This window comes from Platalea leucorodia (genome assembly GCF_965183815.1).
Source record: "Platalea leucorodia genome assembly, chromosome: 5".
Classification (NCBI taxonomy): domain Eukaryota; kingdom Metazoa; phylum Chordata; class Aves; order Pelecaniformes; family Threskiornithidae; genus Platalea; species Platalea leucorodia.
In genome coordinates, this window is record NC_138827.1 from 19342119 (window position 1) to 19618704 (window position 276586).

Here is a 276586-nt window from a genome sequence, read left to right on the forward strand (position 1 = left end):
AATGACCCTGCAAATTCGTCTTTCAGTGTGCTGAAGTCTTGCCTGGCAGTCATAAACACATAGTCCATATTTATGTGACATTCTCTGAGATTGCAATATGCACAATTTCAAGAGAGAAATCCTGTGAGCGGTGTGTTATCGCCTGCTTTTGCTAATGTCACTGAAATCACTGGGAAAGGTATACAGGGGAGTACGTGTTTGTCCTGGTTCTGCTGAGGGCATTTGCTACTGGTGAAAGATTTCTTAGCTAGAGTGATCTTTAGTCTGATTTGGCATAGCCACTATTGCACTTTAACAGCCCTGCTGAAAGTCTCTGCTCCAAATTGGTGCAAAGGCACCACCAGACATTCCAAATATATTTTCACCAAGTAACATGCAACTGGTGTTTTCATTAAGTTCTTTGACACTCCCCTCTTTCCCCAAGTCACTTGTGACTGTCAGGATGTTTTCTGTATGCACAGCTGCTAACTGTCCTCCATCTCTTCTCCAGCACTTACTAGTTAAAAGGAATAAAGAAGGTAAGGCAGATGCTGCCATAGGTACCTGTGCATTAGAAAAAGAGAAAGCTGGGCAGGAGCGAGGGCCCACAGGAAGGCAGGTATCCTATTGCAATATCATCCTTGTGGTACCTAACTGGTTAAAGCACAAATGTGAACAGGAACTGTTCAGTCCAAGAGAACGTAGTTACCGTTCAATAACTCTCCGTATATTCACAGGAGAGAAGCTAAATGAGGACCTCATGAGAACAGGGCAAGTGGTCCAAGGATTTGGTTTGTTTATATGAAGGTGCAGTCATTCTTAAACATTTCTGTGATATGTCACTTTCATATTTTTCACTGCAATAGGAAGATGTTGAAACTGCTCACCTGCGTGGGAGGAATTCGAGCCTAAGGCCAGCCTTCACCAGTGGAGATGAATCCAAAGGCTGAAAAGTCCATTTCAACTCTTTCTCTGCACCTGGTAGATGGGCGATTCCAAGCACAAACTCAGCCCCATCCTGGAATGAGATGATGGTCTCATGATCTTTGATGATGTATAGCGGTTGCAAATATAGCTGTGGAAGCTTTGGAAGCAGTTTGTCCTTTTCCATCTCTGCTGGCAATGAGGTCTCTTAAACATTAGCTAGTTGACACACTTTTGATATTTAAAACAAAGATCTTGCTATGTCCGGCAATACCCACTGCTTTGGCAGCTCAATGGTTTTCTTGAGACTAGAGAGGTAAAAACCAGAAAGAATACTCACCTTATCCATCCTTTCTGTAGGAGTCAAAACCAAAATTTAAATAAGAATATGAATTGTTCAAGGGGGAAAAAAGCCTGAAAAGAGCTATAACAGACCACTCAGCTCATCCCCTTGGCTAAAAGCAGGAGTGGCTACAATTAAAACACATGTTGTCTAACTTACCTTTAAAGCCCCTGTTGCAAATGGGTGATGTAGAATGCCTAAGGAATCACTGACAAAGGCATTAGTAAAAGTGTTTTTAATACAATTTTGTAAAAGTGCGACTTAACAAATGGCAAGGTTCACTCTATTAATTACTGCATGGAACAATCATACAAAGGAAAATTGAGTTACATTTGAGTTAGAATGATTCACAGAGACTGGAGATGCAAAGAGTAAGGAAGACCCTCCCATTGAGTCACGAGGTTCAGAGTAGACCCCCTTGCTTTCTAAACTCCTGATGGAGCTTAGGTGCGGCTAGGTCCAATCTTAGTCTCAGGCTTGGTCAATGGTTTATGTCTAAGGGATCAACCATGCAAAGTTTAGCTAATGTTTCACTAGCATCAATTCAGCGTGCCATCAAAGTTACCAAGACAAAATCAAAGTTACCATACTACAAGTTTATGCGGGATATCGGGCGCTTATCAAAGATCTGCCATTGGTAAAAGGTCTCTCTGCCTTGAGGAGCAACCTTGAGAGGTGTCCCAGCTCAAGTGGAGATCAGCACCATTGCAGCCACGCTGCCTAGCAGGGAGACCTCAAGAAAGCTCACTTAGGCTGTCATAGGATAAAGTGGTTGGCTTGTAGTCAAATTACATGCCATGGAAAAGGTACGCAGGAGACTCCTCATACCCACAGCTTTCTTTGTTCCTTGATAAATGAGTCTTGGAAAAGCCACCTGCTATTCATGTGTTAATCGCATGATTGGTGTCCCAAGCTCATGTGTATCGATGCTCACTGTGTCGCTCTGCTCCTTTGTGGGTTTTCAGAGACCAGATTGAAACTAGAGGAGTTCCTGGCCCAGCTACGGCTCAGGCTTTCACCTTTTCCAGAACCTGCACCAAATCACTGCCAGTCTGGTCAAGGGGTCGAGCACATCCATCACAGCCCCAGGTGATGAAGACTCCATGCCCGTGCTCTCCACATTAGGCAGCCTAGTGTTGTAGTATCTTTGCGAGTAGAAGGATTTTTTTAAATGCCTCACCTCCATTTTTCTTACTGAGGTTCAAACTGATGACATCTTGCCCCCTCTGTTATGGATGTGAATCGTAGAGGATTGCCTTACCCTGTGCAACAGCCTTTCATTTCCTCAAAGATGGTTTAACGCTCCACATTGTACACATCATACTTGAAGTAATACAAAAAGAAAAAAATTGTCAAAGTTTTAAGTGGGAATTTTAAAAGCCAAGTAGAACAAAGTGTAAACAAAAATGTCCAGCAATGCCTAGGTTCATTCTGCCAGCTTTAGGTGCCAGTTGTAACCGAATCCCAGTTGCCTGGGGTTATGAAGAAACAGAGTTCCCGCCGTGGGCCTGTGGATGTGCCCAAGGGGAGTTGCTCTTGCAGGCGCCTGCTGACGGGGTGGGATGCTGGGCAACGAGCTTCCTAACGCCAGCTCATATTTTCATTAGGGCCCATTCAAAGCCAAGTCATTATTTATTGAAATAGTTAATTCTAGAGTTTCCGAGGAGAGAAACCATTCTGAAGTTTAACAGTACATAGAACATAGTTGAAGAAACATTAGCAAACACAGAGCAGCGCAAGGCATGGCTAAGCGGAGGTTTCAGGACTGAAATTTCTTACGTTTCATTAAAATTAGAAAAATAAGTCAAAGACGAGAACAGAATGTGATTCATTCCCTATATGCCACTAAAAAGGTATTCTTAGAAACCAACAACAACAAAAAAATCCCCCCCCCCCAAAAAAAAACCCAACGGGAAACAAACCCCAGAGGGCACGCAGCGCGCCGCCTCGCAGGGGCCAGGTACAACAGCAGCCGATCGGGGCCGCACGCACAGCCGGCGGCGGCGACGGAGGAAGCCGCAGCCGCCCCGCGCTCCGCAGCGGGCGCGTGGACAGCCCGCCCCGCCGCCCCCCCCCCGCCGGGGAAACCCGCGCCCGCCGCCGCTTCCTGCCGGCCCCGCCCCGCCCCGCCCCCGCGCCCTCTGACAGGCTCTCCCGCCCGCCCGTCACCTGCGAAAGCCCCGCCGGGGGCAGAGCCCCCGTCCTCCAATCAGAGGCCCGGCTGGGCACAGTGGGTGGGGCCGGGCCAGGCTCGAGCGCGTCCCGGGGCAGGCGCGGCCGGGCAGACCCGCGCTAGCGCCCTGCGAGGGAGCCGGCCGTTCCGGGGCGCAGGTGGCTCGCTCGGCGCCCGAGGTAAAAATTCACTCGGTTCCTCGGCGGGGGCCTGTGGGAGCCCAGGGGCACGAGGAAGTGGCTGGGCTTGGGAGAGCCCCGCTGGGGTTGCCGCCTGCGCCCCGTGCTCAGGCATTGTTCTGGCCGCCCCTGGGTCCTGTGCGGCGAGGATGCGTAAAGCGTGGCGGACGGGTCGCGGGCGGGGTCAGAGCGCGCCGGCGCAGCGGCACGGACGGGTCGGGCTGAGGGACACACCGCGCTGCCGCGCTCCGCACCCAGGAGAGAGGGAGGGAAACTCCGGGCCAGAGACAAAGGGGGGGAGCCGAGCCGGGAACATCCGGGTCATTCGCTGCCGCTTCAATCCGGGACACGCGCGGGTGCTGCGGCCGATCACGGTGAGGCCTGGCCGGGCGAGGGGCCTGGGACGGCGGGGCCTGGCGCGGCGCGCAGGCGGCTCCGGGCCCTGGGAGCGGGGGGCCTGGGCTGGCGCTCGCCGCCCGTGGCGCGGAGGAACGGGCAGCCGCGGGGCGTGCGGGCCTGGCGGCTGCTGCCGCGGCCGCGCGGCCGGGCCCGCCGGCGCGTCGTTGCCCGCTCGAGGCGGGCTCTGCGTCTCCCGCGGCCCGCCCCCGGAGGTCTCGGCCGCCGCGGGCCGCGTTCGCCGAGGAGGTCCGGGCACCACCGGGCCTGCGCGAAGCGGTCCCCGCCCCGACGAGCGCTCGGCCGGGAGCCAGCGGGCGGGCGCCGGGCAGCCCCGCGCAGGCCTCGGACGCTGGCCCCGGCCCCTTCGCAGGGCCCGCCGGACCTTCGGCGGAGGCGGGCGGCGCTCGGCCCGGCCGCGGCTGCTCCGGGCGAAGTTACTTGGCCGGTCGGCACCGGAGCCTCTTGCCGCCCGGCTCCTTTTGTTGCGCCCCTTGCGCCGCGGGCAGCGTCCGGCCGGTACCGTCCCTTCTGCCGCCTTCCTGCCGCGGCCAGGGGGAGGCTTTCCGTTCCCGTCCGGGTTAGCGTGCCTCGATTAATCCTCAGCCCTTGGCTTTCTCCAGCCTTCTGAAAAGTAAAGTTTGTCTAGTTTTGGGGCAAACTACTCCAACTGATAATTTCTTCCTGTGTCGGTATTTAACCTGCAAAGTAAAAATGTGAGGCTAGCAATCTTAACGATTTTTATTTCTTGTGGTTTGGAATTAATAAGAGCTATTGAAAGTTCTCGAGACTTAAAGAGCATGTCGTTGATGTATTTGGAGACTTGTCATGGCTCAGAATTGTGGGTGCGATTGCCGTTCCTGTGGCACAGGAACGCTTCTTTGCAAGACTTGCTTTTTGTGTAGGGAAGTAGGTTCCCTCCTCTCCCCCATCAGAGGGTGTAGATGGGTAAGATGATCTGTAATGGAACACAGAGTTTGTGCCTATGATGAGTGTGTCGGTTTTGTTTTGTCCTTTTTTCCAAAATAGGTAATAGTAACAGCAGCAGAGGCAAGCTACTGAGTAAATTTGGGAGTTTCCGTTAATTTTCCAACGAGTTGATATCAGTAAAAGGGATGTTGCTACCTCTTAATGACAGGGTGTGTTTCAGGGGGTGAGAGGGGAATTAAAACCAAACAAAATGTGAGATGTGAAGTCTCTTAGGCTTGTGTGGCCCCTGCAAGGTAGGGTTGATGTACTTCCTCCAGTGCCGAAGTTTGTGTTCTTTCCAGTTATGTAGCGCATAAATATATTGGGACTTCAATTCCATTCATTAGCAGTAAACTTCTCAGGTGAAGAAAACAAATTAGATGTGATATTTAAAAAAAAAAAAAAATCAAAACACCAAGAACTGGGGTGCTTGGGGTTTTTTTGTTTTGTGGTTTTGGTGGTGTGTGTGGTGTATGTGTTTTTTTGGTGTGTGTTTTGGTTTGGTTTTGTTTTTTTTTTTTTTTTTTTAATTTTAACTATTTCAGGTTAATAGAGATGTCTTGCATTTGCAAGGTATTTCAAAAGCTTACAAGAGCTAAACTTAACATACAGATATTTGGCCAAACTACTACTCCAAAGGAGAGAGAGGGGAAAACCCAAACAAACAAACCATGCACATAAATTATTGAAGAAGATAAAAGTAGCAGTGAGAATATTGTCTCTTCAGGTTTAATATCCGCTTAGTATCTCACTCCTTCCTGCTACTCCATAACTTCTGAGACCAAAATACACACTGAGATGATCGGTCTCTGTTTGTCCTATCTCAAGCTCCAGCAGAACTAAAGTTAAATTCTTCTACTGAAGACTAGAGAGTATATATTGGCAATTTGTTAATAGATTAATTTGCTTTTGAGGCGATGCTTATCTAACAGGATCTTAATTTTTGAAGTGGGCTTTCAGTCATCTTTGTCTCTAATTTCTACTTGGTAGTAGTTTGTGATGAGGTTTTAGATGCTTGTCTGCCTTTGTCAGGGTAACTGAAGCTTGTGGAGACCATATACATGAAGCCTGTGCTCTCATATACACTGAAATTTTGGATGTAGTCTATTAGTGCTTAACTAAGTCAAATACCTCAAGATTTGAAAAGGTATTTGTAGAACATAAGAAAATCTTTAATTTACTAGGGTTCAGTATAGTGCATAACCAGTCGCAAAAGCCAGCAGGATACAGAGCCTGAAAACTTGTTTTTTTTCTGTTGAAAAGTTACTTGATTGTCAGTGTTCTGTAGGACGTACGTTGTTTATATGCCCTCTGAGAAGCTGGCATTTCCCTTGAGGTGCATGTAATTAATTGGCTGTTAGCCACAGGAAATATAATTCATGTATTTGAAAGCATCCTCTAATACGTTTCTTAGCAGAAAAGGTAGCTGAGTTACTAAACTATCCAAGAATATTTGAATGGTTTATAAGCACAAATAATTTTCTCAAATTATTATGGGAAGGTTAGTATTACTAGAGTGGACCACCAGGTACTAACAGCACAACTGAAATTCTGCCGTATGTTCAGTAGTTCATTTACATCTGTTGCAAGGGCATGGGCTCACAAAATATTTAAAATTACTCCCTGTATAGCTTGGTTAAGGGAGAGGTTTTTTTGTTCTGACAGTATCTTTTCAGTGGCTCCACATCTCCTGCGTGTGAACAGACTAAACTCTGAAGTGGTATGTACAGTTTGTGTTGGCTAAGTCCTGCAAATCTTCTGACGTAACCAAGATACAGGTGCGCGTGTTGGGAATACTAGAGGAATATCGGACTGAATATAGGATTTTTGTGTGCATGTTTGCTGAGTGTTAATGGTCCCTCTTAAAAAGCTTTGTCTGACATGAATTGAATTGCTAGTTTGAAGTTGAAATTGTGGCCATCCATGCAAAACTGACTTTGGGGGAAAAAAAAGCTAGAAGGAGGGATTTGAAATACCAGCTGTCCTAGGAACTATGTAAAACTCTTCATCTGTTTTTTTTAAAGACTTTTAGTTAAGGTGTCTGCACTCCTAAGCCACTTTTGATGATGTGTAAATACTTAAATTGGAAGCATGCTGTTTTCTAATCTTTGAAGGGTATAGCAGATGAACATGAGATGAACAGATCTACATATCTTGCATGGAATAGGTTAGTGCGTGGTAAATCTTTTCAGCATGAACATCATGCTAAAGGGCATAGCATGAATGTGTGAGATTTTTGAAACAAGGATCTCTGTGAGCTGCACTTCATATCGCTACAGTAGCAGACTGCAGTACTCTTACAAGTAATCTACCTATTAATAGCATGTGAATTTTTACGTAATTATTAACCAGTGTCAAAATGTTTGTTTTAATAGACTGGTAACACTCCTTTCATTAGTTCTGTGAGCTTGTTTAGTGGAAGAATTCTACTCTCCTGGCTGTCATAAAGGCTTGTTAGTGACATGTAGAGTTGAGAACAACTTGGCCTGACTGCCAAGTATCAGCTCGTATTTAAAGTGGGCAGAAGTGCAGTAGGGAGGAGGATTAAAAACCTTCATTGGAGTTTGTTGTGACCGCGTGGCTAATGAAACCCTGAGTTTAGATACAGCTTGACGATGAAAAATAAACTCTCGCTTTGACTACTGTCCTGGGTGAATGGAGAATCCTCCCCTGAATTTGAAGGCACCACTCTGTTGCAACCATCCTGTCTAGAACTGTTCTTGCATCCGATGCAGTAGTGACCTGTGCTCTACGTGTTTCTTCTGCAGTCTCAGTCACCATGCCTGGCTGTTACTAAGGCAGTGAAGGTGCAGGAAGATCATTCAGTTTATACTGGAATTGAAAACCTGCCTTGTGGAATGAGTGGGCCACTGGCTCTTCCTTAGCTGAGTTCTGTAATACTGTCTGTTCCTGCTGCTGTGCAGAAGTTGTGTAGTGGCATTGCTGCAAAACTGATGTGATTTTATTAAGTTCTGTGCTTGTGTTGCTTTTGTGTAGAATACTGGCTTTCAATGGGAGTTTACAGTCTAAAAATAACATTTCTTATTTCCCTGTTTGCCAAAACAGCAGCTGTACAGGTGTTTGCCTACAGAAGAAAGCCATACCTTTTGTGGTGTAGTAAGGAGGTAGATAGGTGTTTATCAGTCACACAAGTAGGAAGTCTGAGCACTTTTCCCATTACTAATAGTGTTTCTGTTGTCAAGCTACTGTTAAGGTCATGTCTAAGATGTGGTTCAAATATAAAACACAAGGTGGGGATAATATTTTGTAGGTCAAGTCCAGTAACTAAGAGGTTGTTGACATGGGGAAACTCGATGTTATTCCTCATGTTAACTTCTGCAGGGTGTGCAAAAACGTGTGTCTTGGCTATAGAAGTGAGAATCAGAGGACAGAATATTTCCTGAGTGAGGAGGGCTTATGAACAGATAATATAATGCGTTGTTTACACTATAAGTAAAAGTTTATACTAAAAGCAATTATTTTTGTTTTAGAGGGACTCTGAATATGTCTGGCATAGCTCTTAGCAGACTTGCACAGGAGAGAAAAGCCTGGAGAAAAGATCATCCATTTGTAAGTATGAGAACTGTCAAATTTCTAACTCTGCAGTTACTTTGGTGTTCTGATGATGATTTTTTTTCTTTACCCTGATGTGATTTTTTTAAAATTAATTTTTTAAATAAAAAAAGCTGCTTAAAACTATGTAGTGCAAAAAGAAATAACTCTGTGTAAAGATAAAATATGTCATGAAGTATTCTAAGTACATCTTCTGAAATCCTCACCCTTTGGCTTTTTGCCTTAATTCAGGGATTTGTAGCAGTACCTACAAAAAATCCAGATGGCACAATGAATCTAATGAATTGGGAGTGTGCTATTCCAGGAAAGAAAGGGGTAAGACTTACTGTTGTCCTAACATCTCATTTGTGGTAAAAAGTAACATAAGCCTGCTCATGCATTACACTGACAACTGAGAGTATAACTTACACATAGTTTAACAGAAATGCTTGGATCCTGCTGCTACTTTAGAATCCAGGTGGAATGGGCTAAGAATGATATTGGACAAAATACGCCATGAGACTATTCAACTGTTGATACTGAACACCGTAAGAATAATTGTTTTCAGAGGAGCATGTAAGAATCTTGCATTGAGCAAACTTGAGATCGTCTTCTGCTTCATGCCAGGGTTTATTGTGACTTATGTTCTTACTAAATGCTGGTTTAAGCCCTAAAGCTTGAAAATTAATACTACCAAAATGTTGCCTCTGCTGGTTAACTGCTGGTACCTTTTTTGTTCATGAAGTAGCGAGACATTTCGGTCAGAGGGAAGTGCTGTAGCGCTGTTTTTAACTTTTAATTTCATGGAAAAGAATTCTGCGTTATCAACATCGAATCTCATTGCCTTCCATTTTATGGAATTTTCCCTTTTTGTATTAGGGAAAGAAGAATAGAACTCTCTAACATTGTTTCTTTTTATCTGATTTCACTTGTGCTTCTTTGTCCCTTTCCTTAAAATAACAAGGGAAAGGAAAAAGTCTGTAGAGACCAGAACTGTTTAGTTTTATCAGCTTGATCTGGTTCTAGGGGATAGGAAAAATGCAAACTTTCAAGTGGAAATAATCATTAATGCATGAAACTTCTTTGATTTTTGTACGTTGCCATTATAACATCTCATTCTGAGTAGAATCTTGTTTCTGTTTTTCAAGATGTTACTTAGCATGTAGAGATTATTCTTGAATTCATTGGGTGCATTTGTTTCTTCTGAGATAATACTATTAATTACTTGGTGGTTTTCATTCTTTTGGATCTTTAGTGTTTGCATTGGATGCAGGACTATTTTTGTTGCCTTGCCTGTTCTACTGACTCTTGCCAACTTGCTTGAGTCCCCTTAAGATCTTGTTTTTTAGATTCTGAGGAGACGAAGTGTGTAGGTAAAACCTGCAGATTCTGTACTACTGCCTCAGTTTAATGCTGAACATGGCATTGCTGTTATGGTTATAACTTCGCTCAAGACTTTGGTAGTTGCCCGCACAGCTCAAGTTAGTTCCTAAAGAAGCACCTAAAAATAATTTAACAATGTAAGGAAAAACTCATCCCCTTGTGTTCTGCCAAAGCAAGGTTATCCCTCATAATGGCCAGTTATGTACCTTATCAAGATGTCACCTTTAAATATTTGGGTAAAAAAACTTCATGCTGCTGCTTTTAAGTTTTGTAAAGCACAAAATGGAGCGAGTAAGACCCTTAAAGCCATCTTCTGGCCTCCTAGAAAACACATCACACCAGGAAAAGATAGGTTATGGTCATGTGATTCCTGCTGGAGATTTATTTTAAAAGATCAGGGTTTTTACTCAAGTAAAAATGCCTTTTCTTTAACAAGAAGCAGCATACCTTGCTCATCTCTACCAGACCAACCAGTTGCTCTCTATTGCCTTTGTGTTTGGAGGCACGCTGTACTGCGGTTGCTTCCCTGAGACAGATGAGTAGTTGAAACCATCAAAATGCTTTCTTGTCAGCTAGATCAAAAATTGAAGTAAAGTGGTGTTAGTCCTGGGTTGGATATCTCCATTCACTTTTTTGGCAGCAAATTACTTGTTAACTACCTAGAATTTGATATGAAGAACACTTGCAACCTGTCCAGTAATGCAGTGCAATCTTGACGATACTGCTGTCATACTATTATCTTAGTAAGGCTTTTGAGCATCTGCTATTTTTCATCTGTAAGGTATGTTGCTCTATCAGAAAGACAGTAAAAACTTTTTGTTTACTCTTCTGGTGTTCTGCTTGAAGAAATTATTAAAAGCTATTTGTCTTCCCCTGTGTCTGAAAGCAAACAAAGTAGGAAAAGCTTATTCTATCAAAAGGCTCCTCTCTTCTAAAAACGGACAAGTTTTGTCTCCTCTGAGAAGGTATGGAGAATAGATATTTCTAGTTGTTGACAACTGACTACAGCTGTTCAGAACAAGTTCTCTGAATACACTATAGCAAATGTAATCAAACTCATTCACTTTTAAAAACATGGTTACCTTAGTATTCCGTAGCATGTTTTTTTCCTATTCTAGCTTGAGACTTTGCACAATAAATACAAATGACAATGGAATGCTTTTTCTTTTTTTGGGGTGGGGATTTTTTTCCTTTTTTTCTTTTTCTTTCTGCTAAAAATCACATAATTCCAGTAGGAAAGAAATAGGGATTTCCTCCTAAGGTGGTCTTCAAACATACGTGTCTGTCCCCGAGGATAAGATTTGATCATTTTTGCTGATAAGATGTGAGACCATCTTTACTCCAGTTTGTTTTAAGGAATGAACCCAACACTTACTTTCACTGCAGTGTTTCCATAGCAAGGGCAAGTTATAGAGAAGTGGTCTGAATTTTACATATATAATAAACTTTTCTGTATTTCTACACTTCTTACCAGAAATCAGTTTCTCCAGAGATGGGCTTTTTTCCATATTTCCAAGTAAGATGACAAGGAAGTATATATTTGAGACAGGCTTTTTGTCCTTTGCTAGGTGTTTTTCCTTGTTTATTATGACCCTTTTGAATAGTGCTGTCTTATCAGTGAACTGCTGTTACCAGTGCTCTTCCCAGTCTCTGATGGGGATAAAAAGCTTCTTAGAATTTGTTACACAAGAAGATGGAATCTGCGAGACTACTTGCTACCAAATGCAATGGGGTTAGTTTAGACTAGTGAACCTCATATTAACTTTAGCAATACTACAGTGCTGTCCAAATTTTTTGTTCATTTGTTGTTTTCTTAGCCACATTCTTGTGAGGCAAAACAGAAGCCATTTACATCCACGTGCTTAAGGGGTGTATCTATATCCTATCTTCTCAGACATATTTTAAGTGGGGGGTATAATGGCCCCTTCCTCATTGCATGTGTATCATGTAAAACTTGAGAAATATTCTGTTCTTCTATGTACTCTGAAAATTATACTTGTATATGGAATTATTGGCAATGATCCCAACTCTATTGATGACTCGGCAACACTTAACTAGCTGTAAAAAGTAGAAAAGCAGGGTTTTCTTTCTTCAGCTCCTTGTATAGGTAGGATAACTTGGCTCAGTCTAGACAGCATGCTGCAGCGTGGGACAGCTATTTTCTGCTGGGTAGCAAGAAGGATGTCTTGTGCTTTGCCTGAGAAACTGTATTCTTGATAAGCTTTTTTCCACGAGTTTGACTTTTCTTTGCTGTAATCTAAACTCTACCTTAACTTTTTGTAGACGCCATGGGAAGGAGGCTTATTTAAACTACGGATGCTTTTCAAGGATGACTACCCTTCTTCACCCCCAAAATGTAAGTAAAATGACTAAAAACCACAGGTTTATTGGAACAATGTTAAACTAGTCCATGAGCTTCTATGAATGGTTATTTTCTCACAGATTTTTTTTTTAAGGAAAGTTACTTTTTTCTTTTTTTTTCCCCACCCACCACTTTGCATTTAGAAAGTTGTGATGAAATGAGTTAGGTGCTTGATGTAAGAAAATTGGGAGTTGGGAGGGGAGGGGGATTGCTGTGTGGGTTTCCTCAAAGTTTGACAAAAGCACCACTTGCAGTGTTCACTACTTGATCAGCACTCTTTGGAAACTAATAGGTAGGCATGGTTAGACCAAATCTCTTTGTGTGTTCTTACTGTTAAGTTGGTCTTCTAAGCCAAGAACTCAGAAGGCAAGAATTTGGGGGGGTGGGGGGGGAAGAAAAAGTTCCATCAACTTTAACCTTTTCATCGACTTGCTTTAAAACATCAACCTAGTCTTTTTCTGCTATGTACAACAGACATCTTCAGATACCTAGTTTCCTATGAAGTTTTAGAATTTTCGTTATCCCATCTCAAACTTACCTACTTTAGAAATCTGAAAACATCTATTGCCTTCTCTAGTTTCTTGGTTCTTGAATTGGCTACCATACCAAATCAGTGACAGTGATTACAAATGGCTCTTTTGAGAGTGGTTCATTTCTCATTTCAGTGTTTCAGCTGTATTGGTTGTCTTGGCTACTCCTTTTGTTTGTTACCACCTAAATACATGTGACACAAGAGGAAACATATCTTAACTAGAAAACACTTAATGTTTAATATCTTGAGCAATACCACCTAGCATATCCTGCAAGTGTTTAAATAAACTGTCATGCCTTAAAATAAGATGTATATGTGACTGGTAAGACTTCTTACCAATGTAGCTTCTGAGTTCCTACTGAACTTCATTGAGCAGCTCACAATCAAGACTTACTTGTGATGTCAGATGGATTAGAAAGCTGCACTAACATGTAGATATTTTATATATTGCTAAACAAGTGTTCATTACATTACTCAAGATGGTGGCTGTTGCATTTAAGTCCTGTAAAGATTAAAGAAACGCCAGAATATAGATGGAGTGGCAGAAGGAGAGCTGCAGAAGCCTGCTCCTTCAGTCAGTCTTGCAACTTAAACTTGCTTCCTCTTGTTCAGTGCATCTTGATTATACATAAAGGAAAAGTGAAACTGAAAAAAATGCTAGAAGCTTAGTCGTCTTTGTATGGAACTTTCAGTATTTTAAAGTGAGGAGAGAAGAGATGAGTGAAAGGCAGTACCTTTCCTTTATATAGTAGTACGTGAGGCTGTAAAGACAGGATTGGTTTAAAAAGGTCTTTATCGCAAAGCTGCTACAAACTCTGTTGTCAGTTTCCATTCCTAAACCAAGAGGTTACTGGTCACAGTGATAGTGTTACACTGCCTGGGTTGATACCACAGATGTGATGGAGTTCCTGCTTTAGGTGCAGGCTGAGCCAAGAGGAAAACCAGTATTAATAGCTCCAGAAATCTGTGGGGGGTTTTTTGGGGGCATGGGGGTGGGGGGTGTCTTTGGCCATTTTTTTATCTTTCCCCCCCCCCCCCGATCTAAACCAACTCTCTGATCTTAGTCTTAGTGCTGCATGCAAGTAATTCTCTCTTCTTCATCAGGTAAATTTGAACCACCATTATTCCACCCAAACGTGTATCCTTCAGGCACAGTGTGTCTCTCCATCTTAGAGGAGGATAAGGACTGGAGGCCAGCAATCACAATTAAACAGGTCATTAATTGTATATAGACATATTCTTAGCCCTTTTATTTGCTTTGCTTGCTTATCTTATGTGAATGTAAGATGTTCACTGTGTGTTTCTACAGTTGGTTTCTAAGGGTTTTTTGATCGAATGTCTCTTAGTAATATCCATGCCTATGTTACTTCTATTCCTTCTTCCACAGATCTTGTTAGGAATACAAGAACTTCTAAATGAACCAAATATTCAAGACCCAGCTCAAGCAGAGGCTTACACAATTTACTGGTGAGTCTCTTTGCTGTCATTGCCTACAGCTGTCTGTTACTTATACCTAGGACATGCAAATGTTTTTAGGAATGATCAGGGGAATTTTCTTACCTTAATGGCTGTATCCTGTGGAGATGCTTAGCTTGTGCTAAACTTTAACAAAACAGTAACTTCACGGTTAATAGGCTAGTGGAGCTTTTAATAGCATCGCAACAGCAATAAAGTGTGATGACTCCTTCAGTTAGACCATGATTCTCATCCTGGTTCTAGCCCAACATAGAATCCTTTCCCCTAAAGGCTAATGGAGTAGTAGCAATGAGGCGTAATGATTTCGTGAGACCAGTAAGAAAGGAGGCTGAATTAAGTGACAAGTCCCATTCATCAGTATAGGAGTAACTTCTGTCCAGTAGTGGGTACCTGTAAGCGCCTGTGCCTGAAGGATAAAGGAGAGCTTCTGTGATTGCCGCAGGAAACATGCGGCACTTTGAGAAAACTACGTCTTCCAAAAGAATAGGTTAAAAAGTACAGAAAACTTGTAGATTTAGCAGAATGAAGTTTGCATTGGTTAGGAAAGGTGATAATTTGTGAGCTAAAAAGTGCTCTTTTTTTTTGGCTTAATCTTAAAATTTTCCCACCATTAAAAATGGATGGCTGATCTATAATCTTTAGGGGAGCAAAACACTTTAAAACAAATGCTTTTGGTACTGACAGCTACTGAAATAATGGCCGAGATGGAAATGTGGAATTACCATTCTGGACAGAAGAACAAGTCTCCAGGAGAGTGCCAAGTTTGAAAAATGGCATTTTATGAGATTTCACATGCAAGCTATGTCAAAAATGTCTGTTACAGGATCCTAGTGAAAAGGAAACATAGGGATGGGTAGTGCATCTTGGATTTAATTAAAGGCTTCACTCAATGTTATTTTTTTAAGTATCTACTGAAGACTGATTGGACTGAATACATATGGAGGACAGTTAGGTGGCCACAGTTGTAGGCAGCACCTTTGGGAGCCAGTAATGATGAGGCAGGCCTTCCCCACCCCCCCTTTTTAAAAATAAAAGCCACTCCGAGGGAATATGGGGCAGGAATAATATACTTGTATAAGTAGTCTGTGTGTTTTATTATCACCTCTCACACGCATGTACATATAAAACCAGTCTTTGCTAGTCTTGCTTCTGCTTTATTGTAAGTGCTTCTAGAAAAAAAAAAAATCTATTGAGAATAAACTATTACATGTGCTTTTGTTACTTCAAATATATATAGTCTCCAATTTATCCTTTTCATGTCTTTTGGACATGCATAGTATTTCAGATGGGTTACTCTTATTTCTGCAGTCTGAGAGTGTCTTACTACTTAATGAGTAACTGGTAGAAGCTCAACAGCAGGATTGTGTATGCATCTGTAATTTGGTATAGTTGATAAATACTGGGGAAGGTGCAGTGTTGTTTAAATAGAAGTCTTTTAGTCAAGTTGTTCAAGAATAAACTTTGTATTCAGAATACTTGTTCTCATTCTCAGGATTGCTTTGGTACTGTTGCTCTGTAACTTTAGCGCTCTTAATGTGCTAACCCGCTTCTTCCTCTCTGCTGTAGGCATGCAGAGTGCGCTATGGCAGGCAGGCATTCTTTTGTGTGGATTCTGAGGGTGTGAGACTTAACAGCTAGGTTGTGTTCTCATGTGACAGTGCAATATAACTTAAAGAAAAATTTTAGAATAAAGTTCGTAAATTTGTTTGAGAAGAAACTAGAGGGTTTTTTTAGTCTGTTTGCTGGTAATTGTTCATTGGATGTGACCAAAATTGGCTTCATTTCTTCTTCCCCCCAAACTGTCAACTTCTGAGGATATAATTTGCTGCCTTTTTTTTTTTTTTTTTTTTTACTGCAGCAAGCCTTCATAGCTGAAAGTAAGTTAAGTTTACTGCAAAGCTGTCTGCAAAATCTAGTCACTGTAAACTACCTTTGGCACAAGAGTAATGGTAACAAATTTTTGTTCAGCTCTTGACTGACACTTCTGACAGCTAATACAAAACACGGTGTTGAATGTAAATGGATGCTCTACTAAGCTACTACCATCCCTTGTTGGCCCAAGAATAGAAAACAAAAAACTTGCCGTCTTATGTGGTGAGGCTGAGGCTTAATGACTGGTCATAGTTCCTTGAAGTAGTACTTGCTTCTTTGACCAATGTGTAGCAAGTATGCTAGACTTGGTGAACTATTGTGTTTTTTCAAAATGTTGAGCTAGCTTTTTTTCAACTGAAGGTTAGGATAAACCTAACATAGTGAGTCGGGGTCTGCAGAGATAAAGGCTGAAACTACCATACCGTCATCATTTTCCTGTTTCTTAGAGAGTGCTTCCCCTCTTTCCCCAAAGCAGTAAAGATGATACTTTAAAATCATATGAAGTCCACCAACTGTTAGTGAACTGCTCTCATCAACCACTTTGTGCTGTTAGGATGTGGGAATTTATTGTTAATGACTTCAGGTCTTAACATGGGGAGCAGAAAACTTACGGTTGGATGAATCGGAATGCTTGCGTGTAAGGTACAGCTGGCCTTGAGAAGGAGCAGGTGCAAACCTTATAGAGACTGGTATGGTATGAAGTCAGGTAGTACAATCATTTGAGAACAGATGAAGTTTGGGAAGGAACTAGTTAAACAGTACCTTACTTCCCTCCAAATGAAATGATCAGAGTAACGGTCCAGAAAAGCCTGTAATATATTGTAGTGTTCAGTGAATTCTTATCTAATGGTTTTGTCTTCAGCAATGACTTAGTTTCATATTGAAGAGAAATAGAAGAACAATAATTCTATACTATGACTTCTGATTTCTCAAGCTCTACTTACCCCTTTCTCTCTTTTCTATTCAGCCAAAACAGAGTGGAATATGAAAAGAGGGTTCGAGCACAAGCCAAGAAGTTTGCACCATCATAAGCATCTGTCATGCAGCATCTTAAAAAGGAAGGGATTCATTTGGCAAGAACTTGTTTACAAAACTTTTGCAAAATCTAATGTTGCTATGTACAATTAATATCCACTTAGGGGAGGGGGTTGTATGTGTGCCATTTTCCATATTTGCCACTTGTATACAGTTCTAAATTTGCTGAATTGCCCCCAGTTTTTTCATACAGGGTCTCTTCCTTCAGTCTTTTGTATTTTTGATTGTTATGTAAAACTTGCTTTTATTTTAATATTGATGTCAGTATTTCAACTGCTGTAAAATTATAAACTTTTATACTTCTATAAATTCACTAGTATCTCTAGTTACTTTGCTATCTGATGCAGGCATGCTTTAAAATGTTAGAACTATATTTAGCCTCTAGCTGGCTGTATGAAAAAAAATCATGCCCTCCACCCCCTTCCCTCCCTGAATTTGTTTTTCTATCTTTCAGAAACTAGGTTGTTATTGCTTAAGAGCCTCTGAGATCCAAAGTCAGCCAGCATCCTTATTCTGCATCACTTCCTTTGTGTTTATATGGCGTTCTGTCTGTGTTGCTGTTTAGAGTAAATAAACTGTTTATATAAAGGGCTTTGTTTCATTTATCTTCATTAAAATTATTAAAAGACTGCCATTTAAATGGCTCTGAACACAATTCAGTGCAAGTCCTGTTTTTAAGGCCTGCGATGCTGCACTTACCTTTTCTTTAGATGTTGCCTTCATTTCTTTTCCCGGCCTCCACCCCCAACGTGAATGCGGCCCTTCTCTGCCCTGAGTGGTAACTGCAGCTCTTCAACTTTGATCAGTTCCTTAAACAGGTTACGGAATTCTGACTAGCTAGAATCCAGTTGCTTACTGTGCGTAATGGGATCAACATACTGGCGTGACCATGTTAACATAAAACAACACAAGCATTAGACCAATATGAACAGTAATAGACACTGTCCAAGGAATGCAAGGGGACCTACAGCAACTGGGGATTTTAAATGGTACTTGTTTCAGAAATACTTCTGTGCCTTCTTCCATATATCAATGTATATAGCTTTTAGGAAAAGGACGTGCTCTATGCAATTACAGTTTCCTTCTGTAAAGGAAATCAGTTAAATTATGTAAGTTATTTTCATGTATGTCAAGCTGATATGCCCTCTATTAAACTTTCACTGCCTTTTTTATTGTATTTTTTAGTGACAATCATTCTGCAAAACAAATGAAGTGTGAAAAGCTTTGTTCCATCTGAGCTGTAGCTTCTTCAGTGCTTTTGTTATTTAGAAATGGCTACTGCTAGAGACTTAAGTTATTCCAAGTGTGATACAGCTCTGTTCTCGGATCTGTTCTGCTTGTCTGCATTTGATTACAAGAGCTTTATAACACAAAAGCATTCCCCCAAATTAGAATAGCTAACACACATCATTCTGTCCTTTAAAGATTGTTTGTGCAGGATTGCTTCCTTGTCGCTATCTAGAAATCCTTGTGACAACAGCTGATTTGGGAAAGACTTCACATGCTTGGGGTGGGTAAGTGAGTAATTGAGAAACTGAGTTGAAGGAAAAGATTCCCTGTCAAATTCATTTACTTGGGCTTCTTTTTTTATTTTTTAAAGGGAAATGGAATATTCGTACTACTGAAATTGCTGCTGTGACTCCCAATTCTAGCTCCAGTAGGGCTAGTGTTTAATCTCCAGAAGAGGGTTAAGAGGGGATAATCTTGCTGTGACTTGAAGAACTTGTATATATGACAGTAGCACTATGAATTGTCCTCAGTATCTCAAGTTCTACTGAAGGGTTGCTGAAGTTTAGGTTTAAATAAGTTCCCCTTGGGTGCTGGAAACTCGAAAGAGCGTTCTAGTTAAATGTACAGAAAACAACTGCTAACAGCTGTACTTTCACTATACAAACCGGCAGGCATATGGAGAAGTGAACTAAGATACTACTGCTGCTGAGAGTCTCTGACTGAAACCTTTAAGGGCCGGACACTGTCCTTCTGACTTGGCAGAGTGGCACTTCAAGTAACGAGAAGGCAGGCAGACAGCATTGCTGAACCTGACCTGAAATTTTATGGTGCAGTTCTGAATATAAAGTGCCAAAACATTGTGTGTTGCTTAGGACTGTCTGTTAGAGTAAATAAAAAAAATAGCATGTAAAGTTACTGAAAAGACATACTGAGATGTTAAAACAATGCCGGGAAGCATTTTTTCCTTTTACGCTTAGGTAGTCAGTTTACCCGGACCTGGATGAATTAGTTGAAATACATACAGCAGGTTCCAGTCAGAGGCTCCTTATGTGGTAGGCGCTCTGAACAGGGCGATAACTCTGTCATTTTCCAGTTGAAATACAGCCCAGAACTTAGAAGAGTTTACTTAATGTACTATTAGGTAAAAATAATAACTATAAACCATTTTCCAGACACACTGACTAGAATACAGGTTTTTTTTAACTTGTAACTAAGCTTCAGGCTCTTTACATAATAATTAGTATTCCATAAACAATTACCTAAAAATTAGATAACCTAAAGCCTTTATGTGCATAAATAAACCTATAAACCCACATCTAGCCTATGGTTCACCTAAAGGAAGGCATTTGCTAAGCACCAAGTTACAGGTGAACAAGTTGCACTGTTAACAAGAAAATTTCTTTATACAAGATGTTACAACTCTTCAGGATTGTTGAGGGGGGGAGCGGGGTATGTTCTTGTAGTATGTAGGGTTTTTTGTTTGTTCGCTGGGGTTTTTGGTGGTTGTTTTGGGTTTGGTTGTTTGTTTGTGTTTTTTTTTTTTTTTTTTTTTTCTTTTCAAATAGTTGATTTATTGGTTATTGTTGCAGCAACTTTACGGTACCATCATCTTCTGGACTGCTCTCATCACTGCTTTCAGTTGCATCATCTGGGGTGCTCACGCTGTCCTCCTCCGATTCTTCATTACTTTGTGCTAGTCTGGAAACATTTTTCAGGATTATAAAAGCAAGACAACAGAATAAGAAAAATAGTATTTAAATTAAATTTCATTACCCTGGGGAATTGATTGGTCTGTTGGGATTAGAAAATTCTCTTCCCGAGTCAACATCAAACGGATCTGGAACAAGAAGGAAAACACGCACACATTAATGAAGGCGGCGTATTTTAATGGTCTGCCTTCATTTTAAGAGATTACCGGCAGGGAGGGGAAGTCACAGGAAGTCTGGTCAGCTTTCTGGTAAGTTTACCATAGCTGTTTGGTCAGAAACCAGGGGAGGTGAGAAAAAACTGCCAAGTCCTGCCCCCCCTTTTTATAGGCTTTTCACTCTTTTCCATGCCCTTTGGTGCCCACCCCCGCCAAGGGGTTCCATAGCTCTTTAGGGGTAGTCAGACTGTACACGTAGGTTTCTAAGGCTTTTGGTAAGAAAACATGGATGTTCTCAGAATGGTTTAGTTCTAAAAGGGCTATCTATCTATCTAGTTAGCTCGTGTCTACTGAGAAGTAAAGTATAGCTGTCCAGGTTTAGCTCTTGCTGAGTAAGGGTAGGGCTAGATTTGCTTTGGCTTACACAGCTGGGGAGAACGGTGACCTCGGAGAAGTCAAAGGCGGCATGATAGCTTAGGTACTACAGTCCATCCAGAAAATACACAGGACTATGGGTGGGAGTGTGCTTTATTTGGCATAGCAGTGTTGCCCCTTCAGAACTGTCTTCAATTTAATGTAACAGCAGTTCGGCTTCCACCAAACAACAGGATGATTTCATTCAGCCTAGCATGTCATGGCAAAGAGATCAGAGAAACTAGAGGCTGTCTACCATCTCCTTACAGTGTGAGCCCCTGGCCTATTTTTATGGGACTGAACCACTGTGAAAGGAAAGCATGAATTAGGAGCATCTCTCTTCATATGTTCTTGATCATTTGATTTGGCTTTTTTTGTGCTGTCTTGAATGACACCAAGCACTCACCTGGGAATATAGCCTGAAATACTGGGATACCAGTAAGTTATTGGAAGAATTTGGGAATAAACTACTGTACTTTTTATAAACTATTTTCATTATCTTTATAGGTCTGATTTTAAACATCTTGATTAGGGACTATATAAACATGTCCATTAAACATCTTTCTTAAGTTTATGTATAACTAACTTGTTGTCAGACTGTATGCCTATATTTCTCTTCTAGTCCTGAATTACTAGTCTTTTTACTCATACTCTGCTTTTAACATCTGTAGATAAAATGAGGAAGCATCGTATTTTCTTTTTACTCCTTAGTTCTCCAATATCCTCAATTTAATCAGGGGAGCTGCTCCACAGTTCAGTTGTGAATACACTACTGTATGCGTTAAACTGCTTTAGTTGTTTTCATCTTTTTGAGTTGGAAAAAAATTGGCAAACTTGCTTATAAGAAGAATACACAGTATAAAGACAGAACAACACATCCCAACAAAGCTCCTATCTTCTACCTTGCCAATATTTTCATGGGATTAAAGGAAAAGATTGTAAGGAAACTAGTTAGCAACAGGGGGTGTGTGGTGTGTCTGTGTTCCTTCTTACCTATTTCTTCGTCTTTTGTTTCTTGGACACTGGCTAAAAAGTCCTTTTCAACTCTCAGCACTTCTTCCTGGCAATGACAGGCTGCATACTTTTCCAAGAGATTTTTGTTCAAGTCAATAAATGCCTTACCCCATTTAAACTTCCTTAGAAGAATGGTGGCTAGGTCTGGGAATCCTAAAACAGAAAATAAATGATCAGTTTTCTTTTTCAGTGTGAGATTTCACTCAGTTTACAGGTTTCTAAGTTCAGTACGTACCTATGTATCACTACAATAGTGAGATGTTTGCCAGTATCTTTTCAGTGTTCAGGGATTCACACTTTTAAAAAGATTAAAAATCTTTTCAAATTTCAGTTTAACTTGAAATATCTGAAAAGTTCACAGTCTTTTAGTGGGTGTTATATAAAAATAAATTGTACAGGTAATGAATGATGCAAGCTCTAGCTCCCACAGTCCTTCAATAAGAGAGCAGTTGTACACACAATATTTTAAGGTGGTAAGATTTGTCTGCTGTATAGCAGAGCATGTCTCTTCAAGTGTCAAGAAAGTTGTGTGACGAGTTTGCAAAACATCACAAGAGGGGCAATTTCTTTTGTTCTTAACCAGAACCCACCCTATTAACAGACAGCTGTTACCTCTCATTAAGACAAAGGTGCCTAAGGATTCACGCTCTGTCTTCTCTGGCTTTTTTAAACAGTTTTGCTAACATTAAGTGCCATCCTGACAAAACCAGGATTATCAGTTTATGTGTCCTGTTTAGTAGCTGACACAAACACCCCACAGATACCTTCATGCTACCAGATACAAGTACTTGGAAGAAAGCTAGACAATCTGATTGCACACTCAACCAAGTGATGACCGGTGGGACGGCATTACAGTTTGTTCTATCGCAGATCATCTCTTCTGATTTATTCAGGATGTAAGAACTGCTGGTAACATATTTCACATCAGACACATTCCAGCCTACCAACAATGCAAAAAGCTGCAGCAAATGCTTCCACGCAGGACAGCTTGCACGGCCGACCATAGTTTACAGGATTTGCAGCCACCAAGTAAGGCAGTAGCCGTAGATGACTTCCTCTCATTCGCTTAAAGGGAGTTTCTTCTAATTTGGCCCATGAGCAATCTATGACTGCAATTCCGCTCTGAGCAATGACATGCCTGAAAAAAGAAACATCACTGTATTTGAAGAATTGTTATCATTGTATTGACAAAATAAGTTAATGTGAAAACTACAATTGCCTCTTTATACTGGCAACAGATCTGCATACAACCTCCTCCTTTTGTCAGTCAAAAAGCATACGTTTTACAATGATCTAAAAATACAGATGCAATGGGAAAGAATAATAACATGCTTCTCCTCCGAACATGCATGTGGCAAAAAAAATTTATCCATACGTTTCAAACTGAAAGTGAAAAATTCTAGGTTTAAAAATGTGACAGAAGAGTGTGGTTAATAGCAACATTCATATTCTTGAAAGTACACCAAAGCTCAGGTTTAGGTTCTCCACTAGCTTCTAAAGACTAATCTTTTCTCTGAGTAAATACATCTTTACAAAAACTCCGCAGGTACATTTGAAGAAAATTCTCAAAGTTTCCCCCAAATAAGTTTTCTGTTTAATGCATTGTGTCGCCTAACAGCAGAATTTGAATACGGAATCATGAAAGATACGGTAGCTAGAGGCCCGTGGTTCTGAACAAATTAACCTACCAACCACACACTTCGATTTCTCATTGGGATCTACAGATGCTTTTCTCACCCGATACCAGCTGTGTAAAAATGTTAACCTGATTTAATAAAACGGCTCTATTTCTCACGTTCATCCATCAATGTAACGTAACACGAAGGCCAAAGGCGTTCTGCAGCACAGTTCTGGCCATGGATCAGCCGCCAAAACGTTCTCCCCAATACACCATCGCGGCAGCCTTTGACCCAAGGGCTCTTCCCCCCAGCCTGCGCCGCCGCGGGCTTTGCCAAGGGGCGGCGAGGTCACCGGGGGGGGCCTCACCGGGGGCTCACCTGTCGGCTGGAGAGACGTACTCGGTCGCCAGAGGACTGAGGACGAGGCCCGGGAATCTCTGGCGGAGGCGCAGAGTTCGCAGCAACCCTTTTCGGGCCAGCTTCCTCCCGGTGCACCTCTTGGGGTCGCAGTGTCCCAGCTCCCACATGGCCAGAGGGCAGGGGAACTTGGCCCCCGAGGCGCCCCCCTCCGCGGCCCCCTCGCCCTCCAGGCAAGCTGAAAACAGGAGGCGCGCGTTAGTGCCCAGCCGCCGGCCGGCCCGGCGCCCCGGCAGCCCCCGGGGCAGCCCCCGCCGTCCCAGGCCAGGCCGCGGCGCCGCTCCCGCCGCAGCGCGCTCCCGCACCTCTCAGCGCGGCCTCCGCGTCCGCCGCGAAGGAGTCGAGGCTGCGGGCGCCGCGCCGGCCGCCCCTCCGCGGGCCCGCGCGCCGGCCGCGCTCCATGGCCCCGCGCTCCGCGGCCCGCGCCCGGCGGAACGGCCGCCCCGCGGCCCCGCGCCCTTCCGCTTCCGGCGGAAGAGGTGATGGCGGCCGCCCGGCGGCTGCTGCTGCTGGCGGCGCTGGGCGCGGCGCTGGGTGAGCGCGGCGGCGGGCGGGGGGCGAGCGGGTCCGGCAGCGGGTCCGGCAGCGGGTCCGGCAGCGGGTCCGGCAGCGGGTCCGGCAGCGGGTCGGCCGCCGCGGCCAACTGCTCTCTGCTCGGCAGGTCTCTTCGCCTCGGCGGGGAAGATGAAGATCGTGGAGGAGCCGAACACGTTCGGGTACGTGGCCGCCCGCTCGCCGCGTCCCACCACCCACCCGGGCTCGGCGGGCTCGGCTTCGTCTGCCGCTCCGCCCGCTCCAGCCCGTCCCTTCCTCCGGGGAAGCGCGGGCCCGGCCGGGCCGCTCCTGCCGCCCCCGCCGGTGGCGTCCGAGGGCGGGGGTCGCCGCTGCCCCGCGCCGCGCGTGGCCGTGGGGGGGACACTCGGGCGGGGGAGGCTGCAGCCACAGCCGGATGCCCAGCTCGGTCTTTAACTTCCCTTCTTTTGACAGGCTGAATAACCCGTTCTTGCTGCAAACAAACAGGCTGCAGCCAAAGATGTCCCCGTCTGCAATATCGGGTATATGCAAGCGTTACCTTTTTTGTACGGTTTTCATCATTCAGTGACCGTCATTTGCAGAATAGTCTACCTTGACTTTATGCAGACTAAGACCAATTTTACTTGTCATTTTGCGAGCACCATGGAAGATAAGCATGGGCAAATATGTTTTATTGTGCTTCTGAAGGCTTAAAACCTAGATTAACCTCTTTGGTGTTCCTTGTCCCAGTGCTATTTGGACTGCTTTTGTCACAGTGATAGCCGTATGGTTTATTCTGTGTTTTTTGAGCCAGTCACAGATCCTTCTGATCCTTACTACAAACTTTTTTCTTCTTGAAATCTTCTTGAAACAAACCCTGACATCCTTGAGGTTGTCATAGAAAAGCCATGCCATCAGCTGATAGTACTTAATACTCAAAAATTGTTTTAAAAAAGGTCTAAGAGTAGTCTTGGAACAAATCACAGAGGCTCAGTTTCACACGAAGCCTGGGTGCTGCAACATAAATCCACCACTTTAGCAAAATAAACGGGAATATAAAAAATTCTAGACTATATGTGGAGAAGAGTAGATAAAATAAACACTGAATGCAAAGAGTAAGCAAAATGAAATAACTCTTGTCTCTCTGCTAACCTTAGGCACAGACTTAAACCTTGTTCAAGCTCAATAGAGGCATTTTGGCATGGTGACATTGAATGTGATTATGCTTTTTGACTTCTGTCTTGTTTTATGAACCCAAATCCAATGTATGAATTCTGTGCGTACTGCATGTGAAAAGTGAAATAGTTAGAAATGGGATTAGTAATAGTTAGAATGCTGAATGGAAGGATGCCAAAAATAGCAGCAAAAAAGTTAAAAGGACAGTACACTAGAAATCCTTCTTTCCTGGATGTGGGAACTTATGTGTAGCCAAAAATTGGGAGTGTCTATGGAACTGGAATCCAGGGCACAGAACCCTGTCTTGCACAATTATTCTTTAGCATGGAAACCTTACTCGTTCTTTTCTTTTACAAGACAGTTGGGGTAGTAGTTCCTGTAATTTCTCTTTCAGAGCACCTGCCCAGGAAACGGAGGCATGAGTTTAACGCATTCCTCAGGGACATTCAAATTTGCTTTTCTTCCTCTGTGGGGAGAGCATCCTAATCACTAAGGCACAGACTGCATGTGGCAGAGGGGCAAGCCCTTCGGCCAAGCCTATGATAATCTGTAGAATGAAGTGCAAGATCATACAGTCAGAAAAAATCACATGGGAAAGAGAACGTGCCTGTATCCCAGTGGTTAGGGCATTCCGGAGGGCGTGATTCTGGTGGTCTGATCTTTGTTTCTAGGATTGCTTGTCTAGATCTTTGGAAGAAGTACATAGGCAAGCCTGGCAGTGGGGAATTAGAAACCAGGATGGGGTTTTATTTTGTTTGCTTTGTAATCTCTTTTGTTCTCCTTTCCTCACAAATATTTAATCATTCCATGCAAAATTACCTTAAACAAGGGACACCAAAATACCCCTGTAGCACCTAGTTCAGAACTTTTGGCCCTTTTTTGAATGACAAGTTACCTGTCTTGGATTCCTTTGACAGCAAGGCTGGAATGGTCAATTCTACAAGAGCAGAATGGTAACTGCTGACCTGCCTGACAGTAAAAAGGTTATCTTGTTGAATACTAACTGGATCAGACCGTGAAGGCAAACTGTGAAAAGGAATATCTAGTTTGAGAATCTCAGTGAAACTTGAATATGCAGCACTGTCGACGTTCTGAGCAAATGGGCTTTACTAGTGTAAACTTGAGGAGTTTGGATGACTTTGGGGACAGACACGTGCCAGGCAAGCGTTCTAGTGATTTCAGTGTTAGATTTTGGCAAGATCTGCACTGATGATTCCTTTTATGGATCTGGCCTCCAAATATTTGTATACAGGTTTCTTATTTCTATCATAGAAAGAGCCTTATCTATTTTACTGAGTATTGAAGATGAAAAATGTTAAAGATCATGATGCAAACTGATATAGCACTAGTGGGAACTCACAGTAATCCATATGGAACGTACAAATTCCCTTATGTACAGCAGAAAACTAAACTTGTCACATAATCCTTGCAGTTTTGTCACCACAGTAACTTGCTTAAATTTAACCAAAACATTATTCTTCCTTGCTGTCATTTTGTGGTGTTTTTAGGCCCTGCACATCTCTTTAGGCTTGCTGGCAAGTGTTTCAGTTTTGTGGAATCCACGTGAGTAATGGATTTGGATATTTGATTTTATATATTATGAGGAACAAACTAGTTTTTTTATTTTGGTCTGAAACATTGCTTATTTTCTTCTTCTTTTCCTTTTTTTTCTTTTAAGGTACAAATATGAGTTTTGTCCTTTCCATAATGTCACTCAGCATGAGCAGACTTTTCGATGGAATGCCTATAGTGGGATTTTAGGGTGAGGCTTTTAGACCTTTAAGTTTTACCTATGTTGCTAGCAGACCATTTTATGGATTGTCAAAAAGGAGGCAGTTTTAAAATTAAGATTCTTTTATTGGTCAGCTTAGGTTGTTGTAGTTCCCAAGGTGTTATGCATAAAAATACCCCATCTGGAAAAATTCAGATTGTTTTGTTGGTAAATACTAACCTCCTGTTTTAGCTGGAGGTTGATTAATAACCAGTGCCAACTGCAGGTGTGATATGTTCATGTGAGAAATTCAGTAATGTATAACTACAGCTTATATTAACAAAGATTTCATGTCTTTTAACTATTTTCACTTTGAGTTGAATATAACCTTACAAAATGAAATGAGTGCTTTACGCCTAGGGGTTATATTACAAATATTTAATAAAAGGTAATAAAAAACTCAATGTAGACCCAAAAAAGTATCCCAAAGTATTCAAAGACCCCAGAGTATCCAAATCATAAGATCTAAAATAAATTTAATTATAAACCAGAGCACTGCTTTAAAATTACTGCCTTTCCAAATATTTTGTATAGATGTCTCTTTTTTTTTTTTTCCTATGTGCACAATAATTAGTGAGCCAATATGAGAGGAAAAGGGTACATCAAGATGCTGAGAATATCATTGGCTTTAGGACTAGCAGAAGTAGAGGCTAGTTTTTGTAGGTGCTCTCACCAGCACTAAAAATCCTGCAAACAATCTGAGTTGCACAGGGTACTTAGCGTCATGGAATTTGTTGTGAGATTGATCTATAAGCTGTATTTTATTGTATTTTATTGGATTTAAACATTTTTACATTAAACATTACGCAGATTTGCAAGTGCAAATGGTTTGCAAACTGAAAGCTGATCCAAAACTGCGCTCTCAATGTAATGTTGTTGTGCCCTGTACAGCAGCCTGGATAACAAACTACACTGTTTACAAGGTCTTGGCTGTAAGAAATGGAAATACTAAGAAAGAAAAATGAAGTATATACAGTTAAATTGAACATGGCGTAAGGGTATTCCTGTTTTTCTTCCTGAGTGTTCACCTTTTTCTTTCCATTAACTTAAAATAAAATGATGTCCTGTTTTTTCAGAATCTGGCATGAATGGGAAATTGACAACAACACATTCGTTGGAATGTGGATGAGGGAAGGAGACTCATGTGAAACTAAGAGCAGACAGACAAAGGTATAATAGCCTAGACTATGCTAATTCAGGCAGCATGACTCTATGCACACTCATGACACTCTACAGACTGAAACATTCCTACCTTGAAGAAGTCATCATTTAAGATGTGATATAAAACATAAAGATGAATTCCTGTAGGAGCTAGGTGAATGGATGGAGGAGGGAAGCTAAAATCAGGATAAAATTTTGAAATATATTTGTGTATTCTCACTGGTTACTTTTAAGTCTTTTTTTTCCTTGATAGAGTGGAATATTCTAGTATTATCACTACTGTAGAAACATACAGTGCTTTGTAATTTGTGTCAGGAAAAGTAAAGAAAAAGAGCTATTTGTTGAATTCAAGATGCCAGCATATTGTGCTAAGAACATCCAGGAAGAAGGAGGGAAAAGAATTAGGCAGTTAGCAACAGCATGCTGCTGTTAAAACAAGAGCAGAGGGCGTGCAAGGAAAATTAAAGAAGGAATCAGATATATGGGAGTGGCAGAGGAACCAACTCAAGAGAAACAGTTTCTGTTGTGAGTACATTTTAAAGAAAAAGTGAAAATTCTTATTTTGTGGAGTGGTTAAAATGTTCCTTTTCACATTCAAATAGTCTCTGTGCCAAGTAACTATTCAACTAGAAGGGTAAAAAAGGGTGTCTGAGACTTGCCCAATGTGTGGCACATGATTTGCACATATCCTTTATCCTTTTATTCATTAATGTTTTTCTTTTTCCACCTCCCATTTCAGTGTATTACACAGTTTTACAGATATAATGAATTAATCCTCACATTCCCTGGTAACGTAGATTGCTCTTGTGAAGAAGAGTTAAAGATACCGTATAGTTCACAACAGGCTGCTTTTCATGTAGAAGATGGTCAGCTATTACAGTGATGGGTGACTATACAATACTTACGAGAGAGGGTATATAGTTGGAATAATAACTAATGTGAACATGAGATAAGGGACAAAATATCTTGGCCAGGGTGAAAATATTCTGTACTGTAATGGAGGTGCCTTGTTAACATCTTTATCTCCCATGGGGGCTGCAGAAAGAATTACTATTCTTGTATGACCTTTGATATTGTGATTCAGATCTTTCACTGGCATTTAGTTTTGAACAGACAGAAAATACTGGTGCTGCAAGTTTAAAGATGAAAAACAATTTCTAGATGTGTATTGTTCTCTTTATTCAGCACATTGGTAAGAACTAAAATTGGTTAAGTGAATTATGCTTATGTCAGGTGAGGTCCTAAAGGGTGTCCTATTCACCTTCCTTTTTAGTCTCATTCTCGCGGGAAATATGGTGCTTGGGAGTCCAAGGAAGAATGGTAGGTGATGGGATCATTTCCCATTAGAGGAAGCAGTTTTTACATTTGATAAAGTAATTTGAAGATGTGCTTGCTATGATTCTGTTTCTGTGGGTGACAGCACTGGAAGCTTTGACGTGACAGTGTGTACAGAAATGCATCTGCTAGCATGGGAAGAGAGCAAACTGATCATCAGTGCTGGTCCTGTTTCATGTGGAGGTGTTCCACTCATCTTTGTTTTTACTGATGTTTAGGTTCATCTTGTTTGTGGAAAGAGCAATAAATTGGCTTATGTGTCTGAGCCGAGTACTTGTGTTTACTCTCTGACATTTGAGACTCCTCTCGTGTGCCATCCCCACTCTCTTTTAGGTAAGATTTAGAAAATCATTTGTGCGTGGAGCAGCTGGCATATTACGCCAGCCTCAGAGTGTAAATTTTTAGGTTCTTTGAGTTTGTGACTTGGTATAAATGAGTATTAAATGTAACATATAATATAAAGTGTATTTTCAATCGCAATCATTATAACACACAGGTATTTCTCAAATAAATTGTCATTGCTAGTATAGACCCAGTGAGGGATATTTTGCTTTTTTCTTGGACTGGTCGTAGGAATCAGCCCTGTAGTATCTGCTCATTTATTGACATTACAAAAAGGGAGAGCTCAGTTAGAATTACATTCAACAAAGAAATATGAGGCCTTCTATCTGGAAATAAGAGAAAAATTTCTGGCCAGTGGCATTCTCCAGAAACTTTAAATGTGTGAAGTGGAATTTAAGTTTAACCCCAATGCTTGAAAGCAGTAGAGACTATGTACTGTATAGAAACATTGAGTTCTTAAAAGAAATACGCTTGCGTGCTACTAGAGGAGCATTTAACTAATGCAGGACAGTGCTGTTGGTTTTTACATGGTTTGACTTCCATTTTTCAGTTTATCCGACTCTGCCTGAAGCACTACAAAGGAAGTGGGATGAAGCAGAGCAGCTTCTGTATGATGAACTAATAACTGACCAGGTTGGGTAATTTCTTCTCTTTGGTAAAGAACAATTACTGTCAAAGAGCCAAACCTGGCTCTGCAGTTTCTCCTTTTGGAATGGATGTGTTTATTCTGCAGTTGGCAAATAGTAATTTTTGTGCTCTGTAACTGCTCTATCAACTGGTAATTGTAATGTTTTCTACAGTGAAGCTTGAGGAATTGGAATGGCCAGTGCAAATTACAAGCAGAGATGAAAGGCGGGTGGATTGATCTGTTGTCTTTTGGAAACTTTCTTTTTTAGGGATATAAAAAAATACTGAGAGAGATTTTTGAAGAAGCAGGACTTCTAAAAGCAACAGAAGAAAAGGAAGTTGAGAAACAGAATAAGAAAATAAATCTGGAATTTGAAACGGTGGAGAAGTGCAGTAAGGTATAGAGCGTAATATTTACAATGTGGAATTAAATTGCCACCTTTTTACTGTATGACAGCATCAGTGTGACAGCATTATGTAAACACTCTTTGGATTTAGCTGAAATCTGTTCATGGGATTATCTTTTCTGGTTTCAATATGTAACAGAGTGATTTGATATCCTTATTGTAGCCCATAAGTCAAAAGCAAACCAGCACAACTGAATGCCCAGTAAGAAGACGGGGGCGGGGGGTATGTAAGTGCTCTGTAAGTTAACAGAAACTGCTGAAAGCGAGAACATGAAGTTACTAGATCGAGAGTTGAGGAGGTGACAGATTTCCAGACTGCAGCATTACGATATAAAATAAAATTAGGCTGGTCCTGTAGCAAACTTAGGAATGCAATTTTGTGCTATGATAAAATGCTAGGTAAGAGGATAGATCTGAAATAGTTACAGAAAGCCCTCCTAATTTTTACTCTCAGGCTTGGAAAAAGCTGGCTCCTGTTTTGGCAATGTAGAAATACATCTTTTTCTAAAATTTGCACCTTGTTCTTGGAACAAGCAGTTTAAGATCTTTTAAGTCAAAAGCTGTAGCAGCTGTGCACAGACCCATTATTTTTTATGAACTCCCGTTTTATGTATGCATTTGGAGAGTGGGACAGCCATTTAAAATGTATTTTCTTTCTTAGGAATACAAGCAACTTTCTAAAGAAATAAAAAAACTTAAAGATTTATTAAGTCAGCACGGTATTGCATACAAAGGAAACACTGGTGAGTTTTTTGGTATTGTTCTTTTTCATTATTGTCTATCCAGAATGTGAATACCCAAGTGTTGTTTTCAGTTACAGCAAGGATTAAATAATTTGTCATATATGGAGGTAAAATTCAGTAGACAAAGTTTTTAATAAGTACTTAGGTCTTGATTCCTGCATGAGAGGACTTATTTTGCCCCAGAAAAATCTGTTGATGGCTTGAAATTCTAGCTTTATAGAAAAATTTTGACTGCTGTTGTAGTTGAAGTCTGTCTCCAGTACTTAAGGTGCCAAAGAAAAAGGAAATCGGTGTTACAGCATTCTTAGCACATAAGCATCTTTTAGGTAACTAACTCCACTTTCTCTATAGTCAACCACAAGGCCTGACTTCTTCAAGAAAAATTGAAATGTTCTCTGTATCTGTTTGATTTTTTTTTTTTTTTAATCCTTTCTTAGTCACCTTTTTTTCCATCTCTTTGATTTCTGATAGGTGAGTACCATATCACATGCAGTTTTTAGAAGGAAAGACTGTTTGGTGCTGGCTATGAAGAAGCAAGGCTTATCTGGATTAATTCCAGACAAGTTGTTTTTTGGTTGTGGTGGTGCTGGTGGGTTTTTTTTGTCATCCCCCTCCCTCCCACCCGGCCATTCCTTCCAGTCCATCGTGCCCATTATTACATGAACTATTTGTCTAAGGAGGATTTAATTTCCCTGAATATATATTTACACCTTTTATGTTTAAATTGGCACCTCGAGAAAACAATGAACCTTTTGAGCTAATTAAATCAGCTTAAAATTAGTGACATACTTAGTTTTTTCTTCTTTTTGTTTTGAGAAACTTTCTTCTCTGTTTTTTCAAATTGGTGACTTTCTTTTCTAGAGAAAATTCGTCATATTCGAATTTTTGTAAAACATTTTATCTGCATGTTTAAACTATTAACTCTGTAACTTGTCCAGTGTTTCTGCCTGTTTGGTAGTTCATTTAGTTATTGCAGATTAGAGCTGTATAATCAAAAGCAGAATTCACAGCTTACTCTAGATGACTTATTTCAAAACTTTTTAGTGAATTCTGTGACAAAAATGTTCTTAAAAATAGAAATAATTAGAAATAACGGATGTCTTAAACTTAATATTACAGCTGAAAATACCAGTGTTGAATATGTAAGTCACAAACTGGCAACGGCAGTGACAACTGTTCTTAATGGGTCAAAGGATGATGAGCACCTGCACGGCGATACAGGGATTTGGAATGACACTGTATGAAGAAACTTGGGTGGTAAACAGCAAGTTCACACGGAATGTCAAGCAAGTTCAATGTGTATCGTGGCACTACAATGATTTACCTTCTGCGAGTATTCTTGACTTTCTGAATTTCTGCCCTAAAGCAAAGGGAGGATGGTGGAGTGAGGGCTCGCTGTTACTGAGCACAGCTGGCTAGTTTCTGAGAACATTTTTGTTCTCAGAAAAACTTCTTTGCTAAGGCCAGTATTGGGCATGGGTTTACAGGTTCTGTGTCTCCAGTCCCAGCTTTGTTATGTTCTTCGATCAAGCATGGTTACAGGTGGTGTAAATACAAAATAGTTGAAGACCAGTGCTGTAAGATGTTGTAGGGAAGGCGGTAGTAGAACAGTAAGAACGTGTTATTTCATCTGTATGCTAAAGTGTTTTCTGTGCAGACTTGAGCAAAATGTTTTCTGCCACAGCAGTGTGTGACAGCCCGCTCCACCCACCTGTGTTCAGAGGTTGACGTCATCTGTGGACCGCGGGTGGATAAAGTGAAAGCTGTTCAGGATCTGACGGAAAGGTGCTACGAAACCACCAAATTGTTATAAAAGAGTAGTTGTGTTAAGGGAATACATGGCGATTCTCCGTATGTAATATGGAATAAAGCGGACTTTTCCAACACAGGTTGTGGAAACGTGACTGTAGGAGCCGGCGGACGCCGTCTGCAGTGGTTTTGCCTCCTGCCGCAGTCCGGCCCGTGAGCCAGCCGGGCGGGCAGCGCGCGGCCCCGCCGGCCCGCCGCGGTTTCGACCGCCCTCTCCTCAGCCCCCGGGGCGGGGGGGCGCTTCCGCTTCCGGGGGCGCGGGGAGGAGGCGCGCGGCGGCGCGGGGCGGCGGGATGAGCGCGGCGCTGGGCCGCTGGCGGTGAGGCGGCGGGCGCGGGGCCGGGGCGCGGGCCGCGCGCGCCGCGCCTCTGACGCGTGTGTCTTTGCAGGGCGCGGCGCTCCCTGCCCCTGCCCGGCCCCCGGCGGTGGCTGGCGCGGCGGCGGGGCCCGGAGGGCGCGGATCCGGAGGGCGGGGGGGCCATCCCCTTCTCCGCCAGCAAGGCCAGTCCGCGGGTGTGGAGCGTCGGCCGGTCCATGGGGAGCGACCACGAGAGGCCGTGGGCGAAGGTGCTGCCGCTCAGCCTGCTGTGCGCTGGGCTCTTGCTCTGGTGCGCGTTCAGGGAGAAAACGGAGATTGACGAGCGACTGGAAGCCGTTTTCTCCGGTCAGGCCCTGGACTCCTTAGACGTGGCCCGAAAAAGCAATGCTCCCTCGCAGCCGCAGGAGGAGAAGTGAGGACGGGAGCGCGGCTGCCGTGAAGGAGCTGCCAAAAGTTTGCTGGCATTCACCTGGTTAACAGCTGTGCTGACACTTTAAGGGGAAAACTCGTTTTTCCGGCCTATCGGCAGCCTTATCTTGCAAGCTTTGATTCCTTCGCGCATCGTGCTGCTTTCTGTGCTGGTCTTAGCGTAGCGATTTACACTGGTAGCGCAAGGAGTAGTTCCTGCCTGCGTTGCACAGTAGGGATGAACAGGATGTATTGCAAATCAACTTGCATTTGAAGATACGTTTTATACAGCCCATCTCTTTTCCATGGATTATTTTTCTTAAATGCACAGGGTATTAAAATACCAGAGCTGTAAGTCTGTAAAATTGCTGCTGAAGGTGACCTTCACTTGACATTTTCCTAGTCACAGAGTATGTTCAACTTACATTGAAGACAACTGTAAGTGTATGATTCATTAATATGTGATTCTTTGTTCTGATTTTTTTTATATTAAATAATGTAGAAATTACTTTCTTCAACTCTTAATGCATAGTCGGTGCTCGCTTTCTGGACTAGAACTTTTTAGACATGCCTGATTTAGGGGATCATTACTGGTAGGTGAGGTTTTTGCAGGGAATCTAAGTGATTGGCTTGTATTATATTGGGGAGGAAACCCCTAGTTTCATTGAACAATGTAGTATCTGTTTTTTTCCTACAGATTCACAGATATTCAAACTTGCACACTCTGGAGACTTTTCTTGGAGAGGAAGAATCTAGTTCTCTGCAAAGTTAGAGGCTTCTTTTTTTTTTTAAGCTTTCAAGTGTAAAAATGCAAAACTGTTTTTGTGCCATTAAAATTCCTAATTAAAGAAAGCAAAACAAAAACCCCAAAAAACCCAAACATGGCAGCAGCTGCTAAGACAGGCTGGAGCTACAGAGAAAACTGACGTAGCATCGTGTTTGTCTAATACTGCTGGTTAGTCTCGGAACAACGTGCACCACCGCGGCTTTTGATTTTGCTGTAGAGTCCCTGTAGTTTAACCCGATGATGCATAGTAAATGCATACAGTTGGTTTGGTGCTGTCACAAGGTTTGGTTTGTCTTGGGAGTGTAGAACGTTGCAAGTGAGATACATGCATGGGGGTGTCCTGGCGAATAAAAAAGCGATCCTGGATTTTATTTATATTGACCTAAGGTGTAACACCTGTTTCTCTGACGAGCTTGCTTTCTCCCTGTTCTGTTAGAACAACGAACCCAGCAACGTACTGCTCTGTTTAAGGAAATAAAGAGCTGCGCCTTCGTGTGTGCCTTATTTTTGGGTGATGCGATAGGTGTCTAATAAAGAACCTCTACCTGTAAAACTGTTCTCATAGTCTCTTGCTTCTAGGGCATTGCAGACGCTTTGTCTGCAGCATTTTGTGCCTGAAGAGCACGAGTACGAGGCCGTCAGCTGAAGAAGCTCCGCATGCTCTTTGTGAAACGCACCTTCCCCGAGGCGCTGGAGGCCGCCGGCTGCGCCCGTCCCGGCGCCGAGCCCCGGCGGCAGAGGGCGCGGCCGCGCACCGAGCCGCGGCGGCAGAGGGCCCGGCCCCGCACCGAGGGCGGCTGGGCCGGCCCGGGCCTGCCCGCGCGCGCTGCCCGCGCGGGCGGGGCGGTGGGCCGGTGCGCGGGGGGCGGGGCCGGCGGGGGGCGGGGCCGGCAGGACCGGGCCGCGCCTGCGCTCTGTGGACCGCCGAGGAAGATGCCGTCGGTTTCGAAAGCGGTGTCGCGGGGCGGCGGGTCCGGTGGGTCCCCGCAGACCGAGCAGCCGACGCATTATACGTAGGTACCGCGTCCTGGAGGCGCCCTGCTCCCTGGGCCCCAGCGCCGCGCGGGGAGGGCCTCAGGGCCCGGGGCGGAGGGCCCGGTCGTGTGCCGGGCCTGCTCCGCGCGGCCTCCTGCGCCGGCGGCGGGTCTGTGAGGAGACCGCCCGGCCCCGGCCGGCCCCCGCCGTGCTCCTTTTCTGGCTCCAGGCGCAGCGGGGAGGAAGCCGCGTTCTGTGCCGGCCGGAGAGGCGGCCCGGGCACGGCTGACTGCGGGGCGCCTGCGGCGGTTCTCCGCGCCTTGCGTCCGCCCCCGCGGTCGTGCCTCTCTGGTCCGCACTGTGACCCGCCGGCGTCGGCCGGCATCCCGAGCCCCGCAGCACCCTCTCGCACTCCGAGGCCGCCCTCTCCAAGCTATGACTTCTCCTAAGCGTTGCGTAGCCAGCCTCCGCTCGAGTCCTTGGGACGTTTCCGTGACAATTTTTGCAGACCTTGCCGTACTGAAAGACAGCTCCATGTGCTCACCATCCTCTCTGCAAGCCTGTCCGTTTTCTTCTGATATGGTCTATAAAGTCCCTGCAGCCCCTTAGTACTACTGACAGCCCATCTCATGTGAGACCATGTGCTCCCCACAAATGCAGAATAATTTATCACTTAACTGTGCCATTCCTTCACTCCCATCCCCTGTATCATCACTTTTAAGGTCACGCTTCCAGCACTCTCAGAAAGACCACAAGAATGTAGCTACTTACCTAGATAACTGCTACAGTCCTTAATGTCCAAAAATTCTATTCCTTTTTTTTTTTTTTCTCTCCCTGCAATCCTGAATAGTTTAGAGATTCTTCTCTAAACTTAAAGACGTGTTTCATAACTTTGTGGCATTACATCCCCCATGTGCCAGTTTAAGCAACTGAGAAAGAAAAGATGCCTTTTATTCCTCTTTCTAATCCTTTCTCTATATCTTCAATTCCTCTGTAGCCTGTTACACATCCCACACCCTTTTAGAGACCTCTGGGAACTCTAAGGTTCTTCTCCAAAGCCCCCATATACCCATTCCTCTGCAAATATTCCATAACTTTAGCGACATAATGAACTTGCTAAATTGGCTAATACATATATAAACTGAGACAGGAAGAAGTGCTGTCTTACATCCTTTGACAAATGCCACAGCAGTGCCCAGTCTGGCATGATCTTGACATCCTGTGGAAAGAAAGAAGTATCAGACTTCCTAACTAGCTTGTATCCCCTGCGTGCTAATGAAGGATTGTCTTACTAACACCTAAGTAACCTTCAAAGACCCCAGACTGTCTCAGCACAAATGTGACAGTCACTAAAATAAGTTTGCTGAAGTCGTCTCATAGCCCCTGATAACCTTCATAAACCGCTTTTAACCCTCTAGCTTTCTATATAGTGTGTCCACACTCTGGGAATATTGTGATTAAGGACTGTTTAAATTAGATGTGGTATTTAGCTAAAATACCCTTTGTAGGACTATTTTGTATGGTAGCAAGCAATATGAATGCTCATTCAAGTAACTTGTTGGATTTATAATCTCTGTTTGGTGGTTACTTAGGACAATATTTGAAATACTGTGCTTTATAAATTAATGTATTTATTTGGTTTTAGTTTAGTTACAAAACATAGTATAATTTGCCAGGTATTCCACTGCATTTTATTAGTAATGCATCTGTCATAAAAAATGAAGTCACTTGTATTCAACAGCTAAACAGTGAATTGTGCATAGGAACTAAAACTGTATGCAGGTACATTTGTACAATTTTTCACGGGCTGTGTGCACTGAATTGTCAAGTGCCCTGTTAATACTGTAAAAATATGCCTCCGATAAGATAAACTTGTAACACAGTTTAATTTTTTTAGGTATCTAAAGGAATTTAGGACAGAGCAGTGCCCCCTATTTTTGCAGCACAAGTGTGCCCAGCACAGACCATTTACCTGTTTTCATTGGCATTTCCTAAATCAGCGTCGTCGTAGACCTATACGAAGGCGTGATGGGACTTTTAACTACAGTCCAGATGTTTATTGTACAAAATATGATGAGACTACAGGAATCTGCCCAGATGGAGATGAGTAAGTGATTTCTTTCAGTCCTAGGTGTTTATAGTATTATCAATGACATTAAGGAAAGATGCTAATTTCTCCTTAGCGAAAATGATCGATAGAATCCTGCTGCAATTTATTTGAAAACAGCTTTCTATAAGTGATTTGTCAATTTTTGGCACATATACTTTTATATAAGCATGTATGCTTTAGGCTATCATAGAGTTAGAACTATGATTTTGCATTGTGACTATCTTTAAAGCATAACATAAGAAACTGGTTTTCTGCTAGTATTGTTCCTGCACCTTTTTTTTTTTTTCCCGGTTGTGTTTCCTTTTTCTCCTGACAACTTTGAAATTGACCAGTAGGTGCAAAACCTACTGTATCGAGGCGGCTTTGAGATTTTAAACTTATGTAAGTTTTGTGAAGATTGATGGGTAGTAGAGGAGAATGAATGTTTCCTGATGCTTCCAGTGAGAAAAAGCAAAGGAAGGAGTTCACTGTTAGTTGTCTGGCTAGCCCCTTAGTGTTTGCATTTCCATGGACATGTGTCTCTTCTAGGTAAAGGCCACAGAGGGTCTTCAGTGAACTTGGGGAGGGGTAGAAGCTTTGTGGAGATGAGAGTGAGCAAATGGTACAGTATGGCAGGCAGGCATATATAGAGGAGCTGGATATATTGTGGTCATATGTCAGAGGAGCTACCTTCATCTGCAGTGATGGAAGCAAGGAAGGACTTATGACAAAAAAAAAATTGCAGGAAAACAGCCTGGAAATAGGTAGGCTGGCCACCTATTTTAAAAATTGAAGATTAATTATTTTGGTTATTGTATTGTATAGCAGCACTTGTCACGGATCAGGTATCTTTTGTGTTATAAGCTGTAGTCACAGAAGAAAAAGGTGGATTTTTCCCAGAGGCTTTACAAACTAAACAGCAGAGATAAGAGAAGGTAAACAACAAAAATGCACTAGGCAGCGTGACAATATTAAGTACCATGCCTAAGCAATATAAACAGCAAAAAATGTCTCTGAGGGATGATTTAAAAGAGAACAATTAATTACCTCTTCAGTTGTTTGTAAAGCACTCCTGCCAATCCTGGGGCAGCATGGGCAGTTCTTTGAAAATCAACAAATGAGGATAATGGATGCTCATGTCATGGATTGGTTGGGGACAAAAAATGGCCTTTCATTATTGAGTGATTCATTATTCATTATTGAGTGATAGATACTGATTCTAAAAGAGGAAAAAGGAAGCAGCGTTTTAAAAGGGTATTAGCTGGGCAACATTGAATTATTAGAATTATTAGAAGCAAATAAGAGGAGATGTTTCAATAACTGAGATGTGAGATGGAAACCTTTTTGCTGCAATTGGATTGGAAAGGTTGTCCCCTACAGTCACTGAAGATTACTCCCTGGTTAGGAGCCTAAATGACAAACAGGGTGATTATATTGTCTAGCATAATGGAAGTACAGAGGATTTGCCAGAAATAAGACCGGTAGTGAGATTCATACCTCTGCTTTAGCATGTCGTGCTTATAGTTTGAATTAAATGGATAGGTTTAGGAGTTATCAGTAAAGAGGTGGTGGTTTTCAAGTTTGTGTTTTGCAGTGAAATTGCCCAGATGTAGAAGTACAGGAGCAGGGACCAAGGTTGGAGTCCTGTGAGACCCCTCACCAGAGGCATAAGAGAATGTTGAAGTTGGAAGATATGCTGCAGGAGGGATTGAGAGGAAAATGTGAACATAACTGAATTCCCGTAAACAAAGGAGAACAATGTTTCAAGGGGAGAAAAATTGAGTAAAGCAGACAGTAAATTAAGAAAATGAAGATAGAGGTGAGTAGAGAAAATAGAGTCTGCTTTCTTTGATTCAGTTATAAGGTGAGATTATTGGAGACATTTGTGAGAGAAGTTTCAGATGAACTGTGGAGGCCTTATTTTAGATCTGATCCTGAGAACTGGTGGCTAGCAACAGCAGTCAACTATTGTAAGTTGATAGCTGATTGAAGTTAAGGTAGAAGAGAAAATGCATACAGGACAAATAGTTGGGAAAGGCAAGAGAAGTCAAAGGTAACTTTCTTAAAGATAGAAGATGCCACAGCATGTCTGTAGTGGCAGGAGAAAAAAGTGGAAGAGAACACCAACATTTCTGAGGAGATGCTTACAGTGTGGCAGCATTCCTGTTTCAGAACTCAGCAAAAGAGTATTTTTTTGACCCTGTTTTGTCTTCTGCCTACAATTTTGCCTTTTATTTGGAGCAACTTCAGATTCTTACAGAAATAGGTTATAAACAGTAGTGCCAGGACACCTTCATTTTAACCTATCTGTGACAACGTATTGGTACTTTTTTGCTTTTATCTATGTCCTTGTTTCTCTGTTCTGCTCATCTGAATACACAGTTAGGTTACTGCAGTTTGTGAGTTGATAGAGAACTAGCGAGAAAGGTAGAATGACGACACCCATAATTGTTCTCAGGAACATATTTTCAAGAGAGTTAGAGTAGAAACTGTTGGTTTCACTCAGGCTTGACTGTGATATTCCTTTCCAAAGTTCAGCTTGGAATGAAAGGAAGCCCAAAATTTTAAAAAGCCATTTAGAGAAGGGTGTTTCTAAGGGTAGCAAATGAAAACAACCTGTTCGAAGGAAGGGCCTGTGAGAAAGACTAGATTACTTGCAGAGTTAGAGGCGTATATTTTGAGCAGTGAACAGTGTTCCTTCCAATTTCACAAGTGAGGACAGAAGTGACACTTTTTTTTTTTTTTAATCTGATGTGTTTTTCAGCCATTGTAGCCAACTGACGTCAGATTCTAAAAGAGAAGATTATTTTGAATATGTTAGTATCTGTAATATAAGACTGCTCTAAGAGTGAATCAATTACAGAAGTCAACTACAGAAGAGCACTTCAAGTAATCATAGGAAAAAATATGTCAGTGCCTCAAGGTTGAACAGCAATAGAACTAAGTAGTTGTTTTTGTACACCTAAGAACATCTGGCATTACCTTTTAAACTGGAACTGTTTTATTCTTAAAGGATATCTTTGGAATGTTTATGATGTGATTTAAAAAGAGTGTGAAAAGGAAATATACATTTCAGTTATCAGTTAACCTTTTAGGTTTTTGTGAACGTGTGTTCTCTTTCATGGTGTGTACATCTGCTTACTTTGAATAATGTAATGACAGTTTTACTTTGTGAGATCCGGATGCAGAAAACAAAGCTGATTTCAATAGTTAAATGTTGTGTGTTGACTCCAATAGAACTTAAAAATACAGAGTACTGTTCTTTACTGATTCATGATTACTAAGTTAGGATTCAGTACAGTTATTTTAAGCTGGGAGATGGCTGTAGAAATATGGGCCATGAAGTAGATTTGTTATTCTGCCTGGGAACAACTTTTTTATTTTTATTTTTATTTTTAATAAAAACTTTGTTCCTAAGGAATAAGTGGTGTCTGGACAACCTTAGTACCAAACTGTGGTACATGAGAACAAGCTCATCAGTTTGCAGCCATGTAATCCGATAATAAGGAATATCAGCCATTTAAAATCAAAATATTAGTCTTGTTTAAAGCTATGTATTACAGTGGTTTATGCACCATTAAAGTATTTCAGTAATAAAGTGAAGGTAAGATGTAATATCCCTCTAGTTCATTAAAGGTTAAGCAGAACATCTGTTCTGTGCATATCTCAGTGCATTGGCTTAGTTTGATGCTATGTGTGAATAAGTACTATCTACCACCTAAAGGCTGCTTTTATTAGGGGTTTTTGCCTTTCTGACTAATGATCCTGCGATGAACTACAGCTGATCAATATGTCTGTGGTTGATAGCATATGTATTATTGTGGTATTGTATGAATAACACATTTTTATGTAAAGCATACACATGCAAAATTGATGCCATTGGTTTTGGTCTTTGAGGCTTGTATGCTGTTTAGTCCCACCGAGTCACCTTTAGAACTAGCTCTTCCCTAGTTCTTTACAAGTCTTAGACAAAATTCAGATAACACACTGTCCCAGTCACACTGGATAGCCTCATTGCATAGCCCCATGCATTCTGTTAGTTTCTGGAGGAGGACTTCACCTGTTACAGGACTCTTCAGGCAGCTAGCAAAATGTGCAGTAGGAAAGCTGTGTTTTCAATAAATTCAGATTTCATTAGCTGTTGATGGCATAAGTATCGAGTCTTAGGGCAAACAAACCTAGATTTAATTTAGCAGAAGAAAGAGTCTTGTGACACAGTTTATATTTCTTTCCTAGCTTGTTTTTGAAATCCATGTTGTCTTTTTGTGAGAAATATTGTGACCTGAGTATTTCTCCCTCTCTCACATTGCACACAAGTTGTGCCTAGCTTGTCTGACAAGCTATGTCTATATTCCATTGAATTATCTGTTTTTTTTTTAAAAAGTAATTTAAAAATAATTGAAGGCTTTAAGATTTTTTTGGGGCAACCTCCACTGATAAGGCGATTTTGCTAGGGAAAAACTGCGGATATTTAAGCAAAAATGTCTGCCCTCTGATAAGGAACCATGGACTTAGAGACAAGCAATGAGATGTAAACACCTGTACACTTCTTGCATGAAAGATAAAACATTTAATTCTTGTTTCCAACAGAAATGAGCAAACTTAAGTAGATGAAAATGGAAGCGTGAACATTATGCATAAGAATATGACAGAGTATTCTCACCTTTGTGAGGTGTGCATAAATGAGTGAAAGATTAGAGTTTGTAATGAACAGCCTGCTGGGAAAATGGAAACATTTGACCCCTGTAAAGATCCTGCTAGTGGTGAAACAGTTAGCAGTAACAAAAAAAAATACAGCCTCAGATTGCATTTCCTCTTGTTTAGAGTTCTGTACAGGACTAGTGCCGGTGAAAGTATCTGATTGACTCTTGTGGGTTTTCTCATTTTTCCATAGCAGTAGCAATTCTAGCAGAACAGGAGGGCTGCATCAGTGCTATTCACACATCACAAAGAATTCCTCACAAAGTTCGGCGGAGGCACTCTAATGGGTCCAACAAAGATTGCATCCTGTCTGTCTTTCCAAGAGCGAAGAAGTGTGAAAGAACTACTTTCAGATCTGAGTGTAGACTGTGCTCCGTCTTACACTGACAAAATGAGATGTAGCACTGAATTTGGTATACCTAGTCTTCCCGCTAATTAATTCTGTTGGGATTTAAAGAGATAGGTACAAATCAGTAGCTGCAGCCCATTTATCTTGTTTAATAGAATGCTGGTTTTAAATTCCTACACGGAAGCAACTTGATTCTCCAAAATCATAAACAGTATCAATTCCTGGAAGTCAGCACAAGCTGCAGGTGTGTTCAGCAAAGCAGGAAACATGTATGATTTTGATGTAAACATATAAATATCAGACTTGTACATGTTTGCAAACAATTGCATTTGTTTAGTCTAGTTTCTAAACAACCTTTTTAGAATATAGTAAATAAAGCTTAAGCCAGCATAAATTCTTGTGAGTGTTAAAGTCTACTTAGTGCTTTACTGTTCTCCCTTCATTCAAAGTAAAATATTTCTGTGGGACTTTTCATTTGTTGTTCTGTATCGCTCTCTAAGGTTTTTGGTGCAGTTTCTTTTTACTTTGGGATGGGGGAAAGTAGTTCTTGGAGACTAGTATTTTTTCAGAACCAGCAGAGACCAAAATTAATTACACTGAAATAAACTGGGAGAGAACAGGCATCCCTGTGTATATATTTTTGTGGGGTTTTAAAAAATTTTTTACTATTGGTAGTTGGAATTATAATCCATACATGATGCTAGCCATTTTAAAGCATAGACCATAACTCACATAGTTGTGTCTGAAAAAATGGTTAATATATGTACAAATATGTATTGCTGATCTAGAAATCGTTCTCTTCCTTTTTATAGGAGAGTCATTTTAGATTTCGCCTGAGATTGTTCGATAAGTTCCATGTCTATAAAGAGCAGGCAAGGAAAAAAATCTCCGTGCTTCAAGTACCCCTTGATTTTAGATGACAATAACATTAAAAAAAAATTCTTGTACCTATTAGTGTGGAAATGATTTGAGCTTTTATCAGTATGGACGATGTCATTCCTTAGCTCAGATGATGTTGTTGCTTACAGGGGTGCTTACTAGACTTATTAATAATATCTTTGTGAGCCAGCCTGCTATAAATTCTTACAACTTTAGCAGAGACTAAGAAATAGATTAATGTTTTTCATTTTGAAGCTGATCTGTGATGGTGGTTTGTTTGGGACAATTTTTGTTTGAAGAATCCTGCAAAGTTACTTGTTATAAGTTAATAAGACATATAGCATAATTCAGAATTAAACTGTTAAAAACAAAATTCAAAGCAGTGCTCTAACTTTCCTCTTTCTATTATGTAGTTGCCCTTACCTGCATCGAACAACAGGGGATACAGAAAGGAAGTATCATCTCAGATATTACAAGACTGGAACATGCATTCATGAAACAGATGCCCGGGGTCACTGTGTGAAGAATGGAATTCACTGTGCCTTTGCTCATGGTCCACATGACCTTAGACCACCAGTATATGATATAAGGTAGTCTTGTTTCAAATTCTTCAGCCTAATTAGCAGGAAATACCACATGTCTGTTATCACCACATACCAGAAAATGCAGTATGCTTTGCATGAAAAATATACTTGCTTCTGTAACTGTAAACGTAAGAATACAATTCACTGTGCATCATGACAGCAGATAGAAGCACACTGGGAAATACCAATACTAAGGTTTTGTAAGTCGCAATTTCAAGAGCCATATATGTAATTCTTACGACTGATGAAAGACCAGATACTCTGCCTTTTGTCATTTATGCCTTGTAAATTTGCAGGTGGTTTTTACATTCACAAATTTATGATTTTGTTAAGCCATCTTTCAGGCTCTCAGCTTGTATGTTTGACATTTTGCCTGCTGACATTGCGTTTTTTTAAATTATGTTGTATTTTTTCATGTATAAGATATCAGTATTCTTTTCTGCCTCTCTAATGTATAATCAAGTTATTGTTGAAAGAAAGTGCTTTGTGAGTCAGGGTAGTGGTAGGTATGAGTTTTAGCTGTCGCCAAAGCTGGGAGATAAGCATGTTGTTGGGAGGTACTATAAATGGATGGAAGGGGAGCTCTTGTTACAGAAAGTGGTCTGTATATACTCAATAGGAAAGGATGCCAATTTCTAGAGAGCTTTGAAGCCTTGGAGGGTCACAAGTATCTCTTACGGGACACTGGAAGAGCGTTCTGGGGAAGTATCACTGTACGCTTGCTTATACTCTTCCCTAGGCATCTGCTATTGGCCACTGTTGGAGACAGAATTCCAGGCTAGATGAACCTTTGCTCTGAGCTGGTATGGCTGCTATCTTACATTCTTATCTTTGTTATCCCTTATTCCCAACCATCTGTTGGGAGATGATAGCTTTCCCTTCACAGTAATTTTAGTGAAGCTAGTGCCTTTTCAGTAATTTCATAATTATTTAAATTCATATTTTGCCACAGAATTCACTGCTGCATTGCCTGGTCACATACTCTTTAGTTATATATAGCTTTTCTTTCCAGAAGACTTTCTTCAATTAGCTAGCTGGTGCTTCTTCTGCAAGACATCTGTCCATTTTCTTTTTCTTTTTTTTAACTTTCCCTGTTTAGCATACACAGCATGATGCCACATCAGTCTAAATACAGAATGCTTAGTATCTTCGTAATCTTTTGTATTGTGTTAGAATGAGGAACCAGTGTATAGCAAGACTGAAAACAAGCTCCGTTCTCTACATGTCTTTATGTGTTACTTGATTGTTTATTGGTGATTGGCTACATATAGAGCATCAGGAGCAGCTGAAGACATTTGTGGTAGGAGTCTGTGTTTAACAGCATGAACCTACAAGTAGGCTGCCCCAAACTTCTTTGGTGTTTGTGAAAAGCAGTCATGTGCCATTGCTTCTCCTGATGTCAGGCATCCATCATTCATAAGGATCGGGTCTTATTTTTTCTTTGGTGGTCTTTTTGCTCTACGATGGACACAGATATTAGGGTTTCTTCATTTTAAGTAAAGAGCAGAGAAATAACAGTAGAATCACAGGTGCAGATGTTAACTTTATTCCCCTTAATAGCCCTGTTCTTCTACATATCCACCTTAAAGAAAAAGCAGTCTGTAGGGTCTATCTGTTCTCCTTCTCACTGCCTGCACCTTTTCTGATTCTGTAAAAGAAATATTTTGACTGTTTGAAAGGCTTCAGACTTGGCTTTGGTCTGTCTTGTCTTCCTTTCCCTTTGAGTTTTTCTTTCTTGGAGGATACTTGTGGTCTGGGAAGTTCTTGAAATTATATCTAAATGGTATCACAACTAGTTACATTATAAACCACCACATCTTTCAGACTCCTCTTCAGAGATCCTGAGAGGGGTATTTTAGTATAGGAGGTAAGCTCCTTGAATATTTGTGTCTAGAGAAAGCAGTGCCGAAGGTGGAGACCTTTGATTCTCATAGAGTACTATGGATACACCTCTGGTATTTGATTCCTCACCTTGTTTCTCCAGTGCTTCAAAGTCTGCCTAATATAATTATGCTATAGTATCTTTTTTTTTTTTTAAATCTTTTGTACTGATTTGCCATAAAATAAATAAAATAATAATAAAATAAAATAAAATAATAATAAAATTGTCTCAGATTTTTGGTAGAGGTTTCATACCACTGATACAATACCTTTTAGTTTGGCAGTAGTCATTCTGATCTTTCAGCAAGCAGTGGTTGCTTACTTGCAGAAGAGGTTCCATTTCCTAATAATGTTTGTTGTTTGTTACTAGGTCTCCTGAATGTGTTGACAAACTTTTCTTGCAAAATCTTACAGTGAGCCAAAAGCACTTTGGCTACTTTTATATGATGTAGTATTCAGTAGTTATATTTTGTGCCTTCCTTCAGTCGTAACTTTTCCAAGGCAAAGGGTCTTATGGTATTTCATTCTCCCTCATAGAGGAGTTCTGTGTTTCTGATCACCCTTATTGCCCTTTCTGTATCTTTTTTAGTTGTACCATGTCCTATGTGGTGGTGGAATATCAGAAATTAATAGCGTATTCAAAATGTCAGCACACCAGCATACAGAGGTACAGATGGGCATTGCTGGTACAAACATAGTCTGTGTACATAATGCCGGCATTTGGTCATGTGTTCTCTTTGATTTGTATGATATGGTTATTCCTTACGATTGTTTGCCAGCTTCAGCACAAGTAATGGTTTGAAACGTAGTAAATTTTTTTTTTTTTTTTTACAATTTAGGCTTGTTAAGAGCTGGATTAAATGACAGAATTTTGATAGACTTGGACACGATTATACCTGCGACAGATAGGGTTACTGTAGCTATACAGTTTAGCAGTGTTATTTTCTTTTCCCCATTCCAGAGAACTTCAGGCACAGGAAACCTTACAGAATGGGCAGCTAGGATGCGGTGAAGGCATTCCAGATCTGCAACCAGGAATTTTAGCAAGCCAGGCAATGATTGAGAAGATCCTTAGTGAAGATCCAAGATGGCAGGGTAATGTTACCCTGTCTCCTTTCTTTGTTTCTTTATTGGTGTTTGATCCAGTTTGTTGATCCTGGAGAAGTTCAAAAGCCTTTTTTAACAAAGAATTGGTTTATATAAGTAATACGGATATTTGTGAACAAGTTGTACTGTCTGTCACATTTATATTCAGATCGCATTTTGAACAGGTTTTGTTTTGAAAACGTTTAATAGGTCTTTTTCAGTTTACTTGATACAAGTGTTGCTAATCTGTGTCAATTGAATAAATGTTCTTAAAAGTCGGTAGGAACTCTGTCTTGTGCTAAGTATAGTAATGATTAGTGTCTTCATTTTTTGAGTCATTCATAGACTAGTTAAGGGACCGTTATTCTTTGCTGAGCTTGAGTAACAGGAATGAAGTAGAATATTAAACAGAAAATTGGAGCAGAATATTAAAATACAAGAATGTCTTGAAAGCATTATATTAGATCTTAAAGTAAATCCAAAAGTAAATCCAATTGCCCTAGTTTTTTTAAGGCTTTCAAATTTGGTTCTCATGTTCTTGGTTTAGACTTGCTTATTATGTAGCCAAAGATGTAAGTATCAATCAGATATTGTTAGAGCTGTTGCCCAAATTTTGCTTTAGAGAAGACTGCCAGGTACAATTACTTCCACAAAATTCACGTGGGGACAGTAACACAGGAAGAGGTCACATGAAGATGCTGTCTCCAAGGAATTCAAGGGGAGATAATTGTATGATACTTGTCCCCTCCATATTTTTTAAATCTACTATAGAGTGAGTTCCAACTATTTAAGTACTAATAATGTGTAGAGCTTAATTGTCGGCTCTAGATCAAAAAATATTGGGTGTTCTATGTAAAAAGACAGCAAAATTGACGAACTACAAGCACTTTTATTGCATTCCTTGCATTGTGACAGGTCTGCATTATATAATGTTGTATGGCTTCTGTCAATCCTTGTAAATATGGTGAGACTGCACATAGTTTCTGGGGGTTGAAAATCATCCAACTAGTGATTTCAGCCTTATTTTCCTAAACCTTTAATGAAACTATTGAAAAGGACTGAACAAAGAAGAGAGTCCGTATGATACTCTGATTAATAATTTTTGCTATTTGAAAGTACATTATTAATGACTCTTTGAGAATGTTTTTTCAGCTAGTTTTCCACAAATCCTACAGGAGTCTTGTAGTATTGTGCAGTTCATTTTTGAGAACATCTCAAGCTAAAGGTTTGCTGAAGTCAAGATACATGACATTGACTGCTTCTGTTTTACCTACATCCATTTTCCCACTTTGGGAAGAAGTTAGATTGGTTTGACATGATTTACTCCTCACAAACCCATGCTTGCTGTTAGCTAAATTGTACCTTCTAATGTATTTACTTGCTCCATTGTTTTTCTGAATTTTTCTGTTTCTAGACAGAACCTTGTTTATCATCTCCTAGTTCCTCCTTCGTGGAACCAAAGATGTAGAGACAGAGGCAAAGGTAGAGAAGAGGCTCTAGAATTTGTCCAGGAAGATTTTACTGGACAGCCTTAACATGCCTTAACATGAAAGCAGTTTTGATGAAATAAGGACTGTCAACACTAAACTTAAGAGAAATCCAAATACAAAATTGTATAAGTTTTTAGTGTTTGTCTTACTGAAATGAATAATGTATGTTCAGGTATTTATTTTCAAAATGTTAAATGTATATAATGAAAATTTCCAGATAGTTTCTCTACCAATAGATTGCTAGTGCTTTATTTATATACTTTATTGTAATATTGCTATTGAATATAAAAGCAATGAAGATTGCTTTGCATGTAAATGTGTTAGACTTTTGTTTTAAAAAATGCAGGAGTCAGTCTAAGTTTATAAGAATGGAGGGGTCTGTGAATCATAATTTTTTTACAAAAAGCCGTGTGGTACCTAAGCTCACTAAAGACTCTCTGAATGCAAAAATTAGTTGTTTATTTCTCTTAATTGTTGGCCTGTTTACAGACACAAATTTTGTATTAGCTGGCTACAAGACAGAACAATGTACCAAGCCACCCAGACTCTGCCGCCAGGGTTATGCATGTCCACACTATCACAATAGTCGAGATAGAAGACGAAATCCCAGAAAATTCAAATACAGGTACATAAATACATATTAAGAATAGACTTTTTGCTCAGCCAGACAGTTTTTAATGGACTGATCTGTTTGGGTTCTTCTATAATGCAATTGGATACTCCTAATGGAATAAAAACACATCTTTCCCAATAGCTTGCTAAATTTTTTTTGGGGAAAAAAAGCATCTGTTCAGAATGATCAGACACTTCTGAAGTCAAAAACTATGAAGCTGTAATGGAAATATCCTTCCTTCTTGTGACAAATGAAAACACTTTCTATAATTCTTAGCAAAAATTGGAATCACTAGGTCAAACCTTGTTTGTTATGCAAAGATCAGTTATAATTTTTGTCTTTTTTCTGGTTTTGTTCTGTAGTTTTCCATTTCTGAGCAATATTTTTAGGACCAAAATTTAATGCATCACCTCTCTTAATTATTACATCATTCATCTTTACATCATTTTACATCATTTTCGTACACTGTGGTTTCTTCATTGGTTTTGATGTTTTTTCGTGCTGTGATACAAGGTTTAGAATTGATGGGCTTTGCTTGACAGCCTCAGGACTGTGAATAAATGTCATTACACAGAAGATAGATAGAATCCTACTAGCTCATGTTTCTGTCAAAGAATTTCCAAAAAGTCAGTGTCTCTCAGAATTTGCAACTTTATAGGTCCCAGAATCTAAGATTCTGAGATTTAGTGGGAAGTTGTTTGAGACTTCTGCTAGGAAGTAGATACAAACATGCTCTGGACATCACTTTTTTCTAGGTCCACTCCTTGCCCCAATGTAAAACATGCAGATGAATGGGGTGAACCTTCAAGGTGTGAAAGTGGGGATAGCTGTCAATATTGTCATTCTCGTACAGAGCAGCAGTTTCATCCTGAGGTAAGAACAATGTTTCTACTTATTTTTAGCGATTTCAAATTTATTATGGATTAGATTATTGATTAAAGATACTATTTATGAAAAAACATGACATTTCATTCAACACTTTCAGTTGTTGAGGGTATTTCCTTAAGCAAAACAAAATTTGCTAAGAAGTAGTTATTTGTACTGCTGTGGTTTTCACTGATAGGCATTTTTATTGTACTGCTTATGAAAAATTAATTAATGTTCTCTGGATTTGGGCATAAATAAATGTATTCTCTTTTTTACCTAACTTCTAGGATTGGTAATGAAGTCGCAGTAGTAATTACAACTCAATAACTTGAGACAAATTTATTTAAGTACAGTTAAAAAAGCTTTCTTGCAAATAATTAAAAGCAACTGAATAGGTCAGGAGGAGGTGGAGAGAGCAGAGAACTCTCCTAGTGGCTGAAGTAAGACACTTTAGAAGAACAAGGTGATTATAGATTCCTCTCGAGGCAAAGTCGTAACTTTGTTGGATGCTTGAGCATAACAGTGAAATGCTAGGGAAAAGAGCAGTGCCATGCAATCTTCTGAGATTCGATTCTTATTGCGACACTATGAAAATACTAAATGTGCCAGTTAATGGAAACAAACATGATACTGAAAAGACATGTTATGCTAGAAGCTGCCTGTACAACATTGGATATCTGTTTTCATTTTGGGACCTTTGAATGAACACAAAGAATTCACAGCAGGATGTAATGTCTTGCATTAGAAAGTTTAATACTTAGTAAGGAATAAGCAAAAAACACTCAAGCAATTGCTAATTTTTCTTCCAATTATGAAGATTATTGAGGGCATCTCAAGACCATACTGGGAAAAGATTTCTTAGAATACTGACTCCAGGATTGTTGCAAGCTTCATATCGTACATTCCCTATCATAAGTTGACCAGCTACATCTTTATACTAAATCGGTGTCAGCTATCTCTACTCTTGAGATGCTGCTCCAGAATTTCACTGTCCTGATTACTGGAGATTTTACAGTCCAGATTTATTTCAGAACATCTAATTTCTTTGGCATCATATTCCAGCCCTTTTCTGTAGTAAAGGTGTCTTCCTGCTTAGTATTGCTACCATACTTTTATTTATGACAAAGTTATGAATGAAAGTGCTAAAATAAGTCACAAAGCTGAGCCTTGAGGTCTGCTACTAATTTTGTCTGCTGCCTTCCTCTTTCATACCATCCATTGTCATTTCTCCATTAGTCAATTTAACAGCAGATGTGTAACATTGGTAAGAGTCATGTTCTTGATTATCTTAATTAATGAATCTTACCACATCCTTTATTGAAGTCCTTACTAGAATGACCACATTTCCATTTTAGAGAAGGACCTTTGATTTATCAAAGTTACGTGGTGGGTCTACCATGATGTGCCTTTGACAAATGTACTTTTAATTTTATCCCATTTCTTTCTGTCTTTAATCTAAATAGTGATAGACTAATTAGTGGACATGCAGTGGCCTGAATCAGCTATTTTTGCTCTTTGCAAACATATGTGAACTATACTTAATATACCTCACTTATATGTGCCACTTCTGACGTGACGGCTTTATTAAAAGTACTTGCTAACTGCATCTGTCTTATTTGCCAGTTTTTTAAAAATTCTGACATAACAATTACTTAATTCATTTCCTGTTCCTGAACTGACGGTGATTTGCTTCCACATCAGCTGTAGTCACCTCAGTCTTTGTCTGCTTGTTTCCATTAGCCGTGCTGCCTTTGTTGCGGTGTTGAACATAATTTCTACTGATAATCAGGGCAGTTTGGTGGGGATAGTGTTACCACCTCACCTAATTTTAGGTCTAGTATTTAATTTCACAGAAACTAGCAATGTGCCTGCACCGAAAGAGGAGTTTTCATTCAACATCATACCCTGGGATCCTTTCCCTCTTCTGCTCCAGCTCTGACTTTCGTTCAGTTGTGTGGTTAGAATGGAAATTCCATACAGCTTTTCTACCTCTGACTTGAGGATTCAAAGCACCCATTTTATTCGGTTCATAATGAAATTCAGTCTATTTAATGGTGGTAATCAGTTGCCTTCATTCCTCAGTCTACTTAATTGATGTCAATAACATTAGTTCAGCCTTACTTTTTTGTCCTTTAAGTTGAATTAATACTCACTTTATCCAACATTATCTTCTCTTATTGGATGTTTTCATGTACTCGTTCTTTACCAAATTCAAATAAATAATATTGTCATTGCCTCTTGTCTCAGTGACTATTTTTTGAAGAAATCTCTTGGTTATCACATTCAGGAATAGCTTGATTCTGCTGTTAATAGATAGCAGCCGTGTTCTTGTCTATAACTGGAAGTTAAGTCTTCTGTAATGATTTATTTCTTTGAGTTTGCTCTCTGTCTTGTAATACCGGTATGTGTAGATGACAGGGCCATCTCCAGAGTCAGTCTTTGAGGTGTGAGCTCTGCCCCAATAGTATTTTGATATTACCTATATTATCACTTCTTGTATCTGTAGCATTTACCAGAAGGCACTTTATACCATCTGGGTAGCTCATAGGATCAGGAAGGCTATTTTTTGGCTAGGACCTCAAACTAAGACTGACCATCCAATTACATCTTTTGTTGAAACCATTTGGAAGTCAGCTCTTCTCATTGTTTTTCTTCTGCATCATTAGCATTGTGTATACAGCATTGGGGTTTTATATTTAACCGATAAACAGAGAACAGGAAAGAAAGGAGATGGGCCCAACTTCATTTCCTAGTTCGGGTGTGGTATCCACAAATGACTCCTTTGTTTTTTGCAATGTCTGTGGTAGCTCCCAGTGAAGTTGGTGGAAAGATCAGTCCCGCTGTTTTGTTTGTTAAGTAAGTGTGTCATTTGGGTGAATACTTGTCTACAATATGGATGTTTTGTTGCTCTTTCAGTGTTCAAGGAAAAATAAATTATTTGTAGAATGATAAGCATCAGTAATAATTTTGTGATTTAGCATTTTACTATTGTTTCTTGGATGATCTTTGGGCTATGCATGAACTAGTAGTAAATATATCAACTAGATTTTCAGCCTCAATTAAAAATCACTTATGAGAGGGAAATTTATCGAAGATGCTTAAAATAGCTCTAAAATGAAGAGCTTACAGAACTAGTTTTTGATTTTTTTTAATACATAGTTTCATTTTTCATGTTTGCTCTAATGCGGGAGTCCAAGGTAAACATTTTTTTACACAGCATATGCGAAAGTGCCAAAGAAGTGGCATTCGGAACTAAGAATTGTTACTTTATGAGCCATGAATCACTCAACTGACACTGAAAGCCAAAGACCACAGTACCAATGTTTGGGGAACCAAAAAGATTGCTCTGCTATTTGGCACAGACTTGCAAATCACCAGAATTAATTTTCTAAACAATCTATGTGTTTTTAAATAGGTTCTTAATATTGTTCTAATATGATAGTGTGTCAGCCCCTCCTCCCAGCCTTGTGAGATCCAAAGATCATCAAGATCCTGGTAGAGCAATAAACTGAATCTGGATCTTACTAGCAACTTATATAATCATTGCAGTCATGAACAGTCAGTATTACTTCAGTTCTCACGTACCCCAGTCAGGTTAGAGAAAGACATTTGAATGTTAGGATGATTTGAATATTAGAGGTGTTCTAACGAAGGAACTGTGTTGAAAAAAACATACTGTTTGGTTTTTTTTTTCAGCTGTGTAAGCTGCTCTACTACATACGTCATTTCTCTTGCAAGATTTCTTAAAAGTGGTGTAAATGACTTTGAACATTTTATTTCCGATATTTGACTTGATTCTGTACAACATGGAAAACCAAAGCAGTTTAAACACTGCTTTTCTAAAATATTATTGTTACTTACTATTTATTATTGTACAGAAAAGGGTTAAGATTCTCTTGTCTCATGTTTGCTTTTCTTAAAATTCTGCTCTTCTATTTGATTTTTAAAAATGACCATAAGAACTGAATTTTCTGAGAAAACTCTGTAATACATATTGTTAGTAAATATTCAGAAGTTTTCATTTAAAGGTTTTAAAATTTTCTAACTATTTTGTTGTTGCGTCACATATGTTTAGGTTAACCACCCTTCTGTTTCGTTTAGATATATAAATCTACAAAGTGCAATGACATGCGCCAAACAGGTTACTGCCCACGTGGTCCATTTTGCGCGTTTGCACATGTCGAAAGTAAGTAAGAGAACTGTTATTTTCTGTCAGTGTTCATAAAAGTGAACCATCATTTCTAAGCGTCAGTAACAGAAGTGACTTTACATCATTAATTTTAATGAATAAATGGCATTTGATGTTACTTGTTTTTAGAAATTCATTCCATGTTTTCTAATACTGTACATCGCTATGGGAGCTTGCTGCATTTGCATCAAATTTGCATCAGCAGTAAAACAGGAGGTGCTTTTCTTTACAAATGCAACTTGTCCCTGTAACTTTTTGAGCTTGATTTGGCAATTTTCTACACACACACTTGACTTTTTAAAATATATTAGCTGTCCTATTGAGACCTATAGTAAATTTCTCAGGTAAAAGTTTAACATCATTGCAAGTATTTGCAGAACCAAGGCCTTAGCTAAACTGAAAAAGAAGACAGAGAAAATTATGTCAGCTGTCCTCTTTCCTCCATAGCCCACTTACATCTTCACTGCACTCAAACTGTTATATACAGAAAAAGGGAAGAGGGACCATGTTTTTCCAAGAGAGCACTCAATTCTTTGGTATGCATCTACACAGTTTAATTCTTGGTATGCATCATCAGATTCTTTTTAATAGTAGTATCAACTTAGGTTACCCCTACACTCTTCCTGCACTCCACAATGTGAAGTGTGCAGTTGCTGGAACAACTATTCATGCCTTCTCTTCAGTTGTGACACAAGGCAGAACTTGAAGCATTTCTATGTAACTGGTTTCTTATAGGTGATAAGTCTTTTCTTTTTTGATTATGTAGTTTTTGCTTGATTATATAATCAGTAAAACCTCATATTTATTCTTCAAAAAGAAAAAAGGCCTGCTTCTATCTTACTTCTTGCCTTCTGCTTCTAGAGCTGGAAGGCAGGAAGAGAGACCCTACCAATTTTGGAAAGCTCCAAAGTTCTGCAATTCAGTAGTATTTATCTTATGATTCTCTAATGATAAGTAATGGCAGTCTCCTCTCTCTGTCTAACATGTCTAGGCAAATGGGATGTTCTATACAACCATTTATTGGGTCACTTGCTTACCTAAAAGACTTCCAATGAATAGAGCCATTCTTGCTGCCCACAGCTCTTGTTTCTGAGAATGTGTGGTATGGTCAACTTGTCTTTTAACTTCTGTGGGATGATCGATTTTACTTTTCTGTGGGTTTGTTACTCGAAGAGGAAGGATAAATAACCTCCTGTATTTATTTCAAGAAACCCATTATTCTAAGACCTAGCAATTCTTCAAAACATTATGGCAATGAAGTCAATATTGACTGTTTCTTCACATGAAAAGTAGCTCACTTGCCTTTGCTTTTGAGCTGTTGGGGCTATCTCCTAAATCGAGTCCTTCACTGTTTGCCAGTGTTGGCAAGTACTTCTTTGATTCAGGAAAGTCTGAAAATACACATTTCGTTACAGAAGTAATTTATGGCACTGGGTCTACTGTTCTGTTTGTCTGATATAAGTTTTTTCTTTCCTGAAACAGCTGAAAAAGTATGATTTAAACAAATTCACTGCATACATGCAACATGGTATAATGGTGACATGCTACAAAACTCCTGTGGGAGAAGACTACATTTTCTCTGTTTTTTTCCTTAGAGCATACTAAATGCTGCCTCCCTTCTTGCCTCTCCAGGGTGGAGAGTGTACAGGATAAACTCAGCAGAGCTCTTGGAGATTGGAGTTCTTTTGAGACCCCGTCATGATCTCCTTTTGTGTGTCTTGATCATTAGTATCTTTAACAGTCCAGTTGATGCTTGATTCCTGTGAGAGGAATCATTCTTACAGCAAGCTCTCATTGACAATAAACAAGATTTCTATCTCTAAGGAAAAGTTAAGCGTTGCCCAGGCTAAAGATAAAGAGGGCTGAAAGAAAGTCCAAACTTAACAATTTGCTGATGATATTCTCCCTAAGGGATATCTTTCTAATCTGCTGCTAATTCTTCTACCCCAGCCCCGTTCTTTCTTTTACTCTGTAGGATGAATTCTTGTGCTCTTTAAAAATCTCCAGAACTCTGAGAGAATTCCCGAGACTTTGAACATGTCAGCAGTGCTAACTGAAAAGCAGCAGTTTAATTTTCTCCACATAGTTGCATTAGACAGAATTTTACATCCATCAGAAGAGACTTATATGGCGCAACCAGCATGCTCTGGAACTCTTTGGCTTGCATCATCTGGAATGAAGATTGTGTAAGCAGGAAATCTCAACAAATGAACTTGAAATCTTGCAACAGTACCCATCCCCTGTCTCTGGTAGTCTGAATAGTCCATCAGAAGTTAGATGCTTGGTTACTATCAGCAAGAGTGCCTTTCTGCTGTTGGCAACAGCTTTAAGCTTAGTTGAGCAGCTCTGACATTCTGCCTCCTATGTCTGTAAAATAAAATGGTTTCTATACCTTCCTTACTAGGGAAGGGGGAGAGAATGGTTTCAGCGCTGTGGATCTTATCATCAGTATGAAAAGCATGAAACTCTTGGTTCATGGATCTCTCTGAATCACAAATTATGGGTGTTATCCACCTAACTTCAGTGAAGCCCTCGCTATGTGGAACGAGTAGAGGAAGATTTCCCACCATTCATACATATCTTTCAGGAGTTTTTAATATTCTATATGAAATAATTTGTGGAAGCACATGTTTTCTATAATGGCGATCCCTGTCTTCCCTCAATGACTTCTTCAGAACAAGCCGACTATTTTTTTCCCTTTTCTTCCTCCTTTGGGAAGATCATGAGGAATATTACTATTCCTCCAAGACTGCTTTTCCCTTGAGGCCCTGGCTGCAGACAGTATTGTCTTATAAATGTCACTCGTTTTTTTTCCCCCACTGGCTGAAACCCTAGGTCCAGTGTAGTCCCAAAGACACTTTGTTTTGACAGGAGGGAGGGCACCTGATCCTGAAAAGTAGAGAAGTAGTGGGATCTGACATATCTCCCTGAAACCCTTTGCAAAACAAGGAGTAGCTAGGGTATGTTGGGACACTTCGGTAACGGACTCTCTTAAAATAACGAACACCTCTCTGTGGCACTCATTTGTCCACTGACTGCCTGACTATAACTGGCACCTTAACAAAAAATAGATTTTTTTTTTTAAAACAGAAACATGGGCAGATTGAAATTCTGCTGGCAAGAATTTGGAAACACTTCAAAGAACACATCTCCTGTATAACAGCTTCTGTTACTGAAGGCACTTGGTTTCAGATTGTTCGTCCAAGACTGTTCTCTTTTATTGGTGCCAAGATTGCAATAATGAAAAAACTTATTTCTGACTTCATGAAAGATGGGATTCCCCAGGCCAGACCTAGCCTGACCATGGTAACTCTTATATTCATAATACCCAAGCCTTGTTAGTGCAAATTCTAAAGAGGCTGTGTAGCTGAAAAAGTTGTATCTCATAAAGAGAACAACCCTATTTCTACATAACATCCTAGGCTACTGATACATAATTCCTGAAGCACCACTGCACTGGCATTAGGTAGTTGAAGTGCTTTTTGTGGGCTCTATCCTAATCTCCATGAGCTTCAGTGATCGCCATGAGATAGGCCACCATGTGAGACTGTTGCTTTTCTGTCAGTGGCAACCTCCTACAACAGCTATAGGTCTTTGAGAAAATATGGTTAGACTAGGGGAGGCTTACACTGTAGAATTTGTTACTTTTGTGCAGCTGGCCACAAACTATGATGTTCACTCTCGGAAGAAATTAGAATGATGTAGAAGGCCACATTCTGAATTCAATGTGTCTGCTTGACTTACTATTAATAAGCAGGACAGCAAAAACTAATCATGCTATTCTCCCTAAATACCTTGGAAAGAGAAAGGAGAGATTATTTCTCTTTGAAATGTTGGGAAAGTAGTCACCCCTTTTAGGGTGGTATGACTACTTACACTCCTTTATAGACTACTAGACGAGTATGTGGTTGTGTCAGGGAAAAAAAGCTAAGGAAAATTTAAGAGAGAGCTTGAATCAGCTAGTGCTTTTTCCTGGGACAGTGTGAGGGTCGACTGGACATGTGAGGGTTGACTGGACATAAGATGGCTGACTGGACTTTCTCTGGGCAAGCAGCTATACAATGAGTTGATATGTAGTGAAACTAAGAGTCAGTTACAAAAAGTCAGCGCATTTGTCTCTGTCTTCCCAGCTGTTCTTCGCATCCTCATTCTGTAGGAGGACCAGCAGGGGTCTAGTGACATTATCTTTGCAATCCCTATGGTTACTTTTTCCTTTTTTTTGGGTGTGGCTGGACTGGACTTGTGTGTATAGTGGTACTTACTTTATGCTTTATACTTTTTTACTTTTTGCAGCTTTTTCCTTTCTTTTTTGTGAGCCACATCCCTATTTTTGTAATTTATACAATAGTGGAAATATTTGGTGAAGCATTGGACCATACAGTAAGAAGGCCACAGAGCTGTGATAAATCAAATGCTAGATAGAAAAAACCCGCATCATTAGAAACAATCCTTAGCTATGCTATTGCCACTGAAGAGAGGTGTCTATGTATCTCATACTCATTCTGTTTCCTACTATGGCTTGTACTTTTGTGCACTCTATCAGAGCTACTTATTGTTTCTAGTAGAGAGAAATGTTTAAATTTGATTTTTAACTGTAGTTTATCATCATTGCCCCTTCAGAAATGCAGTAGTGGCTAGATATGAAAAAAATCTTCCTGTACCTATAGCATTTATTAAGAGATTTTGTTTTCAGTCCTGACTTCCTTACTTTGATGTCTTGTGTGCATGGATTATGAGGTGAGAAATGTTATTAACTGTAATTGCTTACTAAAGTAAACATTTTTTGTTAATTCGTCATTTGCTTGTAAAACTAGAAGTTTAAATCTTCTTAATATATTGCACATTTAGAGAATCAAATATCCAAGATGTTTAATAGTTTAACAAAGTAGCCTTTGGGGAATTGTGAAGTAATTGTTCAGTCACCTTGAGCTGAATTTTCTGGTATGAAAATAAACAAATCATTGGGCACAATTTACATATAAGTTAATAATGAACTTTCTCAACGTTTGTTGTTCCTTTTTAAGTTAAATAGTACAAGTCGCATATTCTCTTCAAATTGTTTTATGATTAAGTCGGTTGGTTCTAGACTGGAAAAAGAAAACAAAGAATCCTATAATTATGATGCCATTGTTACCTTTCCAGTCAGGAGTTCTAAAAATGTTGTCTTTAAACCCTGGTGTGATAGTTTCTGGAAGATAAAGCAAAATCTAGAATACTTCAAATATATGAATTTCGGTCTACCTCCCACCAGTTTTTGATGGAGCAAGTAAATAAAAGTATCACATTTGTTACTGGCCACAAATACTTAATGGTGAATTATATTATTCTTACCTTGCCTTTATGCTTATATTTAAAGAAAAAGAGAGAGATTTCTTGTGTGTGATTGATGTTTCCATGTGACAGGTGCTATGTTTGGTACTAGGTATGTAATTGTTAAATTCACACAGCTAAGTATCAAATCTGTGTGTAATTTGTTGGGGATTCCTTCAACAGAGGACACCATGAATGTAGTCATACTGCAAACTGGTTGTCAATCAAAGCCAGGCGCTCACCTGTTTTCAACAGACAGCATAGGAATTGCAAATGAATGGAGCAGCAGTCTTAACTCCACAAACAGCATTACAAATAGCAGTGGGCAGTCTGGAAATGTAAGTGTAAATAATTCTGGAAAAGTTACTAATAATAATCACTGTGCCGATATACAATGTTTATTTTACTTCTTAAACGTCTGTTTTTTATTTCTTTGTACTTCAGCAAAAGAGAAAAAACCCACAGCTATAGTAAATGTCAGGCACTAATATTTTTCTGGTACTGTAAGCCTAAACGGAATGTCTGCCCTTGGCACCAGATTTAACTATGTATTATTTGTGTTTTCTGTTCTTGTTTTTTGTCTTTAGATGCAATATTTTGAATGCTACAGTGAGGAACATCATTGTTAATCAAATATACAACTACAGGACAGCTTAATTTACATATGTCTCTTTTTTCTATAGGAAAGGTTTCATTCATGGAAGATCTTGCCTGATCCCAGCCCTCTTCTCTGCCCTAATTTGTTAACATTTGGAATGAATTTATGTCCTTCCTGAACATGCTTTATACTTAAAGCTTCTTACAGTGGTGCAGTATAGGCAGTGTGTTTGTTAGTAGAGAGGTGCTTGATTACAAGGCTGATAAATGTAGTTTATATTAGCAAATTTTATCAGTTAAGTATGGGGGAGAGGAAGGAGAAAGATCTATTGCAGAGCTTGTATTATCTTCCTTTTAGTATCGGTTGGAATAGATCCTTTTGCTAGGTTTTATGTTTGTTGCAAAATAATATGTAAAGATAGTGATATCTCTCTTGTTCTCTCCTGACTTGTGTTTTTCTTATCTCATTTGCAGTGCAGAGTCATAAGTACATACACATTTATTCCCAGAATTTTCACTTCTAGCTTTCCAGCACTGTTGATCTATCCTGTTTTGTTAGAAACCAGATAAAAGGACATATTTTAAATAATGTTTAAAAGGCATTGCCAATAAATAGTGCAGTTGTTAAAAATCCTGGGTTTCTTTCATGTAGCTTCTTCATATTGCTGTCCTGTAGAATGAGAGTAAAGATATCAATATGCCTACATTTTATCTTAGGTTCCCAGTGCAGAAGTCTGCTTCTGTATATGAAAGGTTCTAAGAGAGGGTCTGCCTTTTTATTTAGGAAGCTAATTTTGTTGTTGCTAAGGTTCTGAAGCTTTCAGGAGAGACCCATAAAAGCATCTCTTCTCCCAGAAGCTTCTTAGCCTTTCATGAATGATTTAGGTACAGCTGAAAAGACTATGTATTGTAATATGCCTTCCAGCTATGGGAAATCTTCTTCCATGTACGTGCATTGTTCCGTTAGTCATTAGGGGTCTGATGAACCTTTTCCATTCTGTGCTCAGTGAGTCTCTGCCTGTACTACTGTTCAAGTGTGAAAATGGAAAAGTTGACCCTAATCCCGCCCCTGTTCTTTCTACTTGAAGTTTTTTTGCAAGTGGCCACCTTTTTTCTGAAAATGTTCTGTCTGTCTTTCACTTGACTACTTACCTGCAGCGTTGTTTGATGTGCTTCCATTATTTGTTTTTCTGAATATTCCGTTCCTGATTTTTCATTAGCACGTTGGTCTTCTGTTTTTCCATGTTTAATTCTTGAGTTTGTTGCTTGGTTCCTTGCTTTCACCTTCTCCATCTACTGTAAACTGCTTTGTTTTAGTATTTAAGTAGTCAGCCTGTTTTCCTCCCTTCCCCCATTTTCCATATCCCAGCAACTTATTTACATTCGTGGTTTGTGTTTTTCTCTCTGTTCCAATAAGCTGTCTGTCTTTCTGTCCCCTCCTTTGTCTTCATTCTCGTCACTGTCAGGCACTGGCCCTGATTAAACTTAATTTTAGTGGTTTTTATCATGATGAAATTAGACTTTCTATCCTCTCTTCCTTTGTGTCTTCAAAACAAAATCTCCCTATTCATCTTCCAAAACTTCTTTCGCATATCCTGTTATAGTACACTGGGAGAGTATCCTGCTGTTTTATTTGCTTCTAGAGGGAAAGGATGATGTAGTACTTGAGAGACCTAAACTCAGTTCTCTGCTCGATCATAAATTCCTCTTTGACTGTGAGCAAGTTGTTTAGGTCACCATTTCTAGAATGTGGTAATACTATCGCCCTATCTATAAATGTTATTGGAAGAATGAGTCCATTAAGATTCTGTATGATCCAGGGTCATAGTGAGGGAGGCTGTATAACTGTTTTAAATATATACCTTCTTATCTCACCTATACTGTATTGTTATGTCTTCATCTAAGTTGCCTTGTCAGTTGGACTGTCACCAGTCATTCCTCTGCTGTATCTTTCCTTAACATTTCAGTCAGGAAATAATCTACTCTTCAGCCTTTTTTGGTAAGTGTGAGTTCAGTCTCCATGGAGAGCTTCTATATCTATGTTTCTTTACCTCCATGTTCTGCCTTCTGGTTTCAAGCATCTAACATTATACTTTTGTCAGTCCCTTCACCTGATCTTTGATAGTGCTGTTTTTCTCCAGTCTGTCTTTGCAGTTCCCCTTGCTTTATACTCCACCAGTTATATCATCTAAATACACTTAACCTCCACAATGCAGTTTACCCAATGTGGTACAGTATTTCCCTTGGTTGTAATTTTTCATTTCAATTAGTACTACTTGTTTCTCCACACTTGCCATCACCTCTTATCTTTCTTTTTGTGGTGTTGCTCTAGCAAGTCCTAGATTGGCTTTCTTGGCATACCCATTTTTTCTCACACTGCATCCAAGCTGTGAAATGCCTTAAGTAAGATTCAGAGTCTTTGTGTGCATTGTAGCAACAAATTCACTCATCCTTTTCCCAGTCCTATGTGTCTTCTTTAGGAGCTGCAGTTACACCAGCAACTTTTACTTTCAGTTCTTACTGCTTGTTCTTAACCATTACTACTCTTCTGTGCTCTGTTCAGTGTCATCTAATTGCTAGAAGGAACACTCCTTTTTACTCATTCTCTTACTGCTCCTTTTTGTATGACATAAATTTCTTTTCTTTCACTCTTTATTTAACTTTAAGAGGCTCTTCCTTATAATTTCTTCTGTTGCACTGGTAAAATTCATGTATAAATTCCTTGGTGATGGAAAATGATAGTAGACTAGGTTTCTTGAATGTTTCTGTGCATACAGGTCTTGAAATAGCTTGATCCATGATTCAGATACATTGCTTGCACCGTTTAAACTTTGATGCCCTGCTTGGTTAATGAAGTTGGTTATGTTACCACTTCTTCACGTTTATTCATATTTCCATTACTCCTTGCATGTCCTTCCATGAATCTTCAGCTATGTCATGTTTCATCATCCAATATGCTGTGCACCTCTTTTCCTCAGTCACTTTTGCTATCTACCCTTTTCCTCAGTCACCTTTGCCAAAATAATCTCTCTGGCATGCAGTCCTCTGCATCCCATACATATGCATCATTCTCAGCCATAAGCTTCTGCCTCACCTGAATTTCATCCCTTCATTTTAACTGTTCTCATTTATATCCTGCAAATTTATTGCAATTTAACATACCCAAATGGTCTTCTCCTCTGTCTGTTTTTCTCATAGTGCCATTAGAGATGGATTAACTAGGCTGTCTTAGTGTGTGCAATCACAGTCATAGTTGCTGCTTTATATGCTTTCTCTAACTGGTTGATTAGCTTTCCAGTGTTATTATATCAATACAAAATGCATATTCGTTTGAGCAGCTTTTCAGCCAAATAATGTCAAGAGTCTTATCACCTCTCCTTAAAACACACTCAGCTCACACTTTAGGATTATACTGCTGATCTTCTCCATACATCAGGTCTCTCTCTTACTAGTACCTATCTGCAGTGTACCCAAGTTAGGTGATGAGAGAGCAAAGGCCTAGCCATATGGTAAAATTTGTCTGTAAACAAGGGAAAAGGGAAAAAAGGAATACCCAGGGAACTACAGGCCAGTCAGTCTCACCTCTGTGCCCAGCAAGGTCATGGAGCAGATCTTCCTGGAAACTACGCTAAGACACATGGAAGATAAGGAGGTGATTGGTTACAGCCAACATGGCTTCACTAAGGGCAAATTGTGCCTGACAAATTTAGTGGCCTTCTATGATGGGGCTACAGCATTGGTGGATAAGGAAAGAGCAACTGACGTGATCTACCTGGACTTGTGCAAAGCATTTGACACTGTCCTGCATGACATCCTTGTCTCTAAATTGGAGAGACCTGGATTTGATGGATGGACCACTCAGTGGATAAGGAATCAGCTGGATGGTTGCACTCAAAGAGTTGCGGTCAACGGCTTGTTGTCCAAGTGGAGACGAGTGGCGTTCCTCAGGGGTCGGTATGAGGACCATCGCTGTTTAACATCTTTGTTGGCAACATGGACAGTGGGACTGAGTGCACTCTCAGCAAGTTTGCTGACGACACCAAGCTATGTGGTGCAGTCGACACGCTGGAGGGAAGGGATGCCATCCAGAGGGTCCTTGACAGGCTTGAGAAGTGGGCCCGTGCGAACCTCATGAAGTTCAACGAGGCTGAGTGCAAGGTCCTGCACATGGGATGGGGCAATCCCAAGCACAAATACAGGCTGGGCGGAGAAAGGATTGAGAGCAGCCCTGAGGAGAAGGACTTGGGGGTGTTAGTTGATGAGAATCTCACCATGACCCGGCAATGTGCGCTTGCAGCCAAGAAAGCCAACCATATCCTGGGCTGCATCAAAAGAAGCATGACCGGCAGGTGAAGGGAAGTGATGCTCTCCCCCTACTTCACTCTCGTGAGACCCCACCTGGAGTACTGCGTTCAGCTCTAGGGCCCCCAACATAAGAAGGAGATGGACCTGTTGGAGCGAGTCCAGAGGAGGGCCATGAAGATGGTCAAAGGGCTGGAGCACCTCTCCTGTGAGGACAGGCTGAGAGAGTTGGGGTGGTTCAGCCTGGAGAAGAGAAGGCTCTGGGGAGACCTTATAGCAGCTTTCCGGTACCTGAAGGAGGGGGCCTACAAGAAAGCTGGAGAGGGACTTTTTGCAAGAGCACATAGCGATAGGACAAGGGGTAATGGCTTTCAGCTGAAAGAGGGTAGATTTAGATGAGATCTAAGGGAGAAATTCTTCACGATGAGGGTGGTGAGGCACTGGAACAGGTTGTCTACAGAAGCTGTGGGTGCCCCATCCCTGGAATTGTTCAAGGCCAGGTTGGATGGGGCTTTGAGCAACCTGGTCTAGTGGAAGGTGTCTCTGCCCATGGCAGGGGGCTTGGAACCAGATGATCTTTAAGGTCCCTTCTAACCCAAACCATTCTATGATTCTGTGATTCTGTGAAATATTGTTCAAGTTTGTGGCACTGCAAAATTAATAGGAAAACTTGCTGTTTATTCTGGAGATGAAATAAGAGATATATCAAAGATTAATTGCATTTATCAGTTATAGAATATTTATGTTGGCCCTTCTAGGCTTAAAGCAATAAATCATAGTTTCCTTTTGAAGAATAAAAGGATAGAAATGTTGGCCATGTTGTCATTATGCCCAGAGTCCCTGATGTATTTAAAAGATTGAATATTTGCGTAGGATATATGTTGATCACAATGGATGAACACAGGATAACCAGCACCATCTTTGTTTTATCAAGTTTATCAAAGATGTGTAAGTACTTGATCACACATTCGAGTTAGCACAATTAAGAAGTCAGTGCTTGTCAGCTCAGTTGCGGTAAAGATTGTGTGCTTTCATCGTTCATCCTGACTGCAGACTCAGTGCTAACGTTCTGCTGCCTTCGTTAAGCCTCAAGTTGTCTGTTCTACTTCATAACTAAGATGGCTTGACGCGTGCACATGATCAGTTACCACACTCATTTGGTAAATAATAGTTTATCAAGCTGTGAAAATGCAACTGAGTTTGATTACATGTGTGTAATCTAAGTCTGAACAATGGTGATGAATCATGCTTCCTCTACTGTGGAATTAGTGTTCTGAGACATTGAGGGACATAGGAAGGAAATAAGTTACTTGAGAGCAAAATTAGTTTTACAGCTTAATTAAAAATACCTACATGTTTCCTCTTGTGTCATCTTCCTCTCCACTCCCTACAGATGTAGGCAATATACCAGTACATTCAAAGCCGCAATATATAACACAAATCAAGAAACTCAAGAAGTTGCTATTTTCGTAGGAAATATAACTAGTTTTATAGGTATATGTTTCCTCATTTTCTTTGTAGAAGTTCAGCTGTAAGCAAAGGCCTAGAGTAGGCAAGAAAGAATGTATCACTTGTTATACATGCTCTTTTTCTAAGCAGTTTAGCTGCAGTGAAGAATAGTGACAAATGATTTCTTCATAAGAATCTAAGAGGCCAAGGTCTGTGCGGTTACAACATTATGAGCATGTGACCCTTGTTAAGGCAAGCTTGGCATCTTTTGACTTGTGTGTCAGAAATGTTCAGGCGTCCTATTGCCTTAAGCAAAGATGCAAAATAGAAAAAGTTGTTCTTTTGTAACCTCTGTGAAAGTGAGGGGTAATCTGAAATGTATAACACAGTGTTTAGTTACGCTTAAAAATGAATCTGAAGATTTGCAGCTGAGCCTCTGTAAAGTAAGGAATGTCACCAAGTACCGGTCTTTCATTAAAGTAGACTCTAAATCCTTTGGGGTTGAACTGTGTCCTTCCTGTGCTTATGTCTTTGACTACACAGCACAGCAGATTTCCATTTTTAGGAGGGACGCATTCCTGAAGAGTACTTCAATCTGTTGGGCCTCTTTATCCCACACTTAGAAAATCAAATGCCACAAATCTTAAGTTACATTTGTAGAGCAGTTTCCAAAGATCATGTTGAAGACTTCCTACAGAGTTGAGGCAACTGTATGAATTCTAGCTTCTGTTGTTTGTGCTTCTGTCTTAATAAAGAAGAAAAAGCCTTAAAAAAAAATAAAATTAAGACTAACAATTGGCAATAGATTTTCCTAGCATCAGTAGTGCTGAGGACGTTGCCATTCATGCCAACACTGATAACCAAAATGTAAATTCTGCAGCACTGAGGAACAAAAAGTAAGCATTGATAGTTTCCCTTCCCCACTCTTGCACTCTTTTTGTCTCTAATACTAATATCACACTCATTTTATGTTAGTACTGACGTTTGACTTCATGTTGACTGTGAATCACAAGTCCCTCGATACAAAATACATGTTCACTCACCATCTTGGCATCAATATTGCAGTAAGTTGTATGACTGTTTCTAGTGATAGGTTTCTTGACATTTCTCTGATGTTCTTTGTATCTTACTCTGTGCAAAGAGCACGAGAGCATGAGAGAGGAGAGAGACGGGAACAGTGGTCTTGCGGGTATACTGTAGGGTTCATAAGGGATGAATGAATATTTGAGAATAAATTATTTTGTGTCATGTGAGAGGCAGTGTAACCTATCATGGTTCCTCTGTGGAGTCCACCTAGCCTTGAGTCGTAAAGGAGATGCTTCTTACAAGCCTCGGCAAAAAGGAAGAGGGTCCTGAACAATGTTGACATTTTGGGCTGGAGCATCTTCACCAGACCTGGAGGAGTCTCTCACAGAGGGAAGGGAGGTAGTCTGAAAAATCCTCCATTTACTTTCTCTGCCTCAAGAATTATCTTTGATGACCATAGATAATGACCAGGATCAGGTATTCTCCCTAAATATCATCTCCTCTTGCCTTTTTTGGTAACAGGATATTAGTCTGGGTCTAACCCAACACGGCATTTCTTATGTTCTTATTAGGGGGATAAACATACAGTATAGGGGCAGACAGGAGATAGAGAGGAATAAATTCTAAATAATAACTTTAGTCCAAAAAGAGTGGTTTTTCTATGTAGTTGCCTTGTAAATTCAGGCTAGGTTTGAATTTTTTTTTTTTCTTGCTTTTGTATTTAACCTACTGTGGATATCATGTGACCCATTTTCTTTTCCTGCTTTATTTGCATGAGTTCTTTGTATTTTCTTTGCAAGTTGAGTCACACAAAATTTGTGGTACTGTGTAATCCAGTTATTTAAACTTAACTAACTTTTCTTTTCTGAAAAATACAAAAGACAGAGTAGAGGCTGTCTCTTGTCCATTGTCATCCTGGTGGACTCTTCAGAGATTAAGACCAAAAGCCTAAAGAGGAATGTAATCAGATAATGCTGCCTGCGTCTTAGGGGGTTGAGCGATTGTTTAGTTTAGTTTTTCAGAGCAAAACTACACAAAATTGTATTGTAGCTCTTAATGCTTACAGCTATATATATGTTAAAGCCGCCATTGATACCTACTGTAACCAGAAGGATCACATGAGTGGCACCTTATAGTCTTATCTAATGGTCTACAAACCTGATATTGTCTGATCTTGACCACTGACTCTGTACCTCAAGCCCACTACTTCTGGGTGAGCAAGGGCATCGTTCCCCACTTATGGCTCTGTTGTCTGCAGACAGCCCTCCAGGACAAGTAGTCCATAATGGCTATCTTCCTTCCTCCCTCTCCCCCTGGTCTTCATTAGGTCACATTGTAGGGGAGCAACCATGATGTACATCTTCCTGTGTTGGTAAAATAATCTATGTTGCCTGCCTAGCTGAAAGAGTGGACATGAAATATGCATCTGAGAAACATTCTGTGCAGATTAGGGAACTCATCCTTAAACTGAGTCAGTAGCTTACCTAAATTAATATCTTACTTTGGGTGTTAGTCTGCCTTCGCTGTCTTGTCATTTTGTCTTACGTATTTGTCTGATGCATTAAGCAGCCTTGTGCTACTGGAAGTATGTTTTCAAGTGTACTTACAAGATGTAACTATGTTATTCATAAAAAGTTTTCAAAATCTTTTGATATGGAACTGAATACCTTAGCATATTTTTATTGACCAAAAAAAAATTTTTTTAAAAAATTTCACTTAAGAGCAATTTTTTTCTTTCCTGGCAGTGTCCTTTTACTTTCTTTTTCTCTCTAGCATAAAGAAAGGATTTCAGTATTTTAGAGCTGAAAAAATGTGAAAACTTGGCATCGCCATGCACAGGGGCAATCCTCAGTTTTGGATTTAGAGTAAATGGTAACAGAAAGAGAAATGCTTGTTGTAACAAGCTTGTGGTCAAAACGTGAATTCTTCAGCCTTTGACTTCAGAAGGAATTTTGTCTGAGTAAACCTTGGCTATCAATTTAATTATTTTTGTTGTGGTGCCCACTCTTCTACTTCTGTCATCTCTCAGGGTATATGTACATTTCAGACTGTTGTGTAGAGAAGCTGTCTTTGGGTTTCAGAAGCAATCTAATTACAGAACTCCACACAGATAAGGTTCATGATGAGGTTTTCAATAGGGATAGGAGTGAGTGAATGCATAGGTAATAATCTTCAGCGAGTATAGGGCTTACATTTGTTGGAGGTGGGTTTTTTTTCTGTCCAGGGTTAAGACCTCATCTAGGTTCTTGTCTGTCCTCTACCTGATTTACAGGAATTTGAATCTGAAGTTCCTGCTGCTCAGAAGGGACATTTTGAGGTTATACTGTTCTGGGGAGAGAGGTGTCTCCTGTTAAAATCCTGATTTGCTTAAAATACTTTCACATTCTTTAGAGCATAGAGTAAAATTAAAGGTTAAGGTTAACTCTAAGTTGTGAGTTTAACAGTAAACTATGTAGTTATTCTTGTTTAGTCTGTCTGATTCAGTATGCATTTTTTATTTAGCAAACCAAAACAACTTTGGCATTATTTCACTCCATTATTGTATTGACTAGTTCAGTTCCTTGAGAGCTGGCAAATTCTGTTCCAAAACAAGCACAGAAGGGATTGAAATGTGTATCATCACTGAGTGTTCTCACCACTGGGCTATTAGGCATAAATGTAGGATGCAACAATTTCCATACTGCCTTTGTGAGTCTAGTTATAAATCCACTCTAAGAAAATTGAACAGTTTACTTAAAAAATGTAGAAACAAGCAATGCGCACAATTCCACTCAAACATAATATTATAGGATGCTGGCATCTGAGTTCATAAATTTCAGGTTGATCAGAACTGTACCTTTAGCAAAAAAATGTCCAGACCTACTTACAGATTGTACCTTCAGCTTAAGCCTTTACTTTAGAAGTTTAAAACTCTCTGGAAAATGTATAGCAGAACTAAAAATTATAAATTGTAAAGTTTTTAAATATTAAAACACTAATTTATTAATCAATAAACATTTTAATATTTAAGAATCTCAGAAAATAGAATTCGAGATTTACAAACAAGCATTGAAATGCTTTTTGCCAAGATTCTGCATGTCTCTTTCTTTTTGAACTGCTTGGCTTGATCTGGGTGAGTTCTTTTAAAAGAGTGAAATGTTGTGTAATGCTTGCATTAAACTGTAAATTAAGGAATACATGAATGAATGGAAATCAGGGTTGTCAGAAAGCAAGTATTAATTTATTGTAAATTATTATCCATTAAGTAGAGTAATCTCCACCTGTGATTCATTTTGTGCGTAGGGACCAAATGAGGCTATATTCTGGTGTGTACAAATGCATATCCTTTTGAAGTCTGTATATTTACAATAGCTCTATGCTACTTTTGTCATCTGCTACTTTTTTAAGCTAATACCAAAAATATATTCAAATAAACCAAAGTTAGTATTGTATTATTTATGTAAGACTGAAATGAATTTATAATTTCAAGTGATTGTGTTACAGAGGGAGACTACAGCTGTAAAGATAAAAAATATAGAGTATATTAGACTCTGTTTTCTGTCTTCTACAGATTTCCTGTTCTTCAAGTCCAACTGTAACATCAAGTTCTGGTAGCAGTAGTTCTTTATCTCCCCTTGGACCTCTTTGTAGACAGAGATCGTTAGCAAATGGCGCTTTGTGTTCTGAGTCTAGCACATCAGGTGTCTCTTCACCAACATCTAGCTATCCAAAAGCACCAGGCTTTGAACGAGAAGATCAGGTATGTGAATAGTACGGGTCTAGAAGTACAAATGCAGTCTCAAGTTAAATTAGGTTCAGCAGAAAATGTTGTCTGCCTCATGTATCAGCGCTGATTTTTGATAATTTAGAACACAGAGTTTTGAACCCTCTTCTTTAGGGAGCTAAACTGCATCAAATTACTTTACAGTTGTTATAGGCCAAGAACAGTCATGCAAACAGTCACTGCAGCTCAGCTGACTTGCAGTAAATTCTGACTTTGCAGAAATGTAATTGTCATTTTGAGCCCATGTTGCCAAGAACAGAGCAAGATAACAATGGAGAAAAATCATAGCTAGACTTGGTCAGATTCAGTTTTAATTATTGTTGAAAATTGATGGTGAAAAGATGCATTAATTTCTGGCTGTTGACACTATTTATGACTTCCAATCTTTGATTAATTTCAGTCTGTTTCTTCTCCCACCTGCAGCTGCCTCTCTCCTTGGACAAGTTCATTGCTGAGACAGACATAGATGATAAAATATAACAAGCCTCTTGAAGAGAGAGAGAGAGAGAGATCTGTAGCATTAGCAATGAGAGGAGAGTGGTTGAAATTGAAGTTGGTGAGGAGTTAGAATCCTTTAGTCGGTGGGTGGGGAGAAAACAGGCAATGCTAGAGGCAGTTGCGAGAAGGGAAGACTTGATATTTTTTCAGGGATATGAAACAGCTCTGTTGGCCTGTGAGAAAAAAGCTGCAAGCCCAGGATTTACCTGTTAAAGCTAAATTTTTCTTGCTCTATTATAATACTGGTCACGCTTTTAAATTGTCAGAAAGGAACTGTTTGAAAAAAGGAGCTCCAGTGGCACATTTAAATAAGCTGCAGCCAAGCTGATCAGCCTTCTTGCAGACCTGTGACTTGTCAGAATTGATTTCTATAACCTGAGATGCACAGAGAACTGCAGAAGTAAAAGACGGAAAAAGAATGAAAGGAAGGAAAGTGGGTTTTGTAAATGGTAACGTGTTGTAGGTGATGGGAAGATCATTACTCTACACTAAAGTTCTCCAGGCAGGATTGCTTTCTTACACGTAGATGTTCAGACAGACTGTAGGTTAGAGAGCTGGTCATTGTGACAGGAAGGATATCCATCTCCCAATATAGGGATCAAATGATCATTGATCAAATGTCAAGGCAGTTACAGTATCAAATGGCTGCTTTCTGGACGTGAGGCAGCAATAATTGAGAAATTATGTAACCGTTGGTGAAGATCTATTTTGCTGGTTTGGTCACAACTGGTGAGTAATGTACTGCCACAAAGAATGTGTCTCAGCAGCAAGAAGGTCATGTGCTTGCCCTATAGTGGCTGCATTGAATCTGTCTAGAGAGAAAGCAGTGATGGACTTTGCAATTGATAAAAAAGTATCTAGCGTGGTGGGAGGCATATAAAGAGGAGGAGAGCTGTTACTGCTAGGGAGCTTTCACTGCAAGACAGATTAGGAATCTCCCAAAGGAAACAAGGAACAGACACAAGACTGCTCAAAGGCAGCAGAAAGAACCATTTTTCCTAAGGAGACAGAGAGCACCTTGCAGAATTTACTGCAATTCAGGAAGTCACTGAAAATACGGGCCTGAAAAGAACAGAGATCCTTTGATCCTGCTCTGCAAGAACACAGTGGGCAAAGAGAAATTGCTTAGAATTCCTTTATTTAAGTATGTTTCACTTGTTTCAAAAGTTACCTTATTATAAAATTGTGTTCAAAGAAAATCTGCCCTTGTATTTAAATTTTTGTTGTTGTTGTTATTTGTAGCATGATCACTTTAAGGGAAAATCTAGGCAGTTCCACTCAAACTTTTGGCTACCTCAGGCTTCTATCCCACCAGCCTCTTGGAGGAGTATTCCCCAGCTGGTGAGCATCTGGGACATGTTACTTCTATCACAGCGTAATGCTAACATGGCTACCCAATTTTTGGCCCAGAAATAACTTGCATGTGCTCAATTATGCATATAAGTGGAACAGTTGCAACTGCTGTTCCTTTTCCATGTAGATTTACTCTATGATCATTAAAATTTAATTCTCCATATGGGACTGCAGTGAGGGAAATGAAGTCAGCCTGTTGAAGATATCATTACAGAGATGCCACTGACCCTTCATAAACTAATAATATATTTTACAGCAATGACTCATTAAGTTCATATATTACAGAGATTTTTTTTTCTTTCAGGCAAAGCATCGAAGCTTCCCAGCTGAGAATCAGCAGAAAATAAATGAACAAGAGAACAAGCAGGTATTTGACAAAAGCTAACTGCTGTAAATATTTTGCCCTTTTTGAGAATTTATTAGTGCAGTATCAAAGTTCTGTGGCGCTTTATGACATAGTCTAAGGAAAATTTGTGCCTAGTGACAGGACAAGAGGCAATGGGCACAAACTGAAACGCAGGAGGTTCCATCTAAATGTATGGAAATACTTTTTTACTGTGCGCGTGAGACTGAGCATTGGAAAAGGTTGCCCAGAGAGGTTGTTGGAGTCTCTCTCCTTGGAGTTATGTAAAAGCTGTCTGCACATGGTCCTGGGCAGCCGGCTCTAGGTTCTGTGAAAATGTACAATAGATGTGTGCTGCGGGGAGTACCAGGGATGAGAAGTATATGAGTCAATTTGAGGATGCTTTTGATAGTAGCAAGTCCATGGCAGAGTTTTCACAATGAAATTTTGGGTTAACTTGATTGGGGGATGGATTGATAAAATTTAAGGAAGGACAGAGGAAGATGATGATACAGTTGTTCAAGCATCAGATGCTCAAAACTAGAAAAATAGTTAAAGTGACAGGGAAGAGGGCATAGCTTTGACCTGTCATGAAGCTAAATCTATCAGGTGTTAGAGGTCATTTAGTATAGGCAAAGGAGCTTAAAACTCTGCCAGCTTTGCACTGCTAGAATAAGAACCCTGATGCTTTGTTAATGTCAGTGATCAAGATAAATGAGAACAGAAGCTTTACCATTTGCCATTCACGCAACCATACAGGAGTGTATAATCTAAAGTGGAGGATTAAAATGTATCTTACATTCAAAAAGCAGGAGGAGTGGCGCAGAATAAACAAGACAAGAAAACACAAGATAGATAGAGCTGGATCTCATGAGTTCTGTATAGAAGAGTGATAGTACATGAACCAGTTTAAAAATATACATTGGGTTTTTTCCCCTACATATCTATGAACTAGTGAGAGTGGCAGCTTGGGAAACTTCTAATTTTTTGTGATTTGTCCTAAAAAGTAGTTTTTACATTACTTTCTACTGCTATTAATGTTTGTAACAGAGTAAATAGGACATACCCAGTTTAACGTCTTTATCAACAACCTGGTGGGGGAATCAAGTTTGCAGATGACATGAAATTGGCAGGCCTAGTCAATAGGGCTGGGCTGCCATTCAGAGAGACATAGACAGACTAGAGGAATAGGCCAAGAACATCTTTATGAAATTCATTAAGGACGAGTGCAAAGTCCTGCATTGGAGAAGCAAGAACCTCTTGCAACGATATAGGCTGAGAACAAGAACTAACTGTCTGGGAAACAGCTCTGCAGAAAAGGACCTGGGGGTCTTTGTAGACAGCAAGCTGAATGTGAGCCAACAGTGTGCTCTGGCAGAAGAGAAGACCCAACATTATCCCAGGTTTTATTAACAGGAGCATGAAGTAGATCAATGGAAGGGGTTACCCTTTTGCTTAGCACTTGTTAGACCACATCTAGAATACTGCATCCCGTTTTGGGCTCACAGTACTGGGATTATGTCAGTAAACTGGTGCAAGCTTAGCACATGGCTGCCAAGATGGTGAGGGGACTGGAGCACTTGCTCTGCGAGGAAAGGCTAAGGAAGCAGAGCTTGTGTAGCATGGAGAAAAGAAGGCTTCAGGAGGACCTAGTAGCAGCCTTCCAGTACCTAGGAGGAGGTCGTCAAGAAAATGGAGCCAGCCTGTTCACAGTGGTGCACAGTGGGTGGACAAGAGACAGTAGGTGTAGGTTGAAACAAGAAGCTAAGAATGGGTACAAGGAAAAATATTTTCACCATGGGGAGTCAAGCAGTGGTTGCTGAGTGTGGTTATGCAGTCTCCATCCTTGGAGGTTTTCAAGCCCAGACTGGCTAAAACACTGAGTAACCTGATCTGACTTCATAGCAGACCTAGCTCTGATCAGGAGGTAGGACAAGATGACCTCCTGAAGTTCCTTCCAACCTGAATTTTCCTATTATCTGGCGATCCTAAGAATACTTAGGAAGTTGTTTTAATTCTCTTATTTTTAAAAGAAGTGTTATTTAATCTCCATTTAAATAGCACAGAATGTATGAAATTCTGCTATGTAATTACAAAGCTGTTGACAGCTTTTTTAATAACCTTTCTATCCTGTCTTGTTTCTGTTTATTTTGTCTATTGTTCTCTGGAGGTCTGTAGTCCATCTGTCCCTTTGTCAAAGTGGGGTCAGCTAGAGCAGGTTGCTCAGTGCCTTGTCTAGTGGTGTTTTGAATATCTCAAAAAATGAAGACTCCACAGCCTCTTTGGGCAACATGTTCCAGTGTTTGGCCACCATTGCAGTAAAAATTTTTTTGCATCTAAGTGAAACTTTCTGTATTTCCATTTGTGCCCATTTTTAAAGAAAAAATTATTCATTCTCATGGTCATTATTGGCCTCAATCTTGCACTATATCTAGCTCTGAAATAGAAATTTTCTGTGGTATTGGTAGAAATCAGGAGATTAGGTACTGCACAATCACTGCTCATCACACAGAAGGCAACGAGGGGATGTGTGGATTGATTCAGTCACAGTTCAATGTCGGTTTTATTAACTAAAAGATTGGAAGGAATAAATAAACAATAAACAATAAAAGGAATTAATATACTGGAAACTCTGCACCAAGTCCCTGTAGACTTTGTGAAGTTATCTTCCAGTTTAGAATGTTACATGGTTACATTTTGTTTGCATTTCTTACATTTTATAATTTAAATGTGTGATTTGTATGAAAAAAATGTTCAGCTAGAAAGAAGTGGCACAGGTATAGGTCATTATATAATGTGATACATGTGTGCAGTGCAGTCATGTTTCTCAGCTATCTAAACTGAAGATCAGTTTATGCACCAATTGCATTTAGATTAAATGAGAAAACTTGCAGATTAAAAAAATAATATAAAATATAATTTGTGTGCGAATGCATAATGAAATGGTACAATTCCTCAATAGATATTTTCCTTTTGAAAAGGAGCATCAGACTTCAGCTAACTAATTATGTTTGTAGAGCTTATTTGCAGTATTTAAATACTTCTTTTCTGAAGGCACAATTCCCTCGTGTGGTAGTGATGTCCAGCCACATTGGAGAGATGCACTTGCTGGTAAATGATAAGGAAAATTATCCTAATCTATTCATTCAAAGGGTTCTTCTGGATTTCTTCCTGTTTGAATTAAAATAACTGCTTTTAAAAATACATTCTGTTTGTTTTATATGTTTGTATATACATCTGTGTAAGTGTGTTTGTGTGTGTATACATATGTTGTTTGTTTTTTTTTAACAGAACCATCTCAGTGTTTTTTCAGCGGTTAACCCACTTGCTTCAAGTATAACTTCCAGTCTGGCCTCCAGTGTTGGATCAGATAGTTCATCTCCTACAACTGTCTCTGCTATCAGTGCCAAAGCTCTCCCATTCTATTCTGGCAGTAACACAGTTGAATCAGTAATAGGTAAGTCTTAACATTTAATCTCCAATTGTATATGTTTTGTTGCATTGTTCAAGTTCTTCTTGTTTCAGCGTAGGTTCAAAGAGCTTATTGGTAAAGACATAATGTTGTACGCACCTGCTTTATTATATGCAATTAAAAGCAATATCTGAAATTTAATTTAAATGTTTTCACCCCAAATCATTGTTTTTCACAAGGTCTCCAATGTGAGCGTAGAAATGAGTGAATGGGGCATTTAAACTGGAATGTTGGCATTGGTATTGGCCAATGATTTAAAAAAATGTGTAAAACCTTCGTAAGGCAACTCACTGTGTTGCTAGAAGTACTGTCTCCTCAACTTCTGTTGGTGGGCTGATGAGAGTTGACTTTGTTTTTTTAATGTTACTGTATCAGGTGCAATTACAGATCTTACCATGTTCACATGAAAATGGGAGATTTTTCTTTGGCTGACTGCATATTCTCCAGTCTGGTGATTTGTATGTTCAAGGACAAAATCTTTTGTTCACACTATGTGGACCAGATCTGAAAGGACACAAAGAGGAGGAGCCCTTGCTTTCTGGGCACACGAGACAGATTCTGGGAAATACTCACTTCCAAAATTTCTGTCCTTAGCCCAGAGCCTTTCCCATGCTTCCAGCCAGCTAGGCTGTTTATGTGGAAAATGGTAAAAAGAGATAAATATTTCAATAATAATTAGACACTGGGAACTTCAAAACTGGTCATGGTATGCCTGCTGCAGTCTCACAGGTGCTGGACAGAGAGCAATAATCACTTCCCCCAACCTGCTGGCTACACTTTTACTAATGCAGACCAATATGCTGTTAGCTTTTATTGCCACAGAACTTGCTGGATGTGTTGTTCATGAGAATTCCTAGATATTTTTCTGCACTGCTGCTTTCTGATCATTTGGCCCCCAGCCCGTACTGTTGCAAGGGATTATTCTGTCCCAGGTGCGGCATTATTGTATTTGCCTTTGTTGAACTTCCTGAGGTTTCCGTCAGTCCTGTTCTCCAGCCTTCTGAGATCCCTCTAAACGGCAGTCCTGCCATCAAGTGTATCAGCTCCTCTCTTTAATTTAGTGTTATCCACAAACTCGTTGAAATTTGTGGCACTTTTGCACTAAATTTGGTTTATTCAGGAGGCTGTGGCAGGGAATGTTGTGATTTGAAAGATGCTGTATTTCACATTCTGTGGTGTAAGTCACATGATCAGGGAGCTGCTGTGATTAGCTGGTGTACTTGAAGCTTTCTGTGTTTAAATCGATGTGTAGCAGCGACCAGGAGACTGCAGGCAGTGAGTCAGCACTTCGGCATGGTAAGTTAGGCATTCGCTCTTTTAATTTTTTTAGGGAAGAAATCTGTGCAGAATATTAAATGATGGATCTTTTTCTGCAGTCTCACAACTGTATAGCTTGCTTTCCTTAAAGGTTTGTTTGATGATCTGCGTGTTAGAATGGAAAATAAATTTTTAATTATTTTTAATTTGCAGAATTAGAATGAGCAGAATTTTAGTTATTATTCTATGCAAATAATATAATTTCATCGGTTTATGGTTAATATTTTAAGATATACGATGGAATGAAATTTGACATTGACTATATGGAATGAAATCTTGACATTTTTGTCAAGATAAACATTGCGTCTGGACTAAGTGGAGGCTAGTTGGCTGTAACAAGTTACTGATGTAACAATAAAAAACACAATCTAATTTCTGTATACTAGATGTGGTGCTAATTCCGTATAATTTTTGAATCGTGATAATCTGAACAAGTGTTCCAAAGTCGTTTAAAAAGTGATATGCTATGTCTCCCATGTCCCAATGTGATTATATTATTGAGCATAAGAGACTCTCAGTTCCTCTGAGTTCGAATATGCCTCTGCTGTCTACAGATGTTTTTCTAAACCAGTTTTCAGTATGCTGTGTTTGTTAACAGAATATGAATCATAAAATACATGTCTCATGTATGTATAAGTAGTATACTTTATGGTAACTGTGTAGATTTTGGTTTTTTTCCTTAAAAGAATTTCATATATATATATATATATAAAAATTATTTTTCCAGAGTTCTTTGTGGATATACAGGATAGCATTGAAAATAAAGTGCTGCACATAATCTGAATAGAGCAGAAAATTAAGACGTTATTGTAGAACAGAAAATAAATACATACTGTTCTTGTAGGAAGTGGTGGATTGAGGAATCATTAAAAAAAGGGATAGAAAAAGAGCTGCAGCAAGGGAAGGGGCTAGGTGATTATGGGAAAAGGGGATGAATGGGTTTGGATAAAGGATTCGGGGAAATGCAGGAGAGTTACGTTAACAAGGACTGGGGAAGTTTTGTCAGACAGTAGGGTCTGTAGCCCTTTCTGTGGCCCTTTATCTTGGTCTCACGGGGAGCTCCCTGAGTAATAGTCCCCAAGAGCTGGGGAAGAGAAGGGTGCAGGGGAGTTGGGAATAAGCATCCCAATCAGGTAGAACTAGTATTTAGCATTGAGGCTTGGACAATATGTTGAAAACTGAGGAATGATGGAGTGGAAGTAGGTATACTGTTGCAGTCTACTGTAAGAGTCAAGGGAGATTGGTTGAGTTGCCTGGTTTTGTTATGGTAAAAAGAAAGAAGCATAATCTGAGAATATAAAAGCTGCAGGATGTTTGAAGTCCTCCTGAAAATTAAAAAAAAAAAATTAAAATATTTTTTAAGAGACTAGAGAAATTAGATAGGCACGGTGTCAAAGGAGACAGATTTGGAGAGGAATAAATAGGGAATGGGCAGCAGTGAAGGGAAATGACTCAAGTGGTAGTAGGGAGACAGTGGGACCTTAACATTAGGGGATATCTGCCAGCCTGATACTCCACCCTGTTGTCTGTTAGGTTCTGGTGGACCTCCCCCTGGGAATGTTTTGGTTGCTTCCATTGCTTTCTATTGGATAGTCAAGCATGGGGATTTTGCCTGTCTGGGAGACTTGCCATTCAAGGAAAATTGGTGTCTCTCCAGTTGCTTCCCATATATGTTGTGATCTTAAGATGCTGTCTGTGTTCTCTCCCTGCACTCCACTGACTTTCCACCATGTGAGGTGGAATGTGAGAGAGCCGAAGGTATCAAGACATTAAGCTTTGAAAATCTAGATAATAAACAGTAAGGAGACACGTCTCTCCTTTTTGTGGTAGGTGAGGATGAGTGTGGCAGAATGAGTTCAGGCCTCACATGAGCAGAACATGACAGGTTAGTGATTTTTGTAAGAGTGCAGGCTTAGATTTGATCTACTGTTTGAGCAGTATGATTTATATCAGCCTCATTGTGTTTTGTTCCTGCTTGCCATACTTGTGTAGCAACATACTGAGCCAGACACCGCAAATAACTTAAAATATTAATAACATCTGGGTGATGTGGGAAATTGCAAGAGCTTGAAAAAAAGTTTGTTTCCCTGTTCAAAGATAATGATGGTGCTAATGATGGGATTTTAAAGCCTCTCTTTTCATGACTGAGAGAATTTTGAATTTTTTGAAAGAAAGTGGAACAGCTTCTCTTGGTGAAAGTGAGAGGGATCTCTCCCAGAATATCCTGCAGCGTAGCAATGAGAGGTTTGTTCTCACAGGTGTACAGCGTTTTTGCACAAAGGATGCTGAGAGAAGTTCACATCTGAAGATTTATTAGTGGGTTGCACAGCTGATGGCACATAATGGTGAAAATTATTTTCCAATAAATATAGCAACATAAGAGAGAGAGAAGAAAGGGAAAGAGAGAACTGTCCCAGCAGCTGGGTGGGAAAAGAAGTGACAGGCAGGGCAGATGAGCATCCTCTCTTGGGCATTGTTTCCAGTGCAGTGGCTGGTTAATACTTTTCCCATAATTATACTTTTCCCATATTAACTGTATTAGCTATAGTTTTTCATCAAGACCCTCCCAAACTCCTTACGGGCTCTTCCTGCTTATGATTTTATTAGTGTTAATTGGAGCACACTTTGGTCAGTGAATGGTGCTGCATCCAAAGATATTCTTGGGTATATAATATAAATTAAAAGCTACAATCAGGAGTAGGAGAAAGGAAGCGTGATTCTCACACCAGCGGCAGTCACTTCCCCTGAGAACGTACCATAACAATGCTCTGAGGTTTGGCAGGTGCCAGGTGGTGAGCGTAACAAGATGGTGAGCATGAGAACAAGAAAGAAAACATACTGCCCCAGAGACTCTGGAAGGCACTACCAGAGCAGCTGGGTGAAAGGGCAAGGTAGGCAGGCTACAGCGATGCAGATGAAAGGCCCTTACCTATATAAAAGGCAAAGGTAGGGAAGGCACACTGCAGCAATGGGGATCCAAAACCCAGTATGGAAGAGGGACTTTTAATCTGGGTTTCACACAGCATTTGTGGGCACTCTAAGCCTTGAGTCCTCAAATAAAAGGAGGCCATCTCTCCCCTCCTTACTGTATTGTATAGGACTGGCTTAGGCACCTGTCTCCAAGAGAAGGTTATTGCTGGATAACTTTGAAAAGCTAGGGCATATCCCTTCAGGCCAAAATGATGATGCAGAGAGAACTTCCTCCCTCTGACTGTTGGACACCAAGCTGCTTTGTCACTACTGCTGAAAGATAAGGATTATTGCTCGGGCACAACTCCATACTAATAAAGTTGAGTTGCTTTTGAGACCCAGACTAGTGACTCTTCACAAAGAGCTATGCTAACTCTCAGGTATATTTGTCGGCAGTGTCATTGTGTAGTATGTGAACTTTATCTCTTGGCTGGTATTTTGTTCTGGACAGCTTAGGCAGCTTCCTGCTGAGCACTGTTCTGTGGATCCTGCTTCTAGGTCAGTAACTCCCTTTATGTGTTATCTGGAGCTCCAAGACTGTGGAGTCTGTTAGATAGCTTAGTCAACATTAGAAAATGCCTATGCATAGTAACACTGCACTGATCTTGTAGTAATGATCCAAATGGTCCTTTCAATTTCTGACTTGTAGCACTTTTGCAACTGTCTAGTACTTCTGCCAAAGATTTTCTGCAGTTCACAGTGCCTGTTTAGGACTAGGCTATGAGAGAGGAATCAGTCTGATTCTAAAGGGATCAAGAGATCCATTTTGGATCTGCTGGAAACTTTTACACAGGCCAGTGTGTCTTTTATTTCTGTTTGTTCCTTTTCAACTCATTTAGGCTTTGTGCCAGTTTTTAATAATGATTTTCAACATAAAATCTAAAATTGCTTTACAAAGGTATTCACTATCACTGACCACAGTGACTGGGATAATAATTTTCCTACCTGTAAAATCAGTATTTATGCAGACTTCTCTCCTGTCTTCCTGCCTGTGCAGTTGTTCAACATTAGTTAAAGTACAGGTACAGAGGGATAAATTCCTTAATTACACCCCTTTCTGCGCAGCAAAGAAGTTAAGAGGAAGAAGGGAAAAAATACCCATCTTCTAACACTTTATAAGCAGTGGACCTAATAAGAAGTATACTGATAAGAACTTTTTCATGACATTGCCCAGCGAAATTTTAGACTGACATAAGCCTTCAAACGAAAGGCAGTCTAACTTTTGAGTCTAAATGAAATATTGATTTTGATTTTTACTTTATTTAAAAATATTGCACATTTTCCTTTGAATATTCTGACATTCCTTACATCTGTATGCCCTGATATGTTACTCAGTTACCCCAAGGGCTAACAGTTCTAAGGGGCATTTACAGTGCCTTTCCTCAGGTATAATACCTGTTTTTATTCAATAATGATAAAAAATATGTTTACACAGGTATCCGAATTTTGTTTTTCCTCTTCTTCTGTTGACGTACATCTAAGCACAACAGGTGACACAGATTTATTGAAAATCCGGATAGATAGCCACCTCCCCATTATCCTCTGTTCATTTCATCAGTTTAAAGAGCTGTAATAGCTTATATATGAAAGTTTTCCCTTTTAGAAAATACAGAGGATATCCTTCACTGTGTGTCTTGTAGTGTGCTTACAATCACGACCTAGATGCGAAAGAGTTCTATGATGGAAGCACTAACAAAAATAGTCAAATAAAGTTTCCTCATTTCAGCCATCATGATATTTTTATGGATAATTCAAGGATAATTAATTGATACAATGTTTTGTTTAACAGGTTCTGCTTTAGATTTGCATTTTAATGATGTGAACGTCGCATCCATAGATAGAGAATTAGAAGATCAAGAAGGCAGTGACCTTGGATTAGCAAGTAAGAGGTCCAATTTGTAAAATTATACTCATTTAAAATATCTTTCTTTCTTACCTTTCTAAACTTTTACTCATCAAAATAGTTACAGACAGCAAAGACTGTGAAGAAAAGTCCTCAGTTTTGTTCCAGCTGTTTAGCTTTGTGGTGTAAAGGGATTGCACCGCTATCATCCTGTCTGTATTTTGCAAGGGATCAGTCTATTAAACGCTTTGGGTTTTTTTCTTTTTTAACATGCTTAATGGCTTGGCCCAATGAGCATAATAGTTGATGGAAGGACTTACATGCATTTACAGGAAGGCATTATGCTTGAGCTTGACTGCCTGCATGTTGAGTGCTGCAGATGTCTTGACAGCAGGCAGTATGTGCTGCAGATATCTTGACAGCAGGCAGTATGTGCTGTAGGGACCAACAAGTACTTCCATGGTTAGGTGGTTGCTGAGAGGGGGAGTGGGGACAATTCTTGAGGAGAAGGAGCTAGCAACCTTTAGGACTTCAATACTTGCAAGTTAGGGCCTTAATCTTTATATGAATCTAAACTGGAAGGAGCAATTTAGTTGAAGGTCTGTTTGGAAGTATTCGGCCATTTGGCCTCTTCTGGGAAAGGAGAGGAGACGAAGGCATAGCAAAGGAGAGCAGTGCAGGGAAGAGACAGCAAGTAGGAAGGATGAAGGGGGGAAATATCAAGAAATTAAAATGCCACCTTTTCCTTGTGAAAGTAGAAAAAGGAAAATAATCAAGAGGAAAAAAAAAGAAAAATAGGAAGTGAAAACTGAGGAACTATTAATTTCTTTATCATATTCCTTTGAGAGTCATAGAGCAACATAACAGACAGCTTTTTATAATACTTCCATTTATTTTCTGATATCGTTTTGCTAGCATTTCTTTGAAGGAGGTCTATGGTGATTATTAAGTCGGTTGTGCATATGTGTTAAGCTTCCACTTGTGCAAACAAAACTGTATTCTTGGATGGCAAAGGTGTTCCTCCCATGTCCTTCTTGCTCTGTGGCTCTAGACGCAAAGGGTAAAACAACTATAGCTACACCCTAGTTTATTATTGCTGACTGTTGCTCCAAGAAGAAAAGCTTGCACTTAGTGCCTCCATACATTATGCAATTTTTCTTTCTTTAAGATAATTATTATATCTTTAGTCCACTGGCTTTAACAAATATACAGATATATTTGATGTTGTTGGAATATGTAAGCTGTCACTGGGATAGGACTGTATCCAAATATTACAGATTCAAGACTTTGTCGTAAGGTATGGACATCATTTTGACCCAAGTGAACACCAAATGCCCTCACTCCCTCAGGAAAGCATATATTATAAGCAACTCTAAGTTGGTTCTTTTTAGAAATAACACAGATGTCCATAGAGATTCTGCTTCAAACTTTTCCTCCTCCAAGTGCTTCCTTTGCAGTTCTCTGCAAGATCACTAATTTTATCACCCCAGTTGTGTGTGGATACATGAGGCTTCAGAGCAAACACAGAATTCAGGAAAGTCACTTGGTTTGAAATGGACTTTTTCACTTCATCAGCTCGCTCATTTGAAGGTGGGCAGAAGATGCCTCACATAAAGTGGCTGGTGACATGCTTCTGTCTTCAGACCTGAGCAGAGCATTTGGGGAGGCAGTTTACAATTCACATTTGGGGGTGTTGATGTTTTGGCATCAAGTAGATGTAGGCAGATTGTAGCCATGGCTTCATTATTGATAGCAAGAGCTAGAAGAAACCAGTGCTGGATTGCACTGATTAAGAAGTTTCTTACACCAAATATTAATTTCTGAGATCTTGACAACAGTACTACAAGCTGTGGTGCCCCTCCCACCTTGACTGTGTGGTTCCCAAGGTGGTTCCTTGTTACTAGAGGCTGTATTTGTGGTACCTGTATACTTCAGGTTATTAGGGGATCCATACAGAATGTCCCAAAATGTTACAGTCTCAATAAGTAGTCATCTAGTTTTATGTAGATTTTCATCAATAATATTAGTGGGAATGTCTTCGGAGCTTTTAGGGCTTTATATTTATTTTGGTTGATTGACTTCTTATCATTTTCTGTCCAGTGATGATGCTAACAGGTTGTTCCTTCACCAGAACAGTTGATATGTTATCTATTAACATTTTCCATTATTGTTCATGATATTCCCCTTCATACAGACCTGGAAAGAAACTGATAATGTGTGCAATTTCAAATTTATTTCTCTGCTAGTGATGTCAGGATCAAGAATTCTCCTGATGCTATAGTTTGTTTGTCTGGTATTTCATTTACTGCCTTGTTCTATGCTGCAGGAATGATTATGCTTCAGGGGAAGTATCACGAAGTATAGAACAGGAAGGAAATGCTGTAACCAATTTTATTTGTATGTGGAGGATAGTTCATGCGGTGTAATAGATAGACCTGGGTGGGTAACCAGACACTCATCCAGCTGCTCTCTCACTCCCCGTCCTCAACAGGACAGGGGGAGAAAATAAGATGAAAAAGCTTGTGGGTCAAGGTAAAGACAGGGACATCACTTACTAGTTGCTGTCATGGGCAAAACAGACTTGCCTTGGGGAAAATTAATTTATTGCCAATTAAAATAGAGTTGGATGGTGAGAAACAAAGAGAAAAACTAAAACAACCCTCCGCCGCTTTTTCCCCAGGCTCAACTTCATTCCCAGCTCTTCTACCTCTCCCTTCCTGTCCCGAGCGGCACAGGGGGATGGGGAATGGGTGTAGCAGTCAGTCCATAACAGCTCCTCTCTGCCGCTCCTTCCTCTTCACACTTGTCCCTGCTCCAGCATGGGTCCTCTCCATGGGCCGCAGTTCCTGTCAGGAGAACCTGCGCCAGCATGGGCTCTCCACGGGCTGCGGTTTCTTCAGACAATATCCAGCTGCTCCGACCTGGTCTTGTCCACAGGCTGCAGGGAAATTCCTGCTTGTACCGTAGTCTCTTCCACAGGGTGCAGGGAAATACCTGCTCCACCGAGGTCTCTTCCAAACCTTCCATGGGCTGCAGGGGAATCTCTGCACTGGCAACTGGAGGATCTCGTCCCCTTCCTTCTTTCCTGACCTTGGTGTTCGCAAGGCTGTTTCTCACACCTTTTGTTCCCTCCTCCTCTGCCTGTGTGGCATTTTTTCGCCCTTTCTTAAGTATGTTCCCCCAGAGGTGTCACCAGTGTGGCTGAAGGGTGCAGCTGTGTCCTGTGGTAGGTCCACAGGAGCCAGCTGGAACTGGCTGTGTCTGGCACAGGGCAGCCCCTGGCCTCTCCTGGCCCCACCAACCCCCCTGCTACCAAAACCTTACCCCTTAAACTCAAGACATGCAGGCAGATTATATTTGCCAAAATTCAACTGGATTTGAAGACTACTTTAAGAAACAGAAAAGAGATGGTTCTTCTGCTGCCATTTCATACAATGTTTGTTTGGGGGCTTTACTTTGGCTCTTAATTTTTAAGAGAATTCTTACTTGGCCAGATTTTGTAACTAAACGCCCTTTACTTTGTTGCTTTCTTGCTCTTCTTGCGAAGAGTGGTGTACATTTATTGTCTTGTATGTTATGTACATCTGTGGTTATATGTCTGTCCTGTATCCTTCTCATATAGTTGGTCATGAGGGTGACCTTGGTAACATTTGCTGAGTATTTCAAGATATATTTTTTTTGAAGACATTGTGGCAATGCAACTTATAATGAGCATCCCTGTCTTTTTGTTTTGAAATACTTCTAAAAGGAAAGATGTTTTCTCGGATGACATGAATTCACCTGTTTTAAGCAAAACCAGAAAACTAGAATCATGACCCTTGCTTTAAGTATAATCATTTGACTGCTATATTTTTTTTAAAGAGAAGGTGATGTAATTTTTAGTTGCTATTCAAACATACCGATGAATAAAATCTTCACAGTAAATATTAAACTGTTTCCTGACCAGGAAAATGCACTGCATCTGTGCATATTTATTTAAGTAATTGCATGATTGAACAACCACCTTTTAATACCTATTTTTTATTATTATTTTGGGAAATTACAAACAATGCATTTGTTCGACTAAATTATTATTAATTTTTACTTTGTTTCAAACTCAGTTTTTATAGAGACTTAAGTACATTTGACATTTAAAATCTACTGAACAAAAGCGAAAGTATGTAGAGGAAAGAAATTGAGCTATGTCTGATTATTATCCTGTGTATGATCTTCAAGGTATGTAGTCTTACTTGCTTAACTCTAGTTTATATATTAAAACAATTCCCAATTTTTTCTTAATCCTTTACGTGTCAGTCAGTTTCTCCACTTGCGTTAGTTGTTGGCTGTAAAAATGAGTAAGTCAAATAACTTGATCTGAAAAGTGTTTTTCTCTGTAGCTGCAGATGAGTCTACTGCTGTGTAAAGCTACAAATTCTGTTTTCAGGCCCTTGGAAAAATACTTTCAAGTGTTCAATTTAAAAAATATTTTTGAAATAGGAGATAAATAAAGTTTTCTTTTTTAATGGAAGGTATTTGAATATATAATTGAATTTTTCAGAAAAATACTTAGAGCGAGCTGTGTATTACTTTGGAACTAATCTTTTTTTTCCCCCCCCCTAATGCATACATAGGTCAAAGATTACTGGGAAGTTCAGCACCTGTCAATATTCCAGGTTCTCTTGTTCGTTCCTCATCTTTACATTCATCATCATCCCTTTCAACCTCTCCACTCAGTTCTCTTTCACAATCGCTGTCTCAGTCTTTTGTTTCATCCACTACGGCTCCTCACCACCAGCAGCCTCAACCTTTGAAGACAGAACATAGTATGTTAGGCACCTCAGCCTCTTCTCACAACTCTTTAGGTAAGTAAGTTTAAGGCTGCACTTTGTGTATAGTAAGAGGGAACTCAATGGCAGGTTAGAAATGTTCAGTTCAAGGCTTTGCGTGTTTCTTATGACTTAATCTGGACAACAAAGCCTAGCTGTTATAATGGGTAACACTACTGATAATGGAGTTATATGTGGTATGTGGGAGAAAGTTCAAGGAGTGAACTTCCGTTCCTAGTGAAGCGAAAAAAAGAATTCTATGAAAAGGAGATATTTATGGAGGTGTTTGAAAGGGGTAAAATAGAGCAGTTGGCATACTGGCAGCAGGAATGCATTTTAGCTGCAGCATTTTGCTAAAGGAAAATACAAAACAGAGAAAGAGGAAGAATTAAAATGATGTATGAGCTGCTAGGAACAAAGCTTTTTGTATATAAATGAATTCCCACTCTTCCTTCTGCTTTTGTGGATGGTACTGTCTTCTATTAAAAGCAGCAAGAAAAAAAATATGTGCTAAGTCTCCTGAATTGCTGTAAATACTGTAAACATTTTCCAGACTGTCACATTTCTGAAGGTAATGAAATAATGTTATGAGTCTTGCAGATAAAAGTATAAATTTTGCGTTTGTGGCACATCTGTTTTGTTCTGCATGTGAAACATTTTGCAGCAGTGTGTGCAGAATGATTACTTTTTCTGCCTTTATTTTACAGGTTTAAATGGTGTTACAGGGAGCATCTGGGACTTTGTAACTGGGAATTTCTCTCCTAGTCCGTCCCCAGTACTAAGCAGTGGCACTACCCCCTCAATAAGTTCAAACACCAGTGGGAACGAACTAACTCGAGTTAGACAGGAACTCGATGATGCCAAGAGAAAACTAAAACAATGGGAAGAATCTTGGCAACAAGTAAAACAGGTACGCTAATTTATTGTAATATTAAATTATATATATATTTTTTTTAACAAACAAGCAGCTCCTACTGCTTTTCCTTTTTATATATGTTCTTATCCTTGGACCCAGAATTTTATTACAATCTGTCAAAGGAATGTTTTTTCCATCCTCAAAATGAGCTAGTGGCATAAAGGAAACAGCTTTTTAAAGGGCAATTGGTTTTCTGAAAGTTGATCTGCCTCTCTAGACAGGGACACTTGGAGATATTCAGGACAGGGCTGAACAGCAACATATCTTGATGTTTAAGTAACTAAAGACATACACTCCCTCCCATACCTCTTTCAGATGATAAGCACGCAAAAAAAAGTAGAGGCTTGCCAGCAGCTGTGGTTGTACAGTGTACCTGGACAGTATCTAGCCATTTCAGCAGTCAAACTGAAGTTGCTGGTAACTGCCAGTCTAGTGCATTTTCTGTAGTCCTTTCCTTCCCCTCATGTTGTTCTTTCTGTGACGAGGAGTAGCTAAGTAGCTGTACTAAATTTTGATAGTTTTTGATGTCTCTTGACATTAAATTATGAATTTAACATTTAAAGTGTGTTCCATTTATAGAGCTCCAAGAAGGCTTCTGGCTGTTTACAGGCAAGTAACGGTGACATACCTAAAAATTACATTAAGACAAAACAAGAAGAGTTGCTAATTGGAAGGCAGGATAAGTAGGGAGAAGTGTTAAATTGACAGTAAATGCATTGTTATGTCTAAAATTAGAGATTACCTGCATCTTCGAAGTCTTTTGAATTTGCTATTCTGTTGTTAATTTAAAAAATTTATTTTTTATATTCTGGAAATCTTTCTCCCAGGCATGTGATGCATGGCAGAAAGAGGCTCAAGAAGCAAAAGAACGTGCTAACATTGCAGATGCGGACAAACAACTCGCTCTTCAGAAGAAGGAGGAAGTGGAAAATAAATTAAAAAAGCTGAAGGTGCAATTAGCTGTTTGTCTATCTACTACATTACCTTATATGAAAAACTATGGAGATATAGAAAAGATATCCTTGCCAAAGCTTCGTTCCTTACAAAACCGGCTGCACTTAGATTTAGAAACAATAGATGAGGTGAGTTTCTTCATCTCCATAACTATTTTTGGTTAACTGAAACTGGCAGCTCAATAACCTTCAATGACATATTTATACCAGGTTTCATTTCAAAGAACAACACTGCTGTCACCGTTAAGTCTTTCTTTTCTGGAATAGAGGATGGTTCAGATTTCTCAACCTAATGCATTCTTCTAAGTTTTTTATCAGCTATCAGAAAAAAATTACAAGTGATTCACAAGAATTCTTGAGGTGATTAAAGAAAAGATTTAATGCCAGCTTTTACCCCCAATGTTTTGGGCACTACCTAAATAAACAAAAATAGTTGCCCTAAGTACATGAACATAGTTACATGCTTTTCACTTGTTTAGAAGATAGGTCATGAGGTTCCCTGCTAGGAGTTTGTGTAGTCAGAGACAGAATCATTGACGTTAGAAGGGACCTCTGGAGATCATCCAGTCTACCCCCTGCTCAAAGCAGGGTCAACTCGAGGAAGCTGCTCAGGGCCTTGCCCAGTAGTGTTTTGAGTATTTCCAAAGATGGAGAGTCCACCACCTCTATGGGCAACCTTTTCCAGTGTTTGACCACCCTCATGGTAAGAAAAGTTTTTTTCTTATGTCTATGTGGAATTTTCTGTATTTTAATTTATGCCCGTTGCCTCTTCTTTCACTGGATACCACTGAGAACAGTCTGTCCCTATCTATTTTACTCCCTCCCATCAGGTATTTATACACACCGGTAAGATGCCATCTCTTTTCAAGGCTAAACAATCTCAGCTCTTTCAGCCTCTCCTTGTATGTCAGATGCTTGAGTCCCTTAATCACCTTAGTGGCATATTGCTGTATTTCACCTTCTCTCAAATTCAGACGCAGTTTCTGCCAAAATTTAGGATGCTCTTTCGCTGCCAGATTGAGGGCATTTCTCGGGGCTCTCAAAGCTGGGAATATCAGGTGCCACTCCTCTGAGCACATCCAGGAAGATAATAATGACCATGCGCTGCTCCAGGCACCATACTTCAAACCTTGCTGGGCACAACTTGGTTTCACATTGCTGTCTCCCCTGCAGTCTCAAAGGGCAGTGACACCACATATGACACCAATTCTTGCTGTTTTGTTTTGACTGTGATGGGACTGTCCAGACAAAAAAAAAAAAAAAAAGATTTCCTTTCACTACTGGGATAGCCTGACATACTCTAGTACCTGTTTGAGTTCAGCAGTGTCTTCTCTGTCTCAGTGCACCTCCTGTCCAGTGCCATCTGTATCAGTATGAGCTACAGTCTTGAAAAAAAAGCCAGGCTCTCTTTAGAAGAGTTTAAAACATAATTTAAGTCTTTGTCAATAAAGTAGGTGGAGGAGGATGAGACTTGCTGGTTACCAGGTTCCTGTTATCAAGTACATTTACAGGATTATGGATTGGATTGGTGACCACTATCGTTTTTCTCCTAAGGGATTTTAAAGACGAGGAAAAGAGTCTTGGAATCTCTTACCAAAAAAGTCATTACATCCTGGAATGGAAGTCATCTTGGCCAGGCTGGAGTGATCAAAACCACTACCACCTTTTCCAGTTTCTCAGGTTTCCTTTACCACTGTGGCCTCTTCTCACCTAGCTCTTCCTTCCAGGAGAAAGCTGCTGTCTTAGGCAGTGCCACATAGAGTGTTCTGCGTTCTTCTCATGGTCCAAACCATGTCGTGCTCTTCAAAAATTAACATGGCTTTTAGATGCTTTTCAATTCTTGTTCCTTAATAGGGTTGATATGGCTTATCGCATGGAGACATTTCTTTGCAGTTGTAACATCCTCCCTGAAGTCTGTATCAGTAGCTTTATTCAAAGTAACGCACATTTGGGATGCTTCCATTTTGTCCTAATGCAGACATCTCCCACAGTATGAGAAAAATGTAGCTGTAGTTTGAAATGGCAAAATGAGGGAGTATATGACAATGAAAAAGGCCTATTTCCTCTTTTTTTTGTTTTTGCTTGTTTGCATCACTCATCCCAATTATGCAGGAAAATTTCAGTCCAGAGGTTCAATCCTAGGTATCTTCCTTTCTAAAAGCACCTATACTCCTTCAGCTGCTACTTTAAAGGTTGTGTGTGCTCTGATCTTATGACCCTCAGTTCAGCTCTCTGTCATACAAAAACATTGTCCTTTGTGTTGTTAAATTAGAAGTTTATTTGGGACAGCTAAGTGTAAAGCTGCTAGAACGCAACTGTATACTTTGGAATCCTTTTTATTGAGTGCAATAATCTTTTTACAGGTGATTTTTCAGCTTCAGTCAAAGAAGTGTATTGTTTGTCAGGAAGGTGATCGTAGCATTATCCTGAATCCATGTCAACATTACGTACTTTGTGATCACTGTGCAGCTGCACAAGAAGAATGTCCCTGCTGCAAGAAAAAAAAAAATCTGTGGTAACATACAGGCATAGTACTCATATCATGTTCATGAATTAAATAATTTTATGGTTTTGTATTTTGTATAAGAATTATATCACTCATAATTAATCCATTTAATAGTGCTAGACTGATTTCCATTTTGATGTGAGAAACTTAGTTGCTTTAAGATAGAGAATAAGGCTTGCCAACCTTTACATATCAGGTTCAGTCCTTTGATAAGGTTCTATAGTCTTGAGGTTTTCATTCCCCCCCCCAATCCCATTGCAGCCTTTTCTGACTTCCACTTACATTCCTAGTGCACAAGCTACTTAGGTTCATTTGCACTGTAATCACTTTGTATAAATCTTACCATAATGCCTGAATGAAGTGTTTTTACCTGTTATTTTCATTAACAGAAGATGGATACGTAGATACAGTAACTACACACTCAACAGCACAAATGGTCCCTTTGCCATGTCTGTTGTGTGTGGAATGCCAGAGCCAGTATTTTGGAATCGGTCTAACACTATGTTTACTTGGATGTTTGAAAAACTCTGATTAATATAAAAGCACTTTTTAATTATTGTGTTTTGTTAGAAGATATGTTGTAAATTGCTTCAAGCTGCTTTCTAGGTCTTATGTTTATTTTTTAATATGCAATAATATGACGTGTTATATGTGTACTGTGAATTTAAAATATTTCACATGGTTTTACCGTTAAATCACGATATGATTAAATAGAAATGACAACTTATCTAGTTTTTTTACAATTTATAAGTTAACTGTATACTGTAGTATTTATAAATGTACCAGCAGAGACAAAAATAGTGGGGCACATATGCTTTCATATTCAAAGACATGTTCTCAATTTTGTGAAACAGATCAGTTTTAGTAAACAACTGTGCATTTGCATATTTCCCTCAGTTTGGATGTTTGTAGTCTTAAAGTTTTTGTATGTCTCCTAACCTGTGTGGTACTCATCGGGAAAAGATATGATATACATAACATTACCAAGTGCCTATGCCCAATATCCTAGAAAATGGCAGAAGACATAAAAGAAGAATTTTGCAAATAATTTCTATTGCTTAATTTTGTATTGAACAATTTGACAATAACTAGAATATGTCTCTTGCTTTTATAAATATTTAAAAATACACTTTTTTCAGTAATGAAGTAATGCATGTTTGAAAGGAACTACAAAATTATTTAAGTATGTAATCAGGCAGTGGCACTTTGACACAGTGATTCTTTTAAAAGGTGGTAATATCTTTACTTCATCCTGGTAGTTGGGAACATGCAATTCAGGAGGAGAATTTAATTACTGCATGTTAACACTATATATTTTTACTTTTCTTACATGGAATAATTGCCTACATTGCTCCTTTTTCTGTTAAATTCAGGTGTGACACTAGTACAACTTAGATTGAAATGACCTACTACTGTGTTACACGATTTGTATCTCCATTATTACTGTATTCAGTACAAAAAGTGAGTTCACACAGGCAGCAAAGAGTTAATCTATTTAAAGTTCAGTCATGCTAAAACAAAAAAAAAAGATGTATACTAAAATTATTATTGTCAAAATAGAGCTTTTAGAACTGTGTCAGCATTAAATAGAGGGCCCAAGCCAATAGTACTGAAATCACTATCTCCTTTGGGTTTTAGCGTTCTTTGTACAAAGGCTTGAGTTAGCAAAAAATCATTACACATTTTCTGTGAGAAGTAAATGTACAGGCTTGTCATTGCTTTCTGAAAACAGGTCGATCTGCAGGAACGTTGGAGACCTTTTGGGAAGGGAGAAGTAGGAAAAAATACTAAATACGTTTCTACTTGCTTCTGTTTCAAAATTTTGGCTGAAGATCACTTAAAGACCAGAGTTGGGTTTAATAATGTGATTGTGTTGACTTTGCCACCATTTCTCTAAAACGTTTGTACTGAGAAAACTATAAAATTGGACTGTATTTGCATTTTCAAACACACTTTTCTGTCCTAAAATAAGATATTGCCGTTTTAAAGGTGTAGCCAGCTTTAGACTTTAAAAAAAGGAACATGGATCACCAAGTTTGGCTGTAGGTATTAATGTATTTTTTGCACCTGTGCAGTCTATGACAAAGATTGATTTTTGAACCTTAACAGCATTTTGGACTAAAGCAAACTTAGCTATGTAAGGTCTGTGTTTTTTTTTTTTTTTAAACAGTGAGCAAATCAAGGAATAATATGTAATTACAGTTTGAAATTATGTTACATATTTTTCAAATAAGCAGTTATTTTGGACACCAGTTTACTACATTTATCTAGTGTGGAATAGCATTCTGCAACCATTGTGCTCACAAAAACGTTTAGAAATATCTTAGTGAAAATTTTTGCTTTGGTATGTTAGAAGAAACCAGCTTAGGCCACATTGTGCTGCCCATATGCAGCTATGTGACATTTGTTACCCACGAGATACAGAAGCGTGGTTTTGTGCTGTCTTGTCAAAGTTTATAGTTCTTCATGTGTATTTTAGTGCATTTGCCTATGTCCCGGGGCTACTTTTTGGTCCCTTTTTTTTTTGGTAGTAACAGGCGATTTTCCTAATCTCACAACATCAACAAAAAAGGAATGTAAACAGCACTTGCAGTGTGAATCATCACATTGACATTCGCAGTTTATATGTGCTGCGTTTTTAGAGGAAATGAACTAATGTGTTTAGTCTGTTGCTTTTTAAATGTGTATGTTTTGTGTTTTACAATGATGAATCTTGAAAATAATGATGTATGTCCTATAGTAATATCAGTACTGAAAATTTTGCAGGTGTTCCCTGTAAGTTTCTTTGGTGCTGAATTACAGACACATTTAAAAACTATCAACAAACCATTTTGTGGAGGAAGAAAAAACACATACCAAAGAAACATACCTATGTGTGAAATTCTCAGACTGGGCAGCTTGCTGTAATTACAGACAAATCCCATCAAGGTGATCACTTGAACTATACATCATGATACACAGCAGTCATACGAAAATAATACAGTTGTTCTTCACAAAATTATTTTGTAATTACAAGCAAAGTTTTCTGTATCTTATTAATGCAAGTCAACTGCAAATACAAATAAATATGTACTTTTACACCAGTACTTTAAAATGGAGGATAATAAAATATAGGCAGTTGACTAGAGACGACTATTTGGAAGAAGTCAGAAGTGAAACCTGACCCTTCCTAAGTATTCATCTTTGTACTATATACACTATCTAGAAACTGGATACATTAAAATTATTTTTTAGCAAGACTACAGTACGGTAATTTGCTGAATTCACAAAATACATAAAAGCAAACTAAACAAATTTTCAAGATTCATTTTGGTATTTGACAAAGTGCTGTGTTAATTTATGTAAGAATATAATTTTTAATGTGAGTGCCATTATGTTGTCACAAGTATTTTAGCCTGGGGAATAATAGATTAAAATTGTGATTTCTCAGGGTTTTTACAGTTAGGAGCTGTAATTTAACCGGAAGTATGCTAATTACAGATAGATCCCAAGCTGCATGTTATAGGCTTATTATTAGTCTTCTTTGAATAGCAGATTATTAAAGACATACTTGTTTTGTTCTACATTGCCATTCAGAGTATCCTGGTATTAAATATAGGTAGTAATATTATTACTGTCACACTATGCTTGTGTAACTGTGGTCATCATCAGACCCTAAATAAATATGGAATTTTTACTCATATTAATTTATGGAAGCCGTTAATGTTTTGAGTGTACAGACAGAAATGATTTTGTGAATGAAATTGTTCTTAATACAAAACATATTATTTATAATGCGTACTCATTTACTTGTAGTGAACTGTTTAAAATTCTTAACACTTGTTAAAACTTTTCTACACTATAGCGTTTATGCAATGGTTTACAGAAGTCATGGAATTATTTTTATTACCAACATGGAAATAAAATTTTGATCTTTATTTCTGAGCTATACTGTGTTTAAAGATTCAGAAATGTACAGATATGTTTTCCTCTGCAGTCTAATTATGGCATTCCTAATCATTTCAGGGTTTCAACCACTGGGATTGGCATTTACTGTTTCAGTGGAGAAAGAGGTCTAACTATGATACACAGAAACTGATTCAGCAGAATGGTCTACAAGACAGAGGCTGTCAAGTAATTAAAACATAATCACTTTTCCGTTCCATTCTTCTCTGTACTACATGTCCTAAGAACATACAAAGCACCCTGCCGGGCTGGAGCTATCCTGGTTATGACGTCTATACCACTATTCTGGTTATATCGTCTATATCAGTATTCTGTCCCTAACGGTGGCAACAGGAGATGCTGTGTAGGAGGAGCATGTAAGTCTTGCCTCTTTCTGCAGTCCATGCCTCTCATATCCTCCAGTGTCAGGGATGTTAGAAACTGCAGCCTGTTTAGGCTCACCTTATACAACCTGGTAGCTTTGTACCTTTCCAACTCAAAACTTTGTCCTTCATAAGATGCAGAGAATGTGACAGCATACAGTACTGAGGATGCGGATTCACCAAGGTTTCCTGGAGCTTCTTGTCCCATCGTCCATATCCCTCCTGGTAATCCCCAGCCTTCTTTTCTTCCCCAGCAGCCACCACGCATCTGGCAAGGCAAGTAAATTAAAGTTGGTTACTAAGAAGTCTCAGCTTACATGCTGTGCTTGCATGAGAAATCCAATAATGAAGGTAAGGACAGAGCAGTGGGAACAATCCCAACAAGGTGGAAGGGGAAGACAGACACACATACAGAATCTTACACGATCACTTACTCCCAAGTAGACTGGTGAGAAAGCTGTTGAGACACATGCCTTACGGTCTTCACTTGCCCTCCCATACACCCCAAGGCCTTGCACTTGCCCTGCAGGAACCACCTTTTTCATCCAGGTGCACCGTCGGGTCTCCTGGTTTGCTTTCTGGTGCCCTCAGATTTTGAGGACATTCTGAGGCGCCCTGTGGCCCCTGTTTGCATTTTGGTGTGCCCCAGAACCCTCAATTCACATTGTGGGTTGCCCCCGAGCCCTCCGTGTCCCTTCTGGTGAGCCTCAGGGCCCTGTGTTTGTCCTGCAATGGGCAACAAAGTTCTCCGTTTAGCTTTCTCCCCTCTCCCACAGTTTTCTGGGTGCTTTTTGGTGTTCTCCACCATCACCTTTTTTCCTTTCGGTTTGCCCCAGGGCCCTCCCTTGCCTTCCTGTGCCCCAGAAAGGGGGCCTGCAGCCCACCGCTCCAGGAGCCGACCGACTGACCCACCATTCCCTGCCGGGCCGACGGGCGCGGCTCCAGGAGAGCTGCCGGGCTCTCCCGGGGCATGCGGGGCGGCGGCGGAGGGGAACGGCGTCCCCTCGGCCTGCGAGAGCGGCGAGGGCGGCCTCCCGCGGCACGCCGGGAGCTGTAGTCCTCGCCCGTGTCGGTTCCGCGGGGCCGGCCGGGAGGTGCGGCCTGCCCGCACTCCGCTGCCGCGCGGCGCTGGCCGAGCAGCGGTGCCGCAGCTCCTACGCGGCGGCGCCCCGCGGCCCTCGCTGCTGCCGCCCGGCGACCAGAGGCCGGTACTGCAGCTCGGGAGCCGCGCGTGAGCGGTGTGGCGCTCGCCCGTGCTCACTGCTGCCGCCTGGCGAGCGCCACGCCGTGCTGCAGCGGGGCGCGGAGGCGCCGCCGTGCTCCGCGTTGCCGCCTGCCGGTAACAGCCGCGCGGTGCTGCGGTGCCTCCCAGGTGGTGCCGCCGCGCTGGGTGCTGCCTCCCGGTAAGGAAGCGCCGCGGCCGCCCCACGGGCGCGCTGTCGGCGCGCGCTTAGTGCGCAAAGCGCGGATTGCAGCGCCGGTGCCGCCCGTGGGCGCGCGCGGGGTGCTCGCTGCTGCCGCCGCCTCGTGGCCGCAGCGCGGTGCTGCAGCGCCGGCACCGCACAGGTGCGCGGCAGCGCCGCCGCCGCCTCCGCGGCAGGCGGAGCAGGGCGGTGTGCCGGGAGCGGTTCCCGGTGGCGGGGGAGGGCCAGGAGCACCAGCGAGGCGAGCGAGCCCCACTGAGGGTGCAGGGGTGTCTCCTGCCCGCTGGCCGCCCGGGGGTGGCGGGGCGGGAAGCTTCAAACCGCCCGCTGCGGCCGGCTCCCGGTCTGCTGGAGGCGAGCCGAGGCAGGGCAGCCCCGGGGAGTTACCTGAGCGCTGGCAGAGGGGAAGGAGGCGGACATCCCCCCGGCGCAGACGCCGGGCGCCTCCCCAACTCGCCAGAGCTCCCCCTGGGCTTCCCCTGGCCCCGCTCGCCCCGTGCAGCTGCCGCCCCTCTCCAGCACCTTCCCCGAAGCCTGTCCCGTAGCCCCAGGCTGCCCCCAAGCCCTGTCACGAAGGTCGCAAGCTGGCCCTCGAGTGGGCTGGAGTCTTCCTTAACGCGGGTGCCATTAGCAGCAGTGCGGGGAAAGAGCAGCATCTCCAGAAGCCCCTGCGGAAGGAGGGGATTCGGCCAGGGGCAATCTATGGTAATAACGGTCGCTGCTTCTCCTTTCCCTCTCCCAGAGGCCGCGCTGAGGACGCCGTTGTCCATTCGTCCCCTGGGGATGCCGTTGACTGCATCCACCTGTGGCTTGGGTGGGTTGTCTCTGCCCGGCCTCGCTGTTCTCATGGCGTGGGGGCGAAAAGGGACGGGCGGAGCAGGCTGTGGGCAGGAGCTGCCGCGGCTGAGGCTGGAGAGGCTGGAGAAAGGTAAAGCAGAAGAAATCGAAGGCCATGTGGCCAGCAGCTGCCGCCCGCTGCAGGCAAGAGAGCCTGCCTCTCCGGGTGAGGAAGGATCCCTCTTCGTAGTCCACAGCAGGCCAGACCGCCAACGTGCACCGCGGGGTCTGTATGTGTAACCCAAAGCGTGGTATGGCTGCACAGTGCACGAGCGAGCCAGGCTACGTGTCTAGGAAGCCTCATCTCATAAGAGCTGCAAGACACCTATGTATTCTCCTAGGTGGAGGACAGCCAAGTGACTGGAGTTACAGAAGAGGAAGGAGGAGAGAAGGAGAAAGAAGCGTCTGAACTATCAAATTCTCCTGGCAGCGCCAAGAGCGAGAGCTGTGGTGAGTTTTGGGCCCCTGGGGACCTGTCTTCCCTCTTGTGCGTCCTGGGCCTTTACTGCCCCTCCCCTGGCCCCCTCTCTTTCCCATGCTGCTGTGATTTTTTATTTTTGCTTCCCTGTACCTATCTTCTTCTCTCTATTCTTCTGTCCTGCTCCCTCTTCCTCTCTCTCTTTATCTCTCTTCTTCTACTGCTCCCTTTTCTTTTTCTCTCTGCATTTTTGTCCTGCTCTCTCTCCTTCCTTTTTTTCATCCTCTGTTTCTGTCCTGCACCCATCACTGTTTTTTTCCTTTTCCATCTCTTTGTCCTGATCTGCACCCATCTCTTTCCCCCCACAATTTCTCTGGCCTTTGACCCTGGCATTCTTTTCCTCTCTGTGCCTGTGCACGCTGCTCTGTGTCCCTGCCTTCCTGTCTCTGTCCTTCCTTTCTTCTCTTTCTCCCTGTCCCTTTGTCTTGCTTACTGTCACTGTTTTTTTTTCATTCTGTGTCTCACTGTCGCTGTCCTCCTTCCTGTTTATCTCGTACCCTCTCTGACCCTTTATGCTGCTCCCTGTCCCTGTTATTTATTGCTTCACCTCTCTGTCCCTGTTTTTTCTCGTGCTCCACCTCTCTGTCATTCTCTCTGTTGCTGTCATTTGCTCTCTGTCTCAGCATCCTGCTCCCTGTCCCTCTCTCTTTTGCATATCCCACTTTCTGGCTCCCTGTCCCTCTCCTGTTTTCTATATAGCTCTGTCCTTCCTCCTGTCTTTCCTTGTCCCTCTGGCCTGCTACCCATCACTGGTTTTTTCTTTCTTTCTCCATCTCTGCTTTGGTCCTGTCACTCTCCTCCTCTCTCTGTCTCTAATGTTTCTTTCTCCATCTCTGCCCTGCTCCCTGTCCCTTTTCTCTTCTTCTCTCTGTCATCCGTCCTCCCCCTAAATTTTGTCTGTATCTCTCCATACCACTGTTTCTCCTATCGTTTCTCGTGCTATCCCCCTGCCCAGCTCACTGTCCCATTATTCCCCTCTATCCTGCTCCCTGGCCTTTTTTCTCATCCTGCAGCCCAGCACTGTTTTTTGCTTTCTTCCTTTGTCCTGATTTGTCTCTCTCTCTTTCCCCCCTCAATCCCTCTGGCTTGTTCCCTGTCTTTTTCTCTCCTTCCCTCCCTTATTCAGTTTCTTCCCTTATTCAGAACTCCCTCATTCAGTTTCTCTCTCCAGCCGTCTGTTCTGTTCCCCACTCATCACTCTCTTTCCCTCTGTCCTGCTCCCTGACCCTGTTTTTCTTGCGCCACATCCCTGCAGGGCTCCTCATCCATTTTTTATTGACTTATCCATGTCACTGTCCTTTTCCCTGTACCTTTCTTTCTCTGCTCCTCAGTCCTTCTCCTTAATTTTATTTTTTCTTTCTTTTCATCTGCCCTGCTCCCCATTGCTGTATTTCAGTTTTCTCTATCATCTGCTGCTCTAGTAATGACTACCGAGTTGTCCCAGGGGAAGGGTGAGTGTGCAGGCACTGAGCCCCATAGCAGACTCACTCCTGGGACTTACACTCATTAACAAATAAGCACTTGCTGTCTCCTTTGCATGCCTGGCTGTGTTTGTAGTCCTTTGTACTTGGTGAGGGGCTGTCAGAGAGTCCAGGGGAGATTACACCGTGGGTGTCAGGGGCCATGATGCAGCTGGGGGCTGGGCCTGGAGGAGCACCAGGGGGGCCAGTGAGGCTGATGGTGATGGCCCCTCTGTGTAAAGGGGCTGCAGCCCTAGGGGACGGCGCTGCTGGGACGTGCCTGCCTGAGAGTGCCGAGTTGCAAGGATGTTTCCAACCCAGCGGTGCAACAGGCTGATGGTCAGCTGGAGTCAGGCCCCATCAGGGCAGATCCCAGGGATTTTCTGAGAGCTGGTGGAGAGGAAGCAGGAAGAGGGGCAGGAGATGGCTGCCTCCACCCCTCTGGGTACCTGGAGACCTTCCCACCCCCTGGAAAAGGCACTGGGTGTCTCCCCAGCTCAACAAAACTCCTCCAGCCCTGCTCACCCCATGCAGCTGCCCCCAGCTCCAGCACCTCCCCTGAAGCCTGTCCTGTAGCCACAGACTGCCCCCAAACCTTGTCCTCACAGCAGCAAGCTGGCCCTTGAATATGCTTTATTCTCCTTAAATGCAGGTGCCATTAGCATCGGTTCAGGGAAAGAGCGGCATCTCCAGCAGCTCCTGCAGAAGGAGGGGTTCCCGCCTGAGGAGAGCTACAGTCGTCCCTGTGGATAAGGGTTGCTTGTTCTTTCCCTCTCCCAGAGGCAGCACTGAGGACTCAGTCGTCGGTTCCTCTCTGGGGGTGTTGTTGACTGCATCTGCCTCAGGTTTGTGTGGATTGCTTTTGGCCTCGTTCTCCTAGTGGCATGGTTGAAAAGGGACAGCTGAACACTTACCGGCTGTGGACAGGAGCTGCTGCAGCTGGAGAGGCCAGAAAAAGGTAAAGCAGCTGAAGAATAAAATAAAGAGGATCCAACCAGCAGCTGCCTCCAGCTGCAGACAGGAGACAGCCTGCCTCTCCAGGTGAGGAAGGATCCCTCTTAGTGTAGTCCTCACCAATGTGCACCGCGGGGTCTGTATGCGTAACCAGAAGCACAGTACAGCCATGTAGTGTGTGAGCGTGTGAGGCTGTGTGTCTGGGAAGCCTCGTATTGTAAGAGCTGTAAGACACCAATCTGTTCTCTTAGGTGGATGACAGTCAAGCGACCGGAGCTACGGGGAGGGCAGGGAGACAAAGATGTCTGAACTGCCAAATTCTCCCAGCATCTTTGAGAGCAGGAGCTGTGGTGAGTCCTGGACCCCTGGGGCCGTGTTGTCCCTTTTCTGCATCCCGGTCCCTCCCTGCCCTGCTTTCTCTCATTACTGTAATTTTTTTTTGCTTCCCTGCACCTCTCCTTCTCTCGTTCTCCAAGTCCTCCTCTTTCTCTGTCATTCTCCCTCTCTGTTTTCTTTTTCTCTCTGCACTTCTGTCCTGTTCCCTGTCTTTCTTTTTTTCATAGCAACATATGAAGATAATGGGACTCATACTACTTACTCGGTAGGAGCAGGATGGGAGCCAATAAATTACCATAGACACCCCTGAGAGAAGCATTCCCAGCAATTGCCTGTAGTGGTTTGGATGAGCAGCTCTAAAAGAAGACCTTATTCTTCCAAGTAACCTGCCCTAAAAAGTCAAATACAGTATTTCACTGAGACGGGAAAAAAAAGCTCTAAGTCATTAAAATACCTGTCTCCAAACAACAAAAATCAGATTCCCTTTACATTCTTCAGGCTAGAAAAGAAGATATATTTTAACAGAAAAATATTTCAGTCAAATTCACTTGTTAAAATTTTTTCATCATCATGCTGAAATATCTCTGCGTGTTGTTCTGAATTTATGCATACAATGTGAGTTTAAATTAGCATATGATCAGTCACCAAAGATATCAAGTGCATTATCAAGATTAGTCAGGTATGAAATACTATGGAGGAAAAAATCTTTCGAAGAAGAGGTAAACTGACCTAGTTTCACAGCCTGTTGTTCCAAATAATCAGGATTTCACTAACGATTGTATTTGTTTCATATTGTCAGAATGACTTGCAGCTTATGAAGTGCATTGATCTACTGGTGAGAATTAATTGTAGAACCCAGCGAAAAGAAGTTTCTTTTTGGCTCTTGAAACTCCGTCAAGTGTAACATGTAACAGGTAGTGGGGTTTTGGTTTTATAGTATATTCAGTGATACTAGAATTGTTAATACATTTTGATCTCCAGCCATAACTTCCAGTTACACCAGACAACTGCATATATTGGATATTACATTAACACAAAATGTGTAGTTTGATGTAATAGTGTTTTTAAATTGCTGTAACAATGGACTTGTTTCCTGTGGATGATAGGGTGAAATGCTGGGTCTTGTGTGCTGACTCTCCTGCTAATGGATTAGAGCCCCCAGACTTAGCTTTTTTTGGGAAGCTAAAATAGCCGTGCTTGTAGAGAAGTTGGTGAGTTTCCCATGTTTGCCTCTCTTAATTAGTAACGGGCAAGACTTGACACTTTGCGGACAAGTAAGAAAAATTCAGCTGTTTACAAAATCTTTACAGATTTTTCGTCTCTTCTGCATGCTTTTTTCTCCCTTGCGTGTGTTTGTAATTGGGGATTGGATACTCCATGGTCTCTTTCAACCTCTGGGTAGTTTCCATCTCTTTAATGGGTGGTGATTTGATTACCTGCTTTTTATCCCCCCAACTTGCAATTGAAATTCTTATGCTTTGGCACAGAGAATGTTGTCCCCTGTTACACTCTCTCTGATTTATCCAAATAGTGTGTCTTCAAATTTGAAAACATTACGTATAATTCTTACGATTTCTCTCTTGTCTGTTAGTAAAGTCAAGGGCATATGAAATTTTTGGTCCTGTCTTTTAATGGTCAGATGTACAAAGGTGCACTTCTGATACTTAAGAACTTTGCAGCAATTTAGCTATATGTTCGTGCGTATGTGTGTCTTATTTGGGGGCTTGTCAGTGAGATGATGTGGAGGAAAAGGAGAAAGTCAGGAAAGTTATCTATGGTTGGGGAATGGAAGAAGGAAGAAAACATCATTTTAGCTCCTTAAGAAGTTTAAGCAATATATAGAAGTTCAAGAACAAAAACGTGGCTGCTTTGCAGCAAATTGAGTGCTGTACAGTGACTAAGAAGAGAAGCTTTTTTTTTTTTTAATGGAGATTACTGGGTTCCACTGCATTTATCTTTGCAAATTACAGTGGTGTTTTGTTTTTGTTTTTTTTTTTTTTTTTTTTTTTTCTGAAAGCAGTTGGAAAGTACTTCTATATTTTTATCACTTTCAGGCAAATGAGTATATTCTGTTCTGTCTAACATAATCACAGGTGTCATCTTTTTCTTTAACACAGTGGAATACTGCTGTTTAGGCTATACATTCAGGCTTTGACAAGTGAAAAATAAAATTGTTCAGCAAATTTTTTTTTTTTTTTTAAATTTACAGATACTTCATGACAAACTGTACTTTCAAACAGCTGTAAACAATGTAGCATCATTTTGCATCTAAGAGCTTCAGTGTTTTACTTTGCTTTTCTTAAATGGAAATAAAAGTTTTAAATAAACCCTCCAGTAGTAGTTCTTTGGAACTATGACTTAAAAATCCTATTTAAAGTATTTTAATTTTTTTAATATATATCCAAGTAAACAAATTCCTAACATCAGTGTGATTTGGTATCAATTGATGGCATGGTCATTACAGGCATGTGCATCTCCTTTAATCATGTATTAAGCAATCTAAACAAAACCAGCAAACAATAAAACTGTATTCTGTCTTTGTAACAATATGAGGGTCTCTTCATTTAACTCCACTTAAGGTTATGTGAGAATACTGTAGCTGATGTAGTATTCACTAAAAAATATTAGGACAATGTTGTGGAAAGATTCTAAATAGATCAACTCTTCCATTGCCTCTGGCTGCTCTTTCTACTGTTTTATTAGAGATTCCAGACTTGCTGAAACCTTTCTGTCAGTAATAGTAGTAATAGTTCATAGTTTCTTCCACACTCAATCAGAGGATCATAGGCTAATTCAAGTTGGAAGGGTCCTCAGGAGGCCTGCAGTCCTACAAAGATCATCTATGAGGTTAAACGAGGTTGCCTGGGGCTTTGTCCATTTGGGACTTGAAAACCTCTGCAGACTGCACAACCTCTTTGGTGAGCCATGTTACAACATTTGACTGTCCTCATGATGAAAGAGTTTTTCCTTATATTCAGTCTGAGCCTCTCTTGTTTTAACTTATGCCTGTTGTCTGCTCTCCTCCTGCTATGTGCTGATGCAAAGAGCCTAATTCAGTCTTCTTGATGACTTCCTCGTAGGTACCTGAGGGCTACTATTAGGTGTCTGCCCTCCTCCTAAGCCTTCTCTTCTCCAGGCTGAAGCAAAATTTTGTCTTTGTTGCTTTTTTTTTTTTGTAGTTGTGGTGCTGCATATTGCTATAGATTAATGTATATGATTTGATGCTATAACTGTAGGATAGTATTATCCATTTAGAGGTAAACCATGGCAGAATTACAGATGTGGCTTATTCACAGCCTCATGGCACATCAATACCAAGAATGGAAATGTATTTTGAAATTATCGCTAAGTCACAATATGTTTATAGTTGTACTACTTTGCATATCATAGCTTGCTTATGAATAGTAGGACATTGTAGAGTAATGCTGAGGGTAAAATTATTAGTTGCTGTGGTTAGAAATGAAAATGGTAGACTAAGGCTTATGGAATATAAACTTCATTTAATGATACTCTCAATTAAAAGCAAAAGAACTAATGTCTCCAACTATAGCAAAGAATGTTCTACTATGAGACACTCATGACAAATATGAAACTGTTCTTTAATTACTTGACAGAACAGACACTGAAATGCACAATGGCTGCACAGTGTAAATTGGTTTGTTTACTTTTTTTACCTAAGAAGGCACTGAACCTGGCTTCAGACTGATCTCTATGCTCTCAGCTTGAACCATGACCGCTCTGTGGTGCTGATTAATGATTGGTGGTATTGCAGTTATCAGAACTGTGCTATTATTAAAATTAAATAAACTGTTTTCACAAAGTGATTAATATTTGGGTGAATTGCATAACATCAGTGTCTTCTCTGCCTACAGTACAGTTGTACAAATTGTATTTTACTGAAATTAAAATGATCTTACTTTTGAATAACAAGTACTGGATTATTTGCTATGAAAAATAGTATCAACAGTTAGGACTTGGATTTTCATTTAACGCTACTCCCAAAGAAGAGAACTTAGTCATTTGAAAATGCCACTTACATTACTGTTTTTATGAAGTATGTCATGGAGCGACTTAGAGTATAGAATGCTCTTACTTTATTTCCATTGGATAGATTTTGATTAAAAACTGATGACAATCCAAATTTTGAAGCTTTTCAAAATCCTTGATATCTGTAAATAATCAGAATACCAAGAAACACTGAGTTTCGCTCTCAGCACAAGGGGAAATCTGCTTATTTTCTGTGTTCCTGTAATATTTTCACTTCCTACTTTAGTATTGTTTTGAACTTTAGCAAGATGGAAAAATGAATTTTATTGGTCACAAGAAACAATGAAATCATTAAATCACTATCATCTTGATACAAATCTGGCATTTGAAAGAATGCTTTTTTTTACATATACATGTATTTTATTTTTGAATTGCAGCTCAAATAGGTTGCAGCCAAAGGAGTAGGACACTTGATATTTGAATGCTCTTACATGTTCAGTGGACTTCCTTATTGTTTGCATGTTAATGTGCCTATGAGGTCCTAGGTCAGTAAAGTATACCTTTAGTTTTGCATCCTACATGGTCAATTCAAGTGGTTCCTGTGTTTTGCACATTTGGATAATTTAGAAGTGCTCTGGGTTATTCCTGTGTAGCTGTCAGACCTATTTGGCAAAACTTTTAGTTAATGAGTCTAACCTGCTTGTTATGTGTTTAGGTTTCTAAAATTATATTTTAAACTTTGCTAATCTAATGCTGTATTCGGTTTTCAGCAGAGATTAATAAAAACCCCCATACCCTCAAATGAGCATATTTCACCAAAAGAAGTCATAAGCTGTACTGAAAACCTATTCAAAATCTGACTGTATGCTCTTTATTTAGCAAAGAGAAAGAGAAGCATCATGGATGGCCTTTTCTGAAAATTCTTACTACATTAAAAACAATTTAGAAAAGCGATAAGCAAGAAGTGGCAGGATCAATCTGTTTTCTTTCTCCTGTGAGTTTTTTTCTTTGTCTTTGAGGAAATTTTTTTACCCATCTTTAAACATCTGCTTTATGTTGCCTACATTGAGATTATGATCAAAAGGCAGCATAATATTTGAGGTGATAGTGCACCATTCACTTGTACAGTAGAATTATTTTCCATTTTTGTTAACTTAAAAAAAATGTTGAGCAAAGACATTCATTAAACTGTCAAAAGGAGTACCTGTGTGTCTTCCTTGAGAGACTGACATTTTAATTTTTTTTGTAACGCTTAGGTTTCTCAGATTTTTTTGCTTGTAAAAATATTGTATTTGCCTTAAATTCAGTCTCTTAATATGTTACTAACTGTATAGATTTAACAGCTTTCAAACTGTTCATTATTTGAGCAATTCTATTTATAACAAATCAAAGCCACATGAATGTTATTGTTAATGTTATATTTTAAGATACTTTCAAGCAGTATGTATTTGGTGCAACATTAATGACTAACAATTGCCAAACTATACCATATAGTAATGATTCAAGTCTTACAGATGAATTATCTGATGTTTGGTTGTTCTTTTCACCCTGAGAAAGTGGTAAGAGGTGAATTGTAATAAATATGTCCTTAAAATATGTTCTTATTCAGTTAAGAAACAGGAATATATAAAATACTAGGTGTTTTATTGTACATTTAGAATTACTGATGTAGATGTTTGTTACCTCCAATTGAGAAATTTGAGGAAACTGCAAAAAAAAATTTATCAATATTTGGAGACAGGGCAAGGAAAGTATTTTAGTGGAAAGGGCTATTGTTGCCTTTTAAATGTAACACTTGTTTTTGAAGTAACATGAATTTGTCATTTGCACGTCTGCAAATTCCAGAGCTACTCATTCCTTTGGACCTAGCTTCTAACATTTCCTAATCAGTAGTAAGACAGAGTTCTAAAGAACTTTTTTCCTTTGCATAATATATTCCCAGCTGAACATGTTAACCTGTTCTATGGATGAAATACTAGCTTAAATATGCTTTTAAAAGTTAATTCTATTTAAAAATGTAAGATAGGATCCTTTAATGTGTGTGTTTGGCTTTTTCAATAAGTGAAAAGTTCTAAGTGCTTAAATAGCCCAAGTTCTGTAGAGATAAATAACCTATTTAACTGGAGAGTTATACGAACATGGTAAATGATTCACCTTTGTTCAAAGTTATATACCATTACCTGCTTGTTTTATAAAATTGCACATATATGCATTCAGATGAGCTTAGCGTTTTTTGATGATTTTATTATTATTATTTTTATTTTTTTTATTCCAGAGCCACCATCTTGGTACTATGTGAAAGAAGTTCTGAATAAACATGAACTGCAACGCTTTTACTCTCTGAAGACAATTACTACAGATATTGGCAGAGGCCAGGCTTGGTTGTGCTGTGCATTAAATGAACATTGCCTGGAAAGATATGTTTATATGCTGCCTGCAGATAAGAATCAACTTAGGTACTGTATTTGATGTCTTTGTCATGCAGGAAATGTATTGACAAATGAAGTACTGAGATTAAAAAAAACCAACCAACCAAAAAACACAGCTGCAATAATACACCATATTAATTGCTATATTAGTGAAGCTACCTAACCTCATACTTTGTTTTACTCATTTTTGAAATTTTGACAGCCATTAAGGTGGTGGCTTGTGCCTATATCAACATGTGACCTGAAACTAGCTTCCTTCTAGCACGTGAGAATATATATTTCTATCCCCATCTTGATTTCCATCCTCTTTCCTAACTCCCTATTCTTTCAACAGTTTTCCTCACTGAGACCTTGACACCATGCTTTGAGGTTCCCCTCTTATTCCATTAAAATAGTACACAATTGCAGCCTTGATCTTATCAGTTCATCAATTGTAATTCCCAGTTGCCTTTTGGAGATGCTCATCCTGTAACTGAAAAGCTCCAGCAGTCAAGCAATAGGTAGCTACTACTGCAGATCACTTGGAAGTGGTTTTGTACCTGTTTGTGAACCTTTTTGTTGCAGAGTTAGTGAGAATAACTTACTATGCATTGTAATATCCTAAGGTACTTTGGATGTGCAAAATGCACCTAAGTTCATACTTAGCTATGTCCTACCTTTTTCCTCATACATCTTCAGCTCCTTTTCTTTTTGAAAATTTGGGATATTTTCCTTTTTTATCAATAACTGTTGAGCTTTCTTTCCATTTGCATCAATTAATGGATGTACTGGATAAGATTATTGCCAGAACTGAGCTCATTAGCTTAACTGACTTCATTTTCAGTCTGTTCCAGTCCTCTGTAGCTTTCTTGCAAGACAGATTTTGATATGAAATCAAATACAGACAAATGAAACAACAAAGAAAAAAAAAACTGAAAACTGTTGTGAGGAAATTAGTGACTTGGATTACTACATCACTAATTACTCTCATGCTTGTAGCAATACTTGGGCAGTATCAGGATTATCAGCACTCTCTGCATTGTACCTGAAATATTATTTCTAAAAAAGCTTGTTCCAGAATATTTAAAATTTAAATGTTATCCAAATTCAAATGGGATTTACAGAATCAGTTTACATCCCCAATTCTTACCTGTTTTGGAAATTTTCAAATGAATCTGTCAAAATTGTTTAATATAGGTTGAGGGTTTTCTTGCTCTCTGTTTTTATGTTTAGTTAACTGAATGCTGATAGTAAAAATACAGCATCCTGCTACCAAAAAGAACTAGGTTTAGAACAACTAAATTCATGTGTTCACAGTGAAATTCATGTTAGCTTTTTTTTTTTCCCCCTTACATCCAAAATCCTAGTTGACTCTAACTAATTAGGGTAACTGATGTGGTTTTGGATACTTAAACAGGTCACTGAATCATAGAATAATAGAATGGTTTGGGTTAGAAGGGACCTTTAAAGATCGTCTAGTCCAACCCCCCTGCTGTGGGCAGGGATGTCTTTCACTAGATCAAGTTGCTCAAGATGAAGTGGATCTTTTTGTTTGTATTCATGTGTTCTAATATTTTATAAAATGTCTTGGTAATTATGTTCAGCTATAGTTATTTAAAAACTTATATAGTCAGTATAGCAATAGGTGTAGAGAAATATTGTGACTGCTAATGTAGTATGAACCTCCTTGCCCTGAGTGGCTTTTTTCCCATTAAAAAAATGCAGAGCTAAAACTGAAGATAAAATACTATTTAGCATGTCTTTGATAACTCTTCAGACGGTTCTATATATTTCAGGGATAAAGGGAGTTACAGTGACATATAATTTCATCCATTGGTGTACTCATACTTATTTTTCAGAGTTTTCATGTCTTTTAGAAGTGGAATATATGTTAATATAGGACTGCATATTCTTTTTGTTTTCTTTTTTTTTTTCTCCTTCCAAATTATAGTGTCTTCTATGAAGACTGATCTTTTATGACAGACGAATAATGTCTGTCAAATGATCCCTACGATGGCAGCTGGTAAGACTTTTTCTTAAATGCTGCTGTTCTTGGAAAACTGCTTCATTTTGGGATGTTATATCTGTTTCTGGTTGCAAGGAGCTTCTCTAACACACTCTTTGCTTATGTGGAGAATGTGTGTCAGATGCACATTCAGGGTGAATAGTCAAGGTATTATGCCAATTTTTCTTATGAATTGATGAACTGTTAAAACACTGGATCTGGCCTTCCTACAGTTCAAAAGTCTTTCACATAAATTTTCTAACCCTTCATCTGTCAAGGCTAACTTTTTTTTAAAAACTAGCACAGTTTAGAGAAAAAAAAAAAAAGGGTTATTCCTGACTAGAAAAGAGCGATTATAGACTTTTATAGTAAGACCCAAATTATAGGTAAATACATGGAAGGAGAGTAAGAATAAGGAATCATAGAATCATAGAATGGTTTGGGTTGGAAGGGACCTTAAAGATCATCTGGTTCCAAGCCCCCTGCCATGGGCAGAGACACCTTCCACTAGACCAGGTTGCTCAAAGCCCCATCCAACCTGGCCTTGAACAATTCCAGGGATGGGGCACCCACAGCTTCTCTGGGCAACCTGTTCCAGTGCCTCACCACCCTCATTGTGAAGAATTTCTCCCTTAGATCTCATCTAAATCTACCCTCCTTCAGCTGAAAGCCATTACCCCTTGTCCTATTGCTATGTGCTCTTGTAAAAAGTCCCTCTCCAGCTTTCTTGCAGGCCCCCTTCAGGTACTGGAAAGCTGCTATAAGGTCTCCCCAGAGCCTTCTCTTCTCCAGGCTGAACCACCCCAACTCTCTCAGCCTGTCCTCATAGGAGAGGTGCTCCAGCGCTCTGATCATCTTCATGGCCCTCCTCTGGACTCGCTCCAACAGGTCCATCTCCTTCTTATGTTGGGGGCCCTAGAGCTGAACGCAGTACTCCAGGTGGGGTCTCACGAGAGTGAAGTAGGGGGAGAGCATCACTTCCCTTCACCTGCCGGTCATGCTTCTTTTGATGCAGCCCAGGATATGGTTGGCTTTCTTGGCTGCAAGCGCACATTGCCGGGTCATGGTGAGATTCTCATCAACCAACACCCCCAAGTCCTTCTCCTCAGGGCTGCTCTCAATCCTTTCTCCGCCCAGCCTGTATTTGTGCTTGGGATTGCCCCAACCCATGTGCAGGACCTTGCACTTGGCCTTGTTGAACTTCATGAGGTTCGCATGGGCCCACCTCTCCAGCCTGTCAAGGTCCCTCTGGATGGCATCCCTTCCCTCCAGTGTCTCAAGTGCACCACACAGCTTGGTGTCATCGGCAAACTTGCTGAGGGTGCACTCAATCCCACTGTTCATGAATGGTAACAGATAATTTACTTTTCTAGAGTTTGACCACAGAAGTGATATATTATTACGTTTTACACCCCTTTTGTCAGTTACATGGTCACATGCTTTGTTCTGCAAGATAGTGTTCACAGGAGTTTTTGTTAATAGAATATAGGAACCAACAAATATTGCAGTGAAATGAGTTTAAATAAAAGGTTATAAATAAATGAGTTCACAGTACTTACTGCTTTTTTAATGTGCAGCTGAACAGCCATCAAGATAAATTCAGAACTGATTGCATCAGCTAGAATATCATCTGAAAAAGAATGAATGGTACATGAAAGAATAAGAATTCATGCATGGAGAACTGTGGGAAATTTTGGAGAAAAAATGTTTTACATGTCATAGCTTTGTTAATCCTTAGGTTCTATCTTCGTAACATTTGTATGCAGCATATTGTGGGATTTTGGTCTTTTTTTCCTCTTTCTTTTATCTGAAGGTCTGAACTCCATTCTTTTTGCAATCAACATTGATAATAAGGATTTAAATGGGCAGAGCAGCCTTCTTAGAGAGATAACTGTATCATCTGCTGTCTCGATTCTAATACAACCTGATCAAGACACTGACCCACTTCCTGTTGTCTCAAAGAACGTAAATGCTGGTAAGCATTTTTACAATGTTAATGTCATTCAGAAACTTATAAAATATTCAAATGCATTTAAATAACTTTTTCAATTAAATTTAATGCACAATTATGGAACAAAAACCTTAGAAATCAATGCACTACACATACAAACTAGTTGAGTATGAAATAAAAAGTATGAATTTTTTTAGAAATACTGGTGTGAATACTGGATGATAGATGTGTCTTTTAGCTTTTTTGTATCACTATGAGAGGGAAGCTAAACTATCTTATTGGTAAAGTGCTTTGCTTGCGACCTGATTTTCAATTTCTTATTCATAAGATTATGCCTTGCAGTTTCTGATGTAATGATTTTTCATTTTTAGTATGTTTTGTTTCAGCACTTTATCTGTCAGAAATACACTGCCATATATCTGCTGTTATATACCAGATAAAAATCTCAGCTTGTAATCTTCTTTGAGCTGCGCCTATGTTTACAGTCTGAATTCCTATATGAAGTAGGTAATTACCACAAATGAAAGTTTACTCATACATTCCTTTTACCTTTAAATGCATTAGTGTTGCAATTAGTTTGTAGGATCTTAGTTACTAACAAAGACCCAAAGTCTTAATCTCTTAAAATTTGAAATTAATCAAGCAAAATGTGATCTTCATTACACATTTTCAGTTCCAAAAATAGCAAAGGAATATTCTATTATCATTATTTCCAGAAGTTGAGCTGAAAGAATGTTTTGCTTTGTGAAGCTACAAAACTGCAGAAAGATTCTGGGATTTTTATGTTTTTCAATTAAGAAACAAGGTTTGAGTTTAGGTTTTAAAATGTTTTGGTTATGAGAAAAAGGAAAAAAAAAAAACCCATGTGAATGCTATCTGGTAGGAATAGAAGTTGAGATAAAATCTATTTTTATTGGCATTTAAAATAGATTTTGTCTCAAAACACGGTTTTCAAAACAAACTTTTGGTAAAGCTTTTGTTGTTTAGCACTTTAAATGAGATTAAAATAGTAGGCGATACTTGACTTGGGATAACTTTGTTAGTATAGAATAGGCTCGCAAGATGAAATAACAGAATAATTGACCATATGCTGCACATGAGTCTACAGCATAATGTACATTACGTGTACAGTACATGTGTATATAGTACACATAAAATGTCACTTTAAAAAAACTGGGTTTATACAAATGCCATTATATGTTGAACATCAGAGCAAGTCAGATGTTTTCATTAAAGTCTATGTTCTTTGCTGGAATTCTATTTGCATCCAGAATGGGTTTTAACATCTTCTTACTCTTAAAAGTATGTTAATGTGTTTTGTGGGTATGTAACAGCTGGACTTGAATTAAAAAAAAAAAAAAACAGTTTAGTCCCAATGTGAGTTGTATTGGTGACTAAATTTCTGGTATTTCTTAGAGTGCTTCAATTTTGCAAGATCATTTAGCCTCATGTGCACATCAGAATCTGTGAGAATAGGTAATAATTTAAAAATAAGTACTGTCACAGCATAGATGTGATGTAATCGGAGAGGATTTCAGTGTATTTCTAGACCAAGAGCTAATTAGCTGAGGGAGAGAGCAAGTTTAATTTCTTTTTCTGAAAATTGACTGCTCAATTTCCAGAATATAGACAAAACTAACTTTATTTGATTGCAAGTTGTGGATTTTGTTTGTGTTGTGAGTTTGTTCTTTTTAATTTTTTCTCCCCAGAAGTGTTTCATGTTTTCTCTGTTGTGTAGACACTCTGCAATATACACTAACCATATTCCATGGGACAATGATGGGAAGGCTAACTTTTTATTTTAAATTTCATTTTATAAGTTTGTTGAACTTTTGTTTTCCAGTTCCAATTGAATACTGTTACAAATGGACCTCCAAAATATCTTCTAAAAACTGAATTATGTAAGGTGTATAAAATAAAGATGGTAGTTAAAGATTTTAAAGCTCATGTGTATGGAAAGATGATGAAATGCCTTGTAGATCAAATGTTTTTTTTTTTTCTTTACTAAACTCATTTACTACATGAGTTCTTTTAAGAAAAAACAAGTGTATTACATTGTTTCTCTTTTCTAAACAATGTAAACCTTTATGTTGATACTATATTTGAAATATAGAAATGATCGAAAGAATAAGAGAGTGACAAATATTATCTCACTTGATGAAGAGGAAGATGAGCAAAATTTGGGGGATGTCATAAAGACTCTGATTACAGGAGAAAGTTCAGAGGAGAGTGTAGACAGATCTTCAGTTTTTGTATTACCCTCATCTGAAAGCACTCTTGGAAAAAAATTTGAATGGGAATAAAAGTAACCATTTGTGGAAGAGCAATTCAGTATTCGTGAATGGAGAGTATGAATACCAGAAGCTAGATGTGAAGAGCATTGATAATGAAGGTGCAGATGAGGATGAGCTATATGGAAAAACATTAGGAAATAAAGGCACAGAAGGCGAAACTGAAGCTTCTGAAAAGTAAATACTGTTGCAGGAGCTAGTGGTAAATTTTTCATGCTTCCCCCTCCTCCCTGCCCTTCCTTCGTGGGTACTGGCTAATTTATATAACTAAATGAACTATAGGTTTTCTCTTTTTTTTTTTTTCTTTCTTTTTTTCCCCTCTCTTCTCTCCACCTCTCCCCCTTTATTTTTTTCATTCTTCTTCTATTTTCTTCTTCATTGTTTAAACCATTTGGGCCATTGTGGTAATGGTACTTTGCTTCTAAGTTCCATTGAAAACCAAAATTTCGAGATTTCATACTTGTTCTCCTTGAAGTTCTCAGTTGTTGAAATTGTTGCATGATATAGCCAGGCTATAATTCTGGCCTATTTGACATTTCCTTAATCTTAGTATGATATCAACTCTATTTTGGCTTCACAGTAAAACCACATATTTTAAACAGAGTAAGCCTGTTATCATCAAAGTAGGTAGTTAAACAAGACAAGACAACACAGAGAAAAACAATAATTTTAGATACTCATATGCCCTCTTTATTTCTGACACAGAAATCCCTTTGGAGAAAAAGAGGCAAGCAGTTCTTGCCTCATCTGCTTCGGAATGGTCTGATCTTTAATGAATTTATGTATGTCTGAACCAAGAAATTGGCAGGCAATTGAAATACACATTTTTCTTGCAGTGATATCTCTGAAACAGATATAAGCATTGTGAACATGAATATTGACTGTATAAATAGGTTTGTTTGTTTGTTTGTTTTAAATCTAAGCCTCATGAAATAGGTACATCAGTTGGACTCCTCTGCAGGTCCTGAATGATGATGCAAATGTTCTATTTCCTGTCAGTGCTGTTGGCTCTTACTCCCAAACAGGTAGGTATTTTAATTTACCGAATTCCAGCAAACTTTAAAACAGAATTTCTAACATGGGACAATAGTAAGAAATAATGGGATTCTAAGGACATAGGAGATATTGCACAACTGGGATGGGAGGTTCAATTAAAATTTATTCTAGATCTGAATCAGAGTTCTTCATTTGAGTAGATATTTATTTGAGGAGGATTTATCAATGTCAAAATAAACCAAGAGTTTTGTTGGGATTAAGCTTTGGTCTTGTATGGTATTTTATTGATGTTTAGGATGGTTGCATAACAAAAGTATCCTTATTTGTTTTCTAGATATCTCTAAGCTGGAAGAAGCTGCAAGTGTGTTTGAGAATTTGGATTCAAATTAACCTTGACAGATTGGAGAAAGTATCAAATATTGGATGCAGTTCAATAGAAGCTGTTATCTGTTTATATACAGGATGAAGAATGATTGGCTAGGAAATACTTCTTTGGAAAAGGATATGGGAATCATAGAATGGCTTGGGCTGGAAGGGATCTTCAGAGATGATCTAGTCCCACCCCTCTGTCATGGGCAAGATTATCTTTCACTAGACCAGGTTGCTCAAAGCTGACCAACCTGACCTTGAATTCGTCCAGGGATGGGGCATCCACAACTTCTCTGGGCAACCTGTTCCAGTGTCTCACCACCCTCATAGTAAAGAATTTCTTCTTTATATCCAATCTAAATCTACCCTCTTTCAGTTTAAAACCATCGCCCCTTGTCCTGTCACTGCAGGCCATGGTAAAAAGTCTGTCTCCATCTTTCTTATAAGCCCTCTATATATTGAAAGGCCACAACAAGGTCTCCCCAGAGCTTTCTGTTCTCCAGGCCGAACAACGCCAACTCTCTCAGCCTTTCTTCATAGGTGAGGTGTTCCATCCCTCTGATCATTTTTGTGGCCTTCCTCTGGACCCACTCTAACAGGTCCATGCCTGCCTTGTACTGTGGACCCCAAAGCTGTATGCAGTACTCAAGGTGGGGTCTCATGAAAGCAAAATAGAGGGGGAGAATCACTTCCCTCAACCTGCTTGCCATGCTTTATTTTACGCAGCCCAGGATAAGACTGGCTTTCTGGGCTGCAAGCACCAATTGCTGGCTCATATCTAATTTTTCATCTGCCCGTATCCTCAAGTAGTTTTCTGCAGGAGACACGCTATAGTGGGTCACAAGCTGATAGTGAATTAGCAGTGCCGTGCTTCTGCAGTAAAAGCATACTTCATACGGACATTCATAAAAGAAAGTGTCATTTGTAAATTTATGCTTAGTTGGCTTTGATGGGGCTTCAGCTGCAGTACTGTATGCAGTTTGGGGTACTGCACTTCAAGAATGATGTGGACTATTTGGAGAAGATCTTGAAGAAAGCAATGAAAATGGTCAAAGGTATGGAAAAGAAGACCTGGTGCTTTTCCTATGTCTGTATTGGTATCAAAAACAAACAAAAACTTCCACCACCTCCCAACCCCTTGTCCCCAGCCCCCCTCCTCCCCGAGTTAATATTTTGCTAGCTGTTTATAAAACATTGCTTTTATAAAAGTTTGGGTATGTATTCTCATTTCAGTGACCACTTAAAAACTTCTCAGTGGCATTCAAATAATGTTTTAATTGTAAAATATTTCATATTTTTTGCATATACATTATATGTGCCAAGAGTTTAAATGGACGGTTAATTGAAGGCTTGTGAAAATGTGTAATTCAGTTCTGTAAGTTCGGTGATAAAAATAATGTGAATCGTAAAATAATGCTGTACTGCCCTTTGCTGTATTTTAAGACATGTACCTCTTAAGAAATGCCAGTGGTTCAAAAAAGATAGAAAGTACATTTTCATTTTTTTTCTTGTGCTCCCACATTTTTCAATTTATGAAGAAATGGATTTAGAAAACTTTACATAGTTTGTGGCATAGTGTTCTCTTAAATTTTGTACAAAAACTGTTAGAAAAAGTCCATAGATTTATAAGTGTTAGCTGCCTGCAACAGATTGAAATCTGGAATACAAGTAAATGTTCCTGTTTATGGGGGTGGGAGGGCTCAGGTGGAATGGGAGCTTGCAGCTGAGCTGTGGGAGTGAGTAGCCAGGCAGATGTCACAAGACATCAGGAGCTAGAGCTAGGGGTTTGTAGCTGGAAATCAAAAGTCAGGAGATCAAGCCAAGACTTAGTGCTGGAGACAGATGACCAGAGAGGACAACAATAAGTCTAACAGGGGCTTACTTCTATTAAGGAGATACCAAAGACCCTTGTTTCATTTTGCTTTACCTCAGACTACTAGAGATGATCAACAACTGTCCCATTCAGATCCCTTCTGGCACAGTATACAGATATTTTTCAGTTCTTCTTCTGCCCTTCTTTGTGGTAAACCCTATGGTCCAGCATGCAAGCCAGAATGATATGGCATTGGGCTGGTGAAAGGAATCTTCATCAGTTATAGGAAACAGCAACACAGATTCTGCTGTCTGATTTCCTGATTTCAACTTTCCATGCTGTCACGGGGTCCTCCTGAAGAGCCCTGAACTGACAGAGTGTACAGGCAGTCTTCACTAAAAGGCCCATCATACAACCCAAATGTCAACCAGTTAGGGAGAGTGGTACACAAGGGTACAGTCACCCTCTCCCCAGCCATAATGACAATTGGATGAGATTGAAAGCTGCCTTAGGCAGTTGTTTGCTTGACTTCGGAAGTTATACTTTTGCTAGGTAAATTATATCAGAGGGAATGTGGGTTAGCTTTTTCTGAGGGCAGTGCAGCCCAGTAACGAGGCAGTAACGAGCCCAGTAATGAGGCAAGCTCACTATTATTATGACAACATTTTTGCTAAAACATGCTTAATGAGCTCTTGTAATATAGTTTAATCCAATATTTTTGTTTATAGGTCTTAATACAGATAAATAACAAGACATATATTGAAACAGATTACAGCATCATCTATTGTGTTGTATGTTAATATCAGTCCTTTCAGTTTTAGTCTGTTGCAGTGCTTCAGGGATGTGTCAGGGCATATCATATCTCCATGTACGTAGAGATGAGAAAGCCTGTGTCAAAATTCAGTTGCTTGGACCAAAAATGGAGTATGCATTTTAGGAACCAAGCTTCAGTAAACTCTACAGCTTAAAAAATAAACTTTCTCCTCCATTGTCATTCTGACATAACTCATAATTTCCATTGACTTTTTTTCTAGAATTCCTGCGTTTTAAATTCTGTGCTATTTTAGCTCATGATTTTAGTATTGTTTTATGGTAACTTTGTAACCCTTACATAGTGAGATGCAGAAAATATCAATAAAATGTGATTTTTGTTTCTTTCCACCTGAACTACTTTAATGACAGGCCCAGTGACGTGTATATTTTGATCCTGACAGTTGTGGATCTGTGGACAGATGCATATTATCCGTGCTTTTTAAAAAGTCTCATCTGTGTGATTCCTGATGTTTGGTAAATAGGCATAAAGAGCCAGAGAAAAGCCATGGTGCTCTGTTGAGAATGCATAAAGGACTAGTGTCTTTGCAAGGTTTCATGTACTGCGGACTAACCATGAATTCTTTTCCTACAAGTCACAAACAGATTTGTAATGAGTATCAGATCCCCTGGGGTTGTTAAACTCCTGGGGCTTGCAAAAATAACTTCAGTAAGAAGTCTCTTCATAGCTTTGCAACATTGTTATCAATGTAAAATGTACATCTAAATTATAATTTAGGAATTGTGCAATACTAATTTACAATCCCACTGGCATTCAGGGTGAATGTGGAGAAGCCAACCTTGGAGAAAGAATTTAAAGTGTTCGAAAGCTTTAGTAAAGATGAGTATTTCTAGTTAAAAATGTAGCTACCTTCCTTCTGGTTTTGTTTTTATTTTATTTCCTAAGTACTGTTAATTGAAGAAAGCTAATGCTTGTGCATTCTACTTTAGATAACTTGGAGAATGGAGAGGGGCCTGACCACGTTGTTCATGTGGTAGAACTGGTTCCAAGAAGATCTGCTCTTCCTTATGGGTATGTGTCAAATATGTTTTTCTTAAAAGAAAAAAATCATCCTGTAGCTGCCAACTTATTATTGGTACCTAATGCATAGCTACTCAGTACTGGAAAACAAACTATTCATCAGGGTACTTCTGCAAATGTTTGGAAAGACAAATGCAAAAGCCTGCAGTTCCTTTTTTGCATAGTTTCATATACTGAACTTTTCCTAATTATCTTGAAGAAGTCACGTAGTCATGTCAAATAACAGGCAGACTTAGCCTCCTGGTTTTGAAAGTAGGTTTTATGTTGGTTTTTATGTTGTTTTTTACTGTATTCTCCATGGCCTGTTGATTTGGATCTTTTTGTGTGTATTCTTAAATCAGATTCACAACAGATCCGTTAAAGGGTAATTAAACATAAGTTGATTGCATATGGGTGAACGTGATGACAATTCTAGTTTTTGGAATGTTTTTTTTCTTAAGTTTCGAATTTAGGATTTTGTTTTCATTTATTGATGAGATTGTACTTTTATGACTAGAGTGGAAGTCAGTCCTCCAGCTCAAGTGAACACTTTAAGCAATACATTGCCTTCAGCCACTGTGCCGGAATCCATGACAATTAGTAAGTACTTCCTTGATATATCTAGATTGATGGAATTAACTTTGAAAGTCCTATAACTCTTCATTTCTATTTTTATTTCAGTAAGATCTGTTTAGAGAGGCATACAGCACTTAATTTCTGGTGTGCTGGCCACATTAGAAATGACTGCTCCAAAATTATTTTCGAATTGGCAGATCCCAGGTTATGGCTCATTGCAACTGGTATGACATTAGCTTCTCTTTCCACAGAGAAGCTAATGTCATCCTTATACTGGATGTGGCTTGAGTAGTTAAATGAACAATAGTGATTTAATTTGATTAACATCTTTAAATCTCTGCAAGCTCTGAAAAAGCTAATGGTTGATTCTGATGTGATCTTACTTATTTTGCCTGCTTTCATTAATGCCTAGTCGGAAAAAAACCCAAACAAACACAGAACTCTTTCTATGTACACTCAGTCTGTGGTTTTGATATGGAAATCTGCTCCAAACATAAATATGGGCTTTCACAAGCAAAAACTTTAGTTAAGATTGAGGTGGATGACAGTCATATTTTCAGTGGTGTTAAGAGTTGAGCTGGAGAGAATAAAATAGCGTTTGCTGTAGAAAGAGATTCGTAGAAGTACAGGCAGTTTGTTCACCCCATCTTTAATCTTTTTTTCTTCACATAAACTTGTAGAACAAAGAATTAGTTCTTAAACTGACTAGCTGTCTAAACATGTGAGCCAGTATGGTTTTATTTTCCTCACTGTACAGAAAGTTTTGTAACTGAACTGATGGATATGGCTTTGTTCCTAAAGGTCTGGGGTGTGTATTTGTTTCTTTTTATAAATTTAAATATGTACAAATTTTAAGTTATGACATTGGGGAAGTTAGAAGTGATGCAGCCAAGATTCTTTTCTGAAATTGATTTATGAAATCATCAAAATGAATGAACACTCGGGATATTCTAATCTCATGTTCTAATGCCATGTTCAAACGATATCTGTGTCAACATATGTTAAAGGAGGTAGACCATGCATTTTTGCTGGGTACTGTTTCAGGCTCTGGCATGGGTCTGCTGACTGAGCTTTACAAAGCTGAAAAATCCTTTCTTACAAAGTACTTTCTGAGGTGGGAAACTGGTTTGAGACTTTTAAGTGACATAATCGAAGATGTAGATGGAGTTACTGTGATACTTTGGTCACTGGATATTCTCTGCTCGTTATTACAACAATACACTTTTGTTCTTACATTTTCATTTTATTTTTCAGTAATAGAATTTTAATGGGAAACTTTCTGATTTTATTGCACTCTATTGATTTTATTGTTTCATACGTGTATTAGGTACCAGCAGGGGCCGCAATTGGTCTCCTTCAGTTGCTCAGTTAGTTCCTATGTATAGTTAAGACAGCTACAAAATAGAAGGCAAATCTTGAGATTTTCAATTCTTGATACTTAGCAATTTGTAAATGAAATGAACCACAGGATCAACAGAAGCATACACGCTATCATTAGTTTCCCATTTCAGAGAAGGTTTTGGTGGAAGGAAGCAGGGAAGCATGTCAAAACAATCTATAAAGCCAGTAGAACACTTAGTAAATAATCTAATTATCATTATAATAAAAATTCAGCTGACTATACATATAAGTTAATACCTTTGTAATAGCTGATCCCAGATACATTCAATAAAAATGCTTTTTTCAAGTTCATTTTTATTGGTCATAGATTCTCTGTACAGGAAGAATTCAGTGCTACGACAAAGCCAGACACTGAAGCTCTTTTTCTCTATTGCAATTAGCCGAAGAATTATTAAATGGTGAGGCTTATAGCTTGGTTGCATAGCAACTAATTCTAATATATCAGACAAGAAAAATGGAATGCAATAGTGCAGTGAGAAAAGCTGTGAGGTCTCCAGTGACTGGATTTTTGTGCCTCTTCTGAAGACAAAGCCTCAAATGATATTTTTTTTTTTTTAATCTGTTCTTTTCCTGCTTCCTTTCCAATTTACTATTATAGCACTAACCTTTTCTTGGTTCTTTTGATATGCAGGCTAGAAAATTATGTTTTGAGAAGCTGTAATTTAAAATTTCTGCCATTTTGAATGATTTTCCTGAATTTATGTCCCATGCATTTGTAAGGTATAGGTTAATTTAGCAGCAGATGCACCTCAAAAAAGTACTAATACCACTCAAGAGAAATCCTAATCCATAGAGCTAGAGTTTCGCTGTGTCTGCTAGACATAATTTGAAAACTTGCCCTACTTTACAGATCGTTATGTCTTATAACCAATTTTATAAAGAATTAAGTTTGTCAGAAGTTTTATATTTTTGCACCTATTCCATTATGTCATTTTCCAGTTTTTAAAAAATCGTATTTACCTTGTCATGTTTAAATCACAAACAACTTTCTGTCTGCTCCAATTATTGTCATTGGAAGATTACATTTTCAGCATTGTTTTACACCAGGAAAATCTGTCCTACCAGCGCAAGTCTCCCCATTTTGTTTTTGCAGTGGAAAAAAAGGAAGTTTTAAAACTTTCATTTTAAAAGGATGCTACTTGTGTCCTTCTTTACAAGGTTCTTTGATTATAGTGCTATTTTTAGTAAATAATTGGGAACTTACTTTTTCCACTATAATTTTCCTCAGTTTTTAAAGTTGGGCTTAACCACAAAGGTTAGCAAAGGTTGTAGCATTGTACATTATTACATATTTTTTCATATATTCTTGAGAAAGCCCCTAGTTTTTCATGATCACTGAAGAACTTTACTGAATAATCAAACCTACCTATTATATTTTTATCCTGGCTGTGTAAGTAAATAAGGTGTATGTTTTTGTACTTTTTCTGTCCTCTAAATAGCGTCTGACCTGTTCTGTGACTTGGTTGCCACTGGTCACTGACAGGTACTAAATTCTTGTGACTTCTTTAAAAGCATAGCTGTGGAAAGAAGATGTATAAATTTCATCACTGAGAAAAAAGCTGCAGTTCATCTTACAGACTGTATTGTCTAATTTGTTACCCACTAAAATTTACCCTATTAATAGCGACATGACAGGATAATATTTACAAGATTTTGGAGCACTAAATAAAGCCTTAATAGCCAATGTTCATGCAGGCAGCTTAGGGGCATGTCTTTAAAGGTCAGACTTCTGATTTAAGATGTAACTAGTCTGCTGGAAGCTTTATTTGTCTCTGAAAATATGTGTAAATTTGCATTCAGGAAAATAAAAAAATCACTCCTGTAGACTGCTCCCAGCCCACCCTGATATTCTATCTGCAGGATTGCAGAGGAGTGCTGCATGACCCTGTGTACACTGAGAGATGATTTCACTTACAGCTCATTTTTCATAACAGGTGATTGCAAATCATACTTATCCAATCTTTGGCTAAACAGCAAAAAAGTTGTGAAACTTATGACTTTTCTGGAGGTTGCTGGGAAATTGACAGGTGTTTCTTAAAGCATGGCACTTTTTTGTAGATTTCATGCTCTGAATGTGACCTTATAAAAACTTTATAGAATCTAGATTTTGCATGTAGTATGCCACTGAATTAAAAAATGTTTTAGAGCAAATATTTGCTTTATTAGTAATTAGGCACTACAGAGTAATTTCAACAAAAAAAGGATAATGTTTGGTGTTTTAAAAAGTAAGGTTTAATATGAAAAGTTTAATTAGCACATTCCTTGATTTTTTTTTTTTGTTATCTTTTTTTACTGATAAAGAAAGACCTCATTTGGAATTATTGGTTTGCACATGGGAATCCTTTTTTTAAGAAGTTGATGCAAAAATATCTCTTAAGGTTACATAATTTTAAAGACTTAACTAGTTATCTTATTATATCTGTCTTCATGAAACTCTGGTTATCACTTGAATTTTAGATATGTTGGTGCTGAATGCTGATCCTTAATAACAGTGGTGTATCTCTTTCCATTAATGTTACTTTACAGAATGTAAATGACATATCAAGTACAAAGCAGTTCAGAAGTAGGACATAAACTCTAACATCAAACAGTTTTCTGAAGTGGGTATACTTGGCCATCCTCCCACTGTTTTATTTAAAAAAAAAAAAAAAAAAAAAAAAAAAAGAGGGGGAGAAAGATTGAGGTTGTGAAGTCCAGAAGTCAGAAAATGCCAGATTTATCGTTGCTGCTACAGCCCTGATTTTTTTTTTTTTTTATTTATTCCTTTTTCTAACCCACACAATGAATGAGACATAAGTCTGCTGAAAAAATTAGGTTATGATCATACACTGATCTCAGAGGCAAGCATAACACACAGACAAAGGCTTATGAAATGAGGATGTTCTGGCAGATTTGAAGTGAACCTGCCACAGTGTATGATACTGGATTTACTTTGCATTCAGCTGACTGTTCTGACATGCTGCTAAAATTTTTTCGAGGAGCATAAATGAGAGTAAGAAATTATGATTTTTGAAAGTTTTGAAGGTTATGCCTGAATTAAATAGGATGGTGTCCTTTTAGTTCTATTCAGTTACTTGCATCAAAAGATCATTAAATTAAAGTTTCTGATTTTTTTTTTTCTTGGTAACTTTTTATTTATTTAATTACACTAATGAATGTTTGACTCCTTTATATTCACTGTGGATGGGGAGGTTAAAGAAGTGTTGATAATAAGCTATATAGTTCTTGTGTTTGTTTTGAGTAATTGATAGAAAATATGACTCCTCAATACCCATCACTTCAAGAAGAAATAGCATACGTATAGCAATGAAGCAATATTGCTGCTAGGGTAAGCACAGGCTGTACAAGCCTTCTTGGAACCCTGGGCTCTTAGCCCAGACTCGTTGTTTGTGTTGATGCTTTCTTCCACATCTTCACTGCTATCCATTGTTGAACTAAATTAGCAAGAAATACTGAGTATCAAGTGTGTTTGCTTTTGTGGTCCTAAATTAAGCATTGATTTTTGTCCTATATGTGATAACAAAATTTGGAGTTTCTGCTTTGCTGTGTCTCTACAGTATTGTCAATTCCAGAACTCTCAGAAAAATGAGGCAAATGGAAATAAAAAGCATTTTAACATCTTTTATTTCAAGAGGAATTTTTCTTCTCCTTTTATGCAAACCATGGTCTTTAACAGAATCTTACTTTCATGGTCTGCTTATTTATGTCTGTGTTGCAGAGGGGAGTGAGAGAAGATGGGATTTCAACTCTCTACTCATGTAGAAGATTCTGGGTGGAATGAGGGAAAGCAGATTAAGTTATTAGGCAAGTTAAGGTTGCAATTTGAATAGGATGGTAAAACTGGAAAAATTGAGACAATTTATAATAGCTTCACTGTTTAAATGTTAATAAATCAGTACACATTTAAACAGACTGAGTACGCATACAGGCAATTATTGTAGAGTAGTCACCCCAGCATAAGTGCAGAGCCACCGCTACAATAACTTGTCTGAGTAGTGACAGCTTTAATTTATTCAGAGTCAGAGAAATAATAGCAACTAACTCAGATTGTGCATTATCATACTTTAATGACACTCTTGAAATATTTAAAATGCCATTGTCTTGGTGCTTTCTTGAGGAGGATTCTGAATTCAACTTTAAAGATCTTTATTTTGTTATAGTGTTACTGTACTGAAAGCTTATTATGGATGTTTTTTACTTGTGTTGTACACTTGTACAAGGCTTGAACACTTATTGGATTATTCTATTTTCCTCATCCTTAGAACAATTTTTTATTTCACAGATAGGCTGATGGATTGTGGTCCATTTCCACAACACTACATATTATTTTTTTCCGGACTGTTACAACCCACCAATTTTCCACTGCCAAAACCCCCCACCAACAAACCACAAAATAACCAAATAAAAAAACCTCAAAACCCCCAACCTTTCCAATCTGCCCTCAAAGTGGCAGTGTCTCATGATGACCAAAAGAATGTTAATAGTGTGTTGAGTTTCATGATCCTCAAGTTTGATATTTTATAGCTAAATATAATACTTAAATCTCAGAATATAGGGTTTGGTGGTCCCCCCCCCCCGAATAAATGCTAGTCAATAGAAGCTATTATAGACCATCTTTTGAAAAATAGTCATGAAAATAATGGAGCACAGCATATTTTGTCATATATAATCTTTCCATTCTAAGTTTTTTTACAGTTGCTATGTAAATCGCAGTGGTTACCTGGTCACATCAATGCAATAGGAACGTTACTTTTGCCAAAAAGGGTATTCCACCTTTTATTCCTCATCCTTATTGACTAAAAAGATATTCTGTTCTGCTGTGACTGCTTTCTGCTATATGCCTTGTGCCAGCAACAGTATTAAACTCAGCAGTAAGATCACCTGGCAACTAGTTGTCTGAAAAGTAGCCCAGCAGAAAAAAACCCGACAATTTTGAGCTGGATCAGTTCCTGCTAGGACACTGCGTGTGTATAAACACCAGTGCCAGAACAAGGGAGGTGGTAGCAATGATGGGTAAGGCAAGCTGGGATGTCCTTTTTGCTGAAAGCACAGCCTTAGGAAGACTGATTAAAATAGCCATGTAATCACAGCTTTGGTTTTGAATGTGAGCAATATTATTGAGGGAGAAAGCAGAAGTCTCCAGGTTTGTTGTGTTGTGTTGTTTTGTTTTGTTTTTTGTTGTTTTTGTTTTTGTTTTTTTGTGGTTTTTTTTTGTTTGTTTGTTTGTTTTTTCTTAATGTGTGTTAGTATTTAATACCCACAAATTTAACTTTTGGCTTTTCTACAAGATTTAGATTTTTTATTTTTTGACAGCTGTATAGAGAACTCATAAAGATGCTAAGTTACTGTAGAAAAATAATTATTCTTTCTGTGCTGAATTAATGGAGTGCAAAATCCCTCTAATGACCTACTGAAATGTTTCTTGCTAATGTCAACTAGTTCTCAAGCTGTAATGTGGGATGGGTAGGAAAATAATTGTCTACTTTCTCCATGGCCAAAGAAGCAGAAATGTTTTGGAAAAATTCTAGCATGAAGAATTTGGATTGGCTGATTTGAAGTGATATGAGAACCCTGCCAAATCCTGCAAGTGGGGATTTACCAGCAGATTACCAATGCCAGACTGGAATTGTAGTGTCCGCACTGACTGATACATTTGATTGACATAGTAAAAACTTTCACATTTTGTCCACTACTAGAGTTTGGCAGACTTAATCTGGTCCACAGGACAATGTTAAGTTTTATTTTCAACTGGCAAAAATTTCTGTAACTATACCAAATATTACGCAAGACATGGGTAAATCAGTGAACTGAGTGTAAAGGGGAAAAAAGTTGTCCAATGGCTTTGCTTACTTGAAGAAATTAATACCAGTTCTTTTAATATGTGTCCAGTAAAAGCACAAAAAATTTGCTGACATCTGCTTTGAATATTTGCAGAACAGAATTGGCTGATTTATTATATATAAACATAGGAGCATTTCATTTAACTGTTGGGAGGGATGTTTTAATATAATTATGCCCCTGCAGAAGCTCTCATAAAATTATTGATTAACATATGTGAAATTGTTAATGAAATTAAAAAAAAAAAATCTAGGTTAGGACACGTATCCATCCTGATGTTTGCTAGAAGCCATTCAAATCTTTGAAGACCTGTTGTATTTCATGTATTCATGCAAGATCTGGAAGTCAGAATCTGTTTTAGTTTAGATGATTAAGTCCAAATATTTTTCTGTAACTTTATAGTAAATAGTAATAGTACAGCTGTACAGTTATATGGCAAAACCTTTATAGTAGCAGAAGGACTCTAGGTGAGTCAGCACTTTGAGCTGACACTTTTCTGTATGGTATTTGGCTACTCTGCTATCACTGTTAAACCTAACCCTAAAGAAGTCTTCAAAAATTCTAAAATTCTGTCATTTTTTTTTAATTATTCTTGATGTAATGACAGAAAGTATTTTTTAAGGTATTTATAGGAAATAAAAAAGTTTTTATAGGAAATTACAAGATTCAGAAATCCCATCATCTTTAAGACAGTCTTTAAGACTGAGCCTGAGAAGAAATGCCATGAAGAAGCAATGACATTATCTCTACTCTGGTCTCACTGTAATAGTTATATTTCCTGTGTCAGAATTTATAGCAAGGAAAACAAGCAATTTAAAGAAGTTAAACAAGTAACAGTGTATCTCATTAATACGCATGTAGTGAAAAGGTGCATTGTCGCGTACGTCTGCGATTAAAACAAAACAGCTGCAGCCACAGGTAAACTTGTAAACATTTGTATTAAAACCAGATGCAGACTAATTCGATTTGATCAATACTTCTGATTCTGTGTTAATAATACCTTTTTTGAAAGATTGCTCAAATTAATGGTGAGATTAAGAGCATTTTTATGTGTTTTGCTGAATGGCAAATGATGTTGGCATCATCTTAAGCATGTTGCTGAATTGGTGCCACTAGGTACATGACTTTTAGATCTGAAATAGGGAAAAATACACAAAGAAATTAATCTTTTTTGTCCCTTCTCTTTAGATGAACATTGTCAAGCTATTGTGGCCATGATGAATAGAAAGGATGAATTGGCAGAACAGAATAGGTAGTTTTCTTTTTCTAGTCAAGAGGCACAATAATTTTAAAAAAATCTGTTCTCTAATACAAGCTGTCCTTTGTGTAAAGCTATGCATAATCTTTATGTAATGTTTTTGATGTATATATTATTTTTCTGTGAAAGGTAAGCTTAATACTTCAATATTCAACTGTTGATACTGAAGAGTAATCTTCACAGGTCAACTTTTTCCTTTGAATTCTAATCACATATAACTCTCTGTATCTTGGGAGCTTTTGCCAGTTGTAGTTTTTTCAAAACCAAAACTTATAGCCAAAAGATTCTTAAGATCACTTAAGACAGCTTTCCAAATGAGTAAAAGTCTGTCCTTTTACAAATATTCAGAAAATTTCCTTTTTTCCCCTTCCGGTGCAGAAGTGATGTAGGATGGATAACAATGTTACACTGAAAGTGGCTGTCATTTGTGGGTGTCTTTATGTTCACTTGGGGCAAAATGATAATGTAAATGTAAAAATGATAAGTCACTTATTTAAAATTCTGTCAAACCTACTTTGTATTTATTTAGTCTATTGGAACACATCATTAGATGAATGAAAATACAAATATATTTAAGACATACTGTTGTTGTGCTGTAGTAGGGCTATTTTGGTAATTTACATTTTTCTATCGCTATTTTAATTTTTGTTTTGGTTTGGTTTTTTTAATGTCAAGACTACCAACTGATCACATTTTTCTGCCTCTTATCCTCCCCACTCCCATAATCGCAAGTTATTACCCCATTCAGCTTTGTGTTTTTTGGCAGGACCAGGATGCTTTGAGTTTTACCATTATGCATCATGCTGACCTTTGCTATCTCATCAGAGGTTTTACACAAAGGTCTATGGCAGTACTCTCAGTAGAGACAAGACCCCTACCTGTCTCCTGCTCTTACTAGTAAATATGTTGCTTACAGATTATTCCTGAGATGTATGGACTTGCACTGAAGAACCGAAACCAGATTATAAGATGTTTTCTATAATAAATTCTTTCTGCATGGTGGTACAGTAGATACCATAACAGATTGTGCTTCGGGCACGTTGATGAGATTGTAATATAAATTAACTGTAAGCACTTACAACTGTTTTGATTGGGTCCTTTTTCCTTGTAGCTTTTCATATCTTTGTATAACCAAATCAGGTGAATTTATTACATTGAATAATGAAATTTTAGGATGAGAGGGATCTGGACAGGCTGGATTGATGGACTGAGGCCAACTACATGAGGTTCAACAAGGCTAAGTGCCGGGTCCTGCACTTTGGTCACAACAACCCCATGCAACGCTACAGGCTTGGGGAAGAGTGGCTGGAGAGCTTCCCAGTGGAAAAGGACCTAGGGGTGCTGGTCGACAGCCAGCTGAATATGAGCCAGCAATGTGGCCAGGTGGCCAAGAAGGCCAACAGCATCCTGGCTTGTATCAGGAATAGTGTGGCCAGCAGGACCAGGGAAGTGATCATCCCCCTGTACTTGGCACTGGTGAGGCTGCACCTCGAGTACTGTGTTCAGTTTTGGGCCCCTCAATACAAGAAGGACATTGAGGTGCTGGAGAGTGTCCAAAGAAGGGCAACGAAGCTGGTGAAGGGTCTAGAGCACAAGTCTTATGAGGAGAGGCTGAGGGAGCTGGGGTTGTTTAGTCTGGAGAAGAGGAGGCTGAGGGGAGCCTTATCGCTCTCTACAACTACCTGAAAGGAGGCTGTAGCAAGGGGGGAGTTGGTCTCTTCTCCCAAGTAACAAGCGATAGGACAAGAGGAAATGGGCTCAGGCTGCACCAGGGAAGGTTTAGGCTGGATATTAGGAAAAACTTCTTCACTGAAAGGGTAGTCAGGCACCGGAACCCGCTGCCCAGGGAAGCAGTTGAGTTCCCAGCCGTGGAGATATTTAAAAAGATGTGTAGATGTGGTGCTTAGCAACATGGTGGACTTGGCAGTGCTGGGTTAACGGTTGGACTCGATGATCTTAAAGGTCTTTTCCAACTTAAATGATTCTATGATTCTATGTATCATTCAGGCAACCTACTCTGTGATTTGTAGAGTATACTCTAATTACTAGGTAGTGTTTGCAGTGTTCTAACAAAGGCTGCTGTCTTCTTCCAGATCTCTGAGAAATCTGCTTGATGGAGAGATGGAGAATTCTGCAGCGCTAATGCAGCAAGCGGACAACTGGAGAAGGAAAGTAGCAGAACGGGAAGAGCGACATGCCACGGAAGTCCAAGCCTCGGCAAGGTAAGAAGCATTAAAAGTGTTATGAAAAGTAACAGCAGTGGAACACAGGAATAAAAAATCCTGCATGCATGAAAAATATAATTTCCAAGTAGTTTAGTTGTCAGAAGAACATAAGTGATTTTGGACTAAAAATCCCATGGTCTTTAGTTGAATTTAAGCTGAAAAAAACCTTTGGAAGATTTTCTGACAAATTTAGTGGGTTTGTGGTTTTTGTTTTGTTAAGTGTTAACAGTGAGAGTTTAAAATATTAGTAAAATCACTGTTAACAGCTCCAGAGGAAAGAATATTAGTGAGCTGAACTTATGACAACATCAAGTTTAATTTTAAAATGTAATTAGACTATATTAAGAAATATAAGCCATAAAAATAGCAGCAGTTACATAATGAGACTAGATACAAAGGAATACATGTATGTGTAAGGTAAATGTAAGAAGACTTTTTTCATATATCTACTTTGTCCAGTTCTAATCCCTCTCCCTTTTTTTCTTTTTTAATTCATTTTTATTTTACTTGATATTTGGGACATTCTTGGTATAGCTGTCTGCCCAATCTGGAACAAACCACAATATCAAGGTCCTGGTTTTTTTTTTTTTTTTTTTTTTTTTTTTTTTTTGTGTGTGTGTTTTTTTTTTGTTGTTGTTGTTGTTTTTTGTTTTTTTTACTTCTATTGGATATATGATATTCTTAATGTTGCTAATGTATCTAGCACTGTCTGCAAACAGTATTTTCCAAACCTCAAATCTGATACAGCTTTTAAATATAAAGGGGTGGGGAGGGGAACAGAAACACTATGTCAATGTTTATTGTGAACAGATTGATGTTGCTGTCCTAGAATAATAAAATGCTCATTCTAATAGTGGGAATGACTGCTTTGGTGCATGTGTAAAACAGATTTTTTTCAAAAATACACAAGGTAGATTGTTGAGATTCTCAGATCTGGAGCCAGTGAGGACTTGTTTTGGAGACTATTTCATTTTAATATTACTCTACAGTATTTCCTCTGGTGGATGCCCTATATAGTTCCACACTGAGATTAGTGTGGGGACCCCTCTCCTCCCAGGAAGTTCTTACTTCAGTCAGTAGAAATTGTGCTGAGTGGTCCTAGTGTCAGTTAAATTGAGCAGGAATATTTGTGTCTTTATTTATTACTTTCTTAAATAGAATATGTCAGTGTCAGCTGCTGCTGACACAGATACCCTTCCGTATGTACCATCATGTATGTAATCAGTAAAGAATGGATTATCCATCCTCTTCAGCGACATTTCCATCCGATCTATTTTCCTTCTATCTGATTATTTAAGCATGACTTTCTTTTCCTTGGGCTGATAGGTTTTTTTTTGTCCTGTTGTCAGGTTTTCATGGCTCACCACTTTATCAACCACTGTATCATAAGCAACAGTTGTTGCCAAACAGTATCAACAGTACCAATTTCTGAAGTGGTGCAACTGCTTCCCCCTAGCTCAAGGAAGGTCAGCTGGAAGAGGTTGCTCAGGACCATTTCCAGTCAGGTTTTGAATACCTCCACAGCTGGAGACTCCACAACCCCTCTGGGCAATGTTGTTGGCAGTGACCCATCGGCAATGCTCTTCCTAATGCGGTGCAAGATGCTGTTGGCTTTCTTTGCCACGAAGGGTGCATTGCTGGCTCGTGGTCAGCTTGTTGTCCACCAGGACTCTGAGATCCTTCTCCGTAGAGCTGCTTTGCAGCCCCCAGCATGTATGGATGCCTAGGGCTATTCCTCCCCAGATGCAGGACTTTGCATTTCCCCTTGTTGAACTTCAAGGCATTCACCTGAATCCAATTCTCCAGCCTGTCCAGGTCCCTCTGAATGACAGCACAACCATCCAGTGTATCAGCTGCTCCCCGGTTTGGTATTGTCTGTGAACTTGCTGAGGGTGCACTCTGTCCCAGCATCCAGGTCATTAATGAAGGTGTTAAACAACATTGGCCCTGGTAGTGACTTGCCTCCAGCTTGACTTTGTGCCACAGCGATGCTGAAAGAAAAGAATTTTAACCCTCCCCTTGTCTAAATGTGATTTAGCTTAAGAAAGACTTTTGAAGGTAAATACTGCTGTAATAGTGTGATTTCCTTCTTTCTTACCATTCTAAATAAGCTCTAGAGTAATCTATGATGCCTAAGATCTTGGGGATGATTCACATGTATAGTAAACAATAAACCTATCCCAAATGTTAAATAAGGTTAGTAATCTGTGCCTTATCACAGAGAAGTGTGTGTTTTCTGCATGCGCAGGCAGCATGCTCAGTGTCAATCGTGAAGTACCACAGCTGGGATTCCTATAAGCTTTTTATTGCATAGCATAACTAGTACCTGAAAACGATAAATATTTAAAAAAAAAAAGTATTTAGAACGTTACTAATTTTACTAATTCTGCTTCTGATGACACATCAAACCAAACTACTCAGTTTGAGGGAGGGAGAGATACGCATAAGTGAGTTTGACATTCACGTGATGTAGGGCAATTGAGACAATGCAACTGCTTCATCATTTAATATTCACATTTCAGGTTCTAGGAATTGTATATTCATATTTCTTTGACTCACTTCCCCCACAGTTTTAGAATTTGCAGTGACATGTGGGTGAATCAGATATTTGTCATGCACGTACCTTTTTAAAGAATAGATAAAGAGCTTTTATAACAAGATCTAAAGAGATGCTCACTTAGACTAACTTGTTAGTTTTAAACAAGTTTGTTTAATTTCTCTTATTGCTACGGAGACTGGGTATGTTGTGTTGATTGTTCTTCTGAAAGTCGGTTTACCTTATCACGTGATAAACACAGTGCTAGGAGCTGCCTAGGTACAGTAAATTCTTGTGTCAGCAGTTATTTTGGACTTTGGATGCATTTCTTTAATGATTCATTGCAACTCATTTTCCAGCACATAAGAAACTTTGCATATAGTTATTTTGGAATATAGGTTTTTCTTCTACATTTTTTTCATTTTGTTCATTCACTTTGTACGCTACAGGTGATGCTGCTGCAATAGTAAGAGTAGTAAAATTATTTTAATAAATTATATTTTTAAACCAGGAATTTTGGCAAGCTGAATAATTTGAAGAATTTGAAATAACAAAAATTTTGGAAATACTTCGTAAGTGCTGCATAATGAGTGAGAGGAAATTAAGTTCCAGATATTTTGTAAGAGTGAAATTTCACTGTTCACCTTGAAAACAATTGATCACATGACTGGAGTAGAAAAATTTCCTCAATTGTAATATTCTGAACATCTTAAGGCAAGGAAAATCATTCAGTAACAATCTGACTATTATAATTTGATGAACGAATATGCTTCAGATTATGAGAGCTGATATTTATGTGTGTCCCCAAAGCTCTTGTGAAGAATTTGACATAAATATCTTCCTGAAGGGTTTGAGAACACAAATTTCAGTGACACATCAGTCAGTGTTGAAATGATTACTTCTGGATATCTGCAAAATTGATTTATTCAGCTGGTCTCCTAAACTCTCTGAAGAGTCTTTGGTTTCCTAGACAAAATGCTAGCTTACTTAGAGAAATTTTCCTGAGTTTCCCAAGTTCTCTTTGAAAAATGGAAAATTCTTAGGTCATTTTAGTTTCAAGTAGTGGAATCTCATTATTCCATGTGAAGTATTTGAATAGCTCTTTCATAACAGTTATGATATTGTTTCAAAATGATCAGTCTCAGCATTCAACCTATTTCCTATCCTTCTGATAAAATAGACTAAATAGACTCTCTAGTATCATTTTGTAAGCTGTTTTTTTGTTGGTTTTCTCCCCCCGCCTCCCTGGTCAATAAGCCTTTCTCAAATTGCATGGACATATTGTGCCAGTGGCTTCTTGGCAATGCTGAAGTTTTTTAACTGAGATTCTTTTTTCTGTATGGAATACTATTACATCCCTTTGCGAGGCAAAGAAATTTATTGAAGTTGACTGTGAAATTGGATAATCTCAGATTGCATATTCTTAGACTATATTCAGAAATGTTGGAGGAAAGCATTTTACAAAGGACAGGCTTTGTAGCAAGAAAAGCAGATAGAAAGAGAAGATGATAATGCACTGTGTAGGGAAATGGGGGATGAGAATTTGACTATACTTTATCTTACACTGTTATGTACCTTCTGTTTACTGTACATTCTGTAACCTAATCTGCCTCCTCTTATCTAGTGTCTGTATTATTTAAGCCACGTTGCTTTTGGATTTGGCATTTTATATTAATCTGTTTTACAACACTTCATTCAGAGCCATAGCACTTCAGTGATGGGTGAAATGATGTGTTATGCATCTTGAAATGATTGCATCACCTACCTTAGGCAGCTTCTTAGAGAGAGGAAAAAATATCTCTTGTCCCTGCTTGTGAAAACTAATTTGAATATTCCTATATGCAATGATTTTTTTTTTTCCTGCTTAGTTAATTGGTGACATGTCACAAGTTACAAAAACATTTTATAAAAAGAGTGAGATGTTATTTCATAAGATAAACAACTTCCTCATATTTCTTATCCACAAAGCCATTTTTTGCTTTTTCAGATATGATATCAATGCTAAGATAGAGACCTTTCATAATTAAGATTTGAACGCAGTCTATGTTGTGAAGCTATCATGAGAATAGTTTTCAGTTTATCATGCACGTGGTGTTTCTCTTTCATGACAAGCAGTTACATTTATCACATTTTTCCTTGTTACAGTTTTTTTCAGAGATTGGTTTTATATATATGTGTGTGTATATATACACACACACACACACACACACACAAAAAAAATATAATCTCTTTATATTGTATATAGTTCAGCTTCCACTTCTATGAGTAATAGTTCTCATTTTTCTTACTTCATTTAGGGCACATATGATTACAGTTAATTGTGATCTCGCACCTCCTAATAGTGGGATCACAGGATAATTCAGGTTGGAAGGCATCTGTCATGGTTTAACCCCAGCCAGCAACTAAGCACCACACAGCGGCTTGCTAACCCCCCAACGCCGGTGGGATGGGGGAGAGAATCAGAAAGGTAAAAGGGAGAAAACTCATGGGTTGAGATAAGAACAGTTTAATAATTGAAGTAAAATAAAATGGAATAGTAGTAATAATAATAATAATATAATAAGCAAGTGATACACTGTACAATTGCTCACCACCCGCCAATCAATGCCCAGCACGTCCCCGAGCAGCGATCACTGCCCCCTGGCCAGCTCCCCCAGTTTATATACTGAGCATGACATCATAGGGTATGGGATATTCCTTTGGCCAGTCATGGTCAGCTGTCCTGGCTGTGCCCCCTCCCAGCCCCCCTGTGCACATGGCAGAGCACGGGAAGCTGAAAAGTCCTTGACTAGTGTAGGCACTACTTAGCAGCAACTAAAACATCAGTGTGCTATCAACATTATTCTCATCCTAAATCCAAACACAGCACTATACCTGCAACTAAGAAGAAAATTAACTCTATCCCAGCTGAAACCAGGACAGCATCTCTGGAAGTCATCTAGCCCAATGTCTGTATATAGATTCTACATATTCTTGCAGTACACTGTTTATTTCAATATATTCTCAAGATTCATGCAATTTTTTTATTATTTGGAGATTTGGTACCTTTATAGTGTTTTCTAAAACGCTGAGTTTTTATCAAGACATAGACATCTGTTGGATTTTTTTTTTTTTTTTTTTTTTTTTTTTTTTGGTAAGCCTGAATTTAGAAATAAGACACGTTTTAGGAGTAAGCTCCACAGAAAGCACTTGTTAGTATCTGATGTTTGTGCCAGAAACTTAATTACAGTATGCTTCAGGCCACTATAGTTGAGAGATGTGAGAAACTATTCTTTTTCAAATTCTTTTCTTACCATGCTCATTTTACAGAAGCCCTAGAGGAATTTTTGTATCTCTTTCAAGAAGCAGTTGTGTGGTCGTTTGTTTTGTTTTGTTTTCTGTTAAGGTATAGGAAAATAAGTCCTATAAGGCCTCTTCCTCTGCAACAAAAATCATAACTTAAAGGTATATTGCTCTTTAATGTTTTAATAAAATTTTTGGAAGTCAGCTTTTATAAAACACTTTCTTACTGGTATTCATTTGTAGTAACAGCCAGAAATCTTATTTTGAGGAACATAAGATGCATCTAATTTGACTTGCATAGTAGATCTTAACTGTGCTTGGTGTATGTATACATGCTTCAATAAGCATAACTATCCGTCACAGAAACTTTGTGGACGTTACTGGAAAATAACCAACCTCCTTCAACTCCCCTTGTTCCCCCATAATGATAGTTTTTAAAACAGATGCTATAGCACAAGGAAGGTGGGGGAGAGTTCACCTGCAGGGTCCTGGCCCTTCTCCAAGAATACAGCAAAAGTCACAGCAGGGGGGCTGATCCGCTGCTGTGTTCCATAAGAACAGTAGCTCTCTTCCATGCTGTCCTCCTTTTGATGTGAGAACATGCTGCTTGTTATCCTGTTACATTCATCCTCTCGATATGAGAGCCCTTAGGGAACAGTAACTACTTTTCCTGGCATGAATTAACTTGTTGGTGAGGCTATACATTTATCAGTAATATTGCATGCTATCTTTTCATTCATTACATACATAAAAGTCAGGTATATGTTTCCCAAAATATGAACTTGTTTTATGCTGCTAAAAAAAAATTATCATTCTTACAGTAGTTTTGATTTTCTTTTAGGCAGGGTTTCCTGAAATGCTAATTTCTAAATAATAAAATGGAGAGGAAGTATAATTATTTTTGCTTCAAAATTAGGCAGGGAATTGAAGGTATTTGACAACTTACATTTATTATATAATTGATCATTCCTTGTCATTCCAGATCATTTTCAAAAAAAGATAATAAATAAGCAAGTTTGTTGTTGCTAAGGTGTTCTGTGGCTGTGTACAATTCATGAATACTTAAAGAAAATTTCTTTTCAGTAAAACAATATTTTGCTTCTGCATTAGTATGATCAATGTCACTAAATATTGCCATTGAAAAGTAAATCCTTTACTACTAATGTTTCGTTTCATAGCTTTGGCGAAAAGGATACCTTACGCTAGCATTGCCAGTCAAATATTGCTGTATAAACAAGCCCTGACCATATGCATACTCTTGAAAGAAATTTACTGAATGATTTTCCTTTTTCTGACTTTGGTTTCAGTACAGGAGTTAAGTAGGATCCTTAAGATTTTTCCTATAATTTGTGAATACATACAGTGGCTTCCTGGTGAATTTTGAAGTGTGTCTGACAATAGAAATACTTATGATTTTAGGGATTTTATGAGGTGGTATCTTCCATTTTAGAAAATGGATACAAGTTACTCATGTATCAGCATTTAAGGTTTTGGTGCTTAACATTCCTCTTCTCTTTCCTTACAGTTGTTGTTATGTACTGATTCATTACCATAATTAGTATTGTATTTTTCCTCTGGTTTTAAGCAAAGACACTGTTAATGGCTGAGAGTGGATGCACATGATTTTGTAATACTCTGATTTATCTTCGGAAAAGTACTAAAGCAAAAAGCTAACTACATAGTTTAATTGCATCTTAAGTAATTTCACTGGATAAAAGTGCTATAGAATAAAATATGCTCTGGTAAAAATGGTTGATCCTTACTGCATTAGCTGATAAATAAAGTGTTTATGGAACCTGGAAATATCTTTATGTGATTTTCTTTGGAGAATAGTCACAGAACTATGGAGAAACTCATAGAGTTGCTTGAAAAAGCTTCAGATGGAATAAAATTTATCCTGCTGTTATAGATGTGTGGCATTTATAAGTTGCTGTATTTAAATGCGTTTCTATTTCTCTAGTCATACGTTTGGAGAGATTTTGGAAATTAATCTGCTCTATCAGCAACTAACTTTGTATTTGTCTTAAGGAAAAAAAAGTGGGGAAATGTATATGGTTTTTTCTTTGTCTTGAAGACATAAGACTTCAAAGATGTTCTGCTAATCTGCTTCTTATGTGTACCCAAATAATAATAAATCATAAAGAGACTTGGGGAAGAGTTAAATTCTAGTTTCATAGGATGCTTTAAATCCATTTTTTTGTGTGATTGGATTTCAAACCTTAGCATTTTTTTCAGTGTAGCTCTTAATGTGCAGTTTTCTAGTTTTATAATCAAACAACCAAAGAAAAGTATGTCTTGTATCGTGGTTCTGCATGAGTAATCACCAATGATATAAAGCTTAATCAACAACACACACTAGACCTGTGCCATTCGAACAAAAAGAGTAATTTGTAGGAGTACTAGATTGTCATCCTTTATCACTGAGCTGATGCAGAGTGAAATGACATATTATCACTCTGTCTTTCAGCTACTTGTCAACATGGGAGAAGTGACCAGGCAGGGAAATTTGTTATAATTGAGGTTTTGGAGATGGGTGTGCTTTTAGTGGCTTAGTTCTCTGTCTTTGTTTTCCCGTGAATGTCAGCCTGATTTTTTTTTTTTTCTTTCTTTTTTTTTCTCTATGCCCTTCAACTTGTACTTACAGTCTTGTCACTTATTCTTCAGCACAGAATGTGAAATTGTTTGGAGCGCATCAAAAGATGCTGAAAGCATTGCTTTTATCACTAGTCTCATAACAGGCTAACAGTTTGGCTTCAAGTTAGATGGTAAAGTTTGGAAAAGTGGCAAAAGTAGAGCTCGGGCCTTCATATAGAAGTATTTAACATCCTTAATAATAGGTAGTACTGTTGGGTCAGCTGGACAAGAATTTCTGAAAATCTGACCCTTAACTCCTATACAGGAATTTCTCCTCCTATAAAATACTTGCTATGAATATCTGATATAATGCCTCTTGAAGTCATTAAAGACTTTTTAGTGAGTGCTTGCTAAATTTTTTTTAAACATGCTCTGATAAAAAGATCTATATAGATTCACATAGGTCGGGATGGCCCCTCTTTGGGATCTAGCTAAATAGTAGTAATGAGAAAGAGATGTCAAAGAATGAGAAGTAATAAGGTGATCAAGAGGCATATTAGGAAATTGTGACTGGGCCACAGTATTCTGCTTTGAATTTCAGTCTTGTATCAAAAACCTTAAGTGAATAAAAGTCTTTCTGAAGTTCATCTGTACTGTATCAATTTTAAGTCAATAGGCACAATAGTAAAAAATGGCTTTTTTTTTTTTATGCTGTCTCAGCACAGACAGAAAGCACTGAGCCTATTCTCAAATGTAGAAATGAGATGGTGTATGATTATTTCATGAGAATCCTTAAAACTTAATATATTGTAATTGTATAGTTATTTCCATGCAGACATATTTACACTTCTGGTGAGAAATCTTTTTGTCTAGCTGTCATATAATTTTTTTTTCATGAATGAATTATTTAGACTTGTTTTAATATAGTATATAGAATTAAACTGTGTTTCTGATTTTTTTTCCCCTTAATCTGAATATCAGCATCCATCTCTGATGGAAAAATTGACTTGTTCTTTGTAGTCTAGGAAATGAAAAATATCATAAAAAGCACAAAATCATCAAGGACTTTGTTAAAAATTGATAGTTGGGTAATCAATAGTTTGTTCTAAATTATTTAGCAACCTGCTACTAAAGGGCTGAATAAAATTGAGGTTACATCATTCAGAAAACTGATTTGAAATCCATAGAAATATGAATATAGTACCAGTCTAGGGTTTTTATATATAAATATGGCATTGCTCACAGAAACAGTTTTTTTTTTTTTTGTGTGTGTGTATATATAATATATATGTATTGTGTGTGTATGTATATAGAGAGAGAGTGATAAGGACCATCAAACATATTTGCATGTGTTTCTGAATACTTCTCATTCTTAAATGAATTACCATAAATAAAATGCCTAGCTTTTTGTGTATAATCTGTTTACAGCTTTCTGTAATCTGTTACATGTCTAGGGTTTCATCATTCCTAGAGCTTGTACCACTACTCTGGCATGATTTTGACCTGCCCATGTTCTCTCTTCCCTCTAACCAGTTGTGGGTTTCTTGTGTGTGATGTTATGTGCTGCACCTGTGGCACCTATGTACTTCTACCCTGATATTTTCTTAAAGAACAGTAAAAGTTGTGTGAATTCACTCTCTTGCAACACATTTTAATTATGTTTCTTATGTATAAACACTTCTGTCATACTTGGTTAACTGAATGGGCTTAGACAGAGAATTGAATTTTCAGACATGCAATTTGTCAGCTTTTTGTCAGCTGTTTAAAATTCAGTTGGCTAGAATACTTTTAATTTCCCCCCAAATACAAACTAAGGTGCTTAATGTTGCTAGGTGGAACTATGATAGCACCTGGTTTGAGTACTTGTACTTTCCAAAGACAAATGAGACAGGCACAGGTGCTGAAATGTAACAGTCAAAGGGATTAACTTAATTTCTTCTCTTATGGTTTTCATTTAGGAATGGTATGTGGAAAACTTTTACCTTGAATGTTGTTGCTGAAGTGCTGGCATTTTCTTAAAACAATAAAGTCTGTTTCTAAAGCTGAATTTTTATTTGCTTGACTTTAAATACTTGGACAACTAGTAAAATGATTATCTAATTTTATATTGGCTATTCTGTATTTCCTTGTCTAGTATCCCATCCTTATTTTTTTAATCGACTGTTGATTTAGATAGACTGTATAATTTTTCTGCCATCAATGTAGCATAGTATAGAAAAATCTAAACTAAACAATTAATGAAAAGTTTTTGTTTGAGATAATCTGTTTCCCTGATGTGTTTCTGTGGCCCTGGAAAACTAGTTTTCCTGGTACTCTGCTGTTGATGTGTTACTTAATGTGTAAGTGACTATTTTTTTTCATCTTGATGAAACAACTTAGATAAATCTTATTATTACAGATAGTATGTTTGTTTGCATTGAAATGGGCTTTCCTCTATTTTGAGAAAACAATAATATTTATTTATTCTGTTCTTTTTATCAACAGAGAAAATGAGGTGCTAAAAGTGCAACTTAAGAAGTATGTAGGAGCTGTCCAGATGCTCAGAAGAGAGGGTCAAACAGTGGAAGGTAAGGATAAAATGAAGGGTAAAAAAAAGAATCCATGCACAGGGTTTGTTTTTCTGTATGCTACCATTGAGACAGTTTATTGGAGGCATAGGTATAGTAACCCAATGATGGAAGTGACTCCTGGACTTGTATAAAAACTGACAATGAAAGAATAACCAGTGAACAGCCACGTCTCTGGTTTACAAGAATCTGCTTTTTTTTTTTCCTGATTGATCCTGGAATGGATCTCTGTAGATAACCAGCCACCCAATCCTGTGCAAACCCTGGTCCATAACCAACACTTCAGCCACACAAAACAGTCCTAGTGTAGCTGGGGACATGGTTCATGCTTCCACATGCTACCCAGTATGACATCAGCCCTCCCTCTGTTGGAAAATATCAGCATTTGAAAAGAGAACAGTTCTGTTTCTATGAGAACTGTCCCTGATGCATCTCTGACTGGGCTATTTGCTGTTGTGTGAACGGTTTTGTAATGCAGATTGATATCAAACAAAGAATGTTATGTGATGGCATACTATCAAATTACTGCTGAGTAGAAACAATCAAGAAGTCTTTGCTTTCCTTGCTGAGTCTTCGCCAAAACAAATGAAATAATTTACATGAAAGTGGGGTTAGCAAGGGATAATTATAAGCCCTATTCATCTCTTCCAACCATGGCAGAGTAATATCTCCCAATAGTGAAAATAACATATTTGATATCTTTTTCTTTTGAGAAAAATATGGAAGTAGATTTTTGTACTTATTTTTACAGAGTGTTTTCTGGTAGATGAGGTGGTTTTACTTTTTTTCAATAAGAAACTTTCCAGAAAAAGCTATCAGATGAAAATTTAATTTAAAAAATAATCTGTGAATTAATGCGATATTGGAACATAAGAATAATTATTTTGAGGAGAGAAAATTTAGTATCTCTAGATTGTACTGTTAGTGTTGTTTTGGAGATCAGTATCTGCAGACTGTTTGAAACAGACTCTGTATTAAGACCAGATGTTTCACTTTCTTTGCTAAGTTGCTCTGACTGTAATGAGCAGATTTTATATCTGAAAGATAACGAGTTAAGTTATCAGCAGTGTTACCTGTTTTTCTTCAGTGGTCAGTGGTGATAGAAGTCTCCATGACGGGATGAATTGGAGTCTTGATTCTGAATCATCTTCTGGTGGGACCTGTATTTCCACTGACTACAGAAGGTGTTCTGAGAGATGAGGTGGCTTTTCAGAAATTGGCACCACCTGTCTTTCCTTTTTTTTTTAATTGTCAATATTGTGGTCATATAAGTGACTGTATGAATGAATACTACATTAATTCTGCTCTTAAGGGCTAGTCACTATACTTATCTGCAGTTTAAAAACTTCATTCATCCTTAAAAGGATTTTTGTTAGTGAGCACACGTTTTTACTTCCGACTTTGCTGGATTGTAGTGATTCATATTAAGAATTATTCACAAAAACCATCGCTTAAGCTTCTTATAATAGCAGAAATTATCCTTCATTAGATACTGACAGTTTCCATGATGAGTGTAATTATAGGAAAAGAAAAAAAATATTCCTAGGCTAGCTATATTCTGCCATGTTAAAATTATGCAAATTAGTGAGTGATAAGAATAGAAACTGAGTAGGATGGTCAGATTTTATAGATGAAAAAGGGTGATGGAACAGTACCAACATTTCTAAAAATGAATACATGTATGCTTTATGCTCAAAGGATATTTAATTGATCCACAGTAATTTTCTGTAATATTTATCATTAGTGACGAGAATAAATTTCAGCTACATGTACTATCTGTAATAATTTTTCTTATATTATAATTTCACACATTGTATTTTTATAAAACTAAATACTGGGTTTTTTTCTTAGCTGCCATTGGAGATTTATGTGAAATTTTTAGTACTGGGCCCTCTGACTCAAAAAAGTACTTAAGCATGTAAATAATCCCTGAGAACTAGTATGTTTAGATACACTTCAAAAAAGGAGAGTGAAACAAAAAAACGTTTTTTCTTTTACAAGATTTATAGAAACTATTGCACCCATGGTTTATATACCTAACTTGCAGTGTCTCATCGTAGGCATTCATGTTTTTCAGATGTGAGCCTTCATAATGAAGAATATTTGCATTATTAGAAAGAGCTATTTGTACTTTTCAGTACATATATGATTGTGTAACCTAAAGCAAGTTATTGAATTCCAGTTGTGGTATAGCTTAAAGTGACCATAATAACTTGTCTTAAGTAATTTTGTTCTTAATTAGTTTACATGCTTACAAGGATTACAGAGTATATTTACAAGACCTGTTTTATTACTGTGTTCTGAGATTGTGACAATTTTGTGAAGAAAATAGGATGAAGAAACTTCTGTTTTCTCTGCTTTTAAGTTGAAATTCTTGTTGGTTTCTTACATATTAATTTACACACTCATAGGTTAAGGTTCCTGACTTCTAACTAGCCTTACCATGTAGACAGGGACATAGAGTTCTGATCTGTTTAGACTTGGAAAACTCCTAGCTGTCCTCTTTTGCTGTAATGTTAGGAAATTGTCTTCATCAGGGAGGCATAAACTGTTGCATACAACTAATTTCACTGCTGCCCTGTGTTATCACAATGAGTAATTTCAGTGATGATTGATCTTATTCCAAATGGTATCAAAACAAAAGTCTTAAATGTATTGTGGATTTTAGAACACTATGTGTTTGGACTTTCTGTGAAACTATTTTGAAAGAGTCAAAATAATTTGAGCTTCTGCTGTTATTTTTGTGACTATAAATAGAGAAGAATCTACATGGTTTCTGCAATAATCAGATCAGATGCTATTGAGTATGGCTTTTAAATAGTTTCCTAAAATAAATGAAACTCAGCATAATACTTTGCCTTGCAGTGACTTAAAAAAAAAAAACATCAAAAAAACACTCAGCAAATGTGATTGTAAATAAATTGCCCAAGAGTCAGAACTGTGTCAAGTTCAGAATATCATACCAGCTTTTAAAATGAGTGATCGCTGCTGTAGACTGAGCAGTTTGATACTGGTATTTAAATATTTAATAAATGACCATCCTGATTTCTCAGCCATCAGCAGGAGTTGATGCGTACCATTTTTCAAACCTGCTTAGATACAATAATATTAAATTTATGAACATGCTGATCTTAGAAGTTTCTGGCTGAAGAACTTCAAGTAAGATTTACAAGAAATAGCTCTTAAAATAGCTTTCAAAATTCACTTAAAATAATAATAATCTTCTGAATGTATATATTCTTCCTTGAAGCAAAAATAAGTTCTCAGGCTCAAGAGTATTTAGTCAGATGAATTATGGTGTCTTCTATCTACTTTACAGTGGTTGTATATATCATTTAGATTTTGAAAAATGATGAAAGCATTTGTTAAGCCTCTCTTTTATTAGGGCTTGTTTATTTGTGCTAACCAGTTTTTTTAGAAATTCATGATCTGTGAGGAAAAGTTGAATTAGACTTTATGTAACTAGGAGAAGAGGAGACTTACTTAGAATAGGCCTTAAAGTGAACATCAAATACATAAATGATAGCTAGGAACAGGAATAGAATAAACTGTACTGTTCATTCACTGTGGATAAGAAAAGAAGTAATGGGCTTAAATGGCAGGTGAGGAAAGTTTGATTAGCTATCAAGAAAACCTTTCTGAGAAGAATACTTAAATTTAAATAGATTGTGCAGGGAAGCATGAAATCTCCATTATTGGAGGTTTGTAGGAATAAATTAGACAATTAACTGTCAGGAATGAAATAACTACAGCTGATTCTGCTTTATGCAAAAACATGAAATACTAGATGAAGTATGGGATGTCCATTCTCAGCCCTATTTTCTGTAATTTCTATGATATGTAAGTAGTCTGTGCAAGTAATATGAAATGATATTTTGGAAGAGAAGTGGAAAAAATACTTAAAAGAGAAGCATAGGCTTAGTTTTCAAAGGTTTTGGATAGGAATTGCAGTTACTACCTACATATATTCGATAGCTGTAGTCACAGAACAGCCAAATGCTTTTAGTTTGCATTTTTTCCTGTTGAGAGTACCTGTCTAAATACTGCTCACAGGAAAACTCCCTGCAGCATTTGTATTTTAGTACTTGTAATGCTGTTTAATATTACATCCTATTTTGATACCTCTAATAACTGTTTCTTTTAGAGCTATTACTTCTAAACAGCTTGTCTTAGATGTTTATGCAATTTAACATTTTAATTTGAGGTATCTCTTTGTTTTCGTTCTGCCAAATGTTTGGAGCACTGATGGTGAATTTACTGTTCCAGAGCACAAGCAAGTAGAAAACAATGAGGAACTAGCCAGCTCTTATGAAAGAAAATTGATTGAGGTAAAGTTTGTACTGCACAAATTTTATGGAATCATAATTGTAACACAACATTTGAAGCTGTAAATAGTTTCTTTCCTCAGTTGTTATTTTTTCCCCATTAGTGTAAAAGACAAGTCTGATTTTTGCTTTAAAAAGAAAAAAATGAAAGATTTAATTTTCAGGCTTCTGTGGTTAAAATACAAATTTGTTCATTCAACTTCAAAGCATATTTAAAGCAATTCAGGTAATTAAAAATACTTTTCCTAACAGGGGTACACATTTATTCTTTGATATTAAAAAGAAGGTTTTAATAAATAAACAAGTTCCTTAAGGTTATAACTGATGGTGGCGAAGTTGAAAGCATCACAGACAATAGGTTTCAGGTATTGTGTAAGTTACAGTACATAATTACAGGCATTGCTGTTTTGTCAGTTGAGCTTTAAAATGAGGACATACTGAAATCTGTAGCTTTTTCTGTGCTTTCATACTGTTTTCTGATTGCCAAAAAGTTTCATTTTTGTATTGCTTTATCATGTAGCTTACTGAATACTGCAGTATGGAAACAGGTGATGGAAGCGACTAGTTCTGTTGATATGACCATGTTCGAAAAAGTTCTTAATGCAAGATTCACTTTTAAGACTAATGTAAAATTCATTAAAGAAAAAAAAAAAAGATAGATTAGGGTTTCATCCTAAATTTAAATACAGATGATTTTCCAGACAAAAGTAATGAAATTTAATATCTAATACCCATATCTCCTATTAAATATTAAATGAACATTTTTATAAAAAGTAAAACAATTCTCTATGTCTTTCTTTTGCCCAAAATACTCTGAAATTGGATACTGGTATTAACTGATTAACATGAAGATGACTAAAAATGCAGGTCGTGCATCAAAGAGATTAATACAGGTCTTCTAAAACATTCATACTCGGTTATCCTTTTCTCATAGGACCATGTGAAACTAATTCTCTCCTTAATGCATACCTTTGGTTTGGGTCTTCTGACTCCTTTCCTCTGTTCTGTACCTGTCAAAAGCATATCTTAATTAAGAACACAGGTAAAACATCTTTCAGCTTTACAAGCATCCTCTTTATTTCTACTAAGTTTGTTCTGCATGTTCAGGAATTTGTTGCTAACACTTCTGAGTTTGTGCAAGACAGTGTTAGCAGGAGCAGTGATGACACAGCAGTGGATGTAACCACTGGAAAACCTTGTTGCAAATCACATCCAGAAGCGGAAGTCTGCATCTGAGTCTCACTTACTAGTCTGTAACAATATCTTCACATACTCAGAATAGGATGTAACCCCTGTAACAATCCAGATGCATTTACCAAAAGTCATTACTCCTTTTTCTCTCCAGAAATGAAAGATGTGAAGTCTTATTTTCAAAGATTAGACTGTGTTGTGTTCCAGACTGAGAACTAGGATAGAAATCACTCTTGAATGCTGTTCTGGCAGTTCCATTCAACTAGAATTGGGTCTGAAAAATGTTCAGACTTAAGCAGTTTTAGTAACTGTTATTTTGTGCCTAGTAGACTATTTCAACTGAAGACAAAGATTCCCTTGAATTTCTTGGTAGCTGATCAGGATATTGAAGTCTCCCCACAGAGAAATGACTAGCTGTCAAGAGAATAAAAAGAATTGTTCTGCTGAGTAATTAGAGAATTTTTTTCTTTTTTTTCCATTGGAAATGATTTTGTTCGTAATAATATATTGAAGAATTTTTCCGTTTCTTATCATATTTGTAAAAAAGTTTGTATTTATCAAAGTTCTTTAATTATGATCTGTAAATTAGTTGATTTAACCAAGTGGATAAAGAAATGTTGCAATTAAAAATTCTGAAGGAGCAAAGAATCTTAAAGAAACTTTTTATTGAATGTTATGCCTAAAACAGTGTTAGAGAAATTTTTGTAAAAATTCTGCATAATTTTTTTAATGGTGGCTTTCCTTAGAAATAGTAGTGAAACAGTTACCACAATTTCTTCTAAACCCCCAATTTGAAGCTTGTTGGGATACTGATAGGTCTTTGGATACCTCTAGCAATTCCCATATGGTTTCCAATGTCATATAGAATCATAGAATCGTTAAGGTTGGAAAAGACCCTTAAGATCATCGAGTCCAACCGTTAACCTAGCACTGCCAAGTCCACCACTAAACCATGTCCTCAAGCACCACGTCTACCCTTCTTTTAAATACCTCCAGGGATGGAGACTCAACCACTTCCCTGGGCAGCCTGTTCCAGTGCCTGACTACCCTTTTAGTGAAGAAGTTTTTCCTAATATCCAACCTAAACTTCCCCTGGCGCAGCTTGAGGCTGTTTCCTCTTGTCAATATGCTTTGGGACTAGAATGCTATTTTGTTTTAGAAGAGAAAGTAGGTCAATTTATACAACTCTCAAGCCATGAATAATAAAGTGTGTTTAAAATCATCGTAAGATATGTTTTGGGCCATTGCTATGCATTGTTAGCATAAGCTTGCTGTGCGTAAGGTAAAAATATATTTCATTTGCTTTGTCCTGCTTACATAAGGTTTGTCAGAATAACAATACCAGAAGTTTTCTTGTGTTACACACTGAGGGAGGGACGAACTCTTCATAGTTTGTATTGCAACTAAGCTCAAAATAAAGAATTACTAACATGTCAGACCTGATATTCCTAAGGATTTAAAATGAAGCAAACCAAACAAAAAACCTAAAACAATTGGGCTATTTGTACATCTTTAAAAGACCTGTGGTCAGATTGTTTTCTGTAACATTGTTTCCAATTGGTCTATTCTTTCTCTTTGTGGCTGTAGACCAGTAATGAACTAGTAAGCATACCTAATTAGAGAGAACGTGACTTCAACTTTCTTCACAGTTTCAGCCTTTGATAATTTTGTACTGTATTTAAGAGTGATTTTATTGGTGGACTTTAACCTGCATTTCATCAAAGTTAAATCATAGGTTATGCTCGTGATGTACTAAGTTGTCTTATGAGAGAGCTCTGTTGAAGACTCAATAAATTACATTGAATTTTCAGTTTCTTGGCGTAGACTGTTCCTGTTGGACTAGGGAATGAGGATACTAGCTCCTCTGCTGGAATGACAGGCTTTTGATGTACTGAAACTTGTATCACAATATATTAATCCCTTATTGTTCTGCAGAAACACTTATTCTACAGGAATGTTGGAGACAAACCAAACAGTTAAAAAAAAAATCCTTTCCAACTCTCTAAGGCTTTCTTTGTAGAAGCCTGTACAAGAAACATTTCCATGAGTCGGAATTTTTCTATGTAAATTAACTACAAATTGCTCAGTTTTTAAAGTAAAGTTACATAGAAACCTGCAGTTTTCCTTTTAATGAACTTGAAAATACTCTTGTACCTTTTCCTAAAGCTCATAGACTTAACTTTCTATGTGGTAGGTCTACTTTTGTATTTTTATGCCTGACAAATTGACCTCTGAGCATTTGGTATGTGAGGCTGGGAAACTGTTTTTCTGACATGGAAGGTGCATATGCCGATCACGTGAACTCAAGATGTGAATCACTTTGTTCAAATAAGTACACTCAGTAGATTAGAGTTGAGAGTTTATTTCTGAATATTAGATATTCGTGAGATCTGACATCTGTCAAAAAGGTTAAGTTTAATGTTTTTTAAATTCCTGACAAATTATGCAGCTCTTCTGAAAAGCTGAATTGTTTCAAACATTTGAAACAGTATCTAGAAAGGTAATTTTGGATTTTAAGCCAAGCTTTCACCATTCTGGAGAGTTTCACTTCATGAATTTTCATGCTTTCTGTTCCTTTTTGTTGAACAAGTAATTCATCGGCCAGTTGCATCCTGAGGCCTCAAAAACATGCTACTGATTATTTTTACTCAAACTGCCTTATAGATTTTTAATATTAATCTCCTCAATTTAATTTCAAAGTGCTCAAATGACTTCAAGCTGTACTGGGTTTTTTGTTTGTTTGATTTGGTTTGGGGTTTTATTGAGCCAGCAATTACACAAAAAGAACAAATTATGGCAAGTTTTGGTGTAGTTGGGTAGGTGCCTTTTTTAAACACTTTTAAACATTTGACCTGTCAATGATTTTTTTTTTTTTTTTAATGGAGTAATGAAATATCTTAAATTAGTAAATTGGTCAGCACTTTTCTGTGGAATCACAAGCCCTTCTGTAGCTTTTGTCAGTTAAACTATTACTGAAATACAGTGAGAGGTAATTTGATCTGACCAGTGCACTTTGGCACAAGGGTAGACTTTTTTGCGGTTCTTAAAAGAATTTGTCTTATTTCACAAGAATTGTGAAATATGCTTTTATATATGTGTATATTTATTTTCTCAGTAAGAATTTATGTCCAAATAAAAAAAAAGGAATTTAGATAAGCTGTTCACTCTCAAGGGTGCGCAATGCACAGTTTAAGCTACTAAGTCCAATAGTACTAGAAGTGAACTAGCAAGAACTATTTTTTGTGCAACTCTTGTAATATAATGTATAGTTCTCTGAATGATGTGTATAGCATCTCTCTCATTGACAGACTAGTCCTGCCTCAGTAAGATGAACAGTTTTCTTTTCTGAGGCAAGAATGATGCACCCATGAATCACCATGCACTTAATCAGTGATCCATTTGTTAGTGTGCACACTGGTCAGGTTTTTTTATTTTCTTTACAAATAAACTTATTTCTGAGTCACTGCTGTTTATATTCAGTTAATGGTAAATAACTGTGGTAAGTGTTAAGCTGTCTTTTCTGCAAGTTCTTCAAGGAAAAAACAGTGTAGCATTTATGGTGAACTATGGCTATTTCTTATCTTACTGTATTTTAACTGTTACAGGTAACTGTTATCAAGGCAAGATTTCAGGAAGAGCTAGTATCTTTTATTATATCAAGTCACGTACTTGGGGAAAACACAGATAAAGTTCTTCAGGTTAAACATATGCTATGGTTTATGTTGCATCTTTGATGGATATATCAATTTAAGCAGCCAATCTATTGCTTGAATTCTGCTTCTATATCACAGGGCACCTACCCCACAGTTGTAATGGAACAGTAGTTTCTATGTCCATGGTGCAAACTGGTTTGGGAACCTGGGTTGGCTTAAAAAATATTTTCGAGGTATTTTCATTCATCTGATTGACAGTCCTGCACATAGTGTAGATGGAAATGAATGAACGTGAAGAGCAGCAGTATTTTGTGATCACTGCTGAAGATTTCCTTATTGTAAAACCCTGGACACAGGAAACACCAAGGTGCATCTACAGGATGGCAACAACTGCTGCATATGTTACCTAACTATGTTAATCTATCATGATTTAAAGGAAAAAAGGAAGTTTAGCAGCTTAGGAACAGAGAGTTACTAGCAAAAGCATAAGTGACAGCAAATTAGTATCTGTGGAATAGTGAAACCACAGATTAATGTGACTTTAAGCAGTCCTCTCCCAGGAGGGACTACTGGGGCCCAAAAGGTGTGACTGATGGTGTGGGAAGTCTTTTTATTGTTGCAGTCCAAACATGCCATATGGGGGCTAACAATGAGAAAACTGTGATGAGTGAGAAAAGGAACACTTCTGTTATGCTTTTGTGGTTTCACAGTCATTAATGAATACTGGATCTGTACACTGTCAAGTCAGCTGAGCTCACCAGTTGGTTTGGATTACGTATGGAGCTACACAAATGCAATTGTGGTTAAAATATAAAATATAAAACTTGTGCCAGTCTGTGTTTTTGTTGGATCTGTGCAAGTTATGGGAGGACAGTTCTGGTGTAGTGTAAAGCCTGCTAGGTAAAAATTAGTCTGTCAAGATTTTTTTTTAGAAAAAATCTGAATCATCAAAGTGATTTACACTAGATAATGTTTTGTGGCATGTGAAATCATGAGTCCATGATTTTTAGTATCCAATAATAACATTAATTTAGTTCCAAGTCTTGTTTTCTTGGAGGTGGGCTATGGAATGTTTATGAAAAGTGGTCTCCTGATAGTAACCGTGTCTCTGTACTTCATTGCTTATGTCAGATTATCCTTATGAATGCTGGTTGTACATTCAAAGTATTTTGTGTTAGCTCATGAAGATAAGCCTAGTAAAGGGATAATGAGTTGCAATTCAGAGTAGCTATCTCAGCACAGCAGATGAGGTGAAACCTTCCTCCAGGTGTGAAATGAGAAGTTAAAAGGATCTAGGGAAAGATAATAATGGTGGTGTTCAGAGATTTGTTTAGATCTTTCTTGTTTAGATCTTTCATCTTGGGCTTTGGCTTTTGCTATGAGGGTACCTAGAAGGATGCAGCAGCTAGAGACATGCTAATTTTTATCCCTCTTATTAACACTTATTTTATTCCTCTTATTAAACTCATTATCCTGTGTATCTGATTTTGCTTTTGCTGGTTACTTTCATTTTCCCTGGCCAGGCACAGGTCTTGCCAGAGCGCTGTTTTTCCTGTTCGATGTGTTAGTGCCCTTTTGTATGTCAGGATTAATCTCTGTAAACACTGGTAGTACTGTACACAATTGACAAAGACTGTGAAATATTGCAGGCATTAATATGTAGTTCATCTAATGTGCACAGTTCCCAATGTATTTTGAGTTGATAGCTACAGCTTATTTTCTTCTTGTTGCTTTTGAAGAACTGTGACTTGTCCTTACCTTATGTACCTATAGTAAACAAACAAAACCCCACACCACAAAACAAAATAAAAAAACCCCTAAACCCAACCCTATTCCTCAATGGATCTTTCAGTCTGCCTTGAACTAAATAACTTGCTTGCAGGTGGAAATGTCAAGAATACAAAATGGAAGTTTTGAAAAAGAAAGCAATGACTAAGCATTTTATGGCTATATCAATAGATTTGTCTGAACTGTCTGCCATTTTGAATTTTACTGTTTTTTCACTTGTAGATAAACAAAATTATTGATATTTAGTAGGATATTTCCTCTTTTTTGAAGACCTTTGGCTTTATTTCTGTTAGGGAAAAACGTAGAAAAATGTTAATTTTTGAAAAAAGGCATCTTCTCATGGGAAAAATACACCCTTGCATCCACGGAGAGCAAAAGGAAGCAACTTCCAGTTCAATCTAGAGTTTCTTAGGAAATGCGTTGTTTTGCATTTTGTGACAATTGGGGGGGGGGGGGGGAGAGGAAGCCTATACCTTATAAAAAGTCATTAATTCAGATGTGGCTTGTGCAAAAGCTTTTATGAATTTTAGCTGCAAATTATATTAAAAAATCTGAGTTCCACTAAAACACCCTTTTAAAAAACCTTATTGATTTTTCTGGTTGCACATGTCCTTCTAAGACAGATGATTGTATTATTCATATGCCTAGTGAAACTTTCCTAGCATGTTTTAACAGCTTAGTCCTTTGCTGTGGAACATTAAGTGGTGTTTACATTTGTCATTTTTCTGGAGACGGCTCTTAAATGTGGTCATACTGGACAGTATAGCTGCAGTGCTGTCAGGCAGCAGGAGTAGACTTAGATTTTCTTTTGACAACAGGTTTTTAGAGTTCTGTTAGTGTGGAGTCTAAATATGCTAGCATCACTACCCCTTTGTGATAAGGATTGGGCTCTTGCAAGCATGCTTTCTAATATGACCAGGACCAAATCTAAATGATCATCTGACCAAGGGAAACTTAGCTCATTTGTACTTTAATTTTCTGTTTTAAACATATTGTCATGGAGAAAAACAACTGTGAAGATGATTAAAGTCCCAGTAGGGAAAATTATTGCTTAAGCTTCAGTGTGGAATGAATAAAGGAAGATGCACTGACATAAAATATAACTGAAAGGATATAATTATAACAAGACCTCTTTATTGTTTTTAACAGACCTTGATGCAGGAAAAATTAGAGGAACCTAAATTAGTATTGCTGTTCAGAAGTATATCTCATTGCTCCTTTTGGTTTTCTATGATGACAATAACATTTTTCTTTGACAAGAAAAAGTACTGAAGTAACTTAATTACTAATAAAAGTGATTTTCACAGGTAACATACCTGCCAATTTGTCCTTTTGATAATATATAACAAGTGATTTGCTGTTTTATTTGCTGTTAAATTTTCTTATTATTTAACTTTGCTAGGGACACTTATAAGTTTTTGTATTACTTCCAGTGTTTTGAGAGAGCTGTTGAATTTACATATTAATTGAGTCTGCAAGTAGAAAGTTATTTGAAGGACATCCAAATTAGAGGGAGAGAAAACAGTCAGTTATTAAATCAGATAGTTTGGATTTTGTTCTTCTGATAGAGACAGGCACTGAAAAATCAAACATTATTTCAAATATGTAAACTACGGAGTTTTGCGTCCATTCATAAATTTGTATATTGCTTTTGATAACCAATCAACCAGCTATCAGCACTACAGTTTTTCTCTGTGCATTTGCAACTAGTAGCATACTGCATCTTTTTGTATGCGAAATACAAGGGAGTTCTGCCTCTCAGTCCAGGCTCTCTGTAATTAACAATGACCTGCTAAGATTAACCTGAATCAGAGAGGGACTTATGATATTCTTAAATATTACACCACTCACTTTGAATTGGAATGAGTGGTTAAGCTAGTATGGAAAATAATTTATCCAGAGTTAATGACATTATATTATTACTTTATCTAGTAAAGTTGGCAATTTTGTTTGGTGCATAAATGTTTGTAATTTATGAAGCAAAACTGCCTGCTAAGTGGCACCTACTACGTTAGTCATAACGCAGAAGTTCATATGGATTTAGGTATCTTTTGTTTTCACAAAATGAGCTTACTCATTACTAACAAGTGTTTGAAGTCAAAGAACCTTTTTTATCAAGAGTGATGATGAATGAAAAATTGAGATATGAGTACACAGTGTCATTAATTGATAACATGGAATTCCTAATGTTTTGATTTTTATCAGGAGGAGCCAGAAAAGAGTCTAATTAGGAGGCTGGGAAGTTTGTTTTTCTAGTGGGACTAAGTGCAACAGAAATGCTTGACAAGAACAAAACCAAAAGCGGTAAATTAAAGCTGCTTTAGTACACTATAAATAATAATGAAAAAAATTGATTGTTGAAAGTATATTAATACTATGTTAAACATTTGCACTTCAGAAAGTGAGGAGTGAAACTAAATGGTAACTCAGACATGTTGCAAGCTTTTTGTATTGTGATGTGTAAGATAAAGCATCAATATTAATCTAAAACCGCTTACATAATCAGGCAAACAAATAAAAATATTTGCCTATTTGGATTTAAATAATCACTCTGTGAAATCTTTAGCTTTTGTACTTCCTGATAGTCCCATTACAAGGAAAGTTTGTTGTTAGTTCAATTACTGTTACTGTTTTTTAGCTTGTAATTTGCTGACCATTTCAGAATAGTTTGTAAATTCAGAATTAATGATATCAGTCTAGACAAATCATATCTGGGCTTAGTTTAGCTCTTTTTTGCGTATATGCCACACTGATGGATTACTGGATTTGAAGGACTCGCTCTAATATAAAAAGAAATTGGAAAAGAATACTTGAAGTTCAACTCAGGTATAATTTTTATTTTTTATTTTTAAGCAATGATGTCAGCTCCTGGCTTGTCAAATTGAAGCTGTTTTTTCTGTTTGCTTTGATTATGTGAAGGATACAGGTTGTCTGGAACAAAGCACTAAATGAAAAGCAAGCACTAAACTAAACAAATTGAATTAAACTGCTTTATCTTGGGGAACTTCCCTGGGGAGAGGGAAAAGGCAGAGTGGTAATTCAAGAAAAGGAAAACATGAAATTCATAGGTAGTAGTGAACTGCCTCCAGAAGGGAAACTATGAACGCTTAAGAGATTTGGCAATAGTCCAAGTCCCCGTGCTATCGTTGAAGGTAGTGGATTGATATTCATCTTACTCAGCTGTGCTTTCATAATGTTACCCCATTGCCTCTACTATTCTCCTAGCTTTGGATGGCTATATGAGGAGGCATTTCAAGAGTTGTCATAACCTGAAAAACGTTTAACAGTATTGTTGTGGTAGCCTGCTATGCCCGCTAGAGCGGCCAACCAGTCACTGCTTCTGTTTTCAGCTAACTACTCCTCTTAAAATTGTAACTTTTCTTGCTCTGCCCTGGGACTGCTTGTCTGGTGCTCCACCTCTGATAGTGGCCCTCATCAGTATTCCTTTTCTTTAATACAGAAGTCATATAGGGAGCTTCACTTGGAAACTTCTAACAGTGGGGTTTTCTGAAGAGTCTTTTCTGAAAATAATGCTACAAACCCTCTTTGGCTCAAATTTCTTTGCTTGAAGGCTACAAGTTGCATTATCAGTTCAAGACAACTCCCTTGCCAGGTATATTATGTACTGACAGGTCATGCAATATAATTGAAACTTTCATTCAGTCTTATAGGATAATGGTTCAGGTAGGAGTAGCTAAAAATCTTGCTGAATACAGATTTTAAGTCTCTTTTAGCCTTGCTCCCTGTTTCTTCTAGTTTCCCCATCACATTCTCTTGAGGATAACACGTTCCTTCTACTACTTAGACTTTTGGTGTTTGGGAACTCTTATCCTTTTGGAGTTCTTCCCCCTTAAGCTGTAGGTTTACGCTTCTGTGTAAGAAAAATTCAAGAGCTCAATATCATCTTTAACCTTGATTTTAGTTTTATTGTTTCTTGCTTCTCTTGGCAGGGAACCAACTTAAACACAGTTTGCTCTGTAAATTGGTATACTTTTCATCCTTGTCATTCATCTAGCCCTGTTCACTTTCATAAACATCCTGCATCAATTGGTACTTTCTTGACACTTTGACTCAAAAATGGAGAGCACAGACACAGCCAGACTTTGTGTCCAAAGAGGCCACGCTTGAGGCCACACTACTTACCTATGCACAACAACTTGTGCCAGAGCATAACTGTGGTACTTATGCTCCTTTGACCCCTGAAAGATGTGCCTGGGAAGAGTGGACTTCTAGCTCCAATCCTATTAAAACTCAAAGTAGGAGTGCAGAATGTATTACTTATGAATTATTGACAAAGTTTAATGCAGTTTGTGCATTTTGCATTATTCCCAGTTCAAAATATTGTGATTAGTTTGCAAATGTTGAGTGCTGTATTCATCAGAGAATTAAACTGAGAACAAAAGTTAATAGGTGTTTTATTAGAATCAGTTGCCATAGGATCTCCCCTGATAGGAATAAAATTGGATATAGAGTTGTATTTTGTCCCATTGAATTCAATATCAAAACCTACATTTCAAGGCATGAGTCAGAATTTTTATAACAGTTACTGTTCTTAATGATCAGTTCAAACTAATGCATTAGCAATGAGATACACTGCTTGGGGAGTATAGTAAAATAAAAAATATAAATAAAAGTTGATATACATGTAAGAAATCACATAGTGTGGAGTTTTTTTTTCAGTTTAGAACACAATTATCTCTTGGCTTTGTTTTTCAGGTAGTTGAAATGCATGGGGATCTGAGTGAATTCAATGAGAGGCTGCACCGTGCTCTGATGGCTAAAGAAGCTTTTGTGTCCCAGATGAGACAAGAACTAATTGATTTGAGAGGGCCAGTAAGTGTTTGTTTATTACAATGTAGAATACCACTCTAGAATGAGCTCAAAACCATTACTCAGATAAAATAAAATATATATTAGCTTATAAGAAATAACAGCTAATAACACATCTGTCAAGAACACTTTACTTGGTATTTTTTATAGTGTTTGATTCTCTTTAGTAGAATTGAATGTAAAATAGATATATTCAGACAATAAAATGGTTTTCTACCAACTATTGCTTCACTTTGGCTTTTTGTGTTAAAAGAAAAGATTGGGTTGAAATTTGAAAATGAACAGGGAGGAAACAGGAGGAGTCAAGAATGTTCCTAATAGTTGTCCATCTTTTGAGGGAGGCAAATTTGATAGTTTTTGTTCATATGATTATGTGGTATTGCTCCTTACATTTTTGTTTGCACTGAAAGCATTCATGCCTGTTTTATCATAACATTTATGTAAAGTGGCTGATGACAGTTCTGTGTGCATTAGTGAAGCAGGATTTCACCTATAATTTTCAGCCTTTTAGATGGAAACAATCACACTATTGTGTTAAGAAATGACCAATGGTAATCACATGCATATTATAGCTGTACTTTCTTACTTGGAGATTTTGGGCATGATGTCCTTGTTAAGAGATTTTGGTTTTAACCATGTATCTCCATATCCTAATCCAGTAGTTAGATGGTGATACTATATTTTAATGTATCAGATACCAAGAGAAACCTTGTTCCTAAAACTTTTTAAGAAGTGGCAGTGGTATTATATTTTTAAGGGCTAGATAAATGCTAGTTGTTATGAGTTGCTGTTGTCCAAAATGAAACTGTGGATTTAAACAGTCTGAAACACTTTTGCATTATCCTAAGAAGTGGATACATTTTAATTCTATACTAGTAAACAAAACTCTGTGCTGATAGCCTATATGTTACTTAGCAGACTTTAATTAGAACTTTCGAAGTTGGTAAAGTGTGCAACTGCCAGAAATTGTGGGATATGAATATTTGATCCCCCTTTGACTTGTTTGAAAATATCAGCCAAGTTCTTGACATTTTGTTATTAAAATAGTATATAATTTAGTTTGTTTTAAATATAGCTTCCATGATTCTTCACTGTCTTCTCCTTTCCTTTTAGTGCTGATAATCAATTTTAATGGCTGTAATTTGTAAATAAATTGTTCACAATGATCTTTCCAAATTTCTAGTTATTGGGTTTCAGAACTTCTGCAACAGAGGAATATTAAAACAAAAAGTATGTGCTTTCAAGGGTATGAGGAATGTAATGTATGTAATGTCTCCATCACTGTGTTTTTCATTACAATGAACAACACTTCAATCACCACCCCAAAATCAGTAATCAATCTGTTTCAACATAGATGTGCAAGCACTGGAACTCATTAATGTTATCCTTTTTCTTATTTTCAAAGCCCACACTCTGTTTTTGAGGTTTTTATGCAACGCTTTTACTGAAGTTAATAAAAATAACTGTATATATCCAGTGTTAGGATTTGCCACTTCAGATATAGGCAGAGATGGTGCAGGTTGTAGGCAAGATAGAAGAATGCCTGTTCTCTGGCATAAGAGCCCTGGAAAGCCAGACTGTGTGCTGCTACTCAAGGGTGGACTGGAGCGTGAACAGACAACAACTGATGGTGGTAATTGAAAGAGAAGTCATACTGGCCCTTCCCACCTCATTCCTCCAAAAAAGGGCAGCAGAGGTGTTCAGGACTCCATATATATGCCCTGTATATATGCCCTGGAGCTGTCTTGGCTCTGCACAATTCTTTTCCTCTTTTCCTTTCTCTGGCAGGAAAGGCTTACTATTTGTTGAGCCATATCCCTTTTATCTTGGGAAAGGAAAATTCAGTTTTTTCTTGTATATTGGCAGGTCTTGAGCTGGTCTGTCAAAACATCTGGGAAGTAGATTTTCTTTAGTCCCCTTTGAAATTTTATATTGCTTTGCAATAAATAAATATATATTGCTTTACAATAAGCAATAATATATATTTAAGTTTCTTAGGCAGCAAATATTCTGAAAAACAGTAATATGCATGCAACATACATTATAGAGATACACTGAACCAATATTTAACTAATGTAGAAGCTGTCTATGGAAGTTCACAACTAGCTGTTTTTCGTCATCAAAACACACTAACTATTCTGGGTTATGCATTAGATTTTACAGTATTTAAAGGCAAGAAGATATCCTTTTATGTTTAACTAGCTTTAAAGTAAAGTAAAAAGCTATTGCTGTTTCAGTTCTAAATGCTCTTTCAATCTTGTTTTCTCATAACTGCTACTTCTTTTGATTCTGCATGTGTTAGTCCATCATTGCCATCTTTATGAACTTTTGTAGCTATATAATGTTTTGTAAGAACACAGCTAAAATAAAATGATCATGTGTCTCTTAATGGAATGTTGGTTGTAAAAGAAAGTGATTGCTAGGTTTCATATGCTTCATCTCTTCCCATAAATTGTTTATATACACAATGTATTTTGTTTTAGCATACTATCTTTATAAAGGCCTAATAATGATCCTTTTTTTCTTTTTTTTTCTGGGTTTTCTATACCTTTTGAAATTACATGCTTTTACAAACCCCAATTTGTTTCTTTATAAAACTACAGCAAATTCTAACATGAAGAACTCGCAAGGGTGATATGTTCATAATCCTGTTGTACAGTTGTTTATTTTTCTTTTATTGTTTCTCAGTAATAGTTTTTATTGGCATTTAAAAAATTGAATGTTGAATTGTAATTTCCTTATAATATTATGCTTTCTTAATAGAAAGCATAATTACCAGTGTGTGGGAATTATTTCTGTTTTGTAAATATAGGTCCCTGGAGATTTGAGTCAAACATCTGAAGATCAGAGTTTGTCAGATTTTGAAATGTAAGTTTGATAATACACATATTTTTCTCTTCATACTGTCTTTATGGGAAAGAAGAATAAGCAAACAGATTCAACAATTTGCTTTTCCTATATTATTTCCAATAACTGAATTCTCAGCTGTGGTGTTCATTGTTTAAAAGTATGGAGAGCTGCCCAATCCATGCCCTAGTGTAATTTTTAATAATGTGGAATGCAAGGAGTTTAGATTTATGAGGATTCTCTTGGAGTGCTCTTTCAGTGCACTAGGTCTTGGTATTCTAATAAAGTACCAAAAAGTTACTGTTTTCTGTTGCTTTGGGTTTGATAGATACTAGATGCTATTCATAATGTGATGGACTCTCTCATTTTTACAGAATAACTCCTAATCAATGCATACAAATAGAATTACAAAAAACCCCCACAAACAACCCAGTTGGTCATCCCAGATCATTCCAGAGTGTTGTGATTTGGAGTTTTCCCTTTATTAGTCAGACTAATGAATCTAGCTTTTTGTGGATGAGGCGGTGAAAATGTAGCTGATGTCTTTGAATCATAGAAATTTGGAGAGGAATTACAAAGAGTCGATGGAAATGGCTTGTCCATAATTGTGCAGTGCTCTTCTGTTATTTAATGAGCTCAGTTTTTTGCTGAGTTTTGTGGACCAAAATATTGAGTTTGTTGAAATGAATAGTTTTTGTTTCATGTGTATAATCAAATGTTGTCAAATGCACTCTAAAAAAACCAAAACCCAAAAAACCTGCAAAGGCAATTGTTGCAGTACTCTTTTTCAGTTATGTTAATTTTAGGGAACACTTTTAGATACAGCAGGTATCAGGTTCAGGCAGAACTACAATTCTTCTGATACTCCATTTGCAATGTTAAGTTGCTTTGTTGATCACTTGGATCATTATCTAAATCACTGGAGGTAGTTGCTTTGCAATTCTTATACACAAATATGATTTCATATTTTAAGTTCTTCACTGTCCTCCTCAGATCAAATCGTGCTCTTATTAATGTTTGGATTCCCTCAGTCTTTCTGCATGGAAAAGCTGCTAATGCATTCCATTTTTATCAGGTAAGTGATACCTCTTAACACAGATTCTGGGTAAAAGTTTCTGACTAAAATGGCACATTTTAATAATTTAAAGATCTCAGTATAATTTCATTAGAGATCAGTTAATAAACAGCAGCTGTAACTTCATATATATTCATCCATAGGATTGTGTTGATTATCCAAATAGCATATTCTGATGGTTGGCTTTTAATAGTTTAATACCTTGAAAGCATGCTAATAAGATAACTACATTGGCCAGGGAGTACAACAATTCAATATTAATCAGTAATGCCTTCTTCACTATGCATGTACATATTCTCTTTCAATTTTGAGGATATCAATGAGCAGAAATGTTGCTTGACAGACAGATGTGGCTTACTGTAGTAGCTCATTCAAAACCATTTTCAATGGTGCAACAAGCCTTCAGTATGTGTCATTGGATGTGTTTATAGTGTGACTGCTTCAGCTGGGTCTGAATTTAGGGGTTTGTGCTCTAGCCTGCCTTGTAGTTGAAGCATTGCAGTCCTATACTGTTCATTGGTTCCTGGATTCTCAGTTTCAGAAAAATTATACCCTCCATGGACAGAATGGGCTTTAATATGCTGTGCCAGGCTGTTTGTATTTCTTCATTTGTGGATTATTAGCAGCTGCAAAATTTTTCCACTTTTGTTTCAGCCATGTGTACTTAGCTCTGAACAAGATTTCTGAAGCTTTTTAACATTCCTCTCCCTCTGAGTGATGACTTTTTGTAGAATTTTGAATCATTTATGAAGTGTTGGCAGATAGTTGAAAAAGAGAGGAAAACACCCACCTTTCAGCCAGTAAAAGACAATGAAAAATAAGACTTTAGCTAATGGAAAGAAAAGCTAACAATACTGAACAGTTAGTAATTTGTTCAAAAGCACTGAATAATCAATCAAATTCAGGTGCACAAGTGTTTGTGGAAACCTAACTTGTTGACAAGTGTGATTATTTTTGTCTTTCTGGCTCTCACATATTCCTCCACTCTGCTGTCACTGGCTCCACATCCTCAAACCCAGACACCAGTCTGCTAATGCAGAAATTCTTAGAAGCATCACTATCCTACCCCACCACATCTCTGTTACTCTAACGATATTGCAGTTCTGTGACCACTAGAGGAGCTCTGGTTCCTCCTGCTTGTTTCCTAGGTTGCTCAGTTTTATTCTTTTCATCCTGTTTTGTCATTTCTTAGGTTTCTCTTGTTCCTATCACCATGCACCATTTGCTTTCCACCCCACCCACCATTTCCTCACCAGGTTGGTCAGCCTGTTAGCAAAGATGATCCTGTCCCACTCTCTCAGGTGGATTTCATCTCTCTCATCAGTCCTTGATCATTAGAGACAGTCCCATGATCGTAAAAGCCAAATCTGTCAGTGGCACCTGCTGTGCAACCAGGTATGGATCCACAGGATCTACCTGCTCCTTTGCAGGCCTTTTCCCTCACTGGCAGGATCTAGAAGACCAGCTGGGCCCCTATGCACTTCATCCTTGTCCCCAGTGCTGTTTAGTCACCCTTGGTTTGGTAGTAGTCTTCTCTGGAATTAATGTTGCTGTCTGTGTGGATGGGCAGCAAAGTGTAATATTAAGGGGAACTTATCATGTACTATTTAGAAAGCTTTGAATTATAGAAGTTCAGTCTTTCCTCAAGCATTTTCACATCTAGACTGTTGAAGCAAAAGCTGGAGTGCGATGTACCCCTGAATTTTCTTTTTGTTGTTGTTGTTGTCTTGTTCTTTTTTTGTTTTGTTTTGTTTTTCCTCCTGAAGTTGCACAGAAATTTTGAGTTTCTGGAAGATAACTACAAAATAAGACAATTCCAGAAAAATATTTCATATCTGAATAATGAGGTCTGTTGTGTTTGCAACAACATGACACTCGAATGTCTACATTCTCTGACTTTTTTTTTTTTTTTTTTAATTATATCTGCAGGACAGATTTAAATGAAGGCACCCGGTGAATATCCCTTTAATTTTAAAGTGCATTTCTGACTGTTTAGGCTTGGCACACTTATTAATGATGGTGAGAAATGACATGTAACAGTACTGTCTGTACAGCATTGATTTTGTGCCTTTTTAATGTTACTGATATCTGCTGTTATGTGAAGGAGAGGAGGGGGGAATATGACCCAATAGTTGGTCTTATCTTTTCCTGATACTCAGGAAAGCTTATGTGGATGCAATGAACAAAGTTCCATGTTTCTTTCATATTTACATGAAAAGTTAATGTAAATTCTAATTATCAAATTGTGGGCATGAATTGTTGCAGCGCGAGACTTATTGAAAAGAACTTTAAAATCTTTTCTGTGTAAGTTGTGAATAAGAAGTAAACTTAAACTATGGTTTTCTCAGGTGTGTTTACCAACAGTCTGTTGCTTACACAGGTTTTCCTCCTCATTTGGTTGGTTAGTGAAATGTAGAAACAAAACAATTGTTGCAACTGCTTGTGGATGAGCAGAGAGTTTAGCTATAGGCAGCTCTTTAGTAAGAGGAGATGCTGTAATAGATGAAGGAATGGGAGAAAAACTGTCTTTGCATACTATTAAAGGTTCTTAAGTTCAATAGTAACATTATTACTGCATAAGGAGGCCATTTTGTTTAAAAAAAATGCTGCCAGTTTGGAGGTCCTGAGTGGTTAAATGGCCAGAAAAACTGTAAGAAGAAATGAAAGAAAAGCACATAACCGCATATCTGTTTGAAAAAGGGTCATGGAGAATTTGCGTGTATTGCAAATAGTTGCATTTTTAGCAACAATTTTAATTTTATTATTTGCTTTTTCATTTGCATTCTCTTTGGTTGAATGGGAAGAAAGAATCCTTTTTTATTATCAAGCTTGCTTTTGTATTTTGAGTTTTGTTAGTGTCGTTACTACTAAGACATGAACCAAACCCAATTTATTTATAAGGTTGCTATCTAATATGCCAAATCTATCTTTTTTTACTTTAAGTAAAAAAGTGATTTTCATTAAGGTATATTAGAACTGGATTAAAAAAAAAATTCTTTGAAGAATTTAATTTGTTTTTAATTTTACTTGTAACTTGATATCAAAGTTACTGAAGAGTTAAATACTTTTCATGGAATTTGACTGTACATGACTATACAAATGGCATTATGAAAGCCTGGAAAGTATGCAGAATTCATATATACTATAGATGTTCTGCACATTCTTTTTCAATAGGAAAAATATTGAGATAAACCAAGCTTCCCAATTTTTAAGAGGTTCAGGGCTTTATCCAAAATCTGCTAAAGTGAGTAGAGGGTTAGATGTTGCTCTCAGTTTGCTTTGGTTAAGAGCCTAACTACAGTGACTTGAACAAAATTTAGGCTTTTTTATTGTGCTTTATTTCTATTTATCATTGGCGTGACATTTTAGAAAATATGTTGTGCTGGTACAGAGTGAGTTTTAATAGACTTCCTACATTACTCATCATCAATAGAAAACAAAGAACTTGTGATTGAAGACTAAGCCTCTTGAGAAGAGGAAAAAAGGACGCAAAATACCATTGCAAGACTCTAAAAGACTGAAAATTCTAGATTTACAAAAAGACCATTTTGAGAATCTTTAGGGCTACAATATATACTCATAATGTTGGGCATCCATAGTGTGCAAAATTCTGTTTGTTGGTATATGTATTTGAAAAACATACAAGTTCTTCTGAATATGCTCTATTCCTTATCTATTCACACTAGCAATTTATAGGACATACGTAATGTAGAAAGTTAGAAGCATCTTTCTAGAATAGACATAGAACGCCTGTGGTCAGACTAGTTTGTCTTTAATTACAGAACAGCACAAAATACCATAGAATTCCTCTGGTGAAGAGTTGTGTATTTGCTCAAATTTGTCTTTTAATATTTAAAATAAAGCGAGCAAGAATTACCTCTAGAAGTAACCTAAAACTTCTATAATTCTTATTAAACTTTGATCTTGGTACCTGCTGAGATCTTTCCTTATGGAAGAATACATTAATGGCATTCCTACCAGTTTTTGATCTCAGTAAGTGGAGTATGACTGGGAAGAGTATCTGTCTAGCAAATAACTTTGTTTTCTGCCACTGTGCATGTGAAAAAAAGAAATATTCCGAAATAGACATACACTCTGTAGCATAGCACTGTGATGAAACACTTAAAGCGATTGCCACATCTCCGATCAAATATGTAGTCATGTGCTTGCTGAATATATATTCTGCATTTTATAGCTATCAGGAAAGCATTAATTTATAAAACTTCAGAATAGCCTCAATAACAGCACTGTGCATTTATTTTGTTAAATCTCTGCCAAAACATGTGCTCCTGATTACAGGGAATTTGATTCAATGTTGAAATTGTGGAAGAGGATATTTACCAGGCTACCAGTATGTAATGAACAGACAAGGACTAGGAGTGACAATTAGGATAAATGACTGAACTCATTTCTGAGAGTCCTCTTATTCATAATAAATAATAAAGCAGCAAAAATAATGTTTATTTCTCCAATGGCAGAAAATTAAAATGCATGTATAACTCTTTGTATCAGCTACATGAGAAACTGCTTGTAGTATATCAATGTAAAGGAAAGTAGCAATGTTGCAGAATGTTCATATTGTTGAGATCATTACCAATGTCTTTTGGAGTTCAGATTTCTCTGCGAGTGCTTGAGTAACCATAACTTGAGATGTAAAAACTGACTCTTGGTTGTGGTGGTTAATTCTGAGAAAAAGATGTCAAATGAACTGTGGAGAAAGCTAAAGTGTGCCAATTGGAACAGGCAAAGTTTGAAACTTTGGGTTTGGGTAAGCACCGTTTTTAGACGTGCTAAATACTTATGACCGTACTTAAAGCTAATTGGAAATTAGCCTTAAGATGCTTAGCCTGCCTGAAAATTAGATCGTATGTGTAATACAGTTAAGGTAAGATGTTGCTACCAAATGAAAATGTTACAAAAGGACATGGACCTTGACCATTGCTTTTGCAAAGGCACTTCATGTAAATGTATTTCTAACATGGTTTGATTTCTTCTGTATTTTCTGTTACTGGAAAGCTAAAGAGATTGTCCTCCTCTCCCCTCCTGTTATGAGCCACCTTGTTAACCTTTGCTGATTTGAAATTGTGTATCTCTGGAGAACTTCACTTGATGGAGAGAGAAAGACAGTGTGCCAGTGGAGACTTGCTATGTCACGTTTATTGTTGGTGCACTTTAGAATTGTTGTGCCTCTTCTGTTGCTTTTTGCTCATAAATGCGTATTTTCTAGCAGAAAATAAAATACTGTGTATGATTCATGTGCCTTGGAAACGACCAGAAGAGGGTGGAAAGAATTGCAGAGCATCTTAAATAGTTTGGAAAAGTATGAACTTATCAGTTCCACAGTAACTGTCATCTTTTTTCCAGGACTTATAAATGCTTCTTAAGAATATAAGAATTAGGAAAAATAAATCTAGGTAGCTGTGCCTCTTTGAAATCAATGCTAATTTTGCATTTGTGCTTCTTAAACCAGGAAAAGAAATGAATGGCATGTTAATTTGCTATCAGGAGGGCCTGACCTGGACAGGATAAGAATAGACTCCGGCAGGAGTTTTGTTATAGTGCTTGCTTTTTTAAATTTTTTTTTTTTTTTTTTTAATTTAATGCAGATTTGTAATGCTGTTTTGAAGGGCGTTTCAAAGCATTTCTTTTTGTGTCATGTTAATATTTCGGTATGTTTCAGATGTCATGTTCAAAATCAGTACATCTTCCATCCTTAAAAAAAAGCAGATGTTATTCTTCAGTTAATATAGAAGGAAAAGGTTCCAGCTCCATCATACTTGTCGCATAGTTTCAACCATCAAATAGTTTCTTTAATTTCTCTTAAGGATTAAGGATTCTGGACAAGCTTAGAAATAAGGTTGTGGACTCTGGAAGCAAGCAACATCTTATAATATCTTTCCTTCCACTAGTGTTTATCTTCTATGCATGGCAAGCTCATTCTAATGTTTTCAGAAGCACATCCTCTCTATACTTGCTCAGCTTTGTTTTGCTTCAGGTTTATATCTTGACTACTGTCTTGCCATTCATTAGTGCTGGCAGATTACTAGTATAATTAATTTTGCACCTGAGTAGAAAGATTAATTAGATGACCAGTTGATGTCCTTGTCATAAGCCTTATGATTTGTTGATTCATTTAGACATTACTGGATGAAATTATCTGGGCCATGGCAAGAGCTCAGACTGGATTATCATAATGATATCTTCTAGCAAGAACATTAGAACAATCACAGTTATCCACTTTGAGTCCAAAAGAAGCTTCAGAGGTTTATTCTCTTACAAAGTTTGTGATGGCTGTTAGCAAGTGGTAAACTGATTAGTTATAAGCATTAAAAGACCTAGCCACATATGAAGAAACTAATGTATTTTGTACAAAGTAACAGTTAAGAAAGCCTAGCCCTTTAAACAGACACTTTAAATATTAGGCAGCTTTGTAAAATCAGGGTCATACTGGCAAAAGTCTACTCTTCTCATAAACATCTTGTCTTCTCTAGTTAACTAGTTGCTTTCTGATGACTGCTATTCATGATCTGTGCAGTGCGATGCCCATCTTTTTTGTGAATCTTTTTTGTGAGGCAGATCTTACTCAGCCTACTGTTAGAAAATAATTTCTTGTCTAGTACGTTCTCAGGGATAAAGACAGAATCCAGATCAGAATAAAGAAAAAATTTTTGCATTTACATTTTGCCTCTAGATGGTGATAGTTAGTTGCAGTTTCTTTAGTGTCTGTGAAGAAAGATGTTTATTGCAATAATACTATTTTATCATATTTCTCAACTGTAGGCTATCTTGTTATTTTCTGCATATATATGGATTCCACTTTCCTGTGAAGTGTACAGCAAATGCCGTTAGTCATGCCTTTTGTTGCTATAATTACCAATGGCTGACACTTAAGGTAATGAAACTGAGATTTTGTGATTCTTAAAGTGATATCAATATTCAAATGGCTACTTGCAAATCTGCCTTGTTTGCAGAGTAGTAAACATTTCAGGTTATACCAAATAAGATTAAAGATAAAGCTGCTAATCAGACAAGACTGTTACTATTTGAATATGAATAGGACCGCCCTAAGACTATCATCAATAAACATTCTTACAACTTTTTTATTCCTATGACTCTCTTCAGTCTTACTGTTTAATATTGGCTGATATCTTTTCTCATAATATTTCTTATATTACTTTAAACGATGTTCTGTTTTTCCTCTCCACTTCCTCTCTGAAGGAAGAGCAGTATACCTTCATATGAAGGGGCTATTCACAGTACCTGAATGCTCCTGCTTAAACAGAGGGAAGAATTTTCACAGAATCACAACATAAAAGAGAAGGAGGAGAACAGTATCTGATACTCAAGAGTTTATGAGGGGGAGAGTGCCCCGCAAATTCTTAGGGAGAGAGATGAAACAGTGAAAGCACAGTCTGGGATCTGCCAGATGTGACTGTTGACCTTTAATTTATACACAAGCCAGCATAGCCGTAGTATTTCATCAAAGGTAGAAGCTTAACAATGGAAGACAATGGATTGACACTTAAAATAGTTGAAAAGTAGGCAACAAATTGCAAAAATTAAACCCAAAGTTGAATTTCATTTCCCTGATACATGAGGAATTGGATTACATTAGCAGCTGCAGCACTAAGCAGGCAAAAAGGAGAAAGAAATAGTCTTCCAATCATATTCCATCTCAGAGCAGCTCAGGGCAAGTAGAGAAGAAAATGGCCTAGAATGATTGGGAGAATTTGAGAGAAAGATATGGCTCATGGCATTCTGAAAGAGAGTGGTTTGAGGGTGCATAAGCCAAAAAGGTGAGTATCCTGCTTTTTCCGTAGTGGGACCTGACGGTGTGTCAGAGAAGCATAAAAGTAGGTAAAGGAGAAAAATTTTTGAATAGCTGGGATGGAGGGAGTATACAAAGATGAGATCAGTCCTTGGAGACTTCTATAATTTTTTATTTTTCTAAAGGAAACCATAATACAACTTAATACATTGATGCTCTTATAGAAATGCTAATCTGGATGCAAAAAATACTAGGAAAATAAAAGCAGAATTTCAATTTTCAAATTATTTTATACCTACTAGAGAAAGAAGAAAATAATTTATATCCAATAAATATCTAGAATAAATAATAGTTATCTCATTTACAAACTGATTAGTGAGATATCCTCCTTTCCCTGGCCAGAGCACCCAAAATATTTTATTTGGAGAAAAAGCCAGCAATTCTGTCATTTTACCTATATTCTCTTCTGCAGAAACTTCTTTCACTGCAGTTGTCATGCATTTCAATGCCTGTATCAGTTCAAAGTGCATGTTTGTGAAATGGTGTTAATTATTTTTGGATATTATAAGTAATATTTCACTGTTGAAAGGAGCTAATTATGTCATTGAGTGAAATCTTCTGTGCTAATTTGATTTGTATTAAAAAAGATATTGATTCCATCCAGCAAAAGCGTAGGCATGCTGCTTTTGTTCTTTAGTGTCCAGTCACTTTAGTGCTGTTTTGGTGAACAGAAACAGAACTGTGACTATAGAAACACAGTGAACATAATTCTGCATGCATGTAATTGAGCGGATAGGCCTAAAATACATGACATTTTTCTGTTTAGTAGAACAAATATTGGCTGCTTTTAAGGTTCATGCTTTGATGTGCATTCTCCTATATATTTGACACTGTATTGTTCATTTTTGTGAACTAAATATCAAAAAGTTGAAGATTTAATGTAACAAAATATATTATAGTATTTGTAGTCTTTGTTCAAGTAGATAAAATGGTCTTATTGAGATAAAAGCTTGTTCAGTTTAATTCCTGTTATGTCTCTGTATGTAGAAAGGGACACAAAAAGCGGCTCATATCACAGCTGAAAAGTTTCATTGTTCCGTTTGTTTTTCATTATGCAGAAATTCTTAAATTGGATCATTTTCAAAGAGGGAACTTAACCATAAATGCAGTCTTACAGCTGTGTCAAAATATAACTTGCATTTGTATTCATTTCTCACACTTTGAAGGTAACTTCGGAGAATTCAGCTTGAATTTATATTCTAAACAGAACCCCATTGTCCTGAATTAAAGTCAAGAAATGTAAGTGGTTCTTGCTTTTTTGCTATATACTTCCCCTTTGGATTCATACCTTTTACTTCTATGTGTTTTGAGTGCAGAAACAATTTTGATAAAAGCTTCCTAAATAGATTGAAATACATCACTCCTCTCAGAAAAGCACACAATGAAATAGGAAGAAAAGGTAGTTCCAGTCCCCTGAAAACAATTATTTCTTAAATTGTAAACTTTGATCAAAATCTTTTTAGTTTAGTGTTCCTCAATAACTAAGATGTACATTAAAGTTGAGTTAGTTTTAAGAATTTTTAAAACTTTATTATTAGTATAAACCAATATTTGAGAAACAGAACAAGTAGTAGTAGAGAAGCTCATCCCAGAACATGTCTGCACCTCTGGTTAAAATGAATGAATTCTTTCCTTTCCACAGAAAGACTACTCAGTCATTTTTCTTAGATTATGCTAGCAATAGTCTACAAAAGTACTGGCAGTTTTGTTTTATGGAAATATCCTGGGTTATAAGATTGTTTTAACCAAATGTTAAGTTAATAATTCCTTGGGTGTTCTTGCAATGAATATTCCAGGCTTCTATAATGTCTATAACACCAAACTCAATAAACATAGAGAATCAGTAGAGAAATTTTATTGATGTTAACAAGTTTTGCTTTATAGTTCAGAGCACTGAAATTGTTTCTCTTCAGTTTCTTTTCCCCGTATTATCATAAAGAAATTTAACAGACATTCTTAAACGGGTGGGTTTGGGGGTTTCGTTTTGTTTTTTTTTTTTTGTATGGGAAACTTATAGTGGAGGCAGTGAAAATGATAAGCTGGGTTAGGTAGTTGAGGAAAATTTTTAATGCAGATGAGATCTTGTCTCCTCTTACTACTTCCAGCTCTCCATCAGTAATTTTGAACTGGACTTTTAGAAGTCCCTGTCTTGTGCTTGATGTTCCCTCTCTGTAGTTGTAGCAGAAGAGGATGTCTTTTTATGCTGTTTAATAGATTACTTTTTGTAAGAATAAAAAAGAAATTATCCTTACTATTAAGACTGGTGAAAGATAACGTGGATCACAGTAGGATTGAAGTATTTTAGAAGATAATTTTAGTAGTTTAGAAGATAATTTGGGAACATTACAAGTGTTGCAGTTTGGACCTAGCATGGAATTATGATTGCTTTATGATTATATAATGCAATATATAATTTTTGAATTGACTATTTCAAAGGCAAGAGGTAAAGGAGATGCAAGATTTTGTTGGTAGATTCTGCTTACAAGAAGGGGAAAAGCTGAAATGCTTGCAGTTTGAACTTCATCCATATAATCTCCATGCATGGTTTTTGTTGGCTTTTCCAACCCAACAGTGTTAGAAGAGGTGTATCAACATAGATAGTTGGAGGACCAGTCTGTTCTATGTAATTGTTTATTTGTTCCAAGCCTTCTTTGTCCTGTCTGGGGGAAAAAAAAGAGGGAAAGTTAAGCACGTAACATCTCCCTCCCTGTACAATCTCTTCTCCCATCCCCCCACAATGTTCAAATTGCCAGTCTTAAAAGACATAAAATCCATCTAAGAACTGTCATTCGCTCATTGGTTTATCCTGCTGAGTGCTAGCAATATGCTTCTTAAGATATATATGTTCTGTTAGCATGAGCAGGTTTGATTATTAATCTTCTGATCCTCTTTATCTTAACCTGTTCTATCTAAGCAGATATTCCTGTATCTGAAGCAAATATTCTCATCTTACATAAACATTTTATAGCTTCTTTACCAAGAACAAAACTCTAGCAAAAAATTAAAGCATCTCTACTACTTCATGTCTACTTTCCTTTTTCTTGCTGTACTGAGTACTGAAGTGTAAAGGTAAAACTATGGACCAATGTACTCCAAAATTATTTAAAGTGTTATTTAAAAACAAATGTAAAGAAAACTTTCACCAGTCAAGCACAACTGAGTTAACATTTAAAAAATAATGGTGCCAATTTGCATGTTATGTTTTGTATTCATGTTGATTGTGTTGCCTCTACCAAACCAGTGGCTAGTTTTTCTTTTTGTTGTCATGTGCTTGGGCATTGATTTGAAAGGCACATGTAACAGACAAGAGGATCACCAGAAAAAACCCTATTTTATCAGTGAGGGAAAGGAAGTTAGAAATACAGTAATACAGTAGAAATACAGCAATGCAGAAATAATAGGTTCTCACCCCTTTTTTTCTTTCCCCCCACCCCCCAATAATGCTTAGTTAGATGGCAAATGTCACAGTAGCTTCCATAGCATTGATCAGTCTCTTTTGCATTCCCTATACTGCCCATCATATACTTTTTTCATGCTTGTAAAGGAAAAACTATGACCTTGTCCAGCAAAGGACTGATTCTTTACAAACTTTCTCAGTATTTGTTATGTCCTTTGAAGTGTTCTGCTGCTGAAATGTTCTGAGTTCTCTTGCATCTTGTGCCATTGAGTTTTATATGTGGTTTAGTAGAGTTTCACTGCTCACCTTCCATTAGCATTATTCTCCCCCCTTTGGACATTTTTCTTGCCTCTGGAGTGAGACGTGGACTCACAGGGGCATTAACCTCAGCAGGTTTGTATTTGTGGAGATCCTATCCACAGGGTTCTCTGGCTAGAATTATTTTTTCATTATGTATTCAGATCATCCTACCAGGCAATGTGAGCTGTATTTGTAGGGAAGATGCAGGAGTAGCCTGGTTTAGGGAAGTTCCTTCCTGATGCTTAATCTGGTATTTCTATAACCATGAATGTCATCGCAACAGAAGAAGATTCTCTAATATCCCATTCAGTATCTCTTTCTACCTACAGTGCTTCAGAGTGCCAAAAAGTGAATCCTAAATACATCAATCTATATTTTGCATCCAAAAAGCAAAGCACCTGCTTTAGACTTATGCAGACCTGAAGAATGAGTGTTGATTATAGGCATTTAATCTGTGAAGGTACACTGGAACTGGAGCAAGTTGGAATTTTGGCCTTGGTCCTTACTTCTCCTCAGGCTTTTATGCCTAAGTAGTGGTGAACTGTGTCAATAGTTACTCGTCTGTTACCAGGATTTGTTAACAGCATTTTTGACTCAGAACTGCTTAAAGCTTCCTTAACCTATTAAAGAAACTTCTGGCTCAAAACCCAGTACCATGGGAGTAGTGTTTATTCATTTCAGTACATAATCATTAAACTAGTGCTTTCAAATTGGTACTCAGAAGTTCTTCAGCATTTCAGTAATATTAAGTTAGCAGGTAGTTGGCTGAAAAACAAAATATTAAATTACTACTGTTTTTGCTATTTTTCTTCAAATCTTTGACTTCAAACCTGTTTGTGATGAGAAAATAACAGACTAATTAATTATATACACTTATTAACTGAAATTTTTCTTTCAGCTGCTGTAAATCATAGCTACAAAAAGGTTACCAATCAGTCTTTACACAGGAGACCCAATTGGAAAGTGCTCCTAAATTACAAGCAAAAACTACTTAATTAATTTTTTGATATACAAGAGAATATTAAAGTAAAATCTTTCATCTACAATCAAATAAGCTTTCTAGCGGTGATTTTGATTTGGTCTGTAAATTTTCATTACCTTGAAAATTATTTAATTTGAAAGGAAATGTAGTGATGTGCAATTTATTTTTAAATTGATCAGAGAATAAGCCTAAGAGTAGTCCTTTCAACTTTCTATAGCCTGATCTTAAAATACTGTTCTGTAATTATATGTCATATGTTAAGGTATTTTCAGTAGTAGAAAGTAGTGTCGCTCTAGGGTGCAGCATGATAATTTGGGACAAGGATACACAAAAGTGTATTTGGCAGGTACAGCTTTCATTGATTTCTTATTAAAAGACCGTGAATAAAATTGTGGATACATTGGAGATGATGGGAATAGTCCTAATGACTTTTAAGACAATTTCAAACCATGCACCTCAAGTTGCTTGACTTGGTATCATTTCAAGATTTGGTCTACAAAGATAATTGTTCCCTGTCATTCCTGTGCATAAGTTGTATGATCTGTATTTGATTTAAATGAGGGTAACTATATGCCTTGTATGACTAGACTAGAATAAGTTTATCCAAGTAGTTTTATGTTTAGGATTTACTTTGTTTGATTTCCCAACCGAATTTGCATTAAGTGTCTTGAAATACCTTGGCTTGTGAATAGTATTCCCTGTTGAGATAATAAAGCTTTAAAAGTGTACTACACCATGAACTTTAATATGCCTTTCATACTCTATTATATGATTGTCAATAAATTCAATATGGCACAGGGCTCCAAATGTTGCATTTTCATTTCTTACTGTCTAAAAGAAATCAATATCTATGTACACAGAAGAACAGGAAGAAATTTTTTAACAGTTTTATCTAAGGAATTAATCTATGTTTTTGCAGTCCTTAAAAATTTCAATTGCAGTGTACTGGATTCCTTAATTAGTTAACTATGGGTTACAGCTTAACAGGTAATATGAACTGCATGACTCACCAAATCACGTGTGCAAAGATAATTGCTTAGTTAAATTAGGATTTCCATATTAAATAACTTGGTTAAAAATAAGTTAAGCCCTTTTGTCATCCTCACCCCCCGTAGGGAAGCTGAAACATGAATCTTGGGAATGTATACAAAATTTCTGGTTGAAGTGAGAGTAGGCAGGGAGAGAGGTTAGAGCTTCGTGAATAAAGAGTATTTAATATAACTTTTACTATATTAAATGAATTTTATTGAAATTATGCAAAATACTTGCATTTCATTTCCCTTCATTTTCCTTCAGAGGTGTATTGAATTGTTAAAACAGATGGTCCTGTAGGTGTTTAATTATCTTTATCCTGGCTTTATTTTCAAAATGAAAAAGAAATCTGAATACTTCTTGCAGACTTATTATAGTGGTTCCATCATTACACTATCTGAATTCTTGTTACCAAAAGTAGTTGAATTTTTGTTTACATATGCGTTTGTAATTCACACAATACTCTGAATCTCTTGTGTTCTTAGATGTGCTAATTTTGGAATTATAGTATTCATTTTTTGTGAACACCATGAAACATGATGAAGTACAATAGTAACCAAAAAATACACTTGTTATTAAATAGAATCCAATATAATGAATATATGAATATTTCCTATGGTGAAATATTATAATTTGGCAGAAGTTGCATGGTATCTGCATGGTATATTGTGTTTTGTTGCAAGACAGAAGCCTCCTATAAATTTGAGAAACTAGGTGTCTGTAGAGATAAGAGGACTTCTTAAAGACCAAAGCAAAGGAAGGCTGCATAAGCTACTTTTGTGGGAGGAGACAGTCACTTGACATCACTGGATCTCTGAGACACCATGAGTCCTTAGTAAAATTTTTTTTTTTCTAAGGACTTGGCAAATCTAGAGGAGAAGGACCATGTTAATATTTCAGTCATCAGGAAAAGCTACAATTCAGAGTTGGAATCAGCCACATCAAAGTCCAAATTTCATTTTTTCCCAGTATTCACAAAAATACAGTTGTTGCTGCCCACTCTTCATGTGATGGTTGTTGGTGTTGCATTTTTACATAAACTTTCTCCTGTTTTTTAGAAAAAACAAAAGAGAAGCAAGGCAGTGCAGTGTCATCAGTACTATTCCAGCTTAATTTGTGATCCAAAATACTGAGATTATTAACACACACCTGAGAATGAGTGAGCTACAGATTCTACAGAAGAAGCTAAGGAAAAGGTCACTCTGGATCTTGAGTTTTGATGCTTGGTTTATAGTTTCCGAGTTCTGTTATTTCAGCATCCTTTTAAACTGTGGGTTCATTTCTGTAGAGGAAAGGTTATTGCCTAGCAATGAATGAAATCTCAGCTTTCTGTAAGTATATTTCACTTCTGCATGAAATTTTCCTAGAGAAAGTGAATATTTAGCATGGAATTGGTAATATGCTCATGAAATAATTGAGTGGCAAACAAAAACAGAATCACAAAAACTACAGCTGTGTTAAATTATACTTAATGTCCTATAGAAGCAGAAATAATGAACTGTGTTTATTTTCCAAACAATAAAATTTCTAGTTTAGTTTTCAATGTAATTTTTTTTAGAAAGTAAATTAAGTTTCATACTTTGGATAAAATTATGTTTTGCAATTCTCATGCTACAAAGCTAATTTCCAAAGTTGAAAAACTGTGTTGAGTTCATAGAAATCAATTTTATAGTGCTATTAAATGATTTTTTCCTTTGGCCACTGGCTAGTACAATATGCTGGAAACCATGGTAACAAAAAGTGCTACCATGGTTGCCCCAGAGTCATATTAAAATGAAGAAGCTATGTTTGTCTTGATTAATATAACAAAAAGAGAGGAAAAGAGAGGGAGAGGGAAGAAGGGAGAGAATAAGACTAATGACCTGTGGAACAGCGAATGTACAGTCAGAGATGTATCTATGCATAAGTGATCCTGGAACTTCTGGTACCATTGCGTCATGAATGTGAAGGTGTTAAGCTGTGAAGCTTTAAAGAGTAAAGAAGATATATTAGTTCAATGGTTTGTCTTTAAATTATTTCCTTCCATGTCTGTATTTTGCAGCTTTATATTAGCATAAAGAATGATGAATGGAATGTTTATCGAAGATAGGCAGAGTTCAGAAGCTTGCATCGTGAATTACAGAATAAATACCAGCAAGTGAGGACTTTTAACTTCCCACCAAAAAAGGCCATTGGAAGCAAGGTACTTAGAATCATGGAATCATAGAATCATAGAATTGCTTAGGTTGGAAAAGACCTTTAGGATCATCAAGTCCAACCGTTAACCTAGCACTGCCAAGTCCACCATTAAACCATGTCCCTAAGCATCACATCTACCCATCTTTTAAATATCTCCAGGGATGGAGACTCAACCGCTTCCCTGGGCAGCCTGTTCCAGTGCCTGACTACCCTTTCAGGGAAGAATTTTTTCCTAATATCCAACCTAAACCTGCCATGGCGCAACTTGAGGCCATTTCCTCTCGTTCTATTGCTTGTTACTTGAGAGAAGAGACCGACCCCCACCTCGCTACAACCTCCTTTCAGGTAGTTGTAGAGAGCGATAAGGTCTCCCCTCAGCCTCCTCTTCTCCAAACTAAATAACCCCAGCTCCCTCAGCCACTCCTTAAAAGACCTCATACTTAAAAGAACTCATAGTATCAGTAAGAGTTGGGAAAAAAAACCCTTTCCTGTTCACACACACACAAAAGAGGTGACTATCATAAATATTGTTTACACCTGCTAGACAGTATCTGGTATTTTTATACAGACTTTACCCTCATCAGCTGCAGATTCACTGTTAATGTAGTTAACACATTGATTTTTCCACTCACTGAAAAGAAAACTGTTTTTATTAAATGAAATATTGGTGACATACACAGGAGACAAATGCACAAAACCTCAAAAACTGTACTGGACAGCTGTATATGTAAAATATAATCTCTACTCCACTCTTTTCAATAAATGCCATCAGTTAACACTGGTCAGTATTTCATTAAATATTTCTGTAAATTTAAAAAGTATCAGTCTAAATTCCTTAAATTTCCTGTGCTGTTCACCAATTGTTGTAAGTTTGTTGAACCAGCTTTTTTAAAGGCATTTTGGTGCTTAATTCCCATAATCTGTGTCATTGTGTGTTAGCTCTCCCATTTTAAAATGGGAATTTCTGTGTTTTCCTATCATATAGGGATTTTGCAACAAATATAGAAAATACTGTAGTATGTATATAGTAAATATGTAGTATCATGTAGTTTAATCCTTAATCACCAAAACTTTAAAATCTTCAAGAGCTTAAATACACATTATAATATACATCACAAATCCAGTAAGGACTGAGAAGAGAAGTAATCAAAGTAATTTTTCTTTACAGTGTAGGAATGATCTGAAAAAATTATTTAATTATCACAAATAAAATATTTGAGATTTAAATCACGCTTATGACTAAAAATGTCTTTAATAAACCACTGGGTGCTTAAATCAGCATTCCTAATGTTAATCAAATTTGTTAGATTTTATATGGGATTTTCTCCCCCCCCCTTTTTTTTTGCCTTAGTATCACTGAGTTTTTGTATCAAATATCTAAGAAGCACCAACCATAGTGATCAGTGTAGTCATCAAAAGAAAGCTGCCATAATAACTAAAATACTCAAAGATCTTTATGACATTTTATTTGGCCTAAGACCATATTAATACATGTATCACTAAAATGCCAGAATCATTCTAATTATATCTGTATGAAGTAATATAAAATTTGAAAAAGAAATAGAAAAAAATAATATTTATAAATTTCTTAATGGCATTCAGATGTCAGTGAATGTGGATTGTGAATGTTTAAAGATAGTACCTCTGATCTCACTTCAAATTATTTCCCAAGTGTTCTGTAAAAATGAGTAGGTGAGCTTGGCACATGTGATATGAAATGAGTAGTAATGCCCATAATCTGGAATAAGTGGTGGTGATACAAATATATATTGAATTTATCAATAAAATCTGTAGGTCTGTGTGCTTGGCATAAAGTCCAGTGTTAAGGTAATTGTTCATTGCCTACTAACCTAGAAAATGAACGTACTTATGAGAGCTTTTCTGCTTTTTTTCATATATTAGAAGATCATGTATTTTTAATTTTGTTTCTAGTGGATAGTTTTGTAATAGAAACAATGTATTTTCTTCTTTGTTACATAACTAATTCTCCTTTTTTGAAGTGATGGAGTATCAGCCACCTCAGTAAATTACGAAAGCCTTCTTTTAAGCTTTTTTTGATAGTCTTTCATCCTTAATTAATTTAAATACTAATTGAATTACAACTTCAGTTGCACAGTTGATGCATACAAAATTATCAGTTGAGCAACTCATTAAAAAATTTGCATCGCTTATTCTTTCAGTGCTTTAGCTTTGGGCCAATATTCTACCTTAATCATGCATAAACAAACAATCACTTTCTGTCATATTGGATCTCAGAAAAAGTACCTTTTCTTTACAGTAAAAAATGGGTGCCATCCATTGCACTCCTGAAAGACTCCTATGATGAGACATAAGCCAGTTGTATAATTGGAATTGATTAGTGATTATACTTCTGGCTACCTGCTGTAAATAGCTTGCAAGTCGCAAAGTGGCGCTTTCACAGTAGTTTTGCAAGAGCTTACCTCAGTTTATCACAAAAGAGCTTATTTCCACAGCACGTTGTGTAGGCAAATTTTTGTCCTTTTATTGGTGCTGTTTTCTGTACAATGTCACAGTATGTACTGCATTTAGGAATATTGCATGGTTTTGTGCAGTATGGTGGATCATGCTTCAGGAACAACTACCCTATAGATCCAGCAGGAATAGTAGCCTCTGGGAACACATTGCACTGTGTGACTGACTGAGATGGGTTAATTGCCTTGAGATGGCCCTCCTTTCCATGACAGAGCAAGTTGAAGTAATTGGAAGGTTTAAAAACTCAGTGTAAAATTAATTAATTCATGTGGTAATGTCTGTCTGGGAATTCTGTAGAACTTTCAGTTTAGGATGAGGGATTTGTGCAGGATGCTACACATGCAAATGTTTGGCAATAAGCATTAGAAAAAATATTGTCAATACTACTTTTTCCAATACTGCTTTTTTAACTTGAGTGGCTACCAAAGCATGTTCCCTTTTAGATATGCTGTTAGATTTCAATAGAAATTTTTTTCTCTCTGACATTAGTTATGTTATTTTTAATAGAATTGCAGCTGTCCTCTCATTTCTAAATTAATCAATACAATCTTAAATTGGTGCCTAAAGAGCAGTTTCAGTAGCTAAATTCTGCTAACAAAAGTATCTCTACTCAGTTTACATCCATCTTTGGTTTTAATATCTTTTACAAACCTTCAGTGTTATTAGATGCCCAAATAACATATTGGTAAAACATAGTCCTCCATGTGGAAATGGCTAAAAATGACTATTTTACAGCTTTTGGAAAATGGTGTTGTGTGCCTTTATATCCTTCAGGTCTGTACCTGAATGATGTTATTCATTGCATATCTTCAGTACACTGTGTTTGGTACTGTGAGGCTAATGAAGGTGATATGCTTATTCTGAATGTTAGTGGCATTGAAAGAGGGTTTTGCTGTCATTGATACCTCCCTTGACACCAGGACTAAATTTGGTATTCAGTTATGTGTCTCAGATTGAGGGAACCTCCAAGCCCATAAGAGGACACCATATTCTACAGAATGACCTAGAACCACTACTGCAGTGTCACAAAATACTATCCACTGTTTTGCTATGCAAAATATTGGAGCTCTGAGGAGGGAACTTGACTACAAGAAAGTAATGTAGAAAAAACTATGGAGAACTATTAATTTTCATGCATAATTTTCATGCTTAGTGCAGTAGAAATCAGGGAGATCAGGTTCAAATGCAAAGTTGCAGAGTTTGACACAGGGAAAATGCAACAAGAAAGCAGAGTTTCAGCTGAATGAGGATTTTAAAAAGTGAGAAAATCAAGTATTTATTATTGCATATATATTGTCATCAAGTAGCAGTGAAATCTGAAAACATTTAACAATTGTAAAACAATAGAATAAAAATCTAATATTTATATTCATTCTAATTATTATGTTTTTAATGTATTTTTGCCTATCACTTGTTTGCCTTCAGTTGGGACAACTTAATAGTTAATGTTCATGATCTTTCAACAAATTATGTATGTAGGATTAGAAACTAGCTTTAACACTTGAGGAAACATAAATTTCATATGCAGAAAACCAATTAGTAGAAAATGAACAGAGAAGAGGAAACAGTACTGCTTTGGACAAGTAACCTCTTTTCATTTACAGAGAAGAGTGTGTATTTGCCTTTCAGGTTGGTAACCTTATTTTCAGTGTATCAGTTTAAACATTTGAATATAGTAAGTTAGAACGGATGTAAAGCAATGAAAAGAATAATTTGATTTATAAATGTTGCTTTGAATGAAGTCAGAACAGATATTTTAATTACTGAAGGAAAATATAACAATAATGCTTGCAAGACTCCATGTATTGTTTCATATATACTGGTCTCCATGCTGTATATTTTCTACTAATGATCTTTCAGTGCTGGTAGGAAATAGTTATCACAATCTTTATAAGTAGTCCTTGCAAGAATAAGTGTTCTTCCTTCAGTTTATCAATGTTGTGTTTGAGTGAAAACAAGAAATTTATTTGTTCTCTTTTGTTGTGTGTTATAAGAGAAATGTCATAAGTCTTTGTGACTCCTGCCTTCCTGTCAGGTTCCTAACATCCGAAGGACTGGTTTGGTTCTGTGAGCCAGCTCACTCTAGGTCTAGAGTGTGCTGAGTTATGTGAAGCTCATGAAAAGAAGCTTCATAAAATCACAATACTTGATTGCAAATGGATCCCTGTATGCTTTTTCATAGAAATATAGCTTTATTTTTTTTTTTTTTTTTTCATTTAAGATGAGCCCTTACATTTAACTTCTGAACCTTTGTTGGTGCTGTGTTGGTGTCTCACTTCTTGAAATGTTGCTTTCAGACTAATAGTTAAGTAATAATATGTGAGTATTTACTGGACCTATTATTCTAACTTTTTGAATATTGCAATGTTCTTAAAATCTCAGTTGCTACTTCTGCATTAGGCAGATTATAACACTTAAAGAACGGATTTTCGTAACTGAGTAAACATCTAATTAAGTATCCTCTTGCAAGGGTATTGTCCCGATAGAGGACACATCAAAATAGAAATGGTTTTTTGCTTCCACTGAAGATGTGAATTCAGTGATTGTCTAACTGTGTAGAAATTGAATAAGGTAGCTTTCCACTGAGTGCTGACTTGACTGCATGATATCCTTCACTTTCCTTTAGAACATCGGATACCCCATATGGAAAGAATACACAGCACGTTCCTGAGATTAGAAGAGAGTGACTTTGCCATGACTCCTGAACTGCATAGGAGGAACAATACAGAAATCTAAAATAAGTTTTCTGTCTAGGAGAAAATGTTGAGAGCAACATCATTCACCATTTTTAAGGACAGGTTGGATGAGGCTTTGAGCAACATGATCTAGTGGAAGGTGTCCCTGACCACGGCAGGGAGGTTGGAACTAGATAGTCTTTAAGGTCCCTGCCGACCCAAACCATAATACAATCCTATGACTTTTAACCCATGCAACTGAAGCCTGTGAGCTGTTTCTCTAGCCATAGCTTGTCCCATGACCAAATATTAGTTCAATAAAGTAAATGTGTCCCTCTCACCTATCAGTGACTAAGCTAAACTGTAGATTATTTTGTGTATGTAATTATTTTGAAAGTTTGTAAATATTATGTGTATGTATCTTAAAAGATACCTATTTGTATATACATTTAGACACATGTACACATATGACAACATCAAAGACAACATTTAGGATATATATGAAGTTGGCTTCTGGAATATATCTTGTAATTCTGCAAGTTCTATTCACCAGAGACTTTATCTTTCTCCCATTTACCTCAGTGGAAGTCCTGCCTTTGCGCTAACAGTGCAGATGGCTTCATTTTTTTTTTTTCCTGCCAGGATAGCTACTTTTTTATCAGTGTCTGGTCTGTTTGCCTGTTGCTGAAGACAGTGAAGAATTTAAGACAGTCTGCAGGAAAACTATTTTAGGATTAAAAAGTATAGAAGGTAAAGATTTTTATTGCAAATAAAGGAAAACAGAATATATCTTGTCTTACACTTATAATGTTTATTGTTTTTAAAAAGTTTATCAAGTAAAGAGCTGTCTGGCTGTGTATGTACATATATTTGTGAAGTAATTTGAAGTCACTAAAATGAGAGTTTGGATTTTAGTATTTTTGCTCTTAAGGGCTTCACATTATGCCATTGATGTGTAACCCCTGGTGTGTATTTCCTTACTGTAAAAAGTTGATTTGCCATTTTGGGTCAGCAGGACCTGTCTATTCAGAGACAGGTACCCTTTTAAAGCTGCTTTTTAGACCTGGTGATGGAGGTACTAAACTTCCCTTGGAAAGGGATAAGAGGAGGAAGAGCATGAGAGGAATAAGGTTTTTTAAGGATTCCCCCCCCCAAGTTTGGCAGAAAGAAGGAAGGGAAAAAGCTGCAAGGCTTTTCATCATGCAATAGGTCAAGGAAGCAGTGCTGTCCTGGGTTAAGTTTCAGAGTTTGTGGTTGAGTGGTAAGCTGCCCTTGAGGTTCCCCTGAGGGGAAACCTTTCTGGGTTAGGGACAGAGGTCACCAGACCAATGCACTTCTATGAAGATTCCAGTACTGGATCCTCTGCTTCCTCTTTTTCACTTGTTTTCTACTGTCTCTGTGGCATGAAGTGCTCATATATCTGCAAGTATCTAAGATACAGTTCTGGTGTTTAAGCTTTTCTTGTTAACTTTTGTGGAAGTATTTTTCTGTGGGAAAGAGGTGGGTAGCTGTTATTGGGTTAGGCTGAGGAAAAAGATGAATGATTTGATGATATAGCTGTTTGGGGAGAAAAAAAATCTTGTTTTGCTAGTATTTTTCAGAGAGCATGATGATACATAATTTTCTTTTAAGGTTATTGACATATTCAATAGAGCTATTTTTTCCTCAAGACAAGACCTGTGTGTTTGCCATAATCAGTCACATTTGCAATACAGAATATGAATTCAAAATTCAGTATTTATTGTCCTATGCTCACTACATTACGCAGTACTTTACATAGCTTATATACATACATTAACACAGTATGTATTTTGCTATTGTGATCCAGTGAATCTGTGAGATGCTGTTGACTCACAGATGAGAATTCAGGACTGACAGAAGGAAGGAATGAAACTTCCTGCATCTTTCAGATCTGGAGAGGTCCTTGTGTTCATACTTTTTCCAACTTCACTACTATTCCAACAAATATCCTAGACCATGACATTAATAAAAACACTACAAGTAATTCTAGACTGACATGGAAAATCATGTTCATGGTTTAAAGGAATTAATTCACAAGTTGCATGCATATGTCCAATGTACATTTTATTGTCATGATGGCAAACGTGATTGTAATAGTTAATGTACTGGAAGTGTTTGAAACACGTATTTTAAAATACATAGTGTACTAATTCCTGCTTAGCTAGTACATAGACAATAACAGAAGAAATATGGAATGCTTGAAAGAGGATGATTCAGAAAGAATCTTAGCGAAGGAAGTAATTTCATTCTAGGCTTGGGTGTTTTTGTGTCCTGATTCAGCAAAGCACTTCAGGATATCCTAAAATTTGTGTTTGACTTGCGTTAAAATCAGAAGTCCAGATATATGTGCTTTTGTGCTTTATGGGGTTTAGAGCTCATAGAAACTATCCTTCATCAGTTTGGTTTGTCAAAGTCATACTGTCATATGAAGCTGTGACTTAGAAAGCAGAGAAGAAAGGAAAACTTCTAGCTAATGCCTTTGGGGCAGTGGGCTAAATAATATTTCTTAGTACTAAGCTTTGACATCCGATGTCTTCAAGTAGAATTAGTAGATAATTATGACTCTCTGATGTTTCAGAAATGGAATACATTTATTAAAGGAGGAAAGCTTTGGAAATATAAATCCTTAAGTTATATATTAAAAATTTGAAGTTAAGGATTTCTTTCATTAATGCTTACTTAATTTGATTTTTGGATGATGTAATATAGATGCTTAATTCTATATTATTCTTGCTTTTCAAAGTGAGTAGATTTTAATTTTCAACTCTCGTAGTGGACTTAACTGGTATATTGAGTTGTTTTCATGTACTATTTTGCCTTGTGGGTTTTAGGAAAAACTGTAGCTATATACATTTAACAGATATGCTTGTGCTGTAGTGTGGTTAAAAAGAAAAGAAAGGGATCCATTTGTATTGTGTTCAAATTGGGAAAGGAATTCAAATTAATCTTATATGTATAGCCATATGCGTTAATTCTGTAACACTGTTTTTTATGGCATTGTAAAGCTGTACAAGAAACTTTGTCCTCTAAGTTCACCATGTTACTTCATAACTGGAAATTTAATTCTCAAAGAAGTATGAGCTTTAAATAGCCATTGAGATTAAATCAATACAATCTAGTTTTCAAATAGGTAACTTAATTGAAGTAGCATACAGATAGAAACTTGGCATAATTATTAAGATTTCTAGTCACAGCACACCTCTTTTCTGTCACTGTCACCTGCACACTAAGGGGGACTACAGAGTATTTCAGATTTTTAATCCAGATCCTCTGGGTTTTCTATTGGAAAAGACTGCAGTTGATGTTTTATGTATACAGCACTTAGAAAAGAGCATTCTGTTCTTCATTTCCATTTTTTTGTCATATCACTATCTAAGAGAAGAGAAATAAGTCAGTAGGAAATGGTTGGCTTTTCTATTACAAATACTTCATAGCACACACTTCATCTTCAAGTTCTGTGGTATGAAATGTCTGGGTTACCTGAAACTCAGGATGAAGGTTAAAGCTAGCACAGTGCAGAGTAGTAGATTTAATTTTCGGTGGTTTAATTTAAAACGTAAACAGTTTGCCAACTCGTACTTCTCCATCTCTTTCAGAATGTCTCACTGAATTAATGTGTTCATTTGGTGCTCAAGTATAACATTGCATGAAAATAGTGAATTGAGTCTTTTTCTTTTCAAGTTACAAAAATTTGCTATTAATTGCTGTTGAAGTTTAGGAAGAAGGAACACAGAATATTTAGGGTCTACAAAACAAAATTTTGCCTGTCAAGAGATGTTTTTATTTTTTCCTGTCTTGTAATCCTATAGTTAAGAGAATCAATTTATTCTAACAAATTATTGAAGATAGAGCCTGTAGAAACAGTTCAGATGGTGTTGCTTTACATCATGACATTATGGGGGGAAAAAAAAGAAAGTAATGTAATTTACATGCTGCTTGGACAACTGCTAGATAAAAATATTGCAGTTTTGTAACAACTCATGCATTATTTAGATATTCTAGCAGCCTCCTGGTATAAAATAAAAATACAAAAAAAATTTTCTAATTTTATTTCTTATTGTGATGGTGATGCTAAATTACCAAGTTACCTGAATTAGTAATTTCCCTTTCAGAGAGACCTTAGCAGGGACACCTCCTTACAGAAATAAACTAAAACCTCCTTTCTCTGAAGCTGAAATTTTACCCATGTTTTTCCGTCTTTCTGTACCTACCAATATACTTGATTTTATTTTTTTCCCCTGAAATTTATTGTTTTATTCAGATCAGAAAATTCTAATCTTAATTGCTCAACACCTTTTTGGGCCATTGCTAGTACTAAACATATTCAATGTTAATTTTTTAAAAAATGGAGAAAACTAAATATTGAATACTTCAGATCATGTGAAATGCTGGAGACACTTTCTGCATGAAAAATCTGGTTTTCCTCGTTGTACCATGTAAAATATATTTACATGAAGGCGCTATAAATAATGGGCACTTGATATCAATATTCCTCATTCATTCAATTTTTATTTTAGAAAATAGAATTGTCCTATCAGAGTGTATCCAGATAAAATTTCTATTAAAGGAGCATCTAGTCTTTTGAGTGGGGGTAAAGTTCAAAGTCTTGTATCCTGCTACTGTTTGGCAGTTGGGATGGTAAACTGCTGTATTAATGATTTTTTTTTTTTTTTTTTTTTTTTCCCCAAAATCATACTTTTACTTGCTCGAGTTAAAACATTTCAAATAAACATATTTGGATACTGTTAGCCCACAGGTGTGGACAGTAGCCAGAACCTAGCGGCCCTCTTGCAGGTCTCCTTTAGATATCTTAGATGTTGCTGGTTATCAGCAGACTGAGCAAGACTGCTGTAATCTTAGCCAGATCTATCAGGGAGAGGTTAGACAAGAAAGTGGTATCTGGGCTGTTGTGTGGCTCCCTCTAACCATCCTCTTTCAGCAGTTCTGTGGCAGTCTGCACCCATCCATATTCTCTTAGTATTCCCCCTCCTGACTTGCTGGAACCATCCAACACGAGACAAGTGGCATAAGTTCTGCTTGAAGGTTTTTACTGGAAAGGGAATATATTTACTTAAATGTGGTAGAGAAACAATTGCTACTGAACTCTGTGGGGAATTTTGAAAGCAGTTTCTTTCACTTGCTGAGAGGGTAGAAGAGAAATCGTAGTTTTTCGTTAACCTGTTCATGGGTTTGGCTCTTTGCTGTGGGTTTTTTATTTTATTTTTAAGGGGAGGTATCACTGTAAGCTTGTATATATAAGCTTGTACACTGTAAGCACTGTATGTACCATGTCTCTAAAGGGTTTTGGGGTGGTTTTTTGTTGTTTTAAGTTTAGAGTCGGTCTTTATTGGTCTTGAGGGCATTTTCAAACCTGATAAAAGAAAGAAATTAAGACAGAAAACTGCAGTGTTGGGGGAAGCACTGAACTGAGACACATTTTAACTAATATTGTTGATAGTTATTACTGTAATATAGGCTAGTGAAAAAATGGATCTCAGTTTCATGAACTGTTGTGGTAGTTTCCAGAATCTCCTGAATAAAAATAAAGAGTAGACTGATAATACTTGGTCTGAGGCAAAAACAGAAATAGAATTTCCCTGTTCAATAGCTGAGCAAAAGATAAACCCTAGGGGTCTTGCTATAGGCTGCAGTTTTCTATTGATGCTTTTTAATGAACAGTTGATTCCTGACCAGTTGACAAATTGACACATGGTTGGCATTTATGCGTTTAAATAACAAAATATTTAGATGACACTGGATTTTGTTAGCATAACATTACCAGTTGAGTTCTTTTTCTAACACTAAAAAGAGATCAGTTTTAGTTTTATTCTCAAGCTTTCTTTTTTTTCTGTGGATATATTTATTCGTTCTTCACACTTTTTCTCAAAGAGGGTTTTGGGAAAGTTTAGCCTTTTGGATGGATGATATGGCTAGCTTGAAAATGCCAGGTATCTTAAGAAACATACTTGGTTCCAGGATTGTGGAAATGCCTGAGCCAATTTAGAGAGGTACAAGACATAGTTTGACTGAGATTTATTACACAGGGGAAGAATTTATCAAAATGGGATTGTCTATCGTTTTGACAGGGCCTGGGGACTACCTGCTTTTATATATCTGTTAACATGCTTGTGCTCTGAACTTGCTTAGAGGATGCTATACATCAACATTGTATTCTAAGAAAGCACAGACAAAACCAAACCTTAGTAGCTATAACGCTGTGATATTTAAACTACCCTCTTACTCAAAATAAAAGGTAAGACTTTTTTAAAAACATTAACATTTCAATAAAAACCATCTTTGCATAGATTGAGCTTGCAGCTTTTCTAGTGACCTGAGAAGGCTGGCACAGCTGCCGAGCAACCATTTCCTTACTGAATAAGTAGGCTGTGCTGAGCAGCTCTGCGTAGTACTGCAGGAGATGCCTCAAGTCTCAAAAAAACTAAAAATGCTAATGAAAATGTTGCAATTGTCCACATAAATTTGTGCTAGACTGAGGGCATTGACAGGACCATAGCTCACCCTTAGCATATCTGCTGCTGGATGGTTTTGCAGCAATGCCTATTTCAAATGACTTTATCTAAAAGCATTACTTACTTTCTGGTATCATTGAAATGAACCCATAGTTGGAGATGGAAATACATCAACTATTTCAGCAGAGAAACACAGAGTAATAACTACAATTATGTAGTAAGTCTCTGTTTAAGGAAAGATAGATTTCTTTTCAAAACTGACAGTTCCTTGATTTCTTCTTTGTATCTCACCTCTTAAATTCCTGTTTGTTCCACTGAACAGTAAATGTACAAAAAATCTCACAGTGGGTTGGGAAAAATGGCAATTTCATGTATTGTATACCCTTGTTTTGTTGTATAACGCTAGCCTGATTCTGCCATATAGAAACTGGCAATACAAGTAGGATAGAAATTTCAAGCTCATGTAGTTTCAATAATTTTGAGATGATTTTTGTATAATATGGTAGTATTTGGTATATTTAGTATTGGAAACTGTACCTCCATAAAACTGTTTCATGATGCAGTAGTTACTGAAGGACAGGTGTATACAAGTCATGTTTTACTGTGACCTTTGCAAAGGTGTCAATTAGCCTGTAAAAATTAATACTTGCTACCTAACTATTTTCCCATCACCAAACAGTGAGAATGACTCAGCAATTGAATATGTAATTAGCTCTCATTTCAGCTTCTGATTTCCAGCTTCATTTTGAGGTTAACAATTTGGTGTCTTGTAAATACGCAAAAGCTGGTATGATAATTTCGCTAAGACTAGTTGACCAAGATGGTGAAAAATATTGGACTACACTTGAATAATCTAAATTTATTTCTGCATTTGCAGGTTCATCTTTGAATAGCACTATTGTCAACTTTATTTAGGATGGGATGCATTGTGTGGTATCAAAGGCTGATACAGCTCTCACTAAAGTCCTAAAGCTGTATTTCCTTTTATTTTAATTGAGCTGGATTGAACCCTGAGCTGTTTTGTTGTTTGGTTTTGTTTTTTTTTCCCCAGCACTAACAGTAGGAGGTTAGTTAAATGATAAATAATGGTTAGAACATCAGAAGCAGTGCATTTTATGTTGATTGCAACAGCACCAAACCCAGAATATAAACGTGTTTTATCTGTCCCTAAATCGTGGCAGGTAACCATGGCAATCATACCATTTCCAACAGCTCATGGAAAATATTTGAAATATCTTAAGTGAGCTGTTCCATTAATAATGAAGAATATCAGTGTTTTGCCATCTGTTACATACTAACAGTGTATATGAAAGACCAGCAGTTGTGTGAAAAAATTTAAACTGCAAGTTGGAATGAACTTGGCTTGTAATGAAAAACTGCAAAACGGCATAACATAAAATATGGTACATCAGACTCTGCTTTTTAGTTTTATAGCTTAACGTCATCTTCTAATATCTGTTGAGAGTCTTTAAGTTTTCCATTATGTATTCTTATTTTTAGAGATTTGTAATTTGATACTAGCATTTTGCTGTGGGCAGAAACTTGGCAAATGCTCAGTCAAAAATTAATTTCAGATTAAAAATATTTTTCCAGATGTGTTTTGATGCTTCTGCAATCTGAAGCAGTTTTGCTTGTTGACTGAAATTTTGTGGGCTCTTAATCAAAAGTATGTGCTCTTGAACTGTGGGCTAGGAAATAACTTTGACAGTATTTTGTGCATAAACAATAGTAGCTTTATTTTTCAAAAATATGCCTACAAATTGAAGGTGAATGCTGGTATGTTAAGTCTCAACCATTTGTGTACAATAGAGTTTTACTCTGCATAAATTGGTGGTAAATGTGGCCAAGATGCCCTACAGCTGTAATTCAGAATCTGTCCATGTGTTTTATGTAACTGAGTCCCTCTCTATATAGTTCCCTTTCCTTTAACAGGGAAAGAGAGATTAGGAAGGGCAATGTATTATGGTTATAAGCAATGTATCCCTGCATGTACTAGTTCCTTTTCTATGCACAGAATGCTTTCACAGATTGTTAATCGGATGGTGCTGAATATGTGAGGCTTTCTCTTTGGTCAGATTGGAGCTGCTTTTCAAGTACAATAAGATAATTTCAGCATCATTACAAAGAGCGGTAGTGGCTGTCCATAAATAATCCCTTATACTGAGGATATATGGCTCCAAAGAGTTTATCTTTTGAATTGACAAGAAATCTCAAATCCTGAAAGCACAGCTCCTGCCTTCTTTGAATACTCTTTTGCCCCCTGTAGTGCCATGGGATCAGTGATTAGGCTGATCATGAGTACAGTAGGAGATGTTTTACAAGTAATAGTTAAGAGTTAAATTTCTTCAAGTTTGGTGGGATCATTCAGTCTACCACTGGACCCAGTCAGAAGAGCTGAAAGGGCCAGTTAGCCTTGCCTTTTGATTTTAAAGTTAGTAAGATTGTAGCCAATTGTTCAAATACGTTCATGGAAAGATTTGTAGAAACATCATCTAGGACCTGACTCAGGAAAATGCTTAAAAACACGTGCTCCCGAATTGGTCATGGAAGGATCTAGTAGGTTTTATATAAAAATGGAGAAAAACTTAATATAGAACAGTCTGGGGTTTATGTAATAATTTCAAATTATATATAATTTGTGTCCTATAAACAGTTACAGCTCTTGAAAGTATGGGAACCAAATATGTACAATGCTGGTTTTAGTGCCATTTTTGGTATGTGCTTCTGGAAAAAAAAAAAAACAGTGCCACAGTTCACACATTCCAATAAATTCAAATTTATTTTTATAGCCAGATTTGGAAGAACTTACTGTTTTTTTGTCCAGAGCTCCTGCTAGTGCTGTTTTTTTAAAAAGCAACATATGTAATAAAGGCAGGTAAAATTCATAAAGCATTCCTGCAAATAAAAAGAGTCATTTATGAGGCGAAGAAAAGATCTTCATTGTGATTTGGATCCCGACTGGTCAAATGACTGGCTTGATGATTCAAGACACAAGTTCTTTTTCCTTGTTAGAGACAAGACCTGCTATTTATTTGTCTTATCTATTCCATTTCTTCTATACATTTTTCTTACCTGAATTTTGGAAAATACCTTTGATTTTTGTAATAATACCCATCCATATTTTTGAAGAGCAGGTCTGCTTTTTCAACCATGTTAGCAGGATTTCTCTTCAGTGAGATCTTGAAAGTGTACATTATTTACTACTGCTACTTTATCTTCCCATACATGCATTTATTTTAGTAAATATGAAACTATATAATCTAACCTTTAATACTGTGAAAACATAAGGTTTTTTGCAAAAGTATATGTAGTTGTAATTTTAATAAAATTACTTTGTCCCCATATTACATTTATATCAAGCACACATAAATCTGTATGTTGAATCTTAGGGGAAGATCTTTGCTGTTCCCTGTGTGAATAGATATGAAAGTGTAGATTTGTATTGACAGATACAATCTCATCAATCGCCAAAGATATGTACTGAAAGTATGTTTTTTTTTCACTGATACCAATCTAAATCAAAATCTTGCCCTTTACTTTTTGCTTGTAAATAAACATATCATTCAGGAGTTGGAATATAAAACACTAACTAGATTTCAGTTGTAGATAATTGGGTCCAACGAAAAGAGGGTAACAGTTACCTTTTTATAATTTGAGACAAAAAATTGGCCAGGCTTTGAACCAGTTGTGTTTTTCTATTACAAATTATTCTATTTACTGTTTTCTGACAAAACCTCTTTATTACTGCAACAGCTTGGCAGTAACAACTGTGTGGTAAAAGAATTCCTCTAAGTAGCTGACCTGCTGTTGCAAAATGCATGTTTAATGATAAAGTATAGACCTACAGCTGAATCATTTTGACCTTGGTTTACATTACTTCTGGTAAGGACAATGGGCATGGTACAGAATTTCATGGTAGATCACTCAGCGTTTGTTTGAGAGATCAAATTTATATCAGGCTAAAAGAGCATTCTTAACTGTTTTCAGGCTGAGTTTAATTTCTGAGTTTTTCTGTATTTTGCTTGAATAAATGGCAGAAAAATAGCTATTTTATATTATAAGCACTAATTTGATCAGCTGTAAACAGCAAAAATGCATTACCCAAGCATGTTCTGACAGTCTTAATTAGAAAACTGCTTTGTGCTGTTATTATCTGTAGTTAATGAGATTCTTTACAATAACATAAGGGATAGAAAGTACCTACATTCAGCATTTTGCTCCTGCATTTATAACAAAGTGATCCTGCCTGTGAAAGAAGACATATTTATTTAAATACATGTGCAGTACAGAAGATACTAAAAGAATGCAGCTTCTGCTGAAGAGCAAATTTTAACATAATTGAAATGATTTCACTGAAAATACTGTTGAGGATTTGTGACCAAAAATTTAAGAACTAAAAAAGTGCTAATGAATATGGTACTTTAAAAACGGAGATTTTCTTGGGGGCTTGAAAACATAATTGATAGAAGTGATGAAAGTACAATCAAGGAAGTGCAGTGGGGGTGAGGCCGGTTCTTTGGAATGGCTCTAAGATGAGGCTGTGCCTGCCCCGGGAGCAGGCTTGTAGAGCAAAGCAATGCTCCTCCCTCCAATATACACACTCGAGTACGACTGGGGGAGAGGATTACTCCATAATTGAAATGGTTTCACATGCCAAACATCACCACTACTCATGTGGTTAAAGCTTTTGGAACCAAAGCTGTTCCACAAGCTTTTTCTTCTTCTCTAAGATCTCCTATGTGCCACACTTTCTTGTCTTCAGCCTCACACAGCTGGTGGTAGCAAATTAGTGTCCCTACCAATGTGATGATGTGATACTTTAAATCCTTTGAGTGAAAAGATGGGAAGACACGATTGTTCCTTGAGCTAGTTAAAGAATCCACTAGGAACAAAAATCTTAGTGAAGAGGAAAAATAATAAAATTTATGTTAGTCAATCAGTTAATTAGTATTGCACTACACATTTATTATTAGCATTCCATTTTATTCTAATATTATGTGTTGCCACATATTAAATTTTTTGCTTTAACGTTTCCTAACAGCTTGTATAGACTTCTGTTCTGCTCATTTGTCCAGACTTCGTCAGTGCAGTGGGGCATGGAGCAAGCTGTTGCTCTGTTCCATTTGAGTAGTACCTGTACTCAGTTGTGGAGTAGTGGGTGAGTGACCCTGCAGAGTGGATTGCATGAACTGTCAACAATGCAGATTCATTTTTTAATAAAGTATCAGTTTCCAAGGGTTATCAGACTTCATTTCTTCATTTATCAGTAAATCAGTTAACACTAGGATCACTTGCTACACAATTTGTATGTAGTGTGTGTATATTGCTGAAAAACAATGTGACTGATAAAAAAGAAATAGGCAACCATACAATACATAGGGTTTTTTATTTTCACACTGATCTGGATTGTTACATGTATTAATATAAAACTGGAACGTGAAACAGGGCTGGACATCTGTCTAAGTTCATATCTAGAAAACAAACAAAAAGAATCTGTATATATTTTGGAATTTTGTGAACTTAATTAAACAACACAAGCTCTGCCTAGGTTTTTGAAGCCTGTAAGTATGAATGTCTTCAGCAATTATAAATGTTACAGCAATGACAATTACATGTTATTAAGTAATCATATGCAAATAAAAGATGAGCAGAAGAGCCTTCCTTAAATTGTACAAAATGAGGCTATTTTTAGTATTTGGGATTAATTGCCAATATTTGCAAATGTACCTTACTTAGCATTGGTTGGTTTTTTTGTTGTTGTTGGTTTTTGGTTTCTTTTTAGTTCCATGAATTTAAATTGCTACTTTGAGAAATGTCATTCAGAATCTTTTCTCATTTTCTTATGATGTCTCCTAAAAATATTGCTGTTCCTGGTAAATTCTCCTAATGAGAGATAAGAACAGAACAAAATGTCAGTAAAGGCTCTAGGAACCCTACAGAAGTCCTCCTGAATTCGAAGGAGCATCCCTGCTTTGATGATGAGTTAGTTTGTTTTACCTAAGGAAGGAATAATCTTCAGATTTGCACCCCATGCATGGCAGCATGGCTTGAACCTTTTTAATACAATGAATTTATTCAGTGTTGTCAAATGTATTTATGGTGTTTTGTTGGTGGGTTGTCATTTTTTTTGCAAGAAACAAGAATTTGTTTCAACAGCTTTTCTTACACAGATAAATAATACAGGTTGAATAGACACATTTATAGATAATAGTCTTCTTTTGACAGCTGTAATTGTCTAATAATAGTTTTGGCTTCATGCCTAAAGAACATACTGTGACATTTAAACCAGGTGATCAGAGTGCTGGCATTTCTGAGATATGGCATATTGGCTGTAGCACAAATCAGCCAGCACCTGATCATTGTAAACCTATTATAGTCTTATGTTAGTGTGAAATGTGTAGACTTTATATTATAGTTCACTGTAATTGCGATCCCTCACAGGAAAAAGTTTAAGCTAGATATAAGTTACAGGATGCATGGTGTTGTGCTGGTTGTTAGACTTTTAGTTTGTAAGTACCTCAGCAGAATGTGGAGTTTATAGAATTATTCTATTTATTGGGCCCAATATAGTATGAAAACCTGAGATCTAAAATACTATAGGAACTTCAGTAAAACATTTTTATGAGAGTTGTGATATAGTCTTTAAAAAAGCAATCCACTATATGAAAACTCCATCTCAAAATAATATTTTATTCACATAATAATAAAAAAGCTGCAGAAATATTAATCCATTATGAAGTTTGTGTACCCAACATTTGAAAAGTATGAATTGTGAAGAAATTGTGGGAATAAGTCGGTATTGCCTCCTGCAAAGACTGGTAATTCTGGATCTCAAAAAGGAGCCCATAAATTGTTATGCCACTGCCTCAATGCTGCTGTTATGAACTGCCTTTCTAAGACTGTAGTATTTTATGGAGATCTACTATTAGGAAAAGAATTCTGGTCCATAGAAGAAACATTCTGCCAAGGAGAGAGAATCTGGCATCCTGTCAGTGGATGTTTTTGTTTTTTATTAGGTTGCATGATTTTCCTTTATCTCTGAGGACAGAGTCAAGGGTTTTTTACATATTGCCAACATATTTCTATAGACATAATAAACATAGATCATCAAAAGATCAAATTTTATGCTTATTAGGACTGTATAGTTACATTATAGAATTGAAAAACATATTCTTTGCAGCATTCATATTTTTTCCTTTCTTTTTTTAGGATGCAAAGTTTGTAGAAGAGCGACGCAAGCAGCTCAAAATTACCTAAGGAACGTAATGAAACAAATTATTCAAACTGTGCCAGAATTCACAGCCAATCCCAAAAAAGAGACTCTTATTCAGCTGATGCCCTTTTTTGTGTAAGTATCTGTCAAGTAGTCACGAAAATATTAAGCTTTTTTCATCACAATTTATTTTAAAATATAATGCCAGCATCTCCACAATCTTTAAAACAGTGTTTTTTAAAATAGAAGGCTCATGTTCAAATCATAAGTGCTTTTGTTTTTAAAGGAATTTAAAGGATTATATAATATATATATAGTAATTTTTATTTCTTTAAATGGTGACTTTGAACAAAAATCACTGTGTAAAGCTTTCAAAAATATCTAAGTGACCTCAAAATCTGCATCCACACGTAGCTTTCAAACATTAGGTATTTTCTATTTCTTTTATTTGGTCTTTTTCAGTTTTGTTTTGCTTTTGTTTGTGTGGGGTTTGTATTTTTGTTTTTAAATTTATTTTGGGGGATGAGGGAGGATCACTGTTAGGGTATTTACTAACCGAAGTAAAAAGTCAAGCTGTTGAACTCTTTATAGCTGAATTTTGCAATCTGCTGATGCATGTTCTGATTTCATAAATGTTAACGTTGAATAAGTCCAGAAATAGTTTAACGCAGTCATCTGTTAAGAATCTCAAAACAAGCCCTTTGATATACAATTATACAAGGGATATAATCTGTTAAAATCTTTCCATTTTGCTGTAAGCATTGTTTTTCACAGTATTTGTAAATGATATTTAGAACAATTTAAGAAATAATATTAATGAAAATTTGTTTTTGAAAGTAGTGTTAACTTATTTCTTTCACTAAGTATTTTTCAGATTAATGGGTTTTCAGTACTACACCTATAGAAATTATGTATAGATTGAACACACATTCATAGTACGCCATCATTTTAAATTTCTGACCACAAACCTCTGCACAGGGATTGTGCATCCATGCTTGTGAATCCATGGATGGATCAATTTGCAGAATCAACACCAATTTAAAATTAATATGTTTCAGTAGAAGTGTACATACTTAGCTGTATTATTTGCATGGTCTTGTGCAGAGTTTCAGATTTCAAGAAAGCTGTATTTATTAGAAAGTGTAATAGATAAATGGAAGAATGCCAAGATGTATTTTATGGCATTCATGCTTTTTAAATTTTTCCTGGATTTGAAAAAGCAAAAATCAATTTGATGAGATATCTTGATGATGTTGTTATAAATGGCAAAATGATGTTTGTAGGGACAAACATCTCAAGAGACTTATCTTTTCTCCCTAAGAACCTATTTTGTAGAATTTGGCTAAGGGCTGTAAAGATTGAAATGGTTTCAAGTACTTCCAGTTGAGGGGCCCATACATGATTTTTTGTTACATCTTTTTAAAGAAGTTGTTATTCATGTTGTACTTCATTTTGTTTTTTAAAGAAGAGGGGGGCCAATACAAAATACGTTTGCAATTGAATTTTCAGCTCAATAATTTTTGCTCTTCCTGTCCAATTATATTTTATTTTAAGATGGTTAAGTATAGCTGTGTGAAGTAGTGAACTGATAATTTCTTGTCAACTTCATTTCATAACTTGCTGCTTTAAATGTAGAGCAGGAAAATAAATTCCAAACAGTGTGCTATTTAAGGTCCCATCTTTTCATTGGCTTGTTATAATTGATTATCCTGAGTTCCACACAGACAAGCAGTAAGGCAGAATAACATCTGTAAGTCGAGGCTAGCTAGTTTTTCCTCCTCAACCAGTTTGCTTATGAAAGAAATCTCAAGCTTTGTGGGGTATAATATATTTTAATAAATGATGATTATGGTTTCAGGTGTACATTGAGTTGCTGCGGTAATTATTGTTACCTCAGCAGTACAAGCAGTCATAAAGATAGCAACACAAGTAATATTAGAATATGACAAAAGCAGACAATAGTTTCAACAAGAAGCTATTAGATTAGGAAATACTGTGTATACTCTAGTTAGGAATACGAATTTGAAGCGTTGGCCTTAATCGATGGAAAAAAAATATTCATAGTAGTGGTTCATTACTGTGATGCATTATTTACATGCTTTAACCAAAATTGTTTTGTTTTCAGATTTTTATTTAATTTAAATTATTAGAAGTTTGCATATTTTTAAAAAAAATCTGTCATTAATTGTACAATTCAACAGTGACCATACTGTGAGATTGTAACTATGAGATAATACAGTACTGATGTAAAAGCAATGATACTACTTTTCAGGTGTTGTTTTCATCTTAATACACTGTTGTTACAGAACTATTTTATTGCAGTATCTTTTTATTCTACTGTGAGAAATGACATTTCAAGAATAGTTTATTTATAATCTCTTAGCCAGTTATGTTAAAAAGAAGGAAGGGAAAACAAATTTCCTCTTATTCCTCAGCCCTAAACAATTAACTTGCTTTCTGATAGTTAATTTCATCTCTTTTATAAGTGTGTAAATAGAATTTAGATCTCATGTTTTTGTTTATTAAAAACATGCCAGGTATGAGGACCTGCACAAGAAAAGATTCAAAATCACAACCCCATGTAATGGGTTCTACCAGTGATGCACAAGTCAGAATAAACACCATTACCCTATTTTGCTGATGTAAAAAAAAACAACCCAAAACCAAACAAAAAACCCAACCCTATTTCTTCTAATAAATGTAATGAGCTGAATGAGATAGATTTAATTAATTTCACAGAAAGAGCAAAGTTTTATTGAAAAGGTAGCATATCTAAGTAACCTATTTTCTCAATATGAGTACAATTTAGTATGTGAAACATTGTGATACAAAATAAAGCAATTATCTCTAAGGAAAGAAATTTGTTCAAGGAGGTTTGCTCAAAGAAATTTGCCAACACCATTTGTCAACAATTTGTAAACATCAATACGATGCACTGCATTGATGCTAACCTTTTTTTGGTATAGCTATACTACAGGTTGCAAGAAGACTGTTTATTTTTAGAGGGTTTTTTTTGCATTTGGCAATTTCATAATTCTCAACACATCGCATGAAGCAATGGACTATAGTGGATTCAGGAATATTCTTTGATATCTGGACATTATGGCAAAAAAGTTCATATGTGTATCTGTGAATTATTTCCTTGGAGCTTTTTCTTAAATAATAGATGCGTCATTATTGTCTCTTAGGTAGAGTAGATAGATAGTTCTCTATGGGAATGTTGGGATTCTGGAAAAGCTTCACTGTTGAGCAAAATAACTATATAACTCATCTACAGCAGACCAAGTGGGTTTTTAATGCATTTTTCTACTGAGAGATCAGACTCTTCCTCTGCACCTCGAGCAGCAGTGTTAAATTAATATAAAGATCTTTCGGACAGTGATAGACGAAGGAGCACATTTTAGAAAGTATCATCATTTCTAGGCTATCATTTGAATTCTCAATGTCCTTTATTTTCTGAGAGTCATGACCTGGCACTGTTGGTGAGTAAGAAAAAGCATCTAAAAGAAAATGCATTTCAGTTCCATTTCATATTGCCAACTTCTCCAGTATTGTTCTTCCTTAATGGATTTTGAGCTTCATCAACATGAGATCTTGAACATGCTGGACTCTGTGAAGTGTTATTACGTTATTCAGCATTGTAACCTTTGTCCCGTACCTGCAATTCTTCTATTCTGTTAGGTTTAATAATAGTTTGGTTTAATAATATTTTCATATAAACATTGTAAATACATATAATAATTCTGATGTATTTAATTTGTGCTTTATAGCACAAATGTATGTATAGTTGCTGATTACATCTTTATTAATGAAAGAATTGGCAGTTACAAAACATTGAGATATTAGTCATAGAACTGTGCTGTGAAGAGTAGTGATACCTCAGTCTAGGAGAAAAAATTACAGTCTTAATATGCATAAAAAGTCTCTAATAAAAGTAAAAAAAAAAAAATTACCAGGTCTTAAAGAGTTTATTCTCACTGTAAAATTAAATGACCACACTTTAGAATGAAAAATCCCATAAAGGTTATGCCTGATTAGGCATCCTATAGATAGAAATTACAGGGTCAGTTTAATTAAATCACTTTTAAGATCTGATTTAGGTCCTAGAATATGATTATGGTGAACAGAAAATAAGATAAATGTCTCTAAGACCGAATCCACTGATTATTAAATGCTGGAAGGAATATTGCCTAAAATGTTTGTTGTGAGGTTGTTCCTTTGGGGATTTCTCCCTTCCAAGTACAATGATTTCATACAATCAGGCACAGATCTGATGAAGCAAAACATTTTAATTGATCCGTATGAAATAGCCTGCCACTGTCATAAAGAAAGAAATTAATTTTATTTTGAAACTCAGATACAGTTAACAGTTTGCAGTAAAATAATGTGAATCAGTTTGCTAGTATTTCTCTTCATTATTGTTTCAAATGCTAGTGGTTAATCATGGAAATGTAATTTGTTTTGATTCCTTATGCTATGAACTGTCATTAATGTACTCTTTCTGTTGTCAATCTCTATCATTTGTAATCTCAGTTTGTATATTTTTTCAATTATAATGCATTAGATCAGTCACAGGTTTGGTCAAATAGTTTCCTTTATTGTCCACTTTCATATCTTAATGTAAAAAAGAGATTCTGGCTCTGCTAATTTGTCTGTTTACATGCTGAATAACAAATTCTTTGTAATAATAAAATTGACATCGCAAGTTAAATTTTCCAGGCCATGCAGAGCAAAACCTAAATCAAGAATTGGCACTGATGAATTAGATTGCTACATCTGCTAGCTGGTGAAGGCTTGTCCATTAATACTTACATAAATTAATATTTATTTGCACTCATGATTTGTACATTGCAGATAAATAAAATTTGTTGTAACAAGTACTTTTGTTTTAATCACATTTTTATCAATCTATCCGAAAAATATCACACACATTAGTTCTTTGTAAATACATATATAAGAACAGGAGTGATCATGGTCAACAAGCATCACAATTCTTTGGACCATATAATTGACCCTTTCAGTGTAAATCATCATAATAGGTTATATGATTTCAAGTATGTAAAAATCTAAAAGCTGTAAAAAGTTGTGAAAAGAAACACTAAAATGTTGTGATGTTCCATTTCTCTATCTCTGTGGTTCCTGTATCAAATGCCCTAATTTTTTAGAAGATAAAGATTTTCTTCCCATCGTCCTCATAATGGGCACGAAGTGAAATACAAGAAAAATAAGAAAAAACTTTTTTGACTGTAAGGGTGATGGAACACCCTATCAGGTTGCCCAGAGATTGTTGACACTCCATCCTTGGCGATATTAAAGACTGGACAGGACACAGTCTTGGGCAACCTTGTGCAGGTGGATTGGCTAGGCGATCTCCAGAGGTGCCTTGCAACCTCAAATAGTCTATAAATTTATGATTCCCCAAAATCTCAACCTGCAATTTTACCTTGAGTTGTGTTTTACATAAAGCCCGCGCAAAGAAGTGTTTGTTAGCTAAATATACAGCTGGTCAAACAGATGTTGTATGCGAACAAAAAAAAGCCTAAACAGTGTGAAACCAAAAAAACATGTACTCCACTTTGTAGCTATGCAATGCTATTCAAATAAGAATACTGCCACTTTATTGTATCTTTTGCTTTGGCAATGCAAATGTTTGGATTAAAATATATGCAAGAATGGTATAAAGAGAATTTTGTGTATATTTTCGCGGATTACTGTGTTGAGTACTTTTTGTCTCATTTTCTAAGCCACAACTACTTGTTACAACAGTTTCTAGATAACTATTAATTATATGTTCTGCTGAGCTGCAGAGCTGGACATTTGTTCTCTTGTGGTAGCTGCTCAAGCATACGCTTTAAAGAAAGCAGAGAATCTGCTCAGTAAAGCATCAGAAAAGAGGCTAGAGCAGGTTCTGAGAAACTCTTGTCTGCAGGATGTGTTTGAACACCAGAGCAGTCATCAGTTCTCTGTCATGAGTAGAGGATTGTAATGTTCAAAAAATATGTCATCTCCATTTCACTGGATGACATTACTGGCAACATATGTGATAGCAAAAGTTGTGTACTTATGTTTTTTGTGTCAGTTGTCTTTGAGTTACGAAGATAAATTGTAGTAAAAAAATTCACTATTTCTACCTCTCTCTCTCATTTTGTAAATGCTTCCTCCCTCCTGGAAGGTGAAGTTAAGAGAAGCACGGTAGAGAGATACAGGTACCAACTGACAGGCAAATTTCAGTACCAACCAATCAGCCCCTCAAAAAAAAAAAAAAAATGTTGCCCTGGAAATATTCCTCTAAGATTTATATAGCACTAAACAGTATGTAAAGCCAAGTATCTGCTTTTGGTCTTGCAGACCACAAAGTTAAAATAATGTGGAAGAATAGATGTTTGTTCTTAGTGAGTTGAAGAATTTTGGTTTGGTTTGGATTTTAGGGTTTTTCTTATCATCTCTATTTCAGTTGCAATTGTCAGTGTGTCATTGAGAACATTTAAATGTGTGTATTAAAGTTATGAGATATAAAAAGAATGTTAACTTCTATACAATAACATTGCTAGTATTAAAATGTTGCTTTCAAACATAAATGAAATAAATCTTTTAAGAAAATCACTGTGAGGTTCCTATGGATGTTGGATCTCTGAGTTCAATTTAAAAATATTGAAAATTGACCCTTTCAAAGTTACTTTCAAAATATTTTAGAGGGATAAGAATATTTGCTCAGACTTAACGTTGACTACAAACTAGTCTATCAGTTGTATTTCATTCAATTCACCTCGAGTACTGTGTTCAGTTTTGGGCCCCTCATTACAAGAAGGACATTGAGGTGCTGGAGCGTGTCCAGAGGAGGGCAACGAAGCTGGTGAAGGGTCTGGAGCACAAGTCTTATGAGGAGAGGCTGAGGGAACTGGGGTTGTTTAGTCTGGAGAAGAGGAGGCTGAGGGGAGACCTTATTGCTCTCTACAACTACCTGAAAGGAGGTTGTAGCGAGGTGGGAGTCGATCTCTTCTCCCTAGGAACAAGTGATAGGACGAGAGGAAACGGCCTCAAGCTGCGCCAGGGGAAGTTTAGGTTGGATATTAGGAAAAACTTCTTCACCAAAAGGGCAGTCAAGCATTGGAACAGGCTGCCCAGGGAAGTGGTTGAGTCTCCATCCCTGGAGGTGTTTAAAAGATGGGTAGATGTGATGCTCGAGGACATGGTTTATTGGTGGACTTGGTAGTGCTAGGTTAACGGTTGGACTCGATGATCTTAAGGCTCTTTTCCACCCTTAACGATTCTATGATTCTATGATCTCTCAACAAGGAATAGTTTACTATACAGCAGATAGGGGCACTGTTTAAAGAATGAACTAAACCCTCTTCACAGAAATATTTATGGAATATTATTTTAAATAAGATGCTTGAATACATAGATATTAGTATATTTATGTATAAAGGTAGAGGAGAAAAACTTTTTAAGACAGTGCTTTTACTGTGTTCTTGGCCAGTGACAGTAGTGAGATGAGGTTTTCACGAACTAATAAAAATTTTAAAGGAATTTTAGGTTTATCAGTTTCTCCATTTGCAGGACCTCAAATCTCAATCTCAAATAAGGTGAAAAATGCTTTTGTAATCTTATTCTGCTCACATCATGTTCTAATGTTCTCTGGCTCATTTTATGATTTATAAGAAATCAGTTTTATAGCTACGGAGAGATTTCTAAAATATTCTAATTATTTCCTCCCTTTAGGACTTGCTTAGCTGGACTGATAGTACTGTATTTGTAGCAGCAGTATAGCACTTGTTTAACTAGTCTTTCTGGATGCAAAGCTATAAAAGATGATTCTGTTGAAAAACAAAATAATTCTAAAGTATGTTTCTCTAGCATGTAAACAAAATAGCAGAAATGATAGTTAATACAGAATTTATGCATTGAATGAATGGGAATCCGTACTCTTGGAGTTCCATACTATCTATATATAACATAAATAAGCAAAAGCCTACACACATACATACATTTCTAGCAACCCAGCAGTGAATGTTTTTGTTTTATAATTTTATTCTGCGGAAAAAGTTAGCTTGGAATGTTTTCAGGTATTGATACGACTATTTGTGTGTGAGCGCTGAATACTCATTGAGATGATTCCTTTGACATCCATGTAGTTAGGGTATGGTTATATAGTTAGTTAGGCATTGCATCAGTTATGTGTGGAGGATATATGGTGTTTAGTTACATATATGTTTTGGGAAATACTAGTAACATGATTTTTATCCTGAATTTTTGTTTTGCACATTCTATAGTACATGTTGGGTCTGCAGTTGCAGCCCGGAAGTTCTTGGGGCTATTGGAAATGAGACAACAAAATTGTCCTGTCCGTTCAATTTGCAGTGTATGTGGTGCCAGTATTCTGCTGTTATCAGATAAACAGTAAGATCAAAAGCAAACAAACAAGCAATCCCTGAAATACTGCAAAACAATGTCAATGTGAAGTAAGGCAGTTTTAAATGCAATTTTGAATTTTTAATTTCTCAAAAAATGAGTTGGTGATGGCATGACACTTCTTAAAGCTATTAGTGTACATATGTGTGCCCTCTAATAGCATAAGTGACAGTATTCAGCTAATGCATCCTAAAGTATTGTGCCTAGTGGCCAGATTTTTACCTGATTGCATCCTTTGAAGTGGCAGCTTGTGTTATCAACTTGGATCTCATTAGCAGATCTCAGTTATGTTCTATAACAGTAAGTAAGCACTCTGATAAAGAGGAATATAATTTGCATGAACAAACTGGGAATAGCATTTGCTTAAATATGTGACTTTTAATTAGTAAAGCACCTCCTAATGCCTGAAACATGCTAATGAAACTAATTTATTGCTATGTTAATTGATTGATCTACTTATAAAACTATGTAGAGACATTACACAATATTTATCTTTCAATAGAACTGTGTTGCCAAGCACTGATGATTGTTGAAATAAAAATATCTTAGATACCTGAAATTTGATTAGCATGTTCGGATAATGCAGTAAGTTCCATTGCAAAAATGTACTATTCTTCTGTGGAATTTTTGCTGGTGATAGAATTAAAATATTTGAATTGGAGCGGATTGTTCTTAACAAACAGATAGTTGTCTCACTGTTATTCTTGGTTTCTGCATTCCTCACTTTGTAACTGACAGTTTTGTTTTTAGTCTCTCATAACCTATGAGGCTTGACATCAAACTTAAAAAAAGCATCATGCCTGTCTTGATCTAACTGAAATGTGAAGAAGTAGGGCAAAAATCGTTTGGTCCAAGTATATGAGAATTCATACTTTAATGTCTTTTCCTTCTGCAAGAACTGTATTATGGTGTTACATTGTCTTTTATTTTGTGTTTTGGCACATATCGACATTGAAGATGTGTATTACATGGCATTCTACAAATGCATTACATTTTCCTTTCCCTGCTCTGAGTTGTTGAGAGGGTTTATGAATGTCAGAGGAAAATGGGGAAGGAAAAAAATATATCGGGGGAGTAGAAACTGATAGAGAGGGCAAGAATACGCAGGGAGAGACAGACACAGGATTTAACAGCTTAATGTTAAAAGGAAGATGGTTTGAATATTGTAAGGAATTACTGAGAAATACTGGTACTTGAGGATTACTAGAAGCATTTGGCTTTATAAAGCTAGTTTTATACAAAAAAATGAAGATGATGTTATGGTTGTAGTTTTTGATTTTACGAGTGATCTATCTGGGATTTGACAGGTTATTTATGAAATAATTAAAACTTGGATCCTGGCTTTAAAGCATAGGACACTAAAAATGTGACTAGTCATTGGAAAAGTGTGTCAAGTCTGTCAGATAGCATTTGTTGCAACTCTGCTACTTCTTTCCATGTGGTAAAGAGCTGCCCTGCATCCTCCTATTTTGTTCAGACCTAAGGTTTGCAAAAGTATTTCGTATTTCTTACCTGTGGTTAGTCTTTTTAAATGGTCTGAATAAATGCTGAAATCTGTATAGCGAGCTAGGAAAAGACAATTATCTGTGGAAGATGATTGCCTCCATAATGTAAACTATAGAATAGTTTTATTCTATTGTATGTGAAAAACATTGCAGGAGAGTTAAGGAAGCTCTATTTTAACTTGAGTACATAATTGACCAAATCTTAGTTTATCTTTGAGGATTTTTCCAGCACGCTTATGTCAGTTAAGAGCATGTGTATGGAAAAACACTCCCTTGAAATCCTTATGGAAGATGCCACCTATGCTGGGAAGAATAATGTATCTGTACTAGCAAGAAATTTTATTTGCTCTTCTCTCTTTTGATCCCAAGGGGCAGTTTGCAGTACAGAGATGCCATTAAAAGTATTGTAGAGAGAAAAGCTCCTTAATCTGATTTGTGATGAGAGCAATGATATATCCAAATTTGTGTTCATGTTCCCTCTGTTCCCCCCTCCTCTGCCCTTCTTATAGTGTGGCATTCTCTAACTATTTCATGTTTGACAGAATTGACATCATCCCCATCAATCTTTTTTCAATGTGCGATTTTCTTTTGATAACTGTTCTGAGTTAACATATACACATTCCAGCCAAAGAGTTTTCAGTCCATAATGTCCTAATTTCAGGATAGTTATCATGGCAATACTATTAGCAGCATTCACAGCCTTCAGACAGTTGCTGTAGATGGAGATATATTCCAAATACCCATCAGCACTCAAGATATCTGCTGACTTCAACTTGGTTCTGCTGTTAGTAGTTTTACAGAAGTTAGCAGTCAAGTAACTACTTACTAGAGCTTAAATGACAATTTTTAATCAGGAAGAATACTATGCATATTTACTAATGATTTACGGGAGGCACATAAAATTATCAGTGAGATCTGCTCTACGTACAAATGTTGTAATCCTTTACGTTTCAGATCAAAATTTAAGCAAAGTGAAAATTTGGAGACGGAATATATGTTTTCATGTTTTTAAAACTGTTTTTGTAGTTAATCTTTTTCTCAATTGTTAAAGTCAAAAGGACTAGAAACTCTGTTTGGTTTTCTTAGTTCTTTATTCCTCCCAGCTGCGTTTCTATAGGTTGTATTTCTTTTTCCAGCAGTTGGTCTTATTCAGAGAAATTTGTCAGCAGTGCCCAATGTAAATAGGTTTTATTGAGGTGAAAGAATCTGTTTATGTCATGTCTCTGACTTCTGCCCACCTGTTTTCTTGCTCTTGCACACACTTTCTTGCTCTCACTTGCATTGTCTCAGTCCTTCACTTTTAAGGCAGTACTGAGCCAGAAGTGTTTCAGTATTCAGTATAAGTATAATTGAAAACATTTTCTCCTGCTGATTGTGGGTGATAGTGAAAGTATTACAGAAACACATCCTTCTAAACTCACCCTAATGAAACACCTCAGTGTTGTATTGTTCTAGGACTAAGACACCTCAAAGAAAAGGCATTTGTCATCTGTTTGCCTTGGTGTGATCTCAGTAAAGATGGTATGTCATACAGCAACTCCATAACATTGAAGGGTTTTATGTATTGTATTTATTGCCTCATTATTAAGTCTTGCCATTAAAAAAGATCAACTTCACTTTCAAATAGTATGACTCTTACATTGATTACCATCTCAATAAAGACAGTGAGACTTGCTCTGCAAAGTTAATTGCTATGAATTGTTCAACAGGCCTCACAAATAGGTATTTATGAGCATATTTCCATCAAGTAGATTTTTGTCATGCGTCTTTGTATTCAAAGTGACCTTTACAGGACTCATGAGAAGAATAATTTAGTGCATACTGTACTAGAAGTGAACACTCTCCAGTCACCACTGGAAGCATTTGAGGGCTTGTGATCTTTTAAAGTTGCCTCAGAATAAACTCTTGTTTAATGGTGCCTGAGGGAATAAGAATGTTAAAACAGGCAGTACTGATATTTTGTGTCTAAAATTATTGAAGCAAATGAGGGAGAGGATATGGTACAGTATTTCTTTTACATGTGTAGAAATGTACAAGAAATGTTCTCCATTGCATGGTTTAACAGAATGAGGCAAAAATTTAAAGCAAGTAGATTGACAGTAACAGTCAAAAAGCACTTTATATGTTGCTGTTGGTGTTGGTAGCCAATTGGTATATATCGGTTTCCTTCCTTCCTTCCACACAGCTTTTAAAGCTCCAAAACAAATGGAGATTATGTTGAACAAAGCCATGTTCAATGTTACAGCAAACTTCAGTGCTGTACAAAATGAACTTTTAATCGTGCTGTGCGTTTTCTGATGGGTCTATTTCCATCTGTCTTTTGCAAATAATAAAAATGGCTCTAAGAGTTAGTGAAAATGCCAAGTTTGCCTACCATGAAAATATGAAATAATCAATTTACCTAATATTTTTTCATTTAACACCTTTATAACATGCAGAAATAGTTTAACTTCGAGTCCCTTTTATTACTCTTGGTTATACCTAGTTCCCAGTTTGTACAAGGCAATTATTTTGCATAACCATTTTTCTTAGTCTAGGAAACTCGGGTCAAGATGGGATGCTGGTTGGATCAAGATGCTTTTGAATGTTTTTTTGATTGGGCCCCAGGAACTGTATCATCACTTTCTGTCATTCTCCCGCCCAGTTAACAGGCTTAGTAATGAAAGATCATTCTGAGAGAAGAGTTGTTGTTCTCAATAACGTTTACTTCTACCTTTTCATCTCACTCTTCTACTGCTTGCTAATAAACTCAGCAAGTCATTAGCAAAAGACAAGTTTTCTAAACTGTGCAGTTTATCTCCCTAACATGCTTATCCTTGTAGCAGTGCAAGAAGAGGTTAAGATTTTTCTCATACAGCACACAGCCAGTTAAAGTTGTGTCATTACAGCAGTGATCCTGTTTCCCTGGTAACAAGCAAGTCACATGCACTCCCTTGTTAAAAAGTGAACACTGTATGTTCAGGCATTTCAGCACTGCAGCAGGTGCTTCTGAAATTGGTAGCAAAGAATAGTCTCTAGAGCGAGTAAAGAAAGTTTCAGTTTAGATGCTGGACAAAATAGGGAGAATACGTCTGTAATTCTCTTCTTTGCTTTGCAAGCAACATAAAATTAAACCAGAAAAGAGACTTGCAAGAATATAATTTTAATCTCTGCGATCCCTGTTTTTCTGTCTTACAGTTCTCAGCTCTTGTTTTAAATTCACATTTCTGTCAATGAGGTAGTAATAGGACAACAAATTGTAATGCTGAGTACTCAAAAGTACAGGTTAATTTACACCAATAAAGTAAAATCTTTAATATGTTTCAGAATTAAATCAAAACAGCTGAGATTGTAAATTATCTTGAATAAAAAGAAGTTAGTTGGAAGACTGATGCATTTGAGCACCAGTTCTTGATATCCAGCAATGAGTAGTCACAGATAGGAAAAATGTTGTGGAATAGGAAAGGAGTCGTTTGTATCTCGCTTCTGCAAGTGACTGTGACTCGTAAGACTCTCTCCACCACCTTCCCTGTGTTTGAAAATTCTTGCTTCTGTGGCTTGTATCTTTTTTTGAGAAAGAGGTTTCTTTCTGCTTCCTGTGGTTGGAAAGTTTAGTCCTTCCTTGAAGGTCAGGTTGGTTTTTTTTACTCAGTTCTAGTGGCAGCAGTGACAAAGGAGCCCCATTCCTTTGAAGTCTAGTTGTAAAAAAATCAATTAGCTGTCCATTTTCTCTGCTGGGATTTTTACAGCAAACATTAGCCCGGTAACTGAGAATAATGCTGCTTAAGACTATAAATTGTAAAATGTAAGATATAACTATCATCCATTCCCAAATATATCTTACACAGATATGAAGTCAATTTGTAGAGCAAGACAGATATTTAAAATAAATGTGGACATCACTTGTTATTTTAGTAGAAAGAGGTAACCAGTAAGTTTTTAGACATCTAGCCATTGCACTGAGAATATATAAAACCCTTTGCAGAGTTCTATAGTTCAGGGTCTAAATGCGAATCAACTCATTTTCTATTGCCCATCAACAAAAACACATCATTCCTATCAGTATACTTACTGCATATCCCCCTAACTGGCAAGTATTTGCCAAGGTTGGATTTGGTTAGCTAAGTCATAAAGTATTTCTAATTATAAACACACACACACAAAAAATCCTACTTCTGTTTTGTCCATACCTAATTCATAAACAATAGATGCAATATTCTTTAAAGCTCCTTATGCCAGTTTTGAATCTGGAACAAATTTTTGCATCCTAGCTATGAAAAGGGGAATACTAGAAATGCTAATATAATTAAGTGTGCGGAACTTCAAAGTACATTCCTCACTCTTGATAGCACGAAAGCATTTTTCTATGGAATAAAGTATTGAACAATCAGTTTACCTTTTTTTTTCTTTCAGCAATGTTGACAGCCATCTTGAAACCTTTTCTTTGTAATGTGGCATGATGTTCCTAAGTGAATAAAAGAATAAAGTTGTTCTTGTCAGGCTAGCCATACGTTAGCTTTACCTGCCATTCAAATGCAGAATTAATGTATGTTTCTTGCAAGCATTGTGATTTTGTCCCAATATGCTCACTTTACCCTCTTTTTACTGTCTATCAGCATTGGTTAATATATTTAATGACATGTAGGAACAGAATTTAACCTAAGAAGGTGTCATTATCATAATATGTTAGGGTGCACAGCACAGTGTCTAGGTTCTAGATTAAATTAATTTAACAACAGTGCATAAAACCAGACAAATCCAGACTGCAACAGTAGGCAGTTGTTCACCGAAGTCATTCTTTTAACTGGAGTGACTTGCTCAGAAAGAACTTTCAAGTGAGGTTTACAGCCTGGAAAAGTGTACTAAAAACACCTTAAACTGGTAGTTTTCACAAAATATATTTTGGAAGGTAGAATACTAGCATTAAAATGTATCAAAGACTCAATAGGATTTCCTCATAAAATTCGGGCAGTCCAGTGTCGCATTCTGATTGAGAACTTGGTGACTGAAAATCTGAGAGAGTCAACAGGGAGTTGAGGTCTATATTGTAATAAAGAAAACGTGAAATGAGGGCAAACTGAAGTAGGTGAATTGATTTGAAAGTGCTAACTTGATATGTAGGTTTTTAATGCAGGAGAGAATTGGTTTAGATGGGGAGCTGTGAGAATGTCTTGACTTCTGGGCAACAGAGGTTTGACTCAGCTAGGGAGAATCAACTCAGCACGGGAGTTTGTTGAGAGAAGAATTAGGCATAATGAGAAGAGAAGCAAACAATAGCTGGGAAAGTACTGGGTAATAAACTGTGTTGTGGCTGTTGATGTGAACTGAAGAAAGAAAAACTGGAAAAGGTGGGGAATAAGAGAAAAATGAGTAGAGTAAGACTAGAGGAGCGCTATAAAAATAACAGAAGCAAGAGACTGAATGAGAGTTTGGACTGAATGAAGAGAATGTATGTGAAAATGAAGTGAAAAGGGAGATGGTGAGAAAATGAAAAGAAGGAAACATGGAAACATTCTCTTACATGGGATTTTTTTTCCTTGACTGGATTTTGTGCACACAGAAAGGAAGCCATTTCATTAGAAGTGATTAGGATTTGCTTTCATTTATTGAAATGGCAATGCTGAAATAGCAACAAAAGAAGTTGTTCACCATAGACATAGTATTTTTACTTAAACACTATGTAGAAGGTATTTTGTCTTTCCTTTGAAAATAAGCCTTGGGAAAAAAAAAAATACACGCAGATGATTCTGGTATTTTGAAAGATTCTTATTGTGTTTAAAGATTCAACTCCACCTAGGATCTTGGTATGAGAAGGTCTGGTGCAACGAATATTCTGCACTCAGTTGTTACCCCATGTATAGAGCAAAGTAAATGACTGGCAAGAAGAGATTTCTCTACTTTGTAAGTCTGACCAGCTCGGTGGTCATTCAGGGTACCTTTTCTCTGGGTACTGGGACAAAACTTTGTCTTTCTTCCTTTAATCCTCAGATCTATAAACTCTCATTCTCTCCTCTTACCCTGAATATATTTTTGCAAAGTACCTTTTTTCTTCATCTAGCAAATAATTTAACTTCCTTTTAACGAAGGAATGACAGGTTTTAAAGTTGATAAGTTTATAAGGATGATCCTTGTTTTTTCAGAATATCGGCCTTGTTACAGCCTGGCCAAGTGATATTCACCAATTGCAGCTAAGATGGCTTAGGTCACATTTAGCTTTCATACCTCTAGTTTTAACTCTTTTCCAATAGTGTTAAACATATCTTGAATACACAAGCTGAGCTGAGAGTTAATGAGATTATAGCATCACCAATAACTAAAAGCCAAGCTGTTGAACTGAATTTTATTCAGGCTATTTGAAGTTCTTTTTATTTAATATTTGTCTACCTCCAATGAAGAAAATATTTTTGTATTTAACTAAAAATTAAGATTTCCAAAATGTTGCCATGCATATTTTAGGCTTCTGAGGAATCTTTCAGCATGTCTAGATGTAAAATTTAAGGTGTTTTTTTTTTTTTTTTTTAGTACTAGAAACTTGGAAAATGCACAAGCAAATGTCTTCTATCTTCTGTAACTTCATCATCTGCATACTTTTAAATCAATTTTTGCTTGTAAGCTTTCAATAGATTCTAAGGTAATTTATATGTTGATTTTTTTTTTTCCATGCAGCAGTATATATACACTACTCATCCTGAAACCTTAGAATCCGTATCTGTATTTCCTCAGTAAGAAATATTTCCCTTGTGCAGTTCTAAAACTTTGGTGTCTCTGTTTGGTATCAATATACTGTAAGTGGATATATAAAATTATGAAATGTGCATGTGTGGGGCATGTGTGCATCCTTACAAAATTAAATCTAGATGGCAATTTTAATATGATTTGAAATACAGATATTTGTGATATCATCTGTATCAGGCTACTGTGCTCATCCTCTAGGCCTAAGGTATGAACCCTATGGAAAAATATAGGAACTGAAACACTTGCCTAGGTAAGCTAGCCAGCAACTCTTCCAGATGCAATATTATGGTTGATTCTGACCGTATTTGTATCTCTGATTCATTGTGGCATTCTGTTAGTCTTTTAGTTGTGTGCGCCACTCAGTCTGTGCACATCGCATAGCTCAGCCAAGCTCGCCCAGAGCCTCAAAGTCTTCCTGTCAACTCAATTTACCTGTCTCTCTCTGTTAAATTAAGTCTCACTGAGAGCTTGAGATAGGTGTATTCTCAGTTCAGCACACTCTGCAGTGGGTTAATATGCTATTTGTCTCCAGATGGAACGCCATAGTGTTATAGTTAAATCTTGGATAAAACAAATGCATGTTTTAGTTCTCATACAAAATGATAATCAAGAGTTGCAAAGTATAACCATGAAAACTGTAAAATACAAAACAATGTACATAAGACTGCTTTCCATTAACCTCCTACTCTGCATCTGATTACTAACAGTTGTAAAATAATGACATTTGAAATTTTTACATTTGAAAGAGATTGACATATCTAGAGGATTGATAAAAACTTTTCTTGTAAGCACATAGAACGTATTTCTACTTGAATAGCTAAGAAATCTTACAGGGCATTTCCTTTCTTCCTTCCCTTCAAATAACAGTAATTATCAAAGTTTAAGATTTTTTTGTGTTCATTAACAAGTATACAAGATTTGTAAAGGAAGCAAACTCTAATAACTCTTATTTGCAATTGTCTAGTAATTTATTTTTACAATATGTAAAACAGTTTCTGGCATGATTACTTGAGTAGGATTCTTTTAAAAAAATTGCTCCAATAACATACACAATTTAATGAAAAAGGGTTTTATCTTCTATGTATTTTCCTAAATTCTCTAGTAAATGAAACTAGACATTTCCGGACACTTTATTTCCTAGTTATCCTCTCTGTCCATAACAATTTGCCCCATTTTTCTGCTGAAGCTGACTTTTCCACAGGAGGAGAGCACAGAGGAGTTTGCGACTCAAACAATCAATAGTTGAGAAAGTGCTAAAACACTGGGATTTTAAGCAAGTGAAGATGTCTAAATGTTTTTGCTGTCCCTACTGTATGATGGTGTCTACCTTCCAACATGTGGGAACCCTCATGCATTAAACTACCAAAGCTGTATCTTTCTGTCCCTTTTCCATCAAATTCCTAAATACTAATACGATGTTTTAAAATGGGCACACAATTGTCAATATAAAAGGTCCACAAATGTATGGAATATTATGTTACAACCTAATACATATTTTTATGTAGCATCCGAGTCATCAAAGAGCACCAGACTGGCCAAAAAAATCAAAGTTAATATTTTTATTTGATATGAAGATAATTATTTCTCAGTATAATTTTTTAAACTACTCATCAGGTGAGAATACCCTAAATTGTCTCTATAGTGACAGTTACTAGAATGAATACATGGTGGTAAATGTGGATGATAAGAGCAATTTATTGCATGGTTGTTCGGGACTGTTTTGGGTACCTCACTGCTTCATGCGTCACGTGTGTACACCCCACCGATCTCTCTGATGTAGCTGAATAATATTCTTTTCACAAAATTTGCCATTCTTGAGTCGGTTTCCTGCCCACTAAGTTACATTACCTTGTGGTTAGTAGAATCTCATATCAGACTTCATGACAATTATAAACCTTAAGCATTGATATCCACTTAATTACCCTTGTTTGCCATGGCAGTAATATTGTCAAAGAATAAAAGTTAAACAAGAGCACCCTTGCCCAAATCTACATGAATTCCCTGTAATGAAATTGTGGCTTTCAAAGCTTACTTTTTGGCCTACTAAATCCTGCAAAATAGTTTGTAATATTTATTCTACAGCTGCACTTAAACTAGCTGATCTATAATTGCTTGTTAAGTTTCTCTTTATGGAGATTATTTTAAGAAAATTGCCAGCTTTAGATATTCACAGTCAAATAGCAGCATATGTAGCTGAAGATTGCATAACAGCTAGTTCAGGAGATATATTTTGGAGAACTTATAGGTAGGGGAAGGGAACCATCTGCAGGTCTCTTACAGAAAATAAGTGTGCCACCAGAAAGTGTTTTGGAAACTATTCATGTAAACATGTTGTTTTGTAAGAAGCCATCTGGTCAGTCAGAGCAGTCTATGTGCAAGTGCAGATGGATATGAGAGCTCTGGGATCCATAACCCTTAGTTACCATTCATGATCTTCAAAAAAATGCCTTAGAGGAGACCCCTTATGATGATGTATTATTCCACTGTATACAGCAATATCTTGAATGCTCCAAAATCTGATCTCTTTTTTTTTTTAAATGGCAGAGTACTAGAAAAGCCCATGAAATTTCCAGGAAGAGAAATTTTCGAAGTTAAATTCTCCATAGAGCTGAAAGCATATTTCAGGTAGGTAGTGTAGCATGAGGGCTTTGGGTAGATGGGATTGTGTACTTTCTTTACTGACAAGTTCTCATAGCCCAAATCACTTTTAGTGATTTTTTTTTTTTTTAATTAGAATTTGAAATGTGCAACTGAAGAGGGAAGTATTTATTTAAATGTATGTTCACAAAATGAATAGAAACTGATTAATGGAACTGAAAAAAACAAATCAAATGATCTCTTATTTATCATATATCTATATTGTATTTATAATATATTTGGAAGTTGCATACTATGCAACTGTGGCTCTTTAAGAGGTTTTTTGAAGCCATACTATTCTAACAAAGGGTGACGTTATTTCTACTCCTGACCTTCTTTGATGTATTGAAAGGAATTTAAGGGCTTGTGACTTACTTTAACCAGTCTGCATGGCAACATATATCACTTAAAACTACACTAGCCTGGCCTGGGTGGCATGACCTGGACAAAACTCAGTCTGGAGATCCATGAGAAGTTCAAATCTCTACTTAGAAAAATATTATATAGAGTCATGAAACTGATAGACAGAGTTTATAACAGATAACTTCAGGTACAAACAACAGTGGCTTAAATTCAGACTGTAGGTTCAAGAGAAAGTCTTTGACTTGCCATTTACAGCTTGAATTATATTAAAAGAGAAGCTTGATTGATAAGGCATTTGCCAACAACGCAGACCATCTAAAAAAATCACTTTTAATCCAAGACTTTCTAAAATGTGGAAGAATGGAAGAAATGACAGAACAGTAAGTGTGTATTTGATATACAAAGGCAGCACTCTCCAGTGAGAGCATGATTTAGCAGATTTATTGTTTAGGAACCAGGGCCTGAGTAACATGACCTAACAGGTTAGCTGTATCTCCTTTCAGTCAGGGCGATAGACCTGTGTTCTCTCTTCATTTCCCAAACACCCATTGTCTTATCACCAAATTGTCTTTCTGATACTCTGTGAAATTGAAAATTATATTTTTTCAAGATATCTAATGCAGAAAAAACAATGAACAGTTCCTGTAAGTCACTGCGTGCTTTCTTTTCATACTGATGAGAGCCACAGTGGGGCACAGCAAGCATCAGTCCAGGACCATTTGTGTTCTGTAGATCAGCCCTTTGTGCAGAAGTAATCACTCCAGATTAAGGAAAGGGTCCTTTTCATATTGGGTGGTTCTCTGTGACATTTGAAAACATTTTTGGCACAGGATGGCATTTGCAAACAGTTTTGGTGTAGTGTATTTATGTAATCCATTGTCAGAAATATCTCAAGCTAAGCACTCAAACATGAGTTTATGATGTTTGCTACAGATCTCCTGAAATGTCAATGTCTCAGTTCAGTTGCCCTTGAGGAATCTGTTAGGGAGGAAAAAAAAAAGAGGGGGGGGAGTAAGTATTGAAAATAGACTGTTCTTTAAATCAGAACATGTGTGCGTAAATATACTCCTGTATGTAAATTTTACATAATTACTAGAATGGCAGATTTTTTTTTTTTTTTTAAATTTGCTAATGAAAAAACATGACTTTAAAAATTTTCTCTCTTGATGTAATTGTTAGATTTGGAGTATTGCAAGAAAAACTATTCTGTAATGCTTATTTCACTGGGAATAAAACCAAAGATTAAGTTTAATTACTTTTCCAGAGTGGAAAAGATTTTGAGGAGTGAAAGAGGCTTTGCTGAGAGATGGATATATAAGCTTTATTCCTTTCTCTTAGCATATGAAACAGTAAGGAATACTCATGAAAATGTGGTTTAGAAAAATCTGTTTATACATCTTATATTGCAGTCTTCCAGTGCTTATTCATACTCCTTTCTGTGAAACACTGACAGTAATGGATAAATGGATGCATCCATTCAAATGCATGAAGCAAATAATCTTCATAAGGGAGGTATCTTTGTACTTGTGCCTGTACTTGGCTTTACTCCAGACCATAACAAGTTTGTTTATGCCTAACTGCACAGTTTTTCAAAAGGAGGTGGGTTATTTCTTTTCCTCATTTGAACTTGTATTGAAAAATATTTCAGCAGCCATCAGTTTCTCATGTGAAAACAGCATGAATTAGCTACAGGCCATCACTGAAATTCAAAACATCCTACAGAAGCTTTGTTCCTTGGCTTTGTTAGTCTGCCAGCTATAAACATAGTCCATTCAATTCTGTTGTATATCAGATGCTATTTTTGTGGTGTATTTTTAATACGTTTGGCACTTCTGTGGTGATAGCAGAATCCATGAACAGTTAGCTGAAGGATTCTAGAATTACTTGGTGTAATTATAGGCACTCATCTATTAATAAAAATTAATGGTATGCATGCATACTTCCCTGCCATATCACTTCACCTTATTAACAAATGAGTAAAGAAAGTGATTGTTGCTAGTTTTTTAGGAATATCCTTCAGAAGTCTCTGTAGGTACAAATTAGGCCAAATGTCAGAAATGCAAAATGACCTGAACCGTTGAGGTAAATAATAGAGGTAGCTTCATCACACAGTTCTGGTTCATCTGCAGCATGCATAGATTGCACAGATATCCTCTGCACGCTTGTTCCACTTACTGTTTCAGTATGGCCCTAACCCAGGGACAACATGACTGGAGTACTTTGCATATTTACAACATGGGTCTAAGTATAACATCAGCCTATTCTTGCCTATGATGATGTAGTCAGAATAGCTGCAGATTTCCTAATGCAGATCTGCTTTATAGTGAAACAAGCTTCTTCAATTTACTCTTGCTAAAATAACAAAATTTTAGACAATTACAGGAAGGATTTGTACTGGGATGGCTGATGTCACTGTCTCCAAGAGCAGACCAGAGTAATTTTTCTTCAAATCTTCTTATATCTTGCATCAGAAATAGCATGGCCAGCAGGACTAGGGAAGTGATCATCCCCCTGTACTTGACACTGGTGAGGCCACACCTCGAGTACTGTGTTCAGTTTTGGGCCCCTCACTCAAGAAGGACATTGAGATGCTGGAGCGTGTCCAAAGAAGGGCGACGAAGCTGGTGAAGGGTCTAGAGCACAAGTCTTATGAGGAGAGGCTGAGGGAACTGGGGTTGTTTAGTTTGGAGAAGAGGAGGCTGAGGGGAGACCTTATTGCTCTCTACAACTACCTGAAAGGAGGTTGTAGCGAGGTGGGGGTCGGTCTCTTCTCTCAAGTAACAAGCAATAGGACAAGAGGAAATGGGCTCAAGTTGCACCAGGGCAGGTTTAGGTTGGATATTAGGAAAAACTTCTTCCCTGAAAGCGTAGTCAGGCACTGGAACAGGCTGCCCAGGGAAGTGGTTGAGTCCCCATCCCTGGAGGGATTTAAAAGATGGGTAGACGTGGTGCTTGAGGACATGGTTTAGTGGTGGACTTGGCAGTGCTTGGTTAATGGTTGGACTTGATGATTTTAAAGGTCTTTTCCAACCTAAATGATTCTATGATTCTATGATTCTATATTAATTAGACAGTCCCCCAGAGTTTGATTATACCAACATTTTTAGATTAAGATTTTAAAAGTGTAACATTTAATATTAAGAGTTTATTAAAACACATGATACATGGTAAGAAGGAGAACCACTAATATGTGGGTCTGCAGGGATTGCTGTTCACTGCAGAAAGTGTTAGAAATCTGTGCCTTGTAACAGCTTGCAACTGCAAAATGAGCCAAAGAGCCTGTTTCTTACTATTCCATGTCTATTTTAACTCTGAAATCTTGTTTCTGAAATTTTATTGTAACCTTTAAGAACACATAAATTAATTCTTTATAGTAGATTTAATTTATTAGTCTTAATACAGTTTCTGGGTAAGTCATAAATATACTGAACAGCTCTGAATGTCTGGCTCCTTTAAAAATCTTTCAGTAGAAGACTCCTACATATTAAAAGAGATAAATCCCAAAGCACTAGCTATTGAGAATAGCTAGGTATGACCAAAGGGAAATAAAATGGGGCTGGTTTGCATTGTCAGGCAGACTGAATATTTTATCATATTTTTACTGTTTAGTGCTACAGCTGAGTCAAACGCATCTAAATCCTGAAGACTCCAATAAAATCCAGTGCCCAGCTTTTTCTAAGTACGGGGCAGCTGTATGTATAAGATTAAAAATGCTTCATGTGTAACTGTAGAGCGGTTGTTACTGCAGTCAAGTTGATGTATATCACCTATGCACCTATGTAAGGCATAAATAGTCTTCACGTTGCATCAGCATAGTCCTTTGCTTTTCAGGCCTGTACAGTAACATTGCAAGGAGGAACTGTAGGTACATGCTATATAATGTATCTTCTAAGACTTTTCTCCTGCTGCTTGCAAAGCAGAACTACCCTAACAAAGATAAAATTCTGAATTGTCTTATTGCCTTCTGGTTCTGTATACATCCATGTGTAATTCTGACATCTACATACAGATGCTTCATTGATCCATTTCTAAACCAGGTGAAGTGATACCTCAGCAGCTTTTTCAGTTACCATTTAGTTCAAAATTTATTCAGAGCCATAAAATGTCCTATATCAAGGTTGGCTAGTCTTCCTAACACCAAAATCTTTATGTGCCACAAAACTCAAAGAGACAAGGAAAGGAGGAACTTCCTGGGGAGTTCATAGGTAAAAGATGAAAGTGCCTTTCTTGCGATCCTGTAGCTTCCTTATGGAATAAAACTTAGCTGCGATACAGAAGCAGATACTTTGGGTAGCAGCAGACATTTACAGGCTTCCCTATGAAGCTGAAAACTGAGACTATTCAGCAGCTCCCAAGCCGCTACTGCCCAGTTGCCAGGCATGCAACTCCAGTGCTTGAGTTGCACTTAAATGGCTGCCAGCAACATGAGAGTCACAGCTGATCACTGTTGTCCTAAATTGTTTTTTCTTTAATATTCTGGCAAGGAGCAAGTTTATTGCAAATTTTATTTATTTTTATTTTGAACTCATTGGCAAAGTTACATCTGCATTAGAGAGGGACCAAGATGATATATTTTTTAAAGATTCTGAATCTGATGATACCTGGAGAACTGACCCCAAATTTCAGGAGCTCAAGGCCAGCAATGTACTGTGCATTTAACTCCCACTGGAGTCGGTAGCAAATTTGCTTCCTGTTAGCCTCATTTGGAGTCGTAATTAAAAAAAGGATGAACATATATTTATCATTGCCATTTTCTTTCTCACAGAGAAAATAATTGAAATCTGACTAAACCGAAAATGTGATTTTGTTTGATGATTACTGTGGTCTTCTTTTTGCTGGCCAGCCTGATGCTTGTTTAGTTTCTGTCTAATCCATCAAAAATGTTGCATCCCAAGCTGGCTCTCTTAGTCATTTACTGGGCAATGTCATACCTTCTTTGATTAACTTCCCTTTCTGTGTTGGATTAAATGTAAACATTAGTCCTTGTCTTCATTACCAAGAACAAAGTCAGCATTTCCCTTGTTATTCTGTTGACAGTACTCAATTCTGTACTTTATTTACATATTTTCCCATCTTGATTACCTTTGTTTATTTGGAGAGTACACGTTTAATTCCACTATGCCAAATCGCAACTCTCTCTCTGTGATTATGTTTCCAGGTGCAGGTGCACTGTTTTCTATGTGCTGTCCAACTCAATTTGAATTTTTTTGTAACTTAGGGAAACTAAAAATAATAGGCTAAAATTAAGAACAATCTAAAAGCTCCCAAAGGTTGAGATTAAGACCTATATTTTTGAGTTTTTAGGTAATGGATCATTATTAGTATCAAGCTTGTGGTTGGAATGCAGTAAGTTCCCCTTAGAATTTAAAAAATAAAAACAAAACTCAGAAAGAGTGATTTCTATGAAGCACTGTTCTTCACTTTTATTATTGCTAACATATTTTCCAGAAAAGAGTTATGATTCTGTAGCTTTCTAGGAACAGTTTTTAAGTTTGTTCATTTTTCACATCCATAGCTATTATTGTTAACATGACATTCATCCAAACCTGGATCTACCCCTGGGAACGGTCATGTCAGCTCTCTTCTGCCCTGTTGCATATGTTAATAGCATGCTGTAATCTTAATGAGAAATGAAGATCCTTGAGAGGAGCAGCTGATACCTCTTAACTTGATGGAGCAATTAAAACTCAAGCACTTGCTTGGAAGATCAAAACAACATGTTTTGATCACAACTTTTCTTTATGATTCCATTTGCTTTTATGGTAATTTTAAAAGAAGGGGTTTGTTATTAAAAATAAAATAATAATGGTAATTGTGCAGGTTATTTTTTAAGATGGGCAGTTTACTTGCAAAACTCAAAGCAAAGACAGCTAAGTTGCATTATTCCCATGGAGACTATTTAAACTATGTTGAAAAGTGTAAATGCTAATGTTCGTGGGCAAATATTCTTGCCTGGCTGAATTTGGAGCAAAGAAGAGTCAAGGAGCATGGAGGGGACAAAGCCTCTCAAGAGAGAAACTGCAGACGACTAGCTATACTGGGGCCATTACCCCCAGCTCAGAACTAAAGCACCAACAGCTGTTTGCTCATTGAGCAAATGGAAATGTAGGTGGCAGATTTCCAGAACAGGAGATTGGTAACTGTGCTGCATTACCCATGAAGCTGAATTATGTGGTGTCGAAGGTTAAAAGTCAGACATGGTGAAGCAAGGCAGGAATAGGCAACCAAGTTTTTAATTGAAATTAATGTAAGTACATTAGTGAGCTCAGTATCAGGTAAATTATAGGGATGAACAGTTAGGAAGAAATGTTTTAAGGTTTCAGATTTTTCTTCTCTGTGATATTGGCAAAATCAGGCAAGTAGAGGAGATGGTAAATCTTTCCTTTCCCCCCCCCCCCCCCCCCCACCGCTTGGCGTGAAAGGTGGTTGACTTTCTGCATTTTTTTGTTCTGTGTGAACTAGAGGTGGGTAGCTCACAAGTGTTGATATATAATTCCTTTTACTGGCTTCTCACAGGCTGGTGTCTGAGAACACACTTTCTGTAAACTCTTTCTGTTGTTACTTCCAATGCCAATCTTATTGATTATGGGCTGTTTAAAAGCTAATTTAGTAAAGTTGTCTCCATTCCACGTCATTTTTGCATGCAAACAACTTGTGAATACGGAGAAGGAAGTGCCTGGCTAGTCACTGTAATGCACTGCTGTCTCAGCACATTGAAATTGCTACTTGTCAAACAAGAGTTTTACTCCTTTTATTTTCACATGTATCATGCATTGTGAATCCTGATGCATGTCTTCTGGTTTTAGTTACCTCAATATTTTCAATAAATTGTATCCTGGATCTGTCTCTGCTTTCCTTAAAGATGATAATTACAGTACTAGCATGAAAAAATAAATCCAGGTATTCACTGAACACTGTTCTTCTGAAAGCAAATCCTACATTTTGTTATTATATAAACAACATTGGAGCATGTTCTGAACCATTTGTTCATTAAATTACCTATCACTGAGAAATGGTAGATTATACTGCTTACACAAATTCAGCTAGCCCCCAATGGAGTAGAATGTTGGTGATTTCTATGTGGGAATGGATGGAATAGCCAAACTTACTGCCTTTCAACTAATCATTGAAATACACAAAACAATTATATCAATTATAAATAAATAGTGTACTAGGTTTAACTTTTTCTTATATGTGTATTCAGTGGTTTCTGGCTTTCTGCAGTTAGTTGTGAAGGGATCATTTGCGTGAGTACTGTTTATGGTATTTATGCATTATGTTATTCTAGCTGGGGCATGACAAAAGATGGAAAGTAACCGTTCCCAAATGCAGATGTCATTATGCATTAGAAAGCTAAGGAATGAGACTCTAGGTATAAGTATTGCTCAGAAGTTAACTAATGGAAGGTCATTTTTACAGGGATCTGAGCATTTCCTGAATGAAAGAGAGTGTGTTTCATCCAAAATTAATCATAGGTATTATTCATTTTATAGGATATAACTAATGGATCCTAAACATTTACTGTACAGTAACTATCTTGTTATGCCAACTTCAAAGTAAAGTTAGTGGAAGAAAAAAAAAGATCTGATCATCAGAATTACATACAGTGTCATGGTTTACAGAAAATTTCAAATATCAATGCAGATGATGTTTATGAGGAAAATCTTCATGCTGATACGGAAACTGATTTGTAGCATGAGAACATTCAAGTTAGGATCATTCAAATTATAACAAACGGAAGCATGATTATGTGTTTGTAATTATTTCACAGCAAGAAGAGATTGAATACGTCATTATGAATACTGTGTTCTGCTGTAGAAGTATGCATATAGAAGTAGAAGGAGCTGTATATTAATAAAACAGTGGGATAGAATATTAGAATTAATGTTTTTCATTTCTTGATCAATTCAGATCTAATCTTGATAGGAAATGATTATTCAGTTTTTAACCTGACAACTTTGCTCTAATAGTGTCTTCAGGATTTTCAATGTTGAAGTGTCCTATAGAGGGATTATTTTACCCATATCTTTCTATCATCTCTTCTGTTAATAGCTGACTATTTAAGCATCCCAACTCAGTCATTTGTATTAATAGATGGAGATCACTGTTTCTCATTAATAATTATATTTCATTTCTATAAAACCGGGAGTGATGGCAGGAATGTGGCTCCAATTATTTTTATACTTCAGCAAGTGGAAACAAGAATTTTACTCAGATCACTGCAAAGCAGGAGTTACTAGAGTATATGAAATGATTTGATGAAAGTCAGAGTCTGAGTTAATAATGCCACTAAACAGGTGTTTTAGCTGATTTTAATTGGCAGAAGAAGGTGCTGAGATATGTTATATTAGCAAGTCAAAATTAGTTGTCATTTGTCTAATAAGGATCTCTCAATATAGTATAGGCATTGTTTAATACTAACTTTTTGAGGATGCTGTCTGCCTGAATCCAGTTTACCACATTAAATATTGGGGTTATAACCAGAAATTAGATTATTATAATGACAAACAAAAATATTAATCATACAAGAAAATGGCAAGGAAGTCACCAAATTTATCTGCCAGCTAGTGCCTTTCTTCATGAGGTATGTTTAATACAACTCAAGCAAAACTAGAATAATGAATTTCTCCAGAGATGCATTTACATGTGAGATAGAGAGAGACAGATAGAGAGATAGATAGATAGAGAGATAGATAGATAGAGAGATAGATAGATAGATAGATATGAAATACCTGATCCTGAGCTTTGCTACACTCCCAGGATGTGCTTATTATTTCTGTTCTCTGATCTCTGACTGGTACGACAGTATTTCCAATTGCAGATATACTATTTTTATAAGAAACTTCTCTCTCTAATTTTATCCTGAAGAGTAGAAATGAGATGGGAAATAAATTTTTTCATGTAAATGTTCACAACATCAGCTAAGAGAATACTACAGTTGCATATGCTAAGTATGTAAAGAAAGACACACAAAATGCAGTTTACATTTTGATACACAGAGAGCGATAAATGAAAGGTATGAATAAACTACAAGCCGATTAAAAAGACCAGTTATTTTAAGCTATTTTCCATAGATGCACCTCAGGCAGAACTTGACACCAAGACAAAATCAATGAAACTGAATTGGTATCCACACAAATGCTAGGCAGATCAATCAGGAATGCTTAAAAGCTAAACAATGACCTGGTGGGAAGAAGGAATTGATTGCCTCAGCAGGTTGCTTTTTTCTTCAGAATGGGACAAGGTGAGAATGTAGACAAGAACTCGAGCCTTTAATACTTGGAAATTCCACTGCTGAACAGAGTAATGCCTGGCAAGCATCTGGCTGCCTGCCAGACTCAGCCTAGAAAATTAAGCCCTGTTAAGACTTTGGTGGCTAAGAAGGTAATGGAATGAAAAGAAGAATGTTATATTAAAACTGAACAGGTGTAACTCAGACAGACGTAGACTTAAAGAGTAAGTGCTTACCACAGGGACTTGTGGTAGCTGTTCTGGAACAGTTATTCTACAATAGCTACACCCTGGTTTAGATTTACATATTTTAAATTTGTATTTTAATCTGAGTAAAACTATCAACTGTAGGTGAACCCTAACTCAACCCCCAAAAACTAGCCTAGAGACTGGTTTTGCTGAATGAGACAAATGAGAGGATTTGCAAACATTGCATGTAGGTATGCTTATTCCTTCCTCCTTGATCCCAAACACAGATTGGCAAAAATAGATTCAGAACAAGTGTCTCAATTTCATCTTCATGTGCATTTGCCAGAAATACTGACAGGATCATTTGAAGGTGTTCGTACCTCTGCCCAAGAGTTCATGGAATATCTGACCTGTTGAACCATCAATCGGTTTAAAATGGTGTCTCGTTTAGTGCTAGAGACTCTGTAAGTATCATTTGACCTCAAGGCCAGAACTAAATTATTAAATCCAGTGACAGGAGACAGAAGAGATGGGAGATTAATCTTTTCTTCCTACTTGATTATCATGCATTTTGGGGGTGGTTGGTCATTTTTTCCCCAAATTTAGTAGTTAAACTTTCTGTGTGTTATTTGAAAGTCTGCATTTTAATCGTAGAGTAAAAAGCTAGAGCTGAAACAGACAAGTGAGATGGCAAATTTTCTCATCAGGTTTTGGAGGAGGGGGGATGGAAAAGGGCTTAAGATATATACTTTTAAATGCATAACTTTTAATACTCTAAACTTTTTCCTCATACAACATCTGTTTCCATGGAGGTTGATCAATTAAATTTCAGCTCCAATTTCTTTTTTCATGCTGGATGCTTGGAGATCTAATTCCTCAGATATAAATTGGTTTCTGTAAACCTACATAGCATAATGATTTGTCTTAGAATTTGGATTGCCATTATAAAAATTAGCTTAGATATTTAAGACAAATTATCTGTAATTTCATTATTAGATATATCTTATTCTGGTGTAGCATCATTTAAATTAGCAGAATTACTTGCAATTTTTGACCTTCATTCACAGACATTGGTGTTCATGTAATCATCCTAAGATGATCTTATTACCTCAGCCATGCCTATCAAGACAGACTGATATTAAGTCATATCTTTTCATTTTAGGGGAATTCATTTTGCGCCTTTTGTGCTTTTTTCTTTGAATGGCATTTTTCCTCCAGAAGGGAGAAGTGACTTCCCATTGGGCTGACACTAATGTCATTTTGTGGACATGCCAGCAGGAGGAGCTTGTGTATTAAAATGTACTTTCAATAAAGCAATCACCAAATTATAGTAATCGCACGTAATGCTGTGCTTTCTTCTGCAATGTAAACTACCATGTATCCATAGAGTAGCTGTCTGTCTGCCTGATAAAGCTAAAGTACTATCAGTAGTGGCTGTCATGCTGGTAAATTAACCTATTTTAGATTGAGAAAAGCCCAATGAGGTGAAAATTTGATTTTATTCCATTGTATATTTGATATTTAGATACTTTTATGTTTACATGTTCTGAAAAATACATATTTAACACAAAATCACAACCCTCTGAAGCCAGTATCCCGTGCTCTACTTTACAAGCATTAGAGTATCAACACTGCATTGCTGCAATTTTATAAATAGTATAAAAATAATGAGTAATAATATTCATGTTACTAAAAGAAATCCATACTAATGAGCACAGCTGAAATTGGACTCACATGATCAGAATTCTCTACAGCAACTTAGATAGCATTGCTGAGTTTCAAAATAAGAAATCATAGGACCAGGGTTGGAAGTCCAATTATCCTTGGCTAACAAGAATTAATAACATATGTTAAATTAATTTTTAGAGTTTTTATTTTGGTGACAAGCAAAATGAGGAATTAAAGATCTAAATTGTTAGTCTTGTTATTAAAGAAGAGGAGGATATATACATCCACAGGTATTTTATGCAATTTTTTCATGTGAAGGACTTCCTAGTTACCTAGGAAGACTAAATACTATAATAGGAGTGCAGTTAATCTTAATTTAGAAAAGTCCTTTATTATTTTAACTAAGGTTATTTTAGACTGTTCTGCTCAGAAATTTAGACAATTAAAATACACTGCCATTAAAAACCATAATTTTATTTTCTACTGATGTTTAGCATCTGAATTTGACATATTTTTTTCTATACTGCTTTTTTATTATTATTTTAGTGAGTAACAGCCAATGTGTGTGTTGTAGTTAAAAAGCTAATGGCTGCCAGCGATACCGCTGCCTTACCTTGCAGAAGTACTCTGCTTCCTGCAAGTGAATTTTCCACTCAGTCCTAGGACTTGTTAAAGGCTTTTGCTTTGTGAAGACCTCTCCCATGTGGGTGCTCAAAATGCTCGAGTGGAGCCTGAGTGTGCCTATGGCTTTTGCAGGGCTGTCTGACCTGTGAGGAAGGTCACTCTGCAAGGAAAAAGGGAACTACATAGAGTAAATTCAGTGATTTTTTAAAAATATATCTGTATTTGTTTTATCTGGCAAGAACTGCAGGCGAGCAATTCCTCCCTTATAGACTTGTTAACTCACTCTGAAGATAGATAGGTATTACAAGGTTTTTTTCTTTAACTTATAAAAATAAGCTTGGCTTCATACGCTGTGTAATTTTATTGCCTAGCTGAGTTGCAAAATGCAAAATTTAGTTTTATTTATTGATCTGTATGTAAGCAGTATAATTAAAAACCATGTGGAGTCCTCTAAAAGAATGGTAACAGTACAATGCTATCCCTTTATACTGTAGTTTTCCGAGGAGTCTATAGCCTTTGAATATCACCTAGGTAAGCTGGAATTTTCTGTTACTGCTTGTTGTTGAACTTACTTAATGTACTTCTTCTCGGAGTCTTTTCCAAAAGGCTTATTCATGTAAGACTATAGTCTGTTGCAGGCCAGAAGAGACTGAAGAATTCCCAACAGGGATGTATTACTAATGTACTTCATCATGTAATGATACATCCATCCATAATTAGAGGATTGTTAAGTAGAGCATCATCCAAGCTCTTGTCTATTTTGCTTGTACTTTTATCACTTCAGAATGCTTTTCCCACCATTTCTGAACTGCAGCTCATAGAGATACACTTTTATCCTGTGATTTGCAATCTTCCATAAAGTATTGAAAATTCTACTCGTTCTCATTTGTGAAAGAGCCCATTTGTAATACACACTTGAGATATCAGTAGAAAGAATGCAGTTCTGTGTAGTTGAAGATGTGTGCTGTACTTTGTAGTCATGTGCCAGGCTCTCATAACATCTGCTTTTTTCATGTTTGGAATAACTACAGACTAATTTACATATAACATAAACTAGCTACTTCTGTCTTTATTTCTTGTCTTCCTAGTGATATTCCATCTTCTGGAGAAGCAGTAAGCACAAGCAATCGCTCAAGAGTGACTACACACTTCGCCAAACTATCTCACAGCCATCAAAGAGAGCCAGGAAGCCTGGAACCTCGGAGTGGTGATCTTTGACCCTTTTTCGTAATTGTGAATACTGGCACCACGTACTTTAAGTTGTTCCGTGATTCTTTCCTAGCCTATATTTATAATTTAAGCTCCTGAAGAGACTACAGCTGCATCAACTTAAATCCTGAAAAGAGACATTCATTACTAAGGGTCATATCCTGATTAACTACTTTGGAAGGCAGTAATCACTTTGTCGAAAGAATACGAGGACTCTTCATGAGGGCTCAGCAAACTGATAGGCATTTTAGTTTGTAAAGCTGCATTGCACATATTCTCCTTTGTTCTTCTGAAGTTCTTCTGTTACTATGAATTCCTTGTTTGTATTGTGTTGTCTCCCTTTCTACATGTACATTTTTCTGTTCCAGAGAGACATTGGTATCATGTCAAGACAATTTTTTTCCTTAGAAGGACAGTTATGATTATCACTACTTAGTATGTCAGAAAGATGTGCTTAAAAGAACCTCACTAATTTATTACCTTTTGTAAATAGAAAGACTGGGGTTTTTTATTGTAAACCTCTGAAACACACAAAGGTTTTTAAAAAACAAAGTAGATGACAAGGGAAAAACTTTACAGGTGGAAAAACAGCTTTTGTAAATTTCTAGTTAGATATTCTCAATAGCTTTCATTTGTGGGAAGTAATTACTTAAAATCAGAGCATGTAATAATTTTTTAGTGAAATTTCAGTCTTGTTGTAAGGCTGGGTGCAATATTGTTGATTTCTACAAACCACCACAATGATACACAAAATTAGCATGGTACAAAATAGTGTTTTCAAGTCTTGGGTTATATTTTGTTATTAATTTGTTGCTGATGTTACAGAACAGTCCATCATTAACAGGGCAGTGTGGAGTTGTTACTCTGATTTTGTAAAACCCTTCACATGGTGATAGTTAAAAATTGCCTGTAATGAAAGTGCCTGTTACCCATCACCTCTTATTGAAAAGTAATTTGTAATGGTACTACTGTAAGAGTAACTAAAAAAATTGACAAGAATTATTACAAGTGATTGAAGTCCTGACATGGATGAACTGGAATCCAGTTCAGTATCCATTAGCTGCACTGCCGTAGGCAGTTAATTTTATGTTAGCTATCTTCTTCTCTTCATTAAGTTTAAGCAATGTATATTTGAATTTTCTATCAATTGTATTCTGGTTTTCCTTTATGTGAGAATATCTTTCTTCTCAGAAGTTTTTTTGGATAATGTTACTTAAATTGATGTATCTTGTCATTTTATTATCCATTCATTATATTAAATTCTCACGTCAGTAGATATTGAAATCTAATATTACCCTGCAGAAAAAAACAAGCTGATGATTAATAACAGATCTTTTACCTCAGTGCTTTACTAAAGTTCTAGCAAACTGGAACTTCTGTTCTGCAAACCTGTGACCATTGTGTATTGTTTGGTCAGGTAAGTGGCCCACTCATTTTTACTGGCACTTCTTGAGTGAGCAGGAGTTCGTTACACACAGTGAGTAGCATCAGTGGGCTGGTGCTTGAGTATGAGCCCCAAGTGCTAGATTCCTACCGCTGAAATATGTAGGTTATAGATTGCACGGAATAGCAAAATGTGGCAAAGAGGAGCGGAATTCACTCTTCAGGTCAGAAATTTCAGTAGATGAAATACCACAATGTAAAATCACGTCACAGAAATAAAACAATATTTTTCATTCAGTAAGAGATCTCCTTTACAAAGTAGATAGATAGATAAATAGAAAATCCAACAGGCCAGCCTGGGAGCTAGCTGATTTGTTTTTATTAAAAGATGAATTACTGTTGGTGTTTCGTGTAAACTACAGTGGGACATCTATTTAAGAAGAAAGGAAAGTAAGTAGCTTGTCAGTTAATGCTTCTCCAAACTCTTCAGTCTGATACAGTCTGATTTTTGTACAAATCTAATTTCCTTTGGTGCTGACTGATAGCTCTTAAACACTTATATGTGGTCAGTGGCCAGTGCACAATGAGTTGATGTGTTCAGCCAGTTCTTTTTGGCTCCTTTGAAGAGCACTGTAATCACAGAAGAGAGGACTGGGGACTGGCTGGTCCCTGGAGTTGTTCCTGCAAGCCTTGGACTATGGCCTGGTATGAGGCAGCATAGAGGAATTTGTAATATCATTTCCATTTCATTCCTGTTTTATCTTTAGATGTATTAGACCTCTAGGGCTGCTCATCTGGAGCCTTTAGTGACTATTCAAAATAAATTGTAAAAATAAGTGACATATTACTTTTATTTTAATGCTGTTCTCCAATCACATGCAAAATGAACAATTTCCTAAAAAAACACAGGGCAGGCAAGACTCTTCCATCTTTTACAGATGTGATTGTCTATCAGTATTCATTGCGTATTGACTATGGTTTTTCAGAATCTCATTTATTTAATGATTCTGTCATTCATTATAGAGAATGCATTGTATTGACTTGGCTTTTGCATTAAATCAAGTTTCTCAATAATAATAATAAATTTCCAAGGTTTATATGAGGCAGGATATTGACATAGTTATAAAGGCTTAAATTGATACGTCCATTAAGTCACATACTCTTAGGAAGATTAATAATTTCAAAGCCAGTCTTTTTTATGCAATATATTGTTGATGTGATAGTTGTAATCAAACTATACTATCTTCCAGAATCTACTGCAAGTCATAAACCATTGTGATTGGATTAATACAAGTATTTAGAGAAAGGGCGTAATGGTATTAAAGATCACTGGCTCAAAATTGTGACCTATAGCAAAGGTGCATTTTTTGTTACAAAGTAATGTTTTATTGTATAGAACAGTATCTGCATGGTAGCTGTCAAATTAATTAATAAGAACCTACTAACAAATGGGGTTGACTGACTCAGAGCAGCAAGCTAGTAATAAATGAGACTCAGTGAGCCCCAAGTGAACTAATGATACTGTCTGTCAGGACATATTAATGATTTAAGAGTATGATATTTTGTTAACAGAATCAGTACTTTCAGATACAGATGTCATTCTTTTTGCTTCAAAGCATACAGCGATCTCAGTTCTGCTATAAGTTTTATGCCATTTCAAAGGTTCAAACCCCTGACCCCAAAACATTTTTTATCTAATATCTTGTAATTCTGAGGACAGATAACCTATACCTGTGGACAGAAATACAGTTACCTGCTTGAAATTACTATGAGAAACCTGTGGAACACCTGTTTAAAAGAAAGAAAAAGACGTTTTCACCAAATTCTGCTCCTATACGCCCTTGCAAATCTTGATAACGGCATTGTGCTCTTCTAGCTGGAACTCTAGTATACATGACAATAAACATGTTTAATGTGAGAACACAATTTTCTCCTTGGAAACAATAATACTACTTCTGTATTGGAGCTTGAGTCACTTCTGGAAAAGTGGTTAAACAACTCTAGAAAGTAAAGAATTTCTCTCCTTCAATTTCTGTAGGTTGGGATATTTCAGTCGGCACCCTGCATCACATGGAATATTAATTTGATTATTATTTTGCCATTTCAGTAATTTCTTAGCATTATGTATTGAAATAATCACTTTAATATATGAAATTATAGCTATGAAATACAGAATATGTTTAAAAATATCAGTTAAGCTGCTTTGCATTTCACATACTGAATGTAGGATAAAACACTTGTTCTACACAGTGGTCTGACACTGTACATTTCATTTATTTCTTACTCTGCACTAACTGTGCTTTTATGGTCCAATTATAGATAACTTAGATTATTTATAAAATTTCATTTTAAAAATAATCAGAGCATACTTCTAATTAATAATAATAATAATAATAATAATTGCTTATTTTTTGCTGAATAATGGCATGAATTTATACTAGAAAACAGCGCTGAAATGTTTAGAGAGGAATAATTTTTCCAGATTTACAAATTGCTGCAAATATCTGGACTTAAAAAAAATATTTTTTTTGTTGCTTTGAAAAAAATGCACTGCACTTCCATGTAGAGGGAATCTCTTTCTTTAATAAGATTTCAGAAATTATGTCCAGGCCATGAGAGAAGTTAAACTGTGGTATTTGTTTTTTTGAGTAGAGTATTAATCATTTAAGATGATAAAAATTATAGAAATGTATATGTGGTTGAAAATTTAATTCTGAAAGGCTGCACTTTCTTTCTTACTTAACACTGAGATAAATAACAAAGTATCTTGTATGTGGGACCAAACCTGTTGGCAACTGAAGAAGCTGGATTTCCCTTTTGATTTGGGGGGAGAATTTTTTTTGTTGTTCCTATTGAACTGTAGTAAAGATCGTATTAATTCTGAAGCATATATATGTACAGTATTCACAAAAGTTTAATAAACTGTTTGTAATATTATTTTAACTTGGTATCTAATGTTTACATTATAGAATTTTTAAGCAAATGTGCAAATATATAATTTTCTGAATACTTGTATTTTTTTTTAAATATCCTGTAGTAATTTTGTTGTAATCTGGTTGAAATACGCTACTTTACCAAGAAGAAAATAAAAAATAACATCTTTTCTTCTTTGAAATAGAGCCTGCTTACACCTTATTGGGTTTTTTCAGCTGTTTTGTAATTGCTTCTCTGACTTGTGTTCACTTTTTTCAGTGTGTTTCTAGAATGATGTATGTAGGTATCAGACTTTGTTACAGTCTTATTATTTCACCGATGAGAAGTAGTATTCATTGAAAGAAATCTTGAACATTTCAGTTTATAATCACACATTAGATAAATCACTCACACAAACAAGAAGGAAAACAATGCCATGCAAGTTTTTGTCTTGCATGTTGCTGTTACAAAAAATCTATACTGAAGTTATATGGGATGTACTGGGAATTAAATGGCATACATATAATTTCAGTATAACTGGTGTTTCAGTACAGATCAGGAGACCGAGACTTGTACTGTTTTCACGTCTGTGATGCTGATTTGCTCTGGAAATTTCACTCTGCCTCTAATTTTATTGCCTTTTTTAGAAAGCGAGAATTCCAAAGCTGTTTTAAAGTCTGTCTGAAGGTCTGCAAAATGCGTACAAGCTGATAACCCCTTGAAAACGGGTGACTTTTATGACCACTGTGTTCACTAGGAAAAAGTTATAACTTTTCCCTTACTTTCTATTCATTGCTGGAGCAGAGCAGGAGGTGCCTCTTCTCCATTGTTTCTGCCCATGTACAGTCAGCCACTTTCCATGCTGCAAGCCAGAATTGTATAGCAAAAGACACTAAAAAAAATCCCTTGAATGGTAAGTGAGGTTTTTTGCTAGCATTGATTTAACATGTTTATATTATTTTGTGGTGGTTGGCTTTTTTACATTGAGAGTCCACATATGTATGTTTGATTTCCTTTTATTGAGATATGACACATTTGGATATTCAGACTGACACTTTCATATCCAGATCATAACTGGATGCTTCCACACTGTGTGAAAACAAGCTGCTAGATTTGGATGTTTCATTGAAAAGGAAAGTTTTAAATTAGAAGTGTGGTATACATTTAATCTATTTCTACTAAATAAACAAAGCTGTAATTTAAAAAATATAGTGTTAGTAGACTCCTTGTACTCACAGAATAGTCTGCTGATTAATTAAATTAAAAATTTTCAAGCTATTGCCATTATACAGAGATCTAATTAGTTGAACTGCTCATGTTAAAAAAAAAAAAAAAGCTTTATACAGAAAGACACTTACTGTAAAATTCATAGTGATGTTCAGGTATCCGCATCTTTTAAAACTTGTGGTATGTTAGGTATCTTTATGGGAGTTAGATGACAGAACTTTTAATTTGTCTTGGCAATCCGTAGGATTTTTTTGTTTCTAAGAAAATGTGGATGAGACTTTTTAAACAATTCCAATACTGATACTAGCTACTAATAGTTACAGACTATAAGCTTTTCATGGCTCAATTATTTAAGGTCTTCAGCAAAATTATGCTTGCAAAGTTTTAATTAATACTTTCAAGCCATAGTTTTTTTCAATTTCTGTCTGCTTGAGGTACTAGACCACAAATAGTGCCAGATTATTGATGGGGGCTTGTCTTTGTACTGTATGAAGTCAAAGATCTCACTGTACCAGATGTACATAGTTTCAACACTGCAGAACAAGCATCTGCTCTGAATGGGTGTTTCTTGGCCACTTGAGCTTTATTTCCTGGTCTAACAGCATGTCTGAGCCTTTGAACTGCTGTGGGAAGAGTAAAACCTGATCATTAGGGGAAAGACAGCTAGATTCAAAAACCTGGGCCAGAGAAGGCTGGAAAGAAAAGCGTTTATGTAATAACCCTCATGTGCATGTGGCAAAACCAGCAGCTGGCTGAATTTAACTGTATCCCACTGCCTTGTCCAGATGCTGAGATGCTGCTGCTTAATTACCACTTCCAAAATCCCAGGAAGAACAAGATCATTTAAAGAGACTACTGATTTTTCTATGAATCCAGGCAAAGATTCAGGTTGCATTTGGGGAGTTGTAGTGGCTTGGCATTTCTATGTGGACCTACAGAGGTTAAAGTTTTTCTGTTTTCAGGAAAAGACCTGTGCAGGATTTGCTGCTTTTTTTTTTTCTCCTGAAATTTTAAATAAATAAGGAGAAAGCTTTCTACAAACAATCTGTCAGAAGAAAGAGCAAAGATGTTTTTAAGATAATGTTTAAAATAAGATTTTTTCCACTGCACTTCAGTCTTTCTGAATGACCTTTTAAGTATTGTAAGTCAACTTACTGTATTTCCAAAATTAAAATAATAGATAACTGATATTTTGATATATTGTAAGTCATGCTTGGTTTTGTTCTGGAAAATCATCGTGCAAGCTATGGCATGTGTGTGTGTCATGCTTATTTTCTGAATCTTTCTTGCCATTTTTTTTGATCTGCATTGTAACAGCAGGCTTTTATTATGTGTGGTTTCTAAGTACCATGATAATAACTTTCTTTTTACTTCCAATTCAACAATGTCCATGCCATTTTCAACATTTTTTAATTTCCCGGTGTTTTAAAGTTGCTCGGTAAGTGCGTATACCTCATCTAATACACTGTATTTGTCATTGCTGAATAAGTATGTCTTTATTTTTAAAGTGGTCTTATATCCCTACTCATATCCAGCTTGTAGCTGTTTAATTCATTTAGGCCATTCATTAATTGCACCATTAGATATCCTTTCTGTAGAGCTTTCTTCTGAGCAAACTGTTGTGCTCTGCCCTGGCTGTGTGCAGACAGTGCCCCTTGCAGAATAGGGAGGGCCTCTGCACTTTTTGTGTTTTTTTCCAAATGCCAGGCATGAGGTGGTTTGTGCTTGTTCATTGTATGTGAAGCTTTATATACTCTTTTTAGTGCGCTTGGACATTTGCTCTTTACACTTTCTTGTGTTGAGCCTGTGATATTTTTGGAGTCTCTGTTGGATCACAAAGACCTGCCCTCCCCCAGTTTTCTAGAATTCATATGTCTGGCAAATTCATCCTTACGTAGTGCTTCAGCTCTGACTTTAACTAGTGCATTTTCCTATTAAGAATATTTTAATAATTAATTTTATTTCTGGTGCTACATGTTGTTCAGAAGCAGCTGAGGTACATCAAGGGTTTGTTTTACTCAGTGTCTGAGTTCTAAGTCGTCAACTTTGCATGACATAAGCCTCTTCATAATGATTCCAACTAGTGTCTGCCAGAGCTGTCAAATACAAGGGCTTTCTTTGGGAATTGTTGTTATTGTAAAATAGATTGCACATTCATATTATATAGTTTCACTCTGTGAAAAATATTTACAGGCTAAGCTAATATACCAAGAAAAGAGTTAATCAGGTTAATACTAATTTTTAAATACCTAATTTTAATATTTTTTTTTCCTTTTTCCTCACTTGGTTCCCTATTTTTTCAAGCGCTAATTCACCCATAAATTAAGTAGTTTGCATGTGTGTCAAGTTCAGTGACAGTTTCTACATCTCAATTTCTAGTAGGAAACTAAATTACAATTATTAATGTTCCCAATTTTATATGTTATAAGAAAATTAATTTTCAGCAGTGGAGATCCCCAGGTGCCTTCCAAAGTGGGAATGTAGGTTTATAGAGAAGTAGGAAATGAAATACCATTTAATATAGTTAAGTAACTTTCCAGCTGCAAGTCAAAGCAGGTAAGACCTCAAACATTTGTCATAAGAAATATGTATCTTATCTGCATTGATGTACACAAGCAAGTCTATTTCTTAACTTTAAGACTAAATAAAAAATCAGTATGTCCTTTGTACTGTGCCATTTAAGCTGTTGAACGGTTTGAAGAATCTGCTTTTCAGATCTGAGCATTAGATACACATTAATGCTTTGTAGCATCAATTTAGCTATTCAGTCAGATTTATATTGAAGCAGCTCAAATTCTCAGCAGGCTTTGTTTAATACAGTGATGTAACACACGGTACTTTGTGCATCCAAAGTGATATGTACAGCTTTAAGCAGTTAATAAGATGTGAGCCATTTTGCTGTGATACTTTCATTTCAAACAATATATTAGATATAATTGGCATTTTTGGAAACCATCTGGTTGACATTTTTTAAGGGTGAAAAGAAATATGTGTGAACTGGCAAACAAGATACAGTAGAACTACTCAGAGGTACTGATGTATCAGAAAATAGAGGGTAACTGGATACTAGAAAAAAAGGAAAACAAAAGAAAGCACACATTCTGATGCATCAAGAAGCAACAGAAAAAGGAGTGAGGAATTCAGTGTAGGAATACACTAAAAAAAATTTAAAAATTGTACAACATCAAACTGCCACCATATGTTCCATATGAGATACAACAAAGTAGATGATAATGTATCTGTTATGGATTCTGTCAAGCCATAGGACCCTTTGGATATGTCAATAATTAACAAATAACATCTGTTGTCAACTGCTGTACTTAATCAGCATGGGCAAGGTTCTCTTCCCTGCATGACAGAGGTAGACTATGATACTCTGCTTTCCCTTAGTGACTGAAAATTTCTTTGACCACATCGCTTTATGCAGAACTCCTGCTGAGATGTAATTAATGGGAAATCTGGAGATGCAGAAACAGCAGAACACAGATAGATTGGCAGTACAGTGCTGACTGAGAGTTTTGGCTTACCTTTGACTATTTTTCAGTCAGATATGCTTTTCCTGACTGCCTTAATGCCCTGCTGTGTATATAGGTTGCACTTTCAGAGTGGATGAGCAGCCTTTTCAGATATTCAGTGAGACTAATGATAGCCGACTACCTCATTTAAAGATGCAGAACAGATATGTTCTTGTTTTGTAGACAACAGGAAGGCAAAAATGTGTTAAGTCAGAACTTGTTAATTGACTCCTTGGATACAGAGAAACTGTCAAATACAATGCACCTTGAGAACCACCACCAATATAAGGTAAATTGAAAAAGGGCAATTTAAGATCATGAAGAAGTTCTTAACAGAATTGAGTCTCAAAGCCTCTCTCCGTTGCAGTAGTAGTGGAAGTCCACAGGAGCTAATCTATTTATCCTCCCCGTTTCTGAATCCATCCTGTCCTGGGAACATCACAAGATTCCTCCAGACTAGAGGAATATTGGATGCATTGAAATAGCTCTGTGGCCTTTAAGTGCAGCTGATATACAGAGAAACGGGGATTTGTAATTCAAAGATCTGACCTTTCATTCATATCCACATGTTCAAGGAAGGGTTTTAACAGAAATCTTAGAAATCTTGTGCCAGAACAACAATTTGAAGTAATGAGATTTTCCTTTAATCTTCATTAGGATTCATTACACAGATAATATATAATTAATTACATAGATAATGCGTAATCTAATTAGTCAAGATAATGCTCGACTCTCTAGTAGGAGGTGCTTAAGTTGGTAAATAATTTTCATAAATTTAAGTAAATTGGTTGCTGCTGCAGGTGTCACTGTGCTGATGTAGCGCGAGTTTTAAGCATCCCCTCTGCTCCTACCAGACTGGTCTTGGTTGCACAGAATAATTCAGTCTCCAAGATTATCACTTTTCTCTCTCCCGCTAATTGTGATAACAAAATACCAACTTTAAACAGTAACTGTTTTAACTAAGACACTATAGTATCAAGTCTGTGATATCAAGGAGATAGTGTGCACAGTCCCATTTTGAGGAGCAGTGTTACCTTCGTCCCTGATTGCTCTGCTTCGCCAATACAGGGAATTATCTTGCTTCTCTGTCCCATTCAATTGGGTTAGGAAACACATAGTCAAACACCTCTCTTTATCCTTGACCCATGATTGAGAGTAAGTTAGGGCTGAGAATCCTCACTTCAAGCTCGTCTTTGCACATAGACTGTTCCGATATCATTTAAAGAACAAAGACCCCTTCCTGAGTTTCATATAAATACATTGCAAAAGTTGTTCTATCTTGCTGGTTAGCTCATGAGGGAGTCATATCTAGACTTCTGCTGCCTTGGCTGTAAGAAGGGTGCTGGAGAGCTGAAATTGTCACTGAAGCCCACAGAGATGCATTTTTGGTTGCTAAAAAGGAGGCACATAAAATATGGAAAATATTGTCTGACCTGACAATGTAATTCTATTTAAGAAACAGAAAATGTGCTGGATAATATATGCAGACACCTCTGTCATGAAGCCTCATGTGGTTTCACACCCAATTATGTGTGACCACCTTTGGTTACCATAGCAATTCGCTCTTAATTAGAAACTCACCCTCTGTTCATGGCCTGTTTGTGCTAAAGCATGAAATTCTGCTACACACTTAGGCACTTTATTTATTTGTTTATATATTGACTGTGCCAAATGACTTCTTTATGCAGTAGTACTGTTTCTTTGACTCAAACATTGATTTGGCTTGTAAAATTCTTCAATGTGTCCTTGACCCACTTTCAGCGTACAATGGGCAGGCAACACCAAGGGAGAAGGCAGTAGTGTTGGAGGTGTTAATATATGTAATAATATGATCAGTAGGGTGGAGGCAGCTCCCTTACTGTTCCTCTGAGCTGCTCACAGAAGAATGACTTTTTGTGAAACCTTCAGCCTGCATTCAGGCTCAAGTTGTTTTTATAACAATTTCAGAAGAAAGGAGTCTCTGCCCATATAAAAGTATTTGATAATGTATGAAGTTGGCTATATTTGTGTCTACCATAGGGTGCAAAAAACCACCACAGGGTGTTTTGATGACAGATATAAGGGATTTGTTCCTGATCTTATAAAAATAAGATGAGGGGGATGAGAAAAAGTTACCTGTGATGTTGAAGTCAATTCTAAAAGTTGGGCATCAGAAGTGCTTGGGGTACAAGCTCAAAAGCAAAGGTTATGATGCTAAGCGCTTCCTCCTGTAATTCTGGGGAGAAGAGAGACCCATAATTCTTAGAGTCCAGTCCAAGACTGTGGAATCGCAAAACTCTGTGGTTTCTGATCTAAGGGTAGACCCTCAAAGTACAAACACCTCTTTCTAAGATAAAACAAATCACTCCCCAAACAAAATGCTACAGCACAGATAATTTCTTTTGGGGGAACAGGACAAGAATAGAACATGATTCAGAAATGTACTCAGATGATAGTACATTGATAAGACCAATATAAGAACTTGCTTAGCAGAATAGAATAGAAAAGTATAGGACAAAACAGAATGAATCCATGCATTAAAAGGTCTAGAGAGATTGTTTTTGAATTTTTGATCCATTTCCAGCAATTACTTTTAACATTCAAGGAGTCCGGTCCTTTAGTCTTTAATCTGAAGTTCTTGGGCTGTAAGAGGTTCAGGATTGCACTTTGAAAATTTATTTGACATAAGATATGAGAGGATTGAGAGAGAGAACATGAAACATTCAGCTTAAAACAAAAGATTACCCCATCTGCTATCTTTCACAAAGATCTCTTTTGTATGTCATGACATAAAATGAGAGAGGCTAGCTTTAGCATTTATGTAAACTCACCGACTGGGTTTGAGGATAATGCAACGTGGAGGAATTTTCACTTACTCTATGCTATGAAACTCATATAAATGCTAATGTCATATCTTACTAATATATATCATGCTGGATAGCAGTAGCAAGAGTAATCTTACCTTTTACCATATAGTATATTGCACTGTGTCTCCGGATTCTTGTTTAATACACATTTTTGGTTACTGCTCACAAATGCCACTGTTACATATGACCAGGACCAGACAACAGCAAAAGAAATCCAAACCAATTTCAGCTTTGTGGTCACTTTATGGAGGTTAGGAGGCAACAGCTGAGCTCTCTCAACTTGTCTTTTATTTTTTTATTTAATGCTTCTCCCAGCTTAGGCTTAAATCTAATATTGAAACTCAAATTCAGAACTGAAATGCAAATGTCACTTTTTTTGAACATGCCTGACATAGAAAGAAATAGTGTTTTTAATTCTATCTGTCTGAAAACATTCCTTAAACAAGTAATAAATAGTTCTTAAGAAGCACAAGTAAATTGGGCAATAGGCATGTATCTTTAATTACAATTTTAGCCTTAACAATTGTTCTTGAGTACAGCATTATTACCATAAGAAAACCAGCCTATTTTAAAATCTAATATGTCATAGTGCAATTGATTAAGGTAAAAAGAGATTATCCAGCAGTCAAAAGCTTAACTGAGTTTAACTAAGGAGAGCAGTCAGCTTGTATACACGTAAGTTTGCCAACATTCCCAGTATAAAACAAATGACTCGTTATATGGTATCTCTGTTGTGCCTGGATTCTGATTTTCTATGAGTCATCTCTTGATTTACTGAAATAGAATAAGATGAGTAAGAGAGTCAAATTATAGGGAAAAAAGTCTGAAAGCTGCGTAACGTCCAACACTGTTACAGAGAAGAATGATTATTCAACTTCTCTTGTGCTCTTCATTAGCTCTGAATTTCACATCAGATCCCTCCTGCCAGTGGATTTCTTGTACAAGGAGGAGTTTTATAAAAACCTTATGAATAGCCAAGGTCAGTCTTCAGTACTGCACAGTCTCTAAGTCTTCCTCCTTTCTGATTACCCTTCTCTATTGAATTTGTATTCATCTATAACTGCAAAACTGCATCACATGTAACACTGTAAAGGCATATAGCATATAATGAAAGGAATAAAAGCAGTTTTCTATTACCACCACATTAAGCTGGGATTGGATTTTGCATTATGAATTATCATCTTATTGCACATATTGCTAAACAAGAATGTAATGTTCCATTTAGATGTAACTGAGCTGGAATATGAGTGAATTTTAAGCATTTGACTATGGGAAAAGAAGGGTGAAAGATGAGGAAGCACGTCTAATGTTTTTAGCTTTTTTAGGTTGTCTTCAATGTATAACATCCTATAATTGTCATACAGAAGTTTTTCACTCAGAGAGGTAAAAAACTATGCAGTATATTTGACTGTAGCTGTCATAAGGGACAGTTTGAAAAAATCCTTAATTGCAACATTCAGAAAAAGAAATAGCAACAGTGTCCCACAGAGAAGTGTCAAACACGAGAATCCTCTGACTGTGCAAGGGCCGACCACATACAGATCCAGTTCTAAAGCAGTGTAAAGCCGTAAGACAGAGATATATTCTTAAGGCTGAAGCTTTTCCTCGAGACTCATTCTTTTTAAATTATTTAGAGTATAAGGATCATCAATAAAATATCAAATAAGTTATCTGCTCAAGATGAGTACTAATGCAGAAATGGTAATGCTAAGGTTGTAGTTTTATAGTATTTTGTTCAAGATAAGTTAGTGCGAAAAGTAATTTTTTTAAATAAGAGTTAATAATTTACCTTTGCTTTGGTTTGTAAAATCTTTGTCTATTTGTGTTTCAGCTGTTCATTGTCACACAACTGTTCCCCATGGTCTATGAAAATCGGGTTCAGTCTGAGGTTAAATTGTACCTTGTCAAAGCAGGGATGTGACCCAGTATGAACGACTCATATGACTCCATTTGTTTTCCTGCTTTGTAAATCTTTTGACTCTGTGTACATGCATGCGTAGGAAGAGGAGAGCAGATGTGAGGGAAAGGTCAGGGACGCTGTGAAGTCTGTAAGGCTTTCCTTTTACTTCCACAAGATTTAGATGCCTCCTTAGCGCAGATACATAAAAACATTCCTCAGTGAACATTAATGTTGTTTATTTTTAAGCAAAGTATAAACTAGAAAAGAAAGGGAAAGTACAAATCAGGTAACACGCACACACCAAATGACATCCAAATCCAGTATTGACCCATTGTCAGTATAATATTTAACTGACAAGAAGAAGGTTCCCTCACATATAGACATATCTTCTATATCCATATCAAAGAACTGAATATCTGAAACAACACTGAAACTGAAAAACTGAAACAATTTGTGTAACTGCATGCGTATATACCTGTGTGTATACATACACACAGACACATATACAAAAGATCCATCCTTACCACTAATGCAAAATCATACATATAAGAATAGAGAGTTTATAAATTATGTTCTAGATGAAAGAAAATGAATGTTATTGATCCTTTTAATATTCAGGGAGTTAGGGTATGAATTTTCCCAGGTTACCAGGGGAGTCAGTAATTTAATTGTGTCCCTACATGGCCCAGTACAATACCAGGCAAGAGATCTGAATTTGATCCCTAAAGCAGTATAGCTCAGGGACATCTTGTCACAGCTCTTTTGCTTCCAGTGCTAAGGATAACCAGAACATTTTCCGTCTGAATCAAATCTGCCATCAGTTTCCTCATGTAGAAATGGAAGGCATGAATTCTATAGACTTCTTCATTTTTCTCTTCCTCCTGAAGAAGTGAGTTAGAACTTCCTTGAGGCTATTTGTTTGTATGTATAGTATCTCTTATGTGCCTTACCTGCCTTTGCTAAAATAGTTGGGAGTGATACCTATGATGGAAATGGATGGTGGGAGGCAAGTCTTTCTTTTTTAAAGGAATTTTTCATACCTGCTTGTGTTTTTAAAAAAGCAAGTCTCTCTCCTGTGTATATTAGATTACAGTACAATTTGTTTTAAAAATTTAGGGCTCTTCAACTTCTAGTGATTGTTGGAATGACTCTCTCTTTCTCTCCTTTGCCTCTATCATTACATATTACTGACAAAGCATCATCTGTATGAGAAGCATTTGCTTAAATACAAAGATTTCCTTGACCAAAGGATTTCACACTGTAGAAAAGCATCTCTTCCAACATGATTTGATATGACTATTAAGATCTTAGCTGGTAATAACTTTATCTACTGAGAAATTTTGGCTTCTGTTACTCATTCAGAATTGCACCTTTTGATTTACATTGATAATAATAATGGTGTTTAGCATTTATAGACTTCTTTGCATTGCACTGGAGGATGCAGTTTTAGTAAATCTAGATTACAAAGTTTTGTCAATGCACAAGAGAACAGAGGAAAAAAATTGCTTCTTTGTGGCTGTACATCTTTTGTTAGATTTTAGTAAAGTAAATGGTGTTGAGTTTGACATTATAACTAATGGTAATCCTTTGAGCAGTTCAAGTTATTATGTTTGATTAGCTATAAACAAGGGATAAATAGTGATCATTTCCCCATTAAAGGTGGGTAAGATGAGGCTGTAATGGAGTACACAGTATTTTAAGATCAATGCCACCATAGATTAACTGTACCATATATTGGAGAGACATTGAGAAGGATTCCCAGTACTTGGTTTCTCCAGATGTGCCACATTCTGCTGACAAGTACACGGGAAACGCTATCCACGGGCTGAGCTTACAGCTCCTCCCCATAGGCTACCCCACAGGAAAAAAAAGACGGAGTAGCTTTGTCTAAGGCATAGCCCAAGGTGACTGTTTGGCTGCTGTGACTCTTGCTCTCCGAGTTCTCTGTCTCCTATTTGTTATCTTCCTTTTGCCTGTAGGTTAGAGCTTTACAAGGACTTTCAATTAAAGAAAAAAGAAAAAAAAAAAAAAGCCGTGCAATTTATTACCTTTATTCTGGTCTCAAAAGGTTTCCCAGAGTCAAACTTTATTTTCATGTTTCCATGTCTGTTTTAGGCTTGTTTCTCTACGTCCAGCAAACATAGGTGGCAATGGATCATTTTGGGACTGGATATTGTCTGATGCTTTTCTCTCTCTGGTGTCTGGTTTGTGCTTACCTTACTCATATTTTCCTCTGTTTCAGACCTGCATCACACAGCTTGGAAAGCAATTTGTCTGGCCTGCTCACTGGCTGAGAAGCAGTGCATACTTGCTGTTTAGCAGTTGGCAAGTCATCTCAAGGATACCCATTCTGGAAGGAAAGAGAAAAGGTTGTTATTATTGTATCCTTTGAAAAGAAGGCTGGTAGCAAACAAATGTTTGCATGGTGCTATCTTTTTGTGCTAGTGCAAGAAAGCAAAAATGTGCTTACACATGGATGGTGAGTAGGAGAGAGACTGCCATAGACTACAATGGGACATAAGCAGTTGGGGAGGCATTGTTTTGGAGGGAAGAGGGAAAGGACATTGGATGGGTAAGTCATGGAATGGATGATATATAGCCCAAAGTTAATAAAATAAGGTCATTCAACCCCCACCTCTTCAAGAGTATGTTCATTATGAACCTATATGCCAGTTTTCCTTCTCTTATTCTCAAGGAAACAGCAAATTTTCATGGATGAAGAGCCTAGTTTTGTCCTAATGAAAATTGAATACAATTGAGAGTAAGCTGGAAATTCCAGGAACATTTAATTGGAAATGGCAAGTGGGGAGTCTATGGAGAGCCACAGTTGCTGCTCATGTGATGTTCCCTTGTTTGCAGATCAGAGATCTCATAATAGTCAATTAGTAGAAGAATGGAAAAAAAAGCAAACATCTTTCACTATTCTTTTTTGTAACAAAGTTGTGCCTGAAAAAAGAGTCATTGAGACTTTCACTGGTGAAATCTGTGCAAACATATTTCTCCTCCAGTAGACAGCTGAGAGAAAGGATTGCTAAGATATTTCCATGGAGTTTTAGGAATCAACTCATGTTCCGAGGTTAAGCACACCTCACTCTGAGTGGTTACATACACCCTGTACTGCATGGCAGCAGACATGAATGGCATGAAAAAAGTCATTCAGGGAGAAAAGTTGTTTATTCAGCAGTCATACAATTCGAGCGTAGAGACCACTGGCATAAATAAATGAAAGCAATTTACATATGTACATAATGAACATAGTATGAGATTCCCATTTGTAAAGTGGTGTAATGTACTACAGAGGCTTTTTAGTGTGAAAGAAAGGCATCAGAAGCAATTCTGAAACATATAAGGCTGACTGATTGTGTATAACGCTCCCCCAAAAAGAGCCACATGAGAAAACAAGGCAACAGTAAAGGGTATTGTAAAAAATATTAAAGCAGCATACTAGCAGAAAACCTGTTGTCTGTTTAGTCTAATATTTACAAAAGGGCTTATGCTCCAGAATTACATTCAAGCAGTAAAACTGTGGGACTTCATTGTCTCCCACTATTCTTAAAGAATTAATCTTTCTAATTTAAGGCACATTAAACCCTCCAAAAAAATTATTCAGGTAGTGACTTTGGATATTATTCAGATAGAGAGTTATACCTGAAAGCATTACAAAACTGCATGAAGCAAAATGGACTTTCCTTCAGCATGAGAAATGGATGCTTTTCCCCAAGAAGGACTATATAAAAATAAAACCAGAAAGTTCCACTGACCTTTCCTCCATTTTTTATATTCTCCAGGTGACCTTATAAATACAATTAACACAGTACTAGTTGTTAATGGAGATTTATAAAAATGAGCTCCATTATTTATTTCTTACGGTGTTGGTGAAAAGCACATATGACGGTTTCTGCTTGAGATTCTTGCATTTTCATCTTCATGAAACACTATTTTTTGCTTTTCATATTAAGCAAAATGGCCTACTTAATTTTGAGACTAGTTTTCAGCAAGTAAAATAGATGCATTCAACAGTTGTGTAAATTCTGTAAGATTCAAACATCTCACAAAAATAAAAGTTCATGTTGTAAAAATGCAAAATAGATATATATACTAGAAAAAATATGGCTTGAAGTGTTTAGTTTTTAATGTATTATGAAATACAAATCAGATATATATTGTCCAATATGTAAGATTTTGTAATCATATTAAGGACTCTAGCTTCATACCAATAAAGACTCAATCTATAATTAATTTTTAGTAAAGCAATATAATGTGTATGCTAATATTTTAATATAGTAAGTGCTCGGAGAGACAAAGGAATGTAATTTTGGTAGGCAAAGATATAGAGATACTACACTTGGTGGCCAGATCTTAGCTCCCCTTGGAGTCCTGATTTTGTAGCCCATTAAGCACATTCTTAAGTTTTTTTCCTATGGATAAAGGCACTTAAACTCAACCTGAACTTTAAGTTAACACTTCCGTGTTTTTTCCAAGCATGATTCCTCTTCCAAATTTTTGAGTCATTTCAGTATGGGATTATCTGGCTAGTGAAGTAATGGATCTGTTTCCAGGCGCTAAGAGAGGAGCTAATGAGCCAGGTTCACCTACATCCACATGCTAGTGCGATTTTAATCCGTCCTTCCCTCACCCCCAATTTGATTTTACACTAAGTAGAGTGAAATTTGGCCACAGATGAAATTTAATCATCTACCCAAAGACGAAGACTAAGACTAAGTCAAGGCAAGACAAGATGGTAGATTTGATGGCCTTCGTGCTGTGAGGAATACTTCCACAAGGGACTGGAATTAGCAGTAGTAGCCACAGTGGAGGAGGCGCATCTCTGCCATTTAAATTTGAGTTACAACTTGAGTTACAAACTCAGAAAATGCCATAGTTGAGCCACTCAAAAGAGAGCTCTAGGAGTGCTCAGGACAAGAGGAGCATGTTATAATTATGGCTGGTCTGCATAAAAATTGAGAAAAACTGAACTGTAGAATTCAATCAGTCTGTTGTGTAAATGAAAAATTGCCTTGAGCAAAAAAACTAGAATAACTTCCACATTAGGAAGCTTAAGCTATAATTTAGCAAAGTTAAAATTCATGTAATCCTATCATCCTTTATAAAATACTGGAATTAATATTGTTTGAGAAAATAAAAAGGTAATCAATATCACACCTATGAAAATTAATACTATTCCCACAAATAAGATCAGCCAAAGGCAGCATGTACATCTTAATCAGGGAACACAAAAGCAAGAGCTCTGGGGGGAACCTGGAGTGGTTGTCTAGGAAACAACAAAAATCCCGGTCTATGGATACTGCTGTTAACAAGCAGTCAAGGTTCACGCAGACAGTGCAACTTTGCAAGGGGCAAATTCTGAGAATTAGAATCTCTTCCGAGAATTCCAAAATAACATAAAGTTTTTGAAATGTCACATAATTTAGACAAACAGGTGATTTGATAAGCAAAAAAATCTGCAGCATTGCAGGTAGCCTGAGCCAGTCACCACACCTTGCATACAAATTTTGCATTTTCATGAGTGGCTGATTTTTCTCAAACCATCTTCACATCCACAGGTAAATAAACACTGATGAGAGTCTGACACTGACATATTTATTGTAGGTGTTAAATCTGTGCACGGTACTTGTAAGACAATATTGAGAGCCAGCACATAGTGTTGTACTTTCCCAGTTGTAACAGGTTGGTGGGATGAGGTACTGGCAAAACATGATTAAAATGTATATATTTGCTTGTTTTTTAATTTCATGCACAGCTTAGCTTTCTGCAGATCAATCTGGAATGTCAGACAACTGCGACACATCATATCCTTTTATATCAGATGCCCTTGGGTTTTGCTCCAATAAATTACTGGTTTTACTTGTGAAAGGTAATTTGAAAGTTCATAAACAAAAACTGAATCTTCAAATTATCCTACCATCCTGGATATCTGCAGTGTCCAGGAGTCAGCATTAAAGGATGAACTTTGTAAATTGCCTGGTCAAACAAGAAAAAAGCATAGTGTTTCAGTTTTTTTTTTTTTTTTCCCCTCCAATTTGCAGCAGGACAGTATTATAGAAAGTTGAGAAATTGAAAGTGTTGTTGATTGCAACATTTTTCCTATCATCTTCTTTGACAGGTATTTTGGATCAAGGATATTGGTACCTGAAAAGAGTCTTTTGACTGTAGTCAAGAAACAGTTACCTGTGTAATATTACAGGCACAGTGAGTGGTCGCCTCTCTGAACAGCAGACGTGTGTGTTATCTCGGCGGCGCAGGAGGAAAGGCCATTATGATAAGGGGTGATCAGTAATGCCAGTTTCCCTGACACTTTTTCTGTCATCCTCCTGAATTTCATCTCCTCTTCAATACCTGTCGACCACCCCAGCCTCATGGAGATAGGTTATTATGCAGGGCTGAAATTTGAATACAGCAACAGCAATATAGATCTATCAATCCTGTGGCTCTTTAGAAAACATAGGGGTGGTATTTTCAGGCATTTCAGATGAGCTCTGAGGCATTTCTGCCTGGACGCAGGTGGCATTTGGCTTGTGTGAAGTCAGGAGCGCGCACAGATGGGTGAGCTCCTTCCAGCCCTGGTCCCGGCAGGCAGCCGAGCCCTCCCTCAGGTGTGTGAAGGAGGCTCATGTGCCCTTCACCCGCTCTCTTTTCCAGCTGAAATCAAAGTTTCAGGCTTTGTCGACAAGCTTTCCTCTCTGCACAAAGCATCTGCCACCTTCTTCGCAGCGGAGGGACTTTCTCCTCTGAAAGGTCACCTCAGCTCCCAGCCACCGCCACTGGCTGCCGATCAGACTTTCTGTGGAAACTTTTCCTTATTCATCAATCTAAAATCTTCCCATACTTTCTTCCCGCGGGGTGCCCTACTCTAGCAACCTTTTCTAAATTAAACCTTGAATGATTTTCTTTTTTCCTGGTTGAATACTTGCTCCACCCTGCGGCAGCTAACAGTGACCGGCAGCGTTTTCCGCACCCAGCTGTACACCCGCTCACCCCCAACCTGCGCGGCCGCTTTAATCGCAAATGGCGGCAGGGCTGGATGTGCCACACTATAAACCGAGCTGGGGGGAGCAGGTGGCCTCCGAAGAGGCTGGAAACTGTGGCATCTGCTGCGTAGGTACCTCCAGAAAAGATGGCTTAAAGCAGATTCCAAGGCTCCCTCCTCACAGTGCCTCACAGATGTCGTGGTGTGTTTGGGTGCCCGCATTTCCCTCCCAACAGGCCTGGTGTCACCCCAGCGGTGCCCGGGTTTCTCTCACAAGTGGCTCGGCGTTGTCCCGGGGGTGCCTGGATTTCTCTCACAAATAGGTGTTTCCAACACGCAGTGTCGGCTGGCTGTGGCCAAATCCCTGAGGGGTGGCAGCTGGGTGGTTTGTAGAACCATCTGCGAGAGGCACCGAGGGCTCAGCCCTGCTCTGGTGCCTCAGCGGCGCCTTTGCCTGTGCCTGCTGCCAGCGCTGCCCTCCTTCCCCTGACCTCTTCTGCCCTGCAGGACATTAATACGAATGTTTTTTTGTTTTTTTTTTTTTTAAAAAGGGCCTTTAGCCCTAACTCTCGTGTTGCCCTAGGGTGACCCCACCATGGGATACAGAGCTATACATGGGAAAACACGTTTTGGGAAGCAGTGAACTGATGCTGATCAGTGCATGGCATGTCCTGTCTCCAGTGTGCTGCTGCCGGCCAGGGCTGACAGCTATTTGGCTTTGGAAAAAGGCACCAGATGTTTAATGCCTGTCTCTTCAATGGGAAATGCCACAAGGCTCTTCACTGCTCAGCCCGTTACGGTATTTCCCCTATGGTTGTCTTGCTTCTTTTGTTCTTCCTTTGCAAACTAAATGAGGGAGGAACTCGTGAATTAATAGAGGAGGAGGTGTCAAAATCTAAATGATTTTTTTGCTAGTATTTACTCAATTTGCAACACTTGTCACTGAGGGAAGTAATATAGTTACTCATAAAAGAGAAATCCTGTGAAAAATCCTGTGACTTTTAATGCGAGAACTAGTGAGGCAGAAGGTTCTGGAGGAAACCTGCAGTTTTTCCCCACCTCAGGAGATCAACAAAGTTACCCTTTGTATCTAAGTTGTGGTGAGTCTTCTGCTTTCATGCTTAATGTCATTAGCTCATTTGCAAAGGGTTCACTTCTTTTTACAAAAGTCCATAGCAAAATACTTGAATTAATTAGTTAATTAGTTTTTGAAACTTATAGTCACTACTCATTTATAAATATGTGTTTGTGCTATTGATGGAAACCCTCAAAAAGCTTGGAAACCATCCAAACCTCTCAGCTCTTCAAAATTAAGCTAGAAACTTTTGTCCTTTCTCTTTCTATCCAGCCAATGTTATAGACTGGATGCTCTTTTGTCTTTGAGTGTATTTGCTTCTCCCTTGGTGCTTTACTTCAGCAGTACTCACCTGCCAAATTAATCTAAAATGAAGTTTGCAACCATATATCTGAAGTTTCCAGGCCCCAGAAAGTACTTGATTTGTGGTATGGGACAGGATTCAATTCAGTTATCTTTTTAAATACAGGTTTAGGTAACAGCCCTGCATAATTCTTTAGGCAATTACATCTATCTGCTTGCAGACTACCTATCATATGTGGTTTCATTTAATTGTATAGCGCTGCATGAAGCTGGTAAATACAGTTGTCCTCAACTTTTGATAGAATAGAGAAAGACAAACAGATATGAATAACTTTTTCCTGGTATGACAGATGGGACTGCAGTAAGAGTATGGTCTTTATGTTTCAGTTGCACTGATATGATATGGATCTGCATTACAAATTAAGCCCACTAACACTGTAGATAAAGAGAAAGTCATTGGCAGGGCAAGGAAGAGAATTTATGAATAACATTTCATAATCTTTTACTCTAACCACTGAACCCTGTTGTCATTAAGGTCTCAAAAATAGAGTGTATTGTTATTCCTAAATTATGATAGTGTATTTTTATTCAAGGCTTACATCACATATTGTAATGTATTATGGAAGATGTTGACAAAGCAGAATTTCTTAAAGGAATGACAACCTATCATGCAAATCCTGCTTTATTTACAGTGTCTGTGACTAAGTGAACTGATGACACTGTCACTTGTTGGAAGTTATAAGTGGAAAAGGCTACAAATAAACCAAGTCTCTAGCTTCTCAGTCATATGCAAGGAAAGTGCTATCTGGTAATAGGAAATTACATAACTATGTAAGCACACCATTTTTTTACACAGCCCTGGAAGCAATTTTGCCCCCTGTTGTCATTTTTTGTATACCTGTTTCTTTATTGGGGCAAGTGAAATATGCATCAGATACAGGTAAATGTATGCTTGTCTGTAAATTTCTGTAGGACAAAACACTAAATTTCTGTAGGAGAAATTTTCTGTAGGAATTTTTTTTTTTTCTGTGGGAAAAAAAAAATTTCTGTAGGAGAAATACTGGGAGAAGTCTGACCCTGACCTTTCTTTCATCGTGAAGGGTTTTGGACAGCTTCTGTCTTTGAAAAAGGAATACAGAATTCCTCTGAATGTGAAGTGAATGAAAAATAATCTCTGTTCAGCCTATGAAGAGTTACTTAATTAGTTCTCAAAACATGTCAGAGAACAGAACTCTCCGGTGTCTGCAGTAAAATGGCCTAGAACATCTTTCATAACTTGTTGTTTTCTGGTGATCTGCAGCATAATAGCTGTGGAGCAAGAAGATCCCGTGTGGTTCAGATTCCTGGTGTCTGTTAATAGTGGTGATTGGAAAAAACCACCACACCGAAACAAAGAAGAATCCCCATTCCTGTGCTAATTAGTGAGTGGCATACTGCAAACCAACAAGATAACTATGGCTGTTTTAGTTAAGAAAAAATTGTGGTGAGCATCCAGAAGAGTCAGATAGGGAGATAACCCTCACACAAAACTAAATATTGCATTTAAAAAAGGTACAGTGAGTACAATATTAGCCTCTGTTGCTTTAAGATGTGGGAGGATAATTCATCCATTATGATTCAGGGAGCAGAGGCAGTCACAGGCCGTATTTTCTCATTGAGTATTGATGGGATGTATTTGTACACATTGGTTGCAAGTGTTTCGGATCATTATAGCTATGCCTCTTGTGAAGTGTAGGTGTTTGCATTCCTGACTTTCACGAATCTGTGAGGGCTTGGATAAAACAGTCTCCGAGCAAGCTTGTTTTGAATGTGTGCGTGTATATGGCTTTCTTTAGCAGAATCAGGAATCTTTGCCAAGCTCTTGGGTAATGAATGAGCCTGATGAAAGTAGAAGATGTAAAAGTTAAATAGAAGAAGGAAGGTAGATCAGCGCATGTTTCTTGAAGGTTAACTATAGGGAAGTTTAGGGATTCAAGCATTAATCATTGGGTTCTGCACATATTTATTTAACATGGGTAATTACTGGGTACATCACTGCTGCTTGTGAAGTGCTGTGTCCTCTCTCCTACTTCACAATAACTCAGGACTGTATGTTTGTTTTCTTCCTCATTCTCCCACGTGGAGAGAAAGGTAGAGCCCTTCCTGTAAAGATAATGAAAAGGGTAATTTTCCCCTCTGATTTTCCTTCTGTACTGCTGAATTAGAGACACTGGGATGACTCCTCTGTAGGAGACACAGCTCCACCTCTTATTTCTACACTTTCTATACATAGAAAATCCACTTTTCTTTTTCTTTGGGAGCTTGAGGAGGTTTGAAATATGTTTGAAAATGAAACGTCATTTTCTTTTCCTCATGAGAGGACACAACTTGATCTTTTGGCTGCAGTGGGAAGGAAGGAGAGCAGTGCTGTAAAACATTCAGGGCAGGCATCATAGCCTCTTGATGGATGTTTCCCAAGTTGTTGAGTCAACAGCACTATTCAGGATCATTGCCTGGACCCCAGGTTTGCATGATTTCGTACCTTCAGAGTGACTTTTCAAGTTGGTTCTAAAGTTACCTAGCATAAATTTTAAAAAGATTGGCATAAACAGAATCAGACCTGCTGTCCCTTGTCTGTAGGCATAAGACCATGGAGACCAGGAACTGTAATTCAATTTGGAGGTTTTTTCCAGGTTCTTTAGCTTTCACAGTTATTGAGGTGATTCTTATTGAAGAAGTCTTTAGACTTTCATCCTCTTGTTGGGTTTATCTTCCATGTATTTGGAGTCAGTGTGAGTGGGATTTCACTAGTATGTCTGTTGTTAGCCTTTGGCCACCACATTTCTTAGACTTTTCATTCTTGCTGTGGATAGTTGTAGTGGAGATTTGATTCTCCTTCCTCTTCTCTGTCTCTTCTGTAGAGCTTTGATGTAGTGGTTCTGCAGTGCTTTGTCACTTTGTTTTGTTCCTTACATTAGGAATGTTTTCCAAGCAGTTCTGCAATAGCTAATACTGATTTAATTCTGATACTGTTGGTAATGGACACCTCGTTTAGATAGATTACTTGATTGTAAAGCTGCAGAACAAGAAATATTCAGATATTATTTATTATTAGAGAAGTTCAGGTCTTTATAGTTTTTCGGGTTTTGGTTTTTTTTTTTAACATGTGTACACACTTCCAAATATTAGGTTTTCTAAAGTATGAGCTGTACAGGGTAGCAGGCTTGCCATTAGCTCTGTTTGCTTGTTTTTCAACAGTGAATAGCAAATTAAATATTAAACTGGAAATGGCAAACAATATTTGTAAAGGGAGAATATGTGATGCAAACTCTGGCTTCTGGGAAGGTGGAAGGAAAAAGCGAAGAAAATAAAATATTCAGGTTTCCTAAATGTACATTTAATCCCCTTCTTGTCTGTTTGAATGTGTTGTAGAATGTAAATCTCTATTACCTCATATTCCTTTGCCTTTCCAGCTGCCTTGCTTTTTATGACACATGCTGGATTCAAATTAAGAGTAAGCTTTGTGACTCCTCTAATCTTTTATTTCATATTTGCATATAAACAGTAAGTATACAGCCCCCAAAAATGCAAATATTGCATCTATGTCATAATTAGTATTAAGACATTTAGGAAAAAGGGAAAATGGATTTACAGTTTGCTATAAAACATTTTATTGAAACAGCTATTTATCATTATAGATAGTAATTCAAAGTTGTAGTCAGCTGAGTGGTGTTTTTGGAGATTGCATACTAGGGATGAAAAGAAACAAGCCTCCTTTTTGTCATAAGCTTCCCTTACGACAAAAATGGACTGTCTTGCTTTGTACTGTAGTCTACTAAGATATTAAATCGGATTTGCTTATTCATCTGTGTAGCAGTTATACTGTAAAATGTTTTCATCCATTTCACAGACCCATTAGTATATGTTTAATACTACAAGGCAGTTGTCTCACAGTTCCTGTTGTTCTCAGAACGGTATAGGGTCAAGGTGGCCCTTGATGTGTTGTTAACATTATTTCCATATTCTTTAAATGCTTTGCAAGTTTATATAAGTCTTACTTGGGTTTTCCTGGCTTTTAAAAAAGAATCTCATCCTCAAGAAACTTCATGTTCGCTTACAAAATTCATTTAAGATGAAGTAACAAAAATTAGGTGTCTCCCTCAAGGAATTTCCTTTCAGTTAAAAAAAAAAAAATCCTTACATGAATTACTTTTTTGATATGCTTCTTCCCAGGGCTTGTTAGCTGTATGGAAATCTGAGTAGGTCTGGTTATCTTATGAGGATTGTGTTTCATGTCTTGGGCTTCTCAAACTGCTTACTGCCCATGATGGACCTTTCAAACTTTGCATCTTGTAACATTTTTGTGGTGAAGAGTACTGAGAAAATATTCCTGCAAGATACATTTCTTTTATGCAGCTTTGGTACATGCTTACTGGTGAGTGTGCTAAATTAATTTGGTTGTGTAGATCCACCACCTGGGGATAATGAAACCCTGCAGTGTGGGAAGAGAGACAGTAACGCTCTGCTGTTCGTCATTCCTCTGTCCATTCCTTCAGAGTTCTGTTGTTGATCATAACACCAATAGCAGTAAAAATGCACAGAGGATCTTGTTGGGTGACTATGCAGTAGCATCCCTGTAGTCTTTGTTTTCCATTCGTGCCACTGAGATCTTGTTTCTCGTGGCAGTGGTAGTAAGATTTGAATGGGAGAGTCTTATGCTGCACGGTACTGTTCTTGTGTTTTTCTTAAACATCTGAATGCAGTCCCCCTCTGCTACATGAATTCTTATGGGGAAAACGGCTTCACTGTTCATTGAATTTATAACTAACTGTTGCATTTTTCCAGGAAGCATCTTTGACATCTAGCAGGTTATGCCTATAACAGCTAAGCGAGCTTTGCCTCAGTGTGAGGGTAGGGAGAGAATCATTCCATTCTGATCTTTGCATTAACCTGCAGACTTCGCGTTGACATTTTTCTCCTTTGTGGTGGAAAAGGAATACCTGCAGCTGTTAATTTGATGACAAGTTTTGACTGCTGCAGAGAGGGCGAACAGGATTTGACCTAGGAGCATGTATGTGAAAGGTGATACAGTCTAATGCCTATTCTTCGGGCAAATCGCTTTACCATATGATGAACGTTCAATCACTCTTGATAAGTGTTGCTGCAAGTGACCTAGAACTTTTTTTTGTTTCTGTTCCTTTTATAGTCAGGCAGGCAGAAACATTTGCTTTGATCTTCTTCTTCCTTTACCCCCAGGTACCAGTTTTAATCATTTCCCACAGCTCCATGCATACAAACACTATAAACAAGTAGTAAAGTGTCTGAGTCATCAGATATAGTTCCTCGGGGAGTCCTGCAGAAGAGAAGTAGATCCTGATTTTTGCTGCTGTTGCTGTGCTTATGTTAAGAATCCCTTGACACTGATCTGGTACTCATTTATAAGAAACAAATTCATAACTAGATGAAGTAGTTCAGGAAAATCAGAATATTTGTAATCTTCTGGTGGGTCTTATGTGCCTGCTAAACAGCAGATACATATATAGCAGTAACTCTTTCCCATTTAGGTTTTAAAGCAAAAGTGGGAAATAACCGCCATCTAAACAACAACTACTAAATGTGCATATTTATTATATTATGCCAATGAAGAATAGGACTGTGAATAAACTAAGATTATAACTGACAAGGGATGTTTTCTGGCTTATGCCTTATGTAGAATCTTATTGCTGTGACAATTGCTGGTTTGATGCCTTCCCAAATGCTGCATTTTCAAATAGCTTCTTCTGGCAAAGCATCCTCAAAGAATTCCCTCCAGATTTGATAGCTCCTGCCATAACACAAGTTATGTTTTTTACCTCCATCTACTCAGTGTTCTTTGTATTGGAAAGCAGTACCCAAAAAGTCAGTCATACGTGGATGAAATACGGAAACATTCAATGAAAGGTCCATAAAATGTGTATAGACTATCCTTCTTCCAATCTATTATTTGCTAAGATGACCTTGCAGACTTGTGATGCATATGTATTCCAGATGTTGTTAATTAATTCTGTTGTTGAAAGATAATTATCTAGGAGTGTAAAATAAAGTGAGCATCAACCCTATATAATCTTAAAAAAAAGTGTTTTCTATGTCCGGAAAGCATGAAAACAATAAAGCACACTGATAGCACACTAGTGCAGCTGAAACCAGATTTAACATCAATATCATACGGTCATCAGAATCTGGTGTACTGTAGATTATTAAACCTAATCCTGACAGTTGTCCCCTGGAGCTTGTGGTCTTGAGAAAGTGGTAAGAGCCTTTAAACTGACAGAAGTCCTTGGCTTGTAATAATTTTGTAATGGCACTTGACTTGCATTGCCCATGGTGAGGGCATGGACTTAAAAAGAAATCTAGTGAAATCCAGGACAGAGAGAAGAGGAGAAGGTAATAAACATATCATAACCGAGATTTTTCTGATGTGACTTGAAATTTACGTGTGGCAAATGGAGCAAGAACTGCAATGATAGATTTGCTATAGATTTCAAGAATGCCCAGTATTGATATTTATGTTGCTGGGAGAGGCCTACCAAAGGACATAGATGCTTTGGTCACCCATTTGTGGTGAAGTAATTTTCAAAGGCCAGCACTAATATGACATCTCCCTGTCCGCACTGCTACACACCAGATTGTCATGTTATCCATGTGGTGTGGAAAAAATAAAGGCAACACTTTTCAAGCCTCCTGTATTGAGAGAAACACCACTCTATTATTATTATCGTAATGTTCATATCACAGTCTAATAGACACCTGTTTCAGAGCTTGCTTAACCTATAGTGCCATTGCTGTCTTATAAGAAGGGATCAGTTAAGTCATTGCCTAATGCTATAGCTGAAAGTTATTGGTACTTAGTAGCACTGGTAGCTCCAAAACACATACATACTTGATGTGATCTTCATATTCACCTTCAGGACCATCATCCTAGTCTGTGGCTCTTGAAAACAATGCTATTATTTACAAGAGCCTTCATGTATCTGTATGTGTGTGCAATCTCCAGACAGACAAGTTTTTGGTTAGTACTGAATATCACTACGTAAATTCCCCAAAATAAGTTCTCACTTATAACTAGAAAAAAAAATCTAAAATAATGAAATTGTGAAATATGAGATGTTCTAATAAAATTTAGGACGTTTCCCTGTTGTTTATCAGAAGTTTTTTTAACTTGGAGAAATGTAGTAGTTTTACATAAAATTTAAAAATGCTTTTATTATGTGAAATATGCAGCATTGACTATAACTAATAAATGCCAGAAAACAAACAGATCTTAACAGATAGAGATGGGCCTTTGCCAATGAAGAGTGAAATCTATGGAGTACTGTGCAAAATCTGGCTTGGTATTGCACGTGTCTGCAAGCAGGCACTAGGAAGCACCGGTGGACTGTAGTAATGAATATATGGACCATAGCTCTTTGTTTGCAACCTGAGGCAAGAATTTTGCTGGGAGACCATTAAGGAATATGTTACCTTATAAGTGGCTTATTGATTGTTACAAGAGTTTAATGAGGATAGCAGAAGGAAGACAAGAAGGATATATACTGAGATTGCTCTTAAGTTTTGTAGTTTGCTCTGTTTGAATTCCTGGTAGTAAAAGACAGCATTGACTTTAGGACCATTGTTAATGAAACAGGGTAAAATGGAAAACATAGGAAAGAGTGAAACTCAGATCTAAAAGTAACAATCTCAAATATTATATTGGGCCACGTATTATATCTTTAATGGAATGATAAAAAAATAAGGCTTTTGAAATGTAGTACTATGAAATAATGTATTTGTGTTCCAGCTCAGTAAAAAGAAGTTTTTATACATATTTTGGAATTTTATATATGTTAGTACATGTACATCAAGTTGGCACTGCTGTCAGTGCTATAGCTTTTGTATTTTTTAACTCTGTATGTTTGCACAGCAATTAATTTTTGTTGAGGTAGTACTCCTAACTCCTTTACTAATTATACTTCATTTGAATAAATACCTCAAGCTCTTTGACTTCTGAATACACGGCTTCTAAGAACAGACATAGCACAAGTACTACATTAGAAAAAGGCTGAGCTTGACATGGCAAAAGAAACTTTTTTAATGTATGGATAGCACTGCATAATTAAGTAGGAATGTGTTCCTCTCAGTAAAGATCTCAGGATACTAAGTTTGATTAGGCAGAAGAAATCTTAACCAATATTCTGTTGATGCTTATCTTCCAAGGGAAACTTGTTGGTACTGTAAGAGCTTGAAAGCATCTCTGGAGTTAAGACTTGAGTGAAACAGCTATGGAGTGTTTATCCATCATACTGGATTTCAGAAATAAGAAGTGGGAGGAAGTCCAAAAATACAATTAGTAGTATCTAAAGAGAGTAAGTGTATGACATGCCTTGACAGCAAATTCAGCAGGTGAGAAATGTTTATTGAACTAGAAAATTATTGAGCATGAGAATATTCTTCCTGCTTCTATTAAATTTGACATGGTGTGCCTGTGTTTACAAGCAAATTACTTGACACTGCCAAACCCAAACATGTAAAAATGAGTCACGTGCCCAAAATCATGATCAACTCAACATTTTAAAGAATGTTCTTTGTGGTTCTTTATTTTTTGGGGATATGAGCTAATGTGCTGCAGACAGATGATCTTTGTAGGTTATTTTCAGCCAATATAGGGATCAGAAACTTTAAAAAATAAAAGCTGAGACTCTTACTGAATTATTACAAAGACACATGTTAAGGAACCCCCCCAAAAAGAACAGGTCTTGACATGTGTATATTGGTCAGCAATGGCTGGCACTCAACTAATCAGTTTATTTTTTCCCTTTTATAACCTACACCTTGATAATGTACTTAGGCGAATGTTGTTTCTTCATCTAGATTATAGTATTCAAACATTTTCCAAAAAATCTTGTTTGTTTTGTTTTGCACCTCTGGGAATGAAAATTACCCTGGGAAGAATGTGTCAAGGAGCAAAGTCTTGGAATCTCAGCTATAAATTGGGTTGGTATTAGAGAGTTTTAGTAGTATCCTACATGTGGGCAGACAGTCTGCAGAATAATGCCATTTTCCTGTGGCTGACTGCTCCATGACTTTGTAGTTTCTGTGAAACAAGCAAACAAATAAATAAGTAAAAAAACCCAAAACCCAGGGCTATTTAATTTCTCTTTTTGCACATGTGTGTTTTATTTCAGACAAATTTATTAGAGAAGAAAGCAAGTCAGAATTTCTTAAGGTTTGCTTAAGGTATACACTCAATGGAATCTGGTTCTAGCTGCAGTGACTTAATAGATATAAATGGCTTTTTCCAAAAACCTCATCTTGACAAAAAGATTCGGCAGCCAAAATTTTGTATGTCTACAATATTAGGCTTCTAGGAGATGAAATACAAAAACACATCTCTCTTTTTTTAATGCATGGATTCATGCATTCTAAAAGTTGAAAACCATGGATATACAAAAGCTATGATCAGTAGATCAGACTGGCATTCTCTTTGAACAAATAAGACAGACAGGTTTTAATGATATGAATAAAAGTAACTTGCTAACAAGTAGATTCTTACAAAATAACCTTGTCCCCATTTGTTACAAAGGGCTTAAAGCTCTATTTTCAAGTGGAATGGAATTTTCAGAGTAAAATTCCAGGTTGTTGGAGATGTTGGAACTTCTGTTGTTTTTGTGACATTTTGTTCCAGTTTGCCGACTTAAAGACCAATAAGCAACTGGCTGCAAAACAACATGGCTATCCAGAGTGTGAAACTAGTTTGGTGAGCCTTTTAATATCATTGTATTTTCTTTAACAAAAATGGAACAGTAAGTGGAACTGTGATCAGAGGGTACCAAAGTAAGATTTTATTTTTCATAAATATTTTATGCTGGTTGTCAAGGGAAGAAGAGGTTATGTGCTTATTTCAGCTTAAGCACATACTTTGAGCAGGGTTTGGACAGATGACCTCCAGAGGTCCCTTTCAAAATAAAATTGTCTCTGTTTTGGTGCTTGATGTATCAACAAACCATGTCTGTATGCATGAAACAAAGTGAAATCATGTTTCTGGTATCTTTGCAGACAACAACATGCACAACAGCAAAGAACCATATAGTAATATAATAGTAAAATGTTAGGGAATGTTCTGTTGCCTCCAGAATGCTTCTGTACTTGCGCATTAATGTATCAGAACTCATTAACGTATCAGAACAGTTCATGGAGGTCCAAGGAGGACACCGATAGGCCACACTTCTTGATATAGTTCCCAACAACTGTGGTAGGTTGTGCTGGCTTTTGTTCATTTGTTAATTTAGCCTTTTCGGGGTCTTCCCAGTCCAGTATCTGTTTAACAAAGCATATTACTGACATCATCATTTATCTTGGACAGGAGTCTGCATCGTGGAGCCCGAAAGCCTTAGGATGTGGTTTTTTCGTTTGTTTCTAATGAAATTCAGCAGACTGAAGTGACTGGCAAATTCTTCACTTACTTAAGACTTGTATGCATATGAATATTTTACTGAATAGCAATGTGAAGGACAGTATAACCAGTCACCATGTCACATAGTTCTCTAGTTGCTATATGAATATGAAATTATGTCAATGAGCTAAGGTTATTTCTTTTTCTCCAACACATCAATAAATAGAAGTATTACATGTGCTTAGAGCTCTAATATGATTATGTCTCCACAGGATACCAGGATTTAATGTGTTGCATAGAAACTTTAACATAAAGTATTATGCTCTTGCTTACTGTTATTGCAACCACTGTTGACGTGAAAACTTGAGCTGACTCTAAAAATAACATACATTTTCTTCGTATTTTACAAAAGAAAAAAGTATTCATTGATTGTCATGAAAGAGGTTTCACAGTCAACGAGGAACTTTGTAGAAGCACAGTTAGTCGGATGATGATCTAGCATATGCAGGTAGAATCTAACAAATTTATTAGTGTGTCTGAAGCAAGTTAATTTGGCTGCCTTAATCTATGTTTCATATAATCGTTATGACAAAGAAAGTAATCCAGTTTGATTTTAGCGTCCAAGAAGCCAAGAGAAATGGTCATTATTTAAAATTAAGAACAGTTCAAATCAGTGAGATAATATCAAAACATGGCCTTGCAATACTATTCTAGCCTCATTTTTCCAGAAACCAAAGTAGTAAAAATTCCCAGGAATTTTGTAATTCAGTTATGATCATAAGCAGTCTTTAAATTGGATTAGAAGTGAAGTTCCAGATTTATGTGTCCTATTGCATCCCTTAGGCTTCTTTTTTCCATATTCGGTTCTGGTAGCACTATATGCTGACAGTTCTTGTATATACAAAGGAGAAAACTATTTGGAGGGCAGTGATTAGGTTCATCCTAATAGATGGTTGCCAAAATTACTTTTCCCTGAGTTCTTGCCCTGTAATTCTCAGTGAACTCAGTGATACTGGAGGTCATTCTCTGTTAAAATGAAAACCACAATGTCTGAAGATGGGCATTTGAAAGCAGAAATGTGTAAATATTTTTGAAACATTTAAGTCTCTATGCCAGCATTTGCTTTCTAAAACGCCACCTTTCATACGCAGATCCATTTTTTTCTCTGTCCTTGCAATGTAAAATAACCAGTCTTAAAGAATTGCAGATACTATATTGTAGGATTAAGTAAGCTGTAATCATCAGACAAAATAACCTGCAGTTAATCACTTTCATTCTTGTCCTTTTGCACAATGTGGTTGTTGTAGTTATTGACCATCTTAAAAGGCATTATTCTGACACTGTGCAGCTCTCCTGGTATTTACAGTAGAGCATTGAGCCTGCAGTAGCTTTTCAAGTGTGGCTGAGGCTGGCAGCTGCGTTAGGATATGTAGTTCAGTAGCTCAGTTTTTCATGTTGTAGAACATCATTATCATTTGCTGAGACGCTTTCCCAAAGAGTCCTGCTTTGACTGAAGCACTTAAATGTGATGGAATCACAGAAACTTGTAGGAATAGCTGGTGCTCAGCTGACTTTGAAAACCTCGTCAGTTATTTACTGGAACAGAATGAAAAAAATCAAGTGTATGGCATGGGAATTTTAAAAATTATTGCAAAAATATTTGGCAAATCTCGTTTTTCCTAAGGTAGGAAACCATCTTCTTCCATTGGTCCTCCCAAAATCTTCAACTAGGTAACTGATGTAGAGTACATGTATGTTTGATAAATACTCTGACAGACATAGAATTTGAAAAAACTTTGTGCAAATGTTCTGGACCAGCCAAATTGTTCTGCTGTCCTTTCTGCAACCATATATACACACTATCCTCCAGAGGTCCTGCCTTATTTTCTCTCTTCAGCCTTCAGCTGGATGGAATTGCAGAGAGACTGAGAGTACATTGGCTACTCGCACAAAAATAAATGCACCAGGCTACAAATTCTTACATCCACAATTGTGGTGAAAAACAGGTTTTCTTTAATAGGAACAAAGCTTGTACAATTCCTTTGTATGATCAGGATGTACTCTGCCACGGAGAAATGTTAACGCTTCCTGTTGCTTTTAAAATCTGTGCCTCATTTTGACTGTGGGATTCAGTCTTTTGAACAAATGCCTTTGTTCTGCGACTCACTCAATCATCCAGATTTCTTTAGTTGTATTATACCACCTGGAATGGAAAGAAAAGGAAATGTTTATTGAAATTGCTATCTGCTGGAGGTGAATTATCAGATCTACTTTTCTTGAGACAAATATTTAAAAGAGCTTCGTAAAGATTTTTACAATTTGTAGCTCACTGACAAGTGTAATCAGTAGTAGTGTGGAGGCTTTCAGCTGGGCCTTTCTGCAAAGATCATTCGAAGTGTGATAGCTGATAGAGATGTCTCTGGTGTATGTATGCTAGATGGCAATGTTGAAGAGGCTCTCTGTCTTACAGCCGACACTGGTATGTTTAAAAAGATGCATGTGTCGAACATAAGTAAGGGCTTTTTCTCATGCTTTCTTCCTCCGTGTGCACACATTTTCAAAAGAAATCTCCGTTGCTCTGAGGATAGAGAGTGCTCTGTGTTGTGTGGCAGTAATAAAGAGGAACAGTGATCAGTTTCATTCTTAACAATCCAACCAGATGATCAACGTGCTTTATTAACTGACTTCAGCTGTAGGAGCACTCTTGAAGAGTAGGGGCTACTTTGTCTTTCAGAAGTATTGTAAGCGTGTGAACCAAACCGATCATCTGCTCTAGCTTAAGCAGAAGAAGGTATGGTGATCGGTAGCATGTTGAGTATCTGAAAGCAGTATTTTGCTTTCTTGCTCTTGATTTCCCTTAAACAGTATCATCCAGCAGAAAATGGAAAACATGCTATTGAGAATGAAGTCAAAAGCACATGGTGAGTGCAACTCTACAATCTGAAGCATGCCTCACTGGGAGTTTCTCTTTGTTAACACACAGTGTAATTTATGTGTAAAGATGAGGGGGAGTTCTAATTATGCATTTATTGAATATGATATGTTATAAGATCATTGACAGCTAATTAGAAACTTCCAAATTTGTTCAGCATTCAAAGACCTTTTGTCATCAAATACAAATTTCAAATATATGCCTTTGTACCTAACCTTACGTAGATTCTGTTTTCAGTGACCTTTAATATAAAACACACCAGAACTTTAGAGGATTCAAAATGTTGATGAGTTTCCTCTTGCACTAATTCCTTTAGAGTAAGCACAAGAGCTTTTAGAAAAACTTCAACAATTTAATTCACTAACCAGACAAATATACATAAATATATAAAAAGGATATTGATATCCTATATAAAGGATATGTAGGAAAGGATATAAAAGCACATGTATCTCCTTTATAAAGGATAAAGTTATCTTTTCATCACTGTTCCGTAGCTCACATAAGATAGCTTTGCTGTGTTACTCGAGTTATTGGTTTTAGGGTGGCCATTCCTTCTTTTGCCAACTGTCACTAAACAGTACTGTAGGTGGAAACTTCAGAAGAAGTATACAAAGACTGATTTCCCAGCCCTGGACACACTACTTTCAGCTTAGAACTAGAACAATTTTTCTGCTTGAATGGCTCCTACTGTTAAGAAAAGCTAGCACCTTAGCTGCTTGTCAGCCAAACAAAGTATTTTGGAAGATTTTGGCTAATGGTGGTACCTAGTGACATAACTGTGGGTCAAAGGAAGCAGTCGTGGTTTTTGGCTGATTCTAGGTGAAAATGCTTGAATGAATTAGCTGACATTGCAAAATTCACAATATGATTATTTGAAGAATGTATTACCCTCATTCTGAAGTGAAGTAGTATTACCCTGTATGCAAGCCACTGCAAATAACTTGTTCAGCAATTTGTCCAAAGCATATTATGAAATGTGTTCAATAAAATAGTCGCATAGTATTTGATTGGCCTTAGTTCAGAGTAGTAATGTCCTAATTTACAAGTAGGGTAAGGAAATAAAATCACTTCCACGTATTTTGGATGATACTAAATATTAGGTATTAAATTTTCCCAGTACCTTGGCTACTTTTACACAGTGTTTAGTGAAATTTAATGTCCAGGAGCAGCGATAATGACAGGCTGACATTTCTGACTACAGCCCTTCCAAACAGTTTGATACCAGGTCAAGTAATCAACTTAGGATATTTCGGAGGATTACTAAGATTTTAATTTCCTCCTCCTTTGATGTCACTTAGAAAGTGGCTAACAATTCCAGCACATCAAAATGTTTTTTGAATAATGTTTCTGAAGGCTTTTAGAATCTTAATTTGAGTGAAACTTGGTTCTACTTTGCAAAGGCTGTAAGACTATTCAAACTCATAAGGCTTTTTTACTAAAAAGCTTTCTTTGATAAATGGTTATTTTTATCAAGACTTTTAAGTGCATTAAAATGCATTAGTCACATGTCTCGTTCAGTACTCATCACTGAAATATTAGCTACTCAGGGCTGAGGTGATAAAAAGGTGCAACACACTTGAATACTCAGTAGTACATTACTTGCTGTCATGGTACCAGTTTTCAGGGACAGTTCAGTCAAGGAAAGTTCCATCTGTGAAAAAAAATCCACTAGTCTATCCTTTCTCTTTCTTTCTTCTTTATTAAGCTTCTGAATGTGGAGAGCTGGCTGGACAATTCCCCTGACTATTTCTGGGCATAGGTGTTGATTTAAAATAATTTTATTGAATCTAAGTTGACACCATCAGTGTCTGAATTCACGAGAGCCTTCTGGAAACTCAGCTTATCCTGTTCCCTCTGTAATGCTTCAGTGGCTCATACTGTAAGAAATCATATGCACAGTTGGAGGCCCTGTTAAGTTTCTGCAGTGAAAACGTTGGACATAATTTAGTTTTCTGGTAGCATTAAAGTAATGAGTCAAAGATGAATATAAATGTTGAAGAAAAGGTTGTCTGAGTTCCCTAGCTGAGAAATAAATGGTACTGATAGATGCACTCTATATTTGCTAGTTTTTTTATGTGTTAAGGAATGCAGATTTCAAATTTTTTTTCTTTTACCTTGGCTGTTCTTGCTAACTGAGAGACTTCACAATGAAGACTTTTTTTCTCCTTACCTGATAAACAATGACATGCATTCTTTTAAGAAAAGGAGTGGTTATGATTTGTTTAGGCAAACACTTTCCTATGGCCTTGTAATGTATCATCAGGCTACTCCAGTATTTTTCTACAGAGAAGACAGCTCATGTTTATAGCCACAGATGGGCTGACTGGTCAGTGCAGAATAATAAAGATGTAATTGGCATTCATCCATGCAGTCAAAATAGTAATTAAAAAAAGCCTCATGTTTTGGATTTTTTTACTAATAGCATTTACAAATATTTTGCTTAAATGTTTAGTAATTTCTATAAATACATTCCTTGCTGTACTAATATAGAAACTTCTTGCAATGAAATATTTCTACAGCTTGCCATTAGCATTGATATAAAGAGGAAAAAGAGAGAAACATCTGAGAAGAAAGCTATGTAACAGTGTATTGAGACACCCAAGTAAAAGGTACGTGAGATCAAAGTAAATTCAGCAATTCATCTTCTGCTTGTTAAATGTATATAAAGAACTTTAAAAGAAAATTGCAAACTTTTCTCTCAGCCCATAAAGCTGTACGTTCCAAGGGTAAGAAATAAACCTTATCATTAATTAAGTATTACATTAAGGGTTTGTATACTCAAGGATACTTCCAGAACTGTGTTTTTCCTCACTAGGATACAGTCCTACATATCTTCTGTAGGTTTCAGGGTAAGAAGAGATTTATTTCTCTTAAAATACATGAAATTAATGAGTTATTAAAATTAAAAATTGATCATATTTGCCAAATCATTCCCTTTAAATATGTTTATTATTTTGTAATAGGTTAGTCTGTGGTGTGTACATCATGAATGTGTACTAACACTACTACTGCGAATGAACTATGACATGTCATTTTTAATATTATGCTGAAAAATTTTGAGTGCTGCCATGAAGCATCAGTTTGATCTCTGTCTCATTACTTAAGATGTCATTCATTTGGGGTTAATGGGAGGAATAATTAAATATGCTTTGTGTAGTGGTAGTTGAAATGGTAAGAAGCTACCAGTGAGCTGTGTGGGAAGATCAGTTAGAATTTACACTGTACCTGATAGATGAAGGTTTGCACTGAATGTGTGCTTGAAGCTCTATTTTTGCTCATCTTTGAGGCAGAAAGTGAAGACAGCCAATGGAGAATGAGAGAAGTCATCAGTAGTAATGCAAAGGATTATCTCCCCAGGAGAAATGGGGATCTTTCCATTGTAACTAGACAATTTTCTAGCAAAGAAATACTTGGCTTGAATAATCAATTGCTGCAGCTAAAGGAGCCAACTAATTCCAATATTGGCTAGTAACTGTACTTAAAAAAATGAGGTCAACCTGTATCCACCACACTACAGCCATGGTTAACTGAGATTTGGTTGCAGAGCTGGAGTCTGAACCTCTGTGAGATCTCTGAGTCTGTCGACTATGTTTGGTTTACAGCCAACTACAATTTTTCTGCTAAGGCTCTGTCAGGCTATGTCCTAGTTTCAGAACAATATCTTCACTATGTTTCAGTCCCCAAGGAGTATCTACACCAGATTTAATTAAAACTGGGAATGCTAATCAGCAGGTCTTCCTGTAACTGTGAGATTTCTAAGACCTTGACTGCAGTCACTGTCCCAAAGTTAAGTAAGTGGCTTTTGCCTTCTAACATTGTAGAAAACATTGAAATAATGCTCCTGAATCACAGATCCTGGAGTCTGCAGTGCCAGCGTTCCTTGCAGCTGAAACTTCTGAATAGTGGCAAGTTCATTTGGGGATAGTATGTCTTTGAATACTTCAGTATAAGGGTTGCATAATTTAATTCTATAACAAATACCGTTCCTACATTTGCAAAATGTAAAATAACAGCAGGACTTCATACTGATGAATATATGTAAGAAAGGTAAAAAGGACCTTGAATAATTTAATGCCCTTCTTTGCAATGAATTAGATCACATCTATGCATTATAGCAGATACCTGTTTCAAGGTTCTGAGACGCTGATTAGGCAGATTGCCCTAACCAGGGCATATCTGTTACCCTTGTGGCCTGTGCAGCTGAATTTTCTTCCCAGAATATGTCTTATAGGAGGACAGGGGGAAGTAAAAGCATATTCAAAAGCTAGGAAGTAAGTAAATGTCCTGAAGCATAGCAGTTGCAACTAACAGTTGAAGTTAACAAGAGGAAGAATTATTTACTTTGCTGCTTTAAAGAAAGAGGAGAGGAAGAGGGAATCGACTGGAAATAGTAAGCAATAAATGTAAATGCTTAAATTTGCATTGCTATAATGCTATCTAAGAGTACGGAAATTTCATGGGTTATATTTTACTTCCACAGGAAGTTTTGTGTTTATATTTAATTTCTAGGAACCCAAGGGCAAACCAATTAAAATGTTGAAGACTTAAAAATAAACTTCAGAAGCATCAAGTAAAATACCTTTAGTTGATTAGTGGTACAATGCGTCTTTAATGAGAAATAAATTAGGATTGCATTATTTCTTAAGAGGGTAAGGAGAGGCATTAGATATCTGCATTGATAATAGAGGGCTTAGAAATAAGCCAACACTATGAGCTGCTTTTTCTGGAAAAAATAGGAATCGTCTATACGGCCTAATGCACAGATAGGAAAAGCAGTGAAACAAATTTGTAAAAGTCCTCTCACTAAAAAGCTTATTGCGAGGTGAATTTTAACATAGTGCCATCACTGTTTAGACCCATCCCTTTGATATGTACCTATGTTTCTCTATTTTTGTCAAATCATTAGTTTGTCTTGAAGTCTGATTTTTATGCAAACTAATTTATATAAAAAGTGGAGGCTGTAAAATTTAGAATTAATTTTGAATGACCCACATATAAAATACTACCTCCTGTATTTACCCACAGCAAACAAATTTCTATTAAAGACAGAGCTCAGAAATATACTTTACAAAATATTTCTTCTCAGTTATCCTATTGTGCCAGTGTACCAAATGAAGGGAATAAGAAAAGTCCTTTGATTGGGAAGATTGGCAGCATTTATGTTTTTAAATCAATTGAATTTTAAATATGCATTTATTGTCTGGGTTAAATTGCTACACAGAGAAAAGGAATGCTGTTCTCTAAACAATAATTGGTCTATTTCAGCTCTCAAATTGGGTCACAGTAACAGACAGCATTCTCCGTTCTTTTTCTCTCTCTTTTTCCTTGCTTCCTTGAAAAGGTGATTGAAAGTCTAATCATTACTGTGTTGAGGCAGTGTACTCATAAAAATATTATTTTTCATGAAGGCTAGATCCTCTTCCTTACCCCTGTTTTTGATGGTATTGTTAACACCTTGAAGAAGAATGTAGAAATCTGCAGTCTGAACAAAATATGCTGAAATGCACTGAATGAGTACAGCAATCCCAGTTATTGCTGGAATTTATTTTCGGTAATGAACACTTCACCTTCTGTACGGGACTGTGGTAAAATGAAACAAATTAGAATGATTAATCTTTCTTACACTATTTTACAGTCATCATATTCCTAAACATACTTTTTAGTCAAAAAAGAAGGAGCGGGGGGCGGGGGAGAGATGACAATACTGATCTACAAAGCTCATGTGCTACATTACTTCAGTTGTATCTCAAAGTGCTCTGACAAATAGGTTGGGTAGAATTTTGTAGAAGGTCATAGCTGTTACCTTGTGAGTCAAAGCAGGAATGCTTTGGATCAGCCTGCTTTTTTACTGAAATATGTGCACATTTAAAAGGGTATGATGGGACCTGTGGAGCTGTAAGGAGATACTCTGCCCTGGTTTGAACACAGTGAATAGCAGCGCAATTGGGCAACCTATCTGTGTGGTATATACGATGTATAACATTAACTAGTATTTATGTTGTTGTTAACAGTGAAAATTTCTTGATGTTGATTAGCTGTGAGTATCCATGTTTGACAAATGCCATAGACCAGATTGGGCCACCTGCCAGCAGAGAACTAGTCAAATAGCCTGCAGGAGCACCCCATGTACCTAAAGAGTGTCAGCGAGAGGATGGTGCCAACTTCCAGCTGAGGAGGGTAGCCAGTAGGACATAATGGGTTGCTTCCCAATTCTGTTTCATTTCTTCCCCATGTCTTTATATTCTTTGACAAGTCTTCCAGTCTGCATCCTGCTGGAAGCTCACTTCATGGGATGAAAGCTCAGACCCTGACCTGTTGACATCTGTCCTAGCCTTACTGCACTGAGTGTCCCCCATCCTATCTTAGATTTAGTGTATAACTGTGAGCTAAGTCCACAGGTGTGGGAGGGATTGAAGGGAGGTGGTGACAGAGAAAACAGAGTGAGGAACTTCACAGACAGTGTCTGAGTATATGTATGATGTTTCTGTCAGCTCCTGTCCTGTGGTGGAGGGCTGGAATGAGACGTGGTGGGAACGGTGACTCCTTTCTGCAGCTTGAAAAAAATGAAGGAGAAAGAGGAAAGGGGAGCGGTAGGGAAGTCTTCCTATCTCATCTCTATTTCACTCTCACTGTGGAGAGAGGGTGTAAATTAATTGCTAGACCAATGGAGGACAGAAGAGGTTGGGTAACCTGGATGAACTGTGCTTCAGTGGAATTAGAGAGTTGTGAGAGTAGGAATCTTGGTAAACCCAAATCAGAGAGTGCTTATAAGTGAGGAACCTCAGGCATTATCATCTTTAATTAGTGTCTGGATTAAAGTTATGCTACCTGGAATGGGTTTAATGCATGGTACTCTACATTTCTGTGCAAACGTGTCTGCGTGTAGTACTCCTATTGCATGCTTCTTATGAATAGAGCTGTTGCTGCAAATTCTCTACACAGCTGATGATCTGGGACAAGGTACATTTGTGCATGGGAGGAAGTGCTTTCATCCCAAAGACATTGGGTAGTGCTGACATTGTTCAGACTCCAAAGATATGAAAGATACCAGGCTCAATAATCAGTCCTTGGATGCTTATTAGATTATTAGGTTGTGTATAACCAGATCTGTGACTGCTTTTCGGCTTTAATTGTCCTCTTTGCATATGACAGCATTTTCTGTCACTACAGCGCAGGGCTTAATAGCTAAGATGACCTTTGTGTTGCTGTGTATTTAGGTTTTGTTTCAAAATGAGAAATGCAAATATTAAATGTGAAAAAATATGAATGTTAACCAATATTTTTAAAGTAAAGCACATATAGCTTGTTTTTTGTTAGGCAATTTCTGTAAGCAGTAGAAGGCCTGCTGCCAAAGGACACTTCGGCCTCTTTGGAGTGAGTGTAGCTGGTCTAGAAGCTCAAGTTCGGGGCATTCTTCTGCCTTTGATAGATTCAGGGTAGCCCAGGGATGTTGGATGCAAACAAGCATGACCCTTATTTTGAACAGTTTAAAATTCCCATTAATATAAATATTTTTTTTCCCCACCACAAATCATCATTATCTTTGTCTCACATGTATCCAAATACAAGTCATTGGTTTCCTGGCCGGCGTGCTGTTGACACATTATTCAGAAAATTTCTGGACAGGCAGGTTGCCATATGTAGGACTGCTGATCTTGGTTCATTAGAGCAGTATGAGATACCTTCCTGCATTTCTGTGCCTTTTTTATATGGAAACGAGAGAGAAGATTTGAATACACACAGATAACGCCATTACTAGTTCACTTAAAGGGCCACATTGTATTTTTTTAACAACACTATACCTTTCTAAACAACATTGCAGAAAGATAGGGATATATTTAGAAGACGGATATTTCAATTGCTGGCTACTCAAAAGTGACACACCACCACTGTAATTTTATAATAGGAGGAGGCCTATTTATAATAGGAGGAGGCCTACGGGTCTCCTAGAGGGAAAAAAAAAAAAAAAGCTGTTTATTAGTAGAAATGTACTAAACTACCTGCATTTGACAAAGTGCTAATGGAGGAAATTACTTCTAGAGAAACAAATGAAAATGTCAATTAAAAAAAAAGTAATGGCTCTCTGGGTTGTGCGTTGTTGGGGTTTTTTTTTGTTTGTTTGTTGTCTTCTTAAGAGAAGTGCTGGGCATGTTTTTCTTCTTGCTTGAAAAGCTCTGGGTTTTTCTCTGTTGCCTTAGTTCTGTTGCAGCCCTCCCCTTCTGTATCTGCTGCACTGGAGCTGGATTTCATTTAGACTGGAGACTAATTTAATATTCTGGTCTAATGCTTTTTCTCTATTATATGTTTTATTTTACTGTTTTTTTAAAGAGTATCTTCCAGTTAAAATGTGTCCAAGAGCACAGTGCCTGCATTTATCAGCGTTGAATTGCCTAATCTTCAGATGACTGAGTAACAAACAATTAACAAGCCCTCTTTATGTTGGGGAGAATGGGATTAGAACGGGTGCAAACTACTCATGACACCTTGCTCTCTAATAAGAGGAAATAATTTTGAGTGCTAAAACAGATAAGCTAGAAAACAAATCTACAAATCTTTCAGTGTTCAAGACCTCCTTCTTGTAAGTCTCCTGTTAGTTGTGTGAAGCTGGCAGCAGCCATTGTCCTTTCAAGCTGCCATTGGAATAACCTTAACCGTGGTGGGTGTGGAAGCTGCCACGTGGCTGCTTGCCTTCCAGATGAATGGAGCTGTAGCAACAGATTCACACCTTGGGCCTTACGTCCCTGGCCATAAAAAGATTTCTTTTATTAGCTCTCTTTTTAGTAGATGTCTCATATTTGCCCCTCTGCTGGATGTTATTTTGGTAGTGGTTCATGGCAACTGAGGCTGGTACGCTGGCAGCCTAAACTACCTGGCTTTGCATTTCCATACCTGCCAATGATGTGATGTCTCATATGTCAACACAGAGTAGGAAGAGAAATAAATTCCTAGTAACTGCAGAACATTATTGAAGTGGAAATTCCCTCTTTACAATTTCCTAATGCAAACTGGCATTTCTACGTGGTGACTGTTTATCATGAAGTAATAGGTAATGTTAGGGTTTGCTTGGCAGGCAAGCTTTCTGATAACCAATGTATGTGTAAATGTTTCCTTTGCTTTAAAGGATATTACTGTGTTCAAATGGTAGTAGCAAAGAAGGCTTAACAAGAGCATTAAGGAAAGAAGCTTATTCACAGCATTAACATTAGCTGAAACAATGACATGTTAGCCTGCAATAGCTTGTACAATGACATAGAAGAACTGTGCATTTTTAAGCAGTGAAATGTTTCGTTTTTAATGCTTTGTATATTTGCTTATGTTAGATGCGTCTCTAATTATTTGTTCTCATAGCAGAATAAAACCAGCTACTTTAGGATAATGTCTGGAAAAAACAGATGCTAGAAAACAAGTTGCTGTGCTGAGGTAAGAAAGCAGCCATTGAAGCAGAGCGAACATAAGACATTAGGTCTGCAAATAGGGATGGTGGAAGAGACTTGACTTCTGCCACTGCCCATTCCCAGTATTAAATGTGATTAAGTTTTAACAAAACATCAAGCATTTATTTCCTGTCTGTAATCTCCAGAAGTTGAACACTGTAGTCCTATCAAAATATTGCCTCTATTAAAACTTGCAAGATGATTAGATGCTGGAACCAAATGAACTAAAGGCAAGCCATACACAGACAGAGTGTATTCAAGGCTTAATGACCTTTTTGGAAAGATTCAGAAGTGTGTTCTTAAATTTGTTGCTTACACTGAAACTGGCAAACCAAGACTGATCTCAAAGACACTTTTTTTAGTAATTTGCCTCCTGTTCATAGGTCTCCACTTCAGATTGTACTTAATTATGTAGTATTTGCTTACACTGAAACTGGCAAACCAAGACTGATCTCAAAGACACTTTTTTTTTTAGTAATTTGCCTCCTGTTCATAGGTCTCCACTTCAGATTGTACTTAATTATGTAGTATTTGGCTACTTTCACAGGGTGCTCTGGTGTTCTAATATGAATTTTCCACATTTAATAAGAGTCATCAGGGGTTATCTCAGCCTGTTAGCTGCCTGCAGGAAACCAAAATGAATTGTGGTCACTTGATTTTTTTCCTCTCTGCCCAACCCCTTGAGTCCACAGAAATGAATGAGGACTCACTTGCTCTCTATTTCATCAGCAGTTTGAACTTTTAGTGACATCTTGCTTTAAAGCCAGTCATATGCTGACAGAGAGTTACAATTATCAGCCCTGCTGGAGATACAAAAATAATGTCCTCAACATCAAAAGATGTTTTCTTAAATGATAATTAGTGTCTCCATGGGTGGATTGTTTCATAATTTAACATAATATGAATTATTTTTCTTTACATAAACCAGATGAGGCACTGTGACCACAAGGACCTCTGCCATTTCAAATTAGTTAAGGCATCAGTATTAATTCTAAATTAGCTAATTATGCTAAGAAAAGTAATCAAACAAAATTTGTCATTTATGCTGGTAAAAAAGCACATTCCTATTTTATTTTTTTAACTCTTTGCTTCATACAGTAATGTCTAGCAACACACTATGGTTAAAAATCCTTCCCATGATTGTATTATATAAATGAGGATGTGCTTTCATCTGTCATACATGATTGCATCCACTTCATATGAATGAGAAATTGGGTGGAAGTTCGGAGTTGTCATTCAAAATAAGAAATGTTTTGAAACAACATGCATTGCAAGGGAAATAGATTTTGTTGATTTTCCCACCATCTTAAGATTTCAGCATGCCAAAACATTTAATATGTGTGCTAACTTACACTACGCTTGTCAAGGCAATGGCAAAATGAACAACTAATGAAATGCTGGACACTCCTTCTTATTTCGGGCTAGGGAATTCTGAATTCACTGAAAAGAGGCATGGGCTCAAAAAGGTCAGAGTACTACAGAGGCCATTCCTTCATTTCAGCTAACGTTACGTTCATGAGAATGTCACCCAGGCTACAAAGTAATAGTTATGCACACAACTTGCTCATCTCTGACATTTTATTTTTATTCCTTTTGAAAGCTTGCAAGGTGAGAACCAAAATAAATGTTTTTCCATGTTTCAAATATAAAACTTGGAGAATATTTTTCTTCTTCCTGTGAAGTTAATCACACTTGTCACTGAGTCTTTAAGAATACACCTGGGTTTTTCTACTTTACCCTCTAGTTCAGTAGACAATAACCGAAAGTACATTACTTAGTGATTACTTGTCTTCACAACAGGTGGGACAGAAATCTAGGCGAGAGCCTACATAACGTGTAGCTACACAACACTGTTGTTAGCTCCCAAAATCCTATACAGGACAAGAAGGCATTTAATAAAAATCAGCAGGCCAACTTTACTAACTTATAAAACTCCAAACTGAAGACAAACCTGGTAATATTTTTACACAGGAACATAACAAGATATTCTTAGAAAGAATTAAAAAGTGAAAAAAAAAAGAATTAAAATTATGCTTATATAAACATTTCTTTTGTATATTAGTACACTGTAACTCTGAAAATAAAATTTTAGAACACTATATACCTATTAGCATTTTCATATTTGTAGAAAGACTTTCTCCCAAAGTTATGCTTTGATCTCCCAAGCTTCATATATTTAGTTAAAATTATATCCTTTAATAAACAGGCTTATTAAAAAACTGTTTAAGTTTTTCCTCCATTCAGCTTTACAATACTGTGCTGGAGCAGAGAGAATATTCCATGCTCAGATTATCTCAAGTTCCCCTGCTGAACTTCTTCAGCCTTATGATTTAAACTGACTTAAACCTTTTAAGTCAGAGAGAGACTATTCTTCCCTCTGCAAAACATAAAACAGCATCATCTCATTCTTGAAAGTGTTAATGAGCTGTGACTACTAAATAGCACCCAGCTATATAAGACCAAATCTTAAAAGTAGTCAGTGGCTTAAAAGATAATCTAAGCAAGATAATCTAAGATTTTTAAAACTAGTGTCTGAACTAATGGGTGCTTAACTTCCAATGAAATTGGAAATTAACTTCCAATGAATTTGCCATTTGAGAGTAATCTAGCCTTAGATTTTAGTTCTCCTTTCCCAGGTGTTCCCTTGAAAAATGAGACTGTGAAAACGTTCAACTAAGCAAAACCAGGCGGAGAATGAAAACAAAATGGTTTTTTTCTTCCTGAATCAAACATTACCTATGCTTAGGTTATTGCCATGGGACAGTAGTCCACATTTGGTCCTGCCCATCTGCAGGTACAGCTGTTTCACTGGTGCAAGGAAATGCTACAGAGGCAATTTTAGAACTTCAGGACCCCCCAAATCAAGCTTGAA

General features: G+C 37.4%; 4 protein-coding genes, 1 long non-coding RNA gene and 1 pseudogene across 16 annotated transcripts; 5 read left to right on the top strand and 1 right to left on the bottom strand.

The window, feature by feature from the left end:
• The first annotated feature begins 3471 nt into the window (after positions 1-3471).
• Positions 3472-17730, top strand: UBE2I (ubiquitin conjugating enzyme E2 I). Of its 3 annotated transcripts, none has more exons than XM_082314373.1 (7): positions 3472-3598; positions 8455-8533; positions 8768-8851; positions 12182-12254; positions 13897-14006; positions 14180-14259; positions 17108-17730. In XM_082314373.1, exons 2-7 carry the CDS (start codon positions 8468-8470, stop codon positions 17169-17171), a joined length of 477 nt encoding a protein of 158 aa, XP_082170499.1. In that variant the 5' UTR covers positions 3472-3598; positions 8455-8467; the 3' UTR covers positions 17172-17730. The 3 variants fall into 3 exon arrangements, with proteins under 3 accessions (XP_082170499.1, XP_082170498.1, XP_082170500.1); XM_082314372.1 differs by lacking the exon at positions 3472-3598 and adding an exon at positions 3757-3972; XM_082314374.1 differs by lacking the exon at positions 3472-3598 and adding an exon at positions 4349-4628.
• A 141-nt stretch (positions 17731-17871) lies between these two features.
• Positions 17872-24135, bottom strand: TSR3 (TSR3 ribosome maturation factor; the record flags this gene model as incomplete). 2 transcript variants are annotated; one of them, XM_082314371.1, is made up of 7 exons in its annotated part: positions 17872-18053; positions 20009-20103; positions 20179-20242; positions 21677-21850; positions 22642-22835; positions 23695-23911; positions 24039-24135. In XM_082314371.1, 7 exons carry the CDS (start codon positions 24133-24135, stop codon positions 18046-18048), a joined length of 849 nt encoding a protein of 282 aa, XP_082170497.1. In that variant the 3' UTR covers positions 17872-18045. The 2 variants fall into 2 exon arrangements, with proteins under 2 accessions (XP_082170497.1, XP_082170496.1); XM_082314370.1 differs by having other exon boundaries at positions 17872-20103.
• A 56-nt stretch (positions 24136-24191) lies between these two features.
• On the top strand, positions 24192-33826 carry GNPTG (N-acetylglucosamine-1-phosphate transferase subunit gamma). Its single transcript, XM_082312838.1, has 11 exons — positions 24192-24267; positions 24395-24449; positions 24721-24788; positions 26931-26985; positions 27101-27184; positions 28270-28363; positions 29908-30022; positions 30582-30664; positions 30928-31056; positions 31727-31808; positions 32928-33826. Exons 1-11 carry the CDS (start codon positions 24216-24218, stop codon positions 33050-33052), a joined length of 942 nt encoding a protein of 313 aa, XP_082168964.1. The 5' UTR covers positions 24192-24215; the 3' UTR covers positions 33053-33826.
• Positions 33827-34353: 527 nt separating this feature from the next.
• On the top strand, positions 34354-35684 carry LOC309591080. The gene is made up of 2 exons (XR_014228265.1): positions 34354-34782; positions 35042-35684. It is a non-coding gene; the product is annotated as an uncharacterized lncRNA (long non-coding RNA).
• A 369-nt stretch (positions 35685-36053) lies between these two features.
• Positions 36054-96174, top strand: UNKL (unk like zinc finger). Of its 8 annotated transcripts, none has more exons than XR_014228264.1 (16): positions 36054-36144; positions 38004-38213; positions 44538-44714; positions 47551-47684; positions 49655-49790; positions 50534-50651; positions 54747-54831; positions 60328-60482; positions 71069-71257; positions 73437-73499; positions 76767-76932; positions 83024-83116; positions 87688-87918; positions 88590-88792; positions 89626-90454; positions 92115-92199. XR_014228264.1 is itself a non-coding variant. In XM_082312830.1 (16 exons), exons 1-16 carry the CDS (start codon positions 36065-36067, stop codon positions 92268-92270), a joined length of 2451 nt encoding a protein of 816 aa, XP_082168956.1. In that variant the 5' UTR covers positions 36054-36064; the 3' UTR covers positions 92271-96174. The 8 variants fall into 8 exon arrangements, 7 of the variants coding, with proteins under 7 accessions (XP_082168956.1, XP_082168958.1, XP_082168957.1 ...); XM_082312830.1 differs by having other exon boundaries at positions 89626-89880; positions 92115-96174; XM_082312832.1 differs by having other exon boundaries at positions 89626-89748; positions 92115-96174.
• A 2660-nt stretch (positions 96175-98834) lies between these two features.
• LOC309591649 (sorting nexin-29-like) lies at positions 98835-228820 on the top strand (annotated as a pseudogene). The gene is made up of 19 exons: positions 98835-98969; positions 99167-99275; positions 108316-108496; positions 110400-110471; positions 112267-112428; positions 114505-114894; positions 115632-115720; positions 119635-119716; positions 120222-120304; positions 128708-128771; positions 130871-130999; positions 141879-141961; positions 146183-146289; positions 157635-157751; positions 160561-160616; positions 161589-161670; positions 177251-177391; positions 196256-196394; positions 228691-228820. The product of its transcript is annotated as a sorting nexin-29-like (transcript).
• The last annotated feature ends 47766 nt before the right edge of the window (positions 228821-276586 follow it).

Coding starts and splice junctions, on each gene's coding strand:
- UBE2I (XM_082314373.1), top strand. CDS start 8,468: ATGTCTGGCATAGCTCTTAGCAGACTTGCACAGGAGAGAAAAGCCTGG. Junction 12,255..13,896: donor CCCTTCTTCACCCCCAAAAT/GTAAGTAAAATG, acceptor CTTCTTCATCAG/GTAAATTTGAACCACCATTA. Junction 14,260..17,107: donor GAGGCTTACACAATTTACTG/GTGAGTCTCTTT, acceptor TTTTCTATTCAG/CCAAAACAGAGTGGAATATG.
- GNPTG (XM_082312838.1), top strand. CDS start 24,216: ATGGCGGCCGCCCGGCGGCTGCTGCTGCTGGCGGCGCTGGGCGCGGCG. Junction 24,268..24,394: donor GGCGCTGGGCGCGGCGCTGG/GTGAGCGCGGCG, acceptor TCTGCTCGGCAG/GTCTCTTCGCCTCGGCGGGG. Junction 31,809..32,927: donor TGCATACAAAGGAAACACTG/GTGAGTTTTTTG, acceptor TTAATATTACAG/CTGAAAATACCAGTGTTGAA.
- UNKL (XM_082312830.1), top strand. CDS start 36,065: ATGCCGTCGGTTTCGAAAGCGGTGTCGCGGGGCGGCGGGTCCGGTGGG. Junction 50,652..54,746: donor AGCAGCAGTTTCATCCTGAG/GTAAGAACAATG, acceptor TGTTTCGTTTAG/ATATATAAATCTACAAAGTG. Junction 88,793..89,625: donor CTTGGCAACAAGTAAAACAG/GTACGCTAATTT, acceptor TCTTTCTCCCAG/GCATGTGATGCATGGCAGAA.